Source organism: Rhinolophus sinicus, linkage group LG03 (assembly GCF_036562045.2).
Source record: "Rhinolophus sinicus isolate RSC01 linkage group LG03, ASM3656204v1, whole genome shotgun sequence".
Taxonomy (NCBI): domain Eukaryota; kingdom Metazoa; phylum Chordata; class Mammalia; order Chiroptera; family Rhinolophidae; genus Rhinolophus; species Rhinolophus sinicus.
The window spans coordinates 112,725,918-113,014,275 of NC_133753.1; the positions used below are offsets into that span (position 1 = coordinate 112,725,918).

Genomic DNA, 288,358 nt, shown 5'->3' on the forward strand with positions numbered 1-288,358 from the left:
GAGGCTCTGAGAATTCAGACCCTCCAGGAATAGAGATTTGGGTCACCTCATCAGGTAAAGAATGGTGACCAGCTCACTTTTTTTCTGAGGGCAAAGAAAAGGAAACGGGTAGGGAAGAAGATAATAAATATATCTTTGTGATTAGTTACAGAAACGCAGACTATAGCAGCTACGCATATTTCTTCCTTGCTTTGTGTGTGTACAAGTACGAGTCTGTGTGCACAGGTGGGCATGCTTTTACCACAACACGTATATTATAAATGTATATACCGGGGGTTCCAAAAAAATGTATAACCATGACTTGTATTGATCTTTCGTTATCGGTATATATTGAGTATTACAATTTTAATACAGCTTTTTCCTTTCTTAAAATGTCTATACATTTCTTTGGCACCCTCTGTAGTAACAATTTACTTCTTCCTTCCCTTTAATATTTTATACAAGTTTTGTAGGAGGCTAACTTTACAATTTAGTCATTAGGGAACAGAATATTCAGATGGCACTGTGACCAAATTTGAGGAATAATTAATTAAAAATAATTCGTCTTATTAATTTAAATTATTAATTTATTTTAATTATTTAAAGGGAGCTTTGAATTTATTATGTTCCCCATTCTTGGTACAGTTACTTACAGGAGGTAAGACACCAGGGATGGGAGAAGGGGGAGGCCACAGTACTGCAGCTAGAGTCCTGGGGAAGGGTCCCCTCCCTCTCAGGTTAGGAGTTGGGACAAGTGCAGGGGCAGGAGTTTGTCTGCCCACTTCAGGTACTCGGCTGCCTTCTTGTTCACAGCCTCCCTGGGGGCAGGAGGTGGGTCACTGGGGCAGGATGTGCGACACCCCCAACCCTCTCCCCGCGCTGGCCTGGGTGATAAGAGCTGTGGCTTGGCTCCGAGAGACAGGGGCAGCCCTCCTTCCTGTTCCTTTCCCTGTTCCTCCTCTTCTTCCTCCTCCTGCTTCCTGGCTCCCAAGGTTCCTGGTCCAGCCTTTCCGACTCTGCCTGCAACGCTGGAGCTCACCCAGGGCGCAGGACTGGGGCCTGCCTCTTCCTCCTTGGAGAAGGGGTGAAAGAGGACAAGCTCAGCTTCGGTGCGAGGCCTGGGCCAGGGGAACAGGATGCCTCCTGGTGCTCCCACGAGAGATCCAGGGCCGCCTTGCAGGGCTGGATGGCAGGGTCGGTGGCACCTCCAGCTCCTCAAGGCTCCTCAGGGGGCGGTGTGGGGATCAGAGGGGGTGGCAGGATGTGCCAGTCCCTGGACACCCTGGAAGGCTGTGTCACCTCCCCACCCCTGGAAAAGCTCCTTGAGGTGGGGGCTACTGTTGAGCGCGGGGATGTTCACAGTGAAGCAAAGCAAGTCCTCGGCCCCCTTTTGCAGCTCCTTGATCACTGAAGCCAAACACCTGCCACGCACCTGGGCGCAGGGAAGGCTGGGGACTCCTGGAGGAGGCGGAAGAGGTTGCGGCGGCGCCGGCCCCATCTCCACGCAGCGCGCTGAGGTCGCGGTCCGCAGAGAGGGATACAGTGAACATTGGGACTTTGCCTCGCATCATTTTCAGGTAAGGGCGAGAATATCTTCATTTGTATGAAGTATAGTTGCGTCTTGTTAGGAGCGGAGTTGTGTTTCTTGTGTGAGAGTTCAAGTATGTACAGACGGCAGCTGAGTAGCCAGTGGAGTGGATAGTAGACAGTTATTAAGCTATTATCTCTTAGTTCGAAGGCCTCCCTTCTAAACTCCACTGTGTGATGCTGATGTTGGGGTTCATCAAACCATATTTCTGTTTTGCCAGCCTCTCCGTGTTAAATTCTGCTAATAGTGGGCATTAGTAAGAGCCCGTGAAGCTGGAATGGGATAGGGGATTGCACCTTCCTCTTGGCTCCCTGAGAACCTCCTGTTCCTGGTCCAGTGAGTGTCACCTTGTTCTCACTTCACCCTGGCAATGGCAGTTTATTCATTTAGCAGCAGCTGAATTCAGTTTGCAGTTTTCCCAGCATTTGCAGAACCAGCCTCATTACGCTGCCTCTGGGACATTGGCCCCACCTGGTGTGTCCCTTCCTCATAGCTCTGTGTTTCAGCTTTATGGAGACCCCCCATGAGCTCTAAGCTTTAGTACTTTCAACTGCTTCTCTCTTGTTCCCTAAACCTCCTTTTGCTCTCTCCATGCTGTCTTCGTGTTGTGTTTCCCTTTTCTGTCATGGAGTTAACAGCTCTTTCTACCTGGTTCACAGCCCTTGCTGTCAAATTTTCTCTGCTGTGGGACTTCCATTCTCATTCAAGATGGAGTAACAGGGACTAGAATTGGTTTCTCACTTGGATCAAAAGTTCATAAATAGCTGAAGAAAATCCAGTGAATCACAGAAGTAGTAATTAGTACATTTATTGTGCACACCCAGAAAAGACAGTTCCTGAACCGGGGGCACTCAAACTAAACATGGAATGAACCTCAGAGGTTTATTGTTATAAAGCAGCTTATATAGTGAGAAGGCAGTGATTGTTTTCTCTTCACAGTGTTTGGCTGTACTTTTAGAATTTTAAAAAATGATACGGAATTGGTCAGTGGTTACCTTGTATCAATTTTGGGAAACAGTTTAGGTTTTGCTTATATTTCCAGAGGCATAAACAAGAAATTACCCAGGTCAAGTTAGTCTTGCAAAACAAGCTAAATTAAACTTCGCTTGTATTGTATGACTAAAGTAGTTTTGTCTGCTCAGGGAATTTTCAAGGCTGGTCTCCATTTGTTTTTTATTTTAACACCTGAAACAACCAAAAAAGCCAGACAAAATATATGAACAATGGTTTTCAAGACACTGGAAATCAGGTAATGAAAAATGGTTACACCTGAGAGAAGGAAAACAGTGGAGGTCAAACAGTGGAGGTGAGCCCCTGGCTGACTGCTTGCAGAAAGCTTTTATGCTGTGGTGAAGGGAGGAGAACCCCAGCAGAAATGAGCAGCAGAAATGGAGCCAGGGCAAGCCCGGGTGGCTAGAGTTTGCAGAATAGAGTACTGGAGAGGAGAGAGCCTCTCTCTGAAAGACATAAAATGAATGAAAAGACAAGCCATGGTGTGAGGAAAATATTTGCAAATATTTGCAAAGCTGATAAAGGACTTTTATCTAGAATATAGAATGAACCCATAAAACTCAATAATAAGAAAACAGACCAATAAAAATGGGCAAAAGATTTGGACAGACCCTTCACCAAAGAAGATAAATAGATGTCAGATGGCACGTGAAAAGATGCTCAATATCAATAGTCATTAGGGAAATGCAAATTAGAACTACAATGAGATTACACATTGTGTATTAGAAACTCCTGTGAAAATTTAAAAGACTGATCATATCAGGTGTTGGTGACGATGTACAGGAACTGTCATTCTCATACACTGTTGGTGAGAATATTAAATAGTACACTTTGGAAAAACAATTTGTCAGTTTCTTAGCAAGTTAAACATACATACCTGTCATATGACCCAGACATTCCATTCCTAGTGTTCACCCAAGAGAAATGAAAGCATATGTTTGTACAGAAACTTGCCCAGGAATATTCAAAGCAGCTTTACCTGTAATAAATAAAAACTAGGAACAACCCAAATTTCCATCCACAGGCTGATGAATAAGCAATTTGTGGTGCATATATACAATGGACTACTACTCAGCAATAAAAAGAATGGATTACTGAAACATGCAAAAGTAGATAAATCTCAAAATAATTATTCTGGGTGAAAGAATCCAGACAAGAAAGTATACATACTGTATGGTTCCATTTACATAAAAGTCTGGAAAATAAACACTAATATATAGAGACAGAAGGCAGATCTATGGTTGCTTGGGGATGCAGGGTATAGTGGGGGTGGGGTGGGGCAGAAGAGAGGGGTTGCCAAGGGATTACTCTTGGGAGTAATCCTTATTACCTTAATATGCTTATTCTCTCTCTCTCTCTCTCTCTCTCTCTCTCTCTCTCTTTTTATTGTTAGGGAAGGGGAACAGGACTTTATTGGGGAACAGTGTGTACTTCCAGGACTTTTTTCCAGTCAAGTTGTTGTCCTTTCAATCTTAGCTGTGGAGGGTGCCGTTCAACTTCAAGTAGTTGTCCTTTTAGTCTTAGTTGTGGAGGGCGCAGCTCAGCTCCAGGTGCCATTGCTAGTTGCAGGGGGCACAGCCTACCATCCCTTGCGGGAGTTGAACCGGCAACCTTGTGGTTGAGAGGACGTGCTCCAACCAACTGAGCCATCCGGGAGCTCAGTGGCAGCTCACTTCAAGGTGCCATGTTCAATCTTAGTTGCAGGGGGTGATGCCCACCATCCCTTGCGGGACTCGAGGAGTTGAACTGGCAACCTTGTGGTTGAGAGCCCACTGGCCCATGTGGGAATCAAACCCGCAGCCTTCGGAGTTAGGAGCATGGAGCTCTAACCGCCTGAGCCACCGGGCTGGCCCCTATGCTTATTATCTTGATTGTGGTGATGGTTTCACAAGTATATGCCTATGTCCAATTTAGGTGGTACACTTTAAACATGTGTAATTTATTATAAATAAATTATACATCAGTAAGAGTGTTAAAAAGTTAGAAATAAGACACATTATTGTTTTGTACACCTGAAACTGATAAAAACTAAATGAAAAAATAAAATGTTTAATGCAGCCCTGCTTAACTGCATGGCTCTTAAAAAAAATCAGATTACTCTTAAGATGATGCTGGTTAGACAAAAACACAGACATTCCTTTTGGTAGCTAGCAGAGCATTTCCTACTGCTTTGGACTGCCTCTCAACAGAGTCACTTTCACCCAAGGGCAAGGAATGCCTAGCTGGGTCCTGGGGAAGATTTTTGTTACTTCCTATTGTGGTCTAAGAAGGAATAGAGTTCACAGTCACAGTCATTAAATGGGGTAACGGGTAAAGGGGTAACGGGATCACTGCCTGCCCAGGGCCTATGAATGAGGGAGGACAAGAGCCTACACTGCTTGGGTCAAGAGATGACTGGCTATTCTGTCACCCTATTCTCATATGTGGAGGGGGGAATGAAATAAATATGAGCTGTGACCAAACAGTACGGTGAATGTTTAAATTTAAAAAAATTTATTATAGTTAAATACGCACTGCCATTAATCCCCCTTGAAATACACCCCCTAGCTTCAAACACACTTATCCCATTGTTCTTGCCACTTTCTGAAGCAGTCTGGAAGTCCTCTTTTGTGAGTGTCTTTATTTTATCCTTCATCATGACAATGCTCCGTGTCACACGTTGCTTCTGGTATGGCAATATCTGTCAAAGAAACCCATTGTGGTATGTCCTCATCCACCTTATTCACCAGATGTGGCACTGTGTGACTTCTGGTTCTTCTCCAAAGTCAAAATGACCATGAAAGATAAATGTTTTGAATCAATTCAGGACATCGAGGCAGCCACGACAGCGCAACTAAAGACACTCAATGGAAGAGGACTTCCAGAACTGCTTCAGAAAGTGGCAAGAACGATGGGGTAAGTGTGTTCAAAGCTAGCGGAAATATTTTGAGGGGGATTAATGGCAAACTAATTTTTTTTAAGAATTTAAACATTCACCGTATTATATGATCATACCTCGTAGTTTCAGGGGTACAACATAATGATTCTATATTTGTAAAAGTTGCAAAATGATCACCACACTAAGTTTAGTTAACATTGGTCATCATATGCAGTTACAGATTCTTTTTTTCTTGTGATGATAACTTTAAAGATCTACTCTCAGCAACTTTGAAACATGCAATACAGCATTATTAACTATAGTCATCACGCTGTGCATTACATCCCCATGACTTATAACTGGAAGTTTATACCTTTTGACACTCTTAATCCATTTTGCCCACTCCCCCATCCCCTGCCTCTGCAACTACTGTTCTGTGTATTCTATGAGCGTGTATTTTTTTATTAAGATTCTACATATAAATGATATCATACAGTATTTGCCTTTCTCTGACTTATTTCATTTAGCATAATGCCCTCAAGGTCCATCCGTGTTGTTGCAAATGGCAAGATATCATTCCTTTTTATGGCTGAATAATATTCCTCTGTGTGTGTGTGTGTGTGTGTGTGTGTGTGTGTGTGTGTGTATGTGTATGTATATGTGTATCAAAAATTTTAAATCCAGTCATCCATTAGTAGATACTTAGGTTGTTTCCATATCCTGGCTGTTGTAAATAATGCAGTAATGCCCCATTAACATGGGGGTGCATATATCTTTTTGAGTTAATGTTTTCGTTTTCTTCAGGTAACTACCCTGAAGTGGAATTGATAGAATATATGGCTGTTCTATTTTAAAATTTTGGAACCTCCATACTGTTTTCATAGTGACTGCACCAATTTATTTTCCCACCAATAGTGCACAAGGGCTCCCTTTTCTCCACATCCTCGCCAATAGTTATTTCTTTTTGATAATAGCCATTATAACAGGTGTGAGGTGATACCTCACTGTGGTTTTGATTTGCATTTCCCTGGTTATTAGTGGTGATGTGCATTTTTTCATGTACCTGTTGGCTGTTTGTATATCTTTTTTGGAAAAATGACTACTCAGATCTGCCCATTTCTTAATTGTGTTTTTTTTTTTTTGCTATTGAGTTGTATGGGTTCTTTATATACTTTGCATATTAATCCCTTATGAGATATTAATATATGATTTGCAAATATTTTCTTCCATTCAGTAGGTTGTCTTTTCATTTTGGTGATAATTTCCTTTGCATCGTAGAAGCTTTTTAGTTTGATGTAGTCCCACTTGTTTACTTGATTGCCTTGACTTTTGGTATGAGATCCTAAAAAGTCATTGCAAGACTGATGTCAAGGATGTTATCATTTATGTTTTCTTTTAGGAGTTTTATGGTTTCAGGTCTTATATTCAGGTCTTTAATCCATTTTGAGTTGATTTTTGTGTATGGTGTAAGAAAGTGGTCCAGTTTCATACTTTTGCATGTTGCTGTCCAATTTTCCCAACACCATTTATTGAAGAAACTGTCCTTTCTCTATTGTATATTCTTGTCTCCTTTGCTGTAAATTAATTTACCGTGTACGCATGAGTCTATTGTCTTGGCTTTCTATTCCCATTGATCTATATGTTTGTTTTTATGCCAATACCATACTGTTTTGATTACTATAGCTTTATAACTAAGTTTGACATCAGGGAGCATGGTACCTGAATCTTTGTTTTTTTTTTTCTCAAGATTGCTTTATTTGGCTTTTGGGGTCTTTTGTGCTTCCATACAAATTTTAGAATTGTTTGTTCTATTTCTGTGAAAAATGGCATTGGAATTTTGATTGTGGTTGCATTGAATCTGTAGATTGCTTTGGGTAAGGCTTCAGATTTGGAAAAATACAGAAGTGCTGGAAATTCAATGATCAAAGCTGCTTCATTTAATGCCTCTGATTTTTTTTTTTTTTTTTGTCAAGAACTGGCAATATCATCATTATTAGCAGGGATAGGCTAAAAGAAGCACATGAAAAGAATGTTATGTCACCAGGTTCCTTTATAAGATCAGGTTATGGATCCAAAATGATAACTATTACTGAGGCACTCTTACAAAATTTTCACTTAAAAAAAATGCTTGAAAGCAAAATCACCTGAGCTATCTATAACATGTTAGTGTCCATGACCTTTAGATCACCGGAAACAAAACAGGTAAAGAAGGAAAGCGTCAGCTGAATTTCACTATTAGGATACATAAATCAGAACAGCATATGAGACAATTCATTGTTAAGTTGGAAAATTTTCGGTCTGACGCCATGAATTTATGAATTAAGATGAGTTGGGCAAGGCAAGGAAAAGCCATCCTAAAAAAGTGTCTGGGATGGTTTCAAAGAATTGCATAAATGAATACCAGGGAAATGTCTTGGAGTGTTGTGGAGTATATATAGGAAGGTATCTTAAATATTCACAAAGCTTGGGAGGTCAATAGTAATGACATTTCCTATTTATGTGAGATTGGTAATTTCTATTCACCAAAATAGTATATATTTAATCATAGATTAAAACATCAGAATGTATAGAAATAGCATTACAATCAATCTCTTTTTAAAGTTTTTTTCTTTCGATTCTAGAAATGTAATACTCAAGTTTTAAATGGCAAATTATATATGGTGAGCATCTGCTATTATTTTGCCCACTGAGCATCTGAAACCCCTTCATATGTTAGAATTCCCTACTTTTGTATCAAGGTGGTAGAGGCTGAAAATCCCTGATGCTTGCTTTCCTATGCTGATTTGTAGTTAATATGCAGACATATTAACGACATCACCATTTAGATCCACTTGCAGTAGCTTTTGACTTAGGAGTGAGTTATAAAAAATAAGCAGCAGCAACATCCCCAAAGCAAAAAACCAAAACCCCCAAAAATAAACAAAAAACCCTAAATCTAGAAATGATGAAGTGCTGTCCCTCTTTGGAAGAGTCAACTATAGTGGTTGTTGGAAAAAACACTGAAAAAGTGGCTCCTGGTACAGAACTAGCAAGTGTTGGGGGAGGGATGTGTGTATAGTTGTAAGATCTGATTCCTGGAGAGCCACTTAATATTTTTAATGAACTTATCTGATTAAAAAAAGATAGTAACTTTTCATTATGCAAAATGTGGAGAATATAGAAAAGGTCAACGTGTGTATGTGCTTTCATATATATGTAATGTGTATACACACACACACATGCACAAACACACACGCAGGAGTTTCTTTATAAAATTGGGATCAAACCATGTAGTTTTGTACATACCCTTTTAATACTGTTTTCTATGCCATTCTTTGACAACATTTTTCCAAATAATTACATCATTTAAATGCTATACTATTGAATATTTAGAGTCGCTAGTATTTTGCTGTTTTAAAGCTTCAGAGAACATTCTTGTACATAAATCTTTGACTAGGTATCTGCTTACTGCTTTAGGATAAATTCCTAGATATGAGATTACAAAATCAGTGAAATTTGAACCTCTTAAAAGCTCTTCATACAGCTGTAAAATTTCTCTCCAGAGGTGGCTGACCCACTTATGAATCTCTAATGGGTTGAGTATAAAGCATTGACATAGAACTTTTATAAAACTGAAATGTCAGATATGAAAACATTTTTTAAAAATAATGAATATGATACCTGTTATGAGAGTTTACTACTTGCCTGACATGGTGAAATACTTTAGAGACATTATCACATTTAATCCTCACAATGACACTTTTGTTGGTCCTTTCAGCCTCATCAATAAAATGGGGATAAATGGCCAAATATCTTGCTTACGGTCACATAACTCATAAAATGTGAACCCCAAATCAAGCATTGGATTTCTGATTTCAAAGTTCATTTTCTTTCCCTTATGTCATTAAAACCCAAGAATTCAAATCACTTTTGAGTTTTGAAATGAATATTCAGAAAAAAAGAAGTATGGGTGAGTTGGCAGTAGTAGAGAGGAAGTGAGAAGCAGTTAAAAAGCATATTGACTTAGCTAAAATAATTCACAAATTGACAAAACACAGTGTTAACAGGGCATTTTAACCAATGAGTATTTATTAAAAGCCAGGGGTGCACCAGGCACAATTCTTGTCCAGTAGGCTAACAAATACAAAGGATGTAACCAATTCACTTATTAGCTTATATGATTAAACAAAATACATTTCATAGAAATGATTATAAAATGCATTGCAGATAGAAACAGAATATCTTTTATATTACAGATCTTCTGGTACCTAAATAATTATTAATAAAAACCAGGTAACCCATATGGTGAATAGAAGTTAGCAAACCACCAGTTATTTATTTCAGTTAGCAAAAGAAAAAAGCATGCTATCGTCATGCTGAAAGAGCTTTCAGCATTCAATACAGACATCCTGTTTCAAAACTAATGTAGTCCACCTATCATCTTAAAAATTCAGTGTTTTTCGTCCTGTATCAAATCACGATTATACTTTTTGGTTTAAAGATTAGTTTTGTTTTCAAAGTAAGTTTATTTAGTACTTCAGTCCCATGTCTCACAGATTGTTGACCTGGGGTGGGTGAGAATCAGTCCAGTGAAGTAGTAGAGGGACAAAACAAACCATAAACGGGTAGTTTAATCTACTTTGCCTGATATTCTTTCCAATAACTCAATTGAGAAGTTAAGATACACAGATGATTTAAACTAGACCATAACAGCAGAAGGAAAAAAAAAAAAAGACGAAATGCTGGTGTTATTTCTTTGAAGCACATGTGTTCATTAGAGCTATTTATTGCCTTTTGGAGACTCATGGCTAATTCTTTAAAGGACCATATCAGGTTTGTTGGCACGTGATACATCCCTTACTCTGAAGGCTGGGGTGTAAAGGAGAGAGAAAGGCGGGTGGGCAGGACGGCAAAGGCAGGGGGTGGAGTGTGTTTGCTGACACAGTCACGATAACCACTGAAACACAATCATGTACTAGAAGATCCATCCACCAGTTCCTTCCTGAGACCTCCCGGGATGGGTCTGTTTTCTTCAGGCAGCAGCACTGAAAACTTCCTCAGAGAGTCAAGATCAACGTTTATTGCACAGGAACCAAAATTATTCCCTCTCCCCCCTTTCCTGAGCTGGAGGGCTCCAAGTGCAAACGTGGCTGGGGACGCCGTCTGCTCGCTCCCCCGGCCAGCAGGGAGCGCTCCGCCAGGACGCCTCTGGGAGCACCTTCTTCAAAGGGAAGCGCGAGGTACTACGTTGGCCCGCGCAGTCTGGTCAGTCAGTCACCATTCTCAAGCAGCTTCTGTAAGTTGTTTTGTATCTTGAAATAATAAGAGAGAAGCTCCTGTTATTAAATAGAATGGAGTATATTAAGGGTATAGTTGCTCTGGCCTCTTCATGCTTCAAATTAATCTATTCTCCCTTGAATAAAAAGCTACACATAGGTAAAATTTAGATCAGGCAAACAAATGCTTTTGAATGGACCAGAACTCTGTTTGACAGTCCACTTTAAAGATGAAAAAAGATAGGGCCGAACAAGAAAGAGTGGCACAAAGATGAAAATGTCAGTAGAGACTGAGAGAAATCAGAGGGAAGAAAAAGAACGAAAGCACTGGTGATGCAGGGCGGGTTCTGAGTGCACTCAGAGACAATGGGAAACTGGCTTTACAGAGCCCATGTGATGGTTTCAATCAGACAAACACCATGTAATAATGTTTAACACTACTATTCGGTATCGAACAGTATTTCCCAGGAGACTGTGAACTTCACAGGGACAAGAACCATGCCATACCTTTGGATCTCAAGACTACCATACAGTGTTGGACATTAAAAATGGGCTCAGTAAATGTTTGTTGAGGACATGAACCTTAAAGAATTCAGAGCAAGGAATTCTCCACAACCAGTACTGCGATGGGAGCAGGCAACCCCGTGGCACAATAGAAAAACATAGTCTTCTCTTGGAAGAAGAGTCAGTGATGTCCTACAGGCACACACAGGCAAGTGAAGAGGAAGGGAGCTAATATGTCCGTGCCAGGAACTCCATGGTGCTCACCTTACCCGTACACCACTACACACACACGTGGGTTTTACATATGAAACTGCAGGCCAGAGAGGCTGTGGGACAAGACCGTTAGACACTAAGTAGCAGAGGTCTGACTCCAAAACTTATGTTCTTTCTTCTACACTGTCCCACCCTGAATGCCATATCCAGTTCTAAGAAAATAAGTTTTACTTTTTTACCCATGAAAGGCATTGCCTTCATCCCTGACATTCCTATTTCATGTCTTCCTTACTTATCCCACAGGACCAAAGATAAACTCAGGAGTAGGAAGGCAGAAAAAGTAATGAAACCAAGGACTGATATCCAAAATATATAAAACATACCTACAAAGACACAACACCCCACAATAAAATAAAGGTGATAAATGGGCAAAATGAACAAAATCCAAATGGCCAATAAATATATGAAACGACATTCAACTGCAGTAATAATCAGGAAAATGCAAATAAAAACCAGAGTGAGATCTGAGTTCACACTGTTAGATGGGCAGTAGGGGGTCAGAAGGGATTAAGATGGAGCCAATGGAAAGAGAATTTGCGGAGACATTTGAAGATAGATTGCATAGCACTTTTCAACTCATTAGTCAATCAGTGGCAAATGCCAAAGAGGAGGGAGTTAAAAATTATTCTTAGATTTCCAACAAGGATGACTGAAAAGGCCGTGATGCCATGAACAGAAATTGGGACGACGCTAATGGCAGATCAGGAGGCTTAGACATGAGCAAGCAATCCCTGGAGGAGAGTAGAAGGAAATTGCTGGTATTGAGTAAAAAGAGCTGAGACTTGGCTGCAACGTTCCCACAGCATTTAGTTGCAAGTTCACCCCCAGGCTGTGCTACACTATTGGCAGACTGCCTCTGAGGAGGGGCGTGGACCAATCAAAATGAACATGTGTGTGGCCTGCTCACTTCTTATGCTTCGATTCCTTTGAGCAATGTGTGAAATTTTTAACTTTTCAGGACTTCAACATAATGCAGTTTGACCCTAAATCCACTTTTGACTGCTTCTGCTTCGGGACAAAGGTTTCTATTGGTTTTACAGGCCTCCTAGCTGAGTAGCTGGGCTCTGTGTGAATCCCTGCACAAGACGCGGCCAGCTTTCTGCCTTATGTGGACAAATGCTCCTGTCTTTCTGTCCCTCGTTATAGAATGTGGTGTCCTAGCCAGGCCTGGCAGGAAAGTGGGAAGAAATGCAAAAGAGGACAGCAGGATTCTGTGTGCTTCAGGTCTCAATACCACTGTATGACGGAGTGAGCAAAATAGAAAGTTAAAACCACCCCATTCGCTTGGTCAGCACGGAAGCCAAACATTTGTAAACATTTCATTACAAAAACAAAAACAACAACCGAAAATAAACCCCAAACCCAACTATCTTCAATTCTCAGCAGCCAAATTTTAGAAAGGAAAACAATTCAGTTGCTACCCCATACCTTCTTTGGTTGATTTTGGATTTAAAAGAGAAAAAGTTGCCAAATTTACCCATAGATACAGTGATTCAATAGGAATTATCTGGCATGCCTTGGATTAGAACAGAAGTTTGAAACACCTTTGCTCTCAATACTTCCGTGGTTAAATGCTAGATAACATTTAGTATAGCAAAACAAACAAAGTTTGACTCATTTGTATTTCATGTTTCTTCCCAAGTAAGCATAACTGCACTGTTACGGAAAGCTACTGGGCATTTTGTAGGTTGGAATTGAACACTTAACTCTAAACCTTTCCTTAAGGATTATGGTAAAAACAGTAGATTAGATGGAAGGGATAGACATGTTGAAAGTAGTAAAGAATGTTCATTAGGTTTAACTTGGCAGTATTTCTGACATGCTGACCTTTTTGTTCTTGTTTACTCTCCTGCTGAGTTCTAAGAATGCCACAAGCGTAAGACAGGTTTGCCCTGAAGTTGCCCTATAGGAAGATACTTTTGGAGGTAAAGGTCCATCAGTGGCCTTATCAGCAAGGCCTAGGGATGGATTCTGAAGGGTAGAGGGCTTCTGAGCACAACTTTGGGGTCAGAGAGACCTGGTTCACACTCCAGGTCGGCCAACTTTCTAAATGTGTCTCCTTGAGCAAGTTAATAGAAACTTGGATTCTTCCTCTGTCAGATAGGAACAATGACATTCATCTCCCAGGGTTACAGTAGGAAATGAGCGCAAAATTTTATGTGTGGTAGCAATCAGCCTGGGTGGAGGTGGGGCTGCACTCTCTGATTGGGACACTCCCTGCTGTGTCCCGTCCCTGAGCCCTGTGTCAGAGTCACTTGCCCCTGGGCCCTATGGTACAGAGAAACATTTCTAACCGAGAAGGAAAACCAGAATATAGACCAACAAGGAAAATGAGATCGAAACCTATTTCTTTGTGGAAATATAAAATAGTCTTTCACATTTACTATGCAGCCCCCTGGCTGGGTTTGGTCAATTACACTGCCTGTTGCACTGCGAAGGTGTTTTAATGTACAGCCCCTGATCTATGACAATCGACAGACACTACTACGACTGCTCCCAACACAGGAAAGAAATCAGTCACCTTTTCTAATTTCATTATGTTTGTTGTAAGCTCTCGGCAGAGGACCTCCATATTTAATTGTACTTGTGACCCCAGGCCGGATGGTGCTGTCTCTCTGTAAGAACAAAGAGAAAAATTATTGTGGGCAAGAATGGCAAAGAACGAAGTGGAATACACACAATTGAAATTTATTTGAACAGAAAACTAGGTTATAATAGAAGAGAGTGAGCATTTAACTTAACCTCAGAAAGGCCCTGCAGTAATCCACAACCCCAGACTAGATGTTTGGGGACTAATTCTTTTTTTAATTTTTCTATTGGGGAATATTGGGTAACAGTGTGTTTCTCCAGGGCCCATCAGCTCCAAGTCTTGTCCTTCAATCTAGTTGTGGAGGGCGCAGCTCAGCTCCAAGTCCAGTTGCCGTTTTCAATCTTTAGTAGCAGGGGGCGCAGCCCACCATCCCATGCAAGAATTGAACCGGCAACCTTGTTTCTGAGAGCTCGCGCTCTAACCAACTGAGCCATCCGGCCGCCCCTCTGGAAGCTCAGCGGCGGCTCGTTGTCTTCAATCTAGTTGTGGAGGGCGCAGCTCACTGGCCCACGGGGGAATCGAACTGGCAATCCTGTTGTTCAGAGCTCGTGCTCTAACCAACTGAGCCATCTGGCCGCCCCTGAGGACTAGTTCTTAACAGCTCAGCTGGAAATCTCTTAAGCTATTATTGTTTAAGGGGCTATGTTGCGCTCAGCTTCCAGACAAAAATCAGACAATTACTCTCAAGCACTTGGCTTCTTAGACCCTTTTTATTAAACCTTAATAGCCTCTCTACTCCTACTACAAGAATTATTGCTCTTCTCATATACTTATTTTTTATAGGAACAGGAACCATTTACCCTAGAACTTTCAGAATGTTTAGGAATGTCTTTAATTGAATTTCTGTTGAAGTGTGAGACTTTTGTAGTTCTTCTTTGAGACTTGCCATAGAAATGCAATTTGCCATTGCCTTGTAATCTAATAGGTGCATTCATTATTTACATTAAACTATTTATGGCATAGGCTCTTACTCTGGGATCCACTGGGGGTCCTATACTAGCTAAACTGTAGGAAATTTAGAGATGTATGTACATTTTCCTGGAGAGATGGTCTAAAGCTGTTTATCAGATTTTCATCTTAAGGTTAAGAACCATGGCCTGTGTCTTCTCCACATTTCTTGGTTGTAATTTCTTTGTGGCTGTTAAGTTTTTAGATGGCAATGACTGGTCTAACTTATTTTACACATAATCCATTTTAGAGATATAGGCACTTGGCAAATTATTAATGATTATCCAAGTATTAAGAAAGCAGTGAGATGTTTTTCATCTACTAGTATTGAAACAGTTTTTTTCTTTGTCATTGATCCATACTATGAAAATCTTAGATCCCAAAAAGGAAACTGAATGTAAATCTTTCAGTTTCTAGATGAAGGATCTGAGACCCAGAATACTGATTTGTCACCATGAAATTCCGATGAGCTACAGGCTGGTAATGTACTAACAAAGGCAGTACAAAGTATGGACTCAGAAGGATGGCTCTGTAGCAACTGAACAATCAGAGTATGAGTGTGGATTTAGCGATCTGGGCAGTGTGGCTGGATTACTTTGGATGAAGTAAGAGATTGGGGAAGCTCAGGTCCTGTAAAAGCATTTTATTGCCTGACCTCATGTCATATGTTGTCTTTGTGATTTCTCCTTTAAGTGGTATTTTACAGATAGAACCTCTTCCTGAGATGATTACTCAAATAATAGAATAAGTATTTCATTTGCCTTTGTTAGTGGAATTTCCCTCTCATCATGACCCAGTTAATTAAATAACAGGACATGAGGTACATTTTCCTAAAAGAATCAACCTTTATACGATAGTAAACAGAATAGTCTGCAATAATCTAGAGTCACCTCCTAGCTCTGAGTGTATTAACATTTTGCACAAGATGGGAGAGAGTAAGGGCAGGGTATGAATCTATTCCAGACCATTCTTTAGGCTTCTGTATTGCTGGTTCACATATACAAAGGGTGCTAAAAAAATGTATACACGTTTTAAGAAAGGAAAACACTGTACTGAAATTGTAATACTCAATATATACTGATAACAAAAAATGAATACAAGTCATGTTCATACATTTTTTTTGGCACCCCCAGGATATGTATGGTTCAAAAATAACCTGTATGCCAGCATACTTGTAAGCCACTAAATAAGACTTTTAGGTAATTGTTAGAGCATAAAGGAAGGCCCCAGAATGATACAGCATAACAGTTCTCGAAGTGTAGACCCCAGGCTGGCATCATCAACATCACCTGGGAACTTGAGAGAAATGCAGATTCTCAGGCCCAACCTGGGATCTACTGCATCAGAAACACTAGGGATGGGCCCTGTAACCTGTTTTAACAAGCCCTCCAGACGATTCTGAAACTCGCTGAAAAACAGTGCGATCTAGTTCTAGGCTGTTTCTCACAGCCAAGCAGCCTGGGAAGCCTATGGTCTTTGTAGTCATATATACCTGCGTTTGAATCCTGATTCTATTACAGCCACTAAGACATTGAGCTAATTACGTCTGTGAGTCTCAGTTACCTCATCTGTAAAATGGGAATAAGAGCTATAAGGTTATGGTAAAGACAGAGTGAGAGAAAACTCTATTTGTGCATGTATGTATCCATTCTAATAGATTGTCTAGCACATGGTACATATGCTCTGTAAAGGAATCTCTCTGCTTTCAAAAGTTGGGCTAAAAGTATGCTTGCTAACATGGGATAATTTATTTTACTAGGTAGTGTGTCAGAATCCTCATGTAAATGGGTTAAAAGGAAAGAGCTTATGTCTGAATAGGTTTAATTAGGTCAGGTATGCAAAAATTACTGTGATGGAAAATCTTCACAGCCACATTCAACTAATTACTAGTCAGATGGATTTTTATAGTGGTCAAGAGTTTTGTAAATAAATGAGCTAATGTAAAGAGTTATGGATGATGAAATGTGCTGAGTTACTTGCATTGCTTCTTTCCTATGAATGTCTTGAATCACTGCCATGTTACTAAGATAAACTTTTATATTTCAATAAATGGGCCAAGATCCCAACTGAGTTTAGGCTAATAGATCAAGATAAAGATAATGTAAAAGTAGGTATGTTTCTTGCCTCCTCACTGGCAACAATATAGCAACTCAAGAAGTGCACAGTTAGGTCTTTCATTTCTAGGACCCTCCCACCTTTTTACTTCCCATATACCCGGGTGCCAAAAAAATGTATACAAGTGGACACTTTGGTCAATGTTGCTCAATCAGTAGTGGGCCGTAATCAGCAGTGTCTGGATGCTGATGGTGACCACTTCGAGCATCGCTAGTAATTACAGAAGTCAAACGTGACTTGTATTCATCTTTTGTTATTGGTCTATATTGAGTATTACAATTTTAATACAGTTTTTTCCTTTCTTAAAATGTGTATACATGTTTTTTTGGCATGCTCTGTATACACTTAACAAAATACCTCATACAGAATGTATCCTCAATATTTGCTAAGCTCAGGTTGAACATTATACTAATCGGGATAGCAAGCAGATGGAGAGAGATATCTTACTCAGTACGATGGGTGTCCACAATGGAAGTTAGTGACCCCAGCTGCTCCTCCAGAGTATTAATTCTGTATCTCATGTAGAAGGTCGAGATGATTAGTACACAGACACTGGAAAGAGATTAAAGAGAAAGCTCAGTGGTTAATGACCAGGACCTGATGTGCATTAAATAAACTCCGAGCCAACGTACGTACAAGGCAAGGGATTTTCCACAATAACTTGGCCAAAGAGACTTTAAAAAGACCTTTTTTTCAATAGGCTGATGCTTGTCACAAAACTGGAAGGGGACTTAAAATCCTTTAGCCCAAGTGCCTCAATTTCCACTGAGTTCTAATGGCATTTCTCAGGCCATGACCAAGGAGGATTAACAACCCAGTGCTCTCCCTTCCACACCAGAGAGGCCCAGCCAGTGGGTGCCCAGGCTGGTTCTCTGGTGACTCACAAATTCCCTGCTTTCACTGGAAACCAAACCGGGCACATCCTCCGTGGTTGTGAGGAACAGCCTAGAACTGGGTCAGGCTATTTTCAGAAGAACAACTGCTTACAGACTGGAAGCTGAGGGGGATGTTAAAAACGTCAATGCCTAAGTTTTCAATAAAGGGGATGACATTTGAAAGTTGTTTTGGCCTCTGCCAGAGAACATGGGATGGATGGAAAAATCAACAACACGGATGCTTCCTAACTCACAGAACAATTTCTCAACTAATAGCATCCACTGAGAACTTACTCCTCTGCTGGAGTTGGCACAGTCATTTTGCTTTTCCTTCCTCCCTTCTCACTATTTAAATGAGAAGGGGGAAGAATGTGAAAATGGGACCTAAGCCTAAAGGAAAAAAAGGGGGTGAAGTAGATAGGAGACAAAAATTGTTGAAGAAAAGATTTGGGTCACATTAGCGACAACTGAGATTAATAATGGTGCATGGCAACGTGAAGAGATTATTCCTTTGGAGAACTGAATCACTTTAAGTCACTGAGAGTAAATTCATTTACTTACATAATTGCATAGAATATAAGAATTTGGTGGAGAGTTGGACATTTCTGAGACTTTACTTTGTGTAAGATTCCAACGGTTTCTGACTGACCTGTTGGATGGAAAACAAAAAGTGACAGTTTAAAAATACCAACACACCACCTTCACCCAGCAATATCCCTATTGGGGAAGAGGTACTGGAAAGAGATAATTATTTGCAGAAATCAAAGAAAATACTAACTGAAGCCTTCCAGGTGTCATTTTAACCAGTAGTTACAATTCTTTCAAACACAGTTCATTCAATACATTTATTGGGAGCCTTCTCTGTGTCAAGCACTGTGTTGGAGTGAATGGTGAGATACCATCCTTGTTCCCGTACTAATACAACTGGTAACTGGTTATTAGACTACTTAGTAAATAAGAAATAGTACAATAATTTTAGTTTTAACAGCAATTTTTGAATCACAATCTCGAAGTATTCAGAATAATGAAGGGACCTCCATGAAGGCTGTTCACCTTTGTATCACCCATATGTAAAAAAAAGGAGTGGGTAATGTTTATTGAATGCATAAATGAATTATTATGCAACGACCTACAACAGGAAGGGTGGGGAGGGAATATGCAAGGCAGTCATAAAATGAAACATGAGGGCCCTTTAAAAGTTACAAGCTGGTGCCGCCCCCTCCAATAATCCCTTCATTACCATGTGTAGGGAGACTTTTGGCTTTTCCTTCAGGCACTCTGTTCACATGGGCATCTGCCCTAGTTGGTTTTGCTTCTCCCCTGGAGACATTCAGAACTGTCTGGGACTCCGTCACATGGAAATCTATCGAGCCAAAAGGAGGCTGGGTAAATTTTCTCCTCATAACATTTAAAAACGTATGATCAACCACAAAAGCAAATCAATCTCATAACATGCGTAACGACCAAAAACATAAATGGATGGTCTCATGAGTTGGTTGAGTGGTTGGGGATTGAAATCCAATGATCAAGCAAATAAGTAATAAAATGATATAAAGACAGTCTGTCCTTCTACTGACTCATGGGGATGATTCAGCTATAACAATTAATAATATTATTGAGAGAAGAGGTAAGAAAACATGTTTCTCTCTTTCAACCAACCCAATATTATGTCGATTTAAGAGACATTTATTAAATGTGTATAAATGGAAAGGGATTTTTACCACGTAGGTGATTCCATTTTCTGGAACTTTCAAGCTACCCTTTCCACATATTCCCTTTCCAATTGTTAATTAGGATGACAAGTGTTTTTGGAGTTTTGTTTTGTTTTGTTTGTTTTTAAGGGGTGGGATAAAGATGTTTTATGGAAAATTAAATTTTTGTCAAGACAAAAAAATTTCCCAGACCTCTGGAGTTCTCGGATTCGGGAGTCTGAGAACCAGAACTGCTGTATCCTTCCATCTCTTGCCTTCTTTGCTGAACCACTCCATCCAGATCTGAGAATTCATCGTTGAAATCCTGAAGGGAAATAATGAAATGAAGAGAGGCCAATTTCCCTTTATTAAATAGGCAGGCCTTCACTTAGGCCTGACCTTTAAAATACGGAAAAGAAGGAAAGATTACTCCACACTACTGGGATTTTCCCAACAAATCACTGAGTATCTGGTTACTGAAACTGAGATTTTTCTGGGCAGTTAGAATTCTATCAACAAAGAGTGGCCAACTTGTTGGAAACAACAAAAGTCTAGAAAAAAACAACAGGAAGGCTGATGATTGAAAAGCTCCCAGGGTAAAGCTGCGGAAGTCTCAATTAGCATGTTGTAAAATGAGAAAAAGTGACTGAAATAGACATGTATAAGAGAAAAAAGTAGAGAGTTCTAGATGCATGTTTGTAAATAGGGACACAGAGAAAGGTATTCTCTGATGATCGTTTTAAAAAAGGTATTGGAAACACAAAAGGAAAAAGGACTTTAACAAATGAGATCCTGAAGGTTTTAGCTTGTTTTCTTCCCTCAACTACATCAAAACAGGGTCAGTGATGTTACATTTAAATTACAGAAGGATGACAGAGGAGTGAGGAGCAAGGAAAAAAAAGCAGGGATGTTTTACTTTGTACCCCACTCATTCCCTCAAAGTGCTTAAGAACTAAAAGTGCTTAAGAGGTGTCATTAAAATATCCTGGCAAGGTACAAGTAGGCTGAGCTTGTCACAATTTAGTTAGCTGTCAAATGAAGAAGAGACTCATGAGCAAATTACCAACCTTTCACCTCAATCTAGCTGTCTTTTGGTCATTTCCATAATCATTTCAATTTCATGGAAGAATTTACAGGGGAAGGAAAATGGAACAAATTCAAGTCTTTTCCATTTACTAATTATCTATTGAATGACTATCATGTATCAAGCAGGATGCAAAGCTCCTTACACTAACACGACTGCCCGTAACCTTCACAGCCACGTGGAGAGGTTGGCATTTTAATAGATGAAGAAACTGAGTCAGAGCAGTTCAAGAGCTTGTCTGATGGCATAGCTCAGCTGGGTGGAACCCAGATTTGAAACCAGGATTGGTGGATTCCAAATCATATGTGTTTAATTCTATTTTGCACTGCTTCCCACTATTTAAAAAAGGTTTTTTAAAAGGCTTTTATAAAGATTTTTTTTTAAAGGTAGATATAATTCACATAACACAAAATTCACCATTAAATGGATAATTCAGTTATTTTTAGAATATTCCCAATGTTGTGCTACCATCACCACTATCTTATTTTGGACCATTTCCATCACCCCCCAAAAAGGAACCTTTTACCCACTAGCAGTCACTCCCAATTTCTCCCTCCCCCACATCCCTTGGCAGCCACTAATTTACTTTCTGGCCCTATGGATTTGCCTATTGGGATATTTTGTATAAATGGAATCATATAATATTGTGGCTTTTGTGTTCTGTCTTCTTTCACTGAGCATAATGTTTTCAAGGTTCGTCCATGTTGTAGTGTATGACAGTAATTCTTCATTCCTTTTTATGCAAATAATATTCCACTGTGTGGCTAGATTATGTTTAATTTATCCATTCATCAGCTGATGGGCATTAGGGTGATTTCTACTTTTTGGCTGTTAATAAATAATGCAGCTATGAACATTCTTGTCCAAGTTTTTGTGTGACTAGGTTTCTAATCCCACTACTTTTTTAACAAGAAAAAGACTTGTAGATGTTGAAACCATGGGCTCATACCACTTCACCAATGGTATTTTAACATTTAACAATATTCAAGTTGGGCATAATCATTTGAATCATATGGCTAGGACTCTCCCAGGCCAACTTGTACTTCAGAGTACAACTCTTGTACAAATGGGAGGGGTGGGGGAGCTACTTTCCACTGGAGATTTTCTTCTACAGTCAACAAAGTCTAAAGGAATCAAAGAATCTCTACCTTTCATGAGGGCACTATAGCTTTCCTTTTTTACAGTTATTTCTAGGTATTCCACATCTTCTCCACTAAGCTGTCAAGCCGTTGAAGACAAGAACTGGTTTTGATTTTTCCTGGTGTCCTTACAGTGTACTCTAGCCTGGTGCCTTGAACATAGAAGACATTCATGGATCTTTGGGATGAATTGTGCCCTACCCCAGAGAGAGTGGTGAATCCCCCTAAGACAAACTGACAAGCAAACGCAGCAAGACTTTAGGAATACCTTCCGTGACCAGTAACTCGCCAAGACAGCCCACTATCATGTTTCTTTTCCTTTGCAGGACAACCCTTCAATCGCTGGAAACAAGTTTATGACCTCCTGTGGTTCTCCTTTTCTTCAGAACAGAAATGCCCTGTTTCTTTGACTCTGCCTCAGATATTATGGTCCCAAGTTCCTCTTGCACGCTGGTCACGGTGTAAGGGGAAGTGTACCTGTGGGACATATTCCCTTTCTTTTCTGTTTACACAGTGACGTGGGCAACTCACCAGAGGGAGAGATGAAGGGCGGTCTGCCCGAAGACTGTTTTCAAGAGAAGACGGGTTGGGACTGTTACCAACACTTGTATTCTGAAAATATGGAAACAAAATGAAACACCGGATTAACTATGAAACTGTAAGAAACACAGAAGAGAGACAGCAGCGGAGGCTCAGCGATGTTGTACTCACATCTAAGTGCCCACACACAGATTTTAGGAGTTTGTAAGTTGAATCTCTGGAGAGTAAGGACACAAATATGTACTGAAAAAAGAAAACAGAGTAATTAATAACAGATACTGCCTGATGAGAAGGGAGAATTTAGAGTTCTAAAATTTATTTGAATATATTTCTTTTAAATGATGTCGACCGTTGTCTGGTCTGTATTCTCATTCTGCTCATCCACGCATTCAGTTTTTATTCCATTCCTGGAATAAAGCAAATATATTCCCCACAACAGCAACAAACCCCCCAAACCCAATTTAAGTAATAAATAAATGTAGAGCAAAATGAAGGTTTCCATACTCTGAAAATAGTGCCCCAAATAAGCACAGGCAGGGAAAGGCCTGGACATTAGAAAAAGGAGTGATATTTGCTAGGTCTTCTTTAAAGTCACTGTCCCCTTTTTAAAGGTATTTAACGATTCTTGAGGGTCTGCTTTCTCTGCTCTGACCTAGATTTCTATTGAAAATTTCCCAGTGGCTCTAATAGGCTCACTCTTTTTCAAGCCACTTCCAGATACTTCCTTGGACAAATATGGAGATTTTTGTAGTGGATGGTTATAAGTAAGTTATGGGAAAGAATTAAATCAGAGCTAGACAAGTGACATAAGGAAAAATGATTTTACTATAAACAGTATGTTGCGAAAATATAACAACTCACTCTTTCTCCATCTATTTGAACCAAAGAATCTTTTCAAACTCTCTTTCCAAAGTCTGTGATTACCCCTATTGCCCATGAGAGAATTTGATGTAATTTTCAAGCAAGCATTGTATTCTTAAGTAGTTAATATTATGGGTTCTGGCATTAGACCCAGTTGCAAATTTTTGTTCTGACATTTACTAAGCAGGTGACACTGGGCAAATTGCTTACTTAATAATCTCTTACACCTTCAGTTTTCTTAACAGTATCTACTACCTCTTATACGGTGGTAATATGGAATAATGTGAAAACATCATGAAAGTATTTAGCATATGCCTGGCGAGACATACTTGATGCTTATTAGCCACTAGTTTTTCAAAAATAGATATTAACATATGAAATATGGTGAATGTTTAAATAAAAAAATTATTACAATAAAAGACACACTGTATTAATCCCCCTCAAAATATTCTCTCCCCCACCCCCCACCCCCAGCTTCGAACACACTTATCCCATTGTTCTTGCCACTTTCTGAAGCAGTTCTGGAAGTCCTCTTCCGTTGAGTGTCTTTAGTTGCGCTGTTGTGGTTGTCTCGATGTCCTGAATCGATTCAAAACGTTCACCATTCATGGTCATTTTGACTTTGGGGAAGAGCCAGAAGTTGCACGATGCCAGATCTGGTGAAATAAGGTGGATGAGGACACACCGCAATGTTTTTATTTGACAGAAATTTCTGAACCAGAAGCGATGTGTGACACGAAGCCTTTCGTTGTGATCACAAAATATGGTGAATGCTGCTGCCAAGTGCCATCTAACAGAAAGGCAAGGATCTTCAATATGGGAAGCGGCACATCAAACCTTAGTAAGAGTGTGTGGTACGTTTCAACTTGTTTGGTGTAATCACTTGGGTGTGAGCTACGGTTGAGAGAAGATGTGTTTTAAATCATCCTACATCATGACAATGCTCTGTGTCACACATTGCTGTGGTATATGACAATTTCTGTCAAATAACATTATGGTGTGTCTTCATCTGCCTTATTCACCAGACCTGGGCCTGGCACCATGTGACTTCTGGTTCTTCCCCAAAGTCAAAATGATTCAGGACATCAAGGCAGCCAGGACATTGCAACTAAAGACACGAAAGAGGACCTCCAGAACTGCTTCAGAGAGTGGCAAGAACGATGGGATAAATGTGTTCAAAGTGAGGGGGAGTATTTTGAGGGAGATTAATGGCAGTGTGTCTTTTACTGTAATAATTCTTTTTATTTAATCATTCACTGTATTGTTTGATCACACCTCGTATATAGCTTCTTTTATCTTTCCATCTCCCTCTTTCTCTCTTCAAGGTATCCAGTATGGTTAGAAATGGAATGTGGCTTTCATGCTTTCATAGAAGTAGGAGGTAAAATATTAAAAGATAAGTTCAAGTAAAATGAGTAACCAAAATATTCTCCCTCTCTCTTCCCAAACTGAAATAAACACCACTCTCAGTGCAAATATTTCTGGTTGCATGTCTGAGATAGCCTAATAGTCAACAACAGCTTAAAAATTTCTGTATACAACTACTGTGTTTCCCCGAAAATAAGACCTAACTGGAAAATAAGGCCTAGCATGATTTTTCAGGATGACATCCCCTGAACATCAGCCCTAATGCGTCTCTTGGAGCAAAAATTAATACAAGACCCAGTTTTATTTTCAGAGGGGGGGAAACACGGTATGAGGGATAGTTAAGGCAACCTGGAAGCAAAGAGCAGCTAGGAACTGGTTCCGAAGCTGCACTTGCACAGCAAGCACAACTTTTATGTATCTGAGATGGTTTTGGAGAGGTACCAACTGAGGTGATGGGGAGAGTAACCACCCCAACCCCAGGGACTCCTTAATATCACTTCGCCTCACCCTGTCAACAAGGTGGTGATGGTTGTTGTTTTAAATATTATTATTAAAGAAACTGAACATACCAGTTTAGCCTGACCTAACAGACGTGAGGGAAAGGGAAGTTGGGAGAGAATTTTATATATTTGACCTTGGTCAAGCAAGTATAATTAAGTCAGCAGGAAATTCAAAATTGGCAACAATTATATTGGAATAAATCATCTTGTGAGGGGAAACACTACACGAATGTCTAAAAAAGTTAGGATTGTTTACATTAGCCTTACAGCCTATTTCCCGATTCCCCGTCGGAGATGATATTTGTGGTTCAGGGTCTTGGTCCTTGGCAAGAGGCCCCCTAAGCGAGAGCAGGGCAAAACAGGTACCTTTTCTCTGCTGGGTACTCACCCTGTCTGTGACTGTGGCTATAATCAGGGCATTTGGCACCAGAAGGGCAGTTTTGGTTTTCTTTATTAGGGTTACTGAGAAAGCTGGAATGGAGATCTGAAACAGAATCACTGCGTTAACACACTGGTTAGGGCTTCACAAAACAGCACTGCAAATCATCATGTTAAAGGAAAAATATGCATCAATAATAAAGAAATCAAACTCAGCAGCAGGCTCTCCGGGACCCATGAAGAACAGTAGAATCTTAAAGAGCAGCAGTGGTGTGTCACTGAGCTCCTTACGCTGGTGTTTACAAAACCAGAGGATAAATCGGGATCATCAATTCTACTGAAGAGCTTGGTGGGAACAGAATGCAAACTTTACATTCATGTTGAAGATATACCCAAGGCTCTACAGAAGTTACATGCTTGTAGTCATCCACTTTGGGCTAATCTCCAGGTACCCGACTCTCCTCTGTTCAGCACATGTGGGTGGGAAAATGCTGAAAAGCACTGATGTCAGAACCATTACTGCACAGAAAGTCTGGGACGTGAATTCTCAGCTCAGTTCTATTTCTATATGACCTACTCAACCATATCAGCTAGCCTTTCTAGGCCTCAGTTTCCTGATTTGTAAAGTGGAGACAATCTTTCCTAATTCCCAGGGTTTTCTGTGTTTTAATGAGATAATATATGGAAAATGCCTAGCACTCAATAACAGTGTTATTCATTTCCTCATTTGTCTCATATGAAGAGGATAGGTGAAATAAAAGAACTCTTAAGTTCTTTACTGGTTCAAACAAGAAAGAAGAACAACTATTATTATCTACGTATATACCAGATGAGAATGTCATTTAATTATGACAATTCTATAAAGCAGAGGAAGAGATAAGGACACTTGTTTAGAGCATTATATGCTTAAGGTCATAAATATAATAAGTTACAAAGGTGGAATTTGTACCAATCTGATCTAAAATGGGGTTTCTTTTTCATACAATGTGCTATGGGCATATATTAGATGCACAAAGAATAGCACATGTCCCTGATACTTTTAGAACCCATTCAACCAGGTTTGGTCTTAAAGAACAATGGATCACATCACTTTGAGCTCTGAAAACAGGGCCACACACAGCCATGGTAAAAAATAAAATGACCTGAATCCCTCCATAGGTTCACTCACTTGAGAACATATTTTGTAAAAATACAGCATATATTTGGAAAGAGTATGGCCAGTGGAGTAGCCTTATGTTAGTACTGCTAGCTTGAAGGAAGAAAAATGAGCTTTTAATTTTGAATATTTGCATTCCTATTAAGGTTTATGTGATGGAATTATGCTACTGCCCCTCAAAGTTCCAGAAAGGAAGACTATGAAAGAATGAGAGCTACCCACACAATTCTGAAGTGTGGGAGATGATTCAGAAGTTAAAAATTGGGATAGCTTTGGAAAAAAAAGAATTTAAGATCTACCAAGGTAGATAATATAAAAATGAGTGTAATTTTGTTTCTGAGCAGCAACACATATACACAGTGAAAAGGGGCTATAAATTTGGGATCTTTTTCATAATCTAAGGCATGGAACATTTTTAAGAAAGAGTTTTCAATCAATTGCTTTATGAGTATAAAATGACAACTAGATAACTTTGAGAAATAAAGCAGAAGTCACCTTTCAGTTTGAGCCCAAATGGAAAATGATACATGCATTTAATTTTACTAGCATCTGAAAGTACCAGTGGGGTCACCAAAAGGTACTGATTAAATTAAGGCTAACTTTATTAATATTTTTCCAGGGTAGGGTGCTTAGAAATTCCCCATTCTAGAGAAAATTTGTTTGGTTGCCTTTAGTTCCTATTGGATCATGTTGGGCCAAAGGCTGCTGGCAATGAGGAAATTCTGCCACAGAGATGAAGCCTCAGTCCCCTTGAAACCATCCTTAGAGGGGAAGAAATGTACAAGCCACTACCGCGGTTCTTAATTGTCCACTGCTGCTAATTTTCAATCTGTTGCCTCTTAGGTTAAATATAGCAAAAGCAACCCCAGTGTGTTATGTTATGTCTTTAAAAAATCAGGGTCATTTCCTTTTACCTTGTTTTGGTCAGCTCTCTCTCAGGTAGAAGTGGGATTCTGAAACCATTGCTAGAATCTTATTAGCTTGAAACTGTACCTTTTGGCTTTGTGAATCCCCCCATGCCTTAACAAAGAACAATTCTTTGTTTACTAATGTCTTCAAACCCTGCTGCTTCTGTCAGGGGTGCTGGTTCTCTCTGAATTCCTGAGAATTATCTTTATCACATTGAACTGGAGCTCAGTGCTTTCCAATCCCCTTTCCCACTCCATGAACAAATTCTTATAATCCAGAAATCTAGAAATATGGTGGAATACTGCTTAACGTTGCTTTGCATTTTACAGACAATACTGTGACTCAAAATCTGTTTCCATACCTAACTATATAATAAAGGAACAATATAAAAATAATATGCTTGACCTAAAAATAGTATACTAGGCTGCTGACTCAATACCAACAAAATAAAGAATTTCCATTTTATTTGTTAAATGGTCTTTAGACGATTGCCAGTGGCTTAAGGGAGAATATTTAAATAAAACATACCCACCACTGAAAACAAAAAGAATTTTTAATCAGCTACTTCATGAATATAAAAGCTGCTTACTCATAATCATGAGTCAGAATGCTTGAAAACTCAACTGAGGTCACGCAAACCTAAGAAGGTGTTTCTCTGACTCCTTACGCTGGTGGCCTGACTGAACTGTGATGTGACAGCACAACTCAAGGGAAAAGAATGTCAGTGGGATGGAATTATCTTTCCCTTCTATGCCATAGTCCCAAGGTCCTTGTTTCAGAAGGCGGTACCTTGGGAAAATTGCCAATTCCTTCAGGCTATTCTCCTTATTGGCTCAGGGTGTCATGGGTCTCTGCTCCCCCACGTCTGTATTTAATGAGAATGAAAAGATGTCAGCCAATGTCCACTGGGGATTGTGGGTATATGACTCTCCCAGACTGGGCTTTAAATGCTCCAATTCCTGCTCATTTGTGTTGGGGATGATATAAAGTGAGCTCTAATAAGTAATTTATTTATAGGCCTGTTTTTCTAGATGTTTCTGATGGTGACTGGTTTGAACACAGTACAAAAACTAATATTTCTTTAAAAAATTGTTGTAGGTTTAATGTACATCTTTGAAACTAATTATTGTACTAACTATTTTCATATGAATAACTCAAGAGTTGTCCGGTGACATCTGGGTAAAAAGGATTTAGGGCAGGGTTGTAGGAGAGAGATACAGAAATGATTGAGATGGTATTTAGGGAAAAAGGGAAGTTAGTGTCATCTACAGGCATTTAGAACCTGAATATTTAGAACTACCATAAAGGCAATTTGTTATAAGGGTATAATAATGATACAAATATTTATAAATATTGCTACATTTAAAACAATATTCACAATATATAATAAAGTGCTTTTTAAAAAATTATACCAACCTTAGTGTCTTTTCCAAAGACTTTGGAATAAAAACAAATCCAGTTTTCTGATACAAACAGCTTCCCCTGGTATAATATCTCTTTTTGTAGAGCGCAGGTAAAACCTGGGAAAATATATAACATCATTCAGAATTTACATTTAAAATGAAAATTCTGTATATATGTATGTTGGTGACTCAGACATTGGCAGAGATAATACACTCACATACTCAAAAGACCCATCACCTCTTTTTCTGTCATCTTTAGTGGAATAAAAGTATGGAGACAGGAGTTTGTTTTTTTCATTTATAGTCTTAACAGACTTTAGTATAAAAATCAAAATGGAAAGGCAAGTCTAACATTGCAAATGAGAGTTCAAGAATGGTGTTTCAAAAGTCTATTTATTATAGGAGGGTGTGTCACCCTCGTGCTAATGTTTGCACTCCTCCCTGGGTTTCCTTCCCTAGGATGGTCACTAATAACTCCTTTGGAAATAGATGGCCTGACTGGGGGAAGAGCATGTGACCCACACCTTCCTGATTGGAGGTTACGGCTGGAATCCAGCATCCTGCCATAACAGTGTTTATTGAGAGACGCTAGAATGGAACCCTGGGCCCCTAATGAGCCACAGTGGAGCACAGCAGGTGCTTAACTGGCGTGCTGGCAACCTGTTTACGTGTGAGCATCTCACCCTGCCTTGTGCAGCTATGAACACAGGTCTGTCCACCTATATCTGTGTTTCCTGTTGGACTTCTTTTCGTGGCATCTCTTGCTTCAGGCTTCTGGTCCTAACTCTCAGGACCGTCCAAACAATACACCTTAGCAGTGAATATGGTAAGTGAGGCTATCATTCTAGAATCATCTTGGATCGAGTCCATATCATATAGAGAGAGTCAGTTTCCCATTCTACTCTGTTATCTTACATGGTATTTGGTGAGAGCTGATTGAAGCTGGCATTATTGTTATGTCATGACTTTCAGAAACCTATCCCACTTGGTGATTTAGTCCCTGGACCTGCTTTCTTCCTCCCCCCAAACCAACGAGCACCTTTTCAAATATGTAGCTTAAAAAGTCAAATAGGTGAGAACTTACTTTCCCTCAGGGGTTCCTCAGTTGGGACATCAAGAAACAGCTTGTGAAACTGCCTATTTGCCTTGAACTGCAGTGAGAACAAAACAGAGATGTCACCGCTCTCAGTTTGTTTGTGTGAAGCATCACAAATTTTAACTTCAATTTAAATTACATGCCACATTTTCCCTCACTTAATATAGTATCTTCAGGAATTCCCTCTGTCTGTTCTTACAGTCTCCCACGGGGGATGGCAAGGCAGAAAGGTTTCATTTCCCAATAAGATTAGTGACCTGGTTGGATGTATATCTGTAGTCACGATCCATATGATGTTCAGCCTTCTGCTGAGGTGGCGAGACCAGGGTGTCCCGATAAGAAATGAGATGACATGCTAAGGAGTCTAACCAGGGCAGGTATTCATGCCAGGGCACTAGAGATACAAGTGAGGACTCTCAAGACAGTGGTTATGACCTTTATAATCAGGTAAACCTGCGTTTAAGTCACGGCTATCCCTCTTCCTTGGTATGTGATTGTGGCCTAGTCGCTTAACCTCTCTGGGCATGTTTCCTCTCCCGTGCCGGAGCGCAAAAACAGCACCTGCTTGAGTGGCACACCGTGAGGCTTCCATGGGACATACAGCTAAAGGACATGCTACCTGGTATCAGTACTAATGCTACTGTTGTGAAGGCAGTTCCTTAGCCAATGTCAGGGGCAGACGTCTGTCAAGACAAGCAGGATTTCTCTCCAGGGTGGCAGGACATCCAAGAGTCTGAAATGCGGCAGTCACTTCATTTGCAAGGCATCTGTTTCTCTGTGTGACAACACTGTACAGACCGTACTTTACAGTTTGTAAAATGCTCTCACACACACCACCTCCACGATAACCTAGGAACTGACGTCCACAGCTCAGGACACTGAGCCTCAGGGATCCTGAGTGGCTTAACTGGCACCACAAAGCTGCTAGTAATAGGTAGAGCGAGGTCCTTCTTATCCCACTCTGCCTGATAGGATGCTTTTGGTGAAAAAGTCTCAAGAGCAGAATGAGAGATACCACAAGTAGGACCTTGATTATCCAAACTAGGCGTGGTCTCAGTGGTGAAAATGGCCCTAATATTGCTGTAAAGAGCTTCAGACAGATGATAGATGGTTCCTCGCAGTCGGCGATTTTACAGATAAACATATAAAGTTGGTTACCTCACGCTGCTTCCCAGGAGTACATTTGCATCCAGAAAGTTACCTGGATTAAAGCTAGGTGTTCTATGAGGGCTTTGCTGAGATTTTGTTGTCAGTGGGTACTGTGAGCATTGGTTGCACAATTGACTTAAAAATATCCTGGGCCACCGTCTCCTCAAAAATGTCAAGGTAATAAGATTAAAAAAAAAAAAGGTAGTGGGACTGATTGAAATTAAAAGCAATATGGCAAATAAATGCAACACCTACGAGGCATTTAGACTGGATGTTGGGGGAAACAAATAACCTTTGTAAAGGACATTCACTACTGTACTGGGATAAAGGTGGAAATCTGAAAATGGATTTTATATTAATAATCTATTTTTACATTTACTTAAATTTCTTGGGTGTGCCAACAGTGTTTTGTAATAGCTCTTAAGAGACACATATTCAAGTATTTAGAGAAGAAGTGTCAAAAAACCCCCAAGTCAGTACGTCCCACTCTAAGACGCAGAACTGGGCTTTGTTACCGATCTGGGTATATCTCAGAGCAGAAGCAAAATACTTTCTGAAGAATCGTGACCCTGTTCCCAGGTTTACCTCCTGTGTACATTTGGGTGGCCTTCTCTTCACTCAGGTGCCTTACTGGACTCTCATTTTAATGCAAGGATGTCACAGCTCTCCTGGGCTTGGCTAATTAGTAGACAATCACATGACTTCGTGCTCATCACTACTGGGGCTGCCTCCGGGCACTTGTCAGAGTTAGCGGTCACAGCGCGTGGAACTCACTACCCCTCACTATGTGTTGAAAAGGTCAGTTGTCAAATATAATATTGATGAACAATTGACTGAAGGAACTGCAGCCTGTCCTTTTCTTAGATTGTCTACGCTCTCTGCCTATGTTAGTCGTGACAGCAGGAAGCTGCCTCCTTGGCTCCTTCCTTCCCATTGGCTTTAACGCTCCTGTCACCCTCTGAGACAATACACATCTGATTCCCAAATTACCTGGCTGGAAGACGAAGACTTTTTCCTTTCAGTCTTAGAGTCATTTTTGCTTTCTGTTTTACATTCGTTCTTGTCACTTGCTAAAGAGACACCATCAAAACTGGATTTTGACCTGAGGAAAGAAAATCTGGGGAGTCTAACAGAATGAATTTTTCATGCTACTCGTTCATTTTAATGATAATAAATCTTGAGTATTATACCATCTCACAAGGAAATCTGGCATTCGTTTTGCTCTTCCAGACGTCAATCATCACTCATAATCCTCTAAGGGCATTTACATAGCACATGCTGTGGGAGGCTAGGATGACGTCGGCAGGCTGTCATCGCAAACTACAGAAATGGTGACTTACAGAAGGCAGAAATAACAATCTAGTTGTGAAAATAGTTACATCACTTCAAAAGTATTTTAATCAGTATAAGGAGGACAGCAGGCAAATTATTAAACAAAATTGCAGCTATTGTTCAATCAAAGAATATGTTTATTTCAGAATTCTATTACTATTTAGCTAGTGTTAACTGAGTGGGGCATTGTGTTACATGCCTTGGGGCACACAAGACAGTCTTTATCCTTAAGGAGCCTGTGCACATAAAACATCTGAGTCTTATCACAAGAAAAAAAAAATTTTGTAGCTACATATGGGGATGGACGTTAACTAGACTTATTGTGGTATTTCTCAATGTAGACACGTATTGAATCATTCAGTGGTACACCTGAAAGTAATATAATGTTATATCTATATCAATTATACCTCAATAAAAAAGTGAAAATAAAAACAAAACAAAATTTCTTAGAAAGGCAGTACATGATTTAGCACCAAAGCAATACATATCACAGGCGTTAGGAGGAGGTACGGAGACAGTACGTCTAACAGGAGGAGAGAGGAGACCAATAGAATAATGTGCCTGACAGGACGAGCAGGAATTGCGTACGAGGAGAAATGAGACAAAACCTCCCAGAGTGAGAAAACAGCAGAAGTGAAATCAGGCTCAAAGAGGACCTGTCAGTCTTCCTTTGTTCTCTCAAGGGCAGAGGTCAGGACCCCAGGATTCCTTTCTAAGGTGATTCTAGTACTGGCTCTCCATTTTAGTAGACTTGTGAATTTGCACATACGATAGTATCTTCAACCCTACAGCTCGACACAATCATTTCAAAGTGGAATGCATGTATGATGTTTAGAAGTGTATGTACGAACAAGTTTTATGATACGACTGTGTAGAATTTTTTGTTCTTTATTGGAAAATGGCACATGAAATCCATGATTTCACAATATGATTCCTTAGAAGGAGGCTCAGTTAAAAAAATGTGATCCAAAGCTGATTTAAGAAGAATCTTAAGCAATTAGGGTGGTATATGGGTGTGACTGAGGGACAGGAATGACTGAAGTTAGAGAGACATTAGGCGCTTTTCTCAGCTGTGAAAAGATGGACTGTGTGATGTCCTAGGTCCCTTCCAGCCCCAACAGTTCGAGTCTGTGATGCTCAAACCACTGGTAAAATATGTCTCCGAATTTCAAGGTACATTGATTTGCATTCAGGTACCGGCCACTGAACCTATTCACAGATATAAATTTCTTTAGAATTCCACGGATTTTTTTGGTTTAAATTATTAGTAAACATTTGTACTCTACTTGAAAGTAAAAGAATTTTTTTAAATGACAAATCACCCATTATTTATACTATCCAATAATTTGAATTTATCAACTCTACTGATTCAAATAAATAAATGTTAATGGAATTGTCAAGGCAATGATCAGACCTTTGAAGAACTACAGTCTGGAAGCAAATGTGACAAGTAGGGCATCTGTACCCTTGATAACTTCAAACGCACAAGCAGAAGGGAATCGTCTGCACAGCACTGGCCATGGTGGTTGGCGGGGAGGGGTGCATATTTTCATAGTATTGATTTCTTTGGGTCTTCTCAACCGTGTTCTCACTTCCCACGAGTGACTATGAGCAAGACCAGAAGCCCAGTGCAAAATGAAAATATGGGGCCCCTTCTTCAAAAATTAAGAATTTCCAGACAGCGACAGAGGAACATTAAACTAAGTGCTGGGCTCTTTGAAACTACATGGGTCATACGCCCTATAAAGTTTAACGAGCAGGCCCTGATGATGAGTGGGGAAGTTGGAGTAGAACCAACAGCATTTTAAAAGTGCCTGCTGTAGCCACTCAGCAGTGGTGAAAGATACAAGAAACAACATGCTTTGTGCCTTTACAGAGGGACTCATCTGGTGAGTGACATAGGATGCTGTGACAGGAAACAACCAGCAAAAACAAGGTTAAAAGTGAGATGTCAAAACAGGCATGCAGAAAAGGTGAAGAGAGAACTGGGAGCAAGAAAAACCTGGGGGAAGAGTGAAGACTTACGCTTGATCCTGCATGAAGTATAGATTTGGAGAGAAGGTGTGGACTGGATAGCCAGGAGGGAAGGGAAAGCAGGAGTTACTGGATCACCCTTTAGCAGCCGCCAGAAGATGCAGAAGGTAGCAGTTCTGACAGTTCTCACAACAGGGAGGAGAGCAATCATTTCTCCACTCCTACAGACCGATGCCCATATGACCCGTACTTGACCACTGGGTTAGACACTCTCTTTCAAGGACTAAAAAGCCACTCTGAAGCTCCTACTTCTTCCTTCCGTGTGGAAGAAAGCACATAATTGGTGCCTCTAAGAGTGATGGGGACCACAGATCAATATCTCAAAACTGCCTGTCTCCTCACAGCCCCACAACCAAACCATGGTCACAACACCAGCCCCAGGAAATGGGTGGCCTTCCCCAGACGTGCACACCCTGCCGGGGAGCCCAGACGGGGTTCCCCTCCGCTCTTTTTTGTGGCAGCCAGGAAAGAGACAGCAGGTGTGCACACCCAGAGGCAGAGCAGACATTCCAACCTGGGCGGGCCTTGTGAGGAAGGAACCTGGCCAGCCTTTCCAGGTGCTTTATACATCTAAGCTGGAGAGAGGACACCTGGCTCCATCAGTTAGCAAAATCAGTGCTTTATGAGAGGGACAGACATTTTGCAGAAGGCTGGGGCAGGAAAGAGAAAAAGATGCTATTAGGAAGAGATGAGTGAGGAAGGCAAGTGTCAGTGCCTGGATTTCAAGGAAAAACACCCCACTTCTTTCTCAGGGGTGTCATTTGCCTACAGTAGAGCCTCATTCTTTTAACAACCATCATAAAACTAGAAACGACAGCTCCTCCCAGGAACCCCTCCTCCCCCAAAAGGCAAAAAGAACAGAGAAAGGCTACGTGAGGACTGACCGTAGGCAGATGAGTTTCTTCGGGTCTGGAGACTCAGCCTCACTGGACAGGGTCGGGGACTGGGCAGTTGGCGACTTGCAGACCTTCTTCTTCTCCTCCACACCATTCTCAGCCTCTGAGCTGGAGAAAAGAGAAAAACGCTTCACCTTAGCCATCCAGAGGTGGGTGGACAGAAAAACAATGAAGTCACCTCTCTTTCTGGAGAGTGGAATGATCTTCAGTCCCCACCAACAGGCTGAGGTCAACTTGGACAGCTGTGCCCTTCCCGAATCTCCATTCTAACCCCCCTCGGCTGGCTTCAGCAGGTACACTTCCGACTTTGTGGGGACTTGCTGCTCCCAGGTCTGCGCCCCGTGGGCTCTGCTCTGCCCTGCCCAGGCAGTGGAGTGGCAGATCACCTGGAGGCTGGGAGGGCCCCTGCGCACACTCACTTGCGTGCTTCCAGCCAGGTGTGAGCCTTCCTGCTGGGAACACCCCCCCCCCCAGCCTTTGTTTGCACTTCTCTTATGTCACTTATCACCTTTTGTTGTAGTTACCTGGGTCCCACTTTGGGTTGCTGTTATTTTAACCAAGCGCCTCTCTATGCAAGTTATTGTCTGTCTGTACAACCACCCAGGCGAGGTAGGAATTATTACCCCCAGTTTACAGACGCGGAATCTGAGGCTCTCGGTACTAAATACCTTGCCCAAATTTGCAGAATTAGCATCTGTCCGAGTTGGGATTCAAACTCAGGTCTGTCTTCTATGAGGCCTTTGTGTACACGTGTTTTTTTCCCCTCTCTCTCTCTCTCTCTCTCTCTCCCTCCCTCCCTCCCCTCCCATCCCCTTGCATCCATCCACCCCCCCCCCCCAAACACCTATCTATCCATTTAGCCCCCTTATTAGCTCTTCAGTGCTACTACTTGGCACGGGGGGGTAGGAATCTTATTCCTTTTTGTATGGACCACAGCCTCTAGGATAGTGCTGGTGTACAATCATGATCAGAAGGCTTTTGGAAAACTGGGTCTGACCTTGGTAAAGAGGAAAGAGAGGGGAAAGTAAGTCCAGAGGGTCTCACACTGAACCACTATGCATGGAGGTTGACCAGTGTGATGGGCACAGCAGTGAGTTGCCTCAGCCTCGGGCACAGAGGAAACCATTTCCAATGTGGGAAGGAGGTAAGGGAGAGTACAGGTGTTATACATGGCTCAGGCCCTCCTCAGTCAGCCTGCACAGCAAAGCCACAAAACAGACTTCTGAGAATGTGAGAACTGCATGGTGGCTGAGCATAGAGGAAGACATATTAACAGAGCATTGCTATGACAGTTTAGCTAATTTTAGTCCCAATTTACCACCCCTTTAATATCTTTCCCTGCAAATTAACAGCACTGGCAGGAGATGTTACTGGTTAGTGTAAGCGTCTTGGTTGCGGACGTACCACTTTTCACAGCACAGCACATGAAAATTCCAGCCCACATGAGGAGTCCGATCGTGGTGTCCAGATCAACACTAAGTCTCTCTGACAAGGCTCTCATTCTGTAGTGAGCATTTCTCGTTTCCTAAGTAGGTAAAACTCTGAAGACCAAGGCCTGACCCTCTACCTTCTTCAGATCTCCTCAGAGTCCTCGGAGAACTTATGTACCACAAAAGTGTTCAGACTGTAACCAAATGGCATTATGTGACAAAAGATACACAAAAAGCCTTGAAATAGCAGTAGGAAGGCGCCACTTGGGTTTCAAAGAGAGGATTTTATTTAAATTGAGCATCAAGTTTAATTTATGGACTCAAAGAATTTTAGAACTGTTAAGGGGCCTTCAGCATATCTACCTTGTCTGTCTACTCCACAAGACACACACAGAACTCCTGTTCTTCAAAAGCATCAGGCAGAAAACCACTGAGAGTCCCTCTTGAAGTAGGGAGATGAAGTGTGTGTGGAACTTCAGTAATCCATCTCAGCATTCATTCAAATATTTACTGCATTTTAGGCAGGGTCTGAGAGCCCGGGCTGTCCTGTAAGCACCCTCGTGTGCTTAGAAAGAGCCACTCCTGCTAGGAAGCACTCAGACAGAGGTGCCCCCAGTGTGGATGTAACCCCACTGATACATGGCCTGGCAGAGATAAGGTGCCCCCTGTTTTGGGCAGAAACAGCCCAGCACCAAGGTGCAAGGAAGAAAAGCTCGACAGCATTTCAGCCCCTCCTTGCCTTCTGCCCCTTGCCAGTCAGGCGCTTTTGTGCAGTGCAGGGTGCTAAGTGCCTTCACCGACCCACCATGCATGGTGGTCCTGATTCAGGGCCCCCCCCTTAGCACTAAAAAGATACAGTGCACACCTCTGTATCAAGCCACCCAAGCAATGTCTCTTAATGACAGAACACATACGTAGGTCTGCTCAAGTTAAACAGGCTTCTTTCTAGATGGTCTCCACCCCACTTTTCCTAACCTTGCACTTGGTCTCCTGCACTGGTTCTCTCCTTGAAGGGCCTCCGGTGGGGGGCAGGGTAGGGGCACGTGCTCCCCAGAGCAGGAGTCTCAGCTCCTCCACTGCTGGCTTTGTAACGCACTAGGCCCCTCATCGATTAATGCCTTGTGCTGTTAACCTTTTCTCCCAAATGGCTTATTCATCCAACTACTACTTACACTAAACTCCTTAAAAGCGGGGAACTTCGGGTTTTTTCCCACTGCTCTAGCTCAGCAGCATTTTGCTCACAGAAATCATTTATATGTGTCGACTGATGTGGGATTAATTCTGCAGTGTCTCAAAGAGAAAGTGAAATTCACCGGCCAATTCAAGTTTAGGTTTTTGTTTACTTAAAGATGCTACGGAAACTCAAGCCCATTAATTCCTACCACAGGAGAGATTCTTCCACAAGCGTCCCTTACCAGAGGTTTTGTCAGCAGCCATTGAAATTGTAGGCTCCAAACAGCAGAGATCGCCTATCTTTGAGTGAGCAGAGTGTAGGAGGGGAAATGGAATGCTTCCTCAAGACCTCTCAGGAACTGGACAGTTCCTGACAGTGAAGCGCACAAGGGAGTTGAAATAACAGGTCTCATTTAAATCATGAAAAAAAGGGAAACTTTTTTTATTTTTATTTTTTAAAGCAGACAAGGCCCCTTCAGGGACATTAACTAAAAGAGTCAACAACAACAATAAAAACCAATTAAATACCCCCCTCTAAAAAAAAGTAATCTTCCTCTTTCAATCAATGTTTATAGGAAGAATCCCAGCTGACAGGGCAGGATGCTCAGAGCTGGGCAAGAGAGAGAGGTAGGTGAGGGACAATTGAAAGCATCCATAGAAGCAGCAGAAGACGCTGAGGACAACTTTTACTTGGCCATGGCAGGTAATAACCTGCCTCTTCGCCCATCTGCAGCCCAATTTCAGCAGCAGTTATGGCCCTGAAAGCTTTTTAGTAGGAATTTCAGAGCAGTGAGATACATGCCATACTCAGACCAACCAAGCCTGACTTCACCTACTAGGAGAGAGCATTTTTATTACCGGCTATGACGTGCTAGTTTCAGTAAGACACTGCCACACACTGTTACACAACCTACAAATAAAAAACAGGTTGGACAATCCCTATCAACAGTCCAATATTTATCAATTCCCAGACCTCAGTAGTTGGGTAACTTGATTCGGATTTCCGATGTATTCAGAATTAGAATTCTTATACGGGGTCAAGTATTCCTCCCAGAGAGAGTCTCTGTGAGTTTAAGGGCAACTCGGCACTCAATTCTCCTGTCACTCAGTGTCCCAGACCCCTGTCTCTCTTGCTGAGAAAGTGTCCTATTCAGGCATCGTCACATACAAGTCCAGGTAAGAAGCTACTGGGCAGAATGATGCTAAGTTGCATCTCAAGTAAATGAAAACAAATGTCTCAATGAGGTTCAGTCCAGGAAGCTGTGTTCCTTTCTAATTGCAGTGACAAGACCCTGTGTTTGAGTCTGCTTTCAAGCTAAATTAGTTTGAGGTAAGACATAAAAAAATGTCACCAAACTCCCTTCGGGTAGTATGGGGGAAGGTAGGTTTATATTCATTACAATTAAAAAAAGAAAATCCCTGATCACCATTTCCTAAAACCACAGTCTTGACCAGTAGTCGTTTAAAAGTGACTTGAAGATAGGGTATGTGTCACCAGAGGCTCTCCATAGGACAGAATCTGGGAAACGGGACTGTCGTGATTCAGGCCAGGTCTGTGGAAGTAGAGCGTTGCCGAAACCCTGTACTGAAAACTGGGCTGCACGTGAACTCGCTGACCTGGGGACGCACGGACCCTTGTTTTTGGTGTGCCATCTGCTTCGTGGCTCCATGGCTGGCAGGCATGGGCGGCAGTACTTGGGAAGCAAAGAGATGGGCTACAAGGACAGTGGAGGGTTCTGGGGACTGCTGGTCAGCAGCCATGGTACAAATGGACATCACAGTCACCAAGAAAAGGAAGCAGAATGGGGCGCGGAAGGTATAGGAGTTGTTGATGGAGACCAGGATCTCCCCAAACCCTCTTATTGTGTTTCCTTGAAAATAAGACCTAGCCGGACCATCAGCTCTAATGCACCTTTTGGAGCAAAAATTAATTTAAGACCTGGTCTTATTTTACTATAATATAAGACCCAGTCTTTATAATATAATATAATATAACATAACATAACATAACATAACATAACATAACATAACATAACAGAACATAATATAATATAATATAATATAATATAATATAATACCCGGTCTTATTTTAAGACTGGGTCTTATGTAATATAAGACCAGGTCTTATATTAATTTTTGCTCCAGAAGACGCATTAGAGCTGATTGGCTAGGTGTTATTTTCGGGGAAACATGGTAGCTTCTCCAATTGCAGAATCTCCCAAACTAGATTTTAAGTCAGGGAGAGCAGTTCTTTATAATTCTGATATAGTATATTTATGTCTAGAAACTTTAAATTTTGTTTCTTTATCTGTCTGCACATATATGTCTGAATAGGTACTAGAAGCACAAATACACAATTCAAAAGTTACAAATGGCAAAACCAATCTCCTTTCTATCCCTGTTTCATGGGGGGTCCCCGTTTCTCTCCAGAGGTACCACCTGTTGTTCCCAGCTCCTGTGTATCCTTCTAGGAAAAATCTGTACATATGAGTATGTGTATTTTTAAAGCACAAATGATAGCATGCTATTCTATACCTTGGGTTTTTTTTTTTTTTCCTTTTAAACTTGTTATATTGTGGGACTCTTTCCCTTCCAGTACATGCAGTTTCCTCATTCTTTTTAATGACTGTATAGAGTTTCACTGTAATGGGTGAATTATAATTTAACCAGTTCCTTATTGATGGGCATTTACATGGGTTTCAGTCTCATTACATATACAACAACACTGCAACAAATGTCCTTATTTATTTATTATGTGTGTAAATATAGCCATAGGATAATTTCCTGGGACTGCAACTGCTGTGTCAAAATGTACATAATTTTAAATGTTATAGTTATTGCTAAATTGCCCTCAGCAGTGTTTATGACTGACGCCCAAAATATAAAGCAGGGTGTCACTACTAAGGTATTAAACTTAAAAAAAAAAATTCAAAGTGCCTAGCAGAGTACCCAGCACACAGAATAACAATTTTAATGACTAGTGTTAAACGTTTTGATCTTTGCAAATGTGAGAGGTAAAAAAAAAAAAAGTCTCATTATAGTTTTGATATTTATATTTTTCTTCTTATGAAGAAGGTTGTGTATTTTCATACATTTAAGAAATTTTTTAATTTCCTCTTTTGTGAATTAGCTATTTGTATGTCCATTTTGCCAGTGTTTCTAGTGAACTGTTGATTGATACATTTAGGGAAAACAGTTCTTATCATAATAACTACATCACTGATTCTTGGCAATATTCTACAATTGACTTTTTAAATAAATAATCTAAAACATTTAGAAAAGGTAAGTGGATATTAGGGGTTAGCATAATGTTAACATAAAATATTAATGACATATCAATTTTTTTTCCTTGGTAGGCTTACAGGCAGACAGAAAAAAAAAAAGGAATGCCAAAAACACAGTATTCTTTGGTTTCAGCAAAACCTAGAATGAAACATGACAGTTTCTATTTTAGTTCAAGACAGAGCTCAGGAGCACAAATGTTTGCCTCTCCTTCCTGAGGCCTGTTAAAATGACTGTTTATAAAATAAGCAATAATTCTGCTACAGTAATGAAGGAAACCATCCACAGACGAGTGACTCCCCAAACTTTCTGGAAAATGGAAAGTAAAACAAAGTACAATGTTAACTTATGTAGCAAAGCAGATAAGCTGTAGTTGAGAACACAGCCCTGACTGGAACATGAGGGAATAGTGCTCAGATTGTCAGAGGACAGTGAGGTGCTGTAGGGGGAGGATGTTAGAAGTTGACAAGAACATCAGCTTAAAGGTGTGCGGGTGAGAAACCTTTGACTCCCTCACCCACTCTGCCCCCAACCCCTATCCTCAGACCTAAATGGCAGGCGGTCTGGTACTTAGCTCATGTGGGGAAAATATCAGAAGTGTTGGCAATTAACTACTGAACAGCTTAGGTACAGAAAACCAGGGTACCTCATATGCAGGATGGAGGAGCCCTGGAATAAATCCCTTCTCAGCCTTCCATTTGGAATAAGGTAGTGAGTGCCCAGGCTAAGTGCCAACTCCTTAGCCATGTTCTTCCAAGGCAACTCTAGTCCCTCATTCATGTCTCCCCCGCCATCCCTCATCCTTAAATGACAACAAAGGATTACTAGACCGCTGAAGAAAATCTGAAGTCTTAAAGAGAAGAGCAAGGAAAAAGCAACCAAAAGAAAAGTAACATTCTCAGGACACTGACTTCAGAGAACAGAAGAAAACTCAAAAGACCCAAACAAGGAACAGAGAAACCCAAAAGTTTCTAATTGATGTCTCCAGAGAGAGAAGATAGGACCCATAAAACAGATCACAATATTAGAGAAAAGAAAACCTTCCTCGATTCCTCTACTCTCAGAGTCCAAATCCTTACGAGCCTACGAGGCACTTTGTGACGTGCCCTGTTCACCCCTCCTGATTTCTCTGATCCCCTTCTCTCCACGCTCCCACAAGAAAACCTGTGCACTGGCTGTTCCCTTTGCCTGGAATGCTCTGTACCCCATACAGCCACGTGGCTCTCTCCCTCTTCTCCTTTTTTACTCAAATGTCACCTTCTCAATGAGTCCTATGTACTTAACCAAAGGGTTGGAAGCTAGCAACAAGATACAGACATTCAGGAAGAGAAAAAGTGAGGGGGAAAATAAGACATGTTTAAGCTAGGCACTTCTATATCAAATGAATAGGACTTCTAAACAGGAAAGAAAAAGTATTATTAAAGAAAAAATATGATCCATGAAAGGGTGAAAGAATGGCAGAGATTACTAATTTCTTATCCTAGAAAGTAAGGAATCAAATTGATTTAAAAAGAGATTTAGGTTGATGTCTTATTCATAGAGATAAATGTATGAACATAGGAACTAGAGAGAGTGATATGCCTGTTTAATATTGGGAGTGGCTTTAATATTGGGAGAGGGAAGCAGGGAGTTTGTGTGAGTGAGTTGACTTTTATGTTCCATCAAAACAGGAAGTTGAGAGAGAAAGTTTAAAGTTAGTAGGACAGAGCAGGATGCACACATTTTTTATAAATAATGAAGTAACCACTACAACTAAAATCAGGTACAGTTAAAAGAAACTACTGGGGGGTAGATGGACAATGGGAGAGGTGGAATTGGGTTCATTATCAATGTTAAGTTTAGTTTGTCACATAAATAAAGCATAATACAGGTTGTAAGGAATATCTGCCATAAACATAGTTCTTGGGAATTCAGAAATCTCTTCTAATTGTAAAAAGCAGGATCAGGGAAGTTTTGTGAAGGGAATAAGCGACATTGTGTAGGGAGCAGACAAATGCTATGTCAGAAATACATCTGAGTACAAGAAACCAGAAGTGTAAATTATATTTCTATTTGTTCTATAAAACAGTAAAAATAAAACAATGCTTTTGGATGGGAAAAAAATCAAAACTTTTCATTTTCACATTGCAGTCCTCTGTGCCACCTCTCTACCCAAAGAAGCATTGTATTTGTGCAAAGTTTATTGTGGAAGCAGTGACATTTGAGCTGGGTACATATAGTTTGGACTGGTGGCGAGATTAAGAGAGGGTGAGAAATACAAGAAAAGGCAGAAGTGAAAACATGCAGACAAGAGTCATACGTGTGCAAGGAAATCTAGCACTTTGGTTTGCTCTGGAGTACTGAGAGTAGACAAAGGCAGAAATTAGGTTGTTGTGAAGTTTGATTCCTAAAGAGAGAGGGCTGCTTTTAGACTTCATTTGGTTGGCGTAGGGAATAACTGAAGATTTTTAAACAAAAGTAATGAAACAATGGGATATTAAGTGCCCACCTTTTCATGTGCATATATCATGAGGAGCCTGATGTGATATGTGCTTTTGGAGGATTATACTTGAATTGGTGCACAAAAATGGTGGGGGAGGGGTGTGTGTAGGCTGGATCAGATAGGGGGATGAGTAGGAAACAAGAAGCTGCATTGGAGAGATAATACAGGGATAATACCCTGTTTCCCTGAAAATAAGACCTAGCTGGACTATCAGCTCTAATGCGTCTTTTGGAGCAAAAATTAATATAAGACCTGGTCTTATTTTACTATAAATATAAGACCGGGTCTTATAATATAATGTAACATAATATAATATCGGGTCTTATGTTAATTTTTGCTCCAAAAGATACATTGGAGCTGATGGTCTGGCTAGGTCTTATTTTTGAGGAAACACGGTACCAGAAGGCGTGCAGAAAGCAAGCCATGGACAGGAATATCCAAGATAACCCCAAGGTTAGGGGACGGAGATGATAGCCTGGCCACCAACAGTTATAGGGAACACAAGAGGAAATACAGTTTGGTGGGAGGGATTTTGTGAATCTAGTTTTAGATATATTAGAGATACATTGTTAGCAGGTGGTAAACTGTTATCTCAAAAACCAAAAGAACCACAAAAAGAATGCGTGACTTTGCAGAGGAAGGGTTCTTCTAGTTGGATACTATTTCTGTTGAGACCCAAGTATGTTGCCATAGCAAAGAGTAATAACTAAAACTCAGCTGCAATACCAGGGCTGGAGGAATGGCTTAGCATAGGCCACCAACTGGCCCCAACACATCTCTTCAACCTGGTCTCACGGAGCTCCCATCTGTGTCATGAAAATGGATGGACAAGTCATTGTCTCGTGAACAATCATATGATTCATTCCCACCTTTATATCTACTCCCAGTTCTGTTTTCCTAAATCACTGCTTTTCTTTCAAAGCCTAAGGCAACTCACATACCACACCCCCACCCAGTGTTTAAATGTCAGGATACTGAGGAACCCAACTCAAACTAGCTTATGCTTTTAAAAACACAGCCCACAATGGCTTTTGTCACTGCTTTGAGGTGAAGTCAACAGTACAGAGCAGCTGCAGACGTTTCCCTTCAACCTCTGGAACACACACAGCAGTCATGTCCAGGGTCTCCCTGTCCAAGTCTGCAGGCGCATCAATGCCCGATTCATCCTCCTGAGACTGCTTCCATTATGTCACACCACAGCTCCAGAACCAACAATGGCTTTCTACTGAGCATCACAGTAAGGCATCTGGAGATGAGCCGAGACCCTCCAGAACTTCGCAGTGTCCCTTGACTTTGCAAAATAAGCTGCACTCCAGCTTTGCAGGTCTTCTCCCCACAGCCTCGCTTACATCATGCCCCAGCCTCCCTCTTGGTTCTTGTAGCCTGGAACATCCTCTCTGCTGCTTCCTAACTACCTACAACCTCCATGTTCCATGCCAGCACATGTACAATTATATACTCTTTTGATATTGGCCCCCATCTTTTTACTTCCAATGTCTGGGCATAAAAAATTGTGCAATTAACACTTGTTAACCAGACAACTCTGAATATATTGAAAGCACAAGACAACCGTCAGCATTTTAAAAAGGGCTTGGACTTACATTTTTGTCTCAAAACCCATGTAGTGAACTCCTTCCTCCACAAGCGTGATTTACAAGTTCTTTTGGAAGAGGGCCCTGCTGAAGGTGGGAGAGGGGAGAAAAAGCCATCTTTTCACTGTGCCTTTCACTGAATCACCATTGTGTGCAAACTTACTTTTCAAACTGATCATTAGTGATGTAAGCAATAATTTGAAACCATACAGAAACTTGATCACACTGCCTTCATTGTTGGAAGAAACAACAGCTGTGAGCAAAATCATAAACTACATGACTTCTCAGCAGTGCTATTTTGAGGCCAAGCACCATTAGAAAACAACAAAAGAGAATGACAAGAAAATGCATCGAGGAGGCAGTAATGGACTTTTCCAGTTTCCAGGAAAGGTAGATGGATGATGCTCATATGAGGTCCTGTTTGTTATTTACAGCCCAGCATGCACACAGTATTCAGTACGTTGTCTTGTTCAGCGCTAACAAAATTACTCAGAATATGTATGTAATATATCTCCTTCAAACCAGAATATCATCTTCTCGGGGGCAGGGACTTTAACGATATTTTTTGTATTTCTATCTCCACCCCTTTTTTGAAGTTGCTCTTCCACCAGCAATTGCTGAATGTCAGCATAAGCTGCTTTTCATATATCTGAGATAAATGAGAGGACATCTATTTCCTCAAGGCTTTTGGCCTGAAGGATGTGTTTGGGGAAGAACCACATTTTAAAAGTAGAATGAAACTTACCACAACAGAAAGATAGGAATGCAAAAGAATAGGGCATGCAATCCAGGGGAGAAAAATAGTATGTAGATAAAGTATAATATTAACAAATCTTCAGCTATCATGGCACGTATTCAAAATATTGTTAAGTATCAAATAAGATTGAAAAGTACCTCAGGCACTTTGGAAATAACTATGGAGGGCAATTGGATCACTGGGAATGTTTTTTTTGGGAGGTAATACAGAAAAAGAATATATGCAATGTGATAAATCAAAATAGCCATTTGGAATTAAAGACAATTCTGAATGATAAAATGAAGCAAAGCTGTTTACATCAACCAGACTTGCAACTGGTCACATTCACAACTGTACCTACTGCTCAGAGCAGGAACCTTGGAATTTAAGAAGAATTAAGTTCTTTCACCAAGCTTTGGGAAGGGCCACAACTGAAAATTTCAAATGGGAATCTGTTCTATTTTTAAGCACCTCTATAACAAAGAGATCCTACATCCATGATAAAGAGCCACACATAGAAGTTTTGAACCTGCCACATCCTGAACATGGGAAGGAAGAAGGGGAGAACAAACATCTAAGGAGTATCCCTGTTCTCAGTAGATTTACAGTTAAAATGACGAGATGAAGCACACAGAAAAAAGAAAACCCACTGTTATACCAACCCCATTGAAACCGAGAATAAAAAATGTTAATGCCTCTATTTGGATTTTTCTGAATTAAATGGGGGTCCATCACAGAGAATAAAAGGACCAAGGATCATACGAAATTGGGAGGATGAGGACTTTAGGCAAAAGTCATAAAAAATTGCAGTGTGCAAAGAAGGAGAAAGGAAAGAACAAGTAACTTGTATTATCAGGGAGGCCAAGAGAAAAGGTGTGTGTAGTGTAAGAACCTGACAGCTGAGCAGAATCATAAGTAAGGAAGGATGAGGGAACAGCTGAGCAAGAGTTCTGAGTTTATGAGAGAAAAAAAGCCCTGTCATGGTTTCCTGGGATGAGGCACAGCTTTATGAAAATGACACTTGTGAGAAAATTATTGTATGTCTTCTGATAGATGGGTACTGGAAGAGAGTAATGTCAGAGAGACCCGTTTTTGAGATACTCTTCCAGGAACAGGAAGGAATGAAGACCAGGTGGTAAGTGAAAAAAAGGAGGAGAAAAAAAGGGAGGAGATAGAGATACCCCAGGGCGAGACATCACTAGTAAACTTCATGGGCAGAACATTCCTTTAGGTTAATACAAATTCCTCCTGAATTAAATTTCCTTTCTCTTGTTATCATACCTGTGATAATAACTTTTATTTGGAAAGAGGGGGGGGATGTACCACGCCAGAATACGTGGGAATAGTTTACCTATTAATAGCACAGTAACATTTAAGGCTTAAAAAAACCCAAAAAACCCAGGGCCATTAGAAGCGGACTTGAGAAGAGAGATATGAGCTGTGCTGCTCTGGCCCTCAGCTGTTGGAGGCGGCATTTGGACTTCAAGTGTAGGTGGTATGAGCTGCCTCCCACCACCCTGGCTGTCATCTAAGATGACTCAAGTGCTTTCTTTCCCCTGGTACCCTCCACTTTCTGGAACTCTGTCTTTCCGTTCCATGTAGGGAAGGAAAAAAATAAAAGATCAAAAACCAGACAGCTAAAAGACCGAGGTATGTGGGCATCACAGCTGAGTTAAAAGTTGCCCCAAAAGCCCAAAATAGCACCTCTGGGCTCCAGAAGCCTGCCTCTCCTTTGTTCCCCCCACTCAGACTTGGCAGGACTACTTCCTCAGTCTCCTGTGTTCTGATCTCATGGTTCAGAATTGCACGTGCATGCGGACAGCTCAGGATCTGCACTGGCTTGTGTCACGTAGGAATTTGCCAGAAGTCAGCTTCTGACCGCCTGCCACGTCACCCACAGTGATCCAATGGGCACGGGACACTATGGGTGTCCTTAGCACATGTGAAAATTGTCTTTGCTTACATGCTATGTATGTATTATGAAAATTCAGATTCTTTTGTAATGAAAAATTAATGGGACTCAACCTCTAGAGAAGAAAGGTACTGCCACTTTTTAAAAATAGGATACCTATATGTTAGAGAAAACAGGTGTCTGTAAAAGGTTTTGGTTTAACCCAAACACTTCCAAACTAGACATACTTACTTAAGAATAGTTCATGTTATCCTATGGCAAAAAAAAAGAAAAAAGAAAAAAAGAGTACATTTTTAGTTACTTCAAGTTGTAAGGCTGAAAAGTGTGGCTGTAACCTACTTATGAAAGTAAACTGACTCTTTATTTGTTTTTCACTGGTATCTGTCCCTGTGTTTTGTACATTATCGCCAACAATATTAGTCAATATTTATATCACAATATATATGAATATATTATATAATTGTTATAGGCATCAAAATATGGAATAATTGTAGAATTAAGAACTCACTGCTGTTGAAAAGTTTATCCTAGCATTTTAAAGACAACTAACTGGCACAGGACAGAAGAATTAGAATTCATGTAATTTATATATGACAATTAGTACCTCTCTCAAGGAGACAAGCAGTAGGTCTAAGTAGATTTTAATAAATCTCACATCTGACATCCTAACTTTCTGTCCTTCATTTCTCTCAAACACGCATTTTCTCTACCTGTGCTAGAAAGACAATGCTTTGGCAAACACCTGCCTCTTCCCTCTTTGTTGTCCTTCCTACTGGGTTTTCCAGACGACTTGGCCTTTGCATTGCTGTTTTCAAAGAGCTTTCACACCCACAGCGAGATACCACCGCCTTCCTGCTGACTTTCTGAGGCCAGTAGGTAAGCTGGGGGTTTTCCATCTATCACAAATGAGGGAACTAAGAGAGCATTGAAGGACCACAGGGCAAGCTGAGTGACTGGCTGGAAACTCCATTCCTCTCAGACTGTCTGTCTCCCACCAAATCCTGACACCAAGACCTGTGGATTTGACCTCCTTAATATTTTCCAGTTATGCCCCCTCCTGTTCTTCCCCACTTCTCTTGGCTTAGCTAGGGTCCTCAGGGTCTCCTGCCTGGACCACTACACCTCCCTAGCTTACCTCGTTTGAGTTATAAGTGACACCTCCTCCTTCCATTATCTCACCCCTCCTTCCCTCTATAGGGAAAATCACTTTGCCCTGTGATCTTTGAAAAGCCCAAATATGATAGGATATTCACATCATCTCCCCAACTCCACCCCTTTGGTTCTCCACTGCCTATACGATAAAGCTGAAGGTGGCTGCAGGGGAACCTCTGCAATCTGGAACCTCCTTCAGTGGTTTTTTAACCTCCTGCTATGCTTTCCCATCCCTGTGCTTGGGCTGCGCACGACCTCCTTCCCGGCCCTGGAAAGCACTGCTCATCTTCTAAGACAGCTCTGGCTGAGGCCTCCTCCTACAGGAAGCCTTCCCCAACCCCTTTGGTGCCTGAGGACTGTCTTTATTTTCAGTGCTCCTCCTCGGTACCCTAGGAGGTACGACTGCTATGGCAACGGTGTGCTTTAATAGGGGGTTTGCTTTAAAATTATGAATGGGCTCCTGTTTACTTGCCTTTCCCCTCTTTAGACCACAAGCCCCTGGAGGGCAGGGTTTGGTCTTATCACATCTCTGTATCCCTAAGGGGTATGGTGATCCCCTCATTTCTGTTAAGTACCTCATGTTCCTTAAACCAGCACTAGAGGCCAGGCATTCTGATTTCCAGCTCAGAGCCCTTTTTGGCTATACCAGACAGTATAAATAGCAACAGGAAGGGATGTATTTCACTTGGAATTCCTGGACTTGGGAAGACTGGCATGGGAAAGGCCAGAGAAGTTTTCTGGTGGGGGTTGGATCGCCTTCTGGCCAACTCAGACTAAATTAGTCATGGGCAGTTTTTCCGAGGCTGTGGCCTGCCCTTCCAAATCTTCCAGAAAAGACCTGACAAATCCATCCTGTAAAAGGCTGTGGGTAAAGAAACATTTCCATTGAGGAAGCTTTACTATGTCTTCCCAGAAACTGCATGAAAGGTAGTGGAGTCTGTCTTAGTAAGGCCAAATGTGAGTGTTGGGAGGGGCCAGCATGCCTTAGCCGGCTTTGAAAGGGCAATGCTGAACTATTGTAGACTCTAAGAAACTGGAAGAACACAGGATGGCTTTTCTTCATTGTACAACTCTGAGATGACACAGGTAAAGCTCAGGTAGAATCTATTCCATGATCTGTCTTAGTAAGAGGAGTCCAATGCATGGTTTCTGGGAGTGGCATCTTCACAGGGGATGTTTACCTTATTTCAGTGTCTTAATAAGAGCCCGGCTTTCTCGCCTCCACTCCAGGCCCTCCCACAGCACGTGTCATGTGTTACAGCGCTGCAATGGATAGAGCTGCTCTCTGTCACACATCAAACTTGAATTTACAAAACATGTTTTTTTTGTGTGTGTTTTTTTTCATTTAAAAAATTTTGGGTGAAGCAGCTCAGGGGAGTGTATGCCTTTTCTATTTGACCAAGAAAGCTCGGTGTCACTGACAGAGGACTAGTGGTAGTGTTTGAAAATCAGTCATAGATTTCATCAGCAAAACTCAGATTGGTCTACACGTTGGGAATAATACTTAACTTACATCATAGCTTGTTCAGTAATTAAAGGTACCCACTTATTTTCATAAATGGTTAGAAAAATTCCCAACCACTTACTATGAAAATGTTATGACATATGCAAAGTAGACGGATTATTACGTACTTGTGGCCAATCTTGTTTCATTTATCTCTCTGCCCACTCCTCCCACCACCTGTTTGTTCTGAAGCAAATCCCCACATTATCTTCACATCTGTAACTATTACAGTATGTAGCTCTAGAAGATAAGGATTCTTTTCCCCCCTTTTTAGAAAAAAAAAACCATAAAGATATTATCAGTGTCAAACTGAAGAAGGATTAACAATTGTAACTGATCTAGAAAATAAGTGAAGTCTAGCTGTTCTTCAGGGAAGGTATTAGCATTATGTATTATTGTTGAAGCGTAGCAGGAAATGCTACCCCCAAAGATGCCACTTCGGTACATTGATAATTTTGAGGCACTTGAAGAAGAGCAAATTCGGGGAGAGGCTTCTCTGAATTTTCCCTATCTGCTTAAAGACAGAAAATCCCAAAGGCACATAAATGTCATTAAGTCCCCTCCCCAAGAGTTTCATCAACCAGTGAGGATTGACTCATCACAAGAGAAGAGAGTAAAAGTTGACACCACACCCAGACAAATTTCATCACAAACTATCGTACTCCCCATCTGTCTTAAAAAGCCCTTCATCTTTCCTAAAAATCATTTACTCTCCCCTGAGAGGCCTACATTTTCCTTCCCTTTTCCCTATTAAGATGGTATTTAATGCTAAAGCCACCTGGGGAGTTATTCATTTTACCCTGGGTTTCTCCCATGTATCCATAATGTATGCACATTAATAAACTTGTTTGTTTTTCTCTTCCTCATCTGTCTTTTATTATAGGCATCTCAACTCAGAACTCAGAAGAGTAGAGGGAAAATTATTTTCTTCCCCTCTAGTATTTAGGGTTAGAGTGGACTAAGTAAATCATCTCTAGGCGCACTGCTGGTATATTTGAGTATCCTGAATGGGATTTGGGACAGGTTACGGTCACTGCATTAGTTCACATGGCTGTCACTAGCCTGGCAACAGGAGGTACCCACCTAGATATCTCCACTTCCTAGGGGCCCTTTTTATTTGGGGGCCTAGTGGCTCTGGTGAATCTGAGCAGAGGGAGAAACAGACATGACGTTCTCTGATTTCAATACCTGGGCCAGATTAGGTTTTCTTGGGGATGACGGAAAAGAGATTTGCAACTACATGGGTCAACATGAAGCTGGTTGTAATTGTGAGCAGAGTACATCCAACTGGGTGAGCTACGACAGCTCGAGGTGGGATGATGGAGCCACACCTGCATCCTGCCTGTGCCTCCCGCTGCACCTGCTCCTCTCCAATCTCCCTGGCTCACACCCAAGGGACAGTCTTGACAGAAACCTGAGCAGCAGACACAGGTGGTGATGTGATAGCTCAGCCGAACCACTTCCTCTGGCCCATCAATACGATGTGTCATTGAAGTCCCAGGCTGTGCTGGCACTCGAGATTGTCTGGGCTTTCCCACAGACATGCTCATTTGTCTTTGAGTATTCGCAGGGTTAGGTCAGAGCTCCTGAGCAAGAAAAGGGAAAACTGTGCACCTATGTAAAAAGGAAGCAGTATGTGGGTTTGACAAAAAATGAGTTCTAGGTGCAAAGATCAGTTCTCTCAAAAGATTAGATTCTCAGAATTTGTCAATCATAAATATATGCCACAAATGGTACCTGCTCCCTTAATCTTTGCAAGAGGTTCTTGCCAATTCTTAGAACAAAAATCTATAGAATTCTGTTCATAAAAAAACAGCTCTTATGCAACAATAATTCCTACTCTGTCCTTGAATGGCTTCAGATACCAAATAGGCAGGTTACCTTAGAAGAGCCACTGAGGAAAGGTCTTTTCTCAAGTTGAAGGCCCGCTTATTTTTAAGGCAGCTCCCGGCATAGTATGGATTGTTCAATGATGGGAAATAATGAGATCCCCTCTTTTGTAGTCTACCTGAATTCCCTGATCACCACCCTTCCCTGCCCCACAGCCCCCACCCCAGTATGTCCCATCTATATTTCTTTGCAATAGTTTTTAAAAAGGTAAACCAGGATTGGGGAATGTGGCTGTTGGAAGGCGTCTTTATCTTTTACTGATCTGAACGTGATAACACAAATGCATGACGTCAGTGGTGACATCTTTCCATGACAGCTGAGTGAAAGCCAGTTTTTTAGAGGTCAGCAAAGGTAGTGTGCAGGAAAGTCATCAGCTATGTCAACGTCTCCACTGTGCCAGCATTGGTGTCTAGGTAAAAGGTGTCTCTGGAGACAGAGGGGAAGACAGAAGTGAAAGAGGAGGGCGGGGAGGGCCCTACATCCTCAAGGTTTTGCCTGGAGGGGCCCTGTTTTAACTAATGACTGGGACCCTGGCTTGGTCACAAACACACAGACTGAAAATAACATTTACCAAAACCAGGACTGAGAATACACATAAGGCTTGAAAACCTTTTCTCTCCTCCAGGATGGGTTATTTAAGGTGTGTTTGAGCCATATGCCATCTGGTAAGATCAGTCTTTGAACTCCATAAAGTAGTGGTTCTCAAAGTGGGGCCTACAGACCTTCCATGGGGGTTGGGGAAAGGAGGCTTACAAAAAAAACGCACATTCTTAGCCCTACTTCAGACCCTTTTAAGACTTAAGCCTTATACCCACTGAAACCTTGGAACTGCTGAGCTAAGGGTCAACCAAGCCAAGATTATTGGGCCAAGTGGGAAGCCAATCAATTACTTTCGTTTCTTTCACCCAGCAATTTTGTAATGGAGAGAGTGGTAAATTTATCAGCACAAACCAGTACTTCTGGAAAAATAATCCCCCATAATGATGAATAAGTAATAGTACCTTCAGGAATGAAGTTTCTATGTTAATTAAATGCACTATCACAAATCAAAACACAAACCATGTTTGAGTTTTCTTTGGGAGATACAATTACTGGTGATTTTTGTTTTATTTTTTGCAACGATCTGTGTTTGTCAAGGTGACTACAATGGGCTTCCTATAATCATAGATGTTAATTTGTTTAAAAGTTCTTTGAAAAGGAGAAGAGGGAAAAGGGATGCCGTTGGATTTTGAGACACCAGTTATGCACAATATCTTAAACTAGAGCAGATTTCAAGTAAACGTTTAGGGAGGGGTTTTAAGCACGAGGCTCACAGGAAAATCTAGAAGTTTTATAATGCATACATTTGAATACCCCTTGGAAAATGCATTTTAAATAGAGTTTTGAATGAGTTTGTTTCATAATTATGGCTGATGTACTCAGGTAAAGAAGGTGTTTGAAGATGAGATTAGGGGTTAATGCGGTAAATTTAAATCCTATAGTTTGAAATACATCATGAGTCTATCTTCTATCATTTAGATTTAGCCTGGATATTCTTACATGCTTATTCTTTCAGGAGAATTTTAGAATCATTCTGTAATCTTTTTTCCTTAGAGTAATTGAGATTTCTTTGGTTGCACTGAACTTAGGAACTTGGGAACACAGCTATCTTTATAATATTAAGTTTTCCTTTTAAAGAAGGTAAACCTCTCCATTTAGGTTTTCTCCTTTAGTAGGGATATTGTTTTACTTCAAGTCCTATCATATTTGTTTCTGGGTATGTTATATTTTTTGTTGCTTGTCTGTACCTTCTCCTCCAATTTATTCTTTAAAATTTGTTATTGTTGGTAAGAAAGGTAACTGATTTAAAATTTATTTCTGGAGCTGAATAATATTGTATGTCAACTATAATTTAATATATATATATATATATATATATATATATATATATATATATATATATATAGTCATGGGATATGGAGTACAGCATAGGGAATAGAGTCATTGGAACTATAATAGATATATGCAATGTCAGAGGGACAATAGATGGGGGGGTTATCACTTTGTGAGGGGTGAAATGTTTAACTAGTACATTGTTTTGTACACCTGAAACTAATTAAAACATAAAAATAAAATTTATTTCTGGGAATCAGTCAACTTATCAAAGACTTGAGAACTTTCATACCTGGATCCTTCAATGTTCATGTGGATGGCATCCAACAACTTGGCATTAACTCCAGTGACCTTTATTTTACTTCACATAAGTCACAGTCAGTGCCTGGTTTTCATCACTGATAAGATTGCTCCATACAGAAATCCTCCATCTAATCTTCCACTGTCGGCCTCTTACCTATCCTTCCAATTCCCACCCCTCACCACTCCCACCACATGTGTTTTCAGTCTCAGAGACAGACAACAGTCTTTGATACTTTCAGGTTCTCCTAGTTTATCAGTCCCTTCTAGACTTGTTTCCTGAAGCAGCTCAGACCATATATGTGATTGATCACCTTTGGTTTTCAATTCTGGCTGTCCTCCACTCAGCATGAACATCCTAAGGTCAGTTCAAAATTAGCCTTTTTAACTTCTAACCCCTGGATTCTGAATACTGTTGCAGGAAAAATTAGCCCTTATTGTGGATGGGTACCTTTGCTGTCAGGTGGGCCTTCAGCATTCCTTGGACATCTTCCTCTCCTAGTCCCTCAACTTGTATTCCAAACACTCTCCATGCTCCTGATGGGAACTGGGGCAGACTGCCCCAAAATATGCCACGGTGGCATGTTGGTTATTTTGAAATAAAGTTACCTGAGAAACAGCCAGTGGAAGAAGAACACTCTGAACCTCCTTCGTTTCCCTGATTTTCTCCTGTTAATCTGTCTCATGCCAATTTAATTCTGAAGAACAGTCAGAAGAGCCTAGGAGGGTAGAGGAAACCTTTTTCCTCCCCAACATTCCTCAGGCTCCTAACCAAACACAACTCATCCCTCAGGATGAAAGGGGACATATCATGACTTCGCTAAGAGAATTGAAAGTTGAAGTATTCACACGAGTATAGCCACATGTCTTCCCCTGACCTATAATTACCAATAATTGCATCTGTCCATTCCTTTAGTTTCAGAAGACAAGGTCTCTCTCCTTTTGATGTTCAAGCCTATTTTCTGATGCCTCTGGGCTTGTTCATTTACTCTATTTTTGTGCTACATTTTCATCTTTCCCCTCTTATCTGGCTCTTTCTCCTAGTTTAGGTACAGGCTCACACGGTTCTCTCATCTGAAAACCAAAACTTTCCTTGGACTTCACTTCCTCTAGTTCCTTTCCTTTCTTTCCTTCATTTCTCAGCCAAGTCTCTTGAAGCCATAGTCTACCCATGCTGTGTCTGTGTCCTTATTTCCCATTAACCTAGTTCAGTAGTGTCTGGCCTCTATTCCATTGCTCCACTAAAATTTCTCTGACAAAATTCACCTGTGATCTCTATCTTGCTAAATGCCTAGGGCATTTCAGGGCTTCTCTTAATGCTGCTACTGGTAGAACCTGCCACTGTTGACTATCTCTTGAGATTCTCCTTCCCTTGTTTGTTTTTTCATGTTTCTATTTCATTTTGTTTGCTTTTGTTTATTTGTTTTGTTTTCTGCTGTGTTATTTTCCACCTCTGTGGCCTCTTCTTTTGTCCTTTATCCCAATATAGGATCATTCCTAGGTTCTCTCTGTGGTCCCCTACTCTTCTCTCCATTGGAAAATTCCATTCACTCTCATGCTTTTAACTGTATGATTAGCCTATAGGCTGACAATTCCCAAATCCATCTCCCGAAGCTCTGACTTTCTCGGGTGTTTTCAAGCACCAACAACCAATTCTCTAATTCTCCAGACCCCAACTGGATATCCAACAATTCAATTGAATTCTAACATTCACTCAAATTCAATTCAATTCTGACACAAACTACCTGGAGTTAGAACAAACCCCATAGGTTCTGGGCTCAGTCCCACAAGACTGCCCCCCCCAACCCCCACTTCAGATCCCAGCTGCAAGTCCCAGGCCAAATGACTATAAATCAGGGGTTCCCAGGACCCCCTCATCCAGTTCGATAATTTGCTAGAATGGCTCACAGATTTCAGGGAAATGCTTAACTTACATTTACCAGTTTATGGTAAAGAATACAACTCAAGAACAGCCAGGTGGAAGACATGCGTAGGGCAAGGGATGGAGGTTTTTGGAGCTTTCAGGCCTTCTCTGGGTGCATTATCCTCCCAGCATTTTATTGTGTCCACCAGTCTAGAAGCTCATCAAATCTTTGTTCAAGAATTTTTATAGTGCTTAATCTCCAGGCCCCCTCCCTTCCCGGGAAGAGGCGGGTGGGGCTGAAAGCTCCCAATCTCTCAACACTTGGCCTTTCTGGGAGAGTCTTTCTATTTACTGATGGGATGCTGCCATGATTCATGACTCATTCAATAGAGCCAAATACATCTTAAACAAACAAACAAACAAAAAACCAAACCAAACCAAACCAACCAAACAAAAAAAAACCATTTGGACTTTCTGGTGACCAGATCCATCCTGAGCTTATCGAACCCCAAATCATCTCATTAGCATACACTCAGGTATGATCAAAAGAGGCTATTTATGAAAAACAAAAGATAATCCTATCACTCAGGAAACTCCAATTTTAGGAGCTCCCTGCCAGGAATTGGGGACAAAGACCAAATATGTTTCTTATTATAGCACAAACTTCCCCACCAATCTCAACTTTTATAAAAGGGAACTCCTTTTCCTCCTATGTTCCGTTGCTTAATTAATGGCATCACAATCTACATAGCCTTCCTGGAGAGACAAACTAAGAGTCAGTCTAGCTTCCTCCCTCTATAAATCCAATCCATCACCTCGTCCTCCAATGTTATTCCCTTGACATTTCTCAAACCTATTCTCCCTGCCCTTTTTCCTACTAAAATAATTCCACCTGCATTGTTTCACGGCCAGCCAATCCCTGCTTCCTGTTTTGTTCTCCATCAAATCAATCTTAAACCTTGCTACTGGAGTCATTGCTAAAAAACTCTAACCTGTATCACATCCCTGGGTAAACCCTTCAGTGGCTCCCTATCTTATAGGTAAGTCTAAGCTCCTTCTCATGGCATAAAAGGTCATCCTCTGTGACCTTCCTCCAATCTACTGCTCCTGCCTTATGTACTGCCATTCAGTATAATACATTCTACGTTCTAGTAACATTAATTCACCAGGCTCTTTCACATCACTGTGCCTTCGTTTAGGCTATCCTTTCTGGGTAGAATAGTCTCTCTCTCTCTCACTCAGGGTGGGGGTGGGGGGCTAACTTCTATTCCTCTTTCAACCTCTTTCAAGACTTAGGTATTATCATTTTTTGATAGAAGCCTTTACTCAATCCCCCCACTGGGCTAGTTCGTCTCCACTATTCTCTTAAAACTGCCTGCACATATTCTTATTTATCACAATAGACTGAAATTCATATTTAACGCCATATTAAGATATTGCTCAAATTACAGTGAAATCTGCTCTAATGTTCTTGAGAGCAGCGTCCATGTCTAATACATCCTAATGTCCTTATAACAGTACAATGCTGAACCAGAGTAGGTCATCCAAAAATGTGTGTTAAATTCAACTACTGATGTAAATAAAAGTACTTTAGATAATATAAAGTGCTTTAAAAATGCTATAATAATTATTAAATTGAAGTGTCAAGCTAGTATCCCTGACTGCATTGCTGAGGAAAACGGCTTGTTAACCTTAAATTGTATTCTGTATTCAAGTGCAATATATGATTATTTTCAGACCTGAACTATACCAGAGAAATTTGCAATTCTACTGTTAATGAGTTTGGTTCCCCTTTGTGTTCTAGGTTTTACATTAAGTTACCTGATTAGACATTTCTACTATGACTGGTCCAGAAGGCACTGTGGCCCTGTCATCTGCCGCCAAATGGCAGAGCGGGTTGTCTGAATGTAACGTGAATGCTGATATATATCTATAAACGCGTAAGAGGATAGTTTAGGTATGTTCCAGAGGCAGTCCTGCCTTAATCAGGTACAGGTTTACTTAGGGAAAGAAATACAAGAAAAAAAATAAATAAAAGAGGACAAACCGAGTAAGAAAGCAAGGATTCTATTCATATTCAAAAAGCTTTCCTCAGTTTGTTCAGTCTGATAGAATTCTTTACACAAAGGCTACAGAGGAGCACAGAGAAGTAGGGCAGTTTCTTCAAAGACTCATACTCTTCAGGTTGGAAGAGATTTAACAAATCAGGTCATTCAGCCCTCTCTCTTTACAGGGGAGGAAACTGAAGACCAGAAAGAATGATTTCCCTGAAGGGTCAGTAGTAGAGCCAAAGCAGGAAGTGAGGCAAAGAGCACAAAGCAAGGAGAATTCAAAATGGGGGCTCTAGCTCCTTTCCCATTCCACTCTTTCTGCTCGTCCTCCCACCCCAACCAGTCCAGCCACAGGATGCCCCCAGGTATTCATCAAAAACACGAATTTTAACTTTCAAGTATCCTATCCTTTTTCTTCCCTCGCTTGGAATAATTTTTTCCATCCAGCTGAGGCCAAATTCTTTCTCACCACATCAACGTCACTTCAAACATCACTGACATCTCAGCTCACCTCAAGAGAAAAAGAAATTGCCTAACATCTCTGTTCCCATTAGCAGATGATAACTACTGTGAAATTCTTATCACATGGTATTAGTTGTGTGTGTGTCCCCTGCTCTCCTCTCCCCAGACTGGGAGTTCCTACAGGGAATTGCACACATCTGCTTGTCTTCCTGGCGTAGAGTAAGTGGTAGGGAAATGCTCGTTGCATTACACTGGGTTAGAGAAGAGTGGAGACATATCACATACAATTTATGGAATGATACAGTATTAAAATCAGGTCTCAGGTAAAAGTGCTATGCTAATAATCCACTCTGACCAAAAGTCAAGAACAGGGAACAGGAAAATATGCTTGTCCTTACTACGCTCAGGGACTTAGCAGGTAGTAGACCAATCAGCTTACCCGCATTAACTAGCAGGTGACAACTTAGCCCATAATGGAAAGCTTCATGATGATAATTGACAGCTACCACGTGGGAATGTCAGGAGCAGTGCTGTGCATACGGTGAAAAAAGTCCACTTGGTGATGTGGGGAGGGAATCTGAAAAATGTAATTTGTATACCCATCCCCACATTGTGTAATAAATTAGAAGATAGTGCAAGAACATTGTGATAGCTGAAACTTCACTTACTTCACTGTCTAAACTCATGGTGACTTTATGTGTGACAACAAGGAAGGATCTTGAGATTGTCATGCTAAGTGAAATAAGTCAGACAGAAAGTCGAGAACCATATGACTTCACTCATATGTGGGATATAAAACTGAAAGTAACAAAGGAACAAGACAAACAAAGAAACAAAAACTCACAGACACAGACAATAGTTTAGTGGTTACCAGAGGGTAAGTGGGGAGCGGGGTGGTAGATGAGGGTAAAGGGGATCCAATATATCGTGATGGAAAGAGAACTGACTCAGGGGGGTGGGTGAACACACAATGTTCAGCTGGGTATTTTATAAACACTGAAAAATTATTTTAGGACAGAGTAACAACTAACATTTCACTGTTTTCATAATGAAGTTACAAATATGAAAGTACAGAAATTGGTTTGTAAGTATTGCAAGAAACTCTGTCTTTATTATTTTATGGTCACATCTTGTTTTTGATAAAAAAAATGATCCTACTCATAGAGTGGTTTAAAGCTATTTAAATTATTCTCATCTACCTTACTCACCAAATTTGGCTGCAGGCTGTTTCCAAAATTGAATTTATTCTCAAAGGAAGAGGATTTGCCAACCTTGTGACTATTCAAAGAATGGGCTCCAGGATTTGAAAGTAACTCTGCAAGAAGAATTTCAAAAAGATTTTGTGCAACTGCAGCATTTTTGGGAAGGTTCTTGGGTTCCTTCAGTGACTATTTAAGAGACAACAGTCACATGTTTTTGAAACAAATCAGTCCCTTTATTGAAACACTCTACTTGTGCAAAGAAGATTTAAAAAACCCAGCTATGGTTTCTAAACTGGAATCTATGCATGACTGCTGTGCAAATCGGTGTAAAGCTGCACTTGAAACAATGACGTTCCCTGCCATCAGGTTTGAGCACGGATGATACAGAAGCATCTGGAGAGGCACCTGTGTCTGATGATACACAGAGAAAGTACCAGTGCCCAGGGCGCTAAAGGTGCTCTCTCTGCCCTGTCCTCTACAGAACATTAGACATACTTCCGGTGGTAGAATCGTAGAATGGGAATGAGTCTTAGTTTTATAATGAAGAAAACAGACCTATACAAGTTAGATCTACTCGAGGATGCAGGGACACTTAATGGGAGTCACTTTACTTTCTGCATCTTTGATCTTCTTAAATCTAGGGAGGCTGAATTTTAGGAGGCTGATTCAGATTAGACTGCCTGCACTTGAATTTTGTCTCCAACACTTCAACAGCTGTTATGACCTTGGGCAGGTACTTTACCAGGCACAGTCACTGTGTCTCTGGTATACATAAAATGTAATGATAACAGTACCTACCTCATTACATGTATGTATGTAAAAGCACTCTGAACAGTATCTAGCACATAGCAGTATTACCTCATCTCATCAAAACTTCGATATATTTTCTAGTACTCTCTTCTTTGAAAGAAGATAAAATCTCAAAATGTTCCTTTCCTCTCCTCTGTTTTCCTATGGATAAAGCCCTTATCTTTTTAATCTTGGTGATTTTCATGGCACTCAGCATGTATCCAACACAGAGAACCACGTAGCAAAGGTTGGGAACATGGGCAAATCTCTCTGGTCATTATCAGTTGTTAAATATTGCCTTTTTCCTGGCTCATAGGCCATTTACCATCCTCTCCTTTCATGCGTTCTGATGAAGGTCTGATATTTTGTGATTTTAGAATCTGAGTTCAGAAAAAATATGATTTTTTTTGAAAAATTTCCAGTAAATATTCTGATCAAATGAAGACAAAGCATGAGAGATCTACCAATGTCATGTCAAAACTTGTCCAACTTTATATACTACAGAACTTTATTATTAAGAGGGGAGAGAGGGAGGGAAAGAAATTGTTTCTTAACTTTTCATATAGGTTCTCAAAGCCCCACATTATATTATTAATATATAAAGCATCTAGCGCAATATTTAAGTTGTTAGAATCAAATGCGGAGCTGTTTTCCAATGAATCACATAAAAAATACAGTGATAATAAAAGTTCTCATGATGAATTAATTTTTCACTCAATTCACGACACACTTTTTTACAGCACTAGGGGTTTCAAAATAATTTGTAGGATCGCAAGGTAACTGTTTTCAGAAAATAATTCTTAATAGTAAAAGACACAAAAATTAGCCTATTTCTGAGGTTCTTTTCAGTTTTTAACTCACTGCACAGGGAATACATAATTTGTAAAATCTCAAAGGTAACACATATGGGTATCATCATACACCTTGTGGGGACAGAGCCCCAGAGAGCAGTTTCCAGGCTCTCGGCCTCACAGGGACAGGTGCTGGCTTGGTTATTAGATGGCCATCAGCTGTAATCAGATGGCCATCCACTGTGGCTAGGTGGCCATCACCTGTTACCGGTTAGCCATTAGCCACTAATACAACTGCTGTGGCTAGCTAGGGGGTTAGTTAGTTGGTTGGCAGAGAAGTGGACGGCAGATTGCGGATCGTGTGGCTCCTGCTTCCTGTGTCTCCAACCCAGCCGCCAGCGAGAATATAGTGGTATGACTCCCCTATCTGTGGCTCCATGGGTGATCCTTTTTGGCCTCACCATGTCCTGCATTCTTGTGCGGGAGACCCTGCATGACAGCTATGAGCGTCTCTTGATGGCAAACGGTATGCCTTATCTGTGTTTGAAGTTCCAGTATGGAACAGAGGAAGGGCCTGGTAACTGCTCTCTGGGACTCTGTCCCCACACACCTGATATATACGGACTTCAAGAAAACACCAACATTTGGACACAGATCATTATCTCCATTAGAGGAGAGGGGGTCAGCCACCCATCTCAGTGCCTGAGATTTCATTGCTAGGACACAGAATGGCACAGGGAGAGAAGTGGAGGAACATCTGCCAAGATAGAAGCAGATCGTACAGGTAAATTAGCCTTTTTTCTTTCTCTTTTCAATATTACTCAATATGTCCCCCTCTCTTTTTCCAACTCACTTCTTTTCTCTCCCTATCTCCTTACTCATTGTCTTGAACTTCACATTTCCATTTCTCTACTTCAGTCTCTTCTCTTTTTAAACAGTTCGCATTACTATTGTGACCTTGATCTAGTTGTTCATAGGTGGCCCAGATATTCCTGCCTCATCTAATTAAGGGCTTGTCTAGGATCATCTGGTTAGAAGAGGGGAACAGAGAAGATAAGACGAATCAATAATTTGAGAATGGCTCCGTCTCTCTCCAGGACCTTTGTTTTAGGCCATCTGAAAAGGTGTTTAGTGCCTAAAGCTGAGCTTTAACGAATTAGATGTTGAAGGCGAGTGCTACTGGAGTTTAGCAAATGGAAAAAACTCAGCTGCTTAAAGATGAGGAGCCATGAGAGAAAAGCTCAGTGCCGGGAAGCAGGCTGTGGAAATCAATGGTAAAAATACTGGACAGCAGATGTAATAATACCAAATCAGTAAGTGATATATAGATCAGCTTGTAGGTTACTAAATAGTTGTGGCACGAGACCCTTTTAGCAGAAAGAAAAACCAAGATGCCATATTAGATTCATGGAAACGTTCAGGTGCTGTCACAAGTGTCCTCAGGCTGAAATAATGGAACAAAGCCTCACTGAACAGAACACTGGTGCATACTACTGTCAGAGTTTAGGCCTTTTGAATTTTGACTATTTAGTTTAATTATACTGTATGTCAGCCTTCCACCTCCACCCCATAGCATGTCCCAGACCTTCAACAGTGAGGACTAACACAGCTACGGTTTATGGAGAGTTGAAAATATCAGACACCAGGCAAAGTGCATTTCTGACATCAACTGTTTAAACTCTAAAGCAAGCCTTATGTGAAGCAGCTGACTGAAGCCTTTACAGAAGATGCACCTGAGAATCAGGGGCTAAGCAGCTTGCCAGGCCCATGCTTCTAGGAAAGCCGGATTTCAAATCCTACTTTCCTAGAGCCTGGATTCTTAAAACTTTATGTACTGCCTTGATAAATCAGAAATTTCCTATGATATCAATCTCCAGCCATAGAGCTGATTTGGTTCATTGCATTTCTTTTCAAAACATTTAAACCAGAACACACTGTTTATTTCTCTTCATTGTTTCAAACTCCTCCATTGATTGTTTTATTTTAATATAATTTTAGTATTTTCTAAAATATTATATTTTTTTCTCCCTCTTCCTCAAAGTTTATATTAAAAAGTGCACTGGGTAATATGTAACATTTAGTAACCTGGAAATTAAAATTAAAACAAAACATGTTACATACACACACGGAAAGACAAATCGCACATACATAATATTTTATAGAGATTCTCTTGCTAAATGGGTACTTTCAAAGTTCAGAGTTAAGCAAGCACTAAGAAATTGAGTTATACTCAATAATTATTTTTAAAAAAATTATTTGTCTTTGCTCTTCTTGCTTCCAGTTCAAGATCCATTCCCAACTTCAACACTTATTCTGCAAGTCAAGCACCCCCAATATGCCGTGCAGAAAGACAAGATATTTGGATGATAAATACTTTCACTGCAGGTAATTTATTTAAACTTGAATTTACATTTTAACATCACAGTATGCCCCTAAAAATCATTATCACTTCTTGATAATACCAGAGAACTTCCTTTCAAGGTAAATGTTTATGTTGCCCACATCCACCCTTTTTCTTCATATGTATGGAGTTGAACAAATTTCTAGAATTCTTATACCCCAAACTGTTAAAGTTTAAATGTTAAAAATTCAAATTACATTACAAATGTTGCAGGTATTTGTAACATTTGAAACATACATTATTTGCCATAATGAATCAAGAGAACTTTTGCCCAGAAATATATCAGCATTAGTTTTAGATACTTTTTGAAATTCATTAAAAGTAACCTTGCCATTATTAAATCAGATCCACAAGAGACTTGAAGAAGTAAAAGTGTATCTCATAAAATGTGTGTTAAAAAAGCTGGGCTACATTAGAACTATATATTGGGAACATAAAATTCACAATGAAAAAGGTAATAAAAATGGGGAAAAACTAGGATCTCAAAAGGAAATATGGAGCTAAATTATCAATTCTTGGCAAGAGAAGGAGTACATTGTATTTTTAAGTCAAATATGCACTTTGATGATGAGTAAATCTGCAGCCTAACTTCTAACACAAAGATAAATAAGTAAGCCACAACTCTCAGGTATGTAAACATACCTAAGAATTCTGTTACTGATAGGAAATTTGATAAGAAAATTTAAAAGAGTGGAATTTCCCTGAGATAGTCAAGCTGAATGTCAGCTATAAGCATATTATATGCCTCAAGTAGGGGGAATGGGGTCTCAGCCTCCCCAACTCACCAACAGATAGTTATTGAAAGTAATTTTTTGTTGGGCCCTCTGAGAAATTCAACAAGAAAAAATATGATTAGAGTTGGTAATCTATTTAGGGGAAAGTTAACTAATATATGCGAGTTAATATACGCTAGCAATGGTACATACTGAACATTCAATAGATATTAACTGTTAGTTAATAGTAATAATAACAGCAACTACATTTTATGGGGCTGACCACATACATACAAGGTAATCACTCACAGTCAGAGATGAATATGGCCAGTGATAAGGGAAGGTTTTAAATGAGGGAAAACTGGAGTTGATTTATAGCAGTATATTAAGTGAAAGGAGCGAGGGAACTGTTTGAGCGAAGGAAGAGAGGTGAAGAGATGAAGAGAATTTTATTCAGTATTACGTTTAGCACATTTGTTTCTTATTCTTCTGTGTTATCACCTCTTAAGCATAGGGCTGCTAGTATAACTGTTTGGCTATAAAAGAGGTACATGCTGGCTAGTATTAGGTTGAAGTGGTTTATGTGTGTCCAGATCATTAAGGGTCTTAAGTTCTTGGTAGGGGAGCCTGTTTTTTTTAGAGTAGGCCATGGAGGGCCATCACCGAGTAGAGGAGTACAAATAAACTATTTAAGTTCAGGCTCTAGAGTTAGGAGGCCTGGACTTGAATTTGAGCTGTTCTCTTCTTAACTGTGTCTCTGCCTAGTTGCTTAACTTCTCAGAGCTTCCATATCTGTGTTTGTAAAATGGATATAATAGTGTCTACCTTCTGTGTGCAAATGAATGTAAAGTGTCGAGCACACTGCCTATCACATAGCAAGCATTCTCAATAAATGCCAGCTGTTACTACCTGGGAGGCTAGGTTCAAGGTGATGAAGCCTGTGTGGGTGTAGTTCCAGATGCAGGGAAATGGGGAGAAGGAAGCCATCCTAACAGTCCTGGAAGAAATGTCCATTGCGACACCTGGACTTCAACAACTTTGAGTTTAGTGACAATCTAAGTCATGAAATTCAAAGCAGAGAAATTAGCTGGATTTCTATGTATAAAAATTTGGCTACTCAAAATTATTTCAAATATGGAATTATCCCACCAATATATCACTGTGATAATGCATCTACCTCCCTCTTTTGTTGTATATTTTTAAAAATATATTTTTTCAATTACAGTTGGCGTACAATATTATATTAGTTTCAGGTGTACAGCACCGTGATTAGACTTTTATATGCTTTAAAAGTGATCACCTGGATAGATCCAGTACCCATCCAACACCATACATAGTTATCACAATACTACTGACTATATTCCCCACGCTATACTCTACATCCCCATGACTACGTGGTAACTACCAATTTGTATCTCTTAACTCCCTCCCCTCCTCACCCATCTCTTCAACCCTCCTACCCCAATCCAGCAACCATTAAATGCTCTCGGTGTCTAGGAGCTTATTTGTTTTGTTTGTTCGATTATCCTGTTCTCTAGATTTCACATATAACTGAAGTCATATGGCATCTGTCTTTCTCTGCCTGACTTACTTCTCTCAGCACAATGCCCTCTAGGTCCATCCATGTTGTAGATAATGTACCTCCCTCTTCAACTTGCTCTTCTTATTAGCAAAGCAAGAGTTTAAGAGCTCGGGGCCGGCCCGGTGGCTCAGGCGGTTGGAGCTCCGTGCTTCTAACTCCGAAGGCTGCTGGTTCGATTCCCACATGAGCCAGTGGGCTCTCAACCACAAGGTGGCTGGTTCAGTTCCTCGAGTCCTGCAAGGGATCGTCGGCAGTGCCCCCTGCAACTAGCAATGGCAATTGAACCTGGAGCTGAGCTGCGCCCTCCACAACTAAGACTGAAAGGACAACAACTTGAAGCTGAATGGCACTCTCCACAACTAAGATTGAAAGGACAACAACTTGACTTGGGAAAAAAAAAGTTCTGGAAGTACACACTCTTCCCCAATAAAGTCCTATTCTCCTTCCCCAATAAAATCTTAAAAAAAAAAAAAAAAAAAAAAGAGTTTAAGAGCTCAAAGGAAGGGAGTGTCTAAAAGTTTAGACCGAATCAGAGGTGTAGGCCTGGAAATTACCGCTTTGTAGGGGAAACAAACAAAAACCCAAGAAATCAAGAGAAATTTAACAAAGACTGCCAAATAGATAAACATCCTAACTGTGGAAGAGACTGTTATGGACCAAACTTTTCGTAGCATCTTGTTTGTTTTATGTGACAATGGCCACCAATGTCCCTAGAAGTACAGAATATACATATGTGCCTCCGCTTAACCCCCCCTTAAAATATCATATATATTATTGTATTCCTCACCATTATTGAACAAATAGTAGGTATTCCATTATTTGTTGAACTGAAATGAATCTGTGAAACTGGCTGTTCCAAATAAAGGGCTATGTTGAGGCCTTCAGCTTCAATGCTTATCGTCTACAAAACTATTTTTGCAACATCTAAAGCATTTCAAAAGAATTAGTCTAAATGCCATAGAATTTTCCAATCCTTCAATACATCTCCTTAACTGAATATCTAGATGACTAGGAATGTGAAAATTCCAAAATGCAGTGGCTGCTGGGTAGACTTGAATCATTCTGCTTTGTGTATCTAGAACTAAATATCACCTGTGGGTGAGTTCTGGGCTACAGATTTAAAGTCCTGGGTTCCAGTCTTGCTTGTACCACTTAACACTCCTGTCACCTCCATCCAGCATCTCTGAAATGGTGATACGACTATGCACAATACCTCTTCTTCAGAGAAGTCACATGTATAAGAGAATGATTAAGTGCAAAAGAAATAGATAGTTGAGAGTTCACCTTTTTCTTGAACTTGAATTAGTAGCATAGTTAGGTTTTCATTTGGGGGTGAGAAAACATTTTGTGAAGGTGAAACCGATAGCAATTCTTTCTTAATCATCATTTTACACATAAAGAGTAAAGAACATCAGCTTAAGTTGACAGTGCTGGGTGGGCAAAGGAATAGCCAAGGAAAGCAGACACTGGATGGGAAGGTGACCGAAGCCTTTGAAATAGTAAATCAAAGCAGCTAATAAAGCTATTCCTCTTCCAAAACTGAAGCCTGAACACTAATAGATACACAGATGAAATATGCTTTTATAAAAACAAATTTTTATGTGGAATCAGGCCGTGAGTTTAAAAATTGCTAAATGCTGAAATAATGAATGATGGAGACTGATTAAGATAATACACCATATTTTTATATTAGTATCAATAAAGCATGTTAGGTAACCCCACGACAGCTTGGTACCATAAAAAATAAAATTTGGCTTATTCAGATACTTATCTTAATATCAATCTTATTCAGATATTTATTTTAATATCACTTAATATAGTGATTGCAAATAAGCAAATGCTGAAAGATTCTTTTCCTTTTTAAAAGAATGTTTGGGAATAACAATCATGTAAATAAACATGCTTCTGGATTATAAAAACAAAAAAAAACAAAAAAACAAAGTAGAACAGGGAAAGAGAAATAAGTTTCATTACAGAAAGCTAATCCCTGTGACCAAAATATTTGAGTTTTCAGTTTCTTAAACCAGAAGAGGGTATAGGTCAAACAATGTGCAAATCCTATGATGGACTTGAATCTTTTAAGAGGATAGTCACAACCCGATATTTAAAGAGTTTTATTATATATTCATTGTGCTCCTCGACCCGACTGCTACACCCTCTCTCCAAAAAAGTGTATAACAAATATATGTAAGTACCCCAACTAAAGGCAGGCAGTCTTTGAGGGGGAAAAAAATAAAGCGTATGCCATGTTTTCCACTACTTTTCCACTTCCTTGGGGGGAAACAGTTAAGGGGATGGAGGAAAGACACTCTGAAGGTCCAAATCAACTGACGAATACACATCATTGTGAAACTAATGAACAGATGACATCTACCAGACAACTGCATCTCCCCGCACGTCATTAAGAAGTAGGACAACTGAAATAAATGTTAGCACTCTGTTTCTTGACAGGCTGAGACCTGAATGGGTGCCCCAGCCCTAATTGCAAAACACCAATCGTGCTTACGGCTCCAATACATCACATCCCCATAGGACTGCAAACCATAGTACCTTCTTGAAATGCTGCTGTGCCTTTTCTCTACTACAGAATCTGAGAAAAAGAAAAAAACGAAAAAAAAAACAAAAAACCCCAAAAACAAACAAAAAAAAAACAACAGAAAAAGGCCGGGTGCCACAGAAAGCGTTCAAGCCCCAAAGCTGTCCGCGTAAAAGTTGCAGAAAACTGTTTCCACTCCAAACTGGTCCCTGGCAGGGAAGTTCGGGCTGCGCGCTTTCTACGCGGCGGACGGGTCCTGGCTGAGAATACTTACTGGGCTGAGCCAACTTTGCTCTCTCTCTTCCCGAGCACTTTGGCAGGCTTTGTGTCTTCCACATCTTGCTGTAGTTCAGTCATCGGGGCCGCGGCCGCAGGGCACCTTCAGACCTCCGCGCGCCTGCCGTCTGCCCCTGCTCGTCCTCCTCCCAGCGGATGCCACCGTCCCGGGCGCAGGCCCAGCGAGCCCCGCGGCGCATCCAGGCCAGGCCAGGGCCGCGGGCCGCCAACCTGGACACGTTCGAGCGACCGCGATTGGTCCGAGAGAGCGTGGAAGAACCCGCGAGGGAGGGGAGGGGAAGGGAGGGTCGAAGCGAAGTGACAGCCTCTTTCCCCAACCCAGGAGGCGGAGGAAGAGAAAAAGGAAACCTGTTGAGCTAGTCTTTCTGGGAGAGGAAGCTAATTGGCCAAGCAGGTGAAACATTTGCCTAAGAAGGCATCATAGACTGTATTTAGCTTCCTGGTAAGAGGGGTGTGTTTTTCTTCCCGGACTGTAATCAGGGGCTTTAAAAATGACCAGCCGGCTGTAGATACAGGAAACGGATTCGACTGAGTGAGGAGCTGCCTGACACAGATGCACGGTGTGGGCTGGCCTATGCCCCAATCTCAATTATGCAAACAGGATATTGCCTCGTTGAGGACTGCTTCGAGGGGCCTTAAACAATAGGTTAGTTCAGTAACAGAATAAGAGGTGGTTGCTTTTAGTGGGTGTCTGGTTAACCCTTCCTAGTTCTGTAGGGGGAGAAACAGTCATCGGAACCTCCTAGCAACTTATTTACTATGCACCCAACCAATAAAATGAACGCCTCCTGGTGAGGTTTTGACTTGCTGGTTCTGTGTGAAGTCTTGCATTTGAAGCATCCATTTGACAAATTTTTTAAGGCACAATGTTCCAGGTATTATTCCAAACATGCTTATTATAGCAAATAAGTTATGTGTTGAGGGTTTTCTGATTTGCCACAGAGCAATCCAGAACATACAACCTTGTGGTTGGAAGCCTAACTTTACTTTAAAACAATTACAAGTAACAATAGTAGAGAGTGACACGGATGGGAACTATTATTAATTCTGGGGCTGCAAGTCCTTGATTTTTCTTTTAAAATTAATTTTAGATTTAATAATGACAAAGGCCATGCAACCGTCGTGTTTATATATATGTATGTATGCATGCACCTACCCTTCTAAAAAACTTCAAACATTTTGGAGATGCACATCCTTTCCAAAGTTTTCTTATTCCTTCTCCATTAACTAGCTTATGTCATCAGGCTGAGAGAACAAAAGCATCTTTTCGTAGCCCACTTGCTCCTCCAAAATTGAGTCTCCTAATACTTGAAAAATAAGTAAAAGAAAAAAGTTTATGTGGGAGAGCCCAGCTGCCTGAGGTGGGGAGGGCTCTGGGTGACCTGGAGGCTTGAAATGATTGTTTTCTGTGTCCATAGCTGGCTCTTCCCGGGGACATTACGATTTCAGCCTCCTGGTCCCTTCTCTAGCTCCACCCCCTACTCAGGATGGGGGTTGGTTTGGATTCTAGATGAGGTTTGCCATCCTCCCAAACTCTAGGCAGTGATTCTCTCCTTAAATCTCAGGTGCCCTCCAAGCTGTCCTGGCTACAGAACTCAGACCAGAACTGACTTTTTTTTCTTTTTTTCTTTTTTTTTTGCCCCTAAGTAACTTCTTTTATTACAGTAAAATATACATAACGCTCATCATTTTAACTATTGGGAAGTATACGTAATTCAGTGACATAAAGTACATTCACAATGTGTGTAACCATCACGATTATCTATACCCAAAACTTTGTTTAAATCATCCCCAACATAAACTCTATCCATACCACAATGTCTTTCTTCCTTCTTCTTCCAGCCCTGGGTAACCTCTAGTCTACTTTTTGTCCTTATGAATTATCTGTTCTGGGTACTTAATATAAGTGGAATTATATAATATTTTTGCTTCTGTTTCTGGCTTATTTCACTAAGCATAATGTTTTTCAGGTCCATCCAAGTTGTAGCGTATGTCAGTACTTCATTCTTTTTTTTATGGCAGAGTAATATTCCCTGTATGTATATTGGTTTATCCATCCATTCATCTTTTGATGAATATTTGGGTTGTTTCTACCTTTTGGCTATTGTGAACAATGCTGCTGTGAACATTGATGTACAAATATCTGTTGGTGTCCCGCTTTCAATTCTTTTGGGTATATACCTAGGAACGGAATAGCTGGTCCTATGGTAATTCTGTGTTTAACCTTTGGGAAACCATGGTCAGGCCTCTTTTGATACATGAGTAAAGGCAGGTGTTCGCTGGCATGGGCTTGCAGCTCAACTAATGAACACTCCGTTGCCCTGAAACTTGTTCTTTAGTGTATGGAATGAGGACTTCCAGGAGTGTGGTCTTCAGTAAGAAAGGAGGGGAGGACATAGGTGGGTAGGGGTGGGTGGAGAAATAGCAGCTAGTCCTTTCTTAGAGTGGGGAGATTTAGAAAGGAGTAAGTACACTACATTATTTTACCTAGTCACATTTGCCTAAGTTTAAAAGACATTGCTAAACAGCTTCCTAACTTGTTTATTATTGGGGCTTTTCTACAATAATAAATGGAAAGCAGTATTTAGAAGGTAACAGCAGCCAAACGATAGAGGAAATTTCATTGTAATGTGACAAAATAGAGACATAAGTTTACATCTAAAGTGCATTTTAGGGGGCTCTTTGAGTTTGCTCCCAAACCCTTTGTTTTCTTTCTCCAAGCCTCTGCGAACATACTTTTCTTGTTTCTAAAATCAAAGAGTAGTTCTACCCAATACTTTTTCCAATTATTGAAGTAAGTTAAGTAGAAAATGCCTAACCTATCACCTTTCAGGAGGTAGGGGCTTCTCTTTAACAGCTTACAATATTGATCATTGTTGGTCTTTTTAAAATATTGATCAGAAAAACCGTGCATCAGTCCACAGCTTCAGGGGCAGAGTTCAAACATGAGTTTGAATGGAAATAAGGTTGTAATGTATGGTCAAGTAGTTACCTAATTTACAATATACGTACAGGTAAAGTGTCATCACATGCTTGTAATTTTATGCATATTGTCTGATGACGTGTTTTAGATGTTGATGCTCTTATCAAGATGTAACCTGGAAGCTCAGTAATAGTTTAACTATGCATAGTATTTACTATGTCAATGTCATAAGTCAGAGAATTCTAGGAACACTCATCAGACCATTCCTTTTCCAATTTAAGGTCAATATCCAAAGGAGAATATAGAGGGGGGAAATGAGAGCATTCAGAAGACAGCCATATGACGACACTGAAGAAATTCATTATAAGACTTTCAAAAAAATTGTAAGAATGAAAGTTGACAAGCATTATGTCAAAGGGACCTGTATTGAATGATGTCTGTCAAATATGAAGGAAAGTTTCCTGATGAATACAGCCGTGAAACATTGGGATGAGATTCTATAGTAGGCTATGGAATCTCCTTCTATACAGGCCTTTGAAAGTAGTATTTAAAAAAAATCAAATACAATGATTCTACACCATTATTTCCCAAGCCAAGTTATACTGCAGATGGGGAAATCTGAAATATGTACTCTATTTATCTCTCTAGGGATGGGGTGAGAACTAAGCTTAGCACTTCTGTTGAGAGGATAGCCAAAACGGTAAGGGCTTAGTGGGTAAGGGCGGATGGTAATTGGGAAACAGTACATATCTGGTTCTGTGACAAAGCAGAAGCAGTAAAAACTCTTCCAGTTCAATACAATAAATTAAAATCTACCCCAAAGTTTAAAAATAGATGTCTATTTTATGTATGGTAAATGTTACAGATCATAACATGTAAAGGGGGAGGGAGGTCTCTGAGACCATCCAGTAGAATGGTTTTCATACCAGATTCTGGGGGAGTTCTGGGCTCTTTGAACCAGTGTGTGTGTGTGTGTGTGGGGGGGAGCTGGCGTTTGAACTTGTTCTTCTGACTCTACTGCCTATCTTTTACTACTACTCCAATATACAGCCTCTCCCACTTCAGTTAGAACTCTTCCACTTGTATCTCTTTCATATATTTCTGGTCCATATTAATTTCTCTTTAAGGGTCGGGGAAGGGTTGCCTACCACACACTAAACAAAATTTAGAAATCAAATTCTCACCATCATTTTTCAGAGAAGAACCTGAGCTTCAGAGAATTTAGTGACATGGCTAAAATTACAGTGGACCCATGAGGATGAAGACCCAGCTTTCCTGACTTCCAGTGGGGTGCTTGTAGGGGTATAGGAGAGTGAACAGAACAAAACAAGGCTTGTTAATGGCAGACACACGTGCCTTATAGGAGTGTGTGTGTGGCGGGGAGGGGGAAGGCCAAAGACCTTCAGATACACTTGTATATAATATTTGTGGGAAAAGAAATGTTTGAATCTAGAGCTATCTTTGGTGGCTGCATTATCTATTGAGGTTCAGCTGGATGGTTCTCATTTGGGGTCTCCATGCAGTTGCAGTCAAATGGCACCCAAGGTTAGAGTCATTTGAAGACTCAGCTGAGCTGGACGTACACTCCCATGTCAGGTACTTCAGCTGAGATGGCTAGAAGAGCTGGGGACCAGCCGTGCGTTTCAGTTTCTCCACGCGGCTAGCTTGGGCTTCCTTATAGCATAGCCGTCTCAGGAGAGTTGGACTTTTTACTTGGTGGCTGGCTTCCTTCAGAGCCTGTGTTCCATGATACCAAGGTAGCATCTGCAAGGCTTCCTATGAGATAGACATAGACATCAGGCACCTTCACCTCTGCTATTGGTCAAAGGTGAGCCACAGGGCCAGCTCAGGTTCAAGGCAAGAGAACTACACAGGATGTGAATACAGAAGTGTAGTTCACTGGAGACCATCTTTGGAGACCAGCTTCCACAGTGCAGATAATCAGTCCCTCTGACTATAGATACTTCGTCATTGGCCATGTGAGTAAATGGACATTTCTCAGCATTGTTCTAAATGCATGAGAATAGAGGTGAACAAAACAGACATGGTACTTACATTCTAGTGGGAGAGACTGGAAAAAAAAATAAGGGAAGCACATAAATAACGTAGTTTCCACAGGTAAGAGATATAAAGAAAATAAAACAGGAAGCCATGTGGAGTGAGGGAGGTCTATTTTACATGGGAAGATGAGGAAAGCCTCTCTGGGAAGTGACATCTCAGCTGAGATTTGCAGAAGGTGAAGGAAGAAGCCGTGTGAAGTCTGGGTGCAAAGCTTGCCAGCCAGAGGAAAGAACGTGGATAAAGGCCTTGAGGCAGGACGGAGCCTGGCATGCTCTAGGACAGTAAGAAAGCCATGTTCTCCACTACACCTGCAGTATCAGGAAGGAAGGGAAGGTTGGTGGGAGAGGTCTCGGAGAGATATCTTCTCTGTCCATTTGTTTCTCATCTGTCCTCTCCCACAAGAATTGAATCTTCTCAAAAACAAGGGATGTGTCTGTAATGTTCACCACTGTATCCAGAATGCCTGGTGCATGTTAGATGCTCAGTAAATATTTGTTGAATGGATGGATGGACGGATGGATGGATGGATGGATGGATGGATGACTCGTTGGGTGGTTGTTTCCAACCAGCATTACTCAACCATATTCCCTTGGAACTCTAGTTGACCTGATATGTTCTAATGTTGAATAGTATTGGTCTTTTTTTGCAATTCGCAGGGGTGTGTGTGTGTGTGGGAAGACTGAGTGAAAAAGAAATATGACTTAACCAACCCCCACTAGAAAAGAAAATCTTTGGCTGTTGCTGCTTATCACTTGTCTGCTAGTTGACTGCAAGTGCTTCAAAAAGGTCAGAGAGGTCCCATGACTCCCAGATGGTCTAGCTCCGGAGCAAGTCCAAACTCACAGTTTATCATCCTCAGGCCACAATTTAGAGTTGTGGAATCTCTCGTGCTTTTGTAGAGAAACAGCCATAGAGCTCCTTCCTTTCCTTGTTTTGGGAACTAATGAACACACCATCACTAGGAGGACCGGTTTTCCTCTTTCCTCACACCCTGCCTGGTGTGGGTGTTCTGTTTTCCTCCCCGTGAGATAGTTGGCCGGTACCATCCATGCAGTGCCATCAGCACATTACTGTGAAGCAGTTTGTATTTAATTATTGTGAAAGTCCTTTCTTCATGTTACATTTTTACTTTATACCACCTCTTGCATCCTTTTTATTGCTTTTTCTTATTTTCCATTCTTTTTTACATACTTTCATTTATTGGTTCCTTCTTGACAATTCCTATTTGCATTTTGTTATCTTGTCTTCCAATCGGTTCTCTATGTAGCACTATTCTTTTTTTTTTTAAATTATCCAACAAATAAGTTGGCAGAGAAGGCGCACGGGAGAAGAGAGTGCAGAAAACACCTCAGGCAAATAGTTTTTCTATTTCTCTCAAGTAGCTCCAGAATCTTTTGGTTGCATCATAAATAGACTCTTCATTTGGGTCAAATTGAGCAGCCTGTCCATGCTTCCTTCTTTCTTTTCTTCCTTCCAATTAATGTTTTTGTTTGTTTTTTGATGCCTTTTGTATGCCAGGCTATGTTCTGGGTGATGGAGCTATACAAATAAATAAGCACTTTCTTGCTATAAGTGAGTTTTCAGTCCAGTGGGAAAGAGTCCAATAAGCAGATATTTATAAAACATTCATACACAAAACTTTAATCAAAAACAACCACATTCATATATCACAACCAGATACTTGGATCAAGCAACATCAAAATGTCAAAAGATGGGAAGGGGTAGGAGATGGCCATATGATGTTTCGTGTTCTTCTGTTTTGGATCACACACAAGCCAACTCCCCGCCCACCAATTCACGCAACTTGCTGAAAAGGCCCTAGTCTGGAAGTCAGGAGAACTGGGCTGTAGTCCAGGCACTGTGCTTTATGCTGGAATGTGAATCTATTAATGGAATACAGCGTTTAAGTAACAGAATGCTGGCCTCAAAGCTAGGAACCTAGAGCTCATGGTTAGAGCAGTATCACTTTCTGCCTTACACAGACTAACTATAAGAATAAAGAAAAAAACAAACCAAACCAAACCAATCTTTTTGCACAGAAATGTTTCACGTAGCAAAATTCAAAATGGCGATTTTAAATACATTTCATTTGGAGAGCATAACTATTGAAATTGATTCACTTGGGGAAGCTAAATGGCTTTGTGTTTCTTTGCATTATTTTTTACTTTTAAAACTAAACCGGACAGAAACAGAACGTTTCCCTGTGTGTTAAGATCACCAACTAATTAAAATCAGAATTTAATTTTTATGTTTAGTAGTAGTCAATCAAAGAAATGAAATTAAAACTCCATCTTTCCTCCATATCAAAAAATATATAATAAGCTCTTTTAATAAAACACATATTAGAGGGAGATTCAGATATGAGAAATTCTTGGTCCTATAGAATCCCAAGACTTCAGATTTTGAGACAATATTGTATGAATTTGAAGTAGACTGTACAAAGGAATAGGAGATAAAAGCTGGTGAGAATGGTCTTGGTTCCTAGCTTTTCAGTTGTACCCCCAACCCCTACTCTGTGATACAACAATATTTGTTTTTTGCTCTTCTTCAAGGCATTTCCTGTGATATCCTTTCAGTAAATAATGCTTGTCTGAGCTTGTTGATTAAGTTGTCCTGGCAATAAAAAAGCCCTGACCTGGGAGGGGTGGGAGGTGAAGAATGGTATAAGGGAATGGTTAAGAGTCAGGCTGATTTGAGACGCCTAATATGCATCTTATTACTTCCTCTAAGCCTCAATTTGCTCATATGTCAAAAAGAAAAAAATGGGAATAGCAATAGTATCTATTTTATAGAGTCATTGGGGGAATTTAAAGAACTCATGTCTATAAAGGAAAGAGTACAGTATGCCAGGTCCGTAATAAGCACTCAATTCATAGAAACTATTGACTATCATCTTCGTCACATTATTGTTGACCAGAATATTTTAACAAATTGAGGGCCTTGCCCTCCCGTAGTTCATCAGCCCTCATTATTTAAAGACAGCATGCGTTGTGCAGAGTATTATGTGTCACACTATCAAAGGAGTTTCTAAAGCTATAGGAGATGTAACAGCTGTTCCCCTCTGAGTCCTTAGCCCTCTTCAGGTTGATTTCCTTATGTCAGAAGCTAAGTCTGCATCCTCAGAACAGTAGCATTGGTACTGTTGCTAGATCTCAGCTATAATGTAATAATTTAATTTGCTAGATCTCAGCTATAATCTTGCACATGTCCTTGGGTTTTTTTTCCCCTCAGATGTCTTTGCCACTGTAAAAGCTAAGCTATAGCTTAACTAGGAAAGGAGTCATTGAATTAAGGGTTAATCAATATGAACTCTTATGGAGTGGAGGCTTATGATAGCTAGGGTGACTGTATTTCTGGTTTGCATGGGACACTCCTGATTTAGTCCTGGGTTCTGGCATAATTATAATAGAGTCCCCTTTCATTCTCAAAAGATGTCCCTATTTGGAAAATTTACTAATAGTCATTCTATAGTATTGAACAAATCAAAATATCCTATTAGCTCAATTGTTTAGGTTAGGTATCTAATGAACCAAACTCTTGGATCTAATTGCCTTGCTGCCTAGTAGGCTACGTTCGGTCACTCATTTACTCCCAACTTGTGTTAAATGACCTGAAAGTTATCAGAATGGTGAGGTAAAACCAAATGCATGCAAGAAAGTCAAATGATGACAATTACTTGAAAAACAACTCAAAGTTCATGTACTGTTAACATCAGATCAGAAGCATCTCATGCACAGTTGCTACCTTCATGATCCAGTGAGGAGTTCAAGTCTAACTGTCCCCTTGGTATTACTGATTACGGCACTGCCAACCACAAGCCAGAATTCTTATTTGGCCCTCATTGAATCACACTGATGTTTACACTGAAGTTGTAAACAATCTGGTTTAATTCTCCAGATGCTTTCTTTCATGGGTCATCTGACTTTTCTACAGTAAGAACTTGAAGGCTGCTTCTCATACGCCACAGGCTCTGGTTTTCAGTTTATCATCAGTGAGCTAATTTCTTACTTAGAGCCTTGGGTATCTAATGGTTAACTAAACTGCCAGTGAGTAAGCTTTGTAATGAAAAACTCTAGCACCTACCACAAGTAAATCAAGTTAAGGATTCCTCTATTGTTTTCACTTATTTCTATTTTTATTACCTGCTCTATTTAAAAGTGTGGATGTGGGTAGTGGTAACCTTGTGGGTCGATTGGCAAGGGGGTAGAGGGCCGCCAAGGATGCTGGAAATGTTCTCTATATGGGTCTGGGTGGTGGGTATGTGGCTATACACTCGTATGCATATGCATATGTGCAAATTCTTTGAGATACAATTAAGATTTGTGCATTTTAATATATTTAAATTAAACCTCCATTTAAAAAAGTAAAGAGAAAAGAAAAGTCTCAAATCTCTTTAGCCAAAGCTGGTAAAAAAAATAAAAATGTACTCTGAGTTAATAAAGTAACAGAAAGAAAAAACAAATCACCTACTTACATAAGGGTTTTTTCTCCTGGATATCCATATGACCTTTATCTCTTTATTCTTTTCTATGGATATATGTCTTGTTATTGCGGTCTTAATCTTTGACAGTAAGATTTAAAATTTTGACAAACGAGTTTTTGGATAGGACTTTTTCTGCCCACTTCTGTTCATATATTTGTTTCAATATGTAAAATTACAAAGTTTTTAACTCTTAACTATGCACTTTTTGCATAATCTATGAAATATCTATCAGAAGCTTCCTAAGCCACATTAGTCATGGCTTATAAATAGTATGTATCTTCACCTCTTGCTTTCCAGTTTATCATGTGACTTTTTAATACTATCAATAAAAACATCAAGAGAAACAAACAGTATTTTAATATAAAATTGGTATATTGCAAATTAGAACCTTCCAGATACTTCAGAAAATATTTAATACTCTCAAATATCCTATCTTTTATTTTTCAATCTACCTCCAAAAAGTACTATACTAATATGTAGGCAGCCACACAATGATCTAAGATTTAGGTGAGTTCAAGAACTGAGTTTATATACAAATAAAGAAAAAGGAAAAGAGAGGGAGAGACTTAAATTAACTGAGTATCTCCCAGATGCCAGGTGCTGTGCCTCGCATAGATTATTTACTGCTTACAACAACCCTGTGAGAATTGTCTCATTGCATCAATCAAGAAACTAAGGTTCAGAAAAGGTAAACTACTCTCCTAAGATCACACAGGTAATAATTCTGTTGCATTGTTTTCCTAAGCTTGCTCTTTTTTGTGCAATCTCTGGTGATGACACAAGAGGTGAATTCCTAAGTGATTAAAGATTTAAAGGGATTTTAGAGATAATTTCGTCAATCCCACTTGTTTGGAGATAAAGAAGCTGGGTTCTGGGAGGTTATATTGATTCCATCTGGGCAATGTACATCTCAGTACATTGAGTTTCTTAGAAGTTTTCCTTTTCTCCTCTCCCCATCTCCCCACCTCATCCTACCCATCCCCCAAACTACCATAGTCAGAATTACAATACTTTCATGCGATACTGTGTGGTGGGCAAGGGTGAGTAGCATTTGGAGACTGGGTTTAAATCCCTGATCTACCACTTATGAGCTGTGTGACCTTGGGTAAGTTCAACCTCTCTGAGTTTCACTTTCTTCACTGTGAAAAAACGGAGGGAGTAAGAGTACCTACTCGTATCTCATAGATAATTAAATGAATTAAACCGTGGAAAGCCCTTGAGAATAGGGGGTGGCATGCAACAAATGTCTCATGACAATTATCAGTTAGTTTTTGTTATTATGCTGCATCATATTTCTATCTTGGTTTATGGTTACGAGTACAGGTGTACAGGCTTGTTTCCCCAGTGAGATGGAGATGGTGTCTTACACATCTTTGTAATTCTCCCCTCAGTGCCAACATTGGTGCTTAATAATTCTAGACACTGAACAAAGGCCTGTGGGATTGATTTCATTTTCCTAGTTAATGACTTCACAATTTTCCAACTTTCCCCAGTTAACGACTCCATCACATACAGAATCCAAGCCTCCCAGTTCTATTTCTGCTACTCTTGAGGATCTTGATTATTGATTTCCGGGCCAGCATTGCCCCCTTGGACTTCTCATTGCTTTTAGGAATCTAAAAGCACTGGGGTAGCTGCACCTGCCTATGATTCAGTTCAGGAATTATTTCTTTGTTGTTCCTTTAAGGGATTAACATCGAGTGTGGACTGACTTTCTATCCTGGCGCTTATGTGGTTCATACAAACTGGTCTAATGTAACAAGTAAGTAATTCTGATACATACTTTCTACCCACAGCTTCCCATCTCCACTGGCCCTGGTACCTTCAACTGCCTCTCCACACGTTCAGGAGAAAAAGTAAGGCCTTCACCTCATTTTGCTTCCCCTTACATTCCTTTCTCTATCAAATTGTTGTTGTGACAAAAAGGACTAATGAAAGACTTCATTTCCTAAGGTTGTGTTGAGACTGGAATTCTGAGATTTCCTGGTTTCAGGGAAGGTAGTTATTGTGTTTTGACTTCCACTCAGAAAATTTAACCTCGGCATTTCAATAGCACCAGACTATTGTTTTCAAAAGTATGGTATGTAGAATGTTGTGACAAGCTTTCTAAAAATGTAGACTACAGCTATCAGACATTAGCATTCCATCCTCTTTTGGCAAAGTGCTGGGATTTTTTTTTTTTAAAGGACAAATTTCAGGTCTATTGTTTGAAAATTCGAATATAATACTATTGAATGTGTACTTTTGGGGAAAATGATGCTGTTATTCCACTGTGAACTTTGGAAATTGTTCTAATCTCTTCTTTATTAGCAGAACTTGGGGGGTAAACATATATTTAGACAGTCTCTGACCTTTGCGAAGGTTTGGAGACGTTAATATTACTCGAGGTGAATCTTTTAGTGTGTCCAACTCTATGTCAGGAAATATAAAGCTGCTTTAAAATAAGATGAAACTCATTATAGGAAAGTTTTGATGTATAAAATTACAACAACAAAAATGAAACTTTATTGAATATTTTACATTAAGATGAGTTTACTTTAACCCGTATTACATTTTTTTTTTCTGTTATCTCTCCCCCTAGTGTCTAGACTGTGTGAGGGTGGGTTCATTGTCTCTTGTTAAGCTTCTATTCCTGGTATCTATTGTAAGTGCTCAATAACTAGTTCTTGAACAATAAAAGATGGGAATCAGAAAAACATGACATATTAAAGGCAACATCCAACTTAGAAATGCATTGTATCCTCAATGGCATTTTGTATTTCATTATTTGGGATATAGAATACATTTTCTCATATAAAGCATAATGTGAAAAGAACTTAAATCTCTAGATTTGCCCATAAAAGTGACTTTATCCCATATTGTAAATTCTATTGTTTTTGCTATTCCAGAAGCAAACTTTTCTGGGTTAACTTGGGAATCAAATCATCATTTTAAAACTTGTTTATATAGTGAAGACACTTCTTACCATACAGTGAACTCCCCACTGAATTTAAAGGTGGGTTTCCCTCTATGTCGTCTCCTTCCTGGGTGACTATTAGTCTAAGGTACGGAGGGAAATGAGGAACTGGCCTCTAAGGGGTAAATATTGTCTCCTCAGGGCTTCGGGGAGACTCTACCCTCACTGACTCCTGTCTCTGTAAAAGTACTTTCCTCCCATCAAACTCCCTGCTAAATTATGAGGACTTCTAACGTTTATATGTGACTTTGTCCTTCTGGCCACACATCCTGTATCATTACCTCAGTCCCCTGAGGCAAATAATGAAGGAAAACTCTGGAAGTAGTTTTGAAGCTACCACAGATCCATAAGCCTTTATCTGAAATCTATGGGGCCAGATGTCTTTCAGAATTCAGAGAATTCAGAGACATTTTTGGATTTTACAAAGGTAATATGTCACATATGCTTCATGTTGCAGACTATCCTTGTAATTCAACCTTGAAATTCAACACAGTAACATCTCTTCAGTTAAATATATAAATATTCCCACTGAGATAGATACTTCTTATATGTAAATATTCCCACTAAGTGAGATAGATACTGCTTGGAGCCTCACATCTCTTCAGTTCAGGTTCTGCTAGCAAAGCTGTAAGAGTTGTTGGGTTTTCAGGGACCTTCCTATCTCAGAGCTGCTGGCAGGAGATTGTGGATCTGTAATACCAGAGAGATTATGTCTCAGGAAAGAAAAGGAAGAAGGTTCTCTTGATCCCACAGCCCTGGACTGGGTTCTCGAGCAACGGGGACCCTACGTGGAGACAGAGGAGCCTCACATCTTTTGAGGAGAAGGCTGAGAATAGGTTTCCAGGTGGTATTATACCAACGCCTCCTTGCTCAGCCAAACCTTGGGTTCATGAGCTTCATGTTTGTGTTTAGTGGGGCTATTGCTTAGGAGGCCAGGCTTTCTGAGTTGGCTGAAAGAACTGCTACACTTGGAGAGGAAACCTCTTTCCACTTGGAGTGAGGTGACAGGAAGGCATAGGGAGGGCCAGGAGCTCCAGCAGGGATGTTGGCAGCAGCCCCACAGAGACATGAAAAGGCTGGATGCTATTGAAGGTGCTGGAGGGGAAGGCTGGTGCTGGAACAGGATAGGGCCTGAAACCTGATTCAGGGACCCCTTCCCCACCGGCTTTTGATTTTTCCCTAGAGCTGGTTCAGCAGTCACAAAAAGTGACACTTGGCTAAATATGACCAAACACACTAAATATGACCAGTGTATTTTGTTAGAATTTGAAAGTCTGACAATGAACCGGGACCATTCCAATTTATTGTTGGTCCCATGGACCTTATTATGTCACTTCTGTGATTTCCACACTTGTGATCCTGCTGGGATTGCAGTGTCTGACCCTGGTGTATGACCTAGGGTCAGAGGGTTACCTCAGTGTTTAATTGTCCAAACCACCCAGCAGCAGACATGTGGTCTACGTAAGACACAGGGTTAGGAAACTGTATGATAATGTGATAGTAATTTTATAGTGAACTTTCCTGTTTTAGGTAAAAACAGATCTGTATCCAGACGTTTCCCTAAAGCATTCCCTCTTCTTCACAGTCTCTCTTGCTGCTTTTGACTTTTTAGTCCCTGGTATTGTTCTTTTTTTCCCCAGCATTGATGGATGTATAGTTTGCTAATAGATTTTTTGGGGGGAGTTTGTGGGGGGGGTTAGTCTTGGTAATTCAAAACAGCTTAAAAAAGTGAAATGAGCTTTTGTTAATGCTAATTTATTTTCCAAGAAGGGATGTTTGTGAGTTCTGTGCCGCCTGGAGCCATGCTGGGAGGTCAGGAGGCTAACTTCCTGGAATTTCCCCAGAGCTCGGTCCTGTCAAGCTAGTCAAACGCTAAGGGGACTTTTAGCTACAACAGGTCGTTCTTCCAAACCATCACGTGATCCAAGACTAAGGTCTTTGCTGTTAAATTCAGATTAAGGTAAAGGGGTCATATCTTGAAATATGCTGATTAGGAAAGTGATTAGAAAATGAACTTCTCTAATTATAATTAATAAGCAAGATAGATCGTACTTAATCATAAGCTTTGTGCATTAAGGAATTTAATAATTATGAGACTAAATGTTAACTACTTAGAAAAACCTTTTTAATATCTTTCTTAAATATATACTAACCTTGTGTTTCTTTCCTAATTACAAAACACCGTTATTTCTGTTTTTCCAAAGGAAAAGCATCTTCTAACCATAAAACATATAAAACTCTTTCAGTTATAAGAGCTGCAACCAAAAGCAAATGGGTGATTGTAAATAGCTCATTCTAGGAAAATGGGCTTGAGGCTTCTTCATTAATGTACTTTGCAGACCTACAGTTACAATTTTAGTGCCTCAATTCCAGTAGTATCCCAAATATTCTTTAGCTAGCCTTAAGTTACTTCATAGCAAAGTGTTACTAATTCGGCTGGCTCATTCTTAGTGAAGGAAAAACGAATCCACATATTTGGGGCTTACCAATGTAGAGAATCCCTGGCTTTTATTTCATAGAGTTGATATCTTGCAATTAGGAAAAACTTCACAGGTCCTATCTGGATGTGTGTTTGAGTCCCCTTTAGACATCTGACCAAATCATGTCACCAGATTCTAAATTGGGTGACAGCCAGAACCATGCCTATTTCATTCACCTGTGTGTAGCCAATGTTAAGCTTCCAGAGTGAATATTCAATAAAGGAATGAAGAATGTTGAATGACTCTATCAAAGACTTGAACAGCTCTGGCTACGGGGAGCTCATTACCATTCAAAAGGCCCCATTCATCTTTGGGCAATTCTGGTGGTTCAGAGTTTTCTTTTATAATGATTGGACTGTCTGTCTTCTCTTCCCTCTCATTGGTTCCCTTTTAGCCCTTCAAGCTGTATAGAGTTGGTGTATCACATGACAAACCTTTAAATATTGGAGTTGACCCTCATGCCCTGATCTCTCCACTTGGCCTCTACGTGTTGCTTCTGTGGACTAATGTCCCTAGTTCTTCCACAGTGGACATAGATCTCAGTGTTCACACATGTTCACACCTGCTCACTTCTGAGCATGCTCCAGACGATCACCTTTGCCTAATACTAATACCCAGGATGATTCCGGGAAGGCCTGACTCACACGGAATTGTTAACTTACGCATTCTAGAATCTACTTATGCTAGTTGTTAGTACACTCAGTTTTAAATTTTTTGCATGAATCATTTTTTTCAGCTTTTCAGAGAGAACTAATATTTTAGTTTTAACAAAACCCTGCTTCAATGGAAGGCAAATTAAAAGGGAGATAATTATTATCTAGGAGGTAGGTTTAGCCTGCCAATGATTCATCTATTGTGTTTTTTTCCCCAAGTTGACTTATTTGGATAAGTAAATTATTAAGATTACTTGACTCTTTGTGAATATTAAACCTGGAGAGTTAGATGGAGGGTCCCTCCCTGGATAATCTCTGCCTGGAATGTTTCCTTCATGACAAAGCCAATCATTGGGACTACCAAGTCTGATTCTGGGAACTAAGTATTCCCGATATGGCTACCTGATAGTTAAGGCAGAAATGTGAAGGTTTTGTAAGGCTGCATGTAAATAAGCATTTACTATATATTGGGGGTGCCAAAAAAAATGTATACAAATGGACACTTTGGTCAACGTTGCTCAAGCCAGTAGTTCGCCGTAATCAGAAGTGTCTGGATGCTGATGGTAACCACTTTGAGCATCTCTTGTAATGGCAGAAGTCAAACATGACTTGTATTCATCTTTGTTATTGGTATATATTGAGTATTACAATTTTAATAGTTTTTTTCCTTTCTTAAAATGTGTATACGTTGTTTTTGATACCCTCTGTATTTTCTCATAAGTCTAAAGATACAATTTAGCAAAAAGAATTTGATTTTCATTAACTTTAAAATTTACTGAAGATAATAATTTAAAAATCAAACTGTTAATATGGAAGATGGAGGTACATGTATATGCAAACATGTAGGAATCTTTATTAGAAATAATCTTTTAGCGAGATAATATCTTAAATTTGGGTAATTAGAGAAATACCGTTAGAAAACAATTTTTCAGTTATTTGAATCCTTTGAAATTACAGTCAGTTTCTAATGGGGGATTGGAGAGGGGAAAGGAAGAGAAGGAAGCTGATGGGTGAAAATAGGGAAGCTAAAAGGAGGAAGTGGGGAATAAAAAGAGGGAGGGGCCAAGAAGGTAGAAAATCTCAGGAATTCCAAGTAGCCACAGGGTCTTAACTGTTTCCTTCCATGCACTTTGCATTCTGCACTGGAATGATATATTGTGTAACTCATTGGTCAAAGTAAAACAGTTTTTATGTAACAGTAACAGAAATGTATTGTTCTGGGAAAAAAAGATGACCCTTCTGCTTTACTTTAGGTCAGACAATTAAGTTCGCAAACTTTCCACTGTGCGTTTACACAGTGGAAAGTTTGCGAACTTAATTGTCCCACCCGTAATATTTCAGTTGATTTGTGGTGGTTACTCATTCCCAAAAAAAGCTGAGACAGCAAGTGGATCCTTCTACCCTTCTATGAGACGGAGGGTAATTTTTACTAAGCATTTGCAGTAGAGAAAAGGACTAAATTAGGGTCCTCCTGCTTAGGATTTATTTCTCAAGGTTAGTTCTTTGACCATCACATATGTACTAATAAGGACCGCTGGGCTAGTAAATGTTTAGGGGTGTGTCATGAACTCTGTTCTTGGTGATAACCATTTCAGCATCTGTATATCTATGAGGATTTTTTCTTGAATGCCAAGGGGCAAAAGGTAAAAGTCAAAGAACCTTTGTACTTCATCTATCCTTCCTTTTACCTCTCCTCTAAGGGACACAGCGATTCCAGGGAAGGTCCAAGGGTTTGCTTTCAGTGGGAAGACTGGGGTTGAAGGCCATGACGGTGGCAGGAGATATGCCTTAAGTTAGAAACTCCCAGGACCACTTCAAAGTAGTCAGGCCTACCTGGCTCTAAGGTTATTCGTTGAACCAGTCCAACTTGCCAGTGTCCTGGATATCAGGAGACTTCTGATTTGGGAACCAAATCTTAAATTAAAAGGTGTCCCCTTGGCCCTGAAACCCTGCTGAGCCTACTCCAGAGTCTCTTTAATTTCTTCCTCTTTCCCTCAAGGATCTGTTTTCATCAGATGGTGATTTTGAGATCTGTATTTTTCACCTCTGTGCAGAAAAGAGTTAACATACTCCTAATAGGACTGACACTACTATTCTTAGAAAGTCTTGTTTGCAAGGTTGACCCTACCTGGTATTTGGGAACTTGGATTTTGGGAATGTTCCCACTATTCCCTTACTGGTATAGTGTCTCATTGGGCCTAGACAATGCAAACAATGTGGCTTATGCTGAGCACCTTTCTTTCTGGGAGTTTAAATTTGGGATGCCCATGTGACCAGCTTCCAATTATAACCTTGGGTTCATAGTCTCTACTGAGCTGCCTGGCCAGAATCATGGTACATATGTTGCTACATTTTCATTGTGGGGGAAGAGTGTACTCTCTGTGACCCTTCTGGGAGGCAGGGAGCATAAAGAAGCCTGTACAGTCATGCTCCACATAATGTTTCAGTCAACAATGGGCTGTGTATACTATGGTGTCCCCATAAGATTATAATGGAGCTGAAAACTTCCTGTTTCCTGGTGACATTGTAACCATCATAAACCAAGTAGCACATTGCTCATGTGTCTGTGGTGCTGCTGGTGTAAACAAACCTACTGCGCTGCGGTTTGTGTGAAAGGCTAGCATATACAATTATGAGGTCTGACAATTAAGTTCGCGAACTCACCCTAAAAAAGTGCTACACACCTCGTTGCTGAATATCGCTATGGTCACCTTCGACATACTCCCCTTGGGAAGCTATGCACCAATGCCAGTGCCTAGTCCACCCTTCAAAGCAATTTTGGAACTCTTCCTGGAATGGCCATCTGAGCTGTCATCATAATACCCTCGATGTCCTGAATGTCATAAAAATGTGTTCTTTTCAATATTTCCTGTATCTTCAGGTAAAGAAAGAAGTCATTGGGGAGCAGATCAGGTGAGTAGGGAGGGTGTTCCAATACAGTTATTTGTTTACTGGCTAAAAACTCCCTCACAGACAGTGCTGTGTGAGCTGGTGCATTGTCGTGATGCAAGAGCCATGAATTGTTGGCGAAAAGTTCGGGTCATCTAACTTTTTCATGCAACCTTTTCAGCACTTGGTTAACTGTTCAGTTGTTACGAATTCATAATGAATAATCCCTCTGATATCAAAAAAGGTTAACAACATCATTGGCAACAAGTTCGAAACTTAATTGTCAGACCTCATATGTACATATAGAACATAATACTTGATAATGATAATTAACGACTATGTTCCTTGTTTATATATTTACCACACTATACTTTTTACGGTTAATTTAGAGTGTACTTTACAACAAAAAGTTTGCTGTAAAACAGTATGCTGTGATAGGCCAGTAGCAGCTTCACACATCTCGTATTTACCGCATCTCTTGATTGCATCATTTTCTCTTGTGTTTGCGTTAAGCTCATATTGTCTTGTAGAGTAACATGCTGTACAGGCTTGTAGGAACACTAGGCTACATACGCCATATAGTGTAAGTGTGTAGTGGGCTATATTATCTAGGTTTGTGTAAGTGCACTCTATGATGGTCACACAGTGAAATTGCCTAGCAATGCTGTTCTCAGAACGTATCCCCATTGTTAAGCAGCAAATGACTGTAAGGATTCCTTCAGACTGCCTGCATCTTTTCCCCTGGCACCCAGCTAATTGTAATCAGTTTTAGCCACGTGTAGGCTGAGTTCCCTGATTCCTTTTAGTGACGCTCTGAGTATGAGGCGCTCTCAGGGACCCCTGACACAACAACTCCCTTTCTTAAAGAACTCACCCGCTTACATCCCTATTTTAACCCTGTACAATTTCAGTGAAAGGATAAATGGGAAGTGTTTTTGAAAAATGGAGTGGCAAATAAAGAAAATATTGATCTGAAAGTTCTAGTTTAATAAAAATGTGTTAATCCTTTTGAAAAATCAGGAAGCCAATTTATCAGTCATTGAAAAATTATTGATATGCTTTGTACGTATAGAATATGAACTTTCCAAAAAAGGAATGCTTTCTTGGGCTCTTTCATTAGCTTTTTAAAAATAACAGCTGTATTGAGAAAAAAGTAATGTAACATGAAATTCACTTTTAAAGTCTACAATTCAGTGGTTTTAGCACCACTAAACAGAGTTGTTAAACCAACATCACTAATCCTGGAACATTTTCATCACCAGGAAAAGAAACCCCATAACCATTAATAGTCAATCCCCATTGTCCCTTCCCCATAGCCCTTGGGAATCGGTAATCTACTTTCCATCTTTATAGATTTGCGTATTCTGGACATTTTATGTAAATGGAATCATGTACCCTTTTGTGACTAGATTCTTTCTTTTTTAAAAAAATCAATAATTTTTTATTTTTCAATTACAGTTGACATACAATATTATATTAGTTTTCAGTATACTACATAGTGGTTAGACATTTATATAAGTTACGAAGTGATCACCTGATAAATCTAGTACCCATTTAACACCGTACATAGTTATTACAATATTATTGACTATATTCCCTATGCTATACTATATATCCTCATGACTGTTTTGTGACAACAAATTTGTACTTCTTAATCCCTTCACCTTTTTTCAGCCATCACCCCAAACCCCCCTCCAATCTGGCAACCATCAAAATGTTCTCTGTATCTCTGAGTTTGTTTCTGCTTTGTTTGCTCATTTATTTTGGTTTTCAGATTCCACATATAAGTGAAATCATCATAAGTCTGTCTGACTTATTTCACTTAGCATAATATCCTCTAGGTCCATTCATGTTGTCACAAATGGCAAGATTTCATTCTCTTTTATGGCTAATATTCCATTGTATATATTTACCACCTCTTCTTTATCCACTTATCTACTGATGGACACTTAGGTTGCTTCTATATCTTGGCTATTGTGAAAAATGCTGCAATGAACATATAGATGCACATGTCCCTTTGAAGTAGTGTTTTTAGTTTCTTTGGCTAAATACCTATAAATGGGATTACTTATTACCCATAAGTGGGGTCCTTCTTTGCCTGTTGTCACAGCCTTTGTTTTAAAGTCTAGTTTGTGTGGTATAAGTATTGCTACTCCAGATTTTCTTTTTTTTTGTTTCCATTTTCATTAAGTATCTTTTTCCATCTTTTTACTTTCAATCTGTGTGACTTCTGATGTGAAGTGAGTCTCTTGTAGGCAGCATACGAGTATGCAATGGTCTTGTTTTCTTATCCATTTGGCACCCTATGTCTTTTGATTGGATCACTTAATACATTTACATTTAAAGTAATTCAGATAGGTATGTAGTTATTGCCATTTTATTATTCATATTTTTGGCCCTTTTTCTCCTTAAAGAAGTCCCTTTAACACATCTTATAATACTGGTTTGGTGGTGATGAACTCCTTTAGCTTTTTCTTGTCTGGGATGTGACTAAGTTCTTTTATCCATGTTGTAGCATATAACAGTACTTCATTTCTTTTTATGGCCAAATAATATTCCATTCTATGGATATACTACATTTTATTCATTAGTAGAAGGTTATTTGGGTTGTTTCCATCTTTTAGCTATTATGAATAATGCTAGTATGAATATCCATGTAAAGGTTTTTGCATGGACATGTGTTTTCAAATATATATATATATATATATATATATATATATATATATATATATACACACACACACACATACATTCATATACTTAGGAGTGGAATTGCTGGGTCATATAGTAAATCTATGTTTAACTTTTTGAGGAACCATCAAACTGTTTTCTAAAGTGGTTACACCATTTTACATTACCACCAAAAATGTATGAGGGTTCCAGTTCCTCTACATGCTCACCAACTCTTGTTGTTTTCTATATTTATGACTACAGTCATTCTAGTAGGTATGCAGTGATATCTCACTGTGGTTTTAATTTGCATTATCCTAATGACTAATGATGTTGAACACTGTATTGCATCTTATTGGCCATTTACTTGTATAGTATATCTTCTTTGACAAAAAAGCTTATCAAATCCGTTGCCCATTTTTAAATGTGTTGCTTTTTTGTTATTGAGTTGTAAGAATTATTTATATATTCTGGACACCAGATCTTTATCAGATATATGATTTGCAACTATTTTCTTGCATTCTGTGGATTATCTTTCACTTTCTTGATGGTGTCTTTTGTATTTAAATTTGATGAGGTTGAATTTATTCATTTTTTTTTCTTTTGTAGTTTATGCTTTTCGTAACATATCCTATTCTCATGTCAGATTTTAGTCATCTGGCTTACTTTAGGAGGTCTACATCTACTAGCCCAATTCATTACTCCATGATTGAAGGAAGATAAGGATGAGAGGAGTTGGAGTATAGCAAGGTAGAAAGAACATGGGTTTTAGCGTTTTAAGATTGAGTCTATCCCTTCTATCGTGGGAATTAAGTATTTAATCTTTCCAAGTCTCAGTTTTCTATCTGAAAAATGGGGTAATAATTGTTCCTATGCCTTACATTATTGTGGAGTTTGAGTTACCTAATTTCTGAACAGGGCTTAGCATCGCACCTGCACACAGTAGACATCTAATAAATGTTAAGTTGTCATTTTTATCGATAGATTGTAGAGCCACAGCTGGACTTAATCAAGAATTACCTAACAGAACTAATTACTCTGCTCCTAACTGTGCATTTCTGAAAGGCTGCTCAAATTATAGAAAACTATAGCTTTGCTTATGGTTATATAGCCTTCAGGTACCATGGAAAAACCTGATAGGCTCACAGTAGAAGAAATTTATTTCTTTTAATTCAGGAATAAACAATGTTGTTGCTCTTTGGGATCCAAAAATGAGTCATAGACATAGAAACTGTGGTGTGAGCATAATTAAATGTTTCATCACCATATGTGTTTATTATTTATCATTGATTAGGGGGCATTTATATAACTACATGAAAGTTAACAAACAAAACTCCTTCCCTGACACTTAGATATAAGACTTTAAGAAAGGTCACTTGGAGGATGTCCAGATGGCTCAATTAGTTGGCATGCGAGCTCTGAACAACTGGGCTGCCAGTTCGATTCCCACAAGGGCCAGTGAGCTGCGCCTTCCACAACTAGATTGAAGACAATGAGCTGCCGCTGAGCTTCCAGAGGGGTGTCTGGATGGCTCAGTTCATTAGAGTTCGAGCTCTCAACAACAAGGTTGCCAGTTCACTTCCCACATGGGATGGTGGGCTGCGCCCCCTGCAACTAAAGATTGAAAATGGCAACTGGACTTGGAGCTGAGCTGCGCCTTCCACAACTAGATTGAAGCTGATGGTTCCTGGAGAAACACACTGTTCCCCAACATTCCCCAATAAAATTAAAAAGAAAAGAAAGGTCTTTCCGTTAAATATTTACCATGCTTTATAGCATTACCTCAGAACTTCCATATAAATGACTCATTCATTTGGTGTTCATAGGTGCAGAGTGGATGAGGGCAACAACAAAACACACTCTGTTTTATTGTTATAAACCTAGATATTGGAGAAACTTCAAAGTGAAATTATCTTCTCAGGCTGCTTCTGCATGGCAGGTAGACTGATAAACGAGGCACCTTCCAATAGAGACATGCTTATTAATACTTAATAGAAAGAAGTGTTTTCTTTCTTTAAAAAATTTTGTTTAAACAACTCAGCCTAAAATTTTGCCTTTATTCATCATCAAAAGTTAAACTTTTGGTCAGTAATTGGCATAATTGTATTTCCTAATGTGGACAATTTAGCAAATATTAAAAACCCTTTTGAAAAATAACAATAATACTATGCTGTGAAACATTTTAAGTTAAGCTACACGGTTTTCTATTTCAGTTATTCCTATCTTAATTTGTAGTAAGAAAAAACACTTAGGGATTACTTCTATCCTTCACTCCTGTCCTTATTAGGGACAGAAGACTAAACAAAACCTTAGGGGGATACAAAATGAATAAATAGTCTTTTTTCCACTAAAAATGTGGCAATTCAGTAGGTAATCTAGAAACGTGTTGTCACTAATGGGAGAATGACGGTGGGATAAAATGAAAAAATTTCAATCATTTTCCAGGTTGATAAAGCAATCTGTGAGATGGCAGCCCAAGTTAGAAATGAGCCAAAGGTGATTTAATTAACACTTATGTAGTATTTATATATGCTAGATAATTTTCTAAGCACTTCAAAAGTATGGTAACTCATTCCATCCTTACAATAACCCTTTGAGGTAGGAGCTGTCACTAACCCTTTAACAGTAGAGGAAACTGAGGTACAGACAGGCCAAGCCACTTAAATGAGGTGGGAACCCAGACAATCTGGCTGATGAGTTGGTGTCCTTTACTACTCTTCTGTGCCACTTCTCAGCTCAACTAGGAATTGCTATTATAGAGTAGGTTTTGGATTTCTGGAATCTCTACTTCTTCAAAACCTCTAAAATGTGGGATATAATAATGTAGATAAATAAAAGATTTACTAATTTTTTTTCTCTCTTTTAAGAAAGAGAATAAAGATGCTACCACCTTTATGTTTTACTCTAATATTCAATTATATGTTAATTATATGTTTATATACTACTATATAGTATATAGGGTTTATATAACATGGTCATTTTGTATAAGGACAATATGGATGTTCCAAAAAAATTTGTCTTTGCAGGGGATACATTTTATTTCCATATTTTCCAGGAATCAATCATTTTGGAAATACCCTTTCATACCATAATAACAGTTTCTTGTGTAGATTTGTTAACTGTTAGTAAATAACATCACATTTCTGGGTATGGAACAGTGATGATAATATTTAGAAAATTGGTTGGCCTTGTCTAAAAAATGCATCTTTAAGTTAACAGCAGGAACTGGGGCAGATTCAATGTTGTATGGCCTGAAGCTTATACAATATGGAGGACTTCTTTAGGAAAAACAACATAAAATTAAGTGCAAAAAGTGAATATTGAATTAGAAGAGGTTCATTCAAGTGATAGGCCCTGAAGTTTCAGGTTCATTAGCTTCATGGTAAATCTACCACTTCACTTAGCAACTAAAATAAAATTTAAAAAAATACTATAATCCCAGACAAGAAAAAGCTAAAGGAGCTCATTGCCACTAAGCTAGTATTATGAAAAAATGTAAAAGGAGCTTCTTGAAGAAGAAGAAGAAGAAGAAAAGGGTGAAAAATATCAATAATAAAATGGCAATAACTACATATCTATTAAAATTACTTTAAATACATTAAATGCTCCAATCAAAAGACATAGGATGGATGAACGGAGAAGAAAACAAGACCCTTACATATGCTGCCTACAAGAGATTCACTTCAGATTGAAAGACACACACAGGCAGAAAATAAAGGGATCGAAAAAGATATTTCATGAAAATGGAAACAAAAAAGCTGGGATAGCCATAGTTATATCAGACAAAATAGACTTTAAAACAAAGGCTATAACAAGAGACAAAGAAGGATATTTTATATACAATAGCCAAGATATGGAAGTAACCTAAGTGTCCATTGATAGATGATTAGGTGAAGAAAATGTAATACAAATATACAGTGAAATATTACTTGGCAATAAAAAAGAATGAAACAGTACTATTTGCAACAACAGAGATGGACCTAGAAGGTATTATGCTAAGTGAAACAAGTCAGACAGAGAAAAACAAATACCATAGGATTCTACTTACACGTGGAATCCAAAAACCAAAATAAATGAACAAACAAAACAGAAACAAACTCATAGATACAGAGAACAATCTGATGGTTGCCAGATGGGAGGGGTTTGGGGGGCAGAGTGAAAAAGGTGAAGGGAGTAAGAAGCACAATTGGCAATTACAGGGATATAAAGTACAGCATAAGGGAATATAGTCAATAATATTGTAATACGTATGTATCATGCCAGGTGGCTACTAGACTTATCGGGGGATCACTTTGTAAGTTATATAAATAGCTAACCACTACTCTGTAAACCTGAAACTAATACAATATTGAATGTCAACTGTTACTGAAAAAGTTAAAAAAAAAATACCATAGGAATAAAATAATACCTGAAAAAATTCTTCACTTTTTCCCCCAGTGGGAGCTTGTAATTTTAAACTTTATGTATATCCCCTTGTTTGATTATTTTCTCCTTTTAATTTCTGCACTGTCCGGAAAAACCCTGGTCACAATAGAGCTCTCTATTTTGTGAGATCAGGAAAAGCAAGGGTCATTGATTTCCTTCAGGTCACAGAAGCCTGTCGGGGCCAGGCCTGGGCTTTTTCCACTATACTTTCAGTATATGAATTTGGAGAAATAATATTTTGAGTCAGATACGAAGAAGCCTCTTCTCTCAGTGTCTTTATTTTTATTTCACTAGAGAAGAAACTAGGGTTGGAGAAATTTACAATACAGTACAAAGTCTCAAATTCCTGAGTAGAGAACCTTGTTTAACCTGGTAAACCAGTAGCATTGTTGGAAAAATGTTTCATTTTGATGTGAGACAGAACTTGGCCATTTGAACTTGTATTTTCTGGAGATAATCACTTTTTTTTTTTTTTTTTTCCAGCAGAGCTGTAATTTTGAGAAAACTATTTAGGTCAGGACTGGTGGTTTTTTTCCCTACCTTATTTTCATATTTCTTTAAGACCATCATAATAAGGACTTCAGCCATATGGGGGAGACCAAGTAGCTTGACAACTGTTTGGCTCTTCAGTTTTGGGTCTTAAAGTCCTAATGTCTCTATGCATGTTCAAATATATAAAAGGAAATATTTTTTAGCTTTATATACTTTCCCCCCCTGTGTTTAGCTCTAAGTTGTTTGTGTTATAAAAAAATGTATGGGTGTAATAAAACAAGTAGAAAAAAAAACAACCTTCGAGTTTGACACAGGGTTGTATGGCTATGACTTACAATGTTGTTTCTATAGTCACACTTCACCTACCTTAGAACTATAATAATAACAGCAATTCTTGAGGGCTCCTATTTGTCAGCTACCATGTATTGTCCATACTTAATCTTCAAAGCAGTCCTAAAAGGTCGGTGTTGTTTACCCCATCTTACAAATGATAAAACTGAGGCTTAGAAAGATTAGATAACGGGATGAAGGTGAACAGTACGTGCTGGAGTTGTGATTCCAATACGGGTCTGAGTAACTCCAAGGCTACTTACTGCCTTTCACCACATACCTACCCTCGTTCAGATTAGAAATATGTGGTCGTTTTGGTGTCACGCACAGCTATGGTGGTGGCCAAGACAGCCCCATATAATTGCCCACTCCTGGTATTCTCACCCTTGTGTTGTCCCCTTCCACACTAAAAACACAGGGCTGCCCTGCGTAACCAACAGGATGTTGCAAAAATGCAAAATACTGTTAATGAAGTATTGTTGGAGGGAAATATTATTCCAGGCAGAGAGAAAACAAGCGTAAAGGCATGAAGATATGAAAGTGTTTGGCATGTGTGAGGGATTATTTATTAAATTAAAAATTGATGTTTTATTAAATTAAATTCTTGTTTATTTCATATCTAGTTTAATTCAATTGTACAGTAATTCATTTTATTTTTACACTTAATTCAATGTGAAATTAAGTTAAAATTAAGTTTACACTTATATTTATGGAAACAGAAATTTCAGCCTATCTTGGTCCTTATAGCCTTTTAGTTGTATGATTTTCCCCCCTTTTTTCCCAATTGCAAGGATAAGACATATGGGACCACAGTGAGGCAAATATCAGTTCAGATCTCATAATAAATCACTGTGGAACAGAGAAAAGGTCCTTGACTGAGTTAGTAGGTCTGATCTGTCATTTGAGTTTGCCACTAGCGGTTCTCCCCGGAGTGAGCAGATTCCTGACTTATGATCCCTGACTATTCTGTTGAACTTCTGCCTTCCTGGTGGGAGGTCAGCGTCACTCCAGCACGGGGCAGCCTTGCTCGTCCACTCAGGCAAGCTCTTTATTTATCTATCACCCACCACCATTTTATTCACCTATCTCGTTGTATACTTTGATTGCACTTGCCAATACATTTCTCGTTGTATATTTTGTGCCAGGAACTGTGCCAAGTGGTGGCTTAGAAACAAAAAGCAGCAGAGGGAAGAAGGAAGACAAATAGTACAATGTGTAATTTAGTGTGTGATAAATGCTATAATGGAAGTAGAAAGTATAACGTGAGCACGGAGAAAAGGAGATCTCTGTCAAGGTAGGCTTTCTACAGGCAGTGATACCTGGTCCTGTTTTGAAGGACAGCTCAGAATTTATCTGCCAGAGTGCTGCAGGCAGAGAAGGTACAAAGGCTAGAGCTAGCGTGCATGGCTGGAGTGCGGTCTTCTTGGGGCACGATGAGGGCAAGAAATAGGACCAAGAAAGCCAGCCAGGTCACAAGCAGTCCAAAGGACAACTCTGTGAGATAAATGAACACCTGTGGATGACTTCACATTTCCTGCTCCGGGGTTTCTTTCCCCTTTGGCAGGAGCACGTTTGGAATAAGGCTTTTTTTGTGGCACCTTGTTCTACCCTGTGGGTTTATTGGAAGGGATAAAATCAAAGGTTTCTTTTTCTCCAGTATCATCCTGGCAGCTGTTAGTTTTTCACATAAGGCAAAGTTTATTTTGTTCCACTAAACATTTGAAATGTGCAGTTTATTTCTAGATCTAAGTATTGCAACATGGGGCTTAACAGGAAACATGCTGTGGGAAATTATACTTTGGAAAGTTACACTAATAATTTAATCTTTAAAGTGCATACACATTGCCTGCCTTGTATAGTAGCCTGAATGTGTGTCTGTCACCAACAGAGATTGGAGCCCCTGAAAGCAGGAGCTGGGTCTCCAGACTTTTATTTACTCTACAAGAGTCCTTCATATCATAGAGTTTCTTCTGCGTGCCAGCTGCAGGGGATAGAAAGGAAAGGATGTATGCCTGGTCTCTAAGAGCTCTGGATGATAAGAGAATACACCATTATTCCTCTGTGAATCTCCCCCACCGCCATAATAGCCACAGCAAGCATTAGAACATTTGCTGTGTGCCAAGCTCTTTATATGTTATCTTGTTTAGTATCTCCACAATTCAATGATTGTACCCATTGTACAGATGAGGAAAGTGAGGCGCAGAGAGATTGTATAGCCAATAAGTGATGAAACCTGATGTGCACCAGGCCGTCCTCCCTGTAAAGAGCATCCTTGTACAGAGATTCCAGAAAGCATTCCATAACTGTTTGTTAAAGGCAATTACCCATCCTATTTGTTATTTTACCATTTCTCAAAAGTACATAGGGCAGATACCCTTGCCTTTTTACAGATAAATTTAAATGAAACCCACAGAATCACATAATGAGTCAGTATAGAATGGGGAGTCCCAGGTAAGTCTCCTTAACCTTGCTCTTTCAAACAGAGTAGCATACCTACTTCTGAAACCAGCATCCCCTCTGGGGTTGTAAAAATCACCCTGGGTGAGATGAAGAAACTGAATTAAATGACCCTTGAATGGATTTGATTTTTGGAAATAGCCCAAATAATTTGAAGCCAAGCCAGGTGAATCAATTGGTCAATGAAGTTGGACAATGCTCTTTTGGTCATATTTCTGGCTATGCACTCACTACTTGAACTAATTTTGTTGGCTTAATTTTGCCAACAGCAGCAGGAACCTTTTTTCCTTTTCTGTTACTGGCTTTCATCATCCAAGCAGTGTAGAGAATAACTACCGTAATCTATCTACCATAGTGAAAAGCCACCGAAGGTTTCTAAGGTCATGGCTTACTCATGGATAAAAAGTTCCCATGAGTAAGTCAGTGTGCAAATAGAAGAGATTATTATTATTATTATTATTGCTGGGTAATATAGAAACTCTCACTCATCACTCGTGTACTTCTTGGCAGGGGCTTCCCAATTTGCCCTCATGTAAGTCTGCATAGTTACACATGAAGCTTCTAGAACTTCCAGTTCAATTACACTTGCCTGTTTGTTTTTTTTTTGTTGTTCTTTTTTGAGAGAGAGAGGTATGAAGGCATATAAATGAGCGTTACCGATTTTTTTATGTGTTTCCTTCAAAATGGCTTTTGAACTCATCCAAAATAGATTTCCATGAGGTTTAAAACTTCATTTAAAAAGTGAGTCAAAGATTAAAGCATAGGTTATTAAAACGTGTTTTTAAAGAACAATTGTAGGTGTTCTGAAAAATTTAATGACGTGAACAGTGATCAAAAGCATTTTTAAAAAAATTAGTTTTCCTATAAATATATTCACAATTGCCCCCAACGAGGGACTTATGACAGGCAGCTTACAAGCCAACGTGCATTCTACTCGGGCGTTCATTCCCCTAGAATCACATCCGTTCCTTTATCAGCGCTACAAAGCACACAGCCTGTATCAAGTTCTACAGATCCAGAAAGCGCAGATCTGTTGGAGAACACAGACACACGAGCAGTTAGAAGCTTATACCTTCTTTAAGTAAAATTATGAATAAAAAATTAGGTATGAAAGTGATATTTATTTAGAATGAGGAAAGAAATGAAATTATTAATTTGAAAAAGCTGACAAATTCCATACGCATCTTCAAATCTGGAAAAGTAATGGAACACTCTTATGAATTAACTGCCTGATGCACTCTATGACATTTTCTTTACAATTTTTAGCTGATACTCATCGATCTCTTTATATGGCAACGATTTTTTAATATTGTCAACAAAGAGAACAGAAGATAATTGAGTTTTTTGTCTAGAAAAAAGCTCGCTTTTGTATTGTTAAGATGGACAATTTCTTTTAGATTGAAACCCATTCTTGATAATGTCGTGCTAAGATGTGATTTACTATGTGACACACACAGAGGCAATGGCTGTTTTCACTATTACCTTAGGTTTGTGCCCCATAAATACAGGAATTCTGATGAATTGTGCAATTAACATAAAAATGTTGATGTACTTCTAATTACATCAGCCGCATTATCGAGTCTATAGTCCTCACAGAAGAGCACTTCTGCTCTGAGTTGGCATTAATGAGTTCACCACTTATAATGTACGCATCTGATAATTAGAGGAGTGTGCGTACATATCTGATAATTAGAGGAGTGTGCCAGAGACTGGCTTTTGGCTCCATGCATTTCCAATCTTGTTTCTCTTTCATTACTCACATACTTCTGAAGCATGGCACCTATAGGTCACTTTCATACCATGATGCCATCGCTCGCCCTGAACTGCTGTGTCACCAAGTAGGGTGAATTGGCTTAGTGGGTGCTAGGAATATTCCTGGGAGCCAGCATGAGTAGCAATAACTCACGTGCACATAGAAATGATGGTAAATCACATGAATATCTTCCACTAATCCCCAACTCAGTGTATGGCCAACCAACTCCCCTTTAGCTCAGAATGTCAAAAATGCCCTTGGCTGTTGGACTAGAGGAAAAGTGTGAGAGGGAAAACTGGAGAGGAGAAAGACAGCAATCATATTTGCAGTTAAAATATTGTCTGAAATGTTTATGAAAAGGTATTACTATGTGAATAACTTGTCAGCGATTCTTCCAGGGCCTTGGAAGGGGCCTGATAAGTGAAGTTGGAAGTTTAAACTTCATTGGCTTTATAATAAATATACCCCTGACACCAGTACATTCTGATATCAGTGGTTCAGGTGGGATATGGTACCTACATATAAGAAAAGGCTACTTGTTCTGAGGGGTGGCAATAGGAAGCCACAGGGAAACCTCCCAGGTGTTACCCAGTCCTTTCAGGAGATACATCTTAAAAGATGAAAAGGAATTTTTCAGGCAGTCAGTGGGAACTTGTAGTATGTTCAAAAGCCTGGTGACAGGATAGAGCATATATATTGAGAAGATGTTGAATGCTTTGTGGGGAAGCGTCTGGTGAAGTTGGGGAAAGAGACTGTAGGTCTCTTCTCTCTTGGCAATCATCTTCTGCTGGGAAAATTCTAACTCTCGCATCAAAGAGGCCTGCTCCTCTGCATGTTACCTCCTTATTTTAACATCTGCAGCCCCATTTCACTACATCCTGGTTCACATCATTCTGTCTATCTCCTGACAGCCACCTCTCACTCTCCTTTCCAAGGCTCTGCAGAGTTCACAGGTCCTGCCACCCGGCCTTACCCACTAAGAATAGATTTACTCCATTCACTGAAATCCTCACTGCACACTCAGGACACTAATACAATCACATATCCCTTAAGGCAGTCCTGCTTTCTTTGGTTGCAACCTTTTCATTTCTGCTCCTGGAGAAGGAAACCCATATCCCAGAATTCAGCCTCCCTCCAGCTTCTAAATATTATTTGTACAACTCCCAGGAACAGAAGCTGAGGCCATGGGCTTACTTTTGAAATGGGTCATGATACGACAACTACTGTGGTGTTGGTCTTCAGGTACCAAATAACGCTCCTGTCCTTTCCTTGATAGTAGGAGAAATGGGTTTGGAGAGCCGAAGGGAAAAAGAGCAAACATTTCCTCTTTCACTCACTGGTGGCAAGTGGGAGAGTAGAGGAGTAGAAGTGGTCATTGGAGCCACTAAGTGGGGACATAAGTGTGACTGCAGGCTGCAAGGTCATTGTCGACTACAGCCTGGAGTGGCTCCCAAATCACAGCACAGGAGTCTGAGCAGGTCTGGGCTGGTCCCACCCTGGCCCCACATTCTAGCTTAGGGCTGCTTTATCTTTGACTTCTTTGGTCGCTATCCTGGATCTTCTATGTGCCCCCAAAGCCCATAGCTCTCCATTCGTTACATTAGCGTCATTGTGCAACTTTCCCCTTTGCCTAAAATTGAAATAGACTTCTACTCTAAGAAAGAAATATTTTGGGAAAACAAATTTATTAAAAACAATAGATCTAATGGCTAATTTGCGTAATAATTCTCCCAAAGCTAATTAGGTAATTCAATAGAAATTCCTGATTTTTGTTTGCTGAATGACTAATTTATGGAACTATTAAGTCACCATAGCATTTTCCAGTCTACATATAAAGCTTACAGAAATTCATGTTTTTCAAGACTACCCAATGTGTTTCTGTATTTTTTGGGAAATGATGATTTCTTGTGAATTTTGAATGTTGAAGTACTGTGCTCATTATGAATATCAGAGATTTTCAAATTTGGATCATCTCAGAGGAGACTAGAAAAGCACTCACTAGTTCCAACAATCTCTTATAAATCCTCAGTGAGAAGGGAACTCTTTTAACCTGAGAAAGACTGATAAAATCTGAAATGTTAAAAGGATTTCCTTAAAAAACAGGAACAAAACAAGAGTGCCTGAAATTACTACTTATACACAGCACTATAATGGAGTTCCTTGCTTGTGTAATGAAATAAAAAGATTTAAAAGGAGTAAAGATCAGAAAAGTAAACAAAATTTTTATTATTTCAAATAATATTATTGCCTGCAAAGAAAACCTTGTAGAGTCTACAGATTGATTATTAAAATTTATAAGATTTAGCAAGAATTTTGAATGTAAGGTAAATTTAGAATTTTAATTACATTTCTGTATAACATCAATAAAAGAAAATGCAATGAAAAATATATTTCTAATAGCAACAAAAGTGTGAAGTACCTACGAATAAATCTAATAAACGATTTCTGTAGAATATTCTAAAACTTTATCAAAGTCATATTAAAGAAGACCTAAAAAAAAACTCATGCCGTGTGCATGAATAGGTATGTTTAACACCATAAAATGTCAAATTTCCTCAAATTGAGCCATAGATTCAGTGCAGTTTCAGTTATAAAAAAATCTTTATTCCATCAGCTGATTCTAAAATTTAAATGGAAGAGCAAAGGGGCAAGAGTAGCCAATCATTTCTGAACTAGGTAAGGAGTCTTGTCATATCTGATAACAAAATTTTTATTATGAAGCAGTAGTCATGAAGATAGCGATATATGACAGAGCTAGCATTGCAGATTAATGGGGAAAGGGAAGACTATTCAATAAATAATGTGAGACAATTTATTATCCATATAAAAATTAAAATGATGCTCTATTTCACACCAGAAACAAAAATAAATTCCAAATCCTTTATAGGATCCTAGTTTGAATGCAAAACATACTGTTAGAAAAAATACGCAAGTACATTCTTATGACCTCAGAGTAGGAAAGGATTTCTTAAACAAGTCACAGAAAATACAAGTCATTAATAAAATAATTAATACATTGACAAATTAAAAATAAGAACTTGGACATGAGAGAGAATGTGAACAGTCATATGCTGGGATAAATATTTGCAGCACATATAACTGGAAAAAGATCAGTATCTGGAGTATTTTAAAAACTACCTAAAAATAAGGAAAAGATAGTAATCCCTGTCCCCCCTCTCCAGTCCCAAAAGGTCATAAATCCATCAGCAAGCATTTTACAGAAGAGGAAATGAAACTGACCAATAAACATGTTGAAAAGATGCTCTTCCTGTATTAATAAGGGAAATGCACATTGAAACCACATCGAGATGCCCTTTCACACCTTCCAGACTAGAAAAGTTAAAAAGTTAGAGAAAGCCATTGTTGTTGAGGCAGTGGGACAACTGCAGTTAGTAGCATAAATGGCACAGAACTTTGGAACATAATTTTACATAGTAAAGTACGTCATGTCCATAATCTATGACCTAGCAATTCCTCTCCTAGGTACATACCTTAGAGACATGGGCAAGACATAGCATTGCTCGAATAAATAAAAACTAGAAATAACCCAGAGGGCAGCCAGAATACCCTTCTAAAATGAACATCATATCATGATATTCCCTTATTTTAAATCCTCCAGTGGCTTCACATTGCAATTAGAATAGAATTCTAAACGCCTTCAACCTTGGCTTATCTTTCCGATTTCATTGGGTGCCGTTCTCCCCAAGTTTCTGAAGACACAGGATCTTCCCCATCTTAGGGCAGCATGCTCCTTCTGATCATTCCATGGGTGGCTCTTTTTTCATCCTCTAAATTGGCCTAAATATCACTTCCTTAGAGAGTCTTTTATTTGCCACCCCATCTAAATTAGTTCCCCCATCTCCTTCTCCTTCTCAGCCCTATTTCCTATAATAACATACATTAATATCTGAATTATGCATGAATGCATGGATTCATAATTCCTTTTGCCTGTCTTTGACATTAAACTGATAACCTTCATGTGGGCAGGGACTAGGTCTAACTTGTTCATGACTGGATCCCCTGTGCCTCCACATAGCCTGGCATGAATAGTTCGTCAATAAATCTTTGTTGAATTGAATAATTGAATAAAAGCACTGCATAAATTGTATCTGTGCCTACTTGAAGTAGTTTGTTGATCTGAGAGTACATTTTATTAGCTAGAGTTCATGGTAAGGATAATGGGGTACCACAACAGCCACATAATTCTTAATATTTATTTGGAAGGTAAAGGGAAGTGTTTACCTGGTCTTATTTTTGACTTCAAATAATTAACGAACACATACCTAAATGCTTCTACAAACTATTTTCAATGATTTTATGTGCAATAGATTAAACTGATCTTTCAACTAGACTAAAAGTCCTCCAATGCCCAAACCGTTTGGTGATATGAAGTGTTTTTAGGTTGGTTGTAATACAAATTTTAAAAAAAGAAACATAGATATTAATATAGAGATTTGATGTTGAATATCTAAATATGCTGATGAAATAGGCCTGGAATCTTTTTGAAAGAGGCTTGAATTTAGGTTGATTCAGGTTTTTATTTTATTTTTATTCTGTTTATTTATACTTGCTTAAATAATATGTATTATGTTATTTAAATTGTACTTTGAGCAAATAATTAATTAATGCATTTTAATTTAATTTAATTTTTTCTTATTAGAGCTTGAATTCCAAGAGAAGTTTACATTATAGTCTACAAAAGAGATGTTTGATGCAGACAAAGCAATTCAAGAAATACTCAAAGTTCAGCGAATTATGGAAATGCAAGAGTGTTACATTTTTCGATCACAGAAATTGTGTTCTTGCTCAAACAGTCATAGTGCAAGTTAGGGAAATTCATTTTAATGAAGGATGGAAAAACCAAAGCTAACTTTCAATGTATTAAGCAACATTTTGCATAAATTCAGACTCTTGGTCTCTAAAACATTAAAAAATTATTTAATTTATACTCATAACCTGACATTCTGTTGTGTGCCTGCTATGACATGAAATGGGATTTCTTTGCTTTCTATTTAATTTGTAAAAGCTCTAATTTTGAGCACTCTTTTTTGTGTAAAGGATTTAAAATAATTAAAAAGTGAAACAAATGATTAACTTCCTGGCGATGGTGCTATAAAAGTAAACTTCAGGTGTAGAGGCCATTCCTCTATCTTCCCTTGAGACGTTTCCATGAAACGTACATTACAGTTCACATCAAAGTCGATGAGAAACTTTTTCTTGTAATTGATTTCCACTTGCACTTTGTTTCTACCTTTTGTAAGTTGCTAGATAATTATTATGAGACAAAATCAAAAGAGTTGGTAAATGAATTTTCATTAAAATATGTACTTATCTGAGCAGTATTGATGTAGATAGGAATATTTACAGCTAAAAAGGATACGTTCTCAATTTGGGCAGTGCTGCCGTAAATCACTGTACAGTAAATCATTGAACTAGGATTATTTACTTAATTTAGAAAGCCAAAAAGAGTGCTATTATTTCATATATTTTAATAATTGCTACTTTAATCATAATACAGGTAATGTTGATGCCGAAGGAGTGCTTTTGGTTCAGTTACGGCTTCACTTCCTATCCACCTGAGAGTGAGTTAGGAATTGAGCAACTGTATGGCTGGCCACTTACTCAGTACTGAAAAACCCTAAAGAAAGCACTAACAATTATTTTCCCTTAATGGTGTTAAAGTTCTGTTTGCTCAGCAGATCACATCCCTTGCAATGTACTGTCTTCAAAACCACTGGCCCGGATGCCTAGGCTGTACCTTCTCTTTCCCCTTGGCACATTGCTACCTCAGGGCGTGAGGAAGGAGCTCTTTCAGGGCTACCTGTCAGGCAGCAGAAGCCATCAGGGAGACAGACGGGGTGTACCCACCTGAGAAAGACTGAGCCGGGGCTGTCGGTGGAGCTGTGCTGGGCCTCCGTGTGGGCCTTCCGGGGGCTGCCTGGAGTCTCAAACTGGAACACTGTGTCACTGGAAGCCAGCCTTTTCTTCACCATTGTGCACTTGGCGATCGCCAACTCAAGAACTAAGCTCAAAGGCTCATTTCTGAATTTCCCCAACGTGAAAATCTGCGTTTTGGCTTTGCTCAGTTCTCGCATTGCAGGAAGCTCTAGCTCTTTCTTCACATGACTCCTAAAGTAGCTGAGGCTATTTTTTTTTTTTTTTGCAGTTAGTTAATGAGTAACATGTAAGTATGACACAGGGCAGTTTTCATACTTCCCACATTTACTCTAAAAGAAAAATAAATGTGTTAGGGAAACTCAGCTTTCAGTTTACTAATACAACCCTGTGGATTTGGGCAGAAAAGTCTATGAAAAAGTAAAGACTTAAAACAATGAGGTGCAGAGTCTGGTAGTCCCTAAATATTAAAAGCACAGATACGTTTTCTAATCCCCTGGGCCTGACCACCAGGGTGAAAACTGTGCATGTGCTTTATGCCTTTGTATATACAGGAAATAACCAGCCCACCTGTATGTCACGTTTGGCAAGACGCAGAGGAGCTTTAAGGCTGTGATGGTTAGTCCTTGGGACCAAGACTTTTGGGGTTCTTATGGAAGTAATCTGTACACAGTCAAGGGAACCTGAATGTTGTGTATTTTGCCGCATTACAGGAGGCTGTGACCTGTGTCAAAACAACAACCACAACTAAGGCAAACAAATGAAAGACACCAGGAGGCGAGGGCTCCAGCCCTGTTGCTTGCTGGTTGGGTAACCATGGGTGATCCCAACCCTGCTGAGTTTGGTATCTGCCTTCCTACAGGCTTCGAATTAGGATGGGTAAGGGGGGTGGGGGGTGGGAGATGAGGGTAAGGGGGGTCAAATATATGGTGATGGAAGGAGAACTGACTCTGGGTGGTGAACACACAATGGGATTTATAGATGATGTAATACAGAATTGTACACCTGAAAACTATGTAATTTTACTAACAATTGTCACCCCAATAAATTAAAAAAAAAGAATTAGGATGAAATCATATAGCAGACTATGCTGTGGAAATTTGCAAATACGCTATACATTATTGTTATTATTTAGAACCCATGTCAGCAGGAAGTTCAGAAAGGGAATTTCTGTATGTGTTGTTCTTTGACTGCTTCATTTTCATGCGCAAGGAAAACAGGGTCCCTCTAATGTTACTTGCAGCAGTGAAACATTTGGCCCACAGGAGCTGTGCTCTCTCTCTCCTTGTTCCCCTTTTGATTAGTCAGTGACATTGGAGAATGGCTGGCTTAAGTGAAGTACACAGATTCTGATTGTGGAAGAGAGCAAAGTTTCCTAGGAAATCAAACCTTTAGCCTTGGCCTGTTTAGCCCTTTGCTCTAGTCAGCTGATAACCAGCTCGAGACAGGTTTGTGCTGCTCTGCTGTGCAGTGTACTCCAAGCACCCTTTTGAAATTAGACAAAGTATGTCTTTTGGTAGGATTTTACTGGTGCCTGACAGGGTGACCAACTTTCCCCAGTTTGTCCGGGATTTTCCTGGTTTTAGCACTGAATGCTCTGCAGCCTAGGAACCCCTCAGTGCTGGGCAAACCGTGACAGGTGGTCACCCTGGTTTCCAGTGCTCTCTTGCTACAATTCCGATGGTGCACCTCTCCTCGCTTCCTTCCTTCTCCTTCCTTGATAGTGCAATATCTGTATTTCTCTTCTCCCCCTAATTTCTATGTTGCAGTTATGTTGGAATGACATTAAATAAGTTATAATAAAGTGTTGGATTAAACAAACTCATCACTGTACCTCATATAAATGCAACAACTTGCAAGGCAGTTCCTGCTCCTTGTAAACAAAAATGTCTAATCAGTACAGTTATTCCTAATTAATGAAACATAATATGTTACTATCTCACAGGAAGGTTTGGATTTTAACTGGGGGCAATGCTTAACTTAGAACCAAATGTCTGTTAAGGAGGAAATTCCAGTGTCAGCAGCCAGTTGCCAGACACATTCTTCAATAGAGAAGCTTTCTTAGTATTCAGTCAACAATATTTCGTTAGCAAGGTTCCATGCTAGCTATGGTGAGTGATGCAAAAAAAAATTTAAGAAATGGGTTGTTCGTCCAATACTGCAGTTAGGAAGAGACAGTATGCATAATTGGAAAGTTAACTGACCACAAAAGAGGGAGAAATGCAGTATTTCTTGAGTCTCTGTATAACTGATGTCTTTTGAGTGTATGTAGTATCTCTGCGAGATAATTTCATAATAACATCTCATTTAGTTCTTGTCAAAACCACATTTTTATAGATGATGAAGCTCTGTCTAAAAAGATTAAGCAAGTTGTCCATAATTAAGTGGTCATAAGAATGTGGTCATGCTAGAATTCATCATTCATTCATTCATTTATTCAGCAAATGTTTATTGAACATTTACATTTAAAAGGAGGCAAGATTATTTGAGACTGGGTTGATTTAGAAAAGTCTAATGGAAAAGGTGGAGTTTGAGTGGAGCTCTGGGAAGGCAGAAAGGGAAGGGAGTGGGGCTCAGGAGCAAATAAATAGGCATGGGTCAGGTGTGTGCATTGAGTGGAGAGCTTGTGTTGGGAGGTCGGGGAAGAGCTTTGATCATTTAGATGGAGGCTGAGTTATGAAGCACCCTGAATGCCATGGGAAGTTCAAGCTTTACCTTGTAGGTAATGGGAATAAAATGATGAAAGATTAGTTTGATGGCCATGCGGACGATACTTTGGAAGCAGAAGGAGGTGAGTTGGCTCATTACGGCAGTCATCTGGTGATATGGTTATTTCATTTAGGCAGCAACTACCATCTATGGGAAGCAGCTCAGAAATAGTTGAAAGAGTATTGACTCAACTCTTATGTAAGATGTTGAGTTAATTCCTATCATAAAAAATTATGTTAAAGATGAGATTGCTGAAAATCTAGAGCAGAGGTCATAAACACAAATGCCTTCAGGAGCTAGAAAGATAAATAAAACCACAAGATGGGGAGAGAAAGCAGCGGAGAGTGGTAGAAAAGTGCAGTGCTCATGCCCTCCCTAGGGGTATTCAAGTTTTAAACTACAGAGGCCGGTGGGAGGCACAACCTCAAGCTGTCTGAGCACTAGATTCAGCTTTGGCTGGCCACCTGAATTTCACTTCTTGATAGGATCTGCCTATGCTAAATCTTTCAAGATATGCTAGTAGTTATGTTTGGACTTTATGTTCAAAGAGGAATAAGGTTCTGATGGCACATGACCACTGAAAGCAAATGTGAATTTTATCTACTTTATTTTTAAGATGAATGGCCTTTGACTGTTGTGCAGTAGTCTACATTGGCAAGCGCAGAGCTGCCACTGTTTGACCCCCTCCACAGTTCAGACATGGCCTCTGCTCAAGGCATTTCTGGCCTTTGCCACAACTTTCATTTTCATGGGTAAAAATGGAAACAAAGACCAGGCGGTCAAAGGTGAACAACTGGAGTCGGACATATATTTATGTAAATATAAGAGGAGCATACCCACTGTCAAAAAAATGAATACTCTATGATGACAGCTAAAATACAACTAAACTAAAGGTAGCAGAGACCTTTTATATCCTTCCACAGGAACAGAGACGAAAAGACAAAACCAAACAAGACAAAAACTGACAACTAGCAGGCAATTTTAAGTAAGACCACCCATGATGGAAATATCTCATTTTTCAAATGCTCTCCAATAAGTCACAATATTATATCTTTACAAACAGCGATTGTAGAGTCTGACATAGAGAAAAGAATAACAAGTTTGGGTTCCCTCAGTTAACACCTCTAGACATTTTTCCTCTTCTACCAAATGAAGAGATACGAGGCTAGATTTGGCCTGCTGACATGTCTTGTTTGGCCTTTACCATATTTTATAAGTAGAAATTTTTTATACATTTTATGTAAAACATGATCATCTGACCTTGTCTAGAAATCAGATCTGGCAAGAGCATGGCAATAGTTCGCTGGTACTGAGTAATGTCTCCATGGGACATGGCTGAACTCTGGCATTTGCCTCAGTCTGCCTCCTTTGTTTCGCTTGTTCTCATTACCTGCATTTGACTTTCAAACCCCTGACACCTAGGTGATGTTGACAGTTTTCTCAAGCTTTAATTTTCTTTCCTTAAAGACCGCTCATTGAAGTTTTACTGTATGATTTTTTCTTCTTCAGTGAAACAAGGTCCACAGATAGTTGCAAGACATGTGCAATGATGATAATCTTTGGTTATTATATCTAATCATTCTGAAGTCCACAAATAAGGAACTAATATGCCTACTGATGCTAGCTAGCTTCGATAGGAGGTGGAGAATTCATGCTGGTACATTCTCCTCCTTTTCCTGGAAGTGTGGGGATTTGACGTTGAGACACGAAATGAAACTGAAAACACCACATAAACAGCGCTTCAAAACCAAGCTTTTCCAAGGCATAGAATATAAATTTCCATTTATAAATAGATTAGATTTCCTCTACAATTAGGTAACATTATAAATATTTATGCTTTAAGATTTATCTGCTAGATTCTGCTGTGTTCAGGCTAGTATTACTAAAATTAGCTTGTATATTCTAAATGCATACTACCTGCCATTTAGGCAAAGAAGCATGCAGTCTTCTGAAGTTACCTGGAGATTCAGACCTCATCATAGGAGAGCCATATGTGGAAAACCAGGGTCTGGGTGTAATGTGAATGTATCTACATTCTTGGAGGGGGCTGTGTGGTGTCGTGGTGTAGAATGTGGGCGTGGGGTCAGGCTGCCTGGAATTGGAGGGTGGTTTCCTTATTTCCTTGCTTGTGTTAGATTGGAAAGGGACCTAACCTTTCCAAGCCTCTGAAAAAATGGTAATGATAATAGTATCTACCTCAAAAGGCCATTGTGAGGACTTGATAATGTAAAGTTCAATCATAAAGCCTGCACATATTAAGCTTCAGAAAATACCATTGATGATGAGGAAGAAACTTATGATTTGAGTTGGGTATATTTTCACTAACGTGGAATGGAATCTTATAATTGAAAGATAGTTTCCTTTCTGAATGTGCCATTTGCATGTGGCTTGTGGGAGACCTAATCTGAAGAGGACCCAAGTGTAACAATCTGGGTCGATGGAATGTTGACATTGGTGTTAATGGCCCCGCCAAGCAGTCTGGAATATTCCAGTCTAACTAATGGACTAGATCCTATCTAAAGTCCTTTCCTCTTGCCTCAAGCTCCTTTAATTCTGTGATTTCTATGACAAACATTAGAGAGGAGGTGAATTCCTCCCCTAAAGTTGTGAGTCTTTCTCTGGCAGGACACAGAGACCACTGTGTTGTCCTTGACAGAAAACTATTACTAATTGGAGCAGCTGGTGACTTGAGAGGGAGTCCTGCCTCTGGAAAGATTCGGAAGTTGATCTTGCAGTTTCAGTGAACAAGGCAATATCAGACTTAAGGCAATCTTTCTTTGTGATATAATGGAAAGAAATTTGAAGTTCTTATTCTAGTCCTGCTATTCACTTTTCACTGTTCTCAATGACATTTGCTTCAATTTATAAAATGAGTTGAGGGAGTTGATTTTAAACATTCTGTTACTGTAAATTTCTGTCCATTGATAGATATATGTATTATTTAAACAGTGGTGTGCTCTTAAACTGGTTTTCTGGGGGCAGCGGGGGAGTTCTGATTTGTAACATTTGCCAATTTCCAGAGTGTAGATATTCCCACCATGGCTGATTTTCAGCTACCAATGTGACGCCACTGAACATAGCTTTGGGAAGAGATGCTAGTAATTAGCTCTTTTGAGCCAGTATGACCTACGACCTGTACATTTAAACACCCAACTTCAGTGTTTGGTAAAACATGAATTTGGCCCCAGAGTTACCAGATTTAAATAACTGTGTTCTTTAATTTAAATAGCATTATAATCTGACAAATTGCATAGTAGTTATTGTATCATCTGCCTTTGTTTGATTTTATGCAAATTGGTAATCATATGCATACCATATGATTTTAATGTATCCATAGGGATTTTTTTTTAAAATTGTGGTAAAATATACATAACAAAATTTACCATCTTAATTGTTTTAAAGGCACAGTGCAGTGGCATTAACTACATACCTCATATTGTGCCCTAAGGTTTTTAAAATATACTTTTTTGGTTGTAAAACAAAATACAAAGAAGAAAATTACAACATCATCTATAATTCTCAGCCCCCAGAGAAAATCACAATGCACATTTTAGCATTATCAAAATTGTGTTTTACTCTTAAGGACTGTCAAAATAGTTCAGTACTCCTGGAAATATAGCTTGCATTTACTAAACGGATTTTTATTATTTTCAAGGGGCCTTACCATTCAAAGTAAGGAACAAACAGACATATCTTTTCTGTTCTCTCCCCCACCCCTCCCCCCAAGCTGGAGCTCCAAGGGCCTTAGCAGTGGACATAGAACTGGAAAAAACATGTTTGGAGAATTCCACGAAACAGGTTTGAGGAAGATTTGCTTGGGGGCAAACATAACTGGCCAAGGTAGTTTTGAGATTAGTCTAAAACTAGATGGTAGATGATGAAATTTAAAAATCAATAGGGACCCTATGAAGTGCCTGATAAAGACACTTCATGCGTTGGATGTGTTATTTACATCCGGAAGGGTTAGATGACCTGCCCAAGCTCACATGAATAGTAAGTGGCAGAGCTGGGGCTGCCCTCCTGCCTCGTTCTGCACCCCTGGCCTGCCTGGTCATCCGGCTCCTCTTCACACCGTGCTGCTCTACGGAATTCCTCCCCCTGTAACTCATGGGAGAATGAAAATATACCAGGGACTCCCAGCAGGCCACCGGGGTCTACTATTTTATTGTCTCTATATAGGACGAGAGGGATGCAATCATGTTTTACAACCTTTCATTTTCCACTAGTATTGTGTGAAGTAACAATACAATAAAATATATTTTTTTGCTCTTAGGCATTAACTTTCTTAGGCTCTGTCATTAATGATAATATGTTAAAATTTCCCCAATTCTCTGAATTTCAGGGATTTCCTCCCCATAGTTTGCTATTGGATTCCAGGGCCAGAATTCAAGACTCTGTGCTTGAATTCTTACAATGCCATTTAATAACTTTAGTTTTCTAATTTGTAAAATGGGAAAAATAATAGTATTTACCTAATATATTTGTTGGGAAAGCAAATTAGTTAATACTTGTAAAGACTTTGAATATTGCCTGGCAATAACAACTCAGTAAGTTGTTACAATTATTATTACCAACATTTATAATAAAATCAAAGGGCCTTATTTAAAGTAACTGTTTAAAAGTTTTAAAAACAGCTTAAGGATTTACATAACATAAAATCCACCTGTTTAAAGTTTATAATTTAGTGGTTTTTAGTATATTTACAGTTATGCAACCACCACCATCATCTAATTTTAAAACATTTTCCGAGTTCCAAAAAGAAACCTGTACACCCATTCGAAGTTACTCTTCATCCCCCCGACCTCCGCACTTTTCTGCCCCAGTCAACCACTAATCTACTAATGTGCTTTTTGTCTGTATAGATGAGACCTTTCCTATCTTATCTACAGAGAGAGAAAGTACCTGTTCTGGACATTTCATGTAAATGGAATTATACTATATGTGATCTTTTGTGACTGGTATTTTTTACTTAGTATAATATCTTCAGGTTTCATCATATTGTAGCAGGTGTTGGTACTTTATTCCATTTTATGATAAAATAATATTCCAGTGTGTGGGTTTGCCACATTTTATTTATCTGTTCTTCATTTGATGGCTATATGGATTATTTCCTCTTTTTTTTGTGTGTATGGATATTATGAATAATGCTGCTATGGAAATTTGTGTCCAAGTTTTGTGTGGACATATATTTTCACTTATCTTGGTTATATACCTAGAAATGACATTGCTATGTTTAACTTTTTGAGGAGCTTCCAAAGTGTTTTCCAAAGTTACTGCAACATTTTACATTCCAAACAGCAATGGATGAGAGTTCCAGGTTCTTCATATGCTTACCAACACTTATTATTTTATTTTTTTCTTGATTATAGCCATTTTAGTGGATGTGGAATGGTATCTCATGATGTTTTTGAATTGCGTTTTCTCAATACTAATGATGTTGATCATCTTTTCTGTGCTTATTGATCATTAATATACCTTTTGGGGAAAAATCTATTCAAATCCTTTGCCCATTTTCAAATTGGGTTATTTGCCTTTCTATTATTGAGTTGTATACTTTATATATTTTAGATATAAGTCCCTTATCAGATATATGATTTCCAAATATTTTTTTCCATTCTGTAGGTTGGTGCTTCACTTTTTTGATGGTGTCCTTTGAATCATGAAAGTTTTTAATTTTGATAATGTCCAATTTATCAACCTTCTCTTTTATTACATGTGCTTGTTGTGTTGTAACTTGTACACAAGAAATAACTGCATACCCCAAGGTCATGAATATTTACTCCTATGTTTTCAAGAGTTTTATAGTTTTAGCATTTATGTAAGTTTAAGGTCTTTTATCCACTTTGAGTTAATTCTTGTGTGTGTTTGAGTTGGGGGTCCAACTTCTTTCTTTTGCATGTTGTCTTGGCATTTCACTCTACTGCAAGTTTTCCTGGCACTATGGTTGAAAAGACTTTTCTTTTTCCATTGAATTATCTTGTCCCCTTTGTTGAAAATGCACTGACCATATATGTTAGGGTTTATTTCTGGCTTTTTTTTTTTAATTCTGGGGAATATTGGGGAACAATGTGTTTTTCCAGGACCCATTACCTCCAGTCAAGTCGTTGTTTTTCAGTCTAATTGTGGAGGGTGCAGCTCTCTGGTCCATGTGGGAATCCAACCGGTGACCTTGGTGTTATGAGCACTGTGCTCCAACCACCTGAGCCACCCAGCTGCCCCTGGCTAACTTTTTTAAACAATATTATTGGAAACTTATTCACAATTGGTGAATTTGATCTCACTGTTTCTTTTGAAGATCTGTGTTTTTCTCTTTTTAACATATGTCTACATAAATCCAGGATCAGGATTTTGGTATTTTCTCTTTATTTTTCTTGATAACCCTGAAATCACATTTTTTAAGTGGTTGTTTATTTCACCTGTTTGTAACAATTTTAATAACAAAGAAGACAATAATGATGATTCTGTACAAAATCTTCAGGCATTCAGAAGAGCACCAACTATCATCTCTTAAAGACAGTCAAAGAGAAAAGAGATTCATATACGAATATGTTTCTATGTTACTGTTGATTATACCTCTTCAATTTAAAGTTCATCCTACAGTTTTTTTAAAACAGTGAAGATCAGTGAGGCTGGGCCGAATTCAGAACAGATGGCTGAGATGGTGCTGTCTGTGATAATTTAGTCTTGAGAATTTAGGTCACAGGATCCTGTAAGATGTGAGTTAGGTCATAAACATGACATTTATGGAAGAAAAAATGCACATGGCTTATAAACAAATGAAAAATATTCTCTACTAGTTATCAAAAAATGCAGACGATGACCCAATTGGGTAACAATTTGGCAGAGTTTTTTAAACGTCACTACAGTTATGGTGCTGGTGGTAGGCTCCTTAACGTGCTTGTGTGCAAGGCTGGAAATGATTCCATAAGGGACTTACCCTCTTCGTTGTTGCCCCAAAGATGGCTGAGGCTCAGAGAGTTTAATGAATTCATCTCATGTCCTACAGCTTACGAGTGACAAAGCTGAGATGGAACCACAGGTGAAGATGCTCACCAATGCCTCTGTAGCCACAGTGAGCCACCGTTAGCCCACACAGGTCAGATGTTATTTTGAGCTTTCTGGAAAACCAGGGTTTGAATTCTCCCTGTGCCCTATGCACTTGTGAAAACTCTATATAGAATAGGGTGGGATTTGGTGATTGGGCTGGGCCATCATGGGGGCTTTGGAGATATAGGCTGTTTCTCTGAGAAACTGCATTCCAGTGTTTCTTGTTAGGTTTTCAAGGAGGAAGACAAAGAGTGGAAGGGAACTGATTTTTTTTTGTGTGTGTGTACTTTCTATATGCCTGGCACTTTACATGTAGAAACTTATTTAGTTCTCCTAATAACGCTAGGAAAATAGGTATATTTCTCACCTTTTTGGAGATAAGATAACTGAAGTCAAAGGAAATTGTCTCTTTTCCTAGTCCACACATTCAGTTAAACAGCAGTAAAGCTGGCATTCAAAGGCACGTCTGTAGAATCCAAACCTCTGTGTCTTTCTGCTTATTACACACAGGCTCCCCGAAAGGAAAACAAAGCACATGGTTGCTAATCTCCTCAGCCCATTTACATTTTATATTATGTTTTCTGTTCCCATCACCTCATGCAGTGTTTGCCTTCACAGGGTTCGTGTGTATCCATGGTGATGTCTTCAAATGTCTTTCTGGAGTCCTTTTCTTTATTGCTCTAGGTCTGGGCTGAGTCTAATAATGATCCCATAAAATTCTCTTTCCTTTGAACATAGAATCCTTTGAAAGATATTTAAGTAATTATAGTTGGAATTCTAGAGGATTTTTTTAAAAAAATTAAATACCTCTACATATCCTTAGTACTCTGTGAATAGTTTTACAGAATGTAAACTGGAAAACAAAGCACAAGCTAAAAACCAAAGCCTAACCCATAGTGTCTGTTTACAAGGAAGTCAAAGAAATTTAACCTAAATCCAAACCTATCTTTCTAGATTAAAAGGAACTTAAACCCACAAACTTACAGAATTGACACGGCAAGTGTGACAGTGCAGGTGTGTTATAATCCCATTTTCCCTTACCTGGGAAATACTGAGTTCTGAACAAATTAAGTCTTAGATTACCACCATGCTTTTCAAGCCTTTGCTAGCATTGCTCACTGTCTCCCTCTGTTTGAATGCTCTTTCTTCAGCTTAGATAACATGAAAAACCTCAAACTCTGCCAGTTCTTTTGTGCAATAAATCTATAAGCAAAATGCACTTGTGTCAGGTTCCAGAGTACATTTAAGCATGTGGGATCACTCTTTTTTGCTCTAGCCCTTGATGATAAACAAAGAAAATGCCCCCAATAGGCAACCAAAGACCTCTTCCGTGTAGAGACTTTTTATCCTTGACATACCAAAAAGATCTTTTAAATAGCAAAGACGCAGCACTCTACTCTCAACTGTTCTTTCCAGGTCTGAGACCTGTCACTTACGATTTCAGTTCTGGATCCATTTTTACTTCTTTCTGCTGGAGCACACTCTTCCATGGCATAAACTGTGCTTGGAATGTCTGCTGGATGTTCCTCATTGCTGGCATCGGCTTCTGTTTCCTCCACATCTAGAAGGGCAGCTGATCTTCCAGAAACTCTGGGGAGTACCAGGAAGGAACTTTGAGTTGACTCCTGATCTGGCCAATGACAGCCCTTTCAGCCAAATGGCCTGATCTTCTGAAGGTTTCTCTTTCAGAGTCTGCTCAGAGGGACTGGATCAACCACACCTGAAACCCACATGTGTGGGTCAGCAAATGGCCATGGAAACATTCTGTGTGACTCCTAAGACAATATTACCTTCTTGCCTCAAGAGCTTTGTCTTATCTTGTCCCTGTGTGAGCTCATACCCCTTACGCATGATGACCTATTTCTCAGTCCAATCCTGATGTCTCTCCTCACTTTAGAAGACAGTGAGCATATTGCCACCTCAAAGGTTCCACCCTAATTCTTCTTAAATGGTCTTCAGTTTTACTCCTATAAGTTCATGACTATGCATTGTTTAAATTAAACATAGCCAACGCAACTTTGATATTCATTGTGAAATCATATTATCAATATTTTATCACCCATGTCTCATCTGTGCTTTCTATAATCAGAGTAGGCTTCTTTTTTTTTTTTTTTAAACATGTTTTATACTGTATTCATCATGGTTCTTTCCTCACTGTGGGGGCTCAATAAATGTTTACTAATGGTAAACCTGTCATGCTAGAAGGTGAATTGATCTCCTTTTTTCAATTCTTCCTTCTTTTTAGCGGTTCCACCATGTTATTAATGCAAACACTAAAGTTGCTCATTAATTAGAAGGTTAATAAAATGGCATTAAAGTCTTTTTTTAACTCTGTATCAAACCAAAATCTAATTGGCTGAATGCAAATGATTAAATATTTTAAAGTATTTAATTAATTTTAATCCAAGACCATTGCAAAACAAACTATATGTGAAGAGATAATTTACTTGCATAGGAAATACTAAGATGAAGATTTACAAATGAGAAGGAAGAGTACAATTTGCTTGAGTTCAAGACTAGATAATAGAACAAGAAATTTCCATGCATGAGATTATTAGAAATGCAAATAACTTTTATTCTCTAGTTTCTGTTTCCTACTCTTAATCACGATTTGCTTTTCCATCTTGTGTTAGATTGAAGTCATTGATGCTCTCAACTAAATTAATGGCCTCTATGTATCTTTTATCCAATAACTTTGTAGCTCCTGTCCACTCTGACTTGGACTGGCCTTGTGACTTTGGTCTATAAAATGTGGCAGAAATGATGTGCCAGTTCTGAGTCTAATCCTCAAGAAGACTTGCACGTTTCTGCTTCCCTTCTGGCTTCTCTGTGGTCACCATAACAACACACCTGAATTAGAGGTAGGGACCACATGGAGCAAAGCTGAGTCATTCCCTCGATCACAGATCACTCAGCTCCCAGCTGACCTGCTACCTGACCACAGACACATGACTGAGTCCAGCCAAAATCCAATTAGATCAGTAGAACTACCAGTAGAACTACCAACCTATACATTTCTGAGAAGTAATAAACAATTGTTTTAAACTCATGTTTCAAGATTGTTTGTTATGCAGCAATAACTAACTGCTTCAGATCCTATATTCGTATTACTAGGGTAAGATGATACTAGCTCCTCCCAGGAGCAATTACACTTGAACTGTTGTCAACTGCTTGAGCTAAACGAAAGGAACTTTGAGAGTGTCTTCAATTTTAGTAAGTGAATGGGGGGATTTAGGGAGTACAGTGGAATTTTTCTGGGAGAATAGCCTAATATGCTTCAGAGACCTGTTCTCATCAGAAATAAGGAAAAGTAGCTATAGGGTAGGGTAAGTGACATTTATTAAACCTCTCAAAATTGTATTTGGTAGACCTAAAAACATGTTGCCACCAAATCCCCACATCCCCTCTTTTCCAGCCTCCCCTTTATTCCTCCCATTCCCCTTAGAGCCTCCCCACACAAAGCTGACAGCAGTACCCACCATTCACGCTTCTCAGGTGTGTTATGGAAGTCCTTCTTCTTCTCACTCCTCCATCAACTGCACTCCAGGTTTTTGCAGTGAAGAGGTAGGGGAGCACATCTTCAGTCTAAGACAAAGCTGGCTTCTGATCCTGCCTCAGGCCTAATGTGTTAGGCGTCCTCGGACATGTTACGGGTTTAGCGTCCGTGTACTCGCGTTTTTTCTCTGCAAAATGGTGACGGGAAAAGGCCCTCAGCAAAGCTCTGTTGTTTCTCTTCACTGTTTAACTTAACAGTTGAAGAAAGAAAGTAGGAAAAAAACAGAAGCTATCGCTTTTGAGAAAGTTAGCCTGAGGTTCTTGTGTTCACAGGTAAAGATATTTTCTGCTGATTTAGAAGCTCTGAGTTATGGGTCAAAGCTTTAGTAAATATTAACCCTCATTTTACAGCCCTTATTATTAACAGCCAGAGATATGAAAGTTCATAGATTTTGCATGATGTGGACAGATCCAAAGTCACACATATGATTGGAGATGAAGTCATAAATACAATAACAGTGTAATTATCTAATTTGTGCTTAATTTTTTAAAACCTACTTTTCACTCCATACTATGGATACTTAACACAGTCCTTAGTTAGGCAACTCCTTGTACGCCTCATAAGCACTTCAGACAAATGAAGGAACTCGATACCTTCTATAGGCATCTCATCAACCTGAAAGCTTACTATGGACACTTTGTAAATTCAGCTTGTGTTCCGCCTACAATCAAAAGCCAAGGTGATCTTAAAAAAAAAAAAAAAATTAGACCACATTGCTTTCATCCTGAAAACGTTCTGATGATTCCCCATTTCCCTAAAAATAAAACCTCAATTGCAATCTATGGCCGTGACCAAGGTTTTGCTCATGTTGCCAACCTTGTTTGGCTAATGCTTCCCTACGTTGACTTTCTTCCTGATATACAACATACCCAACTTGTTCCTACCCCTAGATCGTCGCACTTGCTCTACCCTCTGCCTAGATAACTGGACCTCCAGCTTTTCTTCATCATTCACTCTCAGCTCAAATGCCACCTCCTCAGGAATACCTTCCCTGAGCACCTGTCAAAAACCATTCCACCTTATGTAGAAATGATCACACCATTCTGCTTTATTTTTTTAAAAGAATTATCACTCTGTCATTATTTTGTTAATTTATTTTTCTTTTTTCTCCTCATGTGTTTTTTCTGTATCTCTATGCTAGTATGTATCACTCTACCTGCTATACGAGTATGTTAGTTGCTCAATAGGTATTTGTAGAATTAATAAAATAAATACATTATTTATCTTGCTCAGCTTTCTAGCCATTTCTGTTCCATGTACATTTAAAAATAAGTAAACACATGTAAGGCTACATGCAATATCCTCAAGCGGATTTCAAACAAATTCACTCTTCAGAAAAAAATTTGAAATGATATCATCCACACAGGACTTTTTAAGGTGCAAAAAAAAAATCTAAGAAAGAAGAAAAGATAAAACTATTAAAGAAGCTGTCAAATACTTTTGCACTGAAGCAATGGTAATTAGGAAAGCATAATCTGATTCTGGTGTATTTCTGAAGTCATGGTTTTGGGGAAAGGGCAGAGATCAAAACTACAAATGGTTAAATACGGCATCCCAGAAACTTGTCACGTCATTATTTCTTATCCAATTGCTCATTGCTAATGAGGGCATTAGCCCTCAGGGTTTCCTTCTTCCAAACATTAGTACTTAGAAAGGAAGATTCTACCGGATAGAGGAGTGCGGAAACTCTTGCCTAAGAGTTCCTCAGAACAAGGCTGTCTGTTATAACCAAAATAAGTTCAAGGAGAAACTGCCAGACTGATATTGAGTGAAATATTTATTTTGGTGTGATGTAATCCTTTTCTGAAAGTTTGGGTAGATATGGAGGAGAGAAAAAAAAAGGAAATTAGTATACTGTATACTGAAAGAAAAATGCATACTATACCAGAAATGTCCATCTTTGATATTCTGGCACCACCTAGTGGTTAATGAGTCTTGTTTTAGAGACCAGTCATTTTTAAGGGTGGTACTCAGACTTTTCTGGTATGTCTCAGAATCACTCAGTGACCTTGTATAAAAACTCTACTCTTATAGATTCTGATTCTGTAGGTTTGATGTGGAGCGTGGGCATCAGAATTTTTAAAGACAAGTTTCCCAAGTGATTCTGATTTAGCTGATGGTTTTAAAACTCAGAACTGCCTCTTGTTGTTTGTATGATTTCCTTTCCCCTTTCCTTTCTCCTTTGTAAAAAGTATTTGAACAGGATATTTTATGCTGTAAAATCAGAGTTAATTGTGACCAATACTACTTTGAAATTTTCTGAGTATTTCATGACATTCAAATCAAAACAGAGACAAGAAGGTGTGTGTGTGTGTGTGTGTGTGTGTGTGTGTGTGTGTGTAGGGGGGTGAAGGGTAGGGTAAGGGGACCCCAAACCAGTGTTGCAAATCATTGCTATATCTGACTAAATATGACAGATGTCATTTGTAATCTGTCTAATTTCAAGGGTCTTCTTCAGTTGTCCATCATCTTCTATTGACTTTAATAATTTAAACTTTTCATTTTGAAGACTTCTGAAAGTCATTTCAGATTTGCAAAACAGTTGCAAACATACCAAGAGTTTTCACATATCTTTCATCCAGTTTCCTCAAGTGATAATACCTTATATAACCACAGTATAATAATGCAATGATCAAAATCAGAAAACTAACGTTGATACAATACTATTACCTGATGCATAGACTTTATTTGACTTTTCCAGTTGTTCTACTAATGTTCTTTTCCTGGTCTGCAATACAATCGAGAATTTCATATTGTATTTAATTAGCATGTCTTCTTAATCTCCAATCTGTGACATCTCTTAGTCTTTTTTAATTTTTCAATCATCTCGATTTGACTCTTTTGCAAAGTATTGAACAGTTATTTTTAAGATGTCCTTTAGTTTGGGTTTTCTGATGTTTCCTCTTGATTAAATTCAGGTTAGATATTTTTAGCAAGAAGTGATGTTTTTGCGAGAAGTAGATCAGATCAAGAGACACATGTCTAGGGAGACCACCTCAGGGGTGCTGTAGATGCCTGATCACTGCTCTGTACACCTGAAGCTGAAGCTGAACAATAATGAATGTCAACTATACCTTAATGTATTTATACACAGTCACAAGAAGTGGAATATGGCATAAGGAATAGAGACCATGAAAATGTAACGGCTGTATGCGATGTCAGAGGGGTAGTAGATTGGGGGAGGGGAGTTATCACTTTGTGAGGGGTATAAATGATAAATGTTTAACTGAAAAAGAAAGACCTCATTAAGTATTGTTATATTGATTACATTTTGGGGGAAAAAAAGAAACACATGTCAATTTGTCCCACTACTGATGACATTACTTTTGATCACTGGGGGTTATGGAAGCTCCTTTGGTTGTTCTTTTAAAATATAATCATATATCAGGTGGCTCTAGAGGAGATATTTCTGGTTATTGTGAAGTAAGTTTTTCCTACAAAGAACAGTCTGGCCACAGATAAGTCTACTAGAGATAACATAGTCTGGAAGGAGAACGGCAACGGCTAGTATTTCATGGAGATCCAGGGTTTGCATAATCACCTCAGAGGTGCTTGGCATTTCCCAGGAGACCTTTTATATTAGACTTTCTGAGGCTTCCCAGGGAAATGGATCTTCAGCTATGACCTCAGACACAGAACGGCAAGTACCGCTGGCTCATTGATTCCCATGTGCTTGGCTGCCTTCTGATTTCAGCTGCAGCTGTACCGGAAGCTGTGCAGGCTTGCATTCATTTTAAGTTGACATTGTCTCCCTTCAGGTGCTTCACCTGATGCTCCTTTGATGCTACAGATGCTGTAAGGAACTTTCTAGGTCATGGCCTATGCCCAGCTTGGAAGCACAGGGGGAGGTTAACACCTCTGCCGGATGGGGACCCATGGGTAAATACGCCTGTCTCTCTTGCTTCAGGAAGAACCTCATTATGAAAGGTTATGAATTATAATTGTCCTGATTAGAAATAAAGTGGGTCTAAACTAGTCAGAAATGTGCTGTGGAAATTTAAAGTTCAAGGGGACTTGATAGTAAAATCCTAACTATACTAGCCCATTTTTCCTTACTGAATTGGTATGTCAAGTAATGAAATGGGCTCTGGGTGCCTGTCTCAGTTATATCTTGCTGTGTAACAAACCTCCCTCAGATTTCATGGCGTAAGTCAGTAGTTTATTTGTTCATAAAGTTGCGCTGGGTTCAGCTAAGCAGTTTTCTTACTGCTCACATCTGGGCTATATTCAAGTAGTTATTGTCTTCTGGGGGTTTGTTGGTCAGAGTATTAGAGTTCTCCAGAGAAACAGAGCTAATAGCAGATGTATACATACATACACATATACATTTATATACATATTTATCATAGGAATTGGGTCACACAGTTATGGAGGCCAAGATGTTCTACAATTTACCATCTGTACAAGGTCTGCCAATTAAGTTTGCGAACTTGCCACCATGCACTTACATTGGCAGCCCTGTACAAACAGCTCAGTAAGGTTTCATAACCTTGTATATCAGTGTCTCACAGCTGTGTTTGTGTCGATGTGCAGTGGTGTCTTGCTGGGTGGCGTTCATTATGTTGTTGTGTGTTTTTATGTGCTGTCGCAAGAATGTCTGAGCTTGAATTAGAGCAATGAACAAACATTAAAACTCTGTTAAACTTGGCAAGAGTGGAAGTGAAATCAGGGATGTGTTAGTCCAAGTTTATGGGGATAATGCCATGAAGAAAACGGCAGTGTACAAATGGATCAAACGTTTTCCTGAGGGGAGAAAATGCATCACTGATGAAGAGAGGTCAGGGCAGCCAGTAACAAGCAGAACTGACGAAAACATTGGAAAAGTTCATTGAATTGTGTGTCAAAATCGTCAGCTGACTGTGAGAAGCGTAGCAGCCCAAGTAAACATTGATAGAGAAACAGTTAGGAAAATTAACTGAAAATCTTGGCATGAGAAAGGTGTGCGCAAAAATGGTCCTGAAGGAGCTCACCAATGAACCAAAACAAAGGAGAATCAAAGTTTGCCAAGACCTTTTGGAGAGGCAAGTTGATGTTTTGGGCTGTGTTATCACTGGTGATGAAACACGGGTGTACCAACACGACCCTGAAACAAAGCGTCAAAGGGCACAATGGAAGTCAGCCAATTCTCTATGACCAAAAAAGCTCTGTCAGTCCAAATCAAGAGTCAAAAGGATGTTGCTAACCTTTTTTGATATCAGAGGTATTACTCATTATGAATTTGTATCAACTGGACAAATAGTTAACCAAATTTGCTATTTGGAAGTGCTGAAAAGGCTGCATGAAAAAGTTAGATGACAAAGTTTTCTCCCAACAATTCATGGCTCTTGCATCACGACAATGCACCAGCTCACACAGTGCTGTCTGAGAGGGAGTTTTCAGCCAGTAAACAAATAACTGTATTGGAACACCCTCCCCATCACCTGATCTGGCCCCCAATGACTTCTTTCTTTACCGAAGATAAAGGAAATAGTGAAAGGAAGACCTTTTGATGACGTTCAGGACATCAAGGGTAATACGATGACAGTTCTGATGGCCATTCCACAAAAAGAGTTCAAAAATTGCTTTGAAGGGTAGACTGAGCGCTGGCATTGATGCATAGCTTCCCAAGGGGAGTACTTCGAAGGTGACCGTAGTGATATTCAGCAGTGAGGTATGTAGCACTTTTTCTAGCATGAGTTCGCGAACTTAACTGTCAGATCTCATAAGTTGGAGGACCAGAAAAACTGTAGTAGATTTCAGGTTGAGTAGGAAGGCTGAGAACCAGGAGCTTTGAGGTTTGAGGGCAGAAGATGGACCTTCCAGCTCAAAAAGAGAGAGAAAATGTGCCCTTCTTTTGCCTTTTTGTTACAGCTGATTGGATGACACCCACCCACATTGGTGAGCTCAGATCTCTTCACTCAGTCTACTGAAACAAATGCTAATCTCTTTCAGAAACATCCTCACTGACACACCCAGAAATAGTGTTGTGTCACCTATCTGGGTGTCTCTTAGGCCAGTCAGGATGACACAGAAAATGAACCCCTAGTCAGGGACTTCAGCAGATACAGCTTGTCTTTGTTCCACATGATGTCCTCCTCCAGAAACCCAGCTCACGCTTTTGCCCATGGACACAGCAGGTCCAGGAGGGTGACAGCAAAGTTGCAAGACTCAGGAAGCCTGGGCTCAGTCACACAACACTTACACCTTGTTCTATTGGTCAGAGCATTCACTAGGTAACTCACATAGTAGGGAAATAGACTCAGTCTCTTGATAGAAGAAGATAAAATAATTTATGGCCACTTTTAATGTACAGTAGTATATTTTAGTGAAATGAACTTTGGGTGCCCTCTTGTATCTGGATTTGGTTTTAAAACTAGAATCCACACTTCTCATGTGCTGACAGATCACTCCAACCCTCTTACTAATACCCTGGGAAATATTCCAACTCCCCTATTCTTGTTTCTGATAAGTATGTTAAGCCAGGACCCTGAAAGCTGTGATAGGTTTAGTGAAACTTCTATAGATAGAAAGATGTAGGGGAAAGCTTAGATTCTCAGAATAAATATTTCCCAAATTCACTGGAAGCAATCAATTATTTTTTTTTAAAAAGCTATAGTAAACATACTTCCAGTGAGGTTTTTCTTTAAGCTAGTGGAAGATTTTTGTGTGAATTTGGGGATTTTCTAAGGGGGGGAAGTATAGTTTTGTTTTCAGGATATGACATCAATATTTATGGGGTCATTTTTATAATTGCTTTAATCAGAATCTGAACAGAATAAAAGTAATTTATGTTTTAAATGCAGGTAGTTTTCTGAAGCACTAGTGAAAATTTCAGTATCTTAAATATCAGAATTAGCTGGTAACAATAGTTTCATAACTTATAAACTTTCATAAAGTGTTAGTTCACTGTAATGGAAATATCAAAAACTTGCAAAGAGAGCTTTTGATAACCTGTGTTTAAAAAGGCAGAAAGAGAATGCAAATGCATTTTTATGTGGGAAATGGTTTGCTTTTATGTGGGAAATGGTTTGTCTCATAAATTGTGCCGAAAGGGGTGGCAAAGCCCAATTCCTAACAGGGGTGCTGCCTTCAGAACAGCTGCGCCCTGAAGGCAGAATTGCATAGGCAGAAAAGAGAGAGTCTACTAACCAGAGCAGACAGCCTAAATCAAAACGTTTGCAGAAGGCCAACTTTTCTTTTCAACCAAGATCTCTGATTCAGTTCTGGGCATTTCTTTCCAAAGCTGTTTTTCTGGCTTATCTCACAGAACTCTTTTTACTATTCCATTTCTTTCCTCAAACAGCTGCTTCTTAACAATTGACTTCAGGCTATTTCAAAAGGTCATCTTATTCACTGTTCTCTCTTTTGACTAAAGCTTTTATATTCTAACACTGGGATCCATGTGTCTCAGAGTGCTTTTCTCAGAATACTTGTTTGTCTAGATGCTCCTGAAACCAAAAAAAAAAAAAAAAATGTCAATTTTATACAGCAGTGACAAAGAACTATTGCCACATGCGAAAACAAAGATGAATCTCACCAACATAATTTGGGGCAAAAGAAGCCCACCACAAAAGTGTACACACTGCATGAGTCCATTACAGAAAGTTCGAAAACAGATAAAGTTAATCTATAGTTCGACCAGGACAGGGGTTACTTAGGGGAGTAGGCTGGAGAGTAGACACAAATGGGGCTGTGGGGCTGCTGCTTATGATCTAGTTTCTGGTGGCATTGGTGTGCTTGCTCTGTGAAAATTTATTGAGCTGTGCACTTATGATTTGTGCACTTTTATATTTCTTTGTTACAGTTCTTTAAAATGTGGGAAAATAAAAGAAAAATGGTTCTCTGACTCTCAAGGGAAATCTGAGATTGGGTATCTCTAGTGGTTTGTTATGGAAAGAATCGTTAACTTGGCAACATTTATTTATTTTTTCAGATTTCATTGCAGTGTTGATTTTGATTTTATTGGGTTTCAGTCTCCATATAAACCACACTTAGGAGGTCAAACATCCAATAAATCAGTGACAATCAGAAACAGAATGAAAACAATACAGAGCAAAGCAAAACATAGCACGATTAGTATTGCAGTGCTGGAGGACTGTATTTTATTGAAAAAAGAATCATCATGCCCCACTAAGCCAAGAAACCCTAAGAGGAAACAGAAAAATCCACATTGATATTACTGAAGCCAATGTTATCTGGACAACTTCTCTCTCTCTCTCTCTCTCTCTCTCTCTCTCTCTCTCTCGTTTCCTGCAAACACCTAAGACTATGTCATTTGATATTTCTGGGTTGATTCTGTTCAGCAGAAGTTTTGTGTTCTCTCTTGGAAGAGGAAGGAAAAATGAAGTAGGCTGGTTAAATTAATGAAATGTTTTACATTTGTTGAAATTCACATTTAAATGTTAGCTATATGTTGTTGGCAGACGTTTATTATTTTCTGTAAAAGTACTGACTGCTCTCACAGTTGGTGGCTCTTCCAGGAGGTTTGTAGACTGTAATAGAATGGTGTACATCATGCCTGAATTATTGTTCCCTCCTACCAGTAGAAAGAGTTGAAATAATATCGATGATACTATTTTTAAGACTCTATCCCCTGCATATCTGGGTTGTCAGTTTGAAGCTAGAAGTTAGAGAGGGAAAGATAAGTTAGCAATTTCATTTGCTGCTGATGAATCAGGGATACAACTGTTATGGGTATAAGTATAATTAATTCATTCTTGGGACCCAGAATTTAAGCTGAACTGAATGCCTTATCCCATCTCGTTGTAGCCTGGTCCACAGATTAAAGGATTGAATTCACCTCAACAAACATTTATTGAGTGGCTATTACTGTACAAAACATTAGGGATAATGCTAGAATTGTGGGAGAGGTAAACATGAGCATAAAAAATTATAATATGATAAGCGCCATTTATAGAAATATAGAAATGGCTTCACACACAGAGCAAAGAAAGCAACTAACTCTCCTGGTGGCGTGGAAGGATCTTAAAGGAGGAGGGGAATTTGCCAGGAACACAAGGTAGGGAAGGGCATTACAAGTAGTAGGGACAGAGGCCTCATTTCCTACAGAGTGAGCAGGAAATGGTGCGAAGTCTGTTACGTTATGGGCTGGGGGAAATGGCAGGGCTGGGAATGGAGTAGGACTCCTAGGATAGAGCCAGGTTTTGAGAAGGAGTTTGGATTTTATTCAAAGAGCAGTAGAAGAACTAAAAGGGGAATAGCATTATCATTCCTGTGTTTTTGGAAGGTAAAGTCAGCCATGACGGATAGTAGGCTGTACAGGGGAAAGCGGAGTAGGAGGCCAGTTAAGAATTGTTGGTCTCCCTAGGCTGAGACTGAGACCACTTCATGGACTGTGTAGATGCCTGACCACTGCGCTGTACACTTGAAGCTGAAGCTGAATAATACTGAATGTCAACTATAATTAAATATATATAGAGAGTGCCAAAAAAATGTATACACATTTTAAGAAAGGAAAAAACTGTATTAAAATTGTGATACTCAATATACACCAATAACAAAAGATGAATACAAGTCATGTTTGACTCCTGCAATTACAAGAGGTGCTCAAAGTAGTTACCATCAGCATAATTTTAATACAATTTTTTCCTTTCTTAAAATGTGTATACACTTTTTTTGGCACCCTCTGTAGATATATAGTCACAGGATGTGGAGTACAGCATAGGGAATAGAGTCAATGGAATTGTAACAGCTATATACGATGTCAGAGGGTAGTAGATTGGGGGAGGGGGCATATCACTTTGTGAGGGGTGTAAAAGTCTAACTATTACTTTGTTTTGTATACCTGAAAGTAATAAAAAAATAAAAATAAATAAATAATTAAGACTTTTTTTTTTAATAAACAAAAAAGAATTGTTGGAGTAATCAACACTCTGAACTAAGGAAGCAACTTCTCGGAAGGCAGAATTCATCCTGGATTTAGGTAAGTTATTGCATGCTAATAATGGAATGCTATAAGAGCATGAAAACAGTGACATGGATCTATTTTAATGATATAGAAGGATGTCCAAAAGATGTTGATTAAAAAGTTTACACAAACATGAGCAATAAGGTTCTGAGTCTATCTATCTATATCTATTATCTATCTATCTATCTATCTATCTATCTATCTATCTATCTATCTATCTATCTACCTACCATCTCTTTATCTATACGTCTACATAGAAAAAAAACACTGAGAGAATATACAATATACTAAAATGTTAACAATAATATTTACTTGCTAGTAAGCTTTTGGGTGATTTGGGAAAAAGCAACTCAGATTCCCAGTTAAGAATATAGTATGTGGGAGTTTAGAAAAATGTTCTTTTTCATATTCAGACTGTATTGACATCTAATGAACAGCCTGGCTGGATAGTCTGGTGTATCAAGATGAGAGGGGGATATGCAGACCAAGATGAGTACAGAGAAAGGTCAAAAGATAAACAGAAATAGAAAATAAAAATATGAGAACAGAATGTAGAAATGTGATGGTTGAACTGAAAAGAGAAGGCAGGGGAATCATTTTATTTAAAGTGATTTTATTTAATAAATTTTATTAAAATTTATTTCTGGATGCTTTTCAAATTGCTTCTTATTGTCAGACTCTAAGGATGTCACTTTATGAAGGTGGTGGCGACTTGAATGGCCTCTTAAGAACCCTTCCAGCTTTTGATTCCTTGGTTCATCTAATTCCACTGTTCAAATATATAAAGGGAACTAACAGTCTTATATTATCTCTTGTATTACTTTAAGTATTCTTTCCTGAGTTTTTCACCAAACAAAGTTGGCCACAGATGCAAGATTGAATTGATGCTTTGGGATAATACAATTTATAAGCATTTGTGTGGTGCCAAAGTGATTTTGCTAATTCAGAATAAAACCTTATGGGAGGGTTGGGGTTTGAAGAGGTAGTCATGGCAAGGAGGAGGAGTTTAGAATTAGAAGAGAAGAAAAGGAAAAGCATCAGTAAGATTAATTTATAGGAGGATAAATATATTTATGATGAAAGAGATCAATAATCATGTTACCACTTGTTATTTCACCATCACAAAACAAAGTGATGTACAAAGGAAGAAGGACCAATATTAAGTCAATCAACAAAGTCCATCTTGGGTTTGTATTATGCATTTATGAGGCATCACCTCTTGAAAGTGCTCATTGCCTTGGGTCCTGGGATACTCCAAGTTGAATTCCTTTTCTTCTTTAAACCCCAGGTGTTGGCTGCTTGCTTTACATATTGATTTCCACCACTCATTCTTTCTCCAGTACTTCTCTCTGGTTGTTTAACTTCTCTGTGGTTCTGTTTCTTCACTTTTAAAGGAAATATATTTTTTAAAAATATAAAAATATATTTAAAATTTATGGACCCCGTTAAGCAGATAAGCTTAGAGCTTTTTCCGGTTGAAGTTGGATGGAAAAGTCCTATCTGGCTCTTCTTAGTCTTTCAGTGCTCTCTAAAGGGGCTCCACGGAGCCAGGTATGGAAACCACTGGACCTGAATCTGTGCTTCCTAGAGCCTGGAGAGGTTATTGTGGCCGGGGGCATCTTGAGGAGGACAATAAAGACCCTTGTTAAGATGATAGTTTTCTTTTCCACATTATATTTTCAGCTGATTTTTTTTTTTTTTTTTAAGAAAAATTTGTGCTACTTGGTCATCTAGTATTTGGGTGCCCAATGTCAGGTCTTGTGTTGGATAAAACGAAATGCAGCTATCTTAACAGACACCACAGGATGATTTTTTTCAAATAAATAATGTTTTTGCTTATTTATAATAAGTGAAATGTAGCTATCAAAATCAGGAAAACTGTTTTCTTTATCTGCCACTGTCTTGAGGAATGGTCTTTTGAAAATCACTCAGCAATCTCCATACCTCATTTCATCCTCACTTTTCTATAAAGAAGCTGTGAAGACCTCTGGCTGGGGTGTACACTACTGTGAGATTCTGAGAGAGCAGAAGGAGCTGGATCTTTGTACTTCATTGAGTAGAGGTTTGAGCTCTCTTGGACCTTGATGTCTCTCTGAGTATCTTCTTGTCTGGTACAATACCCTTAGCCACTTGCCTTGTCAGGGCTCGAGTAAAGAGAATTATTATTACATTTTTTTTTGTGAAAGGCATGTTCTGTTGCCATTTTGTTCTTCCCCTCTGAGCATAGTGTATGAAAGGTATGCAGAATTATTCTCCTTTCAGGAAAACAAAATCTTCATTGTTCTCTTGCTGTATCAGAGACGCAAGCCATTTCCATTGGATGGCCCTTCCTTGACCTCCCCAAGTCTGCTGGTTAGCACCGACTGCAGAGAGCTTGGAGGAACACTTTAAGGGATTGATTCAAGGCGGCAGAAACCTCTTATGCCTACAACCTAACTGACCTTTCTTGGGATTCACTCAAAAGCTGTATCTGGGACCTTTATTTTGTGGCCTTTGAAGTAATATATCTTCATTAGGACTTAGAGGTAAATATATTTTTTTAACGCTCGAAGAAGGAAGCAATTTGTCTTGAACACAGTGGATTTGATCTTTAGAGAGAGGTGAACAGCTAACTTTTTTCAGCCAAAATAAGGATGATGAATGAAATGCCTTGGGCTAAGAAGGCATCTTCATAGCAGAGATGGTTATCTTTGGGAGGATTTTAAATCAACACACACATAGTTACCTGGCTGGGGAGCATTTGCTTGTCTCTGATTGGTGACTTTTTCATAGGTTTCAGAAGAAAAATCCCAGCATTATAGCTTGCAAACCTGAGTCAGTAAACAGAGTATCAAAGGACTATGTCTTGCAAATTGTAATTCCTTAGGGTCTTTATCAAAAGAGTAAGCCCTCCTCCAGTGCCAGTAAACTCTATAGAAAATACGTGAAGATTGCCCTCCAGAAGTGTACAATTAAATGAGTGCCTGCACCATTATTTGACTTTTCCTTTATGTGGGTCTTTTAATATTTAGACCTCTTGAATATATGGGCATTGCCAGGTAGTGAGAGTGGGTATTCGGGTAAGATGTCGTAAGATGAAGCTTTAAGAAATAGAGGTTTGGGTGGTGTACGAATATGGAATTTGACTCATATTACTATTTTGATTAATTGCAAAGATTTACATTTGCCTCATTTTTGTTTCTGTAGAATTTTGCTGGTCTAGCAACTATTCATAGCATGCTAGTCCCTGTACAAACAAACACAAAAAATCCCCCCCAATCCAAATAACTATGTAAGTGTGTAGTGCTCTCATAGAGTAGTGTGAGAAAACATGATTCACTTTAGAATGGTCTGCTTTATGACCTGATTTAATGGAAATTTTAAAAATGGCCTATATATGTGCCACATACTTTTCTGTGTGCTTCACATTATGTCACTTAATCCGTTAAACAGCTCTCTGTGACAGGAACTATTATTACCCCATTCTACAAAAGAGGAAACTAAGGCATGAATAATACAAGTAATTTGCTCACGATTACCCTGTTAGTAAGTGGGAGAGCTGGTATTCAGGTCCAGCACGGAGAATCAAGAGCGCATGCCCTACTGCTGCCATTGTCACAAGGGGGATGACACTTCCATCAACTTTGACTTACTTTGTTAGGGTTTCCAGGTGGTGTGTTCAACCCATAGAGGTGTGGATCCTCTCAGCCCTTGGAGCAGCTGGGTGAGGCCTCAGGGCTACCTTCATGGATGACAACAAAAAACAAAACAAAACATGGAGTACATCTCTCAAGGTGTTGGCTTTAAGTAAACTCCCCACAACTTAGATACAAACAATGAAAAGAAAGACAATCCAAATGAATGAAAATTGAGTTTATACCATCCTAGCAAAATGGGAACTCAGAGTGTAAGTCAGATTACTGCACCCGTAACTTTGACACTGAGTTATTGGTCTCAGATAATATTGTCATAACGTACAGCTTTAAGTCATACAAATGAGGAATTTTTGATTTTTTTTTTTTTCTTTAAAGAGAATGTCATTGGTAGGTTTGTGGATTCTCTGCAGAGATTTGTGCTTTGCAGATGGAGTTAGAGCACTTTAGCCCATTGTGGAAAGACAGACAAGACTTAGAAACATAGCTTATATAGGAGAGAAATCACTTGAGGCCCACTAATATAAGGAACTTATTCTATTAGTAGGTGTCTGAGTTAAAAGCGCTCAAACTTATGAAGGAACAAGTTCAGATGTTCTTACATGAAACAAAGTCCCTGTTATAAAAGCACCATTGACTGAAAGCTGCAGCGTAATATTAATCTTGTTTATCTAGGAGAGGGCTGAGTTTTCTCCTCCACACATGTGGTAGTTTTCTTTGGACTAGGGCGGGGATGTGCATGAGAAAATGAAATGTTCTTTTCTCCAGGCTTTAGGATTTGGGGAGTTACTTTTTATAAATCTATAGAAACTTGGATTTATTTCATTATCAGCTTTTTATAAAGAGAGCTCATGTATCAAGAATCACTTTAGTGGAATGAGAGAATGAGGGGATTTGGTGGGTGTCAATGTCACCGCACCTACAAGTATTTACCTGCAGCATCTCTGGTCCCTGACGTGACCTGTAGCTCATGGGATTTCTCCTACTTTGAAATCTTGCTATGCTGGGTGAGATCTTGCTTTGGTTTCCTTCCCCTTGTTGATGCTTGTGCTTGACAGGTGCCTACCATCTCTGGCTTTAAAACTTTTTTTTCTCTTTTGGTCATTGACTTTAATGAGTGAGGATCTTCAGATTGTACTCATGTTTGGAACCTACTTATTAATTTTTATTAGCACAAGCAATATATTTTTATTGTAGAAAAATACAGATGAGGGAAAAAATAAGAATCAAAGGAAAAAGGGACAAAATATAAAACCAAGCATAATTCTATAAGCTAGAAGCATCACTATTGGCCATTTTGTGTGTATTATTCTAGGAAATGTTATCAAAATAGAAATTATCAAAACAGAATCATATAGCATAGATTATTTTAGAACCTGCTTTTCCATGTAATACATGAAACATATTTCAATTTATCACTTACCTTTATCAAACCAACATAAAAGGCTGAATGAATATCACTTTGTTTTATGGATAGACCACAGTGGATTTAATATTTTCTGCATTGTCAGACAGTTTATTTCTAATGTCTAATGACTATCCTTTTGGCTACATTATCTGCACAGTCCCAATTATTTCCTTAGGATAAATTTCCAGAAGTTGGGTTGCCAGGTCAAGGCATTGCAGAATTTGAAGTCCCTTGCTAGATTGCCAAATTATGCAGCAGAATGTGTGCCGCTAGTTTCTCACCTGCCAGCAAAATCTGGGAGCCTGGCACCCTGCCTTGGCTTTCTTAGTTTCCTAAACGTGATTTTCTGCTATGGCTTTCAGACCGTGTCTGGTATGTTCACTGTAATGTCTCTGCAGTGAGCATTTTCATTGCATAACTAATTGGCGGTAAGACAATTTTCCTGTAAAAAAAGATGAAATAACTCTTGACAGGGTTTTGTTGTTGTTGTTGTTGCTGTTGTTTTGTTTCATTTCTCCATTGGTGCATCAACCACCTTCAGCAGACTTAATGTATTTAAGCTAGTTGTCATTTTGGTTTCATTTTTCCATTAATGAAGTTCTCGCATTATAAAAATGGGAATTTCTATATTGTATATAAATCTTAGCCCTCGTAAGGGTCTATGCAGTGATGAGTAGATGTGATGGTGGTGGTCTTAAAATAGTTAGCATTTCTTCCAGTGATGATGATTTGCCCCAAGAGTTGGTTTCTTATCTTGAAACACACTACATTGGGTCAAGAAAGAGAGTCCCAGGGCCCTCTGGGAGGGTGCAGAGTTGAACCTGCATTTCCCATAGAACCAAGACAAGGGCTGAGGAACAATCCGCAAAATAACATCAGTTATTTGCACAGTATTGTCATGAATCCACACACATTTTAAATGTATTCAGATATTTTGTGTTTTGCAATAAAGTTAAAAAATTTTTTGTTATGTCCTTTTTAATATCTCTCTTTTATTTTTCATGATTTTATCTTTTTTACAGCAAAATTGACTTACGGTCAATAGTTAGGCGGCGAAAATGTTTGTGGCAAGGATGCTACAACCAAAGTACCTAGAACCCTCTCAGACACACTGGATTCCCTACAGGCCTCGTGTGGAGAAAACACGAGGGAATATAAAATAAGGCAACAAACAAACCTGCTAGGGAATGAAGATGAAATTGAGGAGAGAGGTTGTCGGTTACATTGTGCTTGGCTTAATGTGTTCTTGTACTGACCTGTATGCTGGCAGAGCTCTCACAGGCAGCAAAGGCCAAAAGCGCCAAAGGTTCTTCACCGTGGGGCCAAACATGGCTCTCTGATCCCCAAGTCCTCTGAAAATGTGTATGGGAGCTTTTTTGTTATTGTTGTTTGGAGAGAGGGGCCATAACTGCCTTCGGGTTTTCTAAGGGTCATATAGTGCTGGTAGGTGTCCCTAAGGAGCTGAATGATTCAATATAATACTAGCTTCTGTCTCATTAAACGGAAAGTGAGTAAAAGAAGGAAAGAGAGATTATGTTTCTTCTTTACATTTAAAATATTGCTAAGCTTGTATCAGGGTGCTCTGAGCATTGACATTATTATTTTTGAACTCATGATTGCTGGAATCAGGGATAAAAATAGCTATTCTAAAATCTCTAGTTATTTGCTTCTGCGCCTCTTCAAAGAATGGAGGTGGGGTGGGTTTGTTTTCTGTTTTGAAAGGGAGCCCTCAGGGTCAAACAGCTAATGTTAAAACCTGCTCTTTGGCCTTGGCACTGCTCCTTCCAACAATAGATTCCCAAGTCCAAATGGGAGGACTTCAGGCTGATGTAATTATGCAAGGGGTGGGGGAGTGAAAGGTGTGCAAAATTGTTATGTTTTTCAAAGAACTGAGGACATTTGTGACACAGTTGAAAATTAGAACCTTTTCTGGATATTTGATAATATTAATGAATTATTGTTACTTTTTAGGTTGAGAATGGTATTTTATATATATATATATATATACATATATATATATACACACATAAACACATTTTCCACAAATACACATACACACACACACATAATTTTTTTAGTGTGGTAAAATATACATTTTGTTTTGGATTGTGAGGAGATGGCAGTTTCCCGTGGCAGACTGAAAACAAAGCTGAGGAAGAGTGGGTGAAAGCAAGGGTTGGGAGAAGAGACTCTGATTCCAGGTTGGCTGGGGATCGGTTTTTTTAAGCACTACAGTTGAGATACAAATTTGAGTTTTACTTCCAGAGTATATAGAGGTGCAATTCCTGGATTTTTAAAGAGATTCTTTGCTTACTGTCTAGGTTGTCTCCTGAGCTACTGTCGAGTACTTCTGGTAGTCCAGAATATGAATTTTAACCATCTGGGATTTCTCTTACAAAGTGCAGCATTCATCACTCCCAGGAGCCTGTAACACAAATAGGTTAATAATAAGCAAGGACACTACTTTTTAAAAATGTCGTTAAAAAAATTCCCCTTATGCAATTTTACACCATTTAACCCCAAAGGTATTGGTAACTCTGAACATTCCAAAAATATAAGTCCTATTTCAGGTTGAATGGCTTAAGCCACAAAAATTATAGATTTATAATAATAATAATAGATTAAAAATAAATTCTAAAGACATCAATCAGCTAAGAAGTTTAGAAAGAACGTAGGTTGATTTGACATTATGTCCAGACAATTTTTGTACACTTACCTCAAGTTCAAATTTTGATCATCTTTAATGATATAATGCTGCCACCTGGTGTTTATGCTCTTTTACTGCAGTACGATCTATGGAGTTGACAAGCACTGCTTCAGTGACAGATTAGCATTTCCTAGGCAGTAATTATTTGCAATTTTATCTGAGGATAAATTGAATGTATTTTCCGTAAAACACAAATTTTAATGAATTACAGAAGCCTTGAATTCCCTTTGTAGTTGGATTCTTTTCATAGTGTCACAAATGATACATGAGCGAGGGGGCATCTGTCAGTGATCATTGGCACATTATGATAACTTTCCTCTCTGTTCCAGTTATTAGAAACAAAGCCACCTTCACAATCCTGGCTTGATCTAGCTATCAGCATTTTAATGTAAACCATGTTTGGATCCCAGAAGGGGAATTTGGAAATATAAATTTAGACTGAGAACAACATGGGAGTATGGATGAAGCCGGAAAATTCTGGGGTGGGGGTGGTGGTGGTGGTGGTGGTGGTGGTGGTGGTGATGGTCGTGTCACTTAAAGGGACAGAGTACCAGTGCTCCCGTTTTCAGCTCTAATCTATTTGAAGCAATCTGTGTCATACCCTGCAAAGATAAATTTTGCTGAGCTCAGAGAGATTTTCTTAAAATTTGCTGTAGACTCCAACAATAAAAATGATTTCTGAAGTCTCTTTGAAACTCAGAATCTCCAGATGATGGGCTAATATTCCCAGTTATGTGATTAGCTGGGATGTTCATTGTCTGATTTGCTCCAGGTCCCTGTGTATATGTTTGTAATCCCTCTCCTACAGCTTCTAGAGTTTAGTAAAGAAAAAGACAAAGTAAGTCTTTTACAATTGGAAGAGGGACCTAGAGGCATCTAGTCTAGCCCCTTCATTTTCAAGAAATGAAAGAGAAAGCTGGGCTTGCCAAAGTCACACGCCTAGGGAGAACCAGAGCTACAGCTCAGGACTTCCCGGAGCTTTGTGCATTTCCCTGGGATTAGGTTGGATTTTGGGTGACGTGATGCAAGTTATTTAGTCACAAAGTGCCTTATTTGCCATATTTATACAATGGGCACAGAGTTGCTTTAAACTTTCTCAGTAAACATATTTAATTTAGCTTTTAACATCCACATTTATGGAGCCTATGAGTGCTGTAGGACATAAAAACAATACAGATTTCAAATAAATAGAACAAGGAATTTCTTGGAGATTATGTATCTATTCTATACTGTCCAATATGGTATCTACTACTCACACTTGTATATTTAGATTTATATTTAAATTCAATGAAATTAAATACAATTCTGTTTCTCAGTGTCACTAGTCACATTTCAAGTGCTCAGTGGCCACATGTGGTCAGCAGCTATGATATTGGACACCCCAAATATAGAACATTTCTGTAATTGTAAAAAGTGCTATTGGGCAGCATTGATGTGGTTAAAAAATGCCTTTTTTTTCCCCCTGAGATCTTTCCTGTGGCCTTATCTTGGTTTTTCTTTATGATAAACAGAAATAAAAATGGGCAGGAGTGGGGAATTAAAGCCAGGTGAATGTTCAATGTAAAAGTTAGACACCGAAATAAGAAATGTCTGTGTTAAAAGAAGGAATAAAATGCACCAAATGCAGATAGTGGAGCAGGTTGTGTTTATCTGTGAAATGAACAATTGGATGGACTTGTGCTTTTAGGAGCTGAGTCTGATATGTCGTTTCTCTGCACTTTATTCCGTTGCTGCACATACAAGGACATTCTTGTATAGCTGTGGTGGACGGCCAGTGGCAGTGCCTGGCCAGCATCCAGTCTCCCTTCCTTTGGTACCAGCACTGGGGAACTTTCCCTTTGCCCACTCCACATAGTCTCCATGGGAATCTCAACCTAGGAAATTGCATTCTAAGAAGAATGACATCAGATGGAAAATAGTTGGTTTTGACTCATCCTTTTGGTGATTCTGAGGAGACCAGCCTTTATTTTTTCCAGCCTTATCCTAGTTTTCATCCTTCCTGAGATCTGGTTACTCATCTTGTCCATCTATTTAATGTACTACCCCATTTCCTCCCAGCAAGTTAATGTTTTGCTGAAGTTAGCCAGAACCTATTTTTGTTGCATTTAACCAAATAATCCAAACCAATACTTGTATGATGTTACTTGGACGTCCTGAGGGATGGAGGTGAGTATATAAGGTAGGAGAGAAAGGAGGGGTATTTCCAGGAGGAAAACAAAAGAAAAAGAGGCTGAAGGAAACCATAATAACACAGTGCTTTTGATCAGGTTGTGCAAAATTTATACTTGGTATTCATGTTCGGTCCCATGAATAGGGAGGCAAATGACTGCCACACGCTTTGCACTTGGTGGCCAATATAGCCTCCCTACCAGTGGGACCATTCTTTCCATTTTTATTGATCCCATTTCAGTGCTGGGCCTTGTCCTCTCATACCCAGAGGGGTCCTGCAATGGTCTGATTGTCTTCCCTTCACTGTGACCCTTCTGTAAGTTTTCCTGGACACATTGCCAACTTATCTCCCAGTGTTTGAATTTTAAACCACGTCCTCTCCCATGCTGTCTGGGAAGCTCTGTATTTATAAGGCTGCTTTGGAGCATTAAGTGAATCAGGTAGGAGAAATGTACAGTACTACCCTTGGGATTAGGGTAGATAGAGGAAAAAAGTGGAGTATGGGCCTGCACGTTTAAACCCAAATTGGGTACAGATAGAAAATGGGAAGCTCTTAAGGAAGACTCTGGATTCACTAATGGTCAATCCTACTACTTGGCTGAGAGTGTTTTGTTTATTCTCCCGAAGGTCTTCATGGTCTTTTACTGATTCGTTAAGCTCTCCAAGTTTTCTTGTATTTTTGTTGACTGCCAGCATATTTTCTAATGAGGGTAGAGGGGGTCTGCAGCAGCCTTTGCTGCATGTTTCCAGTAAGCTTTTCAGCGGCTGCAGCCGAAGTGTCCACAGTTACACCCAGTGCAGTAGAATTTCCCATTGGGAGCCAATTCATAGACAGGGGAAACCTTCTAATTCATAGCACACCAGGGCCAGAGAAGGACATTGACAGTTTACTTGAAATGCTGCTCAAATTACAATGAGTTTTAGGGAGCTTTGACAAGTATGAGTGCATTCCATAAGGAATTTCTGTGGGTTAAAAATATTGGGTTGTATGGTAGAATCTCATGTTTAGTGACCTTCCAATTTTATAATTATTAATAGTAGCCCTCCTTTTCTCATTACAAGTGTTATTAATCATTACAAAAAAAAAAGTTGGAATAATAAAAACTAAGCCAAAATCCTGCAGGTAAAGTAAGAGCCTCACCAATTTGAGCCTTCATTTTTAAGCTCAAGCCATCCCGTTATGCTTTTTTTGCTGTATTCCTACTAAATTGTGACTCTCTTTTGCTTTATTAATTTTGAGGACTAAGCCAGGCAAATGTATTTTAACTTATGCTTTATGAATTAGCAGCCAAACTCAAATCAAGGTCATGAACATCGGTAAGTATATAAATCAATAAAAATGGGAGGATTACTTGTGCGGGGTCACTTGATGATGAGGATAGTTACTCATCATTATCTGAGATTTCCAAAATGAGAGGGTACCCCACAAATAATCTGCATAGTAATATGATATCATTTTGAGAGCCCAATGTCAATATGGGTGATTCAGCTCTAATCGCTACTTGAATAAGAGAGGAAATAAAATTGGTAAACAGAGTGTGGGGCAGAAGCCCTGATTCTGTTATAGAGAACCACCCCGTCAGGTTGTTTCTATCATTAGATGAAGACGATGGGTTTCCGAGGCCCAAATCTTTACCTCTAGTGGGCTGTATTCCTTAGAGGTCAAATCTGCGACTAGCAGACAGCTGATCATAGACTGTAGTTATATTAATTCCTGGTGCTGAGAACATCTAATGGCATTGGACAAGGACAGCTGCAATATAATGTAATGTTCCTGTCCTCCATTTCATGCTGTACCTGATTTTTTTCTCTCCCTGTAACATTGATTGATTCGGTAGCGTAGAATGTTTGCTTTCCAGCTGGCAGATCTAATTGTAAATAAACAGCTGCTAGCTGCATTTAGACAGTGGATGATGTTGGCAGGTACAAGAACCGGGTGTGCAGGATGATTTAAGGCCTGTGCGGTGGAGTGTGTGGGAGGCTGGGGAAAGAGACGCAGGCAGGAAGACTGCAGGTACAAAGTCCTCTGTGGCTCAGTATAATCTCAAGGCAAAGTGTTTTTATTTTAATGTAAAATGAGGACTGGTCTATGGATTGTGAGGGCCTGTGATGGCCAAGGTTATGGACTAAATGTGAGAAAAATATAGGCCCTCTCTTATCCAGGAGTCTTTTCTGTTTTTGAAGAATGGAATGAGATATTCGACTAAATCTTGAGGATTAGTTTCCTGGTTGATGTAGATTTGAAAATTCTGAGTGAAAACAGCAAGAAGATGAATGTGTGGAAGGGGATTCTTCCTGGTCTATGAGATGATATGGGAACAGTGACAACAGCAATGACTGAAACTCTAGGACCTCAGGACGCGTCATTGCCCTAGTTATTGCCACGTCATTGTCTATTTCAACCCCGACATCCTCAGGTATGGGATGTTTACCACAGGAACAGACTGTTTCCACAGACACTTACTGTTTTAGAGTTTGAGCAACAACCCTTGAAAGCTTAGGGTGGAGCATCGCAAGGATCAGGCATTATCGTTGGTGTCAGCCCAGACTGTGGCATTGCAAGTCACCTGAGCCTAAAACCTACAGTGATCGTCCTTTTCTTTGCTCTCACGTGGCCAGGGCCTGCCCGTCACTATTGACATCAATCTGTCTCCCATCTTCTTTGAAAGGAGATGTCCCTTTCCATGGCTCGGGATCATATTAAGCATGCTTCATTTTACCTCCTCTTATGCCCAGAGCAGGAGTGAAAAATGGATATTGGCGTAGAAGGGACATTTGTCATCGCCAAGGAGGGACCAAGGAGTGACTGCATGGAGCCAGGTCAAGGTGTCCTTCTGACCCAGGACAGTGGTGTGATTCTCTTCCCCATCACAGAACTAAGGATGTAAAACGTGCTGAAAACAAGGAAAGTCTTGGCTATGCGGCTGAACCAGCTGTAGGAATGAGTGGAGAGGTGAGTAGGCGCAAAGTACCTGGTGGCATCAGAAAAGTTTACAGAATGTCCCTTCAATGGCTTCATAGCCCTGGGGTATGAAGACAGGCTCTGGACAGAGCCGCACCCAAATCATGGATAAATACAGAGGTGTGACTTGGAGGCTAGAAAGTAACTTAGGAGCGCTCCTGCTTTCTTTCTGGGTTTTCCTTAGTCATAGACTCTCCAAGAAGTTGCGGCCCTCTTCAAAGAGCATTTTATGAATTTGACTCCAAAGGCAATGGAAGTAAAAGCTAAAATAAATGAATGGGACTATATGAAACGTAAAAGCTTCTGTACAGCAAAAGAAACCATCGACAAAATAAAGAGGCAACCAACTGAATGGGAGAAGATTTTTGCAAACAGTGCCTCCAATAAGGGGCTAATATCCAAAATATACAAGGAACTCATGCAACTCAACAACAAAAAAACAAACAACCCAATTGAAAAATGGGCAGACGACCTGAAGACACATTTCTCCAAAGAGGACATACAAATGGCAAATAGACATATGAAAAAATGCTCAACATCACTAATCATCAGAGAAATGCAAATAAAAACCACCATGAGATATCACCTCACCCCAGTCAGAATGGCTATCATCAACAAGACAAATAGTAACAAGTGTTGGAGAGGCTGTGGAGAAAAAGGAACCCTCATACACTGTTGGTGGGAATGCAGACTGGTGCAGCCGTTATGGAAGGCAGTGTGGAGGTTCCTCAAAAAATTACGAATAGAATTGCCATATGACCCAGCAATCCCTCTCCTGGGTATCTACCCAAAAAATCTGAAAACATTTAGAGATAAAGACACGTGTGCTCCAATGTTATTGCAGCTTTGTTTACGGTGGCCAAGACATGGAAACAACCAAAATGTCCTTCAATAGATGAATGGATAAAGAAGTTGTGGTATGTATACACAATGGAATACTATTTGGTGGTAAGAAAAGATGATATAGGAACATTTGTGACAACATGGATGGATCTTGAGAGTGTAATGCTGAGCGAAATAAGTCAGACAGAAAAAGCAGAGAACCATGTGATTTCACTGATATGTGGTATATAAACCAAAAACAACAAAAGAACAAGACAAGCAAATAAGAAACAAAAACTCATAGACATAGACAATAGTTTAGTGGTTACCAGAGGGTAAGGGGGGTGGGGGTTGGAGATGAGGGTAAGGGGGATCAAATATATGGTGATGGAAAGAGAACTAATGCTGGGTGGTAACACACAATGGGATTTATAGATGATGTAATGCAGAATTGTACACCTGAAATCTATGTAATTTTACTAGCAATTGTCACCCCAATAAATTTAAAAAAAAAAAGAAGTTGCAGCTCTCTTTCTTGCACTTTATATCAGAATATCGTAGATGTTTTATGTTCTCTTGTTCTTCCTTTCTCCCTCTATTGCCTTTTCTGTTTGTTTGTTTATTTATTGTTACAAACAACGTTTAGGTCTTTACAAGCTTTTCTCTAGTTCTGTATTCTTACCTGTCTGTCTCACAAGAAGCCCCATCCTCCTTCAGTCTTTTTTCCCACTCATATCTTCTCTCAGCCATTCACATATTGGCATGTTAAAATCAACCGACAAATTACCGTGGATGAGAATGTTTTTCTTCCCTTATGTGTAGGGGAAAGGGACGGCAAGGGAGCTCACTGGTTAACTCATTTAATAATCAAAACCCCGCAATGGGACATTTACCTTTACCTGCATTCAACAGCAGGACAGTTGAGGCTAGGAGAGACTTAGAAACTTGCCAGTGGTTACAGAGCTAATAATGGAACAGTCTGGATTGATTTCAATCTATGGGGCTTCAAAGGCCTCATTCCCTCCATTACTCATGGGCGGAGGAGTCTGACGCGTCCTAGAGGTAGAATATTTTGCCATCACCCAGTCTTCTCAGAGTCCAGAGAAGTAGTGTACATGAGCATGGAGAAGAAGGCAGCTTAAACTGTAAACTGTGTGTTATGTTCTAGTTTATAAAAGGCTGTTGGACTGGCCTTAATTTATTTTTCTTCTGAAGCAGCCTGAAGATCTGTAATGACAAAGATTTTAATCCATAATCTGAATTTACTTACCAGGATAATTAAATATTTAAAATCAGTTTGTTTAGAGGCTAGAAGGGATTACAGATAGTACATTCATAGGTTTCCGTCCCTATATTAGTATGCACAGCAACACATTCTTAATTTTGGTTATAGCTGTTTTTCCATCCTCATATCTCTGCATTTGCCACGGCAATTAGGACTGGAGGGAGCTTCTGGTGTCCTTGGAACTGAGAGAGAAGAGAAATTATGACACTAAATAATACAAAATGGGCCTAGTCCTCATTGCAGTAGAAACCACTCAGAAAAGTTAATTAAACTCAGGAAACAGGCTGCAAGATAATTAAGTTTAGGCCCAATTTTACAATGCAGGCATTCTATATTGTTTTTGCAAGGGTCCAAAGGAACATGAGATAGAAAGTCTCCAGGTTATGGGCTTGATTCATAAAGGATCATTATCTGGAGTTAAATGGCCAGATAAAATGGTAATGTGTAGGCGGCAAATTGTGTTTTGGAAGGTAAATGCGATACTGATGCTATACATATAAGACATTTATAATTTCTTTTCATTATCAGTAGAAGTGAGAGTTGTCAGTATATCTGGTGTAGGAAATGATAAATGTGTAAATCCCACATCCAAGACATAAGACATTGTATTTTCTAAAATAATGGTTGGTAATCAACTCATTGTATTGTGTGAGCTCGGGTATTTTTTAAACCCTAAGACTGGAGGCAGGCTTGATCACTACCTTATTACCTTGTGTGTGACAGAATAAAAAAGAACTGTCACAAGTCAAGAGCAAATCTGTCATCTCTCCTTGGTCTATCTCTGTTGGATGAGGGGATATTTGCATTCTGACTGGACTTGCTTTCCACAAAGTCCTTCTAGCTCTTACTCAGTACCCTGTGGCCCTTTAAGGTCATTGCCAATTGATTAAAATTTCAATTATGTAGTGTTTATTCTAGTTCTTTTGCCTGGTGTGAACTTAGCACTGCTTTTGGACAAAGCAGAGACATTATTTAAAAATTGGCTTGGACACAGACCAATGGAACAGACTTGAGAACCCAGAAATAAACCCACATATACATGGGCAAATAGTTTTCGACAAAAGAGCCAAAAACATACAATGGAGATAAGAAAGCCTCTTCAATAAATGGTGCTGGGAAAATTGGAAAGCCACGTGCAAAGAAATGAAACTAGACTGTTATCTGTCACTGTGTACCAAAATTAACTCAAAGTGGATCGAAGACCTAAACATAAGACCTGAAACAATAAAATGCATAGAAGAAAAAAATAGGTATTAAACTTAGGGACCTTGGTCTTAGAGAAGATTTTATGAATTTGACCTCAAAGGCAAGGGAAGTAAAAGCAAAAATACATGAATGAGACTATATCAAACTAAAAAGCTCCTGCAAAGCAAAAGAAGCCATCAACAAAATAAAAAGGCAACCAACCTAATGGAAGGAGATATTTGCAAACAATACCTCTAATAAGGGGCTAATATCCAAAATATATAAAGAACTGATACAACTCAACAATGAAAAAACAATCCAATTGAAAAATGGACAGAAGACCTGAATAGACTCTTCTCTCAAGAAGACATACAAACGGCCAACAGATATATGAAAAAATGCTCAACTTCACTAGCTATTAGGGAAATGCAAATCAATACCACAGTGAGATACCACCTCACACCTGTTAGAATGGATATTATCAACAAGACGAATAATAACAAGTGTTGGAGAGGCTGTGAGAAAAAGCAACCCTCATACATTGCTGGTGGGAATGTAAATTGGTACAGCCACTATGGAAAGCAGTATGGGGGTTCCTAAGAAAATTAAGTATGAGGACACAGCAGTCCTTCTTCTGGGTATCTACCCCCCAAAATTGAAAACATTTATTTGTAAAGATATATGTACCCCTATGTTCCTTGCAGCATTATTCACAGTGGCCAAGACACGGAAACAAATGTAGTGCCTTTGATGGATGATTGGATGAAGAAGATGTGGTACATGTATGCAATGGAATATTACTCAGCCCTGAAAAAGGATGAAATATTGCCATTTGTGACAACATGAATGGATCTTGAGAATATCATGCTAGACAAAATAAGTTGGAAAAAAATCGAGAACCATACAATTTCACTCATGTGCGATATAAAACTGAAAGCAACAAATGAACAAGAGAAACAAAAAAACAAAAATTCATAGACACAGACAATAATATGGTGGTTACTAGAGGGAAAGGAGGCAGGGGTTGTAGAAAAAGCTAAAAGGGGTCAAATATATGATGATAGAAGGAAATTTGACTTTGGGTGGTGAACACACAATCCAATACGTATTATATATTATAGAATGGTACCCTTGAAACCTATATAATTTTATTAACCAATGTCACCTCAATAAATTTAATAAAAAAAATTGGCTTGGGATTTGCCCTGTTCCTTTCATCTATTTTTTTTTTTTCTCTTTGCTTAAAAAAGAAAAACATTATTCTTTAGGACAGAAGGCGAATAAACCGAAATAGATCTGTTGGCTGCCAAAATGAATCGAGTCAATTTTATTTCTTATTTACTCTTTGTGAGAAGTTCTGAATCAAGACACCTTGCCTTTGGTTAAATTTAACTAGTGGTCATTCTTAATGCTCCGTGCCATGCTATTTCCCCTGATGGCTAACCCCAAAAGGGACTCTTCAGGGTTCTTTCTTTCATTGTGTATAGCTTCACTGACATTTTACAGATGACCTGGAATTTCCAAATGCATTGAAAGGTAAGAAAGTCACAGGGCAAAACGGGTGTAAATGTCACAGGAGGTCAAAAAGTGTATTTCCTGTTGTCTCTTAATTTTGGTCTAAAAGCCCAAGGCTGAGGGCAGTTGGCATTGAGTAGCCCCATGTTCCATGGAGAGTGACAGGGAACGGCCGGACCTGCAGCCCTTTCAGTACTTATTATGAAGGGGCTTTGACTGCTGCCCAGCCAGGATCTGGAAGTGAAGATCAGAGCTCACTGGAGGAGGGAATCTGTGGGCATCATTTGCATCATGAGCTATGTCATCCACCCAAAGCGCTGATCTGGACAATGGGAGCAAAGAGAGGAATGGTTGAATTTCCCCATTCAGTTCTGGGAAAGATGTCCAATGTGTCCTGTAATATTTAATGACATATGTGCATTTATTTATACATTTAGACATTTAAAAAATCACGGTAGTCACCTGCATCTACCTGCACAGAACAGTAATATATTTTCGTTGTAAATTTTCTTGTTCTCTGTCACACTGTTGATAGGAAGGATTTTAAATCACATGGAAACATAACGGCTTGGCTTTCACCTAATACAGTGATGATGTTTAAATTAAGGCAAACAGGGGAGTCGTTTTCTGCTTCTTTATTGAGTTTATGACCTTCAGAGGATGGGCGATTAAATACAAGAAAGCTCATGAACCCTCCCAGGTAGTCACCTCCTTGGACTTTCTACTATTTGGAGCCTGTAGAGAAACCTCCTCTCAGACTCCAACCAAACTTCTCTGGCTTAAAATTATCTTATAACTAAAAGTTATTGTATAATAATTTATAACTAAAAATTACTGTACCTTTTATAAAGGGAATTTTATTGTTAGTGGTGGCCTTGGGAAAGGGACAAGTAGAGTTTCTCCTGTTTCCTTACTAGAAAGAGGCATTGCCCCAGCCCTGTATGCAGCAAAGTGATTTCAACACCTTACAGACAGTAGGGCACTGCCTCATTATTGATTTGTAGCTGTTTCTGTCTTGTTTTATATTCTTTCAGTAATGCCTGAAAATTTTTGTTATTGTGTTAGTGGTGCTGTGGTGATAAAGGAAGAGAGGTGTCAGTTCCCGGGCTCTTGGCAGTGAGCATGGACGCAGTGAGGCATGGAAGCTGACCACAGCACGCTAGCTGTGTGGTGACAGCAGGAAGATGGGCTTCCTGGTGGCCTGTCCTTGGGGTGGGTGGGAGACAACTTCTGTTGACTTAAACACATAAGAAATCCAACCTGTGGAAGTGGGGCTGAGGTCGGGAGGCTAGAGCCTGTTCGGACTTGGAGTAGACACAGAAACCATTTGACGTGGTGTTACAGAAAAGGATGAGCCCCCCATACTGGAGGACTTGTGATCATCCAGGTGACTTGGGGCCCATAATGGGTTTGGATTTTGAAAGGAAATGTAGATATTTCCTTGGTCTGTCTTCCATATGGAGACATGAAGGCCCAGAGAAATTAAAATGATAGAAAAGTCAGGTTAGATGCTATGTCTCCTGCTTGCTGTTCTAGTGCATTTCTGGTGACTCCCTTTGAATAGCATTTGTCAAGTCTCTTAAGATAGTATCACTGAAAAAAAAAAATCACTTCTGTATAGATAATTATTGACTGTCAGGAAGGGTGAGGACTCACAATATGTCTTCCAGCAAAATGTTCCTATTATTACCTTTCGGTTGTGACAGGTAGTGTAGCCTCTGGCCCAGATGTCCTGACTACTGAGAGGTCTGTGGCTCCTGCTCAGTGTTCCTAGGCCTCTGTGTCCTCATCTGTAAAACGCGTGAATAAAAGAACATAGTATGTAAAACAGTAGAGTGTCTAGCACAGGGCAAGGGACGATGAAGTGTTAGGCAGTATCGTTATTCTCTACCCTCTTTATTTTAATGCGTCATAATACATTGACATGAGGCAAAGATCAAAAGGTGTAGAAGTATAGAGAGTGAAAAGTCTGTCTCCCCCTTCTGTGTGCCAGCCATCCAGTTTTGCTCCTCACTGGCAATTATTTTTTTCTATCTCCTTCCAGTAACTTTACACACACACACACACACACACACACACACACGTAAAGGTGCCTATATATCTTCACCCCCTTTTTATCCAAATAGTAGCATACTGTACATAGTGAAATGCCCTTTCTTCTTCTTTTACTTAATAATATGTCTTTGAGACTATATATATATGTAAAGAGATTCTTATTCACTTTGATACCACATAGAATGGATTCACCACAATGTATTTTACCTGATACCTGTAAATGGACATTTAAGTTAATACAGATTTTTTGCTATCATTAACTATACTGCAACAAATAACCTTAGATGAATGCTATTTGCGTACTCCTGTAGGATAAATTTCTAGAAGTGGAATTGCTGGGCTGAAAGGTATGTGCATTTTAAATTTTAGTAGATATTGCCGAATGGCCCTCAAAGGGTTATATCCATTTACAGTCTTTTTTTTTTTTTTCCATTTACAATCTTAATAACAACGAATGAAAGTGACTTTTCCTCCTGCCAAAACATTTGTTATCAAACTTTAGGGTATTTGCTACTCTTGTAAGTTACAAGAAGTATCCCTATGTAGTTTTGACTTATATTTCTCTTATTAATAAGTGAAGTTAAACATTTAAAAAAATGTTGAGAAACATTTTAATCAGTTTTTTGCTGATAACTTTTTTCCATATCCTTTGCTAATTTTTTAATTACCTGGGCCCCACTGGCGGTGTTTTTATTTCATATTAATTTGCATTTACTTTCTTTAAACATTTAAAATATGTAATTATAAAAATGAAAACATGTACATATGAAATTCAAAAGTTGTAGAAGGGAATAAAAAGATAAATAAAACTGTTTTTCTCATCACTGGCCTAATCCTCCTTCACAGAGATAACTATTCCTAAGGGTTTCTTTTATAGTCTTACATAAATTTTATCTGTGTGCAAGCATATATGTGTGTGTTCTTTACAAAGATAGGATCAACTTGTACATACTATTTAGCATTTTCTTTTTTTATTTGGACATGTTTTCTAGTTTGTGCTCATAGGACTGCTTCAATTTTTGTAATGACTGCACATATTTCAGTGGTCTTTTAAATAAATACATTCACCTAAAGAGGTCTCAAGATTCATTGGGGTGTGGGGTGCAGCTCTTCTACTTATGTTTATTTTTATCTCATTTAAAATTAAAAAAAAATTATGTATACTTTGTAACATACACACTATCTTAGTCAAGTATATGTGTATATACTTGGGAAAGAAATATAATTCATATTTTCATATTAGGAATGTGTGTTTAACTTTCTTTTTTCTTTTTTTACTGAAGAGGTGTGCTTTAAAAATGTTTGGAGATAGTGGCCATTGTCATTTAACCAGGCTTTCATTAATCTATACTTAAGTTTTTTCCTGTAGTGATTTTAAAATTTGTTCACAAATTCTTTGACGTTCATTTTCAAAAGGTGGAGGCAAATTTCTGTCCCCTTGAGTGTGGGCCAGACTTATTGACTCACTTCTAAAGAATAGAATGCAGTGGAAATGGTAGTCTTTTACTTTTTTTTTTAAAAAAAAATTTGTTTTTAATGATAGTTGACATACAATATTGTGTTAGTTTCAGGTGTACATCATAGTGAGTGAACATTTATATACCTTACAAAGTGATTACCACAGTGAGTCTAGTAACCGTCTGTCACATACGTAGAAAGAGAAATATCTTGAATGAGGAATCTTCATGTGTCCTTTTTGTCCAGAGCGTTGTATTAGGTTCTAGATATCATGGTTTCAGAGCCATTTAGACAGGAAGATCAATAATACTTGTAACCATTTTATGTAAAAAATGGTTAATTTTGGCTCACAACTCTGTATGTACCTGGGAGCACTTCAGGAATATTGATATACCTGGGGCCGACTGGCAGTGTGTGACTTCTGAGACTAAGTAATACAAGACACTGGGACTTGGCTCTTGATCTTTTGGATCACTTTCTATGAAGGATGCCAGCTGCCATGTTGCAAGGTCACTCAGTAAGCCCTCGGGAGGTAATCCTCTCACCAAAAGCCAGAACCAATGTGCCTACCATGTGAGGGAGCCATCTTGGATATGGATCCATCACCTCCAGTGAAGATTTCAGGTGACTGCAGCCCCACAAATGTTGACTGCGGTCTCATAGAGGAATTTGAGCTGAACCATCCTGTTAGCTTCCCTAAATTCCTGACTCATGGAAACCATGAGAGATAATAAGAGTTCACTGTGGTCTCAAGCAGCTAAATTTTCAGGAATTTTGTTATGATTTTTGAGTATGATGTAAGATAGTGATCCAATTTTATTCTTTTGAATGTGATTATTCAGTTTTTCCAACACCATTTATTGAAGAAATTGTCCATTCCCATTGTATATTCTTGGCTCCTTTGTCATAAATTAATTGACCATATATGCATGGGTTTTTTTCTAGGCTCTTTATTCTGTTCCATTGATCTATATGTCTGCTTTTATGCCAGTACCACACTGTTTTGATTACTATAGCTTTGTAATATAGTTTGAAAGCAGGAAGTGTGATGCCTCCAGCTTTGTTCTTCTTTCTCAAGATTGCTTTGGCTATTCTGGGTCTTTTGTGGTTCTATACAAATTTTAGGATTGTTTTTTCTATTTCTGTGAAAAATGACCTTGACATTTTTGTAGGTATTGCATTGAATTTGTTGATTCCTTTGGGTAGTATGGACATACTAACATTTGATTCTTCCAACTCATGAGTATGGAATAACTTTCGCTTTATTTGAGTCTTCTTCCATTTCTTTCATCAATGTCTTACAGTTTTCAGTGTACAGATTTTTTACCTCCTTGGTTTAATTTATTCCTAGGTATTTTATCCTTTTCTTGTTTTTTAAAATGAGATAGTAGAATTTATTTACATTCATTTTCATTTAATATCTAACATCTTTGGGATAGGTGGTAACCAATCTAAAGGCTATGCTCATTTTCTTCGTGCTGTGGGTAGAAGACTCTCCCCAGAGTAACTGTTGATCTGAAACCTTTTAAGTAGGGGAAGAACTGCTGTAGGATTGTTTTTTTTTCTTTTTTTTTCTGAAATTGTCGATGGGATTATCTTATTTTCTTAATTTCTCTTTCCGATAGTTTGTTAGTAGTGTAGAAACACAACTGATTTTTGTGTATTGAATCTTGCAACTTTATTGAATGTTTATTCTAACAGCTTTTGGTGGTGTCTTTAGCGTTTTCTATATTTAATGTCATCTGCAAGTAGAGACAGTTTTACTGCTTCCTTTCAGATTTGAATGATTTTTATTTCTTTTTCTTGCTTGTGGCTAGGACTTCCAGTACTATGTTCAATAGAAGTGACGAGAGTGGTCACCCTTGTCTTGTTCCTGATCTTAGAGGGAAGGCTTTCATCTTTTCACCATTGAATATGATGTTAGCTGTGGGCTTATCATCTATGGCCTTTCTTATGTTGAGGTACATGCCTTCTCTATATTTTCACATTTTAACAGCTTTTTCAATAAAATATTTTTGGGTTTTCATATATACAATCATATATTTTGCATTTAATTAGATATTGCCTCTAACAGTTTTCTAATATTAAACTAGCATTTTATTCCTAATAAGAATCTTATTTGGTCATGGCATAATATTCTGTTAAAACTTCTTGAGTCTGTATGCTAATACTTAACTTAGTGCCTGTACATATGTAATCATAAAAAGATTTGTTGGAAGTTTACTTTTATGCTATACTTATTAAGTTTAATATCATTCTTAGGATGGCACCATAAATTTTTCTTTATGTCTTAGAAAAGTATAAATAGGATCAAAATATCCATTTATTAAAGGTTGAAACCATGAAACCAACTGTTTTTGAATATCCCTTTAGTGATTTTTTTCAGTGTTTGCATTTGTTTTTATTTGTGTAGAAAATGTGCTTTAATAAGATTTATGGTTTTGCAATCTTATATGATGAAGCCACATCATATTTTTAATATTCATTATCTAATAGAACTGAAATGCTAGTAATAATTGTTTCATTGAGAACAACAGACAAAATGAGGAATTTGAGGATGGTGGCAGTGAGAAAAAGATTTCTGGCAGGTGCTGTTTCTGTGACTGAAAACTAGAGACTGATTAACAAGGTCAAATATTTGCTTGGCTTCTGAAAATGTAGAACAATATTGGAGCTAAATAAAAGGAAAAGGGTATTTATTTCTAAGTTGAAACAGGATATGGAATCAGATAGATCATGGAAAAATTATACTACCTTAAAAATGAAGAATGGCAGTTATATGTCAATTATATCTCAATAAAAATTTGCAGAATTTCATTTACATTATAAATGTAATTATTTTCCTCATTTAATGCATTTAAAAATATATTGTTATCTTATTACAGGTGTTATACTTTGTAATGCACAATGCAAACCCTCTTTGAAGTCCTTACTTGAACATTTAAAGTTGCTTCTAATATTTTTCCCTACTATAGATAAAATGCTAAAATGAACAAGATGGTGCATTTACTGTTTTCTTCATTTTTATACTCATTCAATGAGCATGAAAGTTTCAAATGTGTCAGTACCCTAACACAGGGTGAGTATCCTAACAATGAAAGAATGTGGTTTGATCTTTGTAACTGGTTTCTACTATACTTGGACACCCTCAGATGATATACATGGGCATATACTCACACACCAAGACTTTCCCTTCCCTTTACTTTCTTAAAAACACATTTATTTGGAAGATAGGCTAGTTTCTAAACTGTTTTTATGGATCTCATAATATCTATTCAGGAAACTAGAAAAACCAGAATCCTATTAATTTATTAGGAATGACAAGAGAACTAATAAAAATAGAAAAGTACCTTTTGTTTTTTGTTCTGTTATTTTGTTTTTGTTTTTAGGTAGCTATATTAACCTTAGGGAATCTTTTTGATACTTTTGCAATCTGTGATATATGATACATCATTTATATCTTCCCCTATTTCAGAACTTGAAAGCCTAATACTTTGTAATTTTGAGTAGGCAATTTTTGCAATAGCATTTTTTTTTTTCTGGGCTAGTTATATTGAAATCTGACTTTTCTCTGTCCTCAGAAGTATTGCTACTAAGCTATGAATTAAATTTGATACTACAAACCAAAATGTCTGTGTTTTCCTTCTTTCTGCAACCATAAAAATATTACTGGTAGAATTACTTTGTGAGTCAAGCCTTAGGCTCTGGATGTCACTGTGTTACTCCAACTTGGAGATTTTTCACTTTCAATTAGACTGAAGCACAGATACAATACAGGTGAAAGAGCTTATTCAAAAATAAAAAATATAACTACAAGCTTTCTCTTCAAGGTGAAAAACTGTCTTTGCTGAGCTTTTCTATTAGCAATTGCTTTACACAGGAAGTTGGAAATGCTCCTCATTTTTCTGTGTTTTTTTTTCTTTTAAGTTTAGTTTTAATTAAAATATGTCCTATATATCCTATAGGGCATTCAATTCTCTGTGTACTGTTAGAGTGTCCACTTATCAAGGCACTTAATGTACAAAAGCCTTGAGCTTTTTTTTTTGGTATTTGTCTTATTTGCTACTTCACTGTGTTATGTAGGAGATGGAAATTCACTTTTTTGCTCCTACATTCAAATCTCTGTTTTATCAAGTGGGAAAATTCATCCCAGGGAAGAATTCTTCGCAAAGAATGGTGATATTCATGGCTTGAAGGACCTTTGAATTCTTCTTATGTATGATGGTGCCTATGTGGGAATAGTAATTATAATTTTCTGCAATTCATCATCAGGCACTCTGGCCTTGAAAATAAGAACTTTGACAAGCTTAATAAGTTTAATTAGCAAATTTAGTAAGAAGGCTAGGATGTGAGGACAGTGGTGAAGGTAGATTAAACAGTGATTTTACATTTTAAGTAGTAGGACAAGAATGCTGATTGAGCCTTGAGTGGTAGTGCTTATTGAGAAAATTTGCACTGTTTTCAGGTAAGATTTTTTTTTTCTTTTCCTTGGCTGTAATCTAATATACAAATTCATTATACATATTTTCTAAAAGGAAACTCATTACATATTTTTCAAGAGGGGCTTTACCAAAATCAGCCTTTACTCATGATATTAATAAGAAAACCATTTCCATTGACAATTGAAAGAGAACTGTGTTTTTCATGCATCTTAGCAGAGATATTTAAGTGGATCAAAGCAATCAAAAGAAATTAAGAGGAACGTGCTAATAGCAGAGATACACTTGGTGCTTAGGGCGCCTCAATATTCTTTAATATGAATATTGAAAAACTATATTTCACTTAAAAATTGTATAAATATTTCCATGTATTAAAAATCAGAGATTTGGTATGTGGACTAAACAATATTTCACTTTGTTCAAAACTGGCTTTCAATTATGACAGTGAAATTACTAGTAACTGGAAAGTATTATCAGTTTATGTAGGATCCGTTCACATGGATTATCCCTCCAAATGTTTGAAAGTTCTTTTTCTCTGGATTATATGTGGGAGTATTCCTTTTTTTTAGTATAAAGTTTCCCTCTTTTTAAATTATTTTTATTTTAAATTCAAATTAGTTAATATTAATATTTCTTTCTTAATAACCTCTAAATACATAGCTCCAGCCCCGGCTGAACAAAATGAAAAGATTTAGCTGCCCACCGCCGGTTACTGGATGGCAATGCTGTATGATTGTTGTATAAAATTTAAATTCTAACATTTAAAAAATTACATATTGTTGCTGTTATTGTTAAAGTCAATACTTATTTAAATTTGCCAGTGTATTTTATCCATTTCCTGGCTCACTTTAGTGACTTCTCATTTCTGATTCTAAGTTTCTTCCTCTTGCTGATAGTAGCACTTTCCAATGAAGGTCTGCAGCTAGTAAAGTTTTTCAGCGCTTCTGAATCTGAAGTGTTATTTTTTTCCCTCACTTTAAAATGCCAGTTTGTTCATAGTTATTTTCTTGTACAGCTTGGAAAATTTTACTCCACTGACTTTTGTAACTGAATTTTTTTCCCTGATGTTGCAATTGTAGGATGTCAATCCTATTGTAATTCTTTGGAAGCTTTTAGGAATTTCACTTTATTTTTGATATTTTGTTTGTTTGTTTTACTGACAGTATGCCTAGGCACAGATTTTTAAAATAAGTTTATCCTGCTTGGGACTCAGTGGGCTTTTCAACCTGAGGTTTCATGTCTTTCTTTAGCTTTTATAATTCTCTGCAGTTATCTCCTTATGTTATGCTTCGAGAGATTTCCTCAATTCCATCTTCTAATTTAGCAATTTTCTTTTTGGCTGTGCCCAATACATTATATAGTTTATTGAATGTTTAAATTTCAGTTTTTACGATGTTCATTTCTAGGTTTCTTGCTTCATGACTTGCTTTTATTTTATGAACCCTAGTCTCACTTTTACATCTCTAAGGATCTTAAACACTTACTTTAAAAGTTTTTTGTAGCACGTCATGAACTATTATCTTTATTTTACTGCAATAAATAAAATATATACATTTTGCCTCAAACAAATCTTCTCCATTTGCTGAACAAAATAGAAAAAAAACCTTATCAAAATAACACATCAAAAAGTGGATTGCTTCAGAAGATCTTTGTTCAAATTTTCGTTTCACGGATTGAAGCCTTCTAACATTTCCCATATGTTTTCCTTGTGGGAATCAAATAGATGTAACAATTTGTTGCAGTTGTTTCTTTTGCTAGTGCAAATCACACTAAGGCTTATATACACCTTTACCAGAAATAAAACTGTAAAATATTTATTCCAACAAAGGAAACATGTAATGAATTCAGAATTTCCATTAAAAAATATCGCTCTCCAGAAATGATTCCAACTTGCTATTTAAGTTTGATACAACAGGGCAGAGAGAGCCACCCTCACCTAAAATGCTTCACATGAGGACATGGGAAGGATTACAAAATGCGTTAGAACACTACTCCAATCTGAAGTTATCTCTTGGTTGTGGGCAAAACCTTTTTTGTTTATTCTCTAAATATATGGTGTGGATGGGGGTCCATGTCAACTTTTTCATCTGAAGCAACACACATTTCACAAACAGAGGGCTAAGCTAGTGGGTATATCTGATTTTTTGCTTACATATTGCATGATGATTGAGAATAAAGGGTGACTGAAGTACTTTTGGATTAGTCTTTTGGTTTCCTCATATTCTGAAACTTCTGCTTCATTTTCTAAATATTTATTTTTATTTTATTATTTATTGTTTATTTTAAAAGAATCAAAATTAGCTCTAGCTCAGTGACAAAGCCACCTTGGATTTCAGTCAGTTCATGAAACCTCCTCCATCTCAGCCCCTATGGAATGGTTCTTCCATTGGTTGTTCAGTGTGGGATCTTGCTTTGTGCTTCTGAAGTGAAGATGGACTTTGTACTCTACACAGGATAGGCCAGGGTTCTGTGATCTGTAGGAGACTGTGCTTCTTCCCAGCCACAACAGTGCAGAGGTGGGCAGAGGTGGTTATTCAGCCCCTGATTTGAGCCACGTGTCCTATATGGGGTACATTTGATAGCAGTCCCATGAGATCATTGAGGCCCTAGGCTCAATATCCCAAACCCAGACCCAAATTCCTTTGAACCATGAGGCTCAAATATCTATTTATTACTGAGTCCCTCTTTATTTCTAACTCGTGGAGAGTTTATTTTCTTGCCTTCAACAAAATAATGTTTACTTAGCTATGTCTATACCCATTATATTTAATCTACAAGTCCTTAGCTGTTGAGAGGAGGAGATTTTAACATGCTCACAATAAGCCACCTTGGTCAGGATGCTCTTTTAGTTTTGCCAAAATGAGTTTCATTTTCCTGTAGTGCAGTTTACTTATTGGTATGTATGTATGTATGTATGTATGTATGTATGTATGTATGTATGTATGTATGTTTGGACCTTCTTATTTTATTTTCCCGGTTTCTTTTTAATTAAAAACAATTTTTTAATTACAGTTGACTTTCAATATTACATTAGTTTCAGGTGTACAACAGTGATTCTCTCTCTCTCTCTCTCTCTCTCTCTCTCTCTCTCTCTCTAAATATATCAAGTGATCACCCTGATAAATCCAGTACCCATCTGACACTATACATAGTTATTACAATACTGACTATATGCTTAATGCTATACTCTACATCCCCATGACTGTTTTGTAACTATCAATTTGTACCTCTTAATCTCCTCCCCGCTTACCCGTCTCCCCAAATGCCTACTCCCAATCTGGCAACCACTAAAATGCTCTCTGTATCTATGAGCTTGTTTCTGTTGTTAGTTTATCCTGTTCTCTAGATTCCACATACAAGTGAAATCATATGACATTTGTCTTTCTCTGTCTGACTTACTCCAATCTGCACAATACCTCTAGTCCCATGCAAGTTGTTGCAAGAGGCAAGATTTCATTCTTTTTTTATGGCTGAGTAATATTTCATTGTACAAGGTGTGATAAAAAATATGGTGAATGTTTAACTAAAAAAATTTATTATAGTAAAAGACATTGCCATTAATCCCCCTCAAAAAACTCCCCCTCACTTTGAACACACTTATCCCATCGTTCTTGCCACTTTCTGAAGCAGTTCTGGAAGTTCTCTTCCACTGAGTATCTTTAGTTGCATTGTTGTGGTTGCCTCGATGTCCTGAATTGATTAAAAGTGTTTTCCTTTCATAGTCATTTTGACTTTGGTTAAGAGCCAGAAGTCGCACGATACCAGATCCAGTGAATAAGGTGGATTAGGACACACTGTAACGTTTTTATTTGATAGAAGTTGCCCTACCAGAAGTGATGTGTGACATGGAGCCTTTCCATTGTGATCAACAAATACAGTGAATGTGAGTGCCATGCAACAGTAAAGGCAGGGATCTTCAATATGGGAAGTGGTGCGTTGAACCTTAGTAACAGTGTGTGACAAGTTTCAACTTGTTCAGTCCAGTCAGTCAGGTGTGAGCTATGGTTGAGAGAAGGTGTGTTTTAAAGTGTACTATAAATCATAAATCACAAACAATGCATTAACATAAAATGGGCAAACAATTTCATCATCCATCATGACAATGCTCCGTGTCACACATCACTTCTGGTATGGCAATTTCTGTCAATTAAAAACATTACGGTGTGTTCTGGTCCACCGTATTCACCAGATCTGGCACTGTGAGACTTCTGGCTCTTCCCCAAAGTCAAACTGACCATGAAAGGAAAACATTTTGAATTGATTCAGGACATTGAGGCAGCCACGCCAATGCAACTAAAGACACTCACGCAAGAGGACTTCCAGAACTGCTTCAGAAAATGGCAAGAATGATGAAATAAGTGTGTTCAAAGCTAGGGGGGAGTATTTTGAGGGGGATTAATGGCAATGTGTTTTTTACTATAATAATTTTAAAAAATTTAAACAGTCACTGTATCACACCTCGTATGTACATTCTGATCACACCTTTTATGTATGTACCACTTCCTCTTTATCCATTCATCCATAGACAGATATCCAGGTTGCCTCCACATCTTGGCCATTGTAAACAATGCTGCAATGAACATATGGATGCACATATCCCTTTGAAGTAGTGTTTTGGGTTTCTTTGGCTAAATACCTGGAAGTGGAATTACTGGGTCCCTCTTTGTCTCTTGTTATAGCCTTTGTTTTAAAGTCTATTTTGTCTGGTATAAGTATTGCTGCTGTAGCTTTTTGTTTGTTTCCATTTTCATGAAATATTTTTTTCTATCCCTTTACATTCAGTCTGTGTATGTCTTCTGATCTGAAGTGAGTCTCTTCTAGGCAGCATATGTAAGGGTCTCGTTTTCTTATCCATTCAGCCACCTTATCTTTTGATTGGAGCATTTAATTCATTTACATTTAAAGTAATTGTTGATAGATATGTAGTTATTGCCATTTTATTATTCATATTTTTAAATCTTTTTTTTCCTTCTTTTCTTAAAGTCTCTTGAACATTTCTTGTAATACTGGTTTGGTGGTGATGAATTCCTTTAGCTTTTACTTGTCTGAAAAGCTCTTTATCTGTCCTTCAATTCTAAATGACAGTTTTGCTGGGTAGAGTAATCTTGGTTGTAGGTCCTTGCTTTTCATCACTTGGAATATTCCATGCCAATCCCTTCTGGTCTGCAAAGTTTCTGTTGAGAAATCAGCTGACATCTCCCTTGTAGGTAACTAACTACTTTTTTCTTGCTTGTTTTAAGAGTCTGTCTTTGTCTTTAACCTTTGGCATTTTAATTATGATGTGTCTTGGTGTGGACCTCTTTGGGTTCCTCTTGTTTGGGACTCTGTGCTTCCTGGGCTTGTATGTCTATTTCCTTCACCAGGTTAGGGAAATTTTCTGTCATTATTTCTTCAAATAGGTTTTCAATTCCTTGCTGTCTCTCTTCTCCTTCTGGTACCTCTATGATGTAAACGTTGGTATGCTTGACGTTGTCCCAGAGTCCTCTTAAACTATCCTCATTTTTTTGGATTCTTTTTCTTTTTGTTCTGATTGGGTGTTGTCTTTTATCTTGTCTTCCAAACCGCTGATGTGATCCTCTGCTTCATCTAATCTACTGTTGATTCCCTCTAATATATTCTTCATTTCTGTTAATGTATTCTTCATTTCTGACTTTTTTTAAAAAATGTTTTCTATCACCATTTTTCTGTTTCCTATCTCTTTGTTGAAATTCTCACTGAGATCATTGAGTATCCTTATAACCAATGTTTGGAAATCTGCCTCTGGTAGATTATCTCCATTTTCTTTAATTCTTTTTCTGGAGTTTTGTTCTGTTCTTTTATTTGGGACATGTTTTTCTTTTGTGTCCCCATTTTGGCTGCTTCCTTGTATTTGTTTCTATGTATTAACTATTTCTGCTACCGTGTTTCCCCACAAATAAGACCTAGCTAGACCATCAGCTCTAATGCGGCTTTTGGAGCAAAAATTAATATAAGACCTGGTATTGTATTGTATTATATTATATTATATTATATTATATTATATTATATTATATTATATTATATTATATTATATTATATATTATACCCAGTCTTATAGTAAAATAAGACCAGATCTTATATTAATTTTTGCTCCAAAAGATGCATTAGAGCTGATAGTCCGGTTAGGTCTTATTTTCAGGGAAACACGGTATGTCTTCCAGTCTTGGTAGAGTAGCCTTATGTAGTAGTGTTTGATGGGGCCTGGTTGTGTAGTCTCCCTGTCTCCTGAGATTGGTGCTGCATGTGTGTCCCTTGTGTGTGCCCTTCTGTTGTAGTTCAGCCTTGGTTCTGTTTGCATAGCAATGGGAGGGATTGATCCTCAGGTTGATCGGTTGTGAGGACTGACTATGACTATAGTGGAAGAGCTGTTGTGTAAGGGCTGACCCTATGCTGCAGGATTTGCTTTAGCAGGGCTCTGGTGCCTGCCCAATATGCCCTTTGGGTGTGTCATTTGTGGAAGTGGTTGGATGGTGTTCTAGTGTGGTCTGAAGCTGGGCACCAGGTATGTTAGTTCTGGGGCTTCTTGAGAGAGCTGTGTTGTAAGGGCTGTGTCAGTCACTGCCTGTACCCTGCCTGGGGCCACTTAGTATTAGCTACAAAGTGATCTGCAGATCGTTTCCACTTGTGTTGGGCTTTGAGGTGCCTGGAAGAGGCTAACTGCTAAAAGAGGCTGACTGCCACTAGTGCTTGGTTTGGGGCTGCTGGAAGAGGTATGGGGCACACTGAGGTCAGATTCTGCTTGTTTGGGGTTTGTGAACCTTTGAGAGATTTTAGGAAAGTCTGCAGCATGAGCCAAGATAGGCTGTTTGTATGGAAAAGCCACTGGAAGGGCCTTGGTGGGCCCGCACGTTGGGTGGGGCAAGGTCTCAGGAAATCACCAAGGTGGGTTGAACTAAGGGTGTTAGCCAAACTGATGGAGACTCAGCTGTGGCCTGCATCTGCATGCTAGGAGGGGGGAAGGGCTCAACAAAGGAACAATGGCTTCTGCCAGTACTTCTGTCTGGGAGAAAGCTTCCCCCTCCTGCCCTTGCCCTGAGGTCAGACAATTCAGTTCTCCATATGTCCCTGGCACTTTTCAAGCTGCTGCCTCAGAGCTGGAGCATAGAGAGGTGAGTCCATCAGGAAGTAAGTTTATGTGTGGAGCCCTTTAAGAAGAACACCTGGGATTCCAGCAACTCTCTTTCTCCCTCAGCCATAATCTCCTCTGGTTTTCACAGCCAGAAGTTATGGGAATTTCTCTCCCCAGCTCTGGAACCCTGGGCTAGGGAGCCTGGTGTGGGGCTGGGGCCCTTCACTCTTCAGGCATGACCTCCACAGCTGAGATATCCCTCCCGATTTTTAACCACCGCATGCAGCTGTGGGACCAGCCTGCTCTGTGTCTCCATCCCTCCTTCCAGTCTTGGTATGTCTTCTTGAGTATGTCCTTAGTTATAGGTCTTCTATTCAGCTAGACTTCAAGTGATTCTCAATGATGGTTTTTCTGTAGTTTAATTGTAATTTTGATGTGGTTGTGCGAGGAGGTAAGCACAGCATTTTCCTACTCTGCCATCTTGACCAGAACTCCACTCATTAGGTTTTTAAAAAGGCTTTTTTTTTTTTTTTTATGTAAAACTTCTTAGGAGGCACAGAATTTAGATAATAAAATAGATCCATTTTTCTCTAGAGATAGTTCAGTACCACGTGTTCTTTTAGTGTTGAAATTTTACTTAGCCATGACTGCTGACATCCAGTAACTGTCAGCAGGCTGTTTTTTTCAGTTTGGTTAGAGTAATTGTAGTGGCCGTTAAGCTTTCTGGATGTGCATGTGTATATCACAAAATACTCAATGGAAAGAGATGAGTACTAGGACAAAGTATTTATATTTTTCATTAGAGGGAACTAATTCATTGGGAGTGGTACCAATTTACATTTTACCCATTATGCAAAGAGTTTGAAGTGGAAACATGAATGAGTTAATTGGCACCACATTTCAGATGTCTTCCAGCCGTGTTTAAGGGCCCTTTATAGATTGGATCCCCAGTAGCTGCCCTGTGACCCATCTTTTAAATCTGGCTCTACTTTCTTCTTCTGGTTTTAAGTCATTTTGCTATGAAGCCTACAGTTTAATGAAAGGAAAATATCATCAGTAACTTTTGCCAAAATGGATGTGAAGAGTCTTTGAACTGCTGGACTGTCCTTGTAGTTTTTTTTTTTTTTCTTCTGGGTAGCAGTTGGTGTAATGCAATCTTTTCATTTTATTAATAATATGTTATGCATGGTCACATCCTTGGTTAATTAGACTTACAGTTTTCAATTAGCAGCATTTTTTGATGATACATTATTATCCTTATTAGAGAGGTCGTAGTCTATGTTATAACAAAGACTGAAGACTCTATTGTCAGCATAATCTTGAAAGATTCATTTAACTTTATGAAATGTATCTGGCGAAGGAACTTCATACTTTATTTGATGTATAATTTGACCCCCATAAAGAACCAAATGATTCTCTTTTCCCTCCCCTTTTTAGAATAAAATATCCAGCCCTTCACATGGTATGAATATTTCTCTCAGTGAAAATGAATAACATTGTCAGAAAATGAAATCTGTATTTTTAAAAATTGAGTTGATGAGTGGTCAGATATTCTTATTCAGCCATTTATCATGTCTTTGGATGAAATTTATAGTTCTATGTGAAACTGATTAACTCCATTAGATTTTAATTATTGTTCAAAAATCAATTGCTTCAGGCAATTCCATTCACTCCTCTGAATAAAGAGGTGGATTTGGGGGTGGACATAATCTTTTAGTTGACATTAAAACACTCTATTTAGTTTAGATTGTTGTAGTTCTTTTTTCCCCCCCTTCTGTTCAAATACAAAGATGTTAAAACCTACAGGGATCAGAGGAGATTTGTGACAGGTTTTTATCTAACTTGCCCAGCAGCTATTGAACGATTGATTTTTCCTCCTTTTGTCTTCTCAACTGGGGAGGCTATAGTGTGATCTGATGCTCTGAAAGACTTGCCAGTGGTCTCTGTGGTATGGTGGGGAGGGTGGAGTCAAATGTGGATAGTTCTCTCCCTCTTTGCTTGTTTCGCTTGTTTCATCCTTACTTTTAAATGACAGTCAAGTTTAGAGAGAGTGATCAGTTGCTCCATTGCTCTTTCAAGTTATTATTTTCCCCTAAATGTAACCACCATTCTGACTTCTACCACCTCTTCTATCTAACTTCTGTTAATTTTGCCTGTGTTTGAACTTTATATAAACTCCCTGCATTCTTTTATGTCTGGCTTTTTCCCACCAGTATTATGTTTCTGGGGTTCATTTTGTTGTAAATAGTAACAGTAGTAGTTGTAGCTCATTCGTTTTCATTTTATGGCAGAGGTTGGCAAACTTTTTTTCTGTAAAGGTCCAGATTGTAAATATTTTCAGCTTTGTAGACCATATGGTCTATGTTTCAACTACTGAACTCTGCCATTGCTGTGCAAATGCAGCCATAGATAATACTATAAGTGGACATAGCAGGATCTGACCCACAGGCTGTAGTTTTCTGACTTCTGCTGTATAGTATTCTATTGAAAGACTGTACCACACATGTTTATCGAGTGGATGTTATGGTTATTTTTGGTTTGGGGAAATTATGTATAAGGCTGCTGTGAACATTCTTATATGTGTTTTTTGTGCATATTTTATGCTTTTAATGTTGTAGAATTGTTGGATTATAGGGATGCATATGTTTAACTTTGGCAGATAACAACAAAATGTTTTCTGAAGTGGTTGTACTAGCTTATACTCCTACTCCTCCAGATGATTTAAATTTTTACTAATACATGGTATTATCATTTAAAAAAACAAACTTTGGCTATTCTAGAGATTATTTAGTGGTATCTCATTTTCCTTATGAATAATGCTGAACATCTTTTCATATCCTTATTAGACTTTTTTTTTTTTTTTTTTTCCAAAAATACCTGTTCATGATTTTTCGGTCTGATTTTTGAAAATTAGGTGGTCTGTGCTTTTCTTATTGAGTTGTAATATTTCTTTGTATATTTGGATGGTCTATACTTTTCTGATTCAATTGTAACATTTCTTTGTATATTCTGAGTTCTTTGTTGGAAAAATATTGCAAAAATCTTTTCTCACTCAGTTGCTTATGTTTTTCACTTTTTTTGTTTAAATTTATTGGGGTGACAATTGTTACTGAAATTACAGAGATTTCAGGTGTACAATTCTGTATTACATCATCTATAAATCCCATCATGTGTTCACCACCCAGAGTCAGTTCTCCTTCCATCACCATATATTTGATCCCCCTTATCCTCACCTTCCCCCCCTTACCCTCTTCACAAAAGATAATGGTATCTTTTGATTTATAGACTTTCTTAACTGTAGTAAAGTTCAATTTATCAATGTTTTTCTTTATGGTTAGCTTTTTCTGTGTCCTATATAAGAAATATGTCATAATATTAAGACCACTAATATATTTTTCTGTGTTAACTTCTAGAAGTTTTATTATTTACCTTTCATATTCAAATCTATGTGTATTGAATGAGTTATTTATTTTGCATATGGTATAAAGTAGGGAGTCAACAGTAACTTTTTTTCTTATGATATCCAATGATCCAACATCATGTATTCAAATGATTATTCATTCAAGCTGCATTCATTGCAATGCCATGGCACTTTTGTGACCAATATGTGTGCATTAGTTTCTGGACTCAATTCTATTGATCCGGTATGTCTCTTTGTGCCAATATGGCGCTATTTTAATTATTACAATTTTACGTTAGTCTTTATATCTCCCAATATAAGTCCTCCAACATTGTTCTTCTCTAAAATTGTCTTTGCTACTCTTGGCCCTTCATGTTTTTCCATATACATTTTAAGATGCTTTATTAAATTCCCACAAAATGTCTTTCTGGATATTTGATTATGATTGCATTGAATCTTTAGATTAATTTGGTGACAAGTGACATCTTTACAACATTGAGATGCTAATCCATGAACATTATGCTTTTCATGATATTCTCTTATCTTTTTAAGTATCTGTAATATCTGTAGAAATATCTCCCATTTCATTTCTCATATTGGTAATGTGTGCCTTCAAATATTGCTTGTGTTCCATTCTTTCCCCTCTCCTTCTGGGATTTCAATTACATGTGTGTTAGAACATTTAATCATGTGTCACTCAGTCTCTTATATACTTTTCTGTATTTTCCTTCCATTTTTCTGTTCATGATTCAATCTGGACATTTCTAAGGACCTATCTTCAAGTTTATCGATGATCATTAATCTTCTATTAAATTTTTTTAAATCTGCTGTTTTTCTCTCTTTTGTCTGCTATTAAATTTTCTCTCTTTAATCTGCTATTAAATTCATCTATGGATTCTTAAATTCAGCAATCAATCAATCCAATCAATCAATCAATCAATCAATCAATCAACATATTCAGTGAGACTGCTGCATGTTCCAGGTCACTGCTTTCAGTTTGGCTCTATTCTTGTGCAGAGAATCAAGAAATGGTATGAGGGAAAAATGTGGAGGCCAATTGTCAAGATTATCACAATGCACGTACACTTTTTGTTTTCTCTTTGGGATTTGGTCCTTCAAGTTCTGGCTAATTTATTTGATCTCTATGGACTCTGTTTTATGTATTTTATCTGTTTTGTATAGTTATTTTCAGTTGGAAGGTTAGAATGATGCAAATTACTTTGACATATGCACCACATGGTTTTAAAACAAAAGTTTTTTATTCAATTTGTTATTGGATTTGGCAAATACAATCGGTGGAATATAATCCAAATACAAAATACCAGATTTTAAACATCTTGTTTTCTTTTTTCCCCTTCTGTTGTAGAGAGATACTACAGGAAGGTTTTCAGATGGGTAAGATGTTTTTCAGGTTTGGCATTGTCATTCATGATTGAGATATTTGTTACGCAATTGTTCAGCCTTTTCTTCTTATTTCCTATGCTATGGTTTTAAGCCCATATTTGGGAGTGATAATTTGGGAGTAATAATAACTACTATTAGGCAGTGCTTATCATTTACAAACCACATTGTAATACATGATCTCATTTGGTCCTCACAACAATATCCTGTGAAGTAGGTGGTATTAGTACTTCTCTTTAACTGTTGAGCAAACTCAGACTCAGGTAGGTTAAGGCCTTTTCTCCAAATAATATTGTCAGTAGGTAAAAGATTGAAGGCTAAAATCCCAGCTTTCCCCATCCTGTTCTCATGCTTTCCCGTCCTGTTCCCACCCTAATAATGACCAGGAAATTGGCTATAAAACAAAACTACAAATGTAATTAAAACAGTGTTTCCTCTCGAGGAGTTCCAAGTTCAGGACCTTGAACTGCATTACTTTCCAGGAAGTAGCGTTGTTATGTTTCAGAAATACCAAAGCTGAAATATCCTCAAGCTTTAGCAGAATCTGGAAAATAAAGATATGAGTAGACTGGAAAAGACTATTAATCAAATTTGGGAAGTTTGGGGAAGGCAGAGCCAGGATTTGCTCTACTTACTTGTTTAGAGAATAATGATTTCTAGTTTGGCTTCAGGGAAAATAGGACTAGTAATGTACATTTCACATGAGAACCCTCTTCTGTACAACTCTTAGCAATTCAGGGAAACCTATATCATCTTTATAGTTTTCAAATTTTTTAATGCTTCTCTGTCTTTTCCTGTTAATTTATGTGCGTTGGGAAAAAATTGTATGTAACTGAGAATGAGAGTCTAACTGCTTTCATTAGGTGATATGCATCCCAGAAAAGTACACATAGACAAGGTTAGAAACAGATCAAGACTTTGAGCACAACGGACTTGCTCACGTGCATCTGCAGAGTGGCTCGCGGCTTATCTGTCTCTCTGGGGAGAAGCTGTCTCCCTGGGTGTGTTTGGAAGCTTGCTTTCCTTGTCACAATGACCTGGGTAGGGGTCATTTAGTTCCCCAGGGAACTTGAAGTAGGACTGAAATGCTGTGGTGAAGAGTTTTGTATTTCAGTAAGGCCGAGTCATTGGAGGCTGAAATTATTATTATTATTATTATTTTTTTTAACAGGATTTTATTGGGGAACAGTGTGTACTTCCAGGACTTTTTTCCAAGTCAAATTGTTGTCCTTTCAATCTTAGTTGTGGAGGGCGCAGCTCAGCTCCAGATCCAGTTACCATTGCTAGTTGCAGGGGGCGCAGCCCACCATCCCTTGCGGGAGTCAAACCGGTAACCTTGTGGTTGAGAGCCCACGCTCTGAACAACTGAGCCATCTGGGAGCTCAGCGGCAGCTTAGCTCAAGGTGCCGTGTTCATTCTTAGTTGCAGGGGGCGCTGCCCACCATCCCTTTCGGGACTCGAGGAATTGAACTGGCAACCTTGTGGTTGAGAGCCCACTGGTCCATGTGGGAATCGAACCAGCAGCCTTCGGAGTTAGGAACATGGAGCTCTAACAGCCTGAGCCACCGGGCCGGCCCGAGGCTGAAATTATTATTGGGAGAGGATTAATCAGGTGGCAATCAAGGTGACTTTTAGAGGTAGAGGCTGGAGGCCAGGCGCCAGGTGAAAGGTGTTTACAATAACTGACACAAGCAGAAGCCCAGAGTCGTATTAGAATATGGAAATGGAGAGGGAGGGTTGGTTACATCTTCAAATCCATCTCACAGCATTTGTGAAGGGGAAAAAAAGGATGGGTTCCATATTTGGGGCGGGTGGGGGCATGCAAGAAGGGAGGAGTGAGGCACTGAAAGAGAGAGGAGAAACTTAGCTACCAGAAGGGACAGCGCAGAGGGAAGGGGCCTTCACTCCACCCCCACCTCGTCAGTCCAATGCTCATTAGGCTCTTGTTTTGACTGTTCACTGAAACATTCTGTTCTTTTTTTTAATCAGTGCTTTGAATGGATCCAAATATTATTCAAATGTCTCCCTTCCCCAGGCCAAAGTAAATGAAATATTAGTGCTTAATGAAAGAGTGAAACGAATAAGTGACTCTCTGTACTGCAGAACTGTAACAGAGCTACTCAGAGAAGATAAAGGGGTGATTCAAAACGTCTTCTGAACTGATTTGGAGTTCAGACATTTTAGGTTGAAATATCAAAACACTTTTTTTGTTACACACATGGCTTCTGTGTGAATTCTAGCAATTCAGTAAGATGGGATAATTTGGAGACCTTATTTCTTCTCTCAGGAATTTAGATAGATTAGTGAATAATATTTTCTAGATAGACTGTCCTCTAGATAGTAATTTCCTTCAGAAGAGGAGTCTCAACATTCTGACCAAGGTTAGGGCTCACAGCATTTGAGTTTAAAAGTCTTTCTTAGAGATGTATAATATACACAAATGTCTTGCTTCCAACAGAGTGTGGGTGGAACTGGGACTGTAGCCACGTACAGCAGAAGCCCTCCATTTGCATGTTGGTTGATTTCTCGTTGTGAATATCTTCCTTAGCTTAGTGTTAATGTACTTACGTGTGTCTGTGTATATGGTAAGACATGTTTGTATTTAGCACTATCCATACATAGCTTAATAATAATTTTGGGAATTCTGTTTCTTAAATAATCGTTTATTTTTCAATTAGAGTTGACATACAATATCATGTTAGTTTCAGGTGTACAACATAGTGATTAGACATTTATATAACTTACAAAGTGATCACCTGATAAATCTAGTACCCATATGATACCATGCACAGTTATTACAATATTACTGACTATATTCCCTATGCTATAATTTGCATCCTCATGACTATTTTGTAACTACCAATTTGTACTTTTTAATCCCTTCACCTCTTTCACCCATCCCTAAACGTCCCTCCCATCTGGCAACCATCAAAATGTTCCCTATATCTATGTGTTTGTTTCTATTTTGTTAGTTCATCTATTTTGTTTTTCAAATTCTACATATTAGTGAAATCATATGGTATTTGTCTTTGACTTATTTCACTCAACATAATACCCTCTAAATCCATCGATGTTGCTGCAGATGGCAAGATTTCATTACTTTCATTTTATGGCCGAATAATGCTCCATTGTATATATGTACTGCTACTTCTTTATCCATTCATCTGCTGATGAACACGCCAGTTGCTTCCATATCTTGGCTAGTGTAAATAATGCTGCAGTGAAAATATGGATGCATATGTCTTTTCAAATTAGTGTTTTGGGTTTCTTCAGAAAATACCCAGAAGTGGAATTACTGGGTCTTTCTTTGGCTCTTGTTATAGTCTTTATTTTAAAGTCTATTTTGTCTGGTATAAGTATTGGCTACCCCCGGTTCTTTTTTTGTTTGGTTCCATTTTCATGAAATATCTTTTTCTGTCCCTTTACTTTTAGTCTGTGTGTGTCTCTCAATCTGAAGTGAGTCTCTTTTTCTTTTCTTTTTTAATTAAAGTTTATTGGGGTGACAATTGTTAGTAAAGTTACATAGATTTCAGGTGTACAATTCTGTAATACATCATCTATATCTCACATTGTGTGTTCATCACTCATTTTCAGTTCTCTTTCCTTCACCATATGTTAGACACCATTTACCCTCTTCTAGAGTTCCCTCTCCCCTTACCCTCTGGTAACCCCTAAACTATTGTCTATGTCTATGAGTTTTTGTTCCTTCATTTGTTTGTCTTGTTCTTTTGTTGTTTTTAGCTTTATATACCACATATCAGTAAAATCATATGCTTCTCTACTTTTTCTGTCTGCCTTATTTCATTTAGCGTTGTAATCTCTTGTAGGCAGCATTTGTAAGGGTTTTGTTTTCTTATCCATTCAGTCACCCGATGTCTTTTTATTATTATTGTTGTTATTATTTATATTAGTTTCAGGTATATAAGACAACACAATGATTAGACATTTACACCCCCACAAAGTGATAAACACTGCCCCACAGTCTACTACCCCTCTGACATCATATATAGCTGTTACAATAATACCATTGACTATATTCCCTATGCTGTACTTTATATCCTGTGACTATATATATATATATATATATATATATATATATATATATCCCCATGTTTATTGCAGTGTTATTCACAATAGCCAAGATATAGACACGACCAAAATGTCCATTAATAGACAATTAGATAAAGAAACAGTGGTACATTTATACAATATATTATACTATATATATATATATATATATATATATATATATATATATATATATATATAACTATAGTTGAACTTCAAAATTATTTACTTCAGCTTCAGGTGTACGTTGCAGTGGTCAGGCATCTACACAGTCTATGAAGTGATCCCCCCATAAGTCCAGTGCCCATCTAGTACCCTACATGATTTTTACAATATTATTGATTATATTCCCCATACTGTATTTCACATCCCATGACTATTTTGTGACTACCAATTTGTACTTTTTAATCCCTTCACCTTCTCCTCTGTCTCCTAACCCCTTCTCCCATCTAGCAACCTTCAGTTTTTTTCTGTATCTCTGAGTCTATTTCTGTTTTGTTTGCTCATTTATTCTGTTCTTTAGATTCCACATATAAGTGAGATTATGTGGTATTTGTCTTTCTCAGTTAGACTTATTTCACTTAGCATAATATCCTCTAGGTCCATCCATGTTGTTACAAATGGTAAGATTTCATTCTTTTTTATAGCAGAGTAATACTTCATTGTATAAATATACCACTGTTTCTTTATCTAATGGTCTATTAATAGGCATTTTGGTTGTGTCTATATCTTGGCTATTGTGAATAACACTGCAATAAACATGGGGGTGCATATACGAGTATTTTTTCAGATTAGTGTTTTGGATTTCTTTGGATAAATACCCAGAGTGGAATTGCTGGGTCATAAGGTAGTTCAATTTTTAATTTTTTGAGGAATCTCCATACTGTTTTCCTGCACTAATAGACAAATAGGCCTAGTGGGACCTTTTGCTAAGCTGCCTCAGGCCCACCCTATATCTTTTAATTGGAGCTTTTAATCTATTTACATGTAAAGTAATTGTTGATAGATATGTAGTTATTGCCATTTTATTATTCATATATTTGGTCTTTTTTTCTTCTTAAAGAAGTCCCTTTTACATTTCTAGTAATACTGGTTTGGTGGTGATGAACTCCTTTAGCTTTCTCTTGTCTGGGAAGCTCTTTATATGTCCTTCAATTCTAAATGATAGCTTTGTTGGGTAGAGTAATCTTGATGGTAGTTCCTTGTTTTTTATCACTTTAAATATTTTGTGCCAATCCCTCTGGTCTGCAAAGTTTCTGTTGAGAAATCAGCTGACAGTCTTATGAGAGCTCCTTTATAGGAAACTAAAAAATTGCTTTTCTCTTGCTGGTTTTAAGATTCCCTTTTTGTCTTTAACCTTTGGCATTTCAATCATGGTGTGTCTGGGTATGGGCCTGTTTGGGTTCATTTTGTTTGGGACTCTCTGCACTTCCCTGGCTTGTCTGTCTATTTCCTTCGCCAGCTTAGGGAAGATTTCTGTCATTATTTCTTCAAATAGGTTTTCAATTCCTTGCTCTCTGTCTTTTCCTTCTGGCACCCCAACGCTGCAAATGTTGGTGTGCTTGACATGATCTCAGAGGCCCCCTAAACAATCCTCATTTTTTTTTGGATTTTTTTTTCCATTCTGATTGGGTGTTTTCTTTTATCTTGTCTTCCAAATTGCTCATTCGATCCTCTGCCCCCTCTAATTTACTGTTGATTCCCTTAGTGTACTTCTCATTTCTGTTATTGTATTCTTCATTTATGTTTTATGTTTTCTAGCTCTGTTTTAATGTTTCCTATTTTTTTGTTGAAGTTCTCTCTGAGATCATTGAGCATGCTTATAACCAGTGTTTGGAACTCTGCCTCTGGCAGGTTGCTTAGCTCCATTTTGTTTAGTTCTTTTTCTGGAGCTTTTTTCTGTTCCTTCAGTTGGGACCTGTTTCTTTGTCTCCTCATTTTGGCTGCCACCCTGTGTTTGTTTCTATTAGGTAGAGCTGCTATGTCGCCTGGTCTTGGTAGAGTGGCCTATGTAGTGTTATAGGTGTCCTGTGGCCTAGTGGTGCAGTCTCACTTGGGTTGGGTGCTTCAGGAATGTCCCTTGTATGGGTTGTGTGTGCGCTTCTATTGTAGTCAAGCCTTGGTTGCTGTTTTCATGTTAGTGGGAGAAATTGACCCGCAGGCCAGTTGGCTGTGAGGACTGGCCATGACTACAATGGAGGAGCTGTGGTGCAGTGGCTGACCCTACAGAACAGGAATTGCTTCAGCAGGGCTCTGGTGCCTGCTGAGTCTGCCCTTGGGTGTGTCATTTCTGGTGGTGGTTGGATGGTGTTCTGGTGTGGCCTGAAACTGACCACTGGGTGTATTTGTTCTGGGGCCTCTTGGGAGGGGCTCTGTTGCAGGCCAATGTCAGCCACTGCCTCTGTCCTTCTTGGAGCCACTTGGTTATTAGCTACAAAGTGATCTGAAGATAGTTTCCACTTGTGCTGGGCTTCGAGGTGCCTGGGAGAGGCTAAGCTGTGAAATGAGGCCTGCTGCCACTGGCTTGGGGTTGCTTAACAAGAGATATGAAGCATACTGAGGTCAGATGCTGCTTGTTTTGGGTTTGTGAATCATTGAGAGACTTTAGGAAGTCTGTAGCCTGAGCAAAGACTTGCCATTTGTATGGAAAAACCACTGGAAGCAGCTTGGGTGGTGTTGGTTTTCAGGGAATCACTAGGGTGGGGTGAAAAGTCTTGGCCGGGTTGATGGTGACTCAGATTTGGTGTATACCTGCATGTGCACGCTCAGTGGGGGAGGGCTCAACAAAGAAACAATGACTTCTGCCAGCACTTCTGTGTGGGAGAAAGCTACCCCTCCAGCCCTTTCCCTGAAACTGGACAATTCAGTTCTTCTCCATATGTCCCTGGTACCTTTCAAGCTGGTGTCCCAGCTCTGGAGCTCAGAGCAAGTGAGTCCGTTGGCAAGTAAGTTCATGCATGGACCTTTTAAGAGGAACTCCAATTACTCCTGCAGCCCTGATTTTGCGAATTCTTTAGTTCTATTATGGTTACTAGCTTACAATATTATTACCATTTTCTAACTATGTTTTCAGTGTCCACAATAGAAATGCTTAACACAAACTGAGTTTTGGTGTATTACAAAAAGCATCACTAAGGCTTTCTGTCAATTTTCCTTCCTTTGATTAGAGTGAAACAGTGTAATGGGTAAGTGTCTGGGATGTGAGCAACCAGGATGCAATGGTGGGGGGCAAAGGTGGGGTGGGGACTGAAGTTGTATTCTGAGATTAGTGTCATTGAGATGACAATGCACTTTGATGACATCTCTGAATGAATTTTGTCCTAACAAGGTAGACTTGCTTCTGGAGTTTCAATTTTCAACAGTGCTACTAAGAGCAGAGCTGAGATTTAACTTTTGGGTTTGCACAAGTTTAGAGCATTGGTTATTCTGCTCCTGGGAAATGTAGGTCAAAGAGCATGGACTTTCAAGTTTAATTCTTGACTCTACCAATGAGGAGCTGTGATACTGAGCAAGGGAAATAACCTCTTTAAGCTTTGGTTTCCTTACCTGAAAACATGGGGTTAATAATATTAGCTGCTAGAAGGTTAAATGATAGATTAAATGCTTTAGCAGCACTTAGCTTAGGATCTGGTAGTTAATAATTGCTCAGTAAAGGCTAGCTGCCATTATTATTATTATTATTATTATTATTATTATTATTATTATTATTTCTAGTTAGTCTACTAGCTCTATATCACTTATCTCCAATGGCAGAGATGTCAGACACTTTCATAGATAGCATTTTCAAGAGATAAATTACATAGGGCTTGCTCAACCTTAGAAATGCAATGTAAGACTTGACAGATCTCCCTTTTCAGCCACAAACTAGCACAAACAAAACATTTGACAGAGGGACACATGGGATGTGCAATGCTGTATTTCTCAATTAGAAGTTGAGACCATTCTAAAGTGAGCAGAAAAGATAACCTGTGTCTTGATGAAGTGACATTGATTCAGCACAGATACGTGAGCAGCTACTAAATGTAATCAGATCTTATGCAAATCAAACCTCTGGTGCAGCATTTTAATGACAACTCTCCTACCAGCAACACTTATTTCAGGATCCTACTTATTCTCATTTAGTGAGCCCAAGGTTGTTTGCATTCCTCAAAAATGGAAACTCTCAATAGGAATCTGAGTCATACTTCATACAACATCTACATCTGTTTCTTTGATTTGACTAAATACGTATATATTTAAGGAACTAGAGATATTTCAAGTTTCAAATACATGAATTAAATGCCTTTCCTTAAAAATTGCTTTAGAATTGCAGTGTAAATTCATTTGTAGAGAGAGCTTTAGAAAAGGTCAAGATATTAGATCTGATATCTATGCAGAACTTAGAATTTCATTTGGCAATTTTTTTTGTTTTTATAATCTAAAGGAAAAATATGGCAATGGAGTTGAAATCAAACGTCTTTTGGTTTTGCTTTGGGCATTGATTGATGTAGTATTTTTTTTAATGACTCTTAAGGAACTTTAAGACATTTAAGTTCTGATCTCTTAGTTTTATTTAGTGGCCAGAAAATGAAACATAGATGTAAATGTCTACATTTGAGGCAGGAAGTTTAGGAAGTTATTCACACGATATCTGTTCCCCATTTGCTAAAAATGGAAATTTGACTTGAAATTTACAATGAGAGATGTCAGGTACTGATCTTCCCAGAGCCTCCTTGTATAAACACACTCTTCTCCAGTTTGGAAAATCTGCTTTATTTTTGGCCACTTGAAATAAAACCAGTTATTTTGATCCAGGATTCTGAAATTTAAAGATTTATGCTTTAGCGTCCTTTGTGACATCCACTTTAATAAACTTACAAATTACTTTGGAAAATGTGACTTTTTCAGTGGGAGTAAATGAATATTTTAATTCAGAAGCCATTATGCCCACTGCAGAAATAATGCATTTAATAAGAGAAAAATGAGTGACACTTTCCATTTCTTGTGTGAGATTAGCCAAGGATTAGTGTGAAAAATTGTTTCTGAGGAGTATTTTCATGGAAAGCAGAATAACTTAGTTTCTGAATATTCAAGGTGATATGCTGCAAAGGCAAAAAAAAAGAATCTACCCTTTCAGAGGAAATGTGTGTGAGGTCATTCTCTTAACCTTGGTGAACTCCAGCATACCAGGGGCAATGTAATAATTAAAAACTCATTTCACAGTAGCTGATTAAGCTTTGATTCACAATTACACTGTCTTTCAAAAGTCTCCTCTATCTGAGCATTTTGAAAATATGATGGCTTCATTATTTGTTATATTTCCAAAGTTAGAGCTTCAAAGAAGCTGCAGAAACTTTCCCAATCATCTAGAAAGTCATGAATAAAACATGCATACCCAGAATTTTAAATTAAAGTAATTAGACCACATTAGAATCTTAAAAAAAGATTTAACATTCATGTCAATGTGGAGAAAGATGCCCTTCATTAAATTACATCTTCTTCCTGTTCAACATTTTAAACTGCCACTTTTAATGTAACATTAAAAAAATAATGACTGTGATTAAGATAATTAAAAAAGAGTAAATGTTAGAAAATTCAGACTACAACATTTTCAGATTATCATTCCAATAAAATTTTTTTCTATACATTGTTTGGAATTAACAAAGCAATATCCTTATACCAACTTTCTGGGTCCAAATTAGCAAATGTAAGCAGGAGGCTGATACTTAACTGAAAACTCAATGATTCTGGTATGAATAGCAGATAAGTAAGGTCTGCAAACTATCACTTCTTTTTTAGAAATTATTTATTTATTTATTTATTTATTTTCAATTAAAAGTGATGAATATTATTTTAGTTTCAGGTATACAGCATAGTGGTTAGACTTTGATATAACTACAAAAAACTAGCACTTTTTAGATTGTGAGATTAAAAACGTCTAAGAAGAGTGTTGAAGCAGTATACCGCTATAAGAAGCAACTTTCCAGGTAAAGGTGGGAAGCTAAATTTGGCTTCCATGAAGCCAACTTAAAAGCATAGGGGGATGGTGCTCCCTGGCTTTTGGGTGTGAGGAATGGACTGAAGATGGTCACGAGAGAGCACAGAATCTGTAAGTAGAATGACCAACCATCCCAATGTACTTAGGACGGTCCCAGTTTTAAACCTGAAAGTCCTGCATCTTCGGATCTGAATTCTCATCCCAGGCAAATCAGGACTGTTGGTGGTCCCGTATGTCAGCCTAAATCTGAGTCCCCAGCCTGTGCTTAGCAGTTCTTCACCTATAGAATTAGGATAGTAATATGGGTTGCTGTGATGATTAAATGACAACGTGAAGAGAGCTAACAGTTCCTGGCACGCTTACTACTTAGTAAATGTTTTCTATTTGCATTTAACTGGCAGCATATCTACACTGTACAGATAGTCCAATAAGATGTTTACAGAGAGAGGGAGAGAGACTACATTTACATAGCTTTTAGTATAGTATATTGTTATAATTATTCTATTTTATTATTAGTTATTGTTGTTAATCTCTTGCTGTGCCTAATTTATAAATTAAACGTTATCATAGGTATGTATGTATACTTGTAGGAAAAAACATAGTGTATAAAGAAAGGGTTCATTACTATCCGTGGTTTCAGGCATCCACTGGGGGTCTTGGAAAGTATCCCCCGTGTATAAAGAGGGACTACTATATTCTGTTTTCTTCATTTCTCTACCTCAGTTGTATACCTAGCATTTGACTAAGCCCGTGAATTGACACGCAAATTGCTCCCACAGTAAATGTATCAGGCTGTCTTTATTTTGATCACAAATGCATAAATCACAAGGTGCCTCTTAAAGTTCATCTTGGGGAACAATATAACAGTCTATGAATAATTTCGAGTGATTTACAATCATCTTATTTTAAGCAGATCTACTCTAAGGGAAGTAAAAAATAGCTTTATTTGGAGGAGGGTTGTAACGAGTTATTTATTTTTTTTATAACTAACTCAGGTGGTTAATTTGTACAATTTTGAACTGGCTTCTTGTCAATCAACTTAAAAAAATTTTAAACCAGAATATGAAATTTAGTTTACTTAAAATTGATCTAAGAAAGGAGGGAAATCTACTTTTCAACGTAGTTTTTGGAATAACTTGGAATTAGAGAAAGTTTTTAGAGCTATTTAAAACATTTAAAACATAAAGCTTTAAGAAACATCTAATAGTTTCTGATATTAGGAAATTAAAAGCATGTGCAAAGTAATCAAAATATTATTGATAAATTTCATAAGGTCAGTCAAACTATATTATCCTGTTTCTGCCCTTGAGGAGTTTTCAATAAAGTTGTGATGAATTATATGCATAAAAATTAAATATCAGGCAGCCTCTAGAAAGTGCTCAACAATTGGAAAAGAAAGTAAGCATATTAGGAATGCTTGTTAGTGTGTTTTTTAATTATTGAATTCAAATGACAGTTTAGATCTAACATATACCAGTCACAAGTCATCAAAGTTTCATTTTAGGTAGAGCTAACTTAACAAAGACTAGTAGAGAGGGAAGTCTTTCTATAGGTATAATGAATGTTGGGTATTTTTATTGAAAGAACTTGGATGCATTTAGATTTGGAAAGTGTTTCACTGCAAACATAAGTAAACCATACTACAGCCACATGAACAGAGAATGATTTTATTATTATTATTATTATTATTATTATTATTATTATTATTAGTGTGTGTATGTTTTGTACACAATCAGAGATCCAGAGAGAGGCAGGCCAAGGCTGGTGCAGCTGCTCTGTGACATCAACAATGTTAAGTACTGAGGCATCTTTATTGCTATGTTTCCTCATTCTTCTGAGTTGGAAGATGGCTACTGCACCTCCAGCCATTATTTTTGAATATAAGAAAGTAGGAAGGGGAAGACTGAAGGCCATGAGCTGAAGGGGCATGTCAGTCTGCCTCTTAAAAAGCTTTTTCCAAAGTCCCGTTGAGTAGCATCTGCTTATAGCTCACTGGATGGAACTGGGTCAAGAGGCCACCTATAGGTGCAGGAAGCATGGGAGGTGTTATAACTTTCCAACTGTAAAGGCAGAAAAGAGTATGGATGGCTTTTGTGTAGTCAGCACTAAATATGTGCCCTAGTGACCTTCCAATCTCATTAAGTTGGGGAGAACATATAGTTACTTGCCTGAGACAGACCTAGTTTATTCCTAATATCCTGGTATCCCATCAAATTTAGTTGATTATACTGTTTTTCTTTAAAAATTAAATATTATTATTTTAGGCACCTTAAAATAAGCTGGGAAATGTTAAGTAGACCTCCATTTTGTGTTTCCATGTTCTTCCATGGTCTTGTCTGGAATTGTGTGAGACCTATGAGCAGTGAGTGGGCAATTTGACCAATATTTCCCTTTTGAGACCAGCAGACAGGGTGCTTAATGATAGAAATGAAGTGTCCTTGGTCACTGGTGACTAGGGACAGCTAACTCCGTCCAGTTTTGAGTAATGGCAGGAGAAATGTTGGTGCTGTTGTCCCTTCAGGTCACTTATTATACTAGCCACTTGTGCAGTGGCCAGTGCTTCATCCTGAAACACACATGCAGCTGCTAATCTGTTGTTCGGTAGGATCAGTGGGAAATTATGGATTAGGTGTTCATACAATGGGTGCTGGAAATAGAGGAAGTGCACAGAGAGAATAACCTGAATGTTTTTGCATAGGGATTTTATCATTCATTTAATGGTATCAATCTATAAACGTCTTAGTTTGGGTTCTCTTGCAGACAGACCTGAGACAAGGATTAGAGTGAAAATACCTTATTTATAGAGTGTAGGGAATATCAGTAGGGTAGTGAGGGAGGGAATCAGGGAAGGGAAGGGGGGTAGTAAAGGGTGAATAATTAAGTCATTTACCACAGCACATGACCAGAGCTTAATTCTGTGGAGAAACTCTGGGAAATGGTACAAAACACACATTTCAGAATTATTCCATTGAAATGGCACAATGTTGACGGTATTTCTACACCTACTCTGGAGAGTTGTTAGTTGCGGGTTACCCCTGGCAGAGGGGAGGTATTAATTGCTCAGCACTTCTAGTTTTCTTCACAAATAGGCAGCATAGTTGTCCCCAGTTCTGAGTGTGAGGTAGGGGGAAGGAGTTGTTCCTTGGCAAGAAGTTGGCTAGAGGACACTGACAGGTGTGCGGGATATTTGTGGGGCATGGATAATGTCTGTTACAATAACTGTTTATTTTATTAATTTAATAATGCTTTAAGAAAATTTGCAGCAAACCTTTTAGTCAGCAATGACCCCAATGGAATGGAAGCACATGCATAATAAAAATTAAATACTAAAAATATTCTTAAGAAATTTGATAATGAATGGGTAGTATTTATTATCATCCACCATGGGCATCATAATGGAACCACTGACCACATGAAAACCAGAAGACAGGGAAATGCAAATTTAAACAGCAATGTGATACCCCTACCCATTAGAATGGCTAAAATTCAGAACACTAACACCAAATGCTGGAGTGGATGTAGAACAACAGGAACTCCCATTCATTGCTGGTGGGAATGCAAAATGGTACAGCCACTTAGGAAGGCAGTTGAGCAGTTTCTTATAAAACTAAACATACCCTTACTACATGATCCAGCAATCATGCTCCTTGGTGTTTACCCAAAGGTGTTGAAAACTTATGTCCACAGAAATACCTGCTCATAGATGTTTTTAGCAGCTTTATTCATAATTGCCCAAACTTGGAATGCAAGTTATTCTTCAGTAGGTGAATGGATAAACTGTGGCACATCCAGACAGTGGGAATATTATTCAGCACTAAAAAGAACCATGAAAAGAAGGAAATTTAAGTGCATAGTACTCAATAAAAGAAGCCAATCTGAAAAGGCTTCATACTGCATGATTCCAACCATCTGACATTATGGAACAGGCAAAACTATGAAGACAGTAAAAGAGCTTGAAGAGCTTGAACTATGAAGACAGTAAAAACGTGAGAGCTTGCCAGGGGTTAGGTGGAGGGGGTGATGAATAGAAGGAGCACCGAGGATTTTTCAGGCTGTGAAACTACTCTTCATGGTACTATAATAGTGGATATATGTCATTATACATTTTCCTAACCCATAGAATGTACAACACCAAGAGTGAACCTTAATATAAACTATGGGCTTTGAATGATAATGATGTGGCCATGTGGGTTCATCAGTTTTAATAAAGGCACCGCTCTGGTCAGGGATGCTGATAATGGAGGCGGCTGTGCATGTGGGGACCGGGAATACAGGCACCGTCTCTGTTCCTTCTGTTCGGTTTTGCTGTGAATCTAAAACTGTTCTAAAAATTAAAGTCTATTAAAGGGAGAAAGAAAACCAGAAGACAATGATCTGTTGAAGGAGCATCAGCAAGTATTTCAAAAGTTACTCGTTTTGAAGGCTGTGCCCAAAGGCAGCAATTTAGCACGTGCAGCTACAGAAAGCACATTTACTCTGTGAAGTATGACTTTTCTGTAGAGCAAATGAGTCTTCTTTTAAATTAATGTTGCTCGTTTCAATTCCAAGTTTTCTTGTGCACATAGCCATGACGGTGTTGGCTTCATTAGCCGAAGAACTTTGCAAACCGTTATTTTATGCCAATATTTGGTGTCATCAGATGCTGCACATGGAAATCAGTAATTCCAATAGTACATCAAAAAAAATTTTTTTTTCAGTCTATGGAATTAAAGTGAAGTTACTTAGACTTCATTTTGTTGAAAGTGAAACAAGTGACCTTGTCGGGAAAAATACTGTACGATTCAGTCACAAAGTTCAACATTAAAGAGAAAAAAATTGTTTTTGTGTCGATAATCTGAATGTAAATGTTAGTGGTGCACAGAGTTAAAGTAAAATATTCTTACCAAAGTAATTTATGAGGCAGGAATTGCCTCAATGTACTTGGAATTGGTTGTGCTACACAAATAATTCATAATGGTATCCAAAGAAGATGTCCATGTCCATGTGTTTACACAACAGGGATGTGTAATGATGTGCACTGATAGGCATGTGCATTCTTTTTTTTTTTTTTTGGGGGGGGGTGGAACAGGACTTTATTGGGGAACAGTGTGCACTTTCAGGACTTTTCTCCAAGTCAAGTTGTTGTCCTTTCAATCTTAGTTGTGGAGGGTTCTGTTCAGCTTCAAGTTGTTGTTCTTTCAGTCTTAGTTGTGGAGGGCGCAGCTCAGCTCCAGGGCCAGGTGCCGTTGCTAGTTGAAGGGGGCACAGCCCACCATCCCTGCGGGAGTCAAGGAATTGAACTGGCAACCTTGTGGTTGAGAGCCCGTGCTCCAACCAACAACTGAGCCATCCGGGAGGCAGCTCAGCTCAAGGTGCCGTGTTCAATCTTAGTTGCAGGGGGCAGAGCCCACCATCCCTTGCGGGACTCGAGGGATTGAACTGGCAACCTTGTGGTTGAGAGCCCACTGGCCCATGTGGGAATCGAACCGGCAGCCTTCGGAGTTAGGAGCACGGAGCTCTAACCACCTGAGCCACCGGGCTGGCCCCCAGGCATGTGCATTCTTGTCACAGCAGCACTATTTGTAATAGCCAAAGACCAGAAACTACCCAAGTGCCCATCAGTGGTAGAATGGATAAATAAGTTTCAGTATATTCACTCAATGCAATTCTATACAGCAGTGAGAATGAACAAAAGACAACTACATGCAACAATCTAAGGAGTCTCACAAGCATAATGCTGACACTCAAGAGTACACATGGTTTGATTCCACTTATAGAAAGTTCAAAATCAGGTAAAGGTAGTCTCAGATGTTAGGTTAGGATCGTGGTTCCCCGGTCACAGGGTGGTGGTGGTGGGGAAGGAAGGAATGTAATTACTGGAAAGTGGATGAAGTAGCTGGTACTGTTATATTTCTAGATCTAGGTACTGGTTATAAGTGTGTTTAGTTTTTGAAACTTCATCATGCTGTATATTTATGATATGTGTACTTTTATGCATGTATACTATATTACAACAAAAGTTTACTTTAAAAACAATAGTGATCACAAAACGAAGTCTACAAACAAATATCATGAAGGAAAAGATCTTAACTAGCAGGTGTATGATCAACCTCCAGTTTTAAATATTTAGCCTCATGAAGATTAAAGCAAGGCTTCTGATGGAGCAGCATCCTTTAAATTGTTTGGCAATTGTATTATTCTTTAAATTTCAGGGAAAACCAATTTTGAATTTCCTGAATAATTTCCTGAATAAAATAACGAACTTGAAAGAGTTGTAGTCATCACACAAAGATAGAATAAGGAAATAACAAAATTTTTGTAACAAAGCCTATGTACATAAAACAAAACAAAATAAAATGCCAGACTGTCAATAAGCTCTTTCTCTTTTTGTTGCCCATCATCAGTCAGACTGTGGAAATGTTTGAGTATTTGAACATTTGCTTTTAATGTTCTAGGGTCTCACAATGACATTAAGCATATTTTATAAAGAAGTACTCGATATGTTGTTGCCTATTGTTCAAAATCAGTTAAAAATCTTTAAGCGAAAAAAAAAATCAACGCAATTAACACCAAAACTTCAGCTTTTAAATCAAATTCCAATAACTGAAAACAAGATATACGAACAGGAAGACATTGAAAATTATCCCTAAAAAGCAAGAGAGTAACTAAACAACTTAATCAAAGCTAGTGGTTTGAAATTTTAATTTTGAAATTTTGTAATATCAATTGGCAATGTCTCAATTTCTTGAAATAATTTTTTGATGGAGCTCCATTTTCAATAGGTTATGTTTACACACTAGACTGGAATGAAATTGAGAAGGTCTAAGGTTTTGCTTCACTTAAAAGAGTCAGAAAAAGAAAAAGAAAGAATTTGTACTCTGTATGGAGGTAAAAAGAAAGTACTGTGAAAAAATTTGGGCCAAAATATTTCTGCAATGCATTTTGATAAGAGAGAAATAGCGTTAGGCTATCTTTCATTTAGCAGATTTTGCTCTGAGTTTACCAGGTACCTCAGCTTCTTTAGAGAGACTATAGTCTCAATTAAAAAACACTATGGTCTATATAGAAGAGTTATTTGAAGGTGTCAACAAGTTTAAATTTATTAGCCATAAATGCAAATTTAACAAAGATTTGCAGGTAATTTTATGAAAAATTAAAAACAAGCTCACTTTAAAAAATACATTCTTTAGAAAAAGAGTAGCATGGTATTATAAACAGATATGGCCAAGAAATTGGACAAAGTTAATATGTAGTAAGTGCTTTAATATACATATGTATATGTAATGTTAAGTTTTTTTCTAAATAATTTTTGATAGCAATGGTTTATAGGATCATTAACATTATAAAGCCAATGTTTTGGCCAATAGCTATTCCAAAAATTGTATAATTATTTTTAGCACATTTTTTTACTAACAACAGTGTCCTAGTCTTGACTGTATGAGTATTACATTGTCAACCTAATTGAGCTTTTCCCTGAAATGCTTAGTGTTCGTGATATGATTTTCTCATCTAGCAGTATCTTATCTACCTCTAGTAGGGACATGACTTTCTCATCTAGTAGGAGCTTATCTATTGTTAGTAGTGATTATGGATAATATGTTAATATCATATATTATTCCATTATATTATAGCTTCTTTAAATAAGACTGAATTGTTTTTCAGATAAGGCAGAAATGAGAATTTCTAGTATGTTGAAAATTGTGTTAAAGTCCCTGACTCATAATTCAAACATCCATGCCATCTCTGCATCTGGTTTTATTGTTTATTTTATCTCTTGATGATGGGTCATATTTTCCTTTCTTTTTTTCTTTTTCTTTGAGTGTATAAAAACACTGACACTGAGAAACTAGGGTAAATAATCTTTATATTTTGGAAAGAGCACACCTTCTATTAGGCCATTAATATGGTGCGTTGGGCCAATCTGGTCCCTAGTAAGTGGGGTTTGTGCTTTGCTGTTGCTTTAGTTATGAACCAGTGCACTATAGGCTTCAAAGTCCCTCAATGGTTGAATATTGCTGCTTCCTACTCAGTGTGAGGCCTGGCGTTCCAGAGGATTTCTTTCAGTTTTCCTGCCCTCAGTCTTCAACAGGACAAAGTGTGCCTGTGACTCAGTGCTGAGTCTCTCTTAGCATTTCTGCGTCTCCCTCAGTGGTAGACTGGGCTGTCTTGTACTTATGTAGGATCTCACATTCCAGAAGGTTTCCCTTGTTCACCTGTTTCACCTTCAGACTTAGGCAAGTCCTATATGTCTATGCCACTGAGGAGATCTCTCTTTATTCTTCTGCTTTAATTCCAATCTTATTTTATTATAAGACCAGGTCTTATATAACATAATATTGTATAAGACTGGGTCTTTATAATATAATATAATATAATATAATATAATATAATATAATATAATATAATATAATATAATATAATGTAATACTGGGTCTTATATTAATTTTTGCTCCAAAAGACGCATTAGAGCTGATTGTCTGGCTAGGTCTTATTTTGGGGGAAACACGGTAGTCATCTTGTTCTCATTGTTGGGGTGAAAGTAACATTCAGTTTTGACTTTCTACATTAGGTGTTGGAAAACTTTGATCTGTGGGTCAAATCTCGCCCATCACCTGTTTCTGTAAATACAGGAGTTGCCCCTTATCCTCAGTTGCACCTTTGGCAGTTTCAGTTAGCTGTGGTCAGCTGTGGTCTGAAAATATTAAATTTCCCCAACCATTGACATCGTCTGTTCCTGACATCCAGCCATTGACATTGTCATGGCTTAATGATCCAGGCAGAATATCCTCCTTCATAGTAGCCTAGCAGTACATCACAATGCCTACGTCATTCACCTAACTTCATCTCATCACATGGACATCTTATTACCTCACATCATTATAAGAAGAAGAAGGATGAGTACAGTCTAATAAGTATTTTGAGAGAGAGAAGTTGTTCACATAACTTTTACTACAGTATATTGTTATAATTGTTCTATTTTATAATTAATTATTGTTGTTAATCTCTTACTGTGCCTAATTTATAAATTAAACTTTGCCATAGATATATAGGAGTTCTGATAATTAAGTTTGCAAATTCATCCTACAAAAAGTGCTACATACCTCATTGCTGAATATCACTATGGTCACCTTTGAAGGACTCCCCTTGGGAAGCTATGCACCAAAGCCAGTGCCTAGTCCACCCTTCAAAGCAATTCTGGAACTTTTTTTCTGGAATGGCCGTCAAAGCTGTCGTTGTATTACCCTTGATGTCCTGAATGTTATCAAAATGTCTTCCTTTCAATATCTCCTTTATCTTTGGGTAAAGAAAGAAGTCCTTGGGGGCCAGACAGGTGAGTAGGGAGGGTGTTCCAATACAGTGATTTGTTTACTGGCTAAAAACTCCCTCACAGACAGTGCCGGGTAAGCTGGTGCATTGTTGTGATGCAAGAGCCATGAATTGTTGACAAAAAGTTCAGGTTGTCTAACTTTTTCACACAGCCTTTTCAGCACTTCCAAATAGTAAACTTGGTTAACTGTATCCAGTTGGAACAAATTTATAATGAATAATCCTTCTGATATCAAAAAAGGTTAGCAGCATCATTGCAACAAATTTACAAACCTAATTGTCCAACCTTGTATGTATCAGAAAAAACTTAGTATATATGGGGTTCAGTACTATCTGCGGTTTCAGGATCTTGGAATGTATCCCCCTTAGATAAAGGCGGACCATTGTTCAGTTTTATTGGAATACAGCCATGCCTGTTTTATTTATGTATTTTCTGTGGTTACAAATTGAGCAGTTGTGACAAAGACCATATGGCCTGTAAAGCAAAAACTGTTTATTATCTTGTCTTTTACAGAAAACGTTGGCCAATCCTTGTTCCACATCTTAAACAGAAGCAGAAGTCGCCTTGATATTATTAAAATTTTGTTGTATCCTGGAATGAAATTCCATACTTTTGAATAAGACTTACTGTATCTCTTAGAAGTGAGAATGACTAGTTTATGTATTCCACTTTTTTTTTTTTCCCACCAGCACACATGTTTTGTGTTTGATTAACCAGAATCTGAGATCTGGATATTCGTTTGGCAAATGTTAGGACTTGTTTTAAAAAATGGTGTGTTTGCTTATGAAAATGATACTGTGGACTGAGCTTTGAGTTGTTTTTCTCTTGCAATTTGCCCACCTTTAAATGATTTCAGTAGTGCACCTCTTGCCTGTCTGCTGCTCAGGGAGTCCTGTGGAGTTATAGTTGTTCAATTTGTTGTAAATTTCAGGGGAGATTTCAAGAGGCTCACCTCACGCCGCCATTTTTATGACGTCATCTTGAATTATTTTTCTAATGATATTGTTTGGTTTGCAGTAATCCATTTCTCCTTATCTTCTGAGAGACTAAGGCCTTCCTCTAAGGCCTCTGGTAGAGGTTATTGGGTTATCAGCATAGGTTTGATAAGGGAAAAATAAATATACTTTACCTGCAGTTCATAATTTACATGCCTAATTTACATGACCATGTTATCTCTGTGACGTCTTTAATTGATTGTATTAGCCAGTTCTATCAATAAAGGTGAATTTTTAACTGTTTTAGGCATCATTGTTAGGGCGATAAGAAATATAGTAATATTTTCTTAAAGTTTAGTTTTTCTAACTGTAAGTACATTTGGAAATAAATCTATAGGAAAAGTACAAAAGTAAGTTATCTTGACTGTGTTTTAACATACAGTTTAATTTTCATCTCACCCTTTTAAAAAAAATGTAATTCATTGAGTTTTGTCAAATGCTTTTTCTGTAGCTATTGAGTTGTTCATGTGCTATTTATTCCTCATTTTGTTAATGTGGTGTATCACTTTGATTTGCAGATGCTGAATCATCCCTGCATCCCTGAAATAAACCCCACGTGACCATGGAGTATGATCCTTTTAATGTATTGCTGAATTTTGTTTGCTAATATTTTTTTGAGGATTTTTGCACCTATGTTTATCAGGATATTGGCCTATAATTTTCTTTTCTTGCGGCATTCTTGTCTGATTTTGGTATCAGGGTAATGTTGGCCTTGTCGATTGAGTTTGGAAGTGTTCCCTCCTCTTCTGTTTTTTTTCTGTTTGTTTGTTTTGTTTTGTTTTGTTTTTGGAAGAGTTTGAGGGTTCGTATTCTTTAAATGTTTGGTTAGATTAACCAGTGAAGCCATTGGACTCTGAACTTGTTTGTTGGGAGGCGTTGATTACTGATTCACTCTCCTTATTAGCAAGTGGTGGTCTATTCAGATGTTATTTCTTTGTGATTGAATCTTGGTGGTTTGTAGGTTTCTAAGAATTTATCAGTTTCTTCTAGGTTGTCCAATTTGGAGGCATATAATTGTGCATATTAGTCTCTAAAGATCCTTTGTATTTCTGTGGTATCAATTGTAATGTCTACCCTTTTATTTCTGATTTTATTTGCATCTTGTCTCTTTATCTTGATGAATCTAGCTAAAGATTTGTCAATTTTGTTCATGTTTTCAAAACACCAGCTTTTGGTTTCACTGATCTTTTCTATTGTCTTTTTAATTTCAATTTCATTTATTTCTGCTCTGATTTTTATTTCCTTTGTTCTACTAATTTGGGCTTCATTTGTTCTTTTTCTAGTTCCTGAAGGTAAAAGTTAGGTTATTTATTTGAGATCTTTTCTTGTTTCTTTCTTTCTTTTTTTTTTTTCCATTAAATTTATTGGGGTGACAATTGTTAGTAAAATTACATAGATTTCAGGTGTACAATTCTGTATTACATCATCTATATATCCCATTGTGTGTTCATCACCCAGAGTCAGTTCTCCTTCCATCACCATATATTCGATCCCCCTTACCCTCATCTCCCACCCCCCCACCCTCCGCCCCCGTTACCCTCTGGCAACCACTAAACTATTGTCTGTGTCTATGAGTTTCTGTTTCTCATTTGTTTGTCTTGTTCTTTTGTTGTTTTGGGTTTATATACCACATATCAGTGAAATCACATGGTTCTCTGCTTTTTCTGTCTGACTTGTTTTGCTCAGCATTACTCTCTCAAGATCCATCCATGTTGTCACAAATGTTCCTATATCATCTTTTCTTACTGCCGAATAGTATTCCATTGTGTATATATACCACAACTTCTTTATCCATTCATCTATCGAAGGACATTTTGGTTGTTTCCATGTCTTGGCCACCGTAAACAAAGCTGCAATGAACATTGGAGCACACGTGTCTTTATCTCTAAATGTTTTCAGATTTTTTGGGTAGATACCCAGGAGAGGGATTGCTGGGTCATATGGCAATTCTATTCGTTATTCTTTGAGGAACCTCCACACTGCCTTCCATAACGGCTGCACCAGTCTGCATTCCCACCAACAGTGTATGAGGGTTCCTTTTTCTCCACAGCCTCTCCAACATTTGTTATTATTTGTCTTGTTGATGATAGCCATTCTGACTGGGGTGAGGTGATATCTCATTGTGGTTTTGATTTGCATTTCTCTGATGATTAGTGATGTTGAGCATCTTTTCATATGTCTATTTGCCATTTGTATGTCCTCTTTGGAGAAATGTCTCTTCAAGTCCTCTGCCCATTTTTCAATTGGGTTGTTTGTTTTTTTGTTGTTGAGTTGCATGAGTTCCTTGTATATTCTGGATACTAGCCCCTTATCGGAGGCACTGTTTGCAAAAATCTTCTCCCATTCAGTTGGTGGCCTCTTTATTTTGTCAATGGTTTCTTTTGCTGTGCAGAAGCTTTTAAGTTTCATATAGTCCCATTCGTTTATTTTAGCTTTTACTTCCATTGCCTTTGGAGTCAAGTTCATAAAATGCTCTTTGAACCCAAGGTCCATAAGTTTAGTACCTATGTTTTCTTCTATGCAGTTTATTGTGTCAGGTCTTATGCTTAAGTCTTTGATCCATTTTGAATTAACTTTGGTACATGGTGACAAATAGCAGTCCAGTTTCATTCTTTTGCACGTGGCTATCCAATTCTCCCAGCACCATTTATTGAAGAGGCTGTCTTTGCTCCATTGTATGTTTTAGCTTCTTTGTCAAAAATTATCTGTCCATATTTATGTGGTTTTATTTCTGGGTTCTCAATTCTATTCCATTGGTCTATGTGTCTGTTTTTCTGCCAATACCATGCTGTTTTGATTATTGTAGCCCTGTAGTACAAGCCAAAGTCAGGAAGTGTGATACCTCCATTATTGTTCTTTTTCCTTAAGATTGCTTTGGCTATTCGGGGTCTTTTGTGGTTCCAAACAAATGTGATGAGTTTTTGTTCTATTTCTTTAAAATATGCCATTGGGATTTTGATGGGGATTGCATTGAATCTGTATATTGCTTTGGGTAATATGGCCATTTTAACTATGTTGATTCTTCCAATCCATGAGCACGGAATGTCTTTCCATTTCTTTGTGTCTTCTTCAATTTCTTTCAAAAATGTCTTATAGTTTTCAGCATATAGGTCTTTCACATCCTTGGTTAAGTTTATTCCTAGGTATTTTATTCTTTTTGCTGCAATTGCAAAAGGAATTGTTTTTGTATTTCTTTTTCTGAGATTTCATTGTTAGTATATAGGAAGGCAATGGACTTTTGTGCGTTGATTTTGTAGCCGGCAACTTTACTGTATTCGTTGATTGTTTCTAATAGCTTTTTGGTGGAGTCTTTAGGGTTTTCTATATATAGCATCATGTCATCTGCAAAGAGTGATAATTTAACTTCTTCATTCCCAATTTGGATGCCTTTTATTTCTTTCTCTTGCCTGATTGCTCTGGCAAGGACTTCCAACACTATGTTGAAAAGCAGAGGTGATAGGGGACATCCCTGTCGTGTTCCTGAACGTAGAGCAAAGGGCTTCAGTTTTTCTCCATTAATTATGAGATTAGCAGAGGGTTTGTCATATATGGCCTTTATTATGTTAAGGTATTTTCCTTCTATACCCATTTTATTAAGTGTTTTAATCATAAATGGATGTTGTATCTTGTCAAATGCTTTTTCTGCATCAATTGATATAATCATATGATTTTTGTCCTTTATTTTGTTTATGTGATGTATCACATTGATGGATTTATATGTTGAACCATCCTTGTGCCCCGGGATGAACCCCACTTGGTCGTGATGAATAATCTTTTTAATGCATTGTTGTATTCGATTTGCTAGAATTTTATTTAGGATTTTTGCATCGGTATTCATCAGAGATATTGGTCTGTAGTTTTCTTTTTGTGTGCTGTCCTTACCAGGTTTTGGTATCAGGGTAATGTTGGCCTCATAAAATGAGTTAGGGAGTACTGTCTCTTCTTCAATTTTTGGAAGAGTTTGTGCAGAATTGGTATTAGATCCTCTTTGAAGGTTTGGTAGAATTCACTAGTGAAGCCATCTGGTCCCGGACTTTTGCTTTTGGGAAGGTTTTGGATGACTGATTCAATTTAGTTACTGGTGATCGGTCTGTTTAGATTTTCCAGTTCTTCATGGTTCAGCCTTGGAAGGCTATATGTTTCTAAGAACTTGTCCATTTCTTCTAGGTTGTTGAATTTGGTGGCATATAGTCCTTCATAGTATTCTTGGATGATCCTTTGTATTTCTGTGGTGTCCGTGATAACTTCCCTTTTACGTTTCTGATTTTGTTAATCAGTGTCTTCTCTTTTTATCTTAGTAAGTCTAGCCAAGGGTTTGTCAATTTTGTTAATCTTTTCAAAGAACCAGCTCTTTGTCATATTAATTTTTTCTATTGTCTTTTTGTTCTCTATTTCATTTAGTTCTGCTCTAATTTTTGTTATTTCCTTTCTTCTGCTGACCTTGGGTTTTACTTGTTCTTCTTTTTCTAGTTCTTTAAGGTGTAACATGAGGTTATTTATTTGGGAGTTTTCTTGTTTCTTGAGATAGGCCTGTAATGAGATAAATTTCCCTCTTAAAACTGCTTTCGCTGCATCCCAAAAATTTTGGTAGGATGTATTTTCATTGTCATTTGTTTCTATGTATCTTTTGATCTCTCCTCTAATTTCTTCTTTGACCCAGTCCTTCTTTAAAAGTATGTTGTTTAATCTCCATGTATTTGTGTTTTTCCGCTTTCTTTTTACAGTTGATATCCAATTTCAAAGCCTTGTGATCAGAGAATATGCATGGTATGATTTCAATCTTCTTAAATTTGTTGAGACTGATTTTATGTCCCAATATATGGTCTATCCTTGAGAATGTTCCATGTACACTAGAAAAGAATGTATAGTCTGATGTTTTAGGATGAAGTGCTCTATAAATGTCAATTATGTCCATTTCATCTAATGTGTCATTTAGGGCTACTATTTCGTTATTTATTTTCTGTTTGGATGATCTATCCATAGCTGTCAATGATGTATTTAAGTCCCCTAGTATAATTGTGTTTTGGTCAATTTCTCCCTTTAGTTCTGTTAGTAGTTGCTTGGTGTATTTGGTGCTCCCTGATTGGGGGCATAAATATTGATGACTGTTATGTCTTCTTGTTGTACAGTCCCCTTCACCATTATGAAATGTCCATCTTTGTCTCTTGTTACCTTTTTCACCTTGAAGTCTGTTTCATCTGATATCATTATGGCTACACCTGATTTTCTCTGGGTACCATTTGCTTGGAGTGTCAATTTCCACCCTTTCACTTTGAGTCTATGCTTGTCCTTGTAGCTGAGATGTGTCTCTTGGAGACAGCATATGGTTGGGTTTAGTTTTTTGATCCAATCTGCTACTCTGTGCCTTTTTATTGGTGAGTTCAGTCCATTTACATTTAGGGTGATTATTGATATGTGAGGATTTCCTGTCATTCTATCCTTAGTTTTCTGATAAGGTTGTGTCTCCATTGTTTCTTTGCCTTTTGTTGTTGTCTATTATTTCTGTGTGGTGGTATTCTATGATGTTTCCCTGTTTCTTCTTTTATTTCAGTATATATTTCAATTCTGGATTTATTTTGAGTGGTTACCCTTAAGTTTATGTAAAAGAAAGTTTGATATTTAGAGTATTCCATTTTCTTCAGCACGCTTACTTTCTCCATTCCCATATTCGGTTCAGGCCTTTACTCTCCCCTTTTTGAGTTGTGGTTGCCACAAATTGTCCCTGTTGATGGTGGTCGAATAGCCTCCTTTAGTATTTCTTGTAGTGCAGGTCGTGTATTAGAAAATTCCCTCAGCTTCTGTATGTCTGGAAAGGTCTTTATTCCTCCTTCATATCTAAAGGATATCTTTGCTGGATATATTATTCTTGGCTCATGGTTTCTCTCTTTCAATAGTTTGAATATTTGGTTCCACTCCTCCTGGCTTGTAGAGTTTCTGCTGAAAAATCTGATGATAATCTAATGGGCTTTCCTTTGTAAGTTACCGTCTTCTTTTCCCTGGCTGCCTTGAGGATTCTTTCTTTGTCGTTGATTTTAGACAGCTTCAATACAATGTGCCTTGGAGAAGGTCTGTTGGGATTGAGGTAACTAGGTGTTCTATTTGCTTCTTGGATTCGAGGGTCCAGTTCTGTCCACAAATTTGGGAAGTTCTCATCGACAATTTGTTTGAATATATTCTCTGTTCCTTCTCTCTTTCTTCTCCTTCTGGTATGCCCATTATTCTTATATTGCTCTTTCTGATGGAGTCAGAAAGTTCTTGTAGAGTTCTTTCATTTCTTTTAAGTCTCAAGTCTCTTTCTTCTTCAATTTGTGTCATTTCCAGGTTTCTATCTTCGATGTCACTGATTCTTTGCTCCATCTGGTCAACTCTACTACCTAAGCTGGTTATTTCATTCTTAATTTCTTCTATTGAGTTCTTAATCTCCAGAAATTCTATTTGGTTCTTTTTAAGATTTCAATCTCTTTCGTAAAATGCTCATGCTGTTCTTTGATTGAGTTTCTGAGTTCCTTTAACTGCCTATCTGTGTTTTCTTGTATCTCGTTGAGTTTTTCAGAACTGCAATCTTGAATTCTCTGTCATTTAAGTCACATATTTCTGTATCTTTAAGTGCCTTCTCTGGAGATTTTTCACTTTCTTTCTGAGCTATCTTGTTGCCTTGGTTATTCATGGCGATTACTGGTTTACTATTTCTCTTCCTAGACATCTACAGGAGTGACTTCTGCAACAGGTTGATAGAAAGCAGTCTGTCTTTTGTTTGCCAGTACTTGTTGGTAGAATGTTTTATTATTTCTCCAACTGCAACCTATTTTTCTTCTCCCACACAGTAGTGCTATGTTTTCTCTGCACTATTCCAACTTCTCACACAATGGGGGGATTCCCTGGGAGACGGGCTTCTCCTCTGTTAATAGTTCGTCTAGGTCACAGGGTGCAGTGTCCCAGTGGGTATGTGGAGAGCTTTTGATGTTCGAAAGCTCTTCCAGCTGCTGATTCAGAGCCCGTATATTTCAGCAGTTCTGTTTACTCCTGCAGGGATCCACCCAGATAGGTGGGGACAGGGGCGGGGTGAGTTGTGAGAGGTGGCCCAGAGCAATGGCTGCGACCACCACCACAGCCGGTCCTGCTTCCACAGCTCTCTCCCCTTTGCTGGAACTAGTTGGGCTGTGAATTTGTGTTTGCAGTCCACAGATCTCAAAACAGCAAATTTTCTGTTGTTTTGATCTGACACTGCTACTGTTTCGCTTCTAGCACCGGGCAGGTGGGGGTGGGGCGAGCTCTGGGAGGGGAGGGAGGGGGCGGCTAGTCTCAGTGCCTAAGGCTCCGTTCTCTGCTCGGCAGTGCGGGCTTAAACCACCGTTTTCAGCCTTCTTCCCTCAGTCTTTTCTCCGAGGTCTCTGCCGTGAGCGTTGGGTTCAGCCGTGGTATATGCTGTCCCCTCAGCCCTGTGGGCCACAAGCGGAGCCCTAGCAGTCCGAGTTCTTCCCTCTCCCGCAACTGCGGTAGTTCCGGGAAGCAGCGAGCTCGGAGCACTGAGCTAGGTCTGCGCGCGGTTCCGTCTCCGCGCACTTCTCCCTTTCCTCCTCCCTCCACTCGCGCGAATCTCCCACCTGTAGGTGATTTCAGTCGGTAGTGGGCCTCTTCGTGTTGCCTGTCTGCTGTGCAGGGAGTCCTTTGTGGAGTTTTTGTTGTTCGATTCTTTGTAAATTCCAGGGGAGCTTTACAGAGGCTCACCTCACTCCGCCATTTTTCCGGAAGTTCCTTTTCTTGTTTCTTGATGTAAGCATTTATCATTATGAACTTTCTATAATTATTTTTCAATTCAGTGACTATTTGGACATAGAGGCTGTGTGGAAAGGTGGGTGTGCCTAGTGGTTTGATGTGGGATGCCCTGGGTAGACGGAATTCCTACTTGCTGAACTGTTGCTTGGCTCTCTTGAGGTCATAAGCAACTCTGCTCATGTCTCAGCGTTAGCTGGTGAACTTAACGTTTATTGCCAGCACACCCCTGCTCGGTGGGCTCATGGCTGGTCCTATGGGAGGTCAGATATTTGTTCCATGTCCTTGATGACAAAGAAACTGTGACTTGTTCTGTGGCATGTCACTTTCCCCTTTCAGGTGTGCGTTTATATTGTTGAGCAATTGGTTTTACATTCAACCTCAAAACTTGCTGCCCAGTTCTCAGTGAAGTTCTGCTGCCAGTAGCTTGCTTGCATGAGACAGAATGCTGGTTTAGCTCAAAGGATGCACTGAGCCACATTGCCATGGTAACCAGCAGACAAACCTGAGAAAGGCAAGGCTGCAGAGCAACTGGAGCCATCACCAAACAGCAAATCAAAGGAAAGTGTCTCAGGACAGATTTCAAATTATCACACATTTGTTCTTGCAGCCAAACCAGAGTGCAAGGGAAATTGCACCGTATGTACTGGCATCTGTAGGTCACAAAATCATGGAAACTTGCCTGTGCTCCTTTGGGAATTCCCTAAAGCCGCCTGCTGCCTTATGTGTATTGAAATGATTCTTAGATTGACCTTTTCCTTAGAGTTATCACCAAGTCCTTAGTATGGTGACTGTAATGCTCCATAGTTTAAGGTATTTTATAGGTAGCAAGGCAATTTAAAAGTATCACATCTGTGAGCTCGATAGCTAATAACATCTGAGGTGGTTCTCTGATATCTTGAAGAGATTGCCTCTCTTTATTCACTATTTATTTTTCTTTTTGCATCCTCTTTAGTTTAAGCAGACTTACTTCAGTAATCCTTAATGCAAGTAGAGTGCAATGTTTATATGTTTATATGCAAATGTATGCAAATCATGTTACAGTAAAACAGGGTTCCTAGAGTAACAACTGGTAACATTTATGTTTGTTCACGAAGGAAGTGCTCAAGGTTACAAAGCTATTGCTAAAGATTTATGATTTGCTGGGGAAATAGTTGTAGAAATCTTTTTCCTACTTTTAAATATGCCGAGATCAAGGCTGTCCAATTCTTGAGACGGGGAGAGAGGTGATAAATGAAGACAGCATCACATGAATAAAATTTGAGTTGCCTTTGTTAAGAGCAGCTTCGACCTTTTTGCCGTCAGCCCAATCTGCAAAGGTGTCTGCATTAGAAGGGTTTTTTTTTTTTTTTTATCATATCTGTTCTGCATTAATTCATATTTCTGAATGGCATATGCTGGAGGCTGGCCTGAATTACCTTTGTTTTATTAAAAGTGCACTTAAGGTCAACTACCACTAACTGCATTGTTACATATTGATTTAGCCATTTGAATTAATGTAATTTTCACTTCTTTCCCTACTTAATGTACACCAGCACCCCCATGACCCAGTCTGACAGAAGATCAATATGTGGGCACTCAGCTTCTGCTGAAGCTGGGTTGACTGCTTTCTGTGCTTGCTTGTTTTCCTCTGGAAGACAAAGTATTCAGGATCGTGGTCCATTGGCTTATCTACCACCTTCCTGCAAAACTTCTGAGTGCTTTTATCTCTTGTAGAATGTTTCTGACCTACTTAGTGTTCAGTGTTTCTCAAGGTTCTAAATGATAGGTTTCCCTTGTTGAGGAAAAAACAGTATCAAGAAAGCAAAAAACAAAACTGCAACATTATAACAGCAAGGTCAGCACTATATGGATTCATAACATTTCAGAACCTAAAACAAGCCTTAAAATTACTTCACTCAGCACTCTCATTTTATTGATGATGTAATGGAAAGTTTAAATGATTTTTCAAACTGCTGGGATTTGAACTAGAATCCTGGATTTCCAAATATTCTCTTTTCATTCTATTTATTGACTGCTGGTACATATCATTTGTCTTTCAGCACACTGAGGCAAAGGAAAGGAATTTTGTGACCATATTCATTAAAAAAACCCCCAAACAGCAAAAGATCAAGACAAACAAATGAGAAACAAAAACTCATAGACACAGACAATAGTTTAGTGGTTACCAGAGGGTAAGGGGGGTAGGGGGTGGGAGATGAGGGTAAGGGGGATCAAATATATGGTGATGGAAGGAGAACTGACTCTAGGTGGTGAACACACAATGGGATTTATAGATGATGTAATACAGAATTGTACACCTGAAATCTATGTAATTTCACTAACCATTGTCATCCCAATAAATTAAAAAAAAATATATCATTGCATCAGGACAAAGAGAGCTTGGCATTAAAATGAAGTGATTTATTTTGGCAGAGACCAAATGGAGACACTACCTCTAAAGAGTTACCACACAGGTTGATACTGCATTCTTCAGAAATTTTCAGTGTGGCTTTCTAATCACTAGGAACTGTGTTTCCCCAAAAATAAGACCTACCTTGAAAATAAACCCCAGTTAATATCGTCAGCCAGATGGATGCATTCAGTATGTTATGATGATGTTCCAGAAGAAGATGACATGACTGTATTTGAATAAATGTAGATTGTTGTGCATGAAAAAAATAAGACATCCCCTAAAAATATGTCCTAATGCATCTTTTAGAGCAAAAATTAATATAAGCTCTGGTCTTATTTTTGGGGAAACATGGTAGTACCAACTGGCATCACTTATTCTAATTTCATACTGATGAGGTTCAGGGCAAGCCACTCCAAAATGTGCCACTTTGGCATAGTGATTATTTTGAATTAAAGTTATTTGAGAAACAGCCGGTACTAGAAAAACACTCTGACTCGCCTTCATTCCCCTGAAAGCAAGAAATAATCTCCATGGGAGGGTGACCTCCCTGTATCAGGAAGATAGAAGACATTCTTATCACCAGAGATAGGGAATTCAAGGCTGAAGAAGCCATATAACTAAACTTTGTTACTTCTTCTTTAATTTGTTGCTCTAGGCCCAAATGCCTTTTTGTCAAATTTTCACAAATAAATGTTTCTTTGTCTAAAAAGGTGTATAAATAGACTGCCTTGGTCACTTCTTAGGTCCCATACCTTTGGGGCTCCATATGTATGAAACTAAATTTGTTTTTCTTTTGTTAACCTGTCTCACATCAATGTAATTCTTAGAGCAGGCAGAAGAACCTAGAAGGGTAGAGGAAAAAGTTTTCTCCCCAGCAACATAAAGATAGAAGAAAAACTATGATATTGAGATCATAATCTAGCCTCCATTTAAGCCTCCATTTAAACCTAGTGATGCCAGGGGCTATGTTTGCCACTATATAAAAAAGCCTGTCTAAGCATGCAGCAAACATTCAAGGAAACAGAGGCAGGAGGTAGAAAGAGAAAGACCAAGTCCTGGTGACATGAAGTGTCTGGAACCAGCCATGCCTGAAGCTAGTGATACCCCTGAAAATTCAGGTTACATAAATCAAGAAATTTCCTTATTTGCTTAATTTTTTTTTTTTTCTGAAAACCACAACCAAGAATCTCAACTTCCTGGTTAATACATAAGCTGAGTTGTGTCTTTTGAGAAATAGCTGGACCGTGATGATTGTAGTGTCAAGCTACTAAGTCAAAAGATAGTTTCACAGAAATTTCCTGCATTTCTATCTGTGCTATAAAAGGTAAAAGGCCAGATGTTTGGTCTTCAGTAAACATCTCTATCTATGATCTCTCTCTCTCTCTCTCTCTCTCTCTCTCTCTCTCTCTCTCTCCAGTTAGTATCGGAACAAACATAGATCTGCAATATAAGCATTGTAAATTGGCATTTGATTTTCAAAGCCCATACATAATGTCAATGCTTTCTAGTGTTTAAGAACATCTTAATGATTGTAGGGTATTTCCTTCATGTAAAAGCCATACTTAACCAAGTAGATTTTTTTTTAACCAAAATTTTACGAAAAGCTATTCTATACCCAAACTGAAATTGATTCTGCATTAAGAAAGGAAAACATGACAAAAATATTAAAGCAAGGAAAAGTGTCAAAAAAAAAAAAAAAAAAAAAGAAAGAAAAGAAAAGAAAGCACAGCGATTGAAATTATAGACTTCTAGTACTGAAAGAGTAACCTGAGAGATGGATCTAAGACTCGCAATTTGCAGGAAACCCCAGGACTCAGAGGATTTAGGTGACAGGGACTTAGCTGTCCAGCTTGTTTAGCTGTGGAGCTGACACTAATACCCACATCCCCAAGCGCGCATTTTCCCCTGCTCTGACTTTCTCAGTCCGATGGAGTTGCTGGTCTTCCTTCTCTTATTTGGGGAGCATGCTGAGAGATACTTTCCATTCCTGGGCTGTCTGGGGTCAGAAACTCCTTATGTTTAGATGACAGTAGCACTATTTATAGACAACCACAGAAGTAATTTAGTTTATGCTCACATTCTCTTAAGTGCAAGCACTCCAGTCTCGGTAGAGTTTAGGAATGTAATTACAAAATAGAAGTTTAAACCAGGCAAGAAGAATTAAATTAACCAGAACAAACACAATAAACAGAATCAGATCTTTTGTCTCAGCACCTGTTTACACAATGAAGCACACGGATCAATGACAAAAATCACACAGCCTCTTTGGTGGCATCTCTGCCTGCGAAAGGTAATATTGGTAGCAGCGAATTTGAGCATTCCATTTCTTTGGGTGGTTTTTATTCACATCACATAGACCTCCTTCAAACACTCTGCTGTTACATGCAATTAAATGAACTCACTCATTGACACGAAGGAGGTTTGATCTATAAAAAAAAGTTATTCATGATTTTTGCCTCTTTTTATATTGGCTATAGTGTACACAGACCAAAAGTCTATAGGAATTAAAGCATCAAAATTATAAAATGTCTGGATATGAAGTTTCTAAAGCTGAAACTACTTTTTTCTTAAACAAAGGCAGATGCTTTGTGTAGATGGATATCTCTTTTCTGTGTTCTAGGCATTTACTTTCATTTTCGAAACCCTTTTAAGTGCTACATGAGGCACCTGGCCCTGGAGTGAAAAGAGATTAAAAACACCTTGGGGAATCTTAATTCCCTCTAAATCACTTTTTCCCCCTTAAAAAAAAAAGAGAGAGAGAGAGAAAGAGAGAGAGTTGGTCTCCAATGAAATATGGAACCTTATCTGCCTTATGAATAATCTCTCTTTTCTCCTTTCCTACTGCCCCAGAGTTCCAGGGTTTGCTGATAGAGAGGTGGTTATTAAATATTCTCATCAGGCCCATGTGCCTTGTGCCCTCTCCTTTGTCATTCTGCAGTTGGGTATCAAAGCCGGAGCATCTATGTTCTTTGAAGGCTAAGCAGGTTGGACATGCAATTTAGATGAAAAACAATTACTCTGTGTTAGCTTGCTTTTGGCAAGAGTGTATTAAGCCTCATCTCACTGATGGGAAACAAAAGCTGCACTTCATCTTCATGAATTTCAAATGAGAGAGAGAGAGAGAGAGAGAGAGAGAGAAGGAAACAACATTTTCTGGCAGGAGCTTTTCTGCAGAACCTTTTTCTGACGAATTGCTTCCTTTCTTGATAGAATCCCCTTAGCATTAGCTTGGATACTAATGCATTTCTCTCCCATGCACAGATGGAATAAACAGCCATGTGATTCTCCTGGTGGGGAGGCTTTTAAACACAAAAAAAGAGGGCTACATAGTATGTACTGGGCATTTTTTTGAACTTATGAAAGGAGAATTAATGGACACGTTGCAGTGATTCCTTCTGTTATAAATATGTTCATTTTTGAAGAAGCTAGCAGACAAAAGGCATACTTGTGAATCAGCTATGGTTTAAGTTAGATTGGGCCTTAAGAAATACCATGTTAGATTCAAGGGCTAAATTTAGGATTTTTAGTTTAGAGAGTGACATTGGAGCATCAGCTTCTGAATACTGTGTTGCTTGCGATGTCAAAATAAGCTCTTGGCCTTGTCAGTTGAAGGGGCGCCTACTGACCCAAGTGGTCTATGGCTGAGTGAGGACCAAACCTGCTCTTAGGAGGTCCATCCTTCCAACAGTATGACCCAGTTACAAAACACAAAAGATAGGTCAAAGGCACTATAGAAGAGAGTGAAAGTCACCCAGCAGACATCATATATGTTTGTAGGAATGTGTTAGGGAGAAGCAGAGCTGGCTGGTTTCATGGGAAAGTGGCCTGGGCAGTCACTCAGGGCCCCATGTTTAGAAAGCTCCACCCCTGGCTTAACGCTCTGCTGTTGCTCTCTTGAAATTCTCAGTCATTTTTGAACAAGAAGCCCTGTGTTTTCACTTTGCACCAGGTCCTCCATATTTTAAAGCTGGTCCTAAGGAGGAGAAAGACTTTATTATGGCAGATGGAGGATGGAGAGGTGTTTCTAGAGGGATGCTCTGGCTGCCTGCTGGCTGTCAGAATTTTCCAGACACAACACTAGGGTACAGCTTTCCAGGTATGACCAGTGGAGTGAACCGCCCCTGGAGGGCAGGCTCAGTGAGTGGTCCTCTTTGGAGATGGCTCCAGTGAAGGGTAGCTTGCTTCAGGGGCGTTAGGTATGTGTCTCTTCACATAGCTGGCCTCAGCATGACACAGTCTTAGAGTCAAAACCTATGCTGTTTCTGATGGTAATATTACCTGAGTGACTTCAAAATGAGATGTAGTTTGTTGACTCATGGCTAACATGTGGAAAATTTTTTTTTTCTTTTTCTAGAAAGCAAGTCTGGATTTCACTTTAGGCTACAAACAGATTTTTCTTTCTGTATGGCATTTATGGTTTAAAGTTAAATCATAGTTTTTCCTTATAGCGTGTGGTGAAATTCTAGGCCCTAGCTGGCTAAACTTGGAGGCTTGGTAAAATTCTACTGAATTCCTCCAATTTAAACATATCATATAGATGAAAAAGTGAGCAGGGACTTGATGAGATATACCTTTCGATATATTTTGGAAACCATAGAACATAGAGCAAAGGCTTTGCAGAGAGAGGGGGGGGGGTGAGGGAACTGGGTCTGAATTCTTACACTGCCACTTAAGAACAGCACGCTTTTAGAGAAATCATTTCATCACATTAAGACTCAGTTTCCTTAACAGTAAAATAGGGATAAGCTAAGGATTGTGTCGGTATTTAATAAAATAATAAATGTAACGTCATTAGAACAGTTCATGACATACGGTATATATCTATACCTATATCTATATCTATAGCTATCTTTCTCTCTCTTTATATATGCGTTTATATATATAGTTATTGGTATATTGGTAACTGGCTGTTATTCTTTCTTTCTAATCTTAACCCTTTTTAATGGACTAAACTCAATATTCAAAGCCCATGTTCAAATTAGATGTCCTAAATGCATTTAGGAAAGAAAAGAAAGCAACCAGGAAAGCTAAACCAATTTTGCTTAATTATCAAGGATATTTCTTTATCAAATATTTTTAACTTTCCTATATGAAGTGTATGACTTCCAATAGGCTAAGAGTAAGATCTGTAGAGGGTATAGATCTAAATTTTTCTGGCTCTGAGTCTGAATGTTTCCCTCGATATGATACATTCTCTCAAATGTCTGTGTAGAGAGTATCAACTCCTAGCCCAAATTACAATACTATGTTATCATTTTGGAAAGTAACAAGAAAGGGCTCAAGCTAATCTAAAACCCATGATAACATAGTAATGTAAAAATAGTTCCCATTTATTGAGTATTTTGTTCACTCGTAAATATTAATAGTAAACTGATCAGTTATAACTCTACTGCCACGTGTGTCCCTTGGAGGGAACCCTGCTTCACGGTTAACATCACAGCGGTGAAATTGAAACCTCAGGGTTTCATCCTCTGAGTGTGATTTTCTGGGATGTTTGGTAGGGTTTTACAAATGCAGGGTGTTTATAAATTCCTTATGCAGTTTTAAAGTTTGATAACTTGTACACCATAGAAGCAAACTGTACACATCTCATGAAAACCTATTTTGAGGAGTTTTTAACACTATCTGATTCAAATATGTAGACTTCAGCACAACCACCATCCTTAGTGATGCATTGTTCCTTTTGATTTTCCAAGCCATTGAAAACATTCTCCATTTGGTGCTGAGTGATTTCATGAACTGCTTCTATGAGCACAATCCTAAATTTATTCAAAGTGTGTGGTTTTGATGAGGAGGCAGGTTTAGATGGGTTCTGTAAAAAAATGGTTTGAAAGGACCAGGTGTGATAGAAGGTAGCCAGGTAATTCATCCAGTTTTGCTGATACATTTTTTTCGTTTTTAAAAAGCATACATTTTCTGAAAAAGGCATACATTTTTTTTTAACCATTTGCTTTAAATCGTGCAGGAAGAAAGTACAATGAAAAATAATGAAATTGTCATAATTTAGGGGAAATTTTCATAACATCTCAAAATAACATGATATAAACCATGTATATATTTTACACAAAAGTATTAATCAATCATACTTTCCTGAGAGCACATATTGAATAAAGTGAACATTACTATTAAAAATGTTCCATTATTAAAATTTCAAATCGTATACTTTATAAAATCTATATGCTATATATAAATATATGTATATACACAGAGGGTGCCAAAAAAAGTATACACATTTTAAGAAAGGAAAACTGTATTAAAATTGTAATAATATATACCAATAACAAAAGATGAATACCAATCACGTTTGACTTCTGCAATTACAAGAGGTGCTTAGAGTGGTTACCATCAGCATCCAGACACTTCTGATTATGGCAAACTACTGCTTGAGCAATGTTGACCAAAATGTCCACTTGTACACAATTTTTTGGCATCACTGTTTATATATATATATATATATATATATATATATATATATATATATATATATATACATATACATATGTGTATATATATAATATATATTTATATATCATATATATACACACACACATATATATACTGGGAGTATATATATTATACATATATTATATATATTATATTGTATGTATATAATATATGTTATATATATACATATATATATATCCCCACCTCTTTAATTTTATACACGTTTTACATTGCTGCATATATCTACTAAATGTATTTTTCTGCCTTGGAAAGTATATGCATTTTTTAAATGAGTAAATCATTTACATGAATCAAGTGACTGGTATGCTGAGTATTAACACAGGGGAACTTCTATCACTTTTAGAAAAAATGTCACCTCTCTTCATACATTTCTCTTCCTGGAAATTCCAAGTTAAACTAAGAGAAAGGAATTCAAAACAAATGAAATTTTTACTAGAATAGTTCTAACTTTAAGATGGTAGTCAGTTGTAGTGGTGGGGGGAGCGATTAGGATAACACTTTGCTTTCTGTTCCATAGTTCTTTGAAGTTTTTTTTTTTTTTCTGACTTTATTATTTTTACCAGGAATTTTAGTTAGCTGTAATATAATTTTATTAGATCTTTAGAAATTGAGATATAATTGACATATAACATTATATTAGTTTCAGGTGTACACCATAATGATTTGATATTTGTACATATTGCAAAATGATCACCACAGTAAGTCTAGTTAATGTCCTCATTGCACCTTTTTGTGGCTTTGAAAAATAAAGACTTCAGCTATATTGAATATTTGCCTTAGAATGGCCATTGTTGTTGAACATTTGGGAGGAACACGATTTAGAAGAAAGAGGTCAGCTTTCCAGTCAGAAAGATCTGAGTTTGGGGCCAGCCAACATTCGTTAGCATCATGTGGCACTGGGGCAAGATATAAAATTCTTGGCTTTAGATTCTTAATCTGAACAGGTTGTTAGTAAGATTAGAGGCAACATACGAAGCACCGAGTATACTAGATGGTATGACCCAATAAGCAGTAGGTGGCAATACTAATTACAGTAGGTTTGTGCTGACCTGTCTAGACTTCTGCACACAATTTGCATCAAGCCAGAGTACACAAGAGCTTATGGATTGCACTTGAACTCCTTTCTATGACGTGGATTTGGAAATCTACGGGAATAGAAATCCACAACTCACAGAATAAAGTTGTGTTCAACAGTAGTTCTTTAGTTTTGTTTATAACAGAAAATAGTGGATTTTTTTTTCAGCTTTGGCATATCACGTGATGCTAATATTAGTAGTTATGTTTAGCAATCAATGTGGATATTGAATTGCCTTTTTTTAAAAGAAGGCTATTGTCCACGCAGGTTTCTTATGTTATATATATGTAAAATGAGGTCATGTTTTATTACTTGAAAATAAGACTTTGTTTAGCTCAAACTATTGAGCAGAACTTGCAACACTGCTGTTCTCAAATGCTATGCTTTCTTTTTGGTAGAGAATTCAGAAAATTTCTCCGTATGTAGAAGTAGAACACAATGTGGCTTTTTCTTTCTTTCTTTTTTTTTTTTTTTTTTGCTAAAAGCTGTTCAGAAATCTATCTCTATTTTAGATTATCCCAAATTTCTACTTAAAAAGTATGAATTGTAACAGAGATCAGACTTTTCTATATGCATCAGATTGTTGGCTATCATTAAACAAAATGCCACAAATTTTCCAGTTGAACATATATGTAAATGGATCAGTGATCCAAAAATTGTTGTCAAATGAAACAATACCAGTAAGTGACATCTGCATTTGCTCAGAGCCTCATATGGTTCTGGCATGTATCTACTTTTCTATAAATCTTGAGCTTCAAAGAGGCTGAAAATTCTTTTTGTATTGATTTTTCCTGGTTGATTTTGTTGAATAAAACTAATGGGCAGTTGTTGAGAATGAACTTTAGGAGGGGTCTTGGAAACATGTGGCATTTGTCTAATTTCCACGACAATAGGCTAATACCTCTGAAAAGAAAATTGATTCAGAATATGATATGGAACATATGCTAGGGTAAATCTCAGGGACTGAATTCATCTTGAGTATAAAATGTTAGAACCTCTGAGAGTATTCACTGGAAATCCAGAAACACTGTCTGGTTCTGATACATTTCTTCTTCTTTCAATAAAAACCAGATCTGGGCTGGTGCTGGCATTCAGCTCTGGGTAGCTAGAATGAAATGGACATCAGGTGAAATTCCACTATTTGTCATACAAGCTATGTGGGTAATTTAACTACTTCACCTTCCAGCATTTTGACACAATGCAATTATTCTGCTTTTAGCGGACAGCATTTGTTTGTTTGTTTGAAAAGGTTATTGCTAAAAGTACCATTTTCAGATACATGTACTCAGATTTGTATTTCAGATGTATTTCACAGCTACACTTTTATAAATAGGTTGGAAAATAGCTAGATACTGATTTATGGTTGACAGTTAGTTTTAGTGGTATTCAGAATTTCTGCAAGGATACTTTGACTTGTTCCCTTGAGTCTTCACAGCTCATGAAAACTCCAAACAGCATTAAAGACAAGAGGAAAAAAAAAATCTTTAACACAATATGTTCAAATCTCAGTGGATTATCTTGCTGCAGATTTTCAAAACTAGTTTCAGTGTGGAACTATTTTTTTCAATTGCTTAACCAATTATTGCAAATGCTTCAATATGTTTCCAGTGAATAATAAAAGACCCACTAGGTGCTTAATTTAGACATGAATATGCCCATGAGAAGTGCTGTATCTGTGGATAAATGTGCATTCGTATGTATCTTTTTCCTGTTGGTTAAGAACATGGATTCTGGAGTCTAACTGCTTGTTTTCCACATGGGTTCTGCAGGGAATGTTGCACAGGTTACCAAACTTCTTTTGTTTCAGTTTCCTTGTCTGTATAAATATAGATGCTAATAGTACCTACTTCATGGGGCATTCTAAGGATTAAATGAGTTAATACATTTAAAGAATTTAGAAAATCCTGGCCTGTAGGGGATCTGTGATAAATATTAACTTCTATTATATGTATGTGTACATATATATATATATATATATATATATATATATATATATATGATATATGTTTGAGCATATGTATACATATAAGTGTATGTGTATGCATCTGTTTGTAAACAATATGTAGTAGAAATAGACATTGATAAGCCTAAAATATATTCAGTGTTCCTTCCTATATCTTATCCCTGTTCCCAACATTGGTTATATGAAAGTTGCTGTATAATGTGTGTTGCATATCTCAAAAAATCTTAGACTAGAGTCTTTATTAAAGAAAACATATGTAGCCGAATGCTTTAAAATTTTTGATTACCTCTTTTCATTTCATTTTATCCTCAAATATTGTCTAAGTGTAGAGAGTATTTAAGTTGCTGGAATGTTCCATTCAGAATCTTCCAGATGTGTTTATGTCATCGATGGTGTGTGGGCATTTCCATGTGGCAATTTCATATGGACATCAGGGTGGGCAGACAACAAAACAAAGGATGAACACAACTTCTTTTTTCTTTGTCCTGGTGGAGAAGGTGTTTTTATTATTTATTTTTCATTTGTTTCTACCTGGTAACTTCCGCCTGTTCAGTGTTCTTTGGAGACTTTAATAAATGATGCTTTTTCTCCATTCCTCCCCATGCTGAGTGGCTTACCACCACTCTCCGGTTCTTGGCTTTCTGTTTGTCTGCACTTGTCTTGGAGCATGGTTACAAGCATGGCACGGGTGAAGGGCCACAAGACGAGCAGCGCAGGAAAGTCCAGGAGCACTTTCCTCACCAAGTTGAGAAATGCCCTGGACGGTGTCCCCTAAAACCTGAAGGCTGACTCTTCTTGTTTGCCGCGGTGTGTTTCCCTCTGCTTTGTGAGTGCTCATCACAGGGCAGCATCGACTTCTCCTGTTTTACAGTTCTCACTTTCAAAACGCAGTTACCTTTTCTTGAATATGCGGTGGGCCGGCTGACCTAATACTTCTCTCATCTTTCATCTCCGTCATTATCTCTGCTTGAAGTTACCACACACACACACACCCCAGCCAGAGAATGTCTGTGAAGGACAGACGCAGTCTCCTCTCACAGGAAAGGCTCATGTTATCTGAGAGCTGAGTGTCAAGTGCACTGTGAGTGTTACTTCCTCATGTTCAGAGGCATTTGTCAGGTATGCTATTTTAGATTTGGTTGTGGTATCACACATTCCAATAGCTCAGCTGTTCTGCTCTTCAGAAATGCTGAGATAGGCACAGCCTGAGCGGCTAGGAAGGTTCATTACTCAAGGAGTCTCCAGGCTCAGTAGTCTTGAACCTTTTCTCTCGAGGTCCCTGCCTTGTCACACTGACTGTAACTGCCAAAACCAGTCACTAGTTTGCAGCATGTTCTTTTTGACACTCTACTGTCAAATCTCTAATAAATTTACAACTACTTATTCTTGGGGATTAAGCAATAAGAACAAAGATCAATTTTCCTGATGATGTTTGAAAGGATAACTCTCTGAACACCATTCCTGGAAGGTGTAATGCTGTTAGAATAAAGGTAAGATTAAACTAATAATCATACTACTACTACCACTACCACCACCACCACCACCAACAACAACAACAGCAACAGCTAATATTGTTGAGGGGCTGCTTTGTGCCAGACACCACTGCAGGTGTATCGTACATCTTTTGAGCTACACAACAGCCCTGCAAGGTAGGTGTTATTGCTCCCACTTTACCATAGGTCGGCTGAAGTGCAGAGGGTGGAACAGTCTTGCTCACATGGCATACTACTAAAGACAGAGGTCAAATCTCCTGGAACTCACTAACTCCTCTTTTCCCCCTGCAGAGAAGCTTAGCTGCTGAGATGCTCCAGTGCATTTTGAATGTCTAGGACGTATTGTTTTCGGGAGACATTGCCTACTGATGGAGATGTTAAAGGAAGTGCTAGATAGTGTGAGACTTTCTGCCTCTTAGCTGGCTTGGGTCATCTGTGAGTATGCAGTCCAGGGGGAGGACGTGAGGGGTTTGCCAGGCAAGGCCCATGGGGCTTCTTGCCTCCCCACAGTCTGCTTATCAGAGGGCCTGGCTTACCCTTTTTTAAACTTGTAAAATATACATAACATAATAGCTATCGTTTTTAACTATTCATTAGTGTACAATTCTGTAGCATTAAATACTTGCAGAATATAGTGTAACCATTCTATACCCTAAACATTTTCGTCAGCTTTACCCATTAAATAATGACTCCTTCTTTCCCTTCCCTCCAGCCCTTGGTAACCTCGATTTTAATTTCTGACCCTGTGAATTTTCCTATTTATGCTAGGAATCTCATATAAGTGGGATCATACAATAGCCATCCTTTTGTATCTGGCTTATTTCACTAAGCATAGTGTCTTCAAGGTCCATCTATATTCTAGCATATACCAAAATTTCTTTCCTTTGTATGGCTGAATATTCCATTGTGTGTGTGTGTGTGTGTGTGTGTGTGTGTGTGTGTATATATATATATATATATATATATATATATATATATATATATATATATATATATAATGTTTTGATTATCCATTCATCCGTTGATGGACCCTGGGTTATATTTTGGAAGGGCAGGTGTCATTGGATGATTTATTTTGCCAGTTCCTCAGGGAACCTCATGCCACATATAGCATACCCAGGGTTTTGTTTTGCAGAGTATAAAGTGGCTCACAGTGTCTTAGTCAGTGGGCTGTTACAGCAAAATACCAGAGACTGGGTTGTTGATAAACAACAGAAATTGATTTCTCGCAGTTCTGGAGGTTGGAAATCTGAGGTCAAGGTTGGAAGTCTGGTTCTGGCAAAGGCCCTCTTTTCGGTTGCAGACTGCCGACTTCACTTCTCATTGTATCCTACTCATTAATCCTACTCACGAGGGCTCCACATTCATGACCTAATTATGTCCCAAAGGCCCATCTCCTACCAGCATATCATTGGGGGTTAGGATTTCAACATACGGATTTTGCGGGGACACAAACATTCAGGATATAATAATGAGAGTTCTGATACCTTCAGGATGGAGCACATAAAGATTGGCAGTTTAAAATGAGTTTGTACCACGCATTTATTGAGCCCCAAGTAGCTATCTGTTGCTATATTTGACAATAGGGGATGTCCATAGGCAGTTAATGAGTACATGTCTACTTCTGGAGAATCTCACCACAGGCCCACGTGCATGCTCACACTTTACTCCTTTATACTCCCCAAAACCATCCCTATTATATAAACATATGCTCTTCTGCCCCTCCCAGGTCGCTCTGCAAACAGTTCAGTAACCAGGGAAGTATGCATCCAAATGAATTATAGAGAAGATGCTGATAGAAAGTATGAGGAGGGAAGAATGGCTGTTCTTTTGAGTGGCCAGGCACACCTTCGAGAATAGATAGAATTTGAGCCAGATCATAGAGGATGGGTGTGAGTTGTGTAGGCATCAAGGGGTGGGGGATAAGGGTAAGGATAAGGGTCAGAACAGGAAGCTACTTGAGCCAAGTCTCAGAGTCCAGAATGGGGACAGTTAGAGTATGGTGGCATTCCCGGGGAAAGGTTTGTGTTGAAGAAGAGAAATGAGGAGGTATAACAGAAACAGAGGACCAGATGGTAGGAACCTTTTAATTCTAGGCTGAGGAAGTTGAACTTTATCCTGCAAGTGGTGGGGAGCTTTGGGACAGATAAATGGCACAACTGAACGGAAAAATCTATAAATCAATAAAGTGCACGTATTAGGGGGCCCCTAACTGTGAGGGCTGGTATTGAGTTGGGTCCTGGGAGTTGATAGGTGAAAATATCACCCCGGATGGAACATGCACACTAAAGTTTGAGGGGTAGAGGAGAGAAGCTAGAAAAGAAGGCAGAAAATGAAGATCCAAGGGGTGGATGAGTCAAGAGTGTGATTTCAAAAGCTAACAGGGGGGCATTTTCAGGACAGCTTGGGTATCGGTACTAAAAGTCACACTCAGATCCTAGAGGGGTTTCTGTGATTGGTTTTGACAAGTAGAAGGATGTGGATGAGTTTGGTAGGCAGAGCCTCAGTCGAGCAGGGTTGATGCAGTCGAAGCCAGTACGCCATGGCTGGAAGAGTAGAAGGGAGGGAGTCGAGGATGTGACACACTGAGTGAAGACCACGTTCTCCAAATACATGACGGGGAAGGAATAGAGGTCAGTACAGGGGTAACTGGAGAGGCAAATATGCTTAAGAGGATAGACTATTGTTGTTTTTATTAAAATAATGGGAAATCAAAGTATGTTTTACATTAGTGGGGAGGAACTAGAGGAGAGGGACAGTTTAATTAAACAGCCAGAAAAATAATCAATGGAACACGTTATTTTATACATGATGGTTTAGGAAGATGAACCTGGCAGTGGAATGCAGACTAGGCTGAAGTTTGGAAGTGACCAGACGCCAGGAGACTGTCTGGACAGTTGTTGCAGGCAGCATGGGAGATGTTAGAGAACTGCATCCCGGACCGAAATCCAATAAAGGAGTGAAGATAGTTATCAATAAGGCTTCAGGAAAAGGAAGAACAGGACTTGGTAATGGATTAAAGACTGAGAAGTAAAAAGATCCAAGAAGTCCCCAAGTTTGGCTTGGGTGATCTGGCGCATTTACCACACGGGGGGCATTTCTGCCGCACTCCCTAACATAGCCCCGGCTCATTACAACACCTCTGTCCCGGACCCCTGACAATGACCCTGAAGAAACAGCAGACTTTCAGTTTATCTTTGAAATATGTCCTTTTGTATTAGGATCAGTATTATGCGATCTTTCAAAACTAATTGCTCTGGTTACTGTGCATGTCCTCTGTCATCTTTCTTCCTATGAGTGCGCAGCCATTGAAAATAGGCTGAGTCATTAGGGGAAGAGAGACACAAAAGGGCACATCCACAGGGGCTAAACAACCTGTCAGGATAAGAGCCCAGAGCCACTGCACAATGTACCTGTTCACATAATCATTTTGTTGTCAAGCTGCTGCTTTCCCCCCCTTCCTTTTGCTTCTGATTCAGACTTATTTTTGGAGCATTTTAGTGACCTTGAACATGAAATGAAATAGTGATGCCACTTCTCAAGGGAAATGTGTTTAAGATGTGCTGGTTCATGAAAGAGAATCATCAGTCAGAGTTCCCCAAGGGCTTAACCTTCATCTGCTTTTCAAAGAGAGAAGCTGCTTCCTTCTATTCACACAGAAAGCTCTCTCAGCTTCCTGTCTTTCTCCTCTTCCACTGCTTTCCCACTTAACAGTAGATTTTTTTTTTTAATCTTTGGAGTCTTGTGGTGTGGACCCACCATCTGTAGTTCAATAGCCTGGTAACTTTTGTCTCTCTCTCTCTCTCTCTCTCTCTCTCTCTCTCTCCCTCCCTCCCTCCCTTCCTCCCTCCCTCCTTCTCTCTCTACCCCCTTCCGCCTTTTTATTTCGTATTTTTCTGCCACCTCACTAATTTCTGTCTTTGTATTGCTGTAAGAAAGAACAAAAATGTTGAAATTGTGTACACAAAATGAAAATTCAACTCTCTTGCTCACGAGTTTGGCCCATGTTTGGGAAACCTTGGTTTCTATAGCTGAATGTGAGAGTGTTGGATATAGTTTGATGGCAATAGGGGAAAAGAATCATGCAATTGTGTTTTCTGATGACAGAGCCACGCCAATCTCCTCTTACCCTCTCTACCACTGTTTTGTTGGTTATGATTGCAATCTTATTTTACGGATATTTGAAGCTCTTCCTGAATAGTCATTCAAGCAATCATGAAAGGAAATGATGAAGACTTTTGGTGTAACTGGATAAAGACAGTGCAGAGGAGAAGCTGGTGATGTGGGAAAAGAGGAGAGAAGGGAGCTGAATGCCTGGGGCCCAGAGCTGGGAACACAACATGGAACCCTGAGAGGGCTGAGGCAGAGACCGCTCAGGGATGGGCTTGGTTGAGTGCCCAGGAGCTGAGCAGAGTTGAAGAGCAGTTTTGGTTGGGGGTCAGTCTTCATGTGAGTGGAAACTTGGCTCTGCTTGCTTCAGGTCATTGGATTTGCAGCCTGCCCAGAAGTAATTTTTAGGGGCCTGATGGGGACTTCTAAATTGAGCTCCCATATTCTTTGGATGCCCAATAAAGTTGCTTCCCAGTAATGTCCTGGGAATAACTGTTGGACCCCAGGTGAGCCCTGGATCCCTTGTACAGGGGTGGAAAGGGGCTTCAGTGCCCATTAGTTAGAGGGCAGATTATCTTAGTCCATGTCTGTAGGAGCAGATACCACTGTTGTATATGGCATAAACATAAAAATGAGGGACTTCACCACTCTGGACCTATTCCTACAATGTCTTTTGTTCTGGGTGAATTTTACCCAGCACCAGGGGCTATCTTTTCTGGCAGAATTGCTTCTTCCTCCCTGTTTCTTCTACCTTTGCTTATTTTTCCCTTCACACACACTCACACACACACACACACACACACACACACACACACACACACACTACCCCTGATACATTTTAAAGCGTGAACCACATTCTTGTTTATTAAAGGAAAGAACCCAAAATATTTATCTCATGTAAAAATTATATTTTTGGTGAATTGACATACATAATACTCTCTCTCTTAGGTACTGATTTAATTCAATATTTTCTCACTGTGGAAATCATCGCATGGAAAAATCTGGGGCACACCAGATGAGGGCCTTTGTGTTTCATAGTTCAGATATGCTAATATCTAAATATAATAACTTTTAAAGATACTTGATTTCATGAAATAAATTATTCTTGCTTCCATATGTTAACACAGAAAGATGCTTCATGTTAAAGTTAATGTAAAATTATTCACTATTAGTATGTCTAAACTTAGTCTCAAATCCGTGAGACTTGGATGTTTGAAGAACTATGGCAAGACAATAAAAGCCGCTCTTAGTGAGAGGATGGAATTCAATAACTTTGAAAGATGTAAAAGAAGTTGGAAAAATGTATAGCTAGTTTTTTCATGTTGAGTTTAAGTGAAAATTGTATTTACTTTTCTATTTTAATTTTTTGAGTGGTGGACATTAGAAAAGAATAATTTTCTTTGTAATGCTAAGCAATCAATTTCTTTCCAAAGCATTGAAGGCTAGCTTCTTTTAGAATGAGTCCTTTTCCAACATCAAGCTCCAAATGATTCAGCAAAAATTATTTTTTCAATAATGTAATTGTAGGTAATTCTCATCAGGAGAGAAATTGAGAAAGTGTGTGCTCTCTTTCTCTCAGCATATGCAGTATATCACAAGCATAACCATGATAAAAATAACACAAAGTACCCAAAGAACACAAATGAGAAGAACACTAGTAAAAGTGTTAATTTATTTTATGTTGCCCACGTGAGGATAATGGAGCTGCTATGATTGACAGTTATTGTGTGATATCACTACAATTCCTTTATTACCTGTGGGTTTATTGCAGGTAGATTTACTATGAGCTGATCCTGGATAGGCAGGCATGTGGGGAAAATGTAGCCACAATTTAGAAAGGGAAATGGCCTGGGATGATAGCTCAGCTGAAAGTAAAGATTTTTTGTTTGTTTGTTTGTTTTTTGTTTTTTGTTGAAGAGCCCTGCAATTAAAAGGATTTAACAGTCAGATTATCAAGGTTCTGGAGAGCTTAATCTTTGGCCTCAACATTTATTTTGTGGTAGTGAATTAAATGGGTGGGATGATGTAACAATCATAGCCCCTCAATTAAGGTAGGTTGGACTTCCAGAACTCCATAGTAAGGCAACTCAAGACCAAGTGTTTAGGGGAGACGTGCAGTGAGGTGGTGAGAACTTTGAGGAGTCAGGGACCATACATGAAGGAAAGATAGGCATTATGGGAACATTTGTTTCTGTCAGTCTCAGGTCTTGTAGTTCTAGGGATTTCTCTGGGGTGCTGAAGTTTTATTATGAATTTCTAATCAACTTGATATGTAGGGTCTTAGTATTAAAGGTATTGCATTTAGTAGACAAACCTATATTGCAGGTTAAAATTATTTTTTGTAATCTTGAGGTGGCATGGTGGAAAGGAATGAGCTTTGGGCTTGGAGTCAGATGAAGTAATTTCCAGATCTGGACCTGCCACTTCAAACTCTCTGGACTGGGGCAAAACTTCTCACCTCTTCATGCCTTAGTGCCTTTGTCTGTAAATGGCAATATTGCCAGGGCTGCTACCTTCTCCAGGGGAGGTTGTGATCAGCAAAAGACTTGCTGTACTTGAGAGAGTTCTGTAATAACAATAATAAACAAAAGGGAGATTTCCCTCCTCCCATTTTCCTTTACTATTTTGTTTTAAGGATTTTCATGACGGGTATCATTTGATGAAGATGTCTCATTGATCTAAGTTATCTTAATTCCCTTTTTAGAAGTATACATAATACATTTTCAAGTGAGCAATTGTTTTTATTATCTATGAGCGAGAAGTTCTAAAGTCTATAATTTTAGTTTCTACAAATGTTCAGAACAAAATGTTTCTCTAATTGGTGATTTAATAACATTGTTAAATTTGATTCACATGTTAGTAGCTTATATTTTGCCCTGGAAGTATTTAGAGTCTAATTTATGTATACTATATATGCTATTACGGGAAAAAGAAAAAAAGTGCCATTACTCATGTGGTTTGCTGAGGCATAGGGGACACATACATTTTATTATTGCCTCCTTTTTTTTTTTCCTTTTGTGATGAATGGAACACAAAGAATTTGACCTGGAAAATGTTAAGGAAAATTATAATTTCCAAACTCTGGCTAAACATGGGAATCCAGAGTAGGTAGCTGAATTATTTAGAAAAACACGACAGTGGCTTTTTTAGGTTATAAAACTCAAGTCTCTGACCACCACCACTCTGAGTCCTGTTGGAAGAAAAGACTTGATAGAAAAGAGCTAAAATGCTCTGTCAAATTTTAGTGTTCTTCTGGTGAGATATGTGTGCCCAACACCCATTGTATCCCTGGAACTAGGGTATATGGATGGGGTTCCTGGAACTCAGGGAAGAGAGATGCGAAAAAGTCCATCTATGAAGGTCAAGGAGGGCCAGGAACGTGACAATTGGATAAGATCTACAGACAAATGCAGCCAGGGCAAAATTCCCATGAATATAGATAGACAAGTAAACTTTATGTTAAGATGTTGCTTTGTGCTGTGTTATAATTTCCTGTCTGTTATATCCAGACCCTTGGGAGGAATCTTAAATCCTACAACCTTCTGTTAGTGGTGCTTTAGAGAGTGAGGAAAAGGGAATTGTTAATTGCATCTGGAAAGGTGCAGGATTTCCTATGGTTTAGGGGACAGGGCTTGGATATTAAATCAGATAGTACAGAAAAAAGGAAATCCAGAAGAGGGAACTAGGGAACAGATTATACTAGTGTTAGGGGAAATGTGTGAAAAGCTGAGGACTGGGGACAAAGATTATTAGGCGATGTAGAGGTTTAACGTTCATAGTGAAGCAGACGGTCCCTGTTCAGGGAGATGCAAATACATTTTGTCAGGTGGGTGGCTTGTAATTTATGTTGCTTCTCCCCAAGATGATTCCAAATAATATATTTTATTGCTCTTGGAGATTGAGCATTTTTGCATCTATTAGCAAATTCATTTCAGCATTGCCCATATATGAGTCCTTCCAATACTCATTTGAATTGTTTTTGACAACTTACTGATTCCCTCATTAATGAGTTAAATAAAATCTTGACATGTATTCATTTTGTATTTGTTTGAGATTCATAAGCTTACCTTTAAAAAAACTACCCTTTAACAGTTTTCCACAGTGCTGATGAGATCACAACGATCCTTTAAATGGCGAGGTTCCTGATCCCTTCTTTAGTACCACGCTCCTCTGCCCTGTGGGAGACATGGAATGATTTCTACCTCTAACCCTCACATGAATTAGTGCTCACGGACTATATCCTCACTCTCTCAGGCAAAAAGTCCAAAGGAATAAGGATTAGCCACTCAAAGTCCCACTGTGAGAGGTGGCATGCTCAGAAAAGAAATGATTAGTGCAACCAACTCTGGGGCTAAGCACAAAAATGATTTCTATTCCTTTACTCTATTTTAGGAAGTTATTGCATGTGGGTAATGGTATAGGCTGAATTATTAACATCATAAGTGAATTATACTATACAACAGCTATTATGATCATAACTGATATAAATTTCAGTCAGTAATAAAATAAAGCAGTTAAAACAAGAGAGGTTTCAGGAAGATAGCATGAAATTGACAGGTTTGTGAAACTGTGGAGATTTACTCTTGGACTCACAGTTTCCTATCAGAGATACTAAGTTTTTCCCTGCTTCCAACTCTTTGATATAATGTTACGTTATCCAGAGACAGGAGGAATTTGGAACATGTAATTTCCTTCCAGAGGGAGGTGAGAGGTCAGACCCTATGATCGATCTTGCTCAGGAATGTTAATTTTTTGTTAAGATGAATGGACTCTTGTCTGAGCATGGCTAGCATAATAATACTTCTTGTCTTTCATTTGTGAATTGTAAAGAAATTGATTCATAAAATGCCCCTCAGAAAATACGGATTCCCCAATAGGTATGTTTAACTATTTCAAATATAATTACAGACTTTGCCAGTATGCCCTTTATTAATCCATACCTATTTAACAGCCTTTTAATTTTCATTGAGGCCTTCAGTTTTTCTTTATTTTTAAAAATTATATTCATCATTAAAATATGTCTATTTTATGATTTCCATCTCTGACAATGTAAACTCTGGCTTGTTTTTATAACCAAAATTAGCTTTGTTTTACTATAAAAATAATATACTAAAACAATACAGATCATTGTAGAAAAAGTAGAAAATATAGATAAAACATAATTAATTCTTCCTCATAATTCCATTTCTCAGAAATAAGGACTGTTAATGCCTCTGATATGTCATTTCAAACCTTTTTCTGTGGATAAATGTGGGTATATTTTATGCAGATATACGTATTTAAAAATACATGATCTTGTTGTTTACATATTTTTTTTTCACTAAAAGGCATTAAATGAAATCCTTCTGTGTTCATAATACATGTTCTAGAGCATATACTCTTATCCATGAGCTCTGGAGTCAAACTGGTTCAAATCCCAGACAAGGAAAAATTATCTGTGTAAATTTTGGAAATTACTTAACCTTACTAAGCCTCAGTTATTTCATCTACTTGATGGGTTTAATATTAACTACGTACTTTATAGATATGTTGTGAAGATTAAATAAAATAGTACATGTAAAGTATCCAACACATAAATGCAATACGTAAATGTTAACTTATAATTTCCCTGTCATCAAATATGACTGTATTTTGAGGTATTTACAGGTTGAATTAAAAAAGTGAATTGGGATTGAGGTAATGGCGCCAGGGGAAAACTTTTTTATTTTTCTTTCATTGCTTTTAGAGATAATCAATGTGTTTGATAATCTGATGTTATAACAAAAAAAATGTGGGTAGTTTTCTTGATGCCTTTATCCTCAGTTAGTGGGTTCTGATCCATTTATGTGCAGGGTTAAGGGTTATACTCTCTGAGTGATTGTTTATAGCTGAAAGTGAGCTACAGTGTTCATTATTGGATCAGATTCTAACTCCAGCATTCAAGATAAAACTGAACTTTTGTTGTTGGCAGCTGTGGAAATTTAATTTTGGTGGAATGGGGCCATTAATGATTAACAAAAGAACTCTATGCTTGAGTTCATCTTAACAGCTACACTCCTACTGGGTTTCTGGAGATGCAACAGTCATGGCAAATTAAATCGCATCTAATTCAAAGCAATATTTATTACACACTGGTCATACAATTGATTCTAAATCTCATGCCATTTCTCTATTTCAATAGCAAGGAGACATTCAAACAAGGCAGGTAGCACATTTCTGGCATTTGATTAAGTTTTGGTCATAAAACCAGGCCAGGTCTTTGTTTAAGATGCCAGAATGACTTAGTAACCCTTTAAAAATAAACATTATTTTAGGTTAATATTTTGTTTTCTCTTTAGGTGTACATTTATGATAAGCTTACAGTGATTTGAATATTGGAATTTTGTGTTAAAGCACAGGGAATTTTATTTTCTGTTTTAATTGAATCTGCCAACTCAGCATGTTTTGATTAAAGATAGGCAACTGCTCTTCTTTATATATTCTTTTTTAAAAAATACTTTTTTACTTCTCAATTGCAATTGATATATTACATTAGTTTCAGGTTAACAACATAGTGATTAGACATTTATATAACCTAGGAAGTGATCACCCTGATAAATCTAGTACCCTTCTAACACCATACATAGTTGTTACAACATTACTGACTATATTCTCTATGTTATAATTTATATCCCCATGACTATTTTGTAACTACCAATTTTTACTTCTTAATCCCTTCTCTTTTTTTACCCCCAAAACCTCTCCCATTTGAACAACCATCAAAATGTTCTCTGTGTCTATGGGTTTGTTTCTGTTTTGTTTGTTCTTCTATTTTGTTTTTTAGATTCCACATATTAGTGAATTCATATGGTATTTGTATTTCTCTGTCTTATTTCACTCAGATTAATACCCTCTGAATCCATCCATGTTGTTGCAGATGTCAAGATTTCATTCTTTTTTATGCCTGAATAATATTCTATTGTATGTATGTACCATTTCTTCTTTATCCAATCATTTATTAATGGACCCTTAGGTTGCTTCCATATCTTGGCTACTGTAAATAATGCTTCAGTGAACATATGGATGCATATGTCTTTTTGAATTAGTGTTTTGGGTTTCTTTGGATAAATACCCAGAAATGGAATTACTGGGTCCTTCTTTGTCGCTTGTTATAGCCTTTGTTTTAAAGTCTATTTTATCTGGTATAGATATTGCTACTCCAGCTTTTTAAAAAACTTTCATTTTCATGAAATATCTTTTTCCATCACTTTACTTTTGGTTTCTATGTGTCTTTTGATCTGAAGAGAGTCTCTTACAGGCAACATATGTAAGGATCTTGTTTTCTTATCCATTCAGCTACCCTATGTCTTTTGATTGAAGGATTTAATCCATTTGTATTTAAAGTAGTTGTTGATAGATATGTAGTTATTGCCATTTTATTATTCACATTTGGATCTTTTTTTCTTGTTGTTCAATAAGTCTCCTTATCATTTCTAGTAATACTAATTTGGTGGTGATGAATTCCTTTAATTTTTCCTTGTCTGGGAAGCTCTTTATCTGTCTTTCGATTCTAAATGATAGCTTTGCTGGGTAGACTAATCTTTGTTGTAGGTCCTTGCTTTTCATCATTTTGAATATTTCCTATCAATCCTTTCTGGACTGTGGACTTTCTTTTGAGAAATCAGCTGACAATCTTATGGGAGCTTCCTTGTATGTAACTAACTTCTCTTGTTGGTTTTAAGATTCCCTCTTTGTCTTTAACCTTTGGCATTTTAATTATGATGTGTCTTGGTGTAGGTCTTTTTGGGTTTATCTTGTGTGGAACTTGCTGTGCTTCTTGGGTTTGTCTATTTCCTTCACCAGGTTAGGAACGTTTTCTGTGATTATTTCTTCAAATAGGTTTTCAATTCCTTGCGCTCTCCCTTCTCCTTCTCGTACCTCTATTATGTGACTGTTGGTTTGCTTGACATTGTCTCAGAGACCCCTTAAACTATCCTCATTTTTTTGGATTCTTTGTTTCCTTTTTGCTGTTCTGATTGGGTGTTTTGTGCTACCTTATTTTCTAAATTACTGATTTTATCCTCTGCTTCATCTAATCTATTGTTGATTCCTTCCAATATATTCTTCATTTCAGTTTTTGTATGCTTTATTTCTGACTGGATCTTTTTTATGTTTTCTATCTCTATTTTTATGTTTCCTCTCTCTTTGTTGATGTTCTCCTTGAGATCACTGAGCATCTTTATAACCAGTGTTTGGAACTCTGTATCTGGTAGATTGCTTGTCTTCATTTTGCTTAGGTTTTTTGTTGGTTTGTTTGTTTGTTTTTAGCTTTGTTCTGTTCTTTCATTTGGGACATGTTTCTTTGTCTCCCCATTTTGGCTGCCTCTCTGTGTTTATTTCTATGTATTAGGTAGAACTGCTATGTCTCCTGGTCTTAGTAGAGGGTCTTATGTAGCAGGTGTCTTGTGGAGGCCAGTGGTGCAGTCTCCCTGGTCACCTGGGGTGGGCACTTCAGGTGTGTCTCTTGTGTGGGTTGTGTGTGCCCTTCCGTTGTAGTTGAACTGTGATGACTTTTTGCACATCAGTAGGAAGGATTGACCCTCAGTTTGATTAGTTGTGAAGATTGGCCATGACTGCAGTGGAGGAGCTCCTGTGCAGGGGCTGACCCTACAGAGGATTCACTTTAATGGGGCTCTGGTGCCTACTAAGTCTGCCCTTTGGGTGTTTCATTTGTGGAGGTGGTTGTGTGGTGTCTGGTATGTTGTGAAGCTGGGCACCACGTGTGTTGGTTCTGGGGCTTGTTGGGATGTCCTCTGGTGCAGGCCAAAGTCAGCCACTGCCTGTGCCCTGCCTGGGGCTACTTGGTATTAGCTACAAAGTGATATGAAGATGATTTCCACTTGTGCTGGGCTTAGAGTTCTACTTGTGCTGGGAGAGGCTTAGCTGCGAACTGAGGCTGGCTGCCACTAGAAAGAGGTATGGAGCATGCCGAGGCCAGGTTCTGATTGTTTGGGATTTGTGAAACTTTGAGAGATTTTAGGAAAGTCCTCAGCACAAGCCAAGACAAGTTGTTTTATGGAAAAGCCACTGGAAGCAGCTTGGGTGGGCATACAAATTGGGGGAGGCTGGGGTCTCAGGGAATCACCACAGTGGGGCAAACCCTTTTAGCCAGGTTGATGAAGACTCAGATATGGTGCTCACCTGTGCATACATGCTTGGTTGGGGAGGGCTCAACAAAGGAACATTAACTTCTGCCAGCACTTCTGTCTGGGATAAAGCTGCCCTTCCTACCCTTGCCCTAAAGCTAGACAATTCACTTTCTTGTTGTATCCCTGGTGCCTCTGAGGTACTACCATACCTCAGCTCTGGAGCTCAGAGCATGTGAGTCCATCAGGGAGTAATTCTGTATGCAGGTCAAAGAGAAATGCCTGGAACTCCGGCAGCTCTCTCTCTCAGTTAGCTACAATCTCCACTGCTTTTCACAGCCAGAAATGATGGGGACTTCTCTTCCTGGCACTGGAACCTTTGACTGGGGAGCCTGGTGTGAAGCTGGGATCCCTCACACAGCAGGGGGTACCTCTGCAGCAGAGATACCCCTCCCGATTTTTAACCACCACATGTAGGTGTGGGACCAGTTAAGTCTGTGTCTCTGCCCCTCTACCAGTCTCCATGTGGCTTCTTCTATATATCCTTCATCATAGGACTTCTGTTCAGCTAGACCTCAGGCAATTCTCAGTGATGGTCATTCTGTAGTTTAGTTATAATTTTGATGTGATCTTGAGAGGAGGCTAGCACATAGTTTACCTACTTAGCCGTCTCTGCTGGAAGCCTCTTTATATTCTTTAGGGTGACTGCTCTTTTAGATATATAATATTTGACCATACCCTCCCACACCACAGATTAAAAAAAAAATAAAGATACCACTAATTTTTTAAAATAGTTATTTTAAAATGGTGATATTATAAGATGGTATTATAAAATGGTAATAAGGATTAGAAGAAAAATACACATTGGAAAGATAACCTCAGAGGGCTAAATGACTGTTCAGGTTCATGTGTTTGGTCAGTGGTAGATCTCTCCTTGAATGCTATGGCTGGTCATGCCCCAGTTTATTCCTTTTCTTTGGTGTCTCATAGTTTCTTCTACAAATGTCCTATAAGGTGGAAATGTAGTCAGAAAAATTTTTTACACCTATTGCAGATAAAACATATTGTTCTTTTAGTTTGGTTTGAAGTAAACATGTTTTCTACAATCACCAGTAATTCAAAATAGTTTTCTTTATCTTTTTATACAAATTAAGAATAATAATTTGAGTGGGTTCTATCTCTTAAGGGGACTAATAGACTTGAACTAGCACTTTATTTTCATTGCAGTTGAGCAACCTGATGCGCTCACTGTTTCCTTCTTGATTTACCCAGGGTAGAATCTGAATATTCGAAGGTTTGACAGAAAATTTTGGTTTTGAGGGCACCTGCAGGCTCCTGATCTGTGCTGTGGTTTCTCTTTTTCTTTGCTCTATTCCACTTCCTTGTTCAAGCTCCACTGCCCACCTGTATTCCCCACTCAGATTAATGTCCTTTCTATTGTTCCCCATAGCTTTTTCTAAAATTAATTAGAAAGGATTGGCCTGTATAAATTTTGAACTAAGATAACATTATGCATAAAATGTAATAAAGTTATATGTTATTAAAATCTGTCAATTTTAGCATTTTTATAGACCCTCTTGGTGATTTCAATTCTACTGTCCTTGTCTGGAAAATGGGAAGCTCAGGTCATTGTGACTTCCAGTGTGTTGAGATGCTCTTTGTCCTCCCAAGTTTATTGAGGAATAATTGACAAATATAATTGTACATATTTAAAGTATACAATGTGATGATTTGGTATACATATACCTTGTGGAATGATTACCAAAATCAGGATAATTAACACATTCAGAAGCTTTCTTGTAGTTAAAAAATCCAATGGCTTTTTTCAAGAGTAGTAGTGTAAGAATTTTCTAATGCTTATGGAGTTGTTCAAAAGCTTAACTATTTAACATTTAATGTCATGTTATAAACTACTAATATCAATTTCATATAAAAATCTTCATCCAACACTTTTCATTTTTATGTTCATTATTTTCTCTTTCAGGGAAAATTGCATGGTGTAGTGTCACCTCATATGTTTATTTATTTATTTATTTTAATAATTTTTTATGCAAATCACCATAATAACCAAAAAACAGAATGCAGAACTTGAAAAAAATGCTACCTCATAGATTCTAAATAAACTATAAAGGTACTAGTTGTAGTTTTACTTTAAATTTTACTTTACTTAAAATTTTACTTTAAATATATTTTGAGAGAGTTTAAATATACCTAAATATATTTTAAGGTCAAGTTTAAAGGTAAGCTTTTAGTGTTGCTGTACTAGTGATTATCTCCCACCCAGATGATAAAATTTTAATTTTTAATTTAATTTATTGTTGTCACTATATTATTCTATCGATTTTTAAAATGCATTCCAGTATGCATTACAATTTTACTTGCCCAGAGAGCATATTTTCCTCTGAGATTTATTCATGTAGATTGCATTAATTTATTGCAAAAACTACATATGAATGACGTTGTGGTATCAGAGGAACTTGTGTTCATATTCATATTCATATTCAACTTGACCTTTTACAAGTTCTCATCACCAAACAAGTTACCTGATTTATCTGAGTCTCAGTGCCCTTATTGGTAAAATGGAATATGTGGGATTAAAGTGAAGACTTCCCTTTTACCCTCATCTACCACCCCCCTATGTATGGTGATGGAAGGAGAGCTGACTCTGGGTGGTGAACACACAATGTGATTTATAGATGATATAATACAAAATTGTACACCTGAAATCCATGTAACTTTACTAACAATTGTCACCCCAATAAACTTTAATTAAAAAAAATAATTTTTAAAAAAGTGAGGACTTCACAGAGAGGTCAAATGAAGAGTGTTTTTTTGGGGAAAGTGCTTAGTTGGGAACTGTACTAATTTATTAATTGTGAATTGCTCTTTGTTGTCTTTTCTAGAGGTAACTCCTCCTCACCCTTGAAGCCCACAATATTTTCCTCCTTTATGTTTTCATCACTCTGACTCTTTGCACTTTGCATTCTAGTTGAAATGTCTTACTAAAATTTCTGATGTGTGGGAATTAAAAAAATATATATTTACATAATGATAAGGATAAGCTTTCCTTTGAAATATGATTCGCTTTTATACCCTGCAGGATGTCTTCTAGCTATAATGTTAATTAGTCTTTATTTTACATATATCTATTTTCCTTTCCTCACATCCAATCTTCATTTAAACAGTACCGATCTTATTCTTTCTTCGTAATATAGACAACATTAACAAAATACATGTTCACTGTAGAAAATTAAATATGTAGAAAATTTATATAAGCTAGATGAAGGAGGATAATATGTATAATTTATACCACCTAGTGAACACTATTACATTTTTGGTGTATTATCTTACAGAATATCAATAAATATGTATATGTACCATACAAAAAATACAAAGTGAACTGAACTCTTTTGCTTGTGTTGTTATACAAGTTTTTATGTTATGAAATATACCTCCAATATCTTGTGCCTGAAGCCATTTCATTGTATGGATAGACTCGTTTTCTCCATCAATCTCAGATATCAAGTTTGTTCAGTCTTTATTATTTTCAGTTTTTGTTTTAAACAATGCTAAAACAGCCCTATAGCTGAATTTCGTCATAACCAATCTCAGTTTTTGAATCCTTCATAAACTTCTACCACTTTTATAAGATTATTCATTTTAAATCGGTTGATGTTTCCAAATGGTTTGTGACCAGAGGCACAGAAGTAAGAGAACTGCCAGATGTGTTTAGGAATCATTCATCTTTCCAGGGGTCTGTGTCATTATGTCCTTGAGAGTGAAAATGAGGCTTTTGTATTTGGTTTTTGAGGCAATGGGAAGGAAGGATGATGTGGTTGGGGCATGTTTGAAAAAGGAAGTGGTACACAGAATCAACTAGAATGAGGAGGCAAGTTGAAATGGTCCGGGAGTAAGTCTTAAGGAGAACCTGAACTGAAACTTTGGCAGTAGGAATCTTCTCTGGAGGGAACATATGGAACTGATTAAACGAATATCTGACAGGGACAGTTTTAAAACTTCTCCAAGTTTTGATAGCATCATTAACAGGGATGGAGTGGTCAGAAAGAAGGAGCTGGAATAGGAAGGAAGGTGATTATTTTGAGGGAATGCCCCAAAATGGAGACGGACGGGAGAGGCAGAGAGAGAAGTTGGAGAAAACAAGGGAAGGTGGCCATGTCATCAACATTCATTGAAGGGACGTGAAAGGGGATGAAGCTTGGGGTGGCCAGTGAATTCGCCCATTAGGAGGTTTATTGGCAGACTGTGGGAGATGGGTTTTAGTAGAACTGTAGGTGTAGAAGGAGATTAAAAAGAGTTCAGAAAGGAATGGGTGTACACAGTAGGGTACAGCGCTTTGGAGAAGTGTGTTTGATAATGTGTGTTTTGTGTGTGTGTGTGTGTGTGTGTGTGAATTAAGTTTTACTGATAAAGTAAAGAATAAAAATAGTGAAGAATATTGAGGAGCAAGCAGGGCTAACTTACTCATTCAGTAAATCATTTTTTAGCCCACTATGTGCTACGCTTGGCACCAGGCAATGGGATAAAATAATCAGACATAGTCTTTGCCTAAGGAAGATGGATACTTATCAAATGATGCCAGTTGTTTAAATACAAACTCTGGACAACTGCTATGTAGGAAAAGTACAGGTGCCCATGAGAGAGTATGAGAGAGAACTGACTTTGCCTTGGGGTGGTGTCAGCTGCATCAGTGGAGAAAGGAGCTGAGAGCTGAAAGAAAGGAGTGGGGGCTGCAGAGAGAGGGTTAGAGGGGATGGTACGACAATGTGAAAAGCCCTGAATGGGGATTGGGGGCTGGCAGTAGATGGGGGTGTGGCTGAACATGCATGGCCTATTGAGGGAGCCAAAAAAAGTCTAGAAAAGGGGAGGTCTGCCTTTTTTTGTATTCTAGGGTAGACTAAAAAGGAAGATTATGAGTGTGAATCACGGGGAACAGTCAGTGTCTGCGGAAGGAAAATTGCAGATTTCAGTTGTCTTGCTTTATGCCACGTCAATAATACAAGCCAGTGATGATTAACTCTGAAGTCTGTTTTATTTTACTGAAATATATGTTTCCTGGGGACTAATATGCAAACCTGCAGTTTTCAGTAGGTGTGCCTTGTTTTAGGCAGCAAATGTATTTCTGGAGAATTGTGGCTAATTCACATTTTTGTAAACTGACTAATTTTAGACATAGCAGGGAGTATGCTTTTTAAAAGAAACCTGTGGTGCATCCTTTTTTAAACTAGAGACTCTTTGGGGAAAACAGATATGTTTTGTAAATCTCTCCTTTAGTGAATGGAATGAGGGCACAACTATGTTGAGAAACATGTATATTCATATTTACTTAGAGTTCTACAATAAGGGAATAAGGTTTTTTGAAAACAAGAGCAGCTTCCCTTCCAATTCTTTGGCCTGTAAGTATTTTAGCAGGACTGCCTAATCTCTCCATCATCTTTTTTGTTTTTAGAAAGCTCATTGATGTAAACAATCTCTGGTTTCATTTTAATTGGAGATCACAACTTCTTAAGAATTTTAAGGAGATACTTTCAGAAGAAAGGCGCAGGTGTCTGCACTTTTCAAGATAACGCAGTTTTCTTCATGTTCTTCTTGAGTTGCTGCTCAGAAAATAAATGGTGTCTTTGTGGAAATAGCCAGCACTGATCTTTTTTATTATTTGTTCTCAGGGAATTGATGCAATCGCGTGGCCACAGTGTGATCTGATGTGGTGGGATTGTGTTGTTGGGGCTTCCAGGGTGACACTTTGCAGATGTTACCCTGGAGATTGATTGTGATGTTTTTTTCTTCTTTCAGTGTTGACTTGTAGGTCTATTGATATGGAATTTATCTAGAGGAGAGGAGCTTTTTCCAATTGCTCATCTTCCTCTGAGAATCACAGATTTCTAAGAGAGTTCTTATGTCTCCTCTATGGTTTGGTATGACAGATGTTTATGTTTGATGCAGAATAAAACACAAAATACACTTAACCTTTATTCAGCCTGAGTTATAAATGTATTCTACATGCTTTCAGCCACAATGAATTATATTAATAACCTGTAATTGTAAGAATGTCAAGAGTATTTTCTGTCTCTTGGAATGATTATATATCTGATAAAAGTGTAGTGTTTATCTTAGCACTCTTGACAACAAGAAGAAAAAAGTACCTTTTAGTGAAATGCTACTTTTCATGCAGGTTTTTTATTTATTTTATTTTTTTTAGATTAATCTAAATAATAACTACAGAGAGGACACAGGGAAAATGTCTAAATCGTATATATGCTCTGAAATCACCCTGCCCCCCACCATTTGACAATAAGAGAACATTTAGACTTTATTTATGCTGTACATTATTTCACATTCTGTAAGCAGGTTTTGCATTTGAAAGCAACAAATGAAATGCTCCACACAAGTATGGAAAAAAGAATCCCCTTAATTTCCTCACTATTTGTATCTATCTGAGAGTACATTCTTCTTGGGCACAACATAGTTGAAACAGTACTGGGATATCTTAATTGATTGTTGACCTGGGCGTGAATGCTACAAAGATTTAAATTGAGAAGTTGCATTTATATTTGAGTTTAGCACGCTGGCAAACTAGTGTGAGCCTCTGCTTTGTGATGTTCAACAGTACTGTGGGCAAGATGTGTGGTACTGGTCATTCATCCAGTGTTTAAGGTTTAAGACATGAGAGTAAGCTTTGATTTTTCCCTTATAGATAGTTGAACATTGTGTAGTTGTTTATTTTTAATATTTAAAAAAAAATCACACCATTTATTCCACCACCTAGGATTTGGATTACTGCAATAACTCTCTGAGATTGCTTTCTAATTTAGGCCCATTCCTTTCCAACCTTTCCTGTTTATTGTTGCCAGATTTCTGTTTCTAAATAGCAGTTTACTGATTTATTTTCTCAAAAGTTCACAACTGCTTTCCATTGCCTATGACAGTGTAATATACATTTCAAACTGACTTTCAGAGCTTTTGTGAGCTCATTTTGTCTTGGTAATTCAGTGCAGTCTCCACTTATTAAAAATGAACCCTCTTGACCAATTGGGAGGTCTTAATAGTACACTGGTTCCCCTTTGCCCGTATACCTTACATGCATTCTTATCTTTGCTCATTCTGTCCTGTTACTTTTCCCACAATACTGAGTGGCTCCTTTTGCCATTCAACTTTTCACCTGTGAACACACACCTCCCTCTGTGTGTGCATGAATGACTTTTCTCATGATAAGGTCAAGATGTTGGTTTCTTAGCTATCTGATATTAAATAGCTCTTGGATTGTATCAGAGTATATTTCTATCTTATGAACCAGAGCATTATCCTTAAATCCAAGTAGAAAATGAATGAAAGGGAAACCAAAGGTAGGAGCTTAAATAAAACTGAAAAAGGACGAATGTAAGTTTTTGGAGAATGGTTCCTCAGGGAAAAAGGAGATGGAAGCCAGGTATATCCTCTTGTGTAACATCGGGGCTGATCAAGGTTTATGGTTCCTTGTGACAAAGGATTCCCAGGGGACACTCACCTGAGCATCACAACAGACAGGTATAAGACATCTCTGAATATTTATATTGGTCTTTAGTCATTCACCTTCCCATGATTCTTCCCTTTGTCTCCTAATATCACAGCCCCAATACTATGACTTGCATTTAGAGAGAGCCGGAGTGTACAGATCTCTCTCTCTCTCTCTCTCTCTCTCTCTCTCTCTCTCTCTCTCTCGAGTTGCTGGCTGGATTATATAACAGGGGAAGTAGAGGAAAATGGTATGTTGGTGGGTTATTACATCTTAGCTTTGATTCCAGCTTTGTTGATCCAGAAACTTCATCCAACAAGATATCTGGAAGCTGATTGTTTTCCAGATGCCAACTCACATTATCCAAACTCATGACAGGCAAGTGTGTGAATCAGGATGTCGGCTTACTAATTGACCGTGCTGGATAATCCTTTCCAGGGACCACGAATATATCCATTTCTGGGTACCCAGATATGAGGAAATCTGAAGAATGTACTGGGGTGGCCTGATGAGCGTGGTGTCAGAACACAGGGCAGTCGGCTGTTTGAGGAGTACTTCCCTCAGCCCAGAGAAAAGCCTGGTGGACTATCCCTACCCCACAAAAGAGATATCAGTAATGTTAATGTGAAGAGATGAACTGAAACACGTGCCGCGTAAGAACCAGAGAAGAGCAATGTGGCTTATAGAATGCTTAATGATGAAGTTTAGGGAAGGGGTCACGGGGAACACACAGTAAGGCCAGTAAGTATTACTTTGAAAATTATGCAGTATAGTTTATGTTAATAGGAGTAATAGGAACTTCTAGGGACAACAGGTGGGCTTCTGTTTTTAAGATTTTATTTTTGTGTGTGGTGTTTTTAGATCCTCTGGGAGAAGTAGCTGTAGCTTCTCCCCTCAGGGGATATGGAGCTAGATAATTCTTACTTTCAGTAGAGTTTCACTAACACAACAAAAGCCACTGACATTGAAAGCCTGAAGTGGTAGAATTGCAAGGTGGAAGAAGGGAGAGAAGGACAATGACACAGAGAGGAGTGGCAGGTTCTGGGACAAGGAGGAGTGGGGCGGATACTCCTGGAAATAGCACTGGGAGGTGAGTGGGTGAAAGGTCCTGGGAAGCAAAGAAGAGGAGACAGAGAGCATGAGGGTGGTGCTCATGGAACGCCATTGAGTGATTTGGAGAGCCTCTGAGTTGGATGGCAAAGCCCAGCGCTGGAGGTCTGCCCTCGGTGGTGGTAAGAGGGGCAAAGTAGCAGCCCAGAGGCAGATGCCAGATTTCCTTCTACCTCTGCTGTAGCCACCCACCCTCCCCAACCTCCAACCTCTGTATGGCTTTGGAACAATTGCAGAAAGTCTTTCTTTTAAGAACCATTTAAGCTTTCCTCCAAGTCCAGACCATATTTGCTATAGAAAAATTTGATAAAACTGTTACTAAACAGGTAGAAGAACTTTTTCAGCCTCAACTACCAGAAGCTCCAGTTCAAACTGGCTTAAATAAAAAGGGAATGTATTGATGTATATAATAAAAATATTCATTGGCTTTAGGTGTGACTTTAGGGGCCCCAAATCGCTCACCAGGACCGAGTCCCCTGCCGTCTTTTGGCTCTTCTTCTCTCTGTGTTTTCTGATAAGGGGCCCCTCAGAGATTCAAGTTCACATCAGCCCTATTTCAAGTCCAGTGTGTGTGGGGGGGAGAAACATGTTTCACTTCCGGATAGCTGCACAGTAGGTTCTGGGGTTCTGTCTGTGGGCCCATGCCTGGTCACTGTGCTAACCCCCACATAATCACAGAGGTAGAGGGAGCTGACTCTCAGATTGGACTTGCTTCACTGGTAACAAATGGGCTGAGTCTGGGGAAGGGTGGTTTCCCAAGGGAAAGTCAGTTGAAGAATGAAGAGTGGATACAGGGCAGGAAGAAATATCAATACCCACCGTACTCCTTTCTAAAGAGACGTGGATGGACAGCAGTCTTGCCCTGCATGTGGATTTCCTGGCACAAGACTCATCAAGCTGCAGAATGGACAGAACTGGAGAGTCAGGAATGTCTAACTTCCAAATTCTCCCCCCCCACACACAGATTGCTGGGGACAAACCCTGTGGGGCAGGACAAAAGTGGACGGCAAAGGTTACAGAATCACCTTAGTTATTAGTTGTGCAGCTACTTTGTGCCAGGAATGATACTAGCATTTTATATAATCTAATTTAATTCTTCAAATACCATTATGTTTTAGGGGCTATTATAAAACTCATTTTAGAGAGAAGAAAACTGAAGACAAAAAAGGCTAAAAAGGCCTAAGATAACACAGCTGGGAAATGGCTTTATTTTTCTAGACTGCACTATTTACTAATCTGTATTTATTTCCTTGTGTGCTGTCTGTGCTCTTCACTGGGGTGTAAGTTCCATGAGGGCAAGGCCTTGGCTACCTTCTTCACCGCTGAGTTCTCAGTACCCAGAAAAGTGTCTGAAAAATAGTATGTGCTTAATAAATACTCCTTAAGTACTTGGCAAAATGACTTTTATGGTGCCCCAAATCCTCTCAGGAAATGTGTGAAAAACAAATGTATTAGATTATTTATAACTTTCATTGCTCATGTTCCCAGTTTCAAACCATTCTTGAGCTTTACATTCTCCTATCTATCCCGCCTCTACCCACCAACCTGCATTTCTCCCTTGGCAGCACAGGCTCTCTGCTCCAGCCAAGCCAGCTGCTATCTGACGTGCACACCCGTGTCTCTGTGGGCCCAGGACTCACCCGGAAACTTCTGCCCACCTCTCATATCCTCAACTATCTGACTGTGCCCCAATAAAGAAGCCCACATTGATAAATCCATTCATATTGAAATTAGATCCTGATTCCTTTTAAAAAAAAAAAATCCCTGAGGCTATTAAAGCTGGGCCAGCTCAAATAAACTTTCTCTGTGCGAGTAATAGCAAAAGTCTGAAGCATTTCCAGACAGTCTGTGTAGAGTTTTGGTGGGACAGATAATTGCTATCAGATATTTATTTAAAGAACTGAAATGAAGGCAAAGGATTAGATATTTGTGAAACTCCAAAGTGCAGAACTGAAAAAGAGAGGAAAACAATTGGGAAGCAGATTTTTAAAGCAATATACAAAACAAGTTTTAAATAATTAGAACTTCGCAACTAGAATGGGCTGGGAGTAGGGTGAGTTTATCAGCACTGGAGGCAGTAGAGCATGTTACTGAGGGGATCCAAGCTTCTGATGAGGGGTTGAACTAATTTATCACATATTCATAATTTGTAGGCTTCCAGTTTCTCACTCTCACCGTACGCCATTCCCGGAATATGGATACTTGGAAACGGCTGAAATGTGTTTTACTGTGCATAAATGTGACATTCATTTTATTTATTATTAAAATTGAGAAGTATGGTTAAGAATAAGTGTGTGCATGAGAAACCATAAAAAAGGAAGAATGAGAAAGGGAGCATAGGAAGGGGCGTGGAGAGAGAGAGAGAGAGAGAGAGAGAGAGAGAGAGAGAGAGGCAGTCTGCATGTAAGAAACAGAACACTCACTTCCGCATTCAGCTTTTGTTACTTATTCATAAAGGATATACACTCTTTGTATCTGCTTTGGCACCATTATCACAGCTATTGTGGGAAGATACAATTTTCCCTAAATATGGGAAGTAAAGCCTGATTTCCAGGCTTTTTTCTTTTGCAATCAATAACATCTGGGAGAGTGACATGATTTGTGACACGAGCGGTATGGAGCCCGTGTCAGCTGTGTAGGCCAGATTCCAGCTTGTGTTGTATCTTGTAATGCTTAATACTTAGCTCCAGAGCACTTTATAATCATTACCTGATCTTCACGGCATCCCTGACAGGTAAGCAGTGCCGTTCCCAATTTAAAGATGAAACAATGGAAGTGATTTAAGATCCTTGGAGTGAATTTCAGGGCTACAAACAGAAGCTTAAATGCCTTGGCTGTCAGTTTTATGCTTAAGTTCCTTGATTAACACTTTTCAACCAGCAATTCTTGAACTGGCACTGGTCCACAGATGTGCTTTCTGCCAGCCTGGGAGTGTCTGGCATTGCACTGGAACTGCTGATATTGTCTTGGCAGCTGGAGCACTCCCAGATATCTGTGAAGGTGACCAGGGCTGCCATCTCTCGCTTTGTCCAAATGTCAGTTGCTCATGTGGAATGTGAATTCTGTGATCTCTGGTACATGATTCTTTTTCTTAGAAGTCTAGTCTATGCCTGAGTTTGTGGGTGTATGTTTATGTAGTATGTCTGCATGTGAGTATGTGTGTATGTATGTCTATGTGTGTATCTGTATGTGTATATGTATGTATATCTGCGTGTTATGTGTGTGTGTATGTCTCTGTGTATGTATGTGTGGATGTACGCATACATATATGTGTGTATGTGTATATGTTTGTGGCTGTATGTTTGTCTGTGAATGTGTATGTGTGTATGCATGTTTGTGGATGAGTGTATATCTGTGTCTGTCTGTGTATATGTGTGTGTGTATTAACTTGTTAGCCTTGCTTTATCTCTACTTGTGTTTCATTTCTTACTACTTTCAAAGATAGACTGAACTTTTTGTATTGTATCATTCAACTAGCAACTTTCTGAATACTAATAAGAGAAAATTATTTTTCTGGGGAAAAATATTGCCGTGCATCCTGACATTTTTGGCAAGTCGTTTTCTACTCATAATGGGAAGTTTTGATAAAGTGAATTATCTTTTGTGCAGAGTTGTTTTCCTTTGTATTTCCCTGTGCCTACCATTCTCTCAGTTTTCTATTAAATTATTATTTTCTCTGTATTACTTTACAAGTTGTAATTGCTTTGTTATCAGAAGGAGAGAGGTAGGTTCATTTTATCCTTTTATCACCTAGTGTCTTGGTGAATGAATTGTAGCACTCCTCATTACCATAGCTTTGTTCTGCTCAGGTTTTAATGATAATTGCTCTTGTCATTTCTTGTAATATAAGCTATAGAAATCTTCTGGTTAAAGAAGGGAGAGATTAACAAGTCAGAATATATTTTCAGAATGAAGATAAGGAAATTTCATGTTTTATTTCAAAGCATTAATTAAATGACAAGGAGCTCATGAAGTGAAATAAACAAAAGATGGACGAATGACATTATCATAGCAAGTTCAGGAAAGATGCACATGAGCTTGTGGTTAATTGAGACAGAATACCATCTGTGTGGGTCTGGTCATTCATTTACCACCCTCACATGTATAATCCTTTCAAATGTTTTTTTTTTTTTTTTTCTTTTTTATTTCTTTTTCACATGGATGCTTCCCCTATTTCTCTTCTTTAAATGCCAAACTTCTTTCTGACATTGTACTTTTTGATGAGAGAACACACATTTGTATGTTAATATTCAGAATTGTTACACTGAGCATAACGGGCTGGACTTGTGCAAGCCAAAAGCTCTACACTGCCCTCTTCTGTTAAGTAGGGGTATTGCCTGTCCAACAAATGACATAAAATAAGGTGAAACCTGTAGGAGTACATACTTGGGAAGTATGCAAAAGTTATGTACCTGTGTGATGGAGTTACTCTGTGCAATGGATAAGGAGATCAAGGAGCAGTAGAGCAAAGAGTTTCTTGCTCAAGATAATCATAGAGTGAATTTGGAAGGAAATCATATACTTTGAAAGCAGAGTCTTACTTTATCCCTCTTTGATTTAAATGTCTTCCTAAGCTCTGTTACTCTTGCCACATTCTGAGCTAGTCCAGTTAGGACCTTACTTTTGAGAAGAGGTAGGGACCCTCATTCCATGTTCCTTTTGCCGTTTTGACCAAGGTGAGTGCAATTTATACCTGCCTAGTTCAACCAAAATAAATAGTTGTCAACGGCCCCACCCCCTGCCCCCGCCATTTCCCGTAAAGCCAGGAGTAAGTACACTACCATGTGCAAGAGCACAGAAGAGTCCATTTGTGATTTTCTGATACAACTTCGTCTACTTGCAGATGAGGTTTGGCAGTTTAACTTCTAGCCTGAAGTAGATCTGTGTTTTAACTGCTTCTACATTCTAAATCCTGTTCAGGGTCTTGCCAGGACCAGTGGAAGTTGTTTTCTACCTATAATGTGAAGTTTCAATAAAGCAAATTTTCTTTGTGTGGTTGTTTTCCTTTGTATTTCTCTGTGCCCGCCACTCTCTCAGTTTTATATTAAATTATTATTGTCTCTGTATTACTTTACAAGTTGCAGTTGCTTTGTTTATAATTGCTTTCTACCAGAAACTGCTTCCTGCTTTGCTCCCAAGCAGTAGGTAAATAGATCAGCTGCTTCTGGGTCAGAAAGACATTTTCATGTTGGCTCGTAAAGATTCTTCTCCTAAAACCCTGGTGGGCCTCTTTACCTGTAAATAAAGCCCTCTTGCATTCAAAACTGTATTTATTCTGTTCTGAGTCTTAGTGCTGTTTTGGTGAACAGCATTCACTCTTCCATCTCTAACACTTAGCATGGATTCTAACACATATTGGGTCCCAATAAATATTTGTGGAATAAATGAATTGAAGATCCACTTTCTGTTTTGAAGGTATTTGGAGTCAGATGGGAGAGCTTACAGTTTAAAGCTCTGGGCCCCTGGAATTCCTGTCCTCACACTTGACCTTTTCCCTTAAACTTGCCTCAAGCTTATTCATGAGATGTTTCAGACTTGTTTAATTTTTTGATGATGCTCAGCAGCCCTAGCTAACATCTGGAGATAGTTCACGGTAGAGGACATGTGGACCAAGTCAACGTCAACTCTTCCTGGAGACTGACTGTAATAAATTACTTCCTTGCTGTAACCAGAGGCAGACTCATGCTACAGTCTGTGCCTGGATATCTCTGTTTCTGGTTTGAAGGATCCCTTCAATTCTCGGCTCATTTACAAAGCAAAGACTTTGCTTTGTCCTGAGCCTATCGGTCGTATAAGACATTGCCTTTCACTCTTCTAGCTCTTCTTTCTCGCCTAGATATCTCTCTCTCTCTTTTTTAAGTACACTAGGGGAAGGATGATCCAACATCACATTCCTATAGTTTTACATTTTCAAAACTATTTTTTTTATTAATAACTCATGAATATACTCTCACAGTTAACGTTTGGAATTAGAAATTAGATCTTCTGATTCCTAAACTAGTGCCATTTTCATGCTATACTACTTTGGAAGATTTAGTGACTTTTGGAAATATGTGATTGACTTAGTGATACTTACAATGGTACTTAATTATTAATCATTGTGACACTTAATTATATTCTAAATCAAATTTCTCTCTTTTTCCTCGACACTCTAAAAACCTTGTAAGAATTGTCTCTCTATATATTTTGCCATTTCATCCTTGACCACTTCTTCCAGACTTTTGCAGTCTGGCTCTTATATCTACCACCTTAACTCACACTGTAATTGTCCTAGAAATTGATGAGTCTACTGGTTTTACTGAGTGCTCTCTTTCTGGATCTTTCTGTAATACTGGAGGCTGACGCTCAGTTTTCCCTTCTCTTAGCATTAAAGACATGGCACTCTCCAGATGCTACTGTTGTATCTTAGTTAATTTCTTTTTTAAAACCTTTTTGATTATGAAAAATTTCAAACATATACAGAAGTAGAAAAAATAATACAGTGAATCACCCAGTTTCAATAACGGTCAATCTGTTGTATTCTGATTTTATCTATTTCCCCCATACTTTATTTCTCAGGGAATTAAAGCAAATCTCAGACTGCATATCATTTGAACTATAAATAACTCAGTATGTATCTCTAACACATAAAATAACTTCAATGGCATTAGCACACCCAAGCATTCATGATAATTCTGTAGAATCATTCAGGAGTTAGTCTGAGTTTAATTCTCCTGTTCATGCCATCTATTTTGGAACATGAATCAGTTGTCTGTTACAATTTTCCTCATACTGAATCTGGCTGATTGAATCCTTGTGTGACTTCAGGATGTCTTTCTGTCCTCCAATTATTTTGTAAACTAATTAGATCTAGAGCAGCGCTGTCCAATAGGAATGCAGTGCAAGCCACAGATGCAATTTAAAGCATTGTAGGTGTTGCTAAATTCCCCTCCGTAGGATTGTACTCTTTTGCATTCCCTCCAGCAATGTATGAGAGCACTCATACTCAGAGTCTTGAAAACAGCACTCCGACCTGTCAAGCAAAATGGTTTTTTGTCAGTCTGGTATGTGAGAAATAGTATCTGTCTCAGTGTAGGTTTCACTTAGACTTCTTTTATCAAGAGCCAGGTTAAGCATCTTGTCATATGTTTAAGGGCTGTTTTCATTTCCTCTTCTATAAACCGTCCATATTTTTTGTCCATTTGCTATTGGATTGTTGATCCTTTTATTCTCAATCTTTACAAGTTCTTTGTAGTGTATAAGGATTATTAGAACGTTGAATGTGATATAAGTATGAATCGCAAATATCTTTTTTCACAGGTCCTTCCATTTTGAAGTTTTCATCTGTCTTTTTTCTTCTTCTCGATTTGTAGCGCTGCTCTGTGGTTCTGCCGTTACGCCGCTTACGATTGTTCTTTCCATCCTGTTCCTTGTGAGCTCATCCATGTCAAGAACTCAGTACACATATCCAGACTGGGAGCTCTTCAAGGAAGGGACTCATGCTGCATAATATTTTGTATTTTCAGCACCTGACAGTAGCTAACTCATGTGAGACATTTGGTATGTTGCTTGTTTGACCTTCTATGTTGTGATACTCAAGACTTACACTTCCAATCTCTACTTGTATCTTTATTCATGTTGTTCTGACCACATGGAATTTCCCTGTTCTTTTTCTTTTTCTAGATCTGAGCCCATCAAAGTTTTACCTGTCTTTAAAGGCTGATTTGTGCCACTTCCTCTACAAAAGCTTTCTTAATTTCCTCAATGTGATCTTTCCTTTTTAAAAATCGTTTACTCTTCTTGTCTATATTCTGGTCCTTACCATGTGATCCCTACCCCTTAATTATATCCTTTGCAGAGCCTGGCGCGTAAGCTGCAATGAAAAGAATTCATTGTTGAATTAAACTCAATATAAATATGTGTTCTTTATCCATCTTATGTATTTAAGTCTTATCTTTCCCATCTAAGTTCCCGTCATAAGCTTCATGAAGTCACATCAAATCAGACTCAAAGACTGGAAATATTTCAACCACTCAACTAATATCTAATTCAATAAAAATTAACTTGGTTTAAAAATAGACTAAGAATTTTAATGTTAGTTGCAGGACTGATGGGTATTATTTTAGAGATGAGAATCTCTATGGTGCAGCTGTTAGAGGAATGCTTTCTAGTCCAAGCTCAGCCATAATTAGCAAATAAGTAACTTAACTGAGAAAAGTTAGGAAACTGGGTAAGTGGCTTTAACAGTCTGAAGCTGTATTTTTCCCATTCTTTGGGGAGTGGGTGCAGAATTCATTGCATAATACTGAGTTACTCATACTACTCAAGTTATAGAACATTATTTTCATTGGGCTGTGCAAAGCTCTTCTCTTGTTTTAATTATTCATTTAATTATTCTTCATCTCAGAACCCCACCCCCATTCCCGCCTACCGTGTCAAAACTTATTTGAATGTGTTTGAGACATATCTTCAGATATGCTGTATCCTTATAAAATACATAATGTCATTTTGTGTGACTTTGGGTTTGGTCATGTGACTGTTCGAACCAATAGGAAGAGGTAACAATATACCAGATTTGAGTGTCGGCCTCCAGAGGCATTAATGTTGTCATTTGCTTTCTTGTGCTGTCTGTCACTGTCACTAAGAGAGGCGTCCTGTCGTGCTTAGGAGATGACTCTCTTTTCAGATTGTTGCTCATGAAATTTTGACCTTACTTCTGAAGATATTTTGTTTGCTGCTGTGATGTTTGACATCAATAAAGAAAATATGGCCTGTAAACAATATAACATGGGATTCTGTGGAAATACCATCATTAAAATCATTTTGTGAATCTGCTAGATGTGCCAATTCTTTGCTCTGTGCAGAGATGCGGAATCAGAAATTCTATCAGGAATATAAGTTTTCAAAGGTTTAGCCAGTGATTCAAATGCAGGTGGTTCTTGGATCACATTTTGAGAAATACTGGTTTTGTTCTCTTCTCTATAACATAATATGATAACTATGTAAGGGAATACAATGTATCTATCCATCACCAATCTATTGTTTTACTCATGTCTCAAACATATTAACTTCCACCCATTAGGTACTATGTTTTAGAAAGCAAGAACATACAAACTGGTGGAGATTTAAATGAACTTTAAGCTAACACTTTATAAGAGAAGGCTTACTTAAAGATGCCAGTTAACCGCTGATCTCAACCACCATGTCCGCAGATTAAGTTTATCAGCTTCAGATTTTTTTTGTCCCGGAGAAATCTCTTCTTCAGGCCCCTTAATCGTCAACTTTTAAGTTGCTAAACAAAGCTGACATTTTCTGATAAACCCATTCAGATGGACATTGCTGGCCTATGCGTAGGTAAAATAGAAAGGTGACTAGATAATATGACTGCATAGATGCTTAAAGCCGTTTTGCCCTGAACTAATTGTCTCATCTGCTGGGTCCTAGAACCCAGAATTCCCACCAGCTCACACCATTGAAGGTTCCTGATGAAATGCATTTGTTATTTGGGCAGGGCTAACTCACTTTCCTTTAAAAGTCACTGATAACTTTGGTTGAAATAGTTTCTCAGCTTTTTAACCAGTCACCTAATTAGGATTTAGATAATGTGCTGTTCTGAGCACAAATGGGGGAGAAAAAATATCAGGAATATGGATCAGATTATAGGACAGTCTAGTAGCGTGAGTATCTGGACAAACAAGGCAACGGCAGGACTGACAGGAGAAGAGACTGGATGATCCTGTAGACATACCTCAACTTTGTGTTTTTTTTTCCTAGGAAAAGAGGACTTCATTTATAATGATGGTCTTTCCTAGTTCTTGTCATTGGTGTTTATTTATTTATTTTTTTGTAATGAATGTTTATATTCAGCTAAATAGTGCTATATACAGTTTTTAAATGTTGGTTACTTTAGGGGATAAGAAATACTCTTTAGGTGCCCATGATGGTTTTAATGCTAAAATTAAATAATTTCGCAGGGAAGCATGCCTCGTTTGCATATTGATTTTAAAAAGTATCTGTGAAGATTGGGGCAGGAGTTGAATAAACAAGCTTTGTGTATGGATCATATATATTTTTTTCTGGTTGGAGTTGAGAAATATTCTTTGCCTAGGAAGGGCTTGAAGTGGCTAGAGGGAGAATTGATCATCTATAAAGCTTTCTGTAGTGAATTTCAAATAGCATCCTACTGTGTTTCTGTGCATGCTAGTGTGTACCCAAGTGTGTATTAAGTGGGTAGGTGCTTGAACTTGTTTTGCTCTATAAGGCTGCGAAAGCAAAACAAAACAAAGCAAACATTTTCCCCACACCTGTCTTTTAATGTGGCACATCATTCATTTTTGTTGGAATTAAATCCTTTATACATGTGCCGGGTGTTAATTATTGTCAGTATCCTTCGATCTTGGAATTTGTAAGGTTTGGATTTTTTTTCCCCTTTGCACTTGGGCACTAGACTTATAATCATATAGTATCTGATGTGAATTGCCCAGGTCAGTCCTAAGGATTTCTTCATGTGGCTGGGAGATATCCTTTATGATTCTTCTTTTGGTCATGTATCAAATGCTTTTCCTTGTCACTGGTGGATTTTCATCCTTTTGTGTCATATTATCAATGCTCTGTAAAATTTTATTTAGGACCATATTTTGCTTACTGCTGTCACAAATATAATTAGCATTTTGATATGGAAGCTGATTTGATTTTTGAATCTTGCTTTTTATCTACATTACCAACTCATAAAAAAAAAAGTCTTAGTAGAGTGTTCAGTTAGGCCTCAGAAGCTCCAAGTTGCTAAATAAATATGATTTGATAATTACTAAGGTGACATTTTTCATCAAGCCATCAATGTCCTTGCCAAATGCTCATCTTTATGTTTATACAACGTTGCTTATTTGAAGCATTAAACATCCTTTATGAGCCATCTCCTAAGTGTCAGTGTCAACTGCTGTTGAAAGAGTGCCACAAGTCCATCCCTTGACATTATTTTAAAAATGTAACAAAACAATATGTAGTTGAACCTATTGGGGACTTCATTTTGATGGAGAAATAGGAGATCAAGTAGTTAGCTACCTAAAAGGGCCTGTCTTTATCATTATTTTTATTTTATTGTTATCTGTATGATAGGAAGGAAAGAGGAATGGAAAGGGTATGCTTTAGCTCTCATTTGACCAGATCTTATTTGAAAGGCATTTGAATATTAAGAATTGCATAGAGCAATAATGGATAGGATATTATTTGATCTTATAATATTAGTACAAGTGATTTAAGGTATGGAATATGTGCTATCTTTTTAGTAATTAGAAAATGCTTTACTCTCCTTAATCCTTTAGCTCAGGGGTGCGCAAACTAAAGCCCATTGACCAAATACTACCCACAGCCTGTTTGTAAATAAGTTATATTGGAAGACAGCCACACCCAGTCATTCGTGTATTGTCTATGGGTAGCTTTCATGCTACTATTGAAGAGTTGAATATAATATGCAGAGTTAAAATATTTGCTACCTGGCTCTTTACAGAAAAGATTTGCCAACCCATGCTTTGTCAAGCATCTTGGTGATGTAGACTTTTTGGGTTATATGCCTATTTTGATAATTATGTTTGGGAAAGATAATTGATGATAAAAAGATGTTTACCATTTGTTGCACATTTGTGTCTTTGAACACACAATGTTTTTCTAGAATGAATGAATTTTCATCCAAGGATGTATCACAGTATTTGCATCTGTGAGGAAGTAGCCATCATTACTTTGTGTTGTGTGTCAGTATATTTGTCCTCAACAGACTGCAGAGGGACCATCACATGTGCAAATTCTGTGGGCTGTGTGTTGAGAGAAGAGAGAGAAAGAAAAGGAGAGGATACAAGGTTTCTTTTGTTTGAGTTCCTATACATTTCTATTGAATTATTTACATTAGCTATTTTACTCTTCAGTCAATTTCTTGCTAGATTAAATTCTGCTTTCCTCAACTGGCTGTATATTTGACTTTAGACAGCATTTGGAAAATGGAGACAGTTGGCATTTGCTTAATACTTAAGTTTTGGTGAGTTCGTTCTTATTTGTTTTGTCCAAGTAATACATGCCCATGGTAAGAAATCAGGAATACAGATGAGCTTATGCTGAGAAGTGAAACTCTCATGACCTATCTCTCACACACCCAGGCTCATTTTCACTAACATCTCTTTACACACACACACACACACACACACACACACACACACACACACAAAGAAAAAAAAAGAAAAAAAAAGAAAAGAAAAAAATTCTGGTATTTTATCTGAGTAAAATTCATCAACCATTTGATTTAATGACCTTGGACAATTCCTACGGTGAAAGATGAGAATTTGGCTCACTCACCCTCCATACTCATTTGCTTTTCCTAAACTTGATAGTTACATCTTTATTGTCAGTTTTATTATTAGTTTTCTTCATAACATTGGAAAACATATCAATAATTCTCAGTCTTGTTTCATTAACTTCAGTTGATTGGCTTGATTTTGCTTCAAGATAAAAACATTAGTGACTCTACCTTTTCCTCTATCTCTTCTTTATGTTTTTCTCTTCCCACCTTCCTTCAATTTAATCTTCGGTTTTCTATTGTCAAGGTTGATAACAGTCACATTCTGTTTTGCAATTACAACCATACTTTCTGTGCTTTCTGCCTAGGTTTGTTGCCTTTGAGGCTAAAAATAATCAATCTTTATATTACTGTAAGTACGTAATTATTTTTCACTGCCAAGACGTGTAGTGGGCTATGATTTCATTTCTTTTCTTCTGTATTCTATTACGTTCCTTCAGGCTACTCATCAGGATAAAATGGAATCCTTTCTTTTGTATCTCTGTTTCCCTTTTATAAGATTTCTGTTAATCAGATACTGGCCGTCTTGTATTGATTTTATATGTCTCTTATCTTTTTACTCATATTTTCAATGTCTTTGTCCTTTCTGCTCTATATTCTGAAAGACATCTCAACTTTATTTTCTATCCATCTTATTACATTAAAAAATTTTGGCAATTGGTCCTCCTGTTCTTTTTACTAGCTCTTTCTGGAGAATTTCATGATTAATTTCCCACGTCAGACCTCCCTTCTTCTGATCATGATTTGAGTGATGGCTCCCTCTGCTTTTGTGTATACATAGTACCATCCTATTCCCTACTCTGTCATCCAGAAATATGCAAAAATATCTGGTCCATTGGTGTCCCATATGTTCTCAGTGCTTTTATGCATTTACTTCCTTGTGTCTTTTTTAACTGCCATTTTAATGAGTTTCAAAGGAGAAGAGGAAAAGGCATATGAAGAGTCTACCATCTTGAACTTTATTACTTTAAATTCATATTTCACTGATTTTTCTTTCTTTAAGAAGCCCAGACTACATCAGTTTATAATACATAACCAACACACTTATCTAGTATATTTAAATTTTCTTCAGTTTTTATGAGCAACCAAACACATTTTCCTCCAATATTTGGTTATAATTCAGGTTCTTAGAAATGCAAGAAATGCACATTTTTATTTTCACTTTCTTTAATTTCTCTTTCTTCAATTCAGTTTTATTTTAAACTTTACATGCTTACATATTCTTTGAACTCAGAGTTTTAAAGTTTAAAATCCTACATTAATTTTAACATGGCATTTATATTTAAATTCATTTCCCATCATAAATCAACCGTAGACTCCACATGCGTTCAGTTAATTACATAATTTCTTATAAACACAATAGGCTCAAGTTCACTTTAGTTTTTCTTCTTTTCTTCATTGTGATTTTCTTTTCTAATGAATTTTCCTTTTGGCATGTTTTCGTACTTACAACTAACTTAGCAGTTCTTTCCCTCAGAGAACTTTATGCACAAAACCATTTTTTGTCCCCACTTCTTATCTTTAAGACATTTTATTGTGTGGGTGTAGATTATTTACTATTTTTTCTCATTAGATGCCTTCCCAAATTAATTTTATTTAAAAAATAAAACTGTTATGGGCTGAATTGTGACCTCCTAAAATTCATATGTCGAAGCCCCTAACCTTCAATGTGCCTGAATTAAGATTACATGAGGTCATAAGGGTGGGGCCCTGCTATGTTAGGATTAGTGCACTTATAAGAAGAGACACCAGAGGGCTTGCTCTCTCTATCCATCATGTGAGGACACAGTGAGTAGGTGGCCAAATGCAAGCCAAGAAGACAGACTTCATCAGACCCCAAACTGGCTGGCACCTTGATCTTGGACTTCCCAGCCTCCAGAAATATGAAATAAATTTCTATTGCTTAAACCATCCAGTCTATGGTATCTTGTTATGGCAGCCCAAACTGACCAGTATAGATAGCTACAAAGATTTTTAATTGTTTTCCATTTTTCCTCCATACCCTTCTATTGCATAGATGCTGACTTAACTAGTATAATTGGTTTATTGAATGGGCTGAACTGGTTCAATTAGGAATGGCATTTTTTTTTTTTTTTTTTCTCTTATCGCACTGTTTTGGAGCAAGTTTCTTTGGATCTCTCTTTCTGGACTCTATCTTGGAAAGGTCTCTAACTGTCTGGTTTTTTCAGCTATAAAATAGTCTAAATTTAAAGTGGTCATTACACGCCAGCCTAGTTCAATCTCAAATCTCAAATTTTCATCCAATTAAGAGATTCTGACTACCTCTCCTGCAGGACCCAGAGGGGAAAGGGGATTTGGTCTCTTTCTTTGTATTTATTGCTCTCCAACCCTCCCCTATTTGCTTTTCTCCTGGCTCTCCCAGGGTCAGTGATGTAAGGAGGGTGGATGTAGAGAAAAAAGGACAAAGACTGATGTGACTCATGCTGCTGTAATCTGGCTACTGATGCCCACCGTTATGACAAGTGGCGCCCTCTCCCCTCTTCCACTCTTTACTCTTCCCTCCTATGAGTTAATGTACATTGTGACCCTTCCTCATATATCCCTGACCCCAAAAGTGTACCCATAGATTCTTCCTGCTGGGGAGCACTTTCCTACAGTCACCTGTCTCAGGTGAGGCCCTTTCAGGCATTTCATACCTTTCTACTCCCCAAGGTATTCCTTGGCCACAGAAACTTCAAACACATCTCCACTGAAATTTGAGCAAATGCTATGCTCCCTTCTTGCCCTGTAATTATTGTTTCTGTCATTGTCATTCACCTTAGATGGCCTCCTATTTTTGCGCTTTTATAGGCAGGAGGCTGCCACTAGTCTTTGCTTCCTGAATTCCACCCAAATCTAGGGATTTGTGTTAATTTTTTTGTACTCCACTTCAATAGTTGCTTCTGATGTACTCAGCAAGGAACCATCTGCTAGTGAGAAGCCATTTCCCTTCCTGTGGCAACTCTAGTACCTCAGATTGATTCTCTTGAGAGCCTTCTTACTTGGCTTGGAGGTGGAACACTTGGAAGCACTACTTATACTTCTATAAATCCCCTTTAAATAAACTCCGTAATGAATCTCTAGTTTTCTTTGATATGTACTGGAAATGGGACATAGTCACCTTTAATAGGTCTTATGAGAATAACATCTCTCCTTAGAAGGAGAAGTTTCTCATCATCTATTGTCCTCAGTTTTGATGCTGCAGCTGAAATGCCACAAATTGCAGGAAAAGTCCCATTTAACATCTTGCTACACTGCTTTGGTACTTAACATTTGTTTTCACCCATACTAGTCCTTCTTTCCCAGTGAGACAGAAGTATTGAATTGAATGGAAGGGGAAAAGAGAGCTTCCCTTCTATAGAAATTCTTACTCAAAGTAACTTTCTCAAAGTAACTTAATTCATTTGTGTGGAGAGAAAATGAACATTTCTCTAGTGTCCTTGGTGCTCTCCTCTGAACAAGGCACTTTTTGTTGAACAAACTGTTTATATATGTTTCTTCCCTCCCAGAAAGTGGCCATGTTTTACTCACACCAGTGTCCTCAGGTCATAGCAGAGTACATAAATTATAACTGGAACGCTCTAGATGTTGACCAAATGATTGACTGTGAGCTGATTGGTTCATTGTAATTGGGAGATAGGTATGAAATGGCCATTTGAATCACAATTCCTAAAGGTCTGAATTGAAGTTGTGGAAAGAACAACGCTGTATTGAATTCAAATACTACGTACTGTGAAGAGGAAAGTCACGTCTACATGAGCAAAGAGGAATTGAAAAGGATAATCAGTCTCTTGGTGCCTACAGTTAGCTTCCCCATGTATTCTAAATTTGGAATCATTCTAAAGTCACTTGAATGATTGTGCTAGTCCTGGAAGAAGCAGTTTATAAACTGGCAAAGACTGAGAGTCAGAAAAATACCTTTACTTATCTGCAAGATACTTTAGAGAATCACTTGACATCCTACTAAAGGCATAAATCCATCTGTATTCCATGCTTAAAAGACCTGAAATCATGTTCTTTAGGTGGGAAAACTTTTTTGTTTAGGGCTATGTGCATTCTGCTGATGCACAAACGACAAGGTTGGCAGCCTCTTTTGATGAATGTGTGGCAGAATATTATTTTCCATGGTAGCAGATTTTTGTAACACCAATATGGGATTGACTTTGCAGTAGTAGGTTCAAGCAGAAATACATGTTGACTCTCAGAAAATAAGTTGTTATCTAAATTCACCTATTTGGAGCAGGTACAAACCCAACAGAGAAAATTGCATTCTATAGAGGACATTGGTATATTCAGTTTGCCCCAGCTTAAAAAGTCTATGTGTGGAAAAACCAAGTTCAAACAGTCTTATGGGAGAAAGGATTAGAGAAAGAACAAGTGACAAGACCGAGAGGACCTCTGCGCTGTAGTAGCAGTACTTGTAGGGAGGGAACTAGACAGAAGCACCTGAGCTTAAGCATGGTGAAGAAAACTCACATTGTTTGGCAATCCTACCCCTACCCCCACAGTATCAAAAGGGCAGCAGCATAGCAATCTGCTGTTTATGTAAATTAAAAAAGTGTCCACTGAGGAAAGATGTGTACTCAGCATGCTCTTAAAACATCTGTTCTAGTAAAACACTTGAAAATAATCATGCAGTAACAGGAGAAAAACAGCTGTGCATGTATCGATAGGCCCCACCATACTCACGCCTGAAATATATGTACAACAAAATCTTCAGAAATGAGCCTCTGGGGTATTTGGATCAGCGGACAGGCTATTGATTGTGTGTAATTTTACTGTGAACTGTTGTTATTTAGCTGTATGGAATAGATTGCGCCTGGAGTCCAAGGGAAAGCGTTCACTGATGGACGTGTTACTTGCCTCTTACACCTACTCTTCCAAAGCAATATATAAGCAAAAATTACCCTCAAGGGAAGTTTTTGAAGCACCAAGAAGCGATGTGTCTGCAACTAAGTAGACCAGTGCGTCCCTCCTCCTCTTTTCACTAAATTGTATCCCAAAGTTTGACGCTGTTCTTTATCCCTTTTTTTTGTCAAGTCCCTCTAATATGACTGGATTTTCTTGTTTGTAGAGGCCGAGTGGTTACCAGGGCTCCAAAAGAAGAGCCCGTGTGGGTCTCCGTATTACCGCTTCATTCTCAAGCTATCCTGGGAAAGTTGTTGGAGTAAAGCTAGTGGAACTTTTCTTTCCCCAGGAGTAGAAACTATGATAGAAAGAAAGAGTAAACTCCATCTGTTCTTTTCTTCCCACATCTTTTAAAATTTTGTTACTGGGAATGTACACCACTAAAATTAATTTGTTTCTAAATTCATAACCTATTGCTTGCAAACCATAATTGTAGTTAACACTTCAAAAAGTCATTTGAAGTTACAAAATATATGGGTCAGCTCTCATCCTCCAGCTGTGGGTGATTACTGGGAGAGTCTGGGAAATGCCGTTTAGCTTCTCCCTCTTCATGTCAAATGGTGAAAAGCACCGATTTCTAGAGTTCTCTTGTAAGGTGCAAAGTGCTGTAGTACAGTATTCCATCGAGATGCTATTTTTTTTGGGTTGAAAGAGCATTCCAAAAATTTATCAGCCTTTACTGGATTCAATCAGTCAGCCACTCAGAGCTGCTCAAGGCAGAGCTGTGCTTTTCACCACTGACATGTGGAAAAGCAATCAGACACTGAATTATATGGCTGGCTTTCTTTGTCTTCATCTGTTTAAAGTACTCACCGAGCCCCAGTGAAATAACAGTGCTGTGTGTAAAAGCCCTTGGAAAACCTCATTCATCATGAAGTTGGTAGGGAAACCTGAACAAATAGCTGAAGGGCCGACTTCACAAAAGGCAAGAACAGGCAATGTTTTGATGTTTTCAGGGATCGTACTGTGCACATGATTTTGCCTCCCCACCCCCACTCCTGCCTTCCAGACTTTAAACATTTGGACCCTTAGATTTCAGTCAAAAGCAGACAGAAAGTGAACTACTCACAGAGGGTTAGTATTCCAACTGTTAAAATAATAGCATTTCCAGATCTTGATTATCTACTTTGAGAGCCCCAAATATATCATTAAGAGCAGTTTGTGTGTCTCTATGTATCAAGGATGCTGCCACCAACAAGGCCAGCTGAGAGCATCTAAGTGGAGGTGGAAGGGACAGACCCATCAGACCATCTACAGGCTGGAGCACATGCCGGTTTACAGTTGACCTCCCCTGTGGGGAGGAGCTGCTCTGAAGGTTATTCTTAGTGGTTTCAACTTTCAGTTTGGCCCTCTGCGTGCAACGTGATTCTCACTTATACTCAAGTCTTGTCATTTTGGGTTTGGGCTGAGGGCATGTAAAGAAATAATAATATTTGCTGAAGCCAAATGTAATTAATGCTATAATTTTGGTTTCAGAAAGGTAATGCATTATAAAACCAAGGATGTACCATCTTTAGATTATTTGAAGTTTTGATAACATGCAATGGGTCCTCCATGGTGTAGATAATTTGGAATAATTTTAAAGTGTGTTAGAAATGAATTGTCAGTTCACTTTCATTTTGGGAGAGAAAGGTAAGTCATTACCATTAGATTTTTAAAGAAGATATGACTAAATACGTTCTCCTTAGGGAAAAGATAGAATTTCAAGAGAGTCTGGGAATAAAATATGTGGCAATCCAGTAGGCTCCGTGGTTTGGCTTTGCAAGCCACTTGGTATTGGATGTGAACTGGGATGTGTGTGTATGTGTATCAGTGTGTGTGTGTGTGTGTGTGTGTGTGTGTGTGTGTGGGCATGTGCTCAGCTGTGCACACTACGGTGGGGGTGGGGAGCCCTGTCATGAAGTCCCCTGTTTTGTCCAGTGGTGAATTTCATTTCAACTTGGCACCTAACCAGAAAGGTAGGCTACTTGTCAAAGAATGATGCATATGAAAGACATTCCATTTTAATATCCTGCCAGAAAATGAAAAATAAAAAATTTAAGGTATAGATTAGTTAGAGCACAAAATGCTCTGGTTAGTGAAGCCATTCCAGAGAAGGTAGGTCGTATACTAGTGCCAGACATTTTGCAGAGTGTGTTGGAGAGAAGCAAATCTCCCGAGGAATCCTGTTGGAATACCAACATCTTACAAAGAACTTCAGCACTTACTGGTTTTAGAGAGGGACCCTTTATTTTACAAAAAACTGTGGCTGTGATGTGTGAGGGTAACATGAAGCCAAGGTAGCATGGGACAAAACATGCATTTACATATAGATGAACATTAGCAGCACTGGGACAATTCAAGAAGTAAAGGACTTCAAACTGACCCAAAAATAGAGGCTAAACTATATGCTGTTGCAGAGCATTAAGGAACCAGATGTTGACACTTGAACATGATGAGAAAAACTTCGTTTGCTGTGTATCGTTGTGTTTAAGTTAATTGTATATGTAGATGGTTCTTATTCTCCACTGTTGAGTTCAATTCTTCTCAACAAATCCTTTTGTTTTCTTCACATAGTTCTGGGTTGAAGAAGTATCCTAACTCTTACAGATTTCTCTCTGCAACCTGAGATCCATTAAAATTCTGGGGTCCAGAGCTGCAAAACTAGCTAAGCAGCACCACTCAAAAGGGTATAGCTTTAATAAGAATGTTTTTTCCCAGGGAGTGTTACAGCATAAGCTCACTCGCCATATCCTTACTCGCTAGGCTTTTGGACTCATTCTCTTAATTAACTCCACTGTTCCTACATTCCATATTGTGGTCGATCTCAATACTAAAAAAACGATCAGGTAACCAAATACAGATGACTCGAACAAATGCAATCCCAGAATGATCTTTCTTAAAATGAGACAAGACACAAACAAAAGCAATCTGTAGCATAAATAACACTGCGAACAATCTAGGTGCTATCAGTGCGGTGTGGTGAAAAGGGCATCGAACTGGAAATCATTCTAGTCTTCACTCTGCTCTATAAGATGGTTGACCCCGGTGATCTCCTTAATCCTTCTGGGTATTGGTTTCCTCACCTGTAAATAACAGGGTTGAACAAGATTACTGCTCCTTTCTATCTAGTTGTAAGATTGTAGGAATTTGACAGCAATCTGTTACACTAGAGTAGAGAATTTCATGGGTATATATGTTTCATATATAATTTCATCTATGTCGTATACATAATTTGGCTTCTCTAAGGTAATGCATTATAAAACCAAGGATGCAACATTTTTAGATTATTTACAGTTTGGATAACCCATTCATATGAAATAATATACTCCACCAGTCTGGCTGATTTAGGCAGACAAAGAATTGAATAAAAGAATATTGGATAGGTCACAGAATCAATAGGAGGGCTTAAAAACCAGTTTGGGGACATGTAGCTAGGAAATAAAATGCCCAAGGTGTCATATAACTGGCCTGGTAAGGAAATTGCTGGAAAAAAATGGATGCTGCCACCTCTGAGTTAGACCTGCAGTTGGTCCCACTGCCACTCTTGCCTGAGGAGCTGGTCTTATTCCCTCAAACCCTCCATCAGTGGTATCTTCCCCCAGTTCCTGCATCTTTGCCCACTGTCTTCTATTTAAAGGCTGGGGTATCTGTCTGGAATGTAGTCCTGTCTTCCACCAAGACTTAATGATGTGGAGAATTTCCCAAATGTATACAAGTCTTCTGAAAAATGACAAGTGTGTGCTGTAGCATCTGTACTCAGTTGAGTAAATACTCCATTTTGTGATGGAGAATTTCTCTGTTGAAGTGCTTGAACTCAGCCCACCACAGGTTCAAGTTCTCGCTGAGGTCTGTGTGCCTCTTCCTTGTTACTGTCACCTTCCCATTCCCAGATGATTAAAGCCATTTTCCTTTGCTCACCTTTAGTTTCTACCAAAACAACCTTTTCTCTCTCTCTTTTCCGTCTCTCCCTCCGCCCCTCCCTTCCTTCTCCTCTCTTCTTCATAATTCTTTGGAATAAACAAGTCAGAAAATTATTGCTCTTTGGCTACCTATCAATTGACTTGTAACATTTAAGCCTGGATTAAAAAATATTTTCTTTATACATTATTTGCCTTACAGTGTACTCAGGCATCTGTAATGATTCAGGAAAATTTTATTTTTTTTATTACAAGGACAACTTGGGTAAGATTTGGAGGTGGAAATAAAATGTTCAGACAAGGGAATATTGAAAAAAAATTGCCTGGATATACATTGGGTGGGGTTGGCATGTGTCATTGATATAGGGATCAGAAAGCATATTTGAGTAGCTTCTTGAGGGGAAGCTATTTGAAAGAGGATAAAGATTTAATTCTGTTCTGTAAGACTGAGAATATTTTTGTATTGTCCAGTAATGGGTTGGGAAGACAAAACTCCAATGTGATGTCGAGTCCTTTAATGCATGGAATCCATGAGAAGCTATTGTTATACATTGTGTGAAAAATTACAGTGCTTACACAAAAATGCAACTCTCTAGCTCAAATTGGAAAATACTCTGAAGATGCAATAAAACAAAACATAAGCTGCCCCACTATAAGCCTGAAGGACAGTAATAAGTGAAAATGACTGCTAATAGTATTATTGTCAGTGATGTAATGTGACTGCCCTTTGGATGTCAGAACTGAACCTTTTCGGAATTTATTATGATACTCAGAGGGGGAAATGCATGTTCATTACTAGTGCTTAGAGCATCTGGTAAGGTAACCTCTAATTCTACTTAAATGGAAATCGACAAAGTAGATATACGTTATCCTGGTCCTTGAGAATTAGTCCCTTGGGATGGCTTCTCTGATTCAGCATTCCTGAATTATGTGCCATCCTCAGAACAAGGCTTGAACATCAAATGACACTCAGTGGTTCAATCTGTGTAAATAAATCTAAGCCATATGAATCTGATACAAATTGCTTCATTCAATGAATTGAATGATTACAAGGGACTGCTATGGTATGAACACTGCTTTATATATTGACTTCATAGATCTAAATCCGCTGCCTGTACAAGGCCGTGAAAGTTGGCGGTCATCAGAAGTCTAGATTACATTTTGAATAGATAGTAATGTCTGGTTGGATTACAGACCTTGAGAGAATAGGGAGACTAAAGCAGGAAAGAATTCCTTCCTTTAAATCAGTAGTTATTATTCAGGTAAGGTCCTGTGTTTTAGCATTCTGGGGACGAGGGATTATTTTGTAGGGAATATTTTATATGGACAACAGACGAAAGTCTGTTATGAAAATTGTTTTCATTCTCCATCAACCAACATATCAGGGAAACATCATAAAAATAAGCTAAATTATTTTACTTTTTTGTATCATATTTCCTTCATTTACAGTGATTTCTGTATGATACTGAAGGAATAACCTTGAGATGGACCCAGTGTTGTTAAAATAAATTCAGATTGCCGATAGCCACCCAGCTGTGTTCAGGGGCTGAATTTTAAAATAATTTAGATGGAGACAAGTCCCAGAATACCCCCATCTTTGTTGAACCAGATACTTGTGAAACTCTCAATTAGTCATCGTAGAAATTCTGGAAGAATATTGCGGTTGCTACTGACAAAGGTTATCAGGTGGGATTGGGAGGAGATGAAGCTTCGGAAAGAAGGAAGGAATGAGAATTGTTTTATGCAAATTGCATGATAATGAAGAAAGGAACGAATGAAGAAAAGGCAAGTGGCTGTGGCTAAGTGGAGTCACTGAAGGTTCAGGTACAATGTCACAAGCCATCTCATGTACGACAAACACGGGAAGTTCTGACCGTTAGCGTTTGTGTGGAAAAGAAAGTAGAAGTGTGGCATGGAGCAGGGGTGGCTTTCTGTGCGATGGGGGGTTCAGATGCTGGCTCGATCTGCTTGTGCGTCTGCTGCCACTACAACCAGCTCTTCATTTGTGGAGTATTTAATCTTGCCAGGTATCATGCTAAAGCATTGGTATATATGATCCATTTACCAGTTCCAAAGATTTCTTCAAAATGTAGTGGCATGTTAAAAGTCTCATGGCCTAGGTGCCGGGACACCAACCTCCTACTTTAATATTGTGATCAGCCATCAGCTAGGGGCAACTCATGTAACTTTCTACCTGTGAGATGAAAATAACAAGATGTAGTTCATAGGTTTGTTTTTAGGAACAAATGAAATAACCCCAGTTCTGGGGCTCATCCCGTCAGGCAGACAGCCCACTATCATGTCAAGTTTCTTTTTCTCCCTCTCTAGTTAAAGTAATTTTTGTATCTATGATCATTCAAATTTAAAAATTTCTTTCAGGTGGAATATTTAACATAAAATTTTCCCTTATTCTGAATTATCTAGTTTTGGAGTTTGTCAACAGAAGTTGTGTTTGATGTATTGCTATGTCCTTGTTATTCATTATTTGTAGTGTGTAATGTAATACCTTGCACATAGTGAGTGCTCAGATTTTTAATTGATTTAATGTTGGGAATACCAAGACACAAACAACCTAACTGGAAAGACTGGAAAACTTTCAATGAAGCAAACTAGTGTAGGCAAGAAAAACTTTATGAATGGAACATTTCGAAACCATGGTTTTCTCAGGGGAACAAATCGATCCAGGAAATACAGCTAAAGGCAGCATTGCCAGGTGTGTTCTTAAGTCTGATAAGTTTCTTTTCTGGAGCACAAAGGATCAATTTGGATTTTGCTGACAACATCAAGATTTCAGTGAGAATCTAAGGGCAATACTTACTCTGAGAGAATTCAACTTATCCAGAGCAAGTAAATGCCCAGCTTGTGCATTGCCTTTCTAAGGTGGACCGAAACAGATGGACTGAAATGAGCGAGATCTTTTTTTTCCTCCCTAAAGTTACACATTTTTAGAAATAATGTTTCCAAATAATTCACAGCAGAGTTTTTCTATGATCACCTTTTATATCTGGGTTCAGTAGGCATGTACATTTTCCAAAGAATAAAGTGAAATCTGCCGAGTGAAGGGAGAGGTAAAGGAGACAGATTTTTTTTTGTTTCTTTTTGTCTTTCGTACTTTTTACGCTTTGGGGAGGTCTTAATTCCCTGTTTCATCGGGGGTGGTGTGTAGGGGGGTGGGGGTACTACTGATAATCGAAAGCCAAGCTACGTAGAGGTGGATTGTTTGGAATGCCAGGGACCATTTCATCAAAACTGTTAGTTATTCTTAAAATTGGCTGCCATTGTTAGTTCTAGATTTTATTTGTATGAGTGGGTAAGAAAATTATAGAAACAATGACAACAAAAGCTAGTACCCTGGAGCTAGATCCCTTAAATTTGGATCTGCTCTCTGTATTGACTCCATATGGTCTTGTGCGAATTACTTCACTTCTGTTTTCTTATCAATTAAATAAGGAAAATAATAGAAGCTATGGCGATGAAATAAATTAATATATGTAAAGCACTTGGAAGAGTGTCCGGACAATAGTTGACGTAATATTAGTTGTATTATTCCTGTATGCTGGTGGTGAGTTTGGCTTTTCAATTTCTAGTCTTGTAACTTTTTTCTTCAGAATAATATCAGGAGATGGGTCCAAACATTGGGGACGTTATGAGTGTATGTGCATGTGCATGCATGTACGATTTTTTTTCTTTTTAGGTGAATGAGCAGGTTTTGTTTTAGAAAGTTAAAGTCAACTTTGAAACATCCTTCAGTAATCCAATTTGAAGAAGAGCCAAACAATAAAGAACCATATTTTTCATTGAATGGGAAAATGTACAGTGGGCATGTGTAATAAATGAACATCTTGTGGAAGGAGGATAGCAAATGAAATGTGTGTAAGTGGATAAAAAAGTTCATCCAAAAGGATAATCAGCTTAAGTGCTCTAGAACGTTATAGAATAGGGTCTGTATGTTATTAAAGACTGTGTGGTACCATTTTGCATGCTGAGATCTTCTTTATCTACATGTACTCCTGTTCAAAACCTGAGTATTTCAAATGTTGTTTTCAGAGCCGCAGTAGAACACTGGACAGAATAAAAGAATAAAATCAATTTCTCCAATTTAATTTCTAGGGACAGAATGGTGAGGAAAGTAACAAGTAGTCTCCCCATCAACAGTTTAACAATGTAGAAAAAGACAATCTGTCCCTAAATAGATTGGTAGAATTTAAATGCATTGGGGGCATAAAAATATTCCTCACAGAGGTATGGCTTTTAAAAGTTGGCCTCACTGAAATAAATCAAGCTTATTCTTCTATATAAAAATTGACAATGTGTTAGAATGCTTCAACTCAGTATCCTGTAATTTATTTTTTTTCTCACTTATAAAATGACATGTGCTTCTTCCAGGAAGACCTGGCTTTGGTTCATAACTCTGTCACTCACTAATAGTAGGGCAGTGGGCAAGTAGTTTGACCTTGCTGAAATCCAATTTTGGTATCTGTTCAATGAGAACAGAAATGCCAACTGCCTGGAGGAGGGCAGTATTAAAAGGGATTGATGCTTATTCAACAAATTTTAACTTTGTTATTGCAGATCTGACCACACCTTCCCAATAGTCTCTCCGTCCTTCTCTCATTTCTACTTATTTGACATTTCAAAGTCTACAAAAATAAGTAAGCTCATTGAAACACAGGAAGTTAAGGATTTTAGCAAATAATCTTAATTTCCAATTATCCATATCACTGTCAGGAACTGGAAGAGTGTGAAAAAGAGAAAGAATAAATGTCTTTTTGAAATTGTCATACTCCCATCTCTCTATATTCTTGAATGTTTTTGATAATGGTAATCACCTGAAAGGAAAACAAATAGCGATGATAGGTAAGCAGTTCTTGGTACTTACAAGGTGGATGCTTAGTAAAAAATGTGTACCTTACCTATAAGCATATATACATACCTTATATATATTCATATCAGTGTCTTGATGGCCCTATGCATTTTAAAAAAGGAACAGTATAATTGGCTACAGATGTGTCATGAAAACCATTATTAGAGTAAAGAGAAAATGCATTTGGAAGCAGTTGTACAAAGGTTTCATTTTTATTTCTAAGGGAAAATGCGTGCGTGCAGTAAAAGTAATAAAGGAAAGCTGAATTTCCCCTGAGGTATCCTAGGCTGAATAAAACCTGCTACATTATCCTTCAATCAGCCACTTAAAATTTTTAATTGTGTAGGCTCTTAATCACAAGGAAAGTAACCTTTGCTTTCCGTAGTGCAGGGGAATGGGGGAGGGCTACCATCCTTTTTCTGCATCTTTGGAAGAATCCTCTCTTATTTCAACATATCCGTGCAACTCCGGTGCTCCTCCAGGCTCTAAGCATTGATTTTCAGGCTCATTATTCTGTCTTGCATAGGAAAGAAGCAAGGTCATAACGAACAGGGCTTAAACAAGCAGGCACTTGGTGGCTGTAAAATGCCTCCAAGCTCACCCCACTCCAAGCCCCGGTAGTGTGTGCAGACAGGGCCCAGAACACTTGCTGTTTAACAACCCCTGACTCAGCAAACTGAATGCTGTTGCACCCCCCTCTCCATGGCTCATTCCTCCCGCTCTGTCTCTTCAGTGTCAGAGTGACACAGCACATGCCATTTTGGGAACACACTGCAAATTGGTACGAGATGTAGATCTGATTTTCTTTCTACACATTCAGTGGCAATCAAGGGAGCGATATAGTGTGATAATGTTCGCGGATGATGATTTTATGACTATCAAATTTTGACTTTCCACGTATCTCATTGAAGGAACTTGCACTTATTTGAGATTCTGGGCTTGGGATGAACAGGGAACAGAGAAGATGATGAGAATCAATGAATCCACACTTCTCTAGTCCAAAGGAAGCAGAGGTCAAAGAATATTACCCAGATAATCCCAGCAAAGTATCTCTTGAAACAATTCGATTTAGCATCAATGCTATTGCTCTATGCCATTAGTCTCTTCTACAGCTCTGCTGGGTGAAGTTTGATACCGAGGTACCATGCCTTTTGTGTTGCTGCCACTATCTCTTGGAGACTCTCACCAGGTGCTGGCCACGTTAGAACCAGGTCATGTCTTTATCTTGAGTCCTCCAAAGCCAAACAGAAATGGAAATAACACAGCACAGGAAACAGTTTATGGCAGTTTTTGCTTAATTTTTAAGAAATAGCTTTATTGAGGTTTAATAGACATACAATCAACTACTCTTATGTTTTGGTATATGAATATACCTGTGAAACCACCACTAGAGTCAAGATAATGAACACACTCCTCACTTTCAACATTTCCTTTGATCAGGTGCTGCCTCTTTCATTCACAGGCAGCAGCTAATCTACTTTTTTGTCAGTATACATAATTTCTTAAAAAATTATATAAATGGAATCATGCTGCAGTGTGTGCTCTTTTTTATTTGTTTGGCTTCTTTCATGCAGCATATCTATTTTGAGATTCATCCATATTGTTCATAACCTCAGTCATTCATAACTTTTTATTGCTAAGTAGTTTTCCATTGTATGTATATATATATATCACAGTGCGGTAAGTGTTCTGCTGATGGATGTTTGGATTTTTTCCCCCAATTGCAAAGAAAGCTGCTATGAACATTTGTGTGTATGCTTTTGTGTGGACATATGCTTTCATTTCTCTTGGGTAAATACTTAGGAGTGGAATGCTAGACCATATGAGAAGGTATATAATTAATTTTTTTATTGAGATGTGATTCATATACCGTAAAATTCATCCTCAGAAATAGTATAATTCAATTGTTTTTAGTATGTGGTTGTATAGGCATCACTGTTATCTAATTCCAGAACATTTTTATCACCCCATGAAAAAACCCATTAATGGTTACTCCCCATTTTCCCCTCACTCCAGCCTCTGGCAGCCACTAATCTTTCTGTCTCAATGGCTTTGTCTATTCTGCACAGTTTATATAAAAAGATCCATTTACTATGTGCCCTTTTGTATCGGTATCTTTCACTTAGCATAATTTAAAAAATTTTCATCCACACTGTAGCATGTATCTCATTCCTTTTATGGCTGAATTATATTCCATTGTAAAGACATACCATATTTTGTTTATCCATTCATCGGTTCATGGACATTGCCGTTGTTTCTACTTCTTAGCTATTGTGAATAATGCAGCTATGAACATTCTTATACAAGTTTTCTTGCGTGTGTTTGTGTGTATATGTGTGACTATATATTTCCAGTTGTCAGGGGTATACAACCAGGAGTGGAATTGCTGAGTCATATGGTAGCTCTATGTTTAACCTTTTGCCAAACTGTTTTCTAAAGTGGCTCCACTATTTTACATCCTGACCAATGTGAGGGTTCCAATTTCTCTACATCCTTATCAGACCTGTTATTACCTATTTCCTTGATTTTCTAGTGGGTGTGAAATGATATGTGATTGTGGTTTTGATTTGCATTTCCCTAATGAGTTGAAATATTGAACAGTTTTTCGTGTGTTTATTGTCCATTTGTATATTTTCTTTAGAGAAATATGTATTCAAATTCATTGCCCATTTTTAAATTGGGTTGTCTTTTCATTTTCTTGATAGTGTTCTTTGAAGCACAGAAGTTTCTCATTTTGAAATAGTCCAGTTTATCTATTTTATTCTTTGGCTGGTTGTGCTTTAGGTATCATATCTAATGTGTAACTTTTTAAGAAATTGCCAAACTGTTTTCTAAAGGGATTGCAACATTTTACATCCCTACCATCAGCATTTGATGGTTTCAGTTTCTCCACATTCTAACCAACACGTAGTATGGTTATTTTTTAATCTTTGACATTATAATAGGTGTATACTAGTATTTCATTTTGCTTTTTATTTGCTTTTTTTCTGGTTATTAATGATGTTGAGTATCTTTCCAGGTATTTTTTTTTTGGACTGTTATCTTTAGAGAAATGTCTGTTGAAATATTTTGCCCATTAAAAAATGATGGGATGCAGTAAAAGCAGTTCTAAGAGGAAATATTATAGCAATAAACGCTTACATTAAGAAAAAAGAAAGATCTCAGATACAGCCTAACTTTGTACTTCAAGGAAAAAGAAAAGAAGAACAAACTAAGCCTAAAGTTAGTAAAGGGAGGAAAATAACAAAGGTCAGAGCAGAAGTAAATGAAATGAAGACAAGAAAGACAATGAAAAAGATCAATAAACCTGAGCACTGGGTTATTCAAAAGTAAACAAAATTCACAAAACTTTAGCTAGACTAAGAAAAAAAGTGAAAACTCAAAATAAATACAAACAGAATGAAAGAGAAGACATTACGATTGATACCACAGAAATACAAAGGATTATAAGAAACTTCTATGAACAATTATATGCCAACAAATTGGATGACCTAGGAGAAATGGATACATTCCTAGAAACATACATCCTGCCAAGACTGAACAAGGAAGAAACAGAAAATTGGAACAGATCAATTACTAGTAAGGTGATTGAATCAGTAATCAAAAACCTCTCAACAAAGAAAAGACCAGGATAAAATGGCTTCACTGGTGAATTCTACCAAACATTTAAAGAAGAATTAATACTAGTCCTTCCAAAAAATTGAAGAGAAAGAAACATTATCAAACTCATTTTACAAAGCCTGATACCAAAGCCAGATAAGGACTATAAGAAAAGAAAATTACAGGCCAATGTCCCTAATGAATATAAATGCAAAAATTCTCAAAAAAATATTAGCAAACTAAATTCAACAGCACATTAAAAGGTTTATACACTATGATCAAATGGGATTTATGTCTGGGATGCAAGAATAGTTCAACATTTGCGAATCAACAAATGTGACACACCACATTAACAAAATAAAGAATAAAAGTCATATGATCATCTCAATAGATGCAGAAAAAGCATTTGACCAAATTCAGCAACTATCTTTCATGATAAAAACTCTCAAGAAACTGGCTATCGAGGGAACCTACCTCAACATAATAAAAGCCATGTATGAGAAGCCCACAGTTAACATAATGCTGAATGGTGAAAGCTATTTCTCTAAGATCAGTAATGAGACAACAATGCCCACTCTCATCACTTACTTTTAACATAATATTGAAAGTTGTAGATAGAGTAATCAGGCAAGAAAAAAACAGCCTTCCAAACCAGAAAGGAGAAGTAAAATTGTCTCTATTTGCAGATGACATGATTTTATATATAGAAAACCCAAAAGACTTTACCAAAAAGTTTTGGAACCAATAAATAAATTTAGTAGAGTTTCAGGATACAAAATCAATATGCAACAATCAGCTGTGTTTCTATACATTAACAGTGAAGTATCAGAAAGAGGAATTAAGAAAGCAATGTCATTCACAATAGCATCAAAAACAGTAAAATATTTAGGAATAAATTTAAGCAAGGGAATAAAAGATCTATACACTGAAAACTGTGACATTAATGAATGAAACTGAAAAAGACACAAATAAATGGAATGATATTCCATGCTCATAGATTGGAAAAATCAATATTGTTAAAATGTCTATACTGTCCAAAACAATCTACAGGTTCAGTGCAATCCCTAAAAAAATTCCAATGGCATTTTTCCTAAAAATAGAAAAAGTATTCTAAAATTACTATGAACCACAAAAGACCCTGAATAACCAAAGTAATCTTGAGAAAGAAGAACAAAGCTGGAAGTACCACACTTTCTGATTTCAAAGTGTATTACAAAGCCATTGTAATTAAAACAGTATGGCATTAGCATAAAAAATATGCATGGATCAACTGAACACAATACAGAGTCCAGGAATAAAACCATGAGTTTATGGTCAATTATTTTATGACAAAGAATCCAGGAATATATATTGAGGAAAGAATAGTCTTTTTAATAAGTGATGCTGGGAAAACTAGATATTCACCTACAAAAGAATGAAACTGGACCTCTATCTTACACCATACACAAACATCAACTTAAAATGGATTAAATACTTGAACATAAGACTGGAAACTGTAAAACTCCTAGAAGAGAACATAACAGGTAACTTTTTTGACGTTGGTCTTGGCAATGATTTTTTTCAGATTTAACCAAAAGCAAAAGCAACAAAAGCAAAAGTAAACAAGTAGGACTACATCAAACTAAAAGGCTCTTGCACAGCAAAGGAAACCATCAACAAAATGGAAAGGCAACTTACAGAATGGGAGAAAATATTTGCAAACCGCATATCTGATAAAGGATTAATATCCAAAATGTGTAAAGAACTCAGATAATTCAATAGCAAAAAAACAAAACAAATCAAACCAAAAATAACAACAACAACAAAAACCCAATTAAAAATTGGGCAAAGGGTCTGAATAGTCATTTTTCCAAAGAAGACATGTAAATGGCCAACAGGTACTTGAAAATGTGCTCAACATCACTAATTATCAGGGAAATGCAAATCAAACCCACAATGAGATATCACCTTGCACCTGTTAGGATGGCTATTATCAAAAAGACAAGCGGTAACAAGTGCTGGTGATGTAGAGAAACGGAAACTATTTTCCACTGGGAATGTACACTAGTACAGCTACTATGAAAAACAGTATGGAGGTTCTTCAAGAAATGAAAAATGGAGTTGCAGAAATTTCACTTCTGGGTATATATCCAAAGGAAATGAAATCATTAACTTGAAGACATATCAGTATTCCCTTGTTCATTGCAGCATTTTTCACAATAGCCAAGGTATGGAAACAAACTAAGTATCTGTTGAAGGATGAATGGATAATGAAAATGGATAAAGAAAATTTAGCCTTTAAAAAGAAGGTAATCCTAACATTTGTGACACATGGATGAATCTGGAGGGCATTATGCTAAGTGAAATAAGACAGGAAGAAAAATATTTCATGATATCACTTATGTGGGATCTAAAAAAAAAATCAAACTCACAGAAACAGAGTAGAAAAGTATTTGCCAGGGCTAGAGGCTGGTGGGTGAGGGAAATTGGGAGAGGTTGGTAGAAGGGTATAAACTTTTAGTTATAAGACGAATCAAGTCTGAAGGTCTAATGCATAATATGGTATTGTTGATGACACCTAATGGTATAATGGAAATTTGTTAAGAGAGTAGCACTTAAATGTTCTCACCAAATAAACAACAAACAAAAACCAAAAACCCAAAAACAAAAACAAACAACAAAAAAATGTAAATATGTGTTAATTGACGTGACTGGGGAACCTTTCACAATGTATATGAAATCATCACATTGTACGCTTTAAATACCTTAAAATTTTGTCAGTTATACCTCAATAAAACTGAAAAAAAATTATGAACAAGATAAAAAGAACTTGTCAAAGGATCTTTTTTACACTAAGGCCTTATACAGTGTCAGAATCCTACTCTACACAACAGAATAGGCCACTACCACCTTTCTCTTGACGTTGAATTCTGAGATGAAATCCATTTGCCACTCTGCCCTAGTTGTAGGGTGTATAGTCGTATTAAGTATACACCTCATTTATTTGCAGGAACTAATAGAATTGTGGACTTGTTTGCTCAACAGCCATTTAGTAGTTGCTTCCTATGTTTCAGGCTCATGTAAACTACGGGGGATAGGAGAATGGATAGGATGCACTCTCTGCCTCCAAGAGTCCCATTGGTCTCAGGGGTGTATGCACAATTTCTGTGGGGATTGACTTGTCCATGTATTCATAGTAGGTTAAGATAAGCATTGCAGTGATGATGAAATATTCTACTCTTATAAATGTTGACATGGAGAAACAAGGAGTGCTGGTTACTAAGCACAGCAAGCCACATCCATGATTTCTTAAAGAAAGTGACTGCTTTTTTCCTTTGCAATCAATTTGCATGCTATACTGGTAAAGCATATTTAGTAAAACCAGAGCTGGTCAATCCACTATGTGCTACTCTGCTGCTTTCCCTTTTGTTCCTCCCACTTTGCTTTCCTGCCTCCTACAAAACAACAATACTTATACAGTTCAGACATCTGTGACTTCTCCTTGCCTGTTTCCTGTTTTTGTAAAATAGGGGAAATAATTGTACCTAATTTCATAAGAATTCTGTGAGGACTGAGTGGGATAATGCATAATTGAGTAAAGTGCCTGGCTTACTAATTGTTAGCTCTTAAAACATTATTATCGTTATTGTTGTTTACTTGGAACATTTGCTTAGATTTTCCTCTATTTGCATTTGGCTTCGACTCACTCTGTGCCAAGTAGAACCTCTTACCTCACGCCAGTCAGTGGGACTGAAATGTGGGACTCATAGTCGTCATTAGAGCTTGTGAACAGGCACATTGAAAATGGATAGGATCATAAATCTGGGCACGAATTTACTGGGAAAATAATCCCTAAAGTCTGAATTCAGCAATTAATTTTATCAGCTATGAAAAATATTTGAATTAGTTGGTCGTTGGTATCAACAAAAGTGAGGCAATTGTTAATGAATTGAGAGAGAGCGCATCAACCAAGAGAGGTTTGCCAAGAGAGGCCCAACTGTGCATTGATGGGAGCCTTGGCGAGGAGTGAGCGTGATGGTTTGGGATGGCATGCCATCCGTTAACTGTGCTTCCACAGCTGGCAGCCAGTCCTATCATAAGCTTTGCTCATCCACAGTAATCTAATCTGGTGTTCTATTGATTCTGTGTTTCTCTTCTCAATGCAACTCCAGCTTCCTTTTGGTTCAGCATTTTGGCATTTGTAATCAGTGCATAACATTCCATCTTGCTCACTTTTTTGGCCTTGGAATAACTAAGATTGTGGATCTTCACAGTGAGTTTGACTATTGTATATTTGCCTATCTGATTATTATCTCAGTGAACAAGCATTTAACAACCCCCCCGCTCCGGTGGTCCATAGGTGATAGTAGACTCTTGTGTGTGTATATATATATATATGGCAGGGTAACTGACACGTCAGTTGGTTTCCCTGTATATATGAGAACATTCTTAAGTTCTAAGTGCTTATTTGGAAGGGATGGTATATGCCAAACTTCCTAGTGTTTTCTTGGCATCTAGTCCTTGTTTAAGCCCTGAGAAAGAGAAAGTATTCTGAACACATGTTCAGTGGGCTGTTTTCACAAAAATATTCTCTTTATGACGTACTATTTGTTTGTCTCTGCCTTTCCCCCAGAGGGTAAACTCCATGAAGGCAGTGACTCTGGCCCTTTCATTTACTGCTGAATCCCCACTGCTGGGAACACTTCCTTCTAAGATTTCAGTAAATATTTGTTGAATGGATGACTCTAATCACTCAGTAAATTTTTTGAGCATTGATTAAGAAATAGCATTGTGCTTAGACCTAGAAATATTGACAAACTCTAAAGACTAGTTCCTTGTCCTGATGGAGCATATATTATATTTGGAGAGTGTGACACAGTAAATGAAAAAGAATTGTACTCTGATATTATGGATTATGGTTAACTGTTCTGGAGGACTATATGACTACATGATGAAAGATTGACTGGACGGAATGGGCAAAGCCAATCTGAGGAGATCTGAATGATGAGAATCAACTAGCCACATGAAAAGGTGGAGGTAGATCATTCCAGATAGTACAGAATTACCGAGTGGAATAGGGATTGGTATACCTGAAGAACAGAGAGCAAGCTATTGTGGTTGAAAGTGAGCAAGGAGGGAATGCGATTAAGTTGGAAAGGTACAGATGAACCACCGTATGAGACCCTGTAGACCGCGGTGAGTTAAAGTGTAATGGTAAGCCACTGGAGGGGTTTAGAGCAGGAGAGAGACATCTGATTTATGGTGTCAAGAAATTACTCTAAAAGCTACATCCAAACTGTATTGGAAAGGACGGAGTGGAAGCAGGGGAACCTGTTAGAGCTTTCAGCAGTCCAGGACTTGACTAAAGTGGTGGCATCAGAGATGGATGGATTTGAAATACACTGGAAGGAAGTGCTGACTCAGGGTGGTGATGAATTCAGTGCATGGTAGAGGGTGAATAAAAGTAGAATGAAAAATGATTCTACTAGAGAATCTGCAGGTACACTTTGGTAAATGGTAGGGCTATTCAGTGGCTAAGTGTTTGCACCATTCACTGAGATGGGGATGACTTGAGACTGTTCTCTAGAGAAACAGACAAGATGAGGTCAGACAACTAAGCTTACAAACTCATTCTAGAAAAAGTGCTACATACCTCATTGCTGAAATCACTACAGTCACCTTTGAAGTACTCCCCTTGGGAAGCTATGCACTGATGTCAGCACCCAGTCCACCCTTCAAAGCAATTTTGGAATTCTTTTTCTGGAATCTCCATCAGAGCTGTCATCGTATTACCTTTGATGTCCTGAATGTCATCAAAGTGACATGTTTCCTTTATCTTTGGGTAAAGAAAGAAGTCATTTCAGGCCAGATCAGGTGAGTAGGGAGGATGTTCCAATACAGTGATTTGTTTACTGGCTAAAAACTCCCTCACAGACAGTGCCGTGTGAGCTGGTGCATTGTCATGATGCAAGAGCCATGAATTGTTGGTGAAAAGTTCAGGTCGTCTAACTTTTTCATGTAGCCTTTTCAGCACTTTTAAATAGTAAATTGGTTAACTATTTGTCCAATTGGTACAAATTCATAATGAATAATCCCTCTGATATCAAAAAAAGATTAGCAACATCATTGCAACAAGTTCGCAAACTTAATTGTCAGGCCTCGTATCTATATCTATATATCTCTATTTATCTATCTCTATATCATCTATATCTGCTCATATATCTATATAGACAGATATTTATTGTATGGAATTGGCTCATTTATCTATGGAGGCTGACAAGTGCTAAGTTCTGCAGTCAGCAAGCTGGAAACCCAGGAGTGCCACCAATGGTGTAAATTCCATTTAAGTCTGAAGGCCTGAGGACCAGGAAAGCTGATGGTGTAAATTCCAATATGAGAGCAGGAGAAGACTGATGTGCCAGCTCAAGCATCCAGCAGGAGGAGTTCTTTCTTATTCAGCCTTTTGTTCTATTAGGTCTTCAATTGATTGGATGAGGCCCACATTAGGGAGGGCAATCTGCTTTAGTCAGTCTACTGATTCAAATGTTCATCTCATCCAAAAATAACTTCACAGACATTCAGAATAATGTTTGACCAAATGTGTGGGCACCCTGTGGCCCAGTCAAGTTGACACATAAAATTAACCATCATAGATGGACAGATAGCCTGTGGAGATCACTAGCTTTGTTTTATATGAGGTGTGATCAAACAATACAGTAAATGTTTAAATAAAAAAATTATAACAGTAAAAGACACATTGCTGTTAATCCCCCTCAAAATACTCTCCCTCGTTTTGCACATACTTATCCCATCGTTCTTGCCACTTTCGGAAACAGTTGTGGAAGTCCTCTTTTTTGAGTGTCTTTAGTTGTGCTATTGTGGCTGCCTCAATGTCCTGAATCATTTTGACTTTGGGGAAGAGCCAGAAGTCTCACGGTGCCAGATCTAGTGAATAAGGTAGATGAGGACACACTGTAATATTTTTGACAGAAATTGCCATACCAGAAACGTGTGACACTGAGCACTGCCATAATGGAGGATGATTTATGGCACACTTTGAAACACACCTTCTCTCAACTGTAGCTTACACCCCACTGACTGCACCGAACAAATTGAAACTTGTCACACACTGTTACTAAGGTTCAACGCACCTCTTCTCCTATTGAAGATCCCTGCCTTTCTGTTGGATGGCACTCAGCGGCAGCATTCACTGTATTTTTGGATCACAACAGAAAGGCTCTGTGCCACACGTCCCTTCTGGTATGTCAATTTCTGTCACATAAAAACATTACAGTGTGTCCTCATCCACCTTATTCACCAGATCTGGCACCATGCAACTTTTGGCTCTTCCCCAAAGTCAAAATGATTCAGGACATCAAGGCAGCCACAGCAGCACAACTAAAGGCACTGCGAAAGAGAACTTCCAGAATTGCTTCAGAAAGTGGCAAGAACAATGGGATAAATGTGTTCAAAGTGAGGGGGAGTATTTTGAGGGGGATTAATGGCAATGTTTCTTATACTGTAATAATGTTTTAAATTTAAACATTCACCGTATTTATTGATCATACCTTGTATATATTCAGTTGAGGTGTGTGAAACCTACAAGTGTGGAGAGTTTAAATAACATGTTTTATATGTAAGTCAAGAGATCAGAAGGGAGGTCTGAACTGGAGACATAAATTTGGGAGCGTGGAGGAGATTGCTAGTTTCCCTACCTAATGCCAATCTTGTCTTCCATTTTACAAATATGATTCTTATTTGTTTTGGTAGTGGAGATAGGTCCAGCTATTAAAACTCTATTTGCCAGCTTCCCTTGCACATAGGATGGGTCCTATGACACAGTTATGGCCAATCAAATGTTTGTAGTAATTGTTATGAAGTACTTAGGAGAAAACTATTGAAGAGTAACAGACTCATTGTCCTTTTGTTACTTGCCTTTTCCTTTTCTTCCCAATTCAAATTACTGACACGGCCAACTTCTGATAACAGCGTGACAAGTACATGTTTAAAAGGACTGAAAAAAATGATAGATGCCTAGAATATAGTTGTAGTATCAACCAGGGACTATCCATCTCCAGATGTTATATTTCCTGGGAAGAGCCAAACCTCTAATGTGTTTAAGCCACTGTTATTGAGGTTTCTGTTCTTTGCAGCTGACTGCAATTCCTAACGGATACAGGGTGTTATTAGCATAGAGATAGCATATTAGCCATGGTATTTTTGGCTGCAAGTAAGAGCAAATCTGACTTAAACAATAATGTTTTTAATCTTGTATAACTGGAAGTCCAGAGGAAGCACCGATTCCAGGATTAATTGTCCTAGGGCTCAGCAAGGATCTCAGGGACTGATGGACTTTTCCTATTTCTACTCCGTCATCTGTTTTGGCTTCATCCTATTGACTTCCGATTGATGTCCAGTGGGAGAGAAAACAACTTGCCATGAAAAATTCAACATAAATTCTTATTTTCACTCTGATGGGAGCAATTTAAGTCACACCCTCATCCTGAATGAATCATTGACTTAAGAGGAATTTGCTAATTGGCTTGACCCTGGGGTTTGAACTAATTACTGCAAGGGACAAGAGATTATCCCCATTGGCTTGGTCAATCCAGGAACTATTCCTGAGACAGGGGTCAATATTCAAACTCTATTGCTATTGTATAATGGGGAAAGCTTGGGATGAATGTTTAGGATTTAACCAATGGTAAATGTAGTCTTCCTCTTTAACTGCTCAACATCCAAATTATCTCCTTCTTAAATAAATACACACCCTTAAAATGTTCTCACCAGCGTGAAATACATTCACTTTTCCCCAAAATGGGACAGCTCAAAGTCTCCATTGTTTTGATTCCAGGTCTGTGGTTGAATTGCTTTCCCTCCCATCACATCTAGATGTGGCTTCTCATTGTATTTAGGCTAAAATACTTTTATTATCTACCTTCAACATATTTAGTACAAAGTAGTGGAAAAGAACTGAATAAGCACAATGAAAGTTCTATTTGGAAAAGGGCAGTAGCATTCATGATTCACTACAAACCACAGCCTGCTGGCTGGAAATAGAGCTTTCTGACCTGGTAGTGTAGTGACTACTTGTGTTACACATAGCAGCATCTAATTCTGCTCTCTGGAATAAACCCACTTGACAGTCTTCCACTGATGCCCCATTGTGGATGAAAAAGGGGTTCTATGGAAAGTAACCTCACAGGGTGATCTGATCATAAATTCCTCACTGGGCAGGTCATGGTGGGTAATCACGCCCCAGGCCTATAACTTCTTTAGTAAAAGTCTTGTCTTTGCTGTAAGCAAGCCCTGTCCATTGTTTCTGTGCATCTAGGTTAACACACCTTTGAAATGCCCCCTTTCAAGCCCCTCCTTCTAGTATGTGACCACCCTTTAAGACTCTTCCTTCCAAAGTGTGACCATCCTCAAGAGAGCACATAATCTAAACTATCCTGTAATCTGATCCCCACCTTGTTTTCTCCCACCTTCAGTTTCCCTCCTTAATCTCCAATGCATAAAAGAAACTGCAAACTGTTAGTATTCTCTGGAGCATTTGAGATCTTGTTACCTGGCATATGTCGTTGGTTTGGCTCAAATAAACTCTTATAAAAATTCTCTACAGATTTGGACATTTCTTATGTTGACACCACCTCTCATCTGATGGAAGATCATTCTTGTCCATTGTCTTTCATATGAGATAGACATTGGGTATGATGCCTTTTCTGGGGCTACACAACTTTAGTAGTGGGTGTCCCAGGGATTTAAGAGTTGAGTCATAGAGCTGTATAATATCATAGCAGGAGAATTTAGTGGGGTCATGGTTTTTGATTTTGGGACTTTGGTCTCCTAGCAACAAGTCTCTGTTTCCTAGAATCTTAGTTTAATGACCTCTGTTTACATTTGGCCTGTCCAATGAAAAGATTTTAAGTGATAGCCTTGAGTTAGTTGATATTGATACGTTGTATTTTTTTCAGGCAGAGAATACTTAACAGGAGTTGCCTGAGTTTCAAGTGTTTTTTTTGTGCCTTAACCTTATCTACTTCCAAATCATCTACCTCCCAATCTGTACCAACATTAATATTGGTTAGTGTAGATAATTCAAATTTTCTAACCTATTAACAATCCATCATTCTGGATTATAGAAAGGGGCTTTCTCAACGAAAATATTTTTTTCTTCCCTCTGGGCTACATTCAGCCTGTTTGTCTCTTTCTTGTAAGACTTAATTGATGGCCTCAAGAAGTGTTAAAAACACTCTAAACACGTTTCTTACCAAGTCCCTAATTGGTATAGCCTTCATAGGCACATTGACTGAGTTTCAGCATAAAAGAGGCCATACTTTAACTGATGTCTTCAATATGGCATAAAACTGCCAGCGAGAAATAGAGGAAATAGTAGAGTCTTCTCTGTTTTATATGCTTCATCTTCTGTTAAACCAGTATGCTTTCTGTAGTGCCTCATTTCCTGGTATCAAAATCTGTATTAGTTAAAATGCGCTCAGTTGGAAATAACAGAAATTTTGCAGTGGGGTCTAAGCCACAGTTCAATCAGGACTGAGTATGAGCCTCAGGCTGCAGTGATTCAGGGTCATATGTGGCAGCCAAAATAGTCCAGTTGGAGATAATCCTGGGAGATTATAATCCTGGAACTGTCAGGGGCCATTATGTGAAAGCCAGAGAAAGAAGCCAACTCAGTAGAAGACACAGCCAAAGAGCTGGAGAGAAACCAAGTTCTGATGACATCATTGGTCCTCTAAATCCAATCATGTGTGGAGCCAGCATTATTTCTGGCCTTCTCAACTAAGTGAATCAATAATTTTCTTTTTTTTTTTCTTCCTTCTTAAGCTTATTTGAACTGGAGTGTCTGTCCAATTCAACAGTTTAGGCTTCTGGGTTGATTTTTATAATTGGACTATGAGAAGCCACTCAAACTCAGCTAATTAAATAATTTTAGAGATGAAAGGGACATTTATAGTTATTTAATCCAATTGCCTCATTCCCTACTTTGTCTGTTTTCCTTAGTTGTTTTTATTTGTTGTTTTACTTACTTTCATGAAAGAGGTTCCTTTATGTGTGTAGTAATCTCTTGTTTTCGTGAATTCTTAATCTTGAGAGATAAAAAGTCCCATGGGTATGGTTGGGTGTGCTTCGCTGTAGGGTGATGGGTTGGCCAGCTATTTTTGTTGAGGACACTGAAATGTATTTTTCTGCAGATCTTTTCTCCAATAGATTTTATTTCCAGATAAGAATCCTTCAATATCCAATCTTCTCATTAGGGTCTTTATTTTCTTCTGTTGAACAATATTAGAAAAATAGATATTAAATTTTTGGTCAGGTATTACACATTATCTCAGAGTTAGAGAGGCCTGAAGTGACTGAAGGGCATGTGTGTGTGTGTGTGTGTGTGTGTGTGTGTGTGTGAGTATGGTATATTTCGATATATATATATAATTTTTGAATATGTCTTTAAAAGGTCTGTTAATAAAGATTCTGAATTAGAGCCTTTAGAGATTTGAAAAGACCAATATCACTTCTGATATGGTAAAACTCTCACACAATGAGGATAATAATAATTGCATCAACTAAGCTCTAGTGAAATCACAGAAAAATGCTTCTCATGTCATATATTAATAGCAAACTTGAAAGAATCTTACTATTTTTCCTAGTTTTTATCTAAATATAAGAGAAGAAAAATAGTATGAAACCAAGGTAAAAATGTTGAGTAATCCTTAGAGGCAATTATGTTAGTTTGTGTGTAATTGTCTTTGATTGATTCCCATGAAGTAGGAGGTTAATACTTCCTGATAGGGGCTTGTTTCCTTTGCAGTATCCAACATAGCTCTAAATTGATTTATTGTGTAGGTCAGTTGTTTGTTTGTTTGTTTATTTTTTTGTACAGCTGCCTGGGTCTGGCTCAGTACAGCATGGAATAATATTATAACTTTTTCCTCTTTTTCTTTTTGTATGCTCTCTTATTGGATGGAAAATCAAAATGTTGGAGGCATCACCTATGTTCTTCAAGTAGGAAAGGTCCAGATCAGTAAACAGAGAATTATACCTATTGTATATTTTTATTGATATTTTAATGTCCCTTTAGTACTGAACTCATCTATCATTTCCTTGGTGTATTATATAAGGTAAGGAGGCAGTAAATGTTCCATCTGTTTCATCATTAGGGTTAGTTGTTTGTTTCTTTGTGAACTGCTGTTTTGAATTAGGGAAAATAAGAGCTGTGCAAGAAGACAATTGCCTTTACTTAGCATACAAATATTTATGATACTTTGGATTAGTTATGGATTTCTTTGAATTTCAATGACTTGAAAAAGCTTGGAATTCTAATGCAATTGCTTGCAGGTTCAATGGAACAGTAAATAAACAATTTAGAGATATGGAAAAGAATCCTTCCTAATTAATTAATACATTTCATTGTTACAGATATTATCCAGAATTCCAAGTTGATTATTACATGATCCAGAAATTAAAGTGTGTGTTTGGATTGACAACTTTATGTGAAAGTTGGGGTCTGGAATACGTAAGTGAATTTAAATACATTGTTACGTGGTAGCAGGGTTGGAAAGCACTCTGTGAAATTTTCATAAAGTAAAACAGAAGTCAAGAAGGTCCAACAGGCTACTTATTTCAACTACTATGCTCCCACACATAAAGTCATTGCTCAACTTGCAAAGCCTTTCTGCATTTTCAAATCTGCAACTTAAAAATCCCCAATGATCTTCAGGTGCTTCTTCAACCTGAAATTGTCTAAAAATTGCTATTTTTAAACTATTTTTTAAAACATCTAGATATTAATTTAAATTTTTACATTGGATATTAATTTCAACTCCAGGTATGCAATAAATACTTGAAAGAATGAGTATTATGAAATCAATCAAAGAAGAAGCAGAATCACTGAACCCTCGGGGTGACAAAATGGGGCAGGTGCCTCAGGAGCTAAGCTGTGGTTCTTGCTTCTCCCCTATCTTCTGGCTGTGGGCAATGATAACAAAAGGCAGCTTATTGGGTAGAAGGCAGTAGCTCTGCCAGCTGTTAGAAAAATAAGGAAAAGGAGAAAAATACACTCTCACTCTTTATCTATGATCCCCCCCGTATACATATAGCAATACGTATTCCTTACCTTCCCCACCCCAAATCATACCCTTTAAAGTGAAGGAGCTAGGTCCACCTTTCCCCCAGTATCTTCCAGGCTGCTATGAAGTTCATTTTAACCTATTTGATAATGTTGATCATAATAAGAGAGGAAGTAGTGGTTACTATTTGCCCTAGAATTTCTATACCCCCTAGTTCAATGGTTTTCGCTGAGTTGTTGATGGAGTCCCTACATCAAAAGTACTGGGAGTTTCGGTAGAAAAGTGTTATATCACATCTTTAAATTACTGAATCAAAACTCCTGCAGTGGCCCCTAGATATCTGCATTTTAAACAAGCTTCCAAGGTGATTATGCTGTACCCTTGAGGCTGACAATCACTGCTGTATGTGTGATGCTGCTTTCTGATATTTATTAATTCCTGTCATGTGCACAATATAATTTATGGCTCTTATCCTCAGGAAATTTATGATCTAGTAGAGACACACTAATGAATAGGAAAAAAATAGTAATCTGTTAGAGGTAGGAGGAGAGGTATAATGTAATGGAGAAGCAGAGCCTTGCAGTAATTAATTAATTAATTAATTCATTCATTCACTCACTCATTCATTCATTGTATAAATTATATGCCAGAAACTGTTGGGCATCTCATGAATATTTGGTGGTCACTTGGGCCTTCTACTTCTTCGTATATAGACGCTACCTACTTTATGCCTAATATGTTTCACAAGGTACTCGCTTCTACATTTAGATTCATTTATGTTCCTTATTTGTCTTATTCCCCATAGCAGAATTGAATATTCTTAAACAATACAGCGAACATATGACAAGAGGCATTTCTAACATAAAAAGGCAAGAGGTATTAATGTTAACATAGTAAAAGGATGAGTAATCAGTGTCTCAATGTGTGTGGGATTAGAATAGTACACTAGTGGTATAAATCAGGAGTTCTTAAAGTGGGAGTCTACAGTATCTTAGGGACACATGGGTCTATGAAATTTGAAACTAAATGCAAATTCGTTTGCATAGGTATCTTTTGGGGAATTTATAGTTTTTATTAGAGGCTCTGGTAAACTTTATAACCAGTAGTTTGGCTGCATAAATCTAATGCTTACTATACCCAGGCAAGTAGAATAAATGTTTGAAATAGTACTTAGGGTAAGAGGCTACAGATAGAGGTTCTGGTGAATAGAGAGCATGTGCCTCATACAAAGGGAGCAAGACTCAAGAACTTTGCTGCTCAGTAAGAATTCAGGCCTCATGGCCAAGTATTCTGATTTTTCAAGCGAAGCCAAAGATATGATATGTGTGTGTGTGTGTGTGTGTGTGTGAAATTCCTTGTATATTTTCACTGGATATAGGATTCTGGGTTGATAGTTCTTTTATTTCAGCACTTGAAAAATGTTGGGCCACTTCTTTCTGGACTCCATTGTTTCTGGTTAGAAATACTTTGGAATTTGAATTGTTGCTTCCTTATAAGTAATGCATTGTTTCTCTTTGGCTCCTTCTAAGATATTTTTCTATTTTTTTTAGCCTTTAGATCTTTGATTACATGTGAAGACATGTATTTCTCTGAGTTTATCCTGTTTGTATTTGTTCCATTTTTCTGTAGACTTATGTCTTTTGTCAAATTTGGGAATATTTCAGCCATTATTTCTTCAAATATTTTTTCAGCCCCAACCTTGTTTCCTTCTGGAACTTCAGTGGCACAAGTGATAGATTTTTTTTTGTTATTGTCTTACATAATCCTAAGTGTCTGTACGTTACATTTTTAATCTATTTTCTCTTCAAATTGGATAATTTCTATTGTTCTATCTTTATGTTTTCCCTCTTCTGTTATCTCCAGTCTGCTACTAAGCTCATCCAGAGAATTTGTCAATTTCAGTTACTGTATTTTCAATTCTAAAATTTTTTTATTCTTTTTTATATCTTTTGTTTCTTTGCTGGGACTTTCTATTTTTCCATGTGTTTGAAGAGTGTTCGTAATTTCTTATGATAACCGCTTTAAAATTCTTGTCGGATAATTCTAACATTTGGATCATCTCAATGTTGGCATCTGTTGATTATCTTTTCTCATTTGAATTGAGAGTTTATTGCTTCTTGGTATGACATATAATTTTGGATTGCATTCTAGACTACTTAAGTATTATGTTATGAGACTCTGGTTGCTATTTAAATCTTCTGTTTTACTATTCAATAGACCTGTTTAGGTTCAGAAAGCATAACTTAGTCCCCTTCTGTAGGCTTTAGTTCCAATGTCAAATTACTTGTCAAGCTTTTGATGCGTTATTGTGATCTACACTGCCTGGGTGCGACTGGGCCGGTTTGAAACCTGAGAGATATTCTACACCACAGTTCAGTTTTCAAAGCTTTTATTGTATTGATTCTAGTCCGTTTTACACAGGGGTTGCTTGGGGGTGTGCTTGTGATTATATGCTCAGGTATAAAGAATTCCTTTTCCCAGCTCCCCACTCACCTTAATCTAATCTCCTAATCTCCCCAGTCTAGTTGGGAGATGTTTCCTTAGTGCAGGGCAAGGATTGTGGGCAGGGCTTGCTCCTTCCACAGTCTTCACAGGTGCCTGATGGGGAAGGAGGAGGGATGCTGCCTCTGTTTATATTCATGGAGAGCCAGAGGGGCTATGGGATGGGGTGGGGGTGGGCTCGGCCTCTTCTGCAGCTGTTGCAGAGAGCGGCTGGTTGATAGGATTCCACCCCAAAATATCCACAGCACCCAGAAGGAGAAGGAGGAGGAGGAACTGCAGCCTCTGCTGGGTCAGTGCCATGTGGGGATGTTGGACTTAGCTCTGTTCCGCAGTTGCTGCAGTGCCGGGTGAGAAGGGGGAGAGGCACAGGGGTGTGTGTGTGTGTGTGTGTGTGTGTGTGTGTGTGTGTGTGTTGTTTGCCTGGAGTAGGGGAGACATAGTCAAAAGGGTTCTGTCCAGAGAGCTGCCTTCTCCCTGTGCTTTGGCTAGCAAGAGCAGTCTGTTAAAAAATCTCTTTATCTCTTTGTGTTTCAGGCTGCTCTAGTGTCAAGGCCAAGCTATATAGGAGACCAACCAAACCAAACCAAACCAAACCAGCGAACTCACTACCACATTTTCCCTTGAATCTGCAGTTTCTTAGCCAGTTTGCCTTTTTATTCTACCTTTCATAATCTTTTGATAGTTGCTCTATATATTTTGTTGAGGGTGTTTATTTGGAATTAGTGAGATGAGTACTGTGGAATGTGATTACCCCACTTTGTCTAAAGGCCTGGGTTCCTTTCTGGCGGCAATGTGTATCACATTTTAAAAAAGAGTGAGTATGATGTGAGACTCTAACCTAAGCATTTTAGATTCTTGATGAATTTTTAATTAATCACCAGAAGTGGAAGTGACCTATAATCTCAAACACCTAGAACAATAAATTCATTGTAAAGATGATGTCATAGGTGCTGTTAATTTAGAGATAAAATTTAAATAATCTCACTCTACTGAGTTTGTTTCTCAGGTTTTTAATGTCATATGAGACATAGAAATAATATACAAAGAGTAACATTTTTATTTTAAGGAATTACCTCTTCCTCTTCTGAGAGACTATCTGTCGCCTTATCCTTTCTGTACAAGGGGTGGGTAGGACCCAAGCTTGGCCAGTTGCATGCTCTCTCCCAGGATTCAAATCATGAGCAGAGGAGCAAAAACGATTAAGTGAATTTGAATTCATCCGTTCTGGCAGCCACACACAGTCCCCTGTAGATAACTTTTGTTTTAGCTTAGAGTTCCCCCAAAGTGTAACGCCTAGCATAAGGGTTTATGTGCAGGAAATGTCTTTTGGGAAGTGAGTTCCAGCCACAGTTTTGGCAGGTGGGGAGGGTGAAACAGAGAAGGAGGGATAACCCAGTCAGAGCTGAATCATCAAGTTGCGCACTGCTCCAGGCAGCGATGTAATCCTGCCGGGACCACATGCAGAACCATGTACAAAGCAGCTCAAAATTAACCCGCGGGGGGATGGCAGAGAGTAATCTTCTTCCAGCAGCTCGTGTCCCATTGGTTGCCACATGAGTTGCTACCTCCTTCACGTCTCCATATTTTTGTGCATGTGCCAGAATGGCTGAGTGGGCTTCCATAAGCATCCTGTAAAGAAAGGGCTGTCACGCAATGTATAGATGATGTGTTATAGAATTGTACACTTGAAACCTATATAACTTTACTAACTAATGTCACCTCAATAAATGTAATAAAAGTTAAAAAAACCCGAAAAAACAAAAGGCTGTCACATAATATCGGTGCAGTTGCTTTCCGTAGTAATGGCTGCAATAAAAAATTGGCCCAAGAGAGTATGATGTGGGGCCGAACGATCTCTGATACACACTTCCATCAATTGCCCTTTTCAAAGCCCCACAGTTGCCTTGGTGTCCTCCTTCACCTTAATCCAGTGAGCAATTCCCAAATCGATTTATAATAAATTCCCTCTCTCTTTTTTGCGTATGTTAGCCAGAATAAATTTCTGTAGGTTGCATCCAAAGAACCCTAACTGACACTTCCATTAATCTGTTCTCTTTCACTGGGAGATAGTTTCATCTGTGGTAAAAGTCTTATCTCTTTAGTTGAATCTTGGCATGTCTATCAAAATGCCTACCCAGTGCTTCAAGGACCCTATGGGTGTTGTTACAATAGCACCTTCTGGCCCCAGATGCTGACGTTTCCCGGGTAGCTCCTGGTTCTTCACAGCTAGGCCTAACGTATTTACGTAGTATTTAATGGCATGCTACATTTCAGTTTTGAATGGAGGTAAACAGGCCGCAAATTGAAAATACAAGTTAAAGAAATACAGGTGGCTGTTATCACATAAATAGTATTTGGTTTCCTGAAATTACAATATGACACTCCTGAATGATCTCCGATCTCACCGTATTACAATGTGACAGATGTATATTGCTGTGATTTCTCTAGTGATCTCGCTGTTGCTTCTTTGTCATCTTTAATAACAAAGCAACTGGACAGATTAAATTGAAATGATTTATTCTCTGTGAACACCACAGTCAAAGCACACTGTCATGGTAACAGGTGAAAGCTTTTCCAGTAGGAGGTTATTATGTACGATAGGGTGGTGCATCTAGCAACCTCCTTATATCCCATTGTATCAGTGCAACAGTATATGCATTTCTACTTAGGAACTGATGTATGCCTTTTGTGGCAACTGGCATCAAAAGTTTTAAATGCTAATTATATTCAAATGCAACATATTAAAAAATATCCATATCATTAATGTCCTTGAATTTCACAAAGTAAACATACCAACCAGCACAACCAGACCAGATCAAGACACAGACCATTATTGATGATGCAGAAGCCACCTCATACCTATCTCTGTCAAGTCACAATTCCGTACCTTGGGTAACCACTACAAACTTGTTTTCCCTGGTTTACTAATCTCCTGTATATTCAATTTAAATTTGTTATATACATTTTGTGAAATAAATCTTAAATGGTACAGTTTAAAGAGTTTTGAGAAATGTACACACAATGTCACTCACTCTATCAAAATATAGAAAATTCCCATCACTCCAAATTTTCTTGTGCCCTCCTCCAGCCAATTCCCCTTCTCCTGGAAGTACCACTTTTCTGATATCTTTTGCTGTAGATTAGTTTTGCTTGTTCTTTAAATTCACATAAATTGAATCATATAGTATACACTCATATCTGGCTTCTCTTTGTTTGTCATAAAGCTTTTGAGATTTATCTACGTTGTGTAATTAATTTCGTTTTTCTATGATGAGTAGTATTCTACAATATAAATATACTACAATTTGTTTATTCAATCTTTTGTTGTGGGCCATTGGAGTAGTTTCCAGATTTTGCCTGTAGTGAATATGCTTCTAGAAACATTCTTGGACAAGTCTTTTTTATAGAAATAGGTTTTTATTTCTCTTGGATGGAATTTCTGAGTCACAGATAGGTAGGTATATGTTTAACTGTATAAGAAATTTCCAAACCATTTCCCAAAGTGATGTGTCATTTTACATTCTCACTGGCAATGTGTAAAAGTTTTCAGTCTTTTAAAAGTTTGCCATTCCTGTCGGTGTGTTGTGCTATCTCATTGTGGTTTTGATTTGTAATTTTCTAACGATTTCTCATTGTTAATGAACTACAATTTATCAATATTTTCTGTTAAGGTTAGCGCTTTCTGTGTCCTGTCTAAGAAATCTTTGCCTATCCTAGCGTCATAAAGATATTCTCTTATTTTTAAAGAACATTTATAGCTTTGGCTTTTATAATTAAACCTTTAATTTCTATTGCATTAATTTTTGTGTATGATTTAAGGGGGGGGGTAATAAAAATCTCCAGTTGTTCCAACTCTATATATTGAAAAGACTCTCTTCTCATCTATTGATCTATTTGTCCATGTTAAGTTAATACCACTATTTCTTGATTCTGTAGTTTATCATAAATCTTGAAACTAGAAGGAATAAGTTGTCCAAATTTCATTCTTTGGGAAGATCGTTTTGGCTATTCTAGATCTTTTTCATTTCAACGTGTATTTTAGAATCAGCCTATCAAATCTTACAAAAAGTCTGTTGAGATTGCATTGGAGAGAATGAACAAGTTAACAACATTAAATCTTTAATTGCATGAACGTGATATATCTTTAGACATTAATATAGCCATTTTTGAATAACTCTCGGCAATATTTTGTAGTTTGCAAGGTAGAGGTCTTGTACATCTTTTGTTAAATTTAGTCCTAAGTAATGTTTTTTGAGGCTGTGGCAAGTAATAGAATAATTAATTTTTAAAAAAGTTTCAAGGGGCCGGCCCAGTGGCTCAGGAGGTTAGAGCTCCATGCTCCTAACTCCGAAGGCTGCTGATTCGATTCCCACCATGGGCCAGTGGGCTCTCAACCACAAGGTTGCCAGTTCAATTCCTCGAGTCCCGCAAGGGATGGTGGGCTCTGTCCCCTGCAACTAAGATTGAACACGGCACCTTGAGCTGAGCTGCCGCTGAACTTCCGGATGGCTCAGTTGGTTGGAGCGCGTCCTCTCAACCACAAGGTTGCCGGTTTGACTCCCGCAAGGGATGGTGGGCTATGCCCCCTGCAACTAGCAATGGCAACTGGACCTGGAGCTGCATTGTGCCCTCCACAACTAAGACTGAAAGAACAACAACTTGAAGCTGAACAGAACCCTCCACAACTAAGATTGAAAGGACAACAACTTGACTTGGAGAAAAGTCCTGGAAGTGCACACTGTTCCCCAATAAAGTCCTGTTCCCCTTCCCCAATAAAATCTTTAAAAAAAAAAAAAAAAGGAATTTCAATTTGTTTGTTGCCAGTATATAGATATATAATATCTATAATACACAAAGGATACACAAGGTATATACAATATACTTTGACCGTAAGTCCCATGACCTTGATATATATACAATATATGATGCTACTAGATTTTCATAGGTTCCATAGGATTTTCTGTATCCTTAGTAATGTTGCATGTGAATAGGTGTAGTTTTACTTCTTCTGTTTCAATCTTTATAACTTTCACTTAAGTTTCTTGCTTTAATTGTTGGCTAGGACCTCCAGTACAATGCTGCATAGACTTGTTAAAAGTCAATATTCTGGCCATATCCACAATATTAAGGGGGAAAGAAGTCACTATCTCACAATTAAGTATTATTCCATTTATTAAAAATATGTTAAGTAACTGGAAATGTTTTTAAGAAATAGGTGTTCTTTGTCAGATTATGGCAGTTCCCTGCTCTTACTAGTTTGATAAAAGGTTTTTGTTTTATTATGAAGGATGTTGAATTTTGCCAAAATCTTTTCTGCATATATTGAGGTACTCATGTGATTTCCCTTTCATTCAGTTAAGGTGACAAATGACATTGATTTTTACAAATGGTAAATGAATTTTGCATCTCTGGGATAACTCCCACTTGGCCATATTATATTATTAATTTTATATATTTGCAGATATGATTTGCTAATATATCGTTGAGGATTTTTGCATCTATGTTCATGAGAGATAATGGTCTCTAGTTCTTTTACTTGCAATGTCTTTGTCAGGTTTGGTGTCAGGGTTATAAGAGCCTCACAAAAATGTTAGGAAGTGTTATATCCTCCTATATTTTTTTAAAGTATGTATAGGAATGCATTTTGTTTTCCCTCAAAATTTGACAGAATTCACAAGTGAAGCTTTCTGGACCTGGGAAGGTTTTAAGTTAAAACTCAATTTTTAACAGATATATGGCTATTTAAAATTTCTCTTTCTGTTTGTGTCAGTTTGGTAACTTGTTATTTTGAGGATTTGTTCATTTTATCTTAGTTATCAATTTTATTGATATAAAGGTACTTTTAAATACTTTTAGAATATGTACTGATGTCCCTCTTTTGTTTCTGATGTTGCTAATTTGAATTTTTGCCCTTTTTTTCTTGATTTGTCTTGCTAGGTATTTTGTGATTTTTTAAAAAAAATTTTCAAAGGACCAAATATTTGGCTTTATTGAATTTTTTTATATTGTCTTTTCTGTGTCATTGATTTCCATTTGTTTCTTTGTTATCTACTTCCTTCTACTTATTTTAAGTTTAATTTACTCTTAATTTTCTAACAAAATCAAAAGTTTAAAAAAGATTAATAAAAATTTCTCCACCTTCCTCCCACCAGATTATGTTGTCTTCCTGGTTTTTTTTCTTTCTTTCTTTTTCTTCTTTTGGCAGCCAGTTAGTGAATCCTCTTTTACCTGTTGTGCTTGCTTTTAGGCTTATTTCAGTTTTGTCCTTAGTCCTCGGTCATGGCCTTCAATCTAGGGCATGGTCCCGAGGTATAAGGTGTGGCCTTTTCAGATCTCAACTGAAAAGCAAATATACACCATGATATTACTTCCCGCTGGCTGGGGTGGGACGCCAACCCCGCTGTGCGTTGCCCAACCCCTGGTCCTCCTTCTACTCTTTGCTCCCCAGCTGCGGTTCTCTTTTCAGCATTGTGGCTTCTCATTCTTTACATGCACACAGCCCAGTTGTCAGCCAAGGACTTGAGATGAAGTCTCACACCGAATTCTGGGACCTTGGATGTGTGCTTCTCTTTCCTTTTCACTACCCTGTCCTGTAAAGTCAGCTATTTCTGCAGACACAAACTCCAATCTTTTCTCCTCAGCTCTGTGCTTGGGTTCTACCTTTCTGTGCACTGTCCTGAAAGTTCTCCTAGGTTGAACACTAGACAAACCTGGAGCCAGTTTTGTGTGTTTCCCCTTCTCTTAGCTGGCTGCCTGTTGTCCAATTCCTGAAACAGCCACCTCAGATATTTTGCCTAGTTTTAGACTAATTTTCTCAGATGGATAAATTAATACCAGTTACTTCATTATTGTTAGAAGCACAAGCCTTACTGTCATTGAAACTCAATTTCTAAAGTTCATGTCCTCTAAAGAAATGTTCCATCAGTCTTAGTGTTGTGGAGCTATAAGGTATTTACATACAACTTCTTTTGCTGAGCAGGAGAATAAATAAAAAGGAGACTTTTAGTTAGGAACAAAAAAAGCTGGTGACTACTGTTAGCAGGTAAATTTACTTTATCTCTGCTACTGAGCGGTAGAGTTGTAGTTTAAAGTAAATGATTATGTGGTGTTGTCCATCTTTACAGCTAAACTGAAACTGGAAATCAACAGTGCCAAAAGCAAAAGCAAAAGCAATCATTTGCAAAAAGCATTTTAATTGATTCCCAATTTAGAAAAATCATTTGGAATTTTGATGTTCTGATTTACGATGAAAGCAATAGAAGACATGTGACCTGAAGAAGCAACCTCCTGACTTATTTGAGGGCTAAATCTCATTTCAAAAAAAATCACTGGGAAGTAAACAATAAATGAAATCTTGTTTCTCATTTTTAACTCATAGCTTTCACTCTGGTAAACTACTTGGATTCCTTGAACATACACAGCTTGCAAATTAAAACTTTGACATATTTTGACTTTCCTCCATTTTTTTCCTTGTAGTTTTCTTTTTCTTTCTTTTTTTTTTTTTTAAATTTATTACGGTGACATTTGTTAGGAAAATTACATAGATTTCAGGTGTACAATTCTGTATTACATCATCTATAAATCCCATTGTGTGTTCACTACCCAGAGTCAGTTCTCCTTCCATCACCATATATTTGATCCCCGTTACCCTCATCTCCCACCCCCCACCCCCCCCTTACCCTCTGGTAACCACTAAACTATTGTCTGTGTGTATGAGTTTTTGTTTCTCATTTGTTTGTCTTGTTCTTTTTGGTTTATATGCCACATATCAGTGAAATCACATGGTTCTCTGCTTTTTCTGTCTGACTTATTTCGCTCAGCATTACACTCTCAAGATCCATCCATGTTGTCACAAATGTTCCTATATCATCTTTTCTTACTGCCGAATAGTATTCCATTGTGTATATATACCACAACTTCTTTAAGTCTCAAGTCTCTTTCTTCTTCCATCTGTGTCATTTCCAGGTTTCTATCTTCGATGTCACTGATTCTTTCCTCCATCTGGTCAACTCTACTACCTAAGCTGGTTATTTCATTCTTAATTTCTTCTATTAAGTTCTTAATCTCCAGAAATTCTATTTGGTTCCTTTTTAAAATTTCAATCTTTCGTAAAATGCTCATGTTGTTCTTTGATTGTGTTTCTGAGTTCATTAAACTGCCTTTCTGTGTTTTCTTGCATCTCGTTGAGTTTTTTCAGAACTGCAATCTTGAATTCTCTGTCATTTAAGTCACATATTTCCTATCTTTAAGTTCCTTTTCTGGAGACTTTTCACTTTCTTTCTGAGCTGTCTTGTTGCTTTGGTTATTCATTGCAATTACTGATTTATTATTTCTCTTCCTAGACATCTACAGGAGTGGCTTCTGCAACAGGTGGACAGGAAGAGGTCTTTCTTTTGTTTTCCAGTACTTGTTGGTAGAATGTTTTATTTTCTCTCTGACTGCAGCCTTTTTTTCTCTCTCTCACACGGTAGCGCTATGTTTTCTCTGCACTATTCCAGTTTCTCACACAATGGGGGGATTCCCTGGGAGACGGACTTCTCCTTTGTTAATAGTTTGCTTGGGTCACAGGGTGCAGTGTCGTGTGGGTAGGCGGAGAGCTTTTGAAGTTCCCAAGCTCTTCCTGCACCAGATTCAGAGCCTGTATGTTTGAGCAGTTCTGTTTACTCCTGCAGGGATCCACCCAGATAGGTGGGGACAGGGGCGGGGTGAGTTGTGAGAGGTGGCCCAGAGCAATGGCGGCGACCACCACCATAGCCGGTCCTGCTTTCACAGCTCCCTCCCCTTTGCTGGAACTAGTTGGGCTGTGAATCTGTGTCTGTGATCCACAGTTCTCAGAACAGCAAATATGCTCTTCTTTTGATCTGACATTGCTACTCTTCTGTTTCTAGCACCAGGCAGGTGGGGGCGGGGCGAGCTCTGGGAGGGTCGGGAGGGGGCGGATAGTCTCAGTGCCTAAGGCTCCATTCTCTGCTCGGCAGTGAGCGCTTAAACCACCGTTTTCAGCCTTCTTCCCTCAGTCCTCTCTCCGAGGTCTCTGCCGTGAGCGTTGGGTTCAGCTGAGTTATATGCTGCCCCCTCAGCCCTGTGGGCCATAAGCGGAGCCCTAGCAGTCTGAGTTCTTCCCTCACTCGCAGCTGCGGTAGTTCCGGGAAGCAGCGAGCTCGGCGCACTGAGCTAGGTCTGCGTCCTGCGCCCGCGCAGCTCCGTCTCCGCGCACTTCTCCCTTCCCTCCTCCCCTGCTCGCGTGATTCGCCCACCTTTAGGTGAATTCAGTAGTGGGCCTCTTCGTCTTGCCTGTCTGCTGTGCAGGGAGTCCTTTGTGGAGTTATTGTTGTTCGATTCATTGTAAATTCCAGGGGAGCTTTACAGAGGCTCACCTCATGCCGCCATTTTGATGATGTCTCTGTAGTTTTCTAAAATGGAAGCATTTCCAAACAATTTCTGAAAAAATAAGTTTCACAAAAATTTTAGTACCTTTCCTTGTGAAGTTTGGTTTAAATCTATGATATCTTGTTAAGGTAGAGGTCTGCTTGGTTAAATTGCCATATGAATATGTAACTGTTTTCTACAATTTTAGTAAATACTGAAATTGGTTACATTGGAATGCTTGACTCATGATTCTCCTTTTGTTAAGGAAGGGAATGGTAGAGAATAAAGATTTTAGGCATTGTGCTCCAATGGTTCTCACTGGGGTTGAGGTAGGGGTGGGGAGATTGTGGCTTAAGATAGCTGGGGGGCGATGCTAGAGAGTGGGGAATAGGAGAGATTTTGCCCCCCTACCCACAGTACATTTAACAATGTCTGTAGGCATTTTTGGTTGTCACAACTGGGAAGGAGTTTCTACTGGCATTTAGTTGATAGAAGCACAGGACAGTCTGCCCACAAGCCGTGTTTTATTCTTATGGACTTAGGTTCGAATACCAGCTGTGCCCTCTTGTTACCCATATGATCTTGAGAAAATTATTCAAATGAGACTTATGTTTACTTTTAGTGTTATCATGAAGAATAGCTATAAGGAATAGAAGTTAGCACAATGCTAGGAACATGATAGACCTTTAATAATTGGTAGCTACTATTATTTTAATAATTGGTAGCTACTGTTGTTTTATAGTATATTAATTTTACACTTATATAAGAGATACCTTAATTTTCAGTTTGAAATTATCACACTTTTGAGAGAGGAGAGAAAAATATGTGAAAAAGCTACTAGCTTGTGTGGGGGGAGTTTGCCACAGCGTTTTCCCTTAGGGCATAAAAAAGAGACCCAAAGGTTACACTGACAATGTGTAAGGCTACATATTGAATCTATTTTGGTTTAATCACAAATCACAGGCAACTTTGTGGTATACAATGAGAGCTGTTTTGATTTCTAATATTGCCAGTTCTGCCTCCAAAAGTTAGAACAGTTGAGCCAACCACTGGAGCCCATTTCTCTGGTGAGAAATACATTTTAAATTATACATTTTATAATATATTATATACTTCAGAGTAGATTATATATTATGTTATGTATTATAAAAGCATCTGATTGGGGATACAAATGGTGCTCTGCATATTGTGCTTATTCAGAGAAAGTGAGACAAAACTCTATCTCTAAAGACTTCCCAGTATAAAGGACAACTGAAAATCTTGGGGATCATGCCATCATTGTAATTGACATTCAATAAATATTATCAAGGAGATTTTTATTGCAGGGTTTCCTTACCTTATGAAATGGGGTGTAGAGTCTTAAAGTAGAGCTTTGATGTCTACTATTATAGTTAACTGAGCTACCCAAGCAGGAGGCATTCATTCCTTGATGAATGTTTGCTGAGAGCCTACTGTGTGCCAGGTCCTGTGTTGGAAGTTGGGAGTATCATTACAAGCAAAAATAGTCTAGTAGAGGAGGCAAGCATTCATCAAATATCCATCTAAACTTGTAGTTTAAAACTATAAGAACTACTATGAAGGAAAATGCAAAGAGCTCACAAGAAATAAAGATAATTTTCTACTATTTCCCTTATTTGTTTACTCATTCATTCTTTCATTCATTCATCCATGCTTTTTCATGTAGTTGAGAAACCTTTATTAACTTTACCCTAGTTATATTCTAGGCGCTGTGCTAGCAGTCCAGGGAAACATTGTAAACAATATACTCATGGTGTCTTCATGGAATTTATGATTTCGTTATTTGAGTGACCAAATGTTTTGAAGAAACAAAATGAAACATTGCCATTTCCTTGGCAAAATCACAAGTAAGGGGAAAAAAGAAAACGAGGCAAATTATCTGCAGATCAAATTAAATCACACAGGTATTATTAGTGATGCCAATTCCACACTGACCTTTGTGACAACACACGAACAAACCTGCCATTTATCATCAGCATTTGCAGGGAGGAAGGGGGTGTCTCTGTTGACATCATTAAATAATGACCTTGATTACTGAAGAAGGAGAAGACACAGAAGAATGTCAGCAGAATCTACTGATTACATTATGGTTTTCTAGCAGGCAGGAGGCTTCCTCCAACTAGAAGACGTAGTCTTTGTCATCCATTTCTAATTTAATTCTATTTGTTTAAATGTTCGCAAAATATATAATTTCTCACTCTATCTCTAGTAAATAGAAATTATAGATTTTGAAATAAGAGGTTTCAAATTTAATAACATATTTTATAAGTGATTATTTAAAATTCCAGTTATTAAGGCTTAATTATTGTCCCCTCTATATAATATGAGTCCATTGAATACCTTGTAAATGTTTCCAATAATCACATGAAATTTTAATGAATACACAGTAATGGTCTTATTAATTTTAAATTAAATGTACTTGTTCACTTTTGAAAATAAATTTAAAGTGCCACTACAAATAACTCAGAAGGTGAATTCATTTTTCCATGAGAGCAACTATTACTTTGGATGTTTGTAACTTTAAATACTCTTGCTCTTCTCAAAGAATAAAAATATAGTAACTGATAGAGTTAGAGTGTTCTTTTGTGTGACATGTGCATATAGTGACTATTGGATGCACTTTACATAGATTATTTAATTTAATTTTTATGCAGCAGCAAGATAGACCTGTTATCATGTTTAATTTAGAGATGTGGAAAAAGGTTTAGAGAGATTAAGTGACAAATCCATGTCTTCTAAGAGTTGATAACAGGATTTAAATCTGAGTGTCTGAAATCCCATGAACTTAAACACCGTTTCAGTAGAGACACATCACTGCCTTTATTTCTGATTTCTAATTAAACTACAGTTAATTAGGTGCTGTATCAAACCCAGAAACTTTCTTGGTAAATACACTATTGAAAAAATTTTGGCTTTTTTCATAAATGCATTGTTGAAAATACAAATAGGCAAAATTATAGCAATAAAAGCCGCACACCTTTGCCTTCGAGGGAGGAAATTACGTGTGCTGGAGCAGGCTCATGCTGATTTACAATTTTAACCAGCACAGCACAGAGTGTAACTATAATCAACAAAAAGTAAAAAATCCAAGATAGGGAAGAAGGTCCCTGATGTCTCGTTCTAGCTGCCTCAAGTAATCGTAATACTTTTTGATAATTTGTGATAGAAATTTAACCCTTGAAAAACATTTGTAATCTCTTTCCATCTTTATATTCAGTCTAATGGAAAGCCATTGGCCAATGCCCTATAAAAAAAAAAAAAAAAGCAGATAAAAATCCTCTGTAATTCTACAGAATTATTTCTCTATACTCATATATTTTATTTTCATTTACACTTTAGGCTGTAGGCCTAGAAGAGTATTAACTAAGACAGTCAATACTGGCACAGAACAACATATCACATAAGTTTCATTTTACCTTTGCTTATTCTTTCGTTGATGCTTTTTCTTACTTTATTTAGATATGAGTTCTCATATATATTATTTCCCTTCTCTAAAGAACTTCTTTTAAAATGCCATGCAAGACAAATCTATTGGTAGCAAGTTCCCTCAATTTTTGTTTGTCTAAGAAAGTCTTCATTTCTCCTTCATTTTGAAGGATAATTTGCAAGGGACAGAATTTTAGGTTGATATTTTTTCCTATCAATATTTTAAATATTTCATTACACTCTTTTCCTTGCATGATTTCTGAGGAGAGGTCAGATGTAACTCTTTTTG

The 288,358-nt window shown here is 38.3% G+C and overlaps 1 protein-coding gene and 1 pseudogene across 6 annotated transcripts; both read right to left on the reverse strand.

The window, feature by feature from the left end:
• Nucleotides 1–712: 712 nt before the first annotated feature.
• LOC109447726 (sorting nexin-15) lies at nucleotides 713–1,578 on the reverse strand (annotated as a pseudogene).
• Nucleotides 1,579–9,474: 7,896 nt separating this feature from the next.
• GRAMD2B (GRAM domain containing 2B) lies at nucleotides 9,475–119,517 on the reverse strand. 6 transcript variants are annotated; one of them, XM_019732382.2, is made up of 15 exons: nucleotides 119,247–119,517; nucleotides 117,204–117,357; nucleotides 35,520–35,639; nucleotides 32,260–32,371; nucleotides 30,109–30,175; nucleotides 29,038–29,141; nucleotides 25,567–25,662; nucleotides 22,621–22,692; nucleotides 22,441–22,521; nucleotides 19,900–20,011; nucleotides 19,236–19,358; nucleotides 18,557–18,644; nucleotides 17,568–17,672; nucleotides 13,989–14,082; nucleotides 9,475–10,726 (listed from the first exon to the last, which is right to left on the reverse strand). In XM_019732382.2, the coding sequence occupies exons 2-15, from the start codon at nucleotides 117,326–117,328 to the stop codon at nucleotides 10,685–10,687; spliced, it is 1,341 nt and encodes a 446-aa protein (XP_019587941.2). In that variant the 5' UTR covers nucleotides 117,329–117,357; nucleotides 119,247–119,517; the 3' UTR covers nucleotides 9,475–10,684. The 6 variants fall into 6 exon arrangements, with proteins under 6 accessions (XP_019587941.2, XP_019587944.2, XP_074184649.1 ...); XM_019732385.2 differs by lacking the exon at nucleotides 119,247–119,517 and adding an exon at nucleotides 34,627–34,669 and having other exon boundaries at nucleotides 117,204–117,330; XM_074328548.1 differs by lacking the exons at nucleotides 117,204–117,357; nucleotides 119,247–119,517 and adding exons at nucleotides 34,627–34,669; nucleotides 105,985–106,124.
• Between the last annotated feature and the right edge of the window lie 168,841 nt (nucleotides 119,518–288,358).

Coding starts and splice junctions, on each gene's coding strand:
- GRAMD2B (XM_019732380.2), bottom strand. CDS start 106,211: ATGCGAGAACTGAGCAAAGCCAAAACGCAGATTTTCACGTTGGGGAAA. Junction 22,693..25,566: donor TAGCCACAGTCACAGACAGG/GTGAGTACCCAG, acceptor TTCTTTTTTCAG/TACATATTTGTGTCCTTACT. Junction 18,645..19,235: donor CAAAAGTCTCCCTACACATG/GTAATGAAGGGA, acceptor TCCATCCAACAG/GTCAGTCAGAAACCGTTGGA.